This window comes from Mustelus asterias, chromosome 10, assembly GCF_964213995.1.
Source record: "Mustelus asterias chromosome 10, sMusAst1.hap1.1, whole genome shotgun sequence".
Lineage (NCBI taxonomy): Eukaryota > Metazoa > Chordata > Chondrichthyes > Carcharhiniformes > Triakidae > Mustelus > Mustelus asterias.
In genome coordinates, this window is record NC_135810.1 from 80,424,571 (window position 1) to 80,712,928 (window position 288,358).

The 288,358-nt window shown below is 44.2% G+C and overlaps 1 protein-coding gene across 2 annotated transcripts; it reads right to left on the bottom strand.

Moving 5' to 3' along the window:
* Positions 1 to 900: 900 nt before the first annotated feature.
* Positions 901 to 173,526, bottom strand: pdgfd (platelet derived growth factor d). Of its 2 annotated transcripts, none has more exons than XM_078222030.1 (7): positions 172,987 to 173,526; positions 65,263 to 65,467; positions 51,453 to 51,639; positions 42,969 to 43,028; positions 38,098 to 38,299; positions 23,330 to 23,544; positions 901 to 3,182 (listed from the first exon to the last, which is right to left on the bottom strand). In XM_078222030.1, the coding sequence occupies exons 1-7, from the start codon at positions 173,096 to 173,098 to the stop codon at positions 3,051 to 3,053; spliced, it is 1,113 nt and encodes a 370-aa protein (XP_078078156.1). In that variant the 5' UTR covers positions 173,099 to 173,526; the 3' UTR covers positions 901 to 3,050. The 2 variants fall into 2 exon arrangements, with proteins under 2 accessions (XP_078078156.1, XP_078078157.1); XM_078222031.1 differs by having other exon boundaries at positions 65,263 to 65,449; positions 172,987 to 173,236.
* Positions 173,527 to 288,358: the final 114,832 nt, after the last annotated feature.

Here is a 288,358-nt window from a genome sequence, read left to right on the forward strand (position 1 = left end):
ATTGCGGAACCCAGTGTCGTGTGTGTGCTCATAGCAGAAATTCACTGCTGCCATATTTGTTAGGGTGCTCCACAGTTGGTGTGGAGCCTGTCTTAGGTCCTATCTTAAGTTCCATTGGTGACTGACTGCTACATGCACTCTGCATGCTGTGGTCAATTTTCTCACGTACACGGCAGTCAAATCAACAGTTCTGAAGGCTGCGAACTGAAAGATAAGTTTAAAGATTTTTACTTATCTGAATGTGGACTCAGGAGGAGGAGTGTTCCAACCAACTTCAAATGAAAACAAGAGGCGCTGAGAGCTACCACTAACCTCCGCCACTTCCCTGATTCCGGTTGTCGTCATAGCTAGCTGAATCCACGCCTGACACATGGAGCTTGCGAGTATTATCTTAATGAGACTGATGGATCAACTTTCTATGCTCCTGCTGTATGCTTCATTCGGCAAGTGCTGTGCATGCCACTTCAGTATTTTCCTCTGAGTGGGCCGAGATCCAGTTTATTTTCTCTCAGGAAGGTTAGATGCCTTCAGGTACCAGTCTCATTTCACAATAAGCATATTCTTTACGGGGTTTTCCAGCCATGCTCCCCCCAAAACCGGAAAATCCAGCCCGAGGTCAATGGACCTTTGCATGGTCATGCTCTCCCCCCCCCCCCCCCCCCCCACTACGATTCCCGTGGCAGGCAGGATGGGAAAATTCTGCGTGTGATCACAAAGTAGTCCATAGCCCTGTACATCCTGCACTGTTGCTTCTGGCAAACTGCTCAGCGATACGAAACAAGGTCCCTTTTAGAAACGCGTGATATTTGCAAGCTTTCTCTTTATCTTGATGCAACCATCCAGGCGAGCCCCCTGCTCGTACTGGACACTTGTGAATTGGCCAGGAAATAACATAGCAAATAAAGTTGAAAATTTTAGTTTATTTTATAACAAAAAATAATCCTCTACAATTCCCTTTCTCAAGCAATCTTTACATTCCATCAAAACAAAGAACACATAATTCTAATAATAATACATACAAAAAAAAACAAAGAAGCTGTTTGAAATGCTATATATATATTTAAAAATAAGTTGTGCTAAAATGCAAAAATTGCACTTTAGGAAATTGTGTTCTTATTACACAAGAACAAAATCAGTATCCCAGGACCCTGCAGAATTGTTCTAAAGGCCGTCAAGCCTTGCAGTACTGAATGTGTACTAATAATGTAGCCCAGCGTATTATTATACAACATATAGAAAACTAAAAATGTCTAATCTTAAGATAAAATAAGCGCTTTCTTAAGAAAAATGCTTCCTTAAGAAAATCACTTTCTGTTGCTTATTTGGTAACTTGTAAATGTGATGGATGACTGAAAAGGTGCTTTGGGATATGAATTTGAAAGATAATATTACATTAATTTATAAGGTGCGGAGAGCTTCATAGATACTTGATCCTAAGCAGGCAGCACGATTAAATGTGGCATGTGAACCTCCTCATGTGAAATCCATTCCATTCATGAATTGATTTGTATTTACATTGTTCAAAATTCTTCACCATTAATCCTCAAAGATTATGAAATTGCCTTGCGTAATTCTAAATGGAACAGTGAAAGTTCAATTGGTTTTAAAGTTTTTCATATCGGAGTTGTTCCGGAATCTTTGAACTTTACAGGATTTTCAAATATGCTAGTCCATTGAAGACGTTAATAGTCATTGCCAAAATGTACTATCCTTTTTTGCCTCTTTGCTTAGTTACTCCAGAAAGTATGATTCACAGGTAATTGGTATTAACAATGAGCAAGTGACTTTTGATGTGAGCATAAAATGGCATAAATTGCTCCCTATTGTACACCATATCCATTAAAATGGATGTAAGTGCAGGCCAGATACTTAGAAAGTAGCTGAAATAATTGTTCCCATGCTCAGGTTAAGGTCTGAATTGAACAGGTGAGGTATAACAGGCCTAGTGTCTTTAATGGACAATCATATTGATTTGGATGTCGATTACTTGAAGACTGGTATAATTATAAATGAGAGGAGAAATCTGTAGACTGAGTATATTCACCTACAACAGAATGAAGCTGAATGACTTCAATTTAAAACACTTTGCTTCAACCAGTTTTTCATGCAGTTACTCGGCATTTTCGAGTCTATTTCATTCAGCAAAGAGTCATTCACTTTCCCGACTGAAGGATGTCCCTCATATTTAAAAGATCTGTAAGATCAGGTCAAAGTAAGTTGTACGATCAGGCTTGATCGAACCCAAAGTAGATCGCCAGTATAGTTAAACCATACTTCATTTTTAAAAAAGGTTCTGCCTTTTAGGAGGAAGATTGTGGAGGTTAACAATCACACGTTGTGCTATGTATTAAAAAATAAAACAAAAACTGTTAACAGACAAATAAATTCCTTGGCCAACAATATTTAAAAACTTGCATTATATTTCAGTAGACTTGCAATGGACTGGAAGAAAAGCATTTAAATATCATTTACATGTTCAGTAATAAAAAGTAGTTGAAAGAAATCAAAGCATTAACAAGCATTGCCTGAGAAACAATTTAACCCCAAATAGTCTCACATAAGCCCTTTGCACAAATCAGTTTCATATTTAATCTGAAATTGTTGTTACAATGTGAAACTTTCAAGGTGCTTCTGATAATAGGAAAGCCATGTCTGTGGATTAACTTCCTTCTTCAACATTCAACAATTACTCTGGTCATTAAACAATGTTTTACAAGTGATATGTTCTCAGACTTAAATCCAGTAAACTGATTGAGATGATATCCTGAACATTCGGAAACAAAGTTGAAGATTGTCTCTGCGTTAAAGCTAGTCAAATTAATAAAACTCAAGTTTTATAATATTCTGACTACAGTTAGCAAGGCATTATTATGAAAGTTGGGCTGCCACAATGCTAGTTAAAGAATATACTCAAGCGCAGCAGTTAATTACTTTCTGTAACGTTGGAAAACATTAACTCTGGTGTCAGCAATCATCTGTACACAAAATGCAATCCTGTTTTTAAAAAATAAGGTCCTTAAACAGCCTCTATCAGCAATCCACTTCTTAATTTATCGTGGTGGCTTGGAACTGCAAATGCAGTCGCAGCGTTCGTGATGCTCCAACTGGATATCGACCAGGGCCATGTTCTTGTTTCTGCCCCTCCTGCGTGGCTGACCTGGTTCAGGAATAAATCTCAGCACCTGAAATGAAACCATGCGTACCTTCAGAAAATTGAATTATTTCATTGCCTTGACATCGTTACAGGAAACTTGATCCTTGCACTCAAAGATCATAAAGATAATTACAAATAAGGAAAAATTCTCAACTAATACACGTTGTTCATCGGGCCTGACTAGTCGATGTTGGTGCTCACTCTTCAGGTGAGCACACTTACCCGTCTTTCACTCTGTCTCATCTTTCCACATATCACCCGTGAGAGCATCTAATAATCTGTTAAATGACTTGAGAACTTTTGCCACCAATGTGGAAAATCTTTTTAAGTATTGTTTGAGAAAGTGCTTCTCATCAGGCCTGAAGTTGCCCTCTACCAGCCTCTGTAATTTTCCCTTTGCCCTGAAGAAATGGTTTAATGTGAAATGATGCTTACGATTAACATTTCTATTCAGTGTATTATTTTGTATACTTCCATAAGGTCTATTTTCAAACAAAAATGAGGAGTCCTAAGATTTTCTAAGCTTCCTTCAGAACTCAATCTGCTAATAAGCATTTATTTTGTGGCCCTTCTCAGCATAACTTTAAGAAATTGAACATTTTCCTTCTGCCTTACTGACAGAAGTAAATGCAAAGGACATCCAAACCAGCTTTAACATGATAGTCTCAGACATAAACTACTTATTGCCAATATAGACTAGTTCAGATGAGAAGCCATTGACCTGAAACCTTGAGCAGAAATTAATCCAGCTGGTCACATGGGGTACCGTGGCGGCTGGGCCGACTTCATGATGGGAAAGGCCCCACGTCAGTCTCCTGGTGGCAGTAAAACTTCCCCCGATTAAATAGGAGGACAGAAACGGCTGACATGAGATTGCTGGCAGCAGGATGTTAATTAGGCTCATTAATGACACCAATTAATACCAATTATCCCTGAATCCACTAAAATTCAGTGGGGGGTGGGGGCGGGGCGGGGGCGGGGCGGGGTGGGGGTACAAACTATCCATTCAGCTTTCATTTGAAATCTCTGAGCCTTCCGAAAAATGTCAAATGCTTTGAAACTCTTTCTATTCCATTGACAACCTTTCATCTCATTGAATTTTACAGTGCAATGCTTTGAAATAGACTTTGATAACTTAATGGTTTGCGACTCAGCCTTCAGTCAGCTGTGTTTATTTATCTTTCTCTTCATGCTTCAATTCATCTCAAGTACCCCCATTGCTCCTAACCGCAACATTTGCAAAAACGCTAAGCCTGAATGACAGCTGTGGTCCTTCAAAGGGGTTAAGTGGTTTTGCTACTACTTTTGCGGACCACTTATTTCCTTTCAAGAACCCACAGCTGTCATTCAGACTTAGAATCTTTGTTGCGGTCACACACAGCCCCATTGGCTCTCTGTCAGGTGGATGTAATAGATCCCATGGATCTGTTATGAAGGAAATCCCCAATATTCTGCCAAGCATTTATCCCTCAGTGAACACGGCTGAAAAGAACAAATGATCTGGTCATTATCACATTGCTGTTCTTGCTGTGTACAAATTGACTGCCACATTTCCTACATTACAACTATGACTTTATGCTTCAAAAGTACTCCATTGGCTGTAAAAGCACTTTAGGATGTCTGTGGTTGTGGAAAGCACTAGTTTTTTTTTCATTTCTCAGTTACAAATATTGGGCTGAATTCTGCCAACCATTAATCATAGAAACTCTACAGTGCAGAAGGAGGCCATTCAGCCCATCGAGTCTGCACTGACAATAATCCCACCCCATGCCTTACCCCCATAACCCCACACATTTACCCTGCTAATCCCTCTAACCTACCCATCCTGGGACACTATGGGCAATTTAGCATAGCCAATCAACTGAACCCGTACATCTTTGGACTGTGGGAGGAAACCGGAGCACCCGGAGGAAACCCACACAGACACAGGGAGAATGTGCAACCTCCACACAGGCAGTGACCCAAGCTGGGAATCGAACCCGGGTCCCTGGCACTGTAAGGCAGCAGTGCTAACCACTGTGCCACCATAAGGGGTGGGGAGCAGTGTTAGAGTCATGGTGAGCTGTGTCAGATTAACTTCCTGACCTTGTCCCGTTGTTGGGGAATTTTACAGATGGTGGGATCAGAATCGGACTGGCTCATCCCAATGAGATGGGCTGCTAATGTAGACACATGTAGACCTATTAAGGGTGGTTTCACTATGCTGCTGGCATTTTGCGGATTGATAGCCTGCCTCGATGTAATGAGGCCCCCTGCGACATGGAGGAAGTCTCCCAGCGACATCCCAGGGGAAGGGTTTTAAAGAAGAGGGTTACGGGGGCATGGAAGAAGGGCCCCCACAGCCCCAACAATATCCCTGGAGATGTTTACCCTTCAACATTCAGCTCTTCGATTTTAAGATTTATATTTATCTTATCCACTGGAGGCTGCAGGTATCTGGCCTGCCTGAGCAGCGGCCATTGTTTCACTGCTGAGTTATCAGCCATCTGATTGGGCTAACAGCCCTCAGGCATGGGCTGCCTGAATAGCCAATTCAGGGGGGAGGTCCTGCCCATGTGTGATGGCGGCGCATGTTTGCTGCCTACATAAGGCCATTCACCTGATTGGTGGAATTCAGCCCACTGTCCAGCTCCTTTCGAATTCTCCCATTTACTTGACTCAGCTGCATCTCTATTCAACTTGACCAATGTGCATTCATAGAATGCCTACAGAACAGAAGGAGGCCATTCGACCCATCGAGTCTGCACCGACAACAATCCCACCCAGGCCCCATCCCTGTAAACCCACATATTTAACTTGCTAGTCCCTCTAACCTATGCATCCCGGGGCACTAAGGGGCAATTTAGCATGACCAATGCACCTAACCCGCACATCTTTGGACTGTGTGAGGAAACTGGAGCACCCGGAAGAAACACACGCAGACACGGGGAGAACGTGCAGACTCCGCACAGACCGTGACCCAAGCCGGGAATTGAACCCAGGTCCCTGGAGCTGTGAGGCAGCAGTGCTAACCACTGTGCCACCCATTGTGGCATTGTGTTTTAGAAATTGGGTAATTCTAGATTGAATATGGTAAAGACGACAGCATTAATTCTTGGGCATCCATTCAAAACATTACAATACCTGACATCACTTCAATGACTAATATTGATTCCTCCCCTCTTTCAGCTTTTAACCCGAACATCCAGCCTTAAGATTGTGTAGCAGCCTTGGAAACAGCATTTTATCAAAGGATTTCTGGTGATTCAGATACATTGTCTGATGTGCATGCACATTTAAGGACCTATTTTTTAAACTACTGTCAATCAATACCACATCAATAGGATATAATGCATTAGTCTCATGACTTGCAGTCTGTAAGCAGCAGTCACTGAGATCAGGTATACTATACTTGGCCTCTGAGTTAACTGTACCTGTACATAGTCTTATCTTCAAATAAAGAATCCACATTATTGTTTCACCAATCCTTGTGTATGACCGGTACGTTTAATAGAAGAACATAACATGGTGGCAGCGTGGCGGCATGGTTTGCGAAGATTTAACTGAGCAGAGTACAAGGCTCAACTCCTTCACATCTAGCAGAAGAAAAGAACTGATGTGAAAGTGAAACAACTGTTAAGACACCCCCCGTGTAAGGCTTCTGTAGCTTAGTAGGGATTATACATACACTGCATCTTCTGTCTGAGATTGCACATTACTCTAGCCAGCAGGCATTGGATCCCAGTAAGAGTGTTCAAACCTGTGAGAGCTTAAATAGTAAAAGTCTATCAGCTGTGAAGTTTAAGCAGGGACAGAACTTAAATAAAACAGTGTGAAAGATCTGACTGTAAACAGGACTCACGGACAGGTGAATTTATTATTGCTGAAGTTAAAATGCTGTAGATTGGGCTGAAAAGAAGAATCCATCCAACAACAGTCAGAAGAAGCCGGTGAAAAAAGCTTTTTTTTCATTAAATGTTTTCAACTTTGAAGGCTGCAGCGATTTTCATGCTTAAATCACTGATATGTGGGCAGAGCACAGAGCAGAACCTGGGAAAAATCAGAGGCTGCTCAACAGCGCTACCATTGCAGTCAAGCAGTAACTTATGTCCAGCTAAGACAATGGCCACTAAAAGGTTTTGCAACTCAGAGCTAAATTAACTCTAAAACAGCTGGTGGAAACTTGCATAGCTGTCAAAAGAATCATAGAATCCCTGTGGTTCAGAAGGAGGCTATTTGGCCGATTGAGTCTGCACCGACCACAATCTCACCCCAGGCCCTATTCCTGTAACCCCACATATAAGAACATAAGAAATAGGAGCAGGAGTAGGCCATCTAGCCCCTCGAGCCTGCCCCGCCATTCAATAAGATCATGGCTGATCTGACGTGGATCAGTACCACTTACCCGCCTGATCCCCATAACCCTTAATTCCCTTACCGATCAGGAATCCATCCATCCGCGCTTTAAACATATTCAGCGAGGTAGCCTCCACCACCTCAGTGGGCAGAGAATTCCAGAGATTCACCACCCTCTGGGAGAAGAAGTTCCTCCTCAACTCTGTCTTAAACCGACCCCCCTTTATTTTGAGGCTGTGTCCTCTAGTTTTAACTTCCTTACTAAGTGGAAAGAATCTCTCCGCCTCCACCCTATCCAGCCCCCGCATTATCTTATAAGTCTCCATAAGATCCCCCCTCATCCTTCTAAACTCCAACGAGTACAAACCCAATCTCCTCAGCCTCTCCTCATAATCCAAACCCCTCATCTCCGGTATCAACCTGGTGAACCTTCTCTGCACTCCCTCCAATGCCAATATATCCTTCCTCATATAAGGGGACCAATACTGCACACAGTATTCCAGCTGCGGCCTCACCAATGCCCTGTACAGGTGCATCAAGACATCCCTGCTTTTATATTCTATCCCCTTCGCAATATAGGCCAACATCCCATTTGCCTTCTTGATCACCTGTTGTACCTGCAGACTGGGCTTTTGCGTCTCATGCACAAGGACCCCCAGGTCCCTTTGCACGGTAGCATGTTTTAATTTGTTTCCATTGAGATAGTAATCCCATTTGTTATTATTTCCTCCAAAGTGTATAACCTCGCATTTATCAACGTTATACTCCATTTGCCATATCCTCGCCCACTCACTCAGCCTGTCCAAATCTCTCTGCAGATCTTCTCCGTCCTCCACACGATTCACTTTTCCACTTATCTTTGTGTCGTCTGCAATATTTACCCTCTAATCCCCCTGACATTAGGGTTAATTTAGCATGGCCAATGCACCTAACCCGCACATCTTTGAACTGTGGGAGGAAACCGGAGCACCCAGAGGGGACCTACGCAGACATGGGGAGATTGTGCAGACTCCACACAGACAGTGACCCAAGGCCAGAATTGAACCTGGGTCCCTGACGCTGTGAGGCAGCAGTGCTAACCACTGTGCCACCGTGCTGCCCCAGAAAGCATTGAAAATCACGCAGAAAGCTAAAAGCTGATCACAAAATTTACAACACTCAATTGGAAAGCTACAGATCCTCTATTGGAGTTTGTTCTAACAATGCATCAAACTGCACTTTCTGGACCTCATTATTTCCAGAACAGATAAACAAGATATTAAAATTAAAACTGCTACAGGCAATGAAAGCCTCCATGGACTGAACACATCAGGTCGGTCTGATGACCTTAGGATCTTACAATCCAGATAAAATATGATGAACACTCAAAGGTCAATTAAGAATGAAGCTCAGCTTCAGAGTACATGGTCTGGAATTCATGGCTTTCAGGCAGCAATCAGCAGAGATTATTGATCTCTTCATAAGTAAATGTTGAGACAAAGGCATGATTGTGATGTCACAGCAGCAGCATTAGCTGACAGAAAGATAAAGCATATAATAGTATCTATCCCAATGGGAACATTCCGGAAAGACATCTTGGACCAACTCACAGGTTACACTATGGAAGCATAATTACAAAATGGATGCAAATAACAAGCCATACTAATGGTTTGACAGTCTGTGTATAATTCATCCACTATGCTAGTCAATGCAAGCAAGCCTAATAAGCTATGCAGGAGGTTTAGCTTCAGACATGCACCAAGAAAATGCTGTATGCAAGGCATGTGGTGCCAGAGGACTCGGGACGTGACAATGCAGGAAGGAAAGGCCAATACAAATGGTTTAAAGCCACAAGGAGGTCAAACAATTTCAGCATTCTAACCAATCAAGAGTGTGCACCAAACAGCATAAAGACAAGATCCACCAAATGTCCAGCCAAGCTGTATGATCAGATGATGAGCATGGCTGGAGCATCCTCACACAAAGTGAGCAGACATCCAGTACAGTGAACATCAAAGAATATATCGGCACGCTGGTACCAACACAAGTCTTTCCACCCTCCAGTTTATATGGCCACAGATACAGGGTCAACAGAATCTATGTACAATACCGGTTACCTGTGCAAATGCAAGCACCCTTCCACTTCACACACTCAAATGTATGTACCCACAGAAGTGACATTTGATGATTCAACCAACCACCGCCAAACTCACTGTGTAGAATAGCTCGGAGATTCTAGGTGGGATTTTCCGGCCACAGTTGCCCTGACACCGGAAAATCCTGCCCGAGGTCAACGCACCTTTCCATGGCCTGCCCCTCGTCCGCTATGATTCCTGTGGCGGGTGGAGCGGGAAAATTCACCCCTCTGCCCCTGGGATGCATTACACTCAAGCGTCACTACAAAGACTCACTCTGGTCACCCCAGATACCTTATATTTTGGACATTGCAGGTTCAGTGATCGGAGGCTTACCCGCATGCAAGGGCATATCCTTGGCTACCATCCATAGTATCGTCAAGACGAATACATGTTTACAGACAACAAGCAGCACCATTGGAAACCAGATGGTAATACTGGGAGAAGATCACCTAACTCTGCAATATAGATCATCAGCCAACAGATTGAATGACACTGTTATAACTGAATAGGTACACATATTCCAAACATACTGCAAAACCAATGCGGAATTGGTAGACAAAAATAGACAACACTTCCCAGTCATTATTCATCAATATTCCCAGAATACATGATGTATGATTCAAAAAGGGGATGATGAAAGATGACCATGACCAGCATGCGGGTAATGAATTATCCGATCTGAACTTCATTCAGAAGGTTCGAGTACAACACCCAACTGATAGCACATGGAATCTGACAGAACTCGTCAGCATAAGCCTAGAACCAAGATCATATCAAATGTGAACACCAAATGACCTCATAGTGGGACATAACAGATGCCAAATCAGAATAACATCACAACCAGGAGCACCCTATTCCAACTCGGATGCAGTTTAAGATGCAATGTAAACAAATTAACCCTAAACACACAGCAACTTCCACCAAATATCACTATAACTAAGTCTGGCTGGATAGGTCTCTTTCAGAGATTAGTAAATGTATTGCTCTGTATTAAAGTACATTCAATCTCAATGTTATTTTCTTTGGCTGTCATGTAAATAGTTTGATTTTTTTTTAAGGACAAACCCTTAATTAGAGTAAAAAAGGTGCTGTGATATAATGTGTACATACTTTTAAGAGGCACAGCTTAAACTACTGTCAATCAATGCCACATCAACAGGATATGAAGTATTAGTCCCATGGACGTCTGCAAGCAGCAGCAGCAAAGATCAGATGTAACACACTTAGCCTCTGAGTGAACTGCATCTGAATATAGCCTTAACTTTAGGTAACGAACCTATGTTATTGTTTCACCAATCCTGGTCTACGATTGCCACGTTCATTTCAAAGAGAAGAACATAACAGTAACGGGTTGATTCTGTGCTCCTAGTGAAGAGAATAGCTTATATGAAATACAAATCTGAGAATTGGGCTGATGAAGTAGCCTGTCTCCAAACAATACTACCCCTCCGATAGCACAGCATTGTACAGTACAGCCTTCCATGATATTCTGAAGTCTCCAATATCCACTGAGGATAGCAGTTTCTCATAATTGATTGGAAAGATAGGATCTGCTCATTCCAATGCCATACTGGCTACCACTTACAGAATTACTTTAATGTATGGTCAATTCTATTTCACAATATCACAGGATATTAAAGTGAGGAAGGCCATTCCTCACTTAATTTATTCATTCAAATTCATTTAGCTTGCAAGGCCTGAGAGGACAGTGTCAGAAAAAGTGTCAAACTGCACATGAACATCTGCATACAAACGGTTGGCATGTTAAGGTTCTCTGGGAAAGAATAGCATCTACACTCACACGACCTATTTTGTTTTCATGTCTTAAAGAAACTTAAGGAGAAGCTCAGTCACAAAATCTCACTGATAGGTGCTATATTTCATCATGAGAGAACACGTGGATATTAGAGAAGTGCTATAGGCTTGTGTGTTGATCTTAACCATGTGTCGACTCACCTGATGAAGGGGCAGTGCTCCGAATGCTCGTGATTCCAAATAAACCTGTTGGACTTTAACCTGATATTGTGAGACTTCTTACTGTGCCCACCCCAGTCCAACGCCGGCATCACCACATCATGATCTTGACCATGTATGCAATGTCAGTTCAATTCTAAATCATCTCTGTTCCCTAACTATTAAATTGTCCCTTCTTACTGATTGTAATATTGCAGCTGAAGCTAAATTATCATATAACTATTTGGGATGATTTCATTAATCTTGTAAATTAAATCACAATTACAAAAAGATCACTTACTGACACTGACGTCTTGAAATCATGTCACTGCAGCACTCATTAGGGTTTCTGCAGTTTGACAAATCTCTTCATAATGTAAAGGATGAATGAATTACAGTAGCACAGAGATGTCCATTGTCCTCTGTGACACTTCCGAATCTTTCACTTTAAATCTGCACATTGTGATTGTATTCCTGATTGAAATGTGCATTTTTATAATAATACTGATTTGTTTAATATAAAATTTGAAGTAAATTTTGAATATATGTACTCGTGAAGGGTTTAATTAGAGGACAGCTAGAAAATATTCCTGGTGGAATAAGCCTAATAAACAAAACTTGAATAACAATATGATTCATGCAGTTTGGGAAGTGTTCAAATAAGAACATGAAGTGCTAATAAATACTGCATTCATTTATCCAGCTGGACAATTTGGAAAACATTCCACATAATACACAGTTACAGAAGAATTTTAAGAACTTCAAGCACATGTGAGCGGATGGCTTTGTGGATAGAAGTTGAGTTATAGCCAATAAAAGTCAACAAACATGTTTACCAAATCTTATTGATGCTTCAAGTGTTATGATAGCTTGGGGACTATCCGAAAGTGTTATTTCTCAAATTTCGTTGTGGGTTGCTAACAACCACAGAAATTCACATTGGCGAACACTATACCAGACAAAAACAGTTGCCGTTAGAAAAATATGCAAGGTGACTTTGAATGGCAATCAGATGTAAGTGAGGTCATATCTAGTTTACACAAATTGAGTATTTCTGTTGTTGATGAATATGTTCAGGCACATAGGTCAGAATTTTACCATCCCGCCCACCATGGGAATTGGAGTGGGCGAGGGGCGGACCATGGAAGGTCCGTTGACCTCTGGCGGGATTTTACAATTTCAGGATGAGCGAGGCCATAAAATCCCATCCTTACAGTAAAGCGCATGTGTGTAATTTGGGGAAGTAATTTTTTTTAACGCACTCTTTCAAAAGTACTAAACAGTATGGTGTAAAATATGATGTGGAGATGCCAGTGTTGGACTGGAGTAGGGCACAGTAGGAAGTCTCACAACACCAGGTTAAAGTCCAACAGGTTTATTTGGAATCACGAGCTTTCGGAGCGCTGCTCTTTCATCAGGTGAGACTTTTAATGGTGTAAAATAGATTTTAACACTTGTAACCCTCCATTTGAAAAGGTTCCTTCAAATGAAGGAAAACTGCTTTAATTGTCACTTTCCCTCTTTAGTTGTTTCAAAGAAAGGAAACAATGCATGGCCCCACTATTACAATGCAATATGTGTGAGGATTATCCATTCATTTCAGAGATACTGAGCTACTGAAACAGCAGAAATTACACTAGAGGAAGATTTCCTCTGTGTGCTTTGCATTAAAAGAAGTGTGAGCCTGCTTATAAATTACAGATTTATGATTTTTAAGTCAATATTTGCACACAGGAAACCTTTTGTAGGGTTCAAAATAGCGTGCTCACCAGTAATTTTTTTAGCTTTACATAAATTAGGCATTATTTATGCACCAAATGACTTATGTCTACATTATTAGATGCAGCAAAGCTATTGCCTGAATGAAGTAGAAGTTATGAAGCTAAACCAGCTTGCTGGCTGTGACATTCCAAACTTTAAAATACTAACACACCTTTGACTATGAGACTCCCAAGCGCTACAATGCATTGCTGTGGATTTAACAAAATGCATTCTTGTAAAGTTTGTGTTGCTGTCATATTTCCATACTTCTCCCTTAGAGAATGAGGTGAAGTAGTGAAAGGATTCTTGGCTGGTTAATAGCCTGACGTAACACAATGTGAAAACTCCTTCACTGGTACTTGGAACTATCTTTATGGTTGCAGAAAAGGTGTCTTAATCCATGGCAGCTTGTTAGCATTTCATATGAAAATTGTCAAAAAGGTTTACTCCCTTGTTATTCAAAATAAAAGTGATTACAGGTTGCAATCATTTAAAAGGGTGCACAAGAGCATGGTTTTCAGGAATGGCATGGCTGAATTTTAGGTTTATGGCTGATTCCAGTGCGCCCCCCCCCCCCCCCCCCCCCCACCCCAGACTGGGACTTGCCATCTGTTACACTTCCATTGCTAGACTTGAATTTTCCTGTGAGAAAATTTTACACCTGAAGATCGTAGGGTTAATCTTCAAATTAACAACCCCACGCCCCTTTTATTTTCAAATCCTGGAAACTCTGCAAGTATTCTGACATTAATCGTGCGGCATGGTAGCACAGTGGTTAGCACTGCTGCTTCACAGTGCCAGGGACCTGGGTTCGATTCCCAGTTTGGGTCACTGTCTGTGTGGAGTTTGCACGCTCTCCCCGTGTCTGCGTGGGTTTCCTCCGGGTGCACCGGTTTCCTCCCACAGTCCAAAGATGTGCGGGTTATGTTGATTGGCTATGCTAAATTGCCCCTTAGTGTCGCGGGATGTGTAGGCTAGAGGGATTAATGGGGTCAATATGTAGGGTGACGGGGATAGGGCTTGGGTGGGATTGTTGTCGGTGCAGGCTCAATGGGCCAAATGGTCTCCTTCTGCACTGTAGGGATTCTATGGTTACTAAGATTAATGCTTGAATAAACCTTCATCCTCCTCATCTATCTACATTCTCAGGAAGCTAAGAAAATTTGGCATGTCCACTCTGACTTTCACCAACTTTTACAGATGCACCATAGAAAGCCTCATTTCCGGATGTATCACAGCTCCTGCTCTGACTAAGACCACAAGAAACTACAAAGCGTTGTGAACGTAGCCCAGTCCATCACGCAAACCAGTCTCCCAGCCAGTGCCTCCGCCTATACTTTCCGCAGTCTCGGAGAAGCAGCCAGCATAATCAAGGACCCCATGCACCCCGGGCATGCTCTCTTCCACCATCTTCCATCGGAAAAAAGATACAAATGTCTGAGGGCACATACCCAACTGACTCAAGAACAGCTTCTTTCCTGCTGCCATCAGACTTTTGAATGGACCTACCTTGCATTAAGTTGATCTTTCTCCACACCCTAGCTGTGACTCTAACACTGCATTCTGCACCCTCTCCTTTCCTTCTCCCCCATGAACTCTATGAATGGTATGTTTTGTTTCTATAGCGTGCAAGAAATCAAAGTAACTGTGTCTTCCAACTGCCTGAAATGCATATTACATTTCAAAGAAGACAGGAACATTTTCAGTTTACTGTTTGTTAGGAAGTAAGGACTTACATTTATATAGTGCTTCTCATAATCTCAGAGCATCCCCAAATGCTTTATAACCAATCAGTTCACTATTGTAATAGAGGGAATGTGGTCATCATGTGAAAAGCAAGGTTCCTTAATCAGCAATAAGATAATGACCAGGTCAATTCTCTTAGTGATCTTAGTTGAGGAATAAATGTTGACCTGAGGGGAACTCACCTGGTCTTCTTAGAGCTGTGCCATGAAATTTGTTACGTCCACCTGAGAGAGAAGATGAGGCCTTGGTTTAACACCTCATTCAAAGGGCAACACCTCTAATGGTGTGGCACCCCCTCTGTACTAAAACAAAAGCAAAATAATGCTGGTGATCTGAAATAAAAATAGAAAGTACTAGAAAAACTCAGCAGGTCTGGCAGCATCTGTGGAGAGAGGAACAGAATTAACGTTTCAAGTCCAATATGACTCCTTTTATTTTGGAGCTTCTTCTGTACTCCCTCTGTACTGCACTCTCTGCATGAGGTTTGAGCCTGCATTCTTCCAACTCAGATACAAATGTGCTACCCCTGAATGATAAGCTTCATGAATAATAAAATAAAAACTAGAACTTTGGAGGGGATTGTTATGCTGAGGGTGCTGGGAAAATGAGATAATAGAGGGAGTTAACTTTCTGCAGTCACCCTATCCTCCTCCATTCTACTCTTTAGAATTTTGATTTGTTGAAAACGGGATTTCTTTCAATCTCTTGTATTAAGATTCTTGCTATTCTTAAGCGTCCTTTTACCTTCTGAAGGATTTTTCTAGACAGCTAGTTCAGATTCTACATGCATGATTCAGCAGAGCTGGAGAATTATTTCTTGTGCATCAGTGCAATATCAACAGATTAAATCCAATATGTGGAAAAAAATACGATTTAGGTCATTAATATTAATGAAACATTTGTTTTCATCTTCCAAATGACCCATTGTTGGAAAGCAAAGTTGGATGAGGCTAATTTCAATGCATTTTATTTGACTGCATGCTGCACAATTAAAAGGGTCAAAGGTTTCTGTTATTAAATTGGTCATTAAGCTGAATCAACAGACAATAACAGCATAAGGAGGTCTGATGGTACAAACCAATTGAACACTTCTATGACTTGATTCTTGTCAATGTGTAATTGGTTAACTATTGACTAAAGAGTTTGAAAGGAATGCTACTTTAGTCTTGTCCCAAAGAGTGACTAATCCAAAATTTGTCTGTTTTCTTTCAAAATACCAAATTTATAAAATCACAACTAACATAGCTATCCATGAAATTCAGATCAATTAATCTTTGATTACCAAAGCAATATTCAGCAATGTTTGAATCATTACCCAACTGATCACTTTTCTATGAAAGATTTGCGCAAATGAGTATCCTCATGACACACCTTGCAGAAGGTAGGAGCAGTTGACGTGAACTGCATGGTGAAGGAAATCTTAAATCTAGTTCATGAGCCTTTTTGCATACTCAGAACACTAAGTCATTACCACACTTCATATCAGAAATATCAAAAAGAGCTTTCAACTGAATCCTTTCCAAATTCATTATGCATAAATAGCTTTCAACTTAACAGTACAAAAAGGGCTTTGATTGATCAGGACTGAGGCTGATGCGATGACTGCTGCCTTTCTAGATTTTGAAATTAATTTACCCTGTCTGAGCTGTTCCACAATTCGAGAATAATTGGACTCATGAGTGACCACATACTCTCATGTTAAAAGTTAGACTCTAAAAGCTACAGCTGGACTTCGATCTGAAGTGAAACACAAAGGCAGCCTCTGGTTTGAATATTTATTCTTCAACTTCACATTAGTTCCTGAATATAAATCAGTTTAGAGGTTTACTGTGGTCCTGTTATGATTAGATCTGTGAGAACTACTTATGTCCAATGTTTGAAGGTTCAGCAGGATTATTCAAGGATTTTGACAGTTAATAGGATGGCAAGAATATAGTACAGTCATTTAAGAACTAGAACTCTTATGTCAAAATCTGCTTCCAGCAAATGTTACAATGCAGTGTCTTCATAAGTTTTGACAAACTGCCTGCAAAGAACACCATTAGTCTGAGTGTCAAAGATCGATCCTTTTTAGAGGAAGCATTCAAAGTCATGACCTGAATTCCCCCAGTCTTGAAAACTACTTCTAGTACGTTGTTGCGATGTTAATAACAGGAAATTGCCAAAGGAAGAGACGCTTTTCTTTTTGTTAATGGACAACAACTCTGCAATTAACCAAGGAGTCGTGATTTAAACTTAAGGAAAATTAGCTTAAGCCCTTATTCCTGATTTTAATACTGCTCCTTCTTCATATTCCACATATCTCTAAATTTACTTTATATTAAATATATAAAATTTTGTACATTGTTTTTGATCATAAAAATGAGCTTGATCTACTTAAAATAGTCTTTTAAAATTATAACACATTATGTTGCATCTTAAATTTATATTGTCGCTGCCTTTAGTGCACTTTAGCAAAACTGGTAATGTGTAGTTTCTGAACTCTTATGATGACCCATTATAAACAGAGATTGCATATGACTTAAAATGACAGACAACGTTGTTGGGAATAGAGTACTTACTCACTGACCCTAAAACAATGTTTTCTGGAGACGCTCAATCTGTATCTTTGGTCAATCATGCCTGCACAGTGGCACTTTATTTTCCCTCTCACACGTTGCTAGCTAATGATGTGGAGTTGCCGGCGTTGGACTGGATTAGGCATAGTAAGTAGTGTCACAACACCAGATAAAAGTCCAACAGGTTTATTTGGTAGCATGAGCTTTCGGAGCATTGCTCCTTCATCAAGTGAGTGAAGAGTTCAGTTCACAAACAGGGCATATATAGACACAAACTCAATTACAAGATAATGGTTGGAGTGCGAGTCTTAACAGGTAATCAAGTCTTTACAGGTGCAGACAATGTGAGTGGAGAGAGGGTTAAGCACAGGTTAAAGAGGTGCATAATGTCTCCAGCCAGGACAGTTAGTGAGATTTTACAAACCCAGGCAAGTCATAGGGGTTACAGACAGTGTGACATGAACCCAAGATCCCGGTTGAGGCCGTCCTCATGTGTGCGGAACTTGGCTATCAGTTTCTGCTCAGCGATTCTGCGTTGTCGTGTGTCATGAAGGCCGCCTTGGAGAATGTTTACCCGAAGATCAGAGGCTGAGTGCCCTTGACTGCTGAAGTGTTCCCCAACTGGAAGGGAACACTCCTGCCTGGTGATTGTCGAGTGGTGTCCATTCATCCATTGTTGTAGCGCCTGCATGATCTCGCCAATGTACCATGCCTCGGGACATCCTTTCCTGCAGTGTATCAGGTGGACAATGTTGGCCGAGTTGCAAGAGTATGTACCGTGTACCTGGTGGATGGTGTTCTCACGTGAGAGGATGGCATCTGTGTCGATGATCCGGCACGTCTTGCAAAAGTTGCTGTAGCAGGGTTGTGTGGTGTCATAGTCACTGTTCTCCTGAAGGCTGGATAGTTTGCTGCGGACAATGGTCTGTTTGAGGTTGTGCGGTTTGGACTCATGGCGAACAATCACTGAAACAACTCTATGATGACATCAACAAGTTCCATCTCACCATCAGACTCACCATGGACTACTCTCCAGAATCGGTTGCATTCTTGGACACACGCATCTCCATCAAGGACAGTCACCTCAACACCTCACTGTACCGCAAACCCACGGATAACCTCACGATGCTCCACTTCTCCAGCTTCCACCCTAAACACGTTAAAGAAGTCATCTCCTGTGGACAAGCCCTCCGTATACACAGGATCTGCTCAAATGAGGAGAATCGCAACAGACACCTACAGACGCTAAAAGACGCCCTCATAAGAACAGGATATGGTGCTCAACTCATCGATCTACAGTTCTGACGCACCACAGTGAAAAATTGCACGGACCTCCTCAGAAGACAAGCACGCGACATGGCGGACAGAGTACCCTTCGTTGTCCAGTACTTCCGCGGAGCGGAGAAGCTATGACATTTTCTCCGGAGCCTTCAACATGTCATTGATGAAGACGAACATCTCGCCAAGGCCATCTGCACACCTCCACTACTTGCCTTCAAACAACCGCGCAACCTCAAACAGACCATTATACGCAGCAAACTACCCAGCCTTCAGGAGAACAGTGACCACGACACCACACAACCCTGCCAAAGCAACCTCTGCAAGACGTGCCGGATCATCGATGTGGATGCCATCATCTCACGTGAGAACACCATCCACCAGGTACACGGTACATACTCCTGTGACTCGGCCAACATTGTCTACCTGATATGCTGCAGGAAAGGATGTCCCGAGGCATGGTACATTGGGGAGACCATGCAGACGCTACGACAACAGATGAATGGACATCACTCAACAATCACCAGACAGGAGTGTTCCTTTCCTGTCAGGAACACTTCAACAGTCAAGGGCATTTAGCCTCTGATCTTCGGGTAAGCGTTCTCCAAGGCGGCCTTCACGACACACGACAACATAGAATCACTGAGCAGAAACTGATAGCCAAGTTCCGCACAAATGAGGACGGCCTCAACCGGGATCTTGGGTTCATGTCACACTATCTGTAACCCCCACGACTTGCCTGGGTTTGCAAAATCTTACTAACTGTCCTGGCTAGAGGCAATTCGCACCTCTTTAACCTGTGCTTAACCCTCTCTCCACTCACATTGTCTGCATCCGTAAAGACTTGATTACCTGTTAAGACTCGCATTCCAACCATTATCTTGTAATTGAGTTTGTGTCTATATATGCCCTGTTTGTGAATTGAACTCTTCACTCACCTGATGAAGGGGCAGCGCTCCGAAAGCTATTGCTGCCAAATAAACCTGTTGGACTTTAACCTGGTGTTGTGAGACTTCTTACATTGCTAGCTTGATTGATAGAAAGGGAAAATGTGTTGAAGGAAAATCACAAACTCTTCATTTGAAGAGGAGTTGGTTCAATCATTTTCCATCTTCTAGGGTGGGATTTTTCAGCCAGGTTTGCCCCCAAACTGGAAAATCCCACCGAGGTCAACGGACCATTCCATGGTCCACCCCTCGCCCACTACGATTCCCGTGGCAGGCAGAACGGGAAAATTCACCCCTTGTGTGCACTATTCACTCACAGAACCAGGTGGAAGAAGATTAGCAAGAGCTGGAAATGTTAGCCATAATGTAGTGAGCATTGCATGGAGTACAGTCAAATTCTGCCCACTGCTATACTGCAGCTTCCTGTGCCAAGTACAGGTAATGAGAGTAGAGATGTATTTCTCTTGAGGTTCACATTTGCCTTCATTTCAAGACAAACACCTGTGTCAGCCTTATCTGAAATAAGTAATGGAAGAATGGCTTTGGAGAGAATAAGATTATCAATGCAGCCACAGCTAACAACATTCCTCTGCTAACACGCACAGAACTGTAGTGCAAATACAATGTTAGTTGTGCTACAATTAGAATTATTGTCAAATGTATTATTGATATTCTGATCAGCAGGGGAACCATCTGGAATATCCCCATTTATCCTGTGTGGTTCATAACTTCACCTTGTATTTATAATGTGTGATACACAAAGGAGGTACGTTGTTTGGCTGCCAGGGCTCCCCTGACACTATGGTGGCTCCGAACTGCTTTCATTGAGCATTGTGTGAACTATGTCGGCAAATCAGTCATGTGCAGGACTGTGGTAACTAGTACCGGCTCCCTGCTTCTACCAGTCTGTCGCTATACCACTAGAGACTAAATCGGTTAGGATTATATTCATTGGAGCTTAGAAGAGTGAGAGGGGATCTCATAAAAACTTATAAAATCCTAACAGGGTTAGACAGGGTAGATTCAGAAAGGATGTTCCCAATGGTGGGGGAGTCCAGAACTAGGGATCGTAATTTGAGGATAAGGGGTAAACCTTTTGGAACTGAGGTGAGGCGAAATTTCTTCACCCAGGTGAATGTGTGGAGTTCACTACCACAGAATGTGGTTGAGGTCAAAACGTTGTCTGATTTCAAGAAGAAAATAGATATAGCTTTTGGGGCTAAAGGGATCAAGGGATATGGGAGGAAGGGGAGGATCAGGATATTGGATTCGATGATCAGCCATGATCAAGATGAATGGCAGAGCAGGCTTGAAGGGCCGAATGGCTTACTCCTGCTTCTAGGTTCCATGCTTCTATGCCAATTCATGGGAATTATATCCACAAAGAGGTACCAGGCACTTTTTCCATAGACATAACTAAGTGCCTCCTCTGCCTGGGTTTGCACACTGCCCTATTCGAACAGCAACTTTGTTGAGTAAACATTTCAGTGTGCCTTCCCAGTGGTTAGTTTAGGTTTGCCCTGAAAACATCAAAATCTCCAGTAGAATGAAATTCTCCCCCAAACCATTGGTCCTCAGTCAACCTGTGAACAGGACAATATTTTTGAAGTTTGTGTGGCCAGAATTTTCATGTGTATTTTTGCAGCTCTCATTATTATTCTGTTTTGTATATCTGGATTACTCTAATCTTCCTGATATTTTATTAAGTGGCGATCACAGGACCAAGTTACTGTGAACATCAAGATGAATTAAGTAAATTTTTTGAGCAAAATGATGTTCATTGGTGTTACTAAACACATATGAAACGTGATCCAAAAAAGCACATTTATTTTGAAGCTGTCCTTAACCAGCTGTTATTTTCCTGTCATTTTAATTCTCTTCCCCACTCCCACTCTGGTCTCTGTCCTCCACCTCCTACACTGTTCAAATGAAGTACAACTCAAGCCTGATGAACAGCACTTTATCTTTCGATTAGGCATTGTTGTATTCAACACTGAGTTCAACAACTTCAGATCATAATTTCTGCGCTCACTTATTTTGGACAGTAGCTGTTGGTGAGGTTTGTCCTGTTACCTTTCAATTTACACCATCTCTAGACTCATAATTTCTTTCTTCCTTTGTGCCATTGCCATCTCCTTTTCTCTTGCACCATCATCCATATCGTCATTTAATCTCCCTGCCTTCCAACTTGCCTTTTTGTTCTTCCCTCCCCTTTCCCCTGCCTTGGTACTTGCTTAGAACCTGCACATCTTTAATGTTTTCCCATTCTGAGCAAAGGTGATTGACCAGAAATGTTGGCTGGTATATCACTGGGCCTCGGGGAATGGGCTGAGAGGTCAGAGGCCAAAAGGCAGGGTGAGAGAGCAGGGGGTGGGGGTGACGCGCCTGTTACCTTTCCACTGCAGCTGGCATTTTACCAATGCTGACAAGGGAGCAATCGGCCTTCCTGCTCGAAGGCCAATTGAAGCCTTTAAGTGGCCAACTGAGGGATAGTTAAAGGACTCTGTTTGCTTCTACTGGCATTTTACCAGTGGTGAGGAAGGCCCTCCACCATGTGGAAGACTGATATATGTTTGCTGGGGGCTTCCTTGCAGGCTCTGGGGAGGGGACCTACTGGTCAGTCACCTTGTGGCCCATGGAAAGATCCTCTGGCCGCAAGCAATGGCCTTCAGCAATGCCTTCCTCACCCTCACCAACCACCCCCACCACTCCCCTTCCGGGGCCTGACTGGCCCTGGTGACCTTGACCCCACTTACCTTGCGGCCAAGTTGTTGTCCATGATGTTGCTCCTGGCAGGTGCGGTCCCAATGGTGGCCACTTCTCCCAGTAGCACTGCTGGCTGGAACTGACAAGCTACCAGTCCTCAAATTGGCCAGCAGGTCTTGGACGTGGGATCTCCTCCCTTAAAGGTATGAGAGCCCCGATGCCAGGCAGTATTGCCTCATTGATGTAAAATCTGGCTGGGGCACCCAAAAATGGCTATGTTGGGGCTTCCCCTGACTAACGGGCCAGTGAATCAAGTCTATATCTTGCTACGTGACAGTTATTCCTCGTTTCGGGATTGATTCCACTAATTTGCCCAGCACCAATGGAAGTCTACCTGGGCGATAATGGTCTGGCACTTTCTTTCATCCTCTGTTGAACAATGGAACCAGGTTTGCATTTCCCCGGTCCTCCCTCACCTCCCCTGCGGATGCGGCTTGGAAGCATGGTGGCACAGACAACCGCCACCCCGTAAAATCCTGGCCATTACCTCTGCTTCTCCCTCCACAGATGCTGCCTCATCGGCTGAGTATTTTCAGCATTTTCTGTTTTCACTTCAGCTATCCTTCTATCTTTATAAAGCAGAATGTGACACTTGCAAAGATGAAAGATAACACCAGATGCTGCACACCGTTAGTACCGATGTGTGTCTGACGTTTTCTGGAACAATCGGATTATATCACAGTCTCAGTTATGGATAATATAATTGACAAATACCTCATGATATCTCATAACAGTTTTGGCTGGCAGGCAGCTGCAGGATCGCCAGTGTTCAGTGCCACAGGCACAGTTTCCCCCACAACGTTGAACAAGGAGGCAGCGAGGGAAGAAGACTGCATTCGTCTGTTTCAGCTCTTCTCGAAGATTGACCGAGTAGTTTCGTGGAGTGCAGCTGTAGCGTCTAACATCACTATTCATTCTGTTCAAATCAGCTATAAAAGAAGATTTAAAGAAAATAAGTTTTTCTTTGTGATTAGATGTGCCTGTTTTTGATAGTTGGGCCAAAAAGTGCTCATTGATAACTTTTGCAGGTTTTGCAAACAAAAATCATTTCTCCTGACAAGTGCGTCACAATTTCATTCCATTATTTCAGCTATTAGACTAAAAGATTTGTTATGCTATCACATTTCTGATATATTCTTCCATCTGAACTGTGAAATGATCATTTAAACATTATGGACCATATACTATGCACTGGATTCAAAATCTATTACCAAACCCAGTGATCACCCTCTTTGATCAGTGATCAAACTCAGCATGGTGGCACAGTGGTTAGCACTGATGCCTCACAGCGCCAGGGACCTGGGTTTGATTCCCGGCTTGGGTCACTGTCTGTGTGACGTTGCACATTCTCCCCGTGTCTGTGTGGGTTTCCTCCGGTTTCCTCCCAAAGATGTGCACGTTAGGTGCTTTGGCCTTGCTGAATTGCCCCTTAGTGTCTCAGGATGTGTAAATTAGAGGGATTACCAGGGTAAATATGTGGGATTACGGGGATAGGGCCTGGGTGGGATTGTGGTCGGTGCAGACTCGATGGGCCGAATGGCCTCCTTCTGCACTGTAGGATTTCAATGACTTGTTTCACTGTTTTGCTTTAAGTAATTATGTTAATGACAAAAGTTGCCTTGTACCTGGTACAAATACCTCAAGCCACACATTAATGTGTTGCACTTAGCAATCTGATTATATGCACATTGCAAGTTTAAAACATAGTGTGCTCTTATGTTTCAAAATTATATTCTGCTGGGCCATCAGTCCAGGTCTTCGTACACATTGAAGTTGGATTCACCAAATAATAATGATTTCAACTATCAATCATGCTGCACTTTGCATACAGATGTCCAGTCCGGTGTTATGAAAACGAGTGTTATTGTATTATCTTTGACAGCAAATTGAGGTTCAATACTAAGAACATGAGAAAGTGTGAAATAAGCAAAGGCTATTCATATTGTGCTGTAGGGAACGCAGCACAAGAACTTGGATCATTTTTCGAGATAGCTCCAATGATTTAAAGCTGAAGAAATGCTCATTCTGTGAGTTGCCACTGACTTGCCGAAGCTGCGGTCACAATTTATCACGTCACTCTTTATGAACAAATAAAAATGCTTTATTATTTTCAACAATGTTGGCATTGCTGGATAAGCCAATATTTTTTGCCCAACTGAACTTGCCTTTGAGAAGGTAGTGGTGCCTCCTAGAGGGGTGTAGTCCATTTGGTGTATCGAAACCCGGCAGTGCTGTTTGGAAGGGAATTCCAGGAATTTGATTCAGCAATAGTGAAGGAATGGCAATATAGTTCCAAGTCAGAACAGTGTGTAGTTTGGAGGGGAATTTGCAGGTTGTGGTGTTCCCATGTTTCTGCTACATTGGTTCTTTGAGATGGCGGAGGTCATGGGTTTGGAAGGTGCTGTCGAAGGAGGCTTGGTGAGTTAGTTCAGTACATCTTGTATACACTGCCGCCACTGTGTGTCGGTAGTGGAAGGGGTGAATGTTGAAGGTGCTGGATGGGTGCCAATCAATTGGGCTACTTTATACTAGATTGTGTCAAGCCTCTTGAATGTTGCTGGAGCTGCACCCATCCAAACCAGTGGAGAGTACTTCTTCATATTCCTGTCTTGATGATGGCCAGGCTTTGGGGTGAGAGCAGGTGAGTTACTCGCTGCAGAATTCCTAGCCCCTGACCTGCTCTTGTAGCTACAGTATTTATATGGTTGGTCATTTCAGAGTGTGGTCAATGGTAATCGCAAGGGTGTTGATAATGGGGGATTCAGCAATGGTAGTGCCATTGAATGTCAAGCAGAGATGTTTGAATTCTCTCTTGCTGAAGATGGTTATTGCCTGGCACTTGTGTAGCATGAACGTTACTTGCCACTTAGCAGCTCAAGTCTGAATGTTGTCCAAGTCCTGCTGCATTTGTCAGTTGTGCTTAACATTGTGCAATCATCAGCAAACATTCCCACTTCTGACCTTATGATGGAAGGAAGGTCATTGAAGAAGCAGCTGAAGATGGTTGGGCCTAGGACACTACCCTGAGGAACGCCTGCAGTGATGCCCTGGAGCTGAAATGATTGACCTCCAACCACTACAACTATCTTCCTTCGTGTTATGTGTGAGTCCAACAAGTGAATATTTTTCTCTCTAATTCCCATTGACATCAATTTTGTTCGGGTTCCTTGGTGCCACACTCAGTTAAATGCTGCCTTGATGTCTAAGGCAGTCACAGCCAGCTTACCTCTTGAGTTTAACTGTTTTGTCCTATGTTTAGATCAAGGCTATAATGAAGTCAGAAGCTCAATGGCCCTGGCAGAACCCAAAACTGAGCATCTATATAAGTGCCATTAGGTAGCGCTGCTGATGACAGTTACCATCACTTTGCTGATGATTGAGAATATACTGATGGTACAGTTATTGGCCAGAATGGTTTTGTTTTGCATTTTGTAAACAGGACAGATCTGGGTAATTTTTCACATTGTTGGGTAGATGCCAGTGTTGTAGATGCCCTGGAATAGCTTAGTTAGGAGCATGGCTAGTTTTAGAGCACAAGTCTTCAGTACTACTGCCGTAATATTGTCAGGGCTGATATATGTAGGTTAGATGGGCTTTAGATTGGTTTCACAGGTCGGCGCAACATCGAGGGCCGAAGGGCCTGTACTGCGCTGTAATGTTCTATGTTCTATATCAGCGCTATCAGCTGTTTCTGGATATCACATGGAGTGAATCGAAATGGCTGAATACTGGCATCTGTGCTGCTGGAGAACTCTGGAGAAGCATTGCCCTGTCGTCTTTTGGTCAAAACATTAAACCAAGACTTTCTCATAGCGCCACAAAGCAAAACAGGTCAAATAAACATATGTAACTGTGTCAAACTGACAAAATATACAAACTGGGCGGCATGGTGGCACAGTGGTTAGCACTGCTGCCTCACACCACTAAGGACCTACTTTTAACTCCCACCTTGGGTGACTGTGTGGAGTTTGCATATTCTCCCCGTGTCTACGTGGGTTTCCTCCAGGTGCTCAGGTTTCCTCCCACAGTCCAAAGATGTGTAGGTTAGGTGGCTTGGCCATGCTAAATTGACCCTTAGCGTCCAAAGATGTGTAAATTAGATGGGATTAGCCATGGGAAATGCATGGGGTTATGGGGATAGGACAGAGGAGAGGGCCTGGGTAAGATACTCTGTCAGAGAGTCAGTGCAGACTCGATGGGCTGAATGGCCTCTTCTGCACTGTTGTGATTCTATGAAACATAAAATCTACAACCAGCATTTGCTAGTTCAATATATTTCAGATTAACAGATCTCAGAGTGCAAGGCACTCCAGCATAGCCAACTTCCTTTATGTTAAAAGAGCTATTTTTTCTGAACCAGATGGAAATTTCAATAGGACTATATTCTATTGCTGGCTAGAATGCACTGTATTTTGTATCATTGATAAAGTATGTACCTGAAGCATTTGTATAATTGTGCGCATAGACACTGAGTCAACGAAAAGCCACCGTACCCATTGGCATTCATAACACAAATTCAACAGCGATGTCATTAGTATTAAATATAAAATTAAACCCACAATATATCTAACATCTTTCCTCAGTAATTGCTACTATATAATTCTGGATGTTTTTCACTTATTTTGTTAACTTCAGAATAAGGCTGTACTTGCTTGAAATTAGTTGAAATACAGATTTTGAACTTTAGAATAAGTATAGACATTTCTGAATTACATCACGATAATAAGAGATAATATTAGCCTATGCTGGTGCTCTTAAATTATCTGAATTTTCTGTTCCTTGAATGTGTCACAACAAGCACCTTCCAACTCACAAAGAGTAATTTTACAAAATTATACCAATGGCAGGAATTTCACTTGCTGGAATATCATGGGAAAGAAACTAATCAGGAGTGTACACCCAAATTCTTCACCAGTATTCATAGCCAGTAAGCTGCCTGAGTTTGAAAAATGATCCCTGCACCATCTATCTTCTCCAACCGCAGCCACTTCCTGCTACTTGTGAAGACTGTTTCCACAACATCACTGTGCGTTTGTCAAGCTGCTTACACAAATAACCATCCATCTAAGCTAGAGATTCCCAACTGGTGTGCCACGGCACATTAATGTGGCGTGAAGGTCCCACAAGGGTGCCGCAAAGTAAGATTAACAATGATTAAACATTAATGTGATTAGACTAAACCTAATCTTCGTTTTCAGCTCCGTGGTCGATATCTCCAAGTTCTGATGAACTTCGGGCCTCCCATGCATACATCAGCTGGGAATAGGCCGCACATGCGTGGTCCGGATTGTTTTATGCTGGTAATCCAAACCTTGCAAGGGCTGTCTGGGAGGTGCCCGTACATGTGCGGTTCAGATATTTATATTGATTGCATTGCATGAGAATGGGCCGAACCGATGTAATAAATCAAAACTGCGCATGCGTTACCCTTTCCAGGCCAGCGCGTGCAACATTCGGATTACCAACATTCTGAGCCGTGCCTGTGGTGACCCTTTCTTGGCTGATGCATGCACAGGAGATTCCAGGTTCTTTGGGAATTGGAGATGCCCACCATGGAGTTGAAGACAGAGGCCCCCGTGTGCCTGCGCAAAAATAAAACAATGGTGTAAAAGCCGGGGAGTAGTGCAATCATTCCTGTTCACCAGTTAGGTAAATAACAACTACTTATAACTATAATACAGAGGCCTGCAGCCCCATGACTGCCAGTCAGCTTCCAGGATCAAACTTAGACAAAAGTCCGCACTTCCGAAGGTGAAACCCCACCCTGGTCCCTGATTGGTTACGCAGGTCACGTGACTCTTTTGGCAGATCGCCCCTTAAAGGGGTCAAACTCCATATTCCTCACCCTTTAATTTCTTTTATACATTGTTAACAATTAAGTTACTCAGTCCCCAATAACTAGAATATTAAACATGTGCATTCAGTCCATCAGGTGGTTTCTGATTTCTAGTGGAGCAGCGTAACTCCGCTGTCGGGGGTGCTGCCACTGCGGGGTTTTCTGCAGAAACCATTGTTCCAGGCATCTCCTGAGGGCCTGGTAATTCAGCTTCATCCATTACCATGGGGATGACAGACTCACCTGTCCCAGGTTGACTCGGTATTTCACTGCTTGGACAGTCAATAACATTTCCTGCTGGCAACATGGTTTCAGGTGTCAGTACTGGCTGCTGGGACAACTCTCATCCTCCCAAATAGTCTATGTGCTTCCGTACACTTCTTTCTTGTACGTCCACTTCATAAGTCACAGGTCCTGATTTTGATACAACAATTCCTGGTACCCAACTCGTTCCTGGTACCCAACTCCTGGTACCCAAAATTTCTGACATACACGGCTTCCTTCACTGAAAATGACCTTGTTGGTTTGCCTGAATCATGATTTTTCTTCTGATTGGTCTGTACCTGCCCCGGCAAATTTGGAAACACCAGGCTTAGTCTGGTCCTAAAACATCAGTCCATCAACAACTCTGCTGGCAGCATTCCCGTTGTAGAGTGTGGAGTGGTTCTATAGCCCAGAAGGAATCATGAGATTCTGATCTCCTGGTTGCCCCAGACTGCTTCTTAAGGCCTTCCTTGAAGGTTGTTCGTTCAGCCAGTCCGTTGGATGCTAGGTGATAAGGGGTAAATAGTCCTGATGTGCTCAATACCATTTAAGGAGGTGAAATTTAGAAGATTCAGTACTCGTGAAGGCCGTTCCATTATCCAACAAGACTTCAGGTATCTCGTGGGTCAGAAAACACTGACACAATTTCTCAATTGTAGCGTGCCACATCATAGACTTAATTTCAAACACTCACATCCACTTTGAATGAGCATCAACAAGGAGCAAACACGTTGTGTCCAAGAATGGTCTCATAAAAGCAACATGAACTCGTACCCATGACTGGCCAGGCCATTCCCAAGGTTGCAGTGAAGTTATAGCAGGCAACCTTTGTTGTAACTAGCACTGTTCACAGTGCTTGACTCGGCTCTCAAAATTGGCATTGATGCCAGGCCACCAGACATAACTCCTGGTGAGCACCTTCAGCTTAGATATAACCGGATGGGCACTGTGCCTTCAGCTAGGAGCAACTCTCTTCCTGGGACAGTGACGACTACTCTGACTCTCCAAAGCGTGTTACCATCTCCTCAACTTAATTCATCCTTTCGTATATAATTTGGTTTCATCTCCTCTGAAACTGGCTCACTGGTCCAATCGATCAGTATCCAGTGCCTCACTTTGGACAACAGCGGATCCCTGCTGGTACAATACTTGATTTGCTGCACCAAAACTGACAATGTGTTCAAGAAATTCAACGCCATAACAATTTCCTGCGGTACTGGGGAAGTGCTACATTCTCTGGTAAAGACAGGTGACTAAGTACATTGAGATATGTTTTCCAGGCTGGTGCTTGAATGTATATTTATAGGCAGACAGAAGTAACACCCAATGCTGAATTCTTGCTGAAACGATTGGCGGAATAGCCTGGTCATCTTTAAAAAGACTCAACAATGGTTTGTGTTCTGTAAAAACGGCAAAATGCCTCCTATACATGTACTGGTGGAACTTCTTTACCCCAAATACTATTGACAATATTGGTCATAGAAGACAGAGGGTGGTAGTGGAAGGGTCTTTTTCCGGCTGGAGGCCTGTGACTAGTGGTGTACCGCAGGGCTCTGTATTGGGACCTCTGCTGTTTGTGATTTATATTAATGATCTGGAAGAAGGAGTAACTGGGGTGATCAGTAAGTTTGCGGACGACACAAAACTGGCAGGACTTGCAGATAGTGAGGAACATTGTCAGAGGCTACAGAAGGATATAGATAGGCTGGAAATTTGGGCAAGGAAATGGCAGATGGAGTTCAATCCTGATCAATGCGAAGTGATGCATTTTGGTGGGAATAATGTAGGGAGGAGCTACACGATAAATGGAAGAACCATAAAGGGTGTAGAGACGCAGAGGGACCTGGGTGTGCAAGTCCACAGATCTTTGAAGGTGACGTCACAGGTGGAGAAGGTGGTGAAGAAGGCATATGGCATGCTTGCCTTTATAGGACGGGGCATAGAGTATAAAAGTTGGGGTCTGATGTTGCAGATGTATAGAACGTTGGTTCGGCCGCATTTGGAATACTGCGTCCAGTTCTGGTCGCCACACTACCAGAAGGACGTGGAGGCTTTGGAGAGAGTACAGAGGAGGTTTACCAGGATGTTGCCTGGTATGGAGGGGCTTGGTTATGAGGAGAGATTGGGGAAACTGGGGTTGTTCTCCTTGGAAAGACGGAGGATGAGGGGAGACTTAATAGAGGTGTATAAAATTATGAAAGGCATAGATAGGGTGAACGGTGGGAAGCTTTTCCCCGGGTCGGTGGTGACGTTCACGAGGGGTCATAGGTTCAAGGTGAAGGGGGGGGAGGTTTAACACAGATATCAGAAGGACATATTTCACACAGAGGGTCGTGGGGGCCTGGAATGTGTTGCCGGGCAAGGTGGTGGAGGCGGACACACTGGGAACGTTTAAGACTTATCTAGACAGCTATATGAACGGAGTGGGAATGGAGGGATACAAAAGAGTGGTCTAGTTTGGACCAGGGAGCGGCGCGGGCTAATTGTTCCTGGTTTCTCGTTTCAAGGCTTCATTCTATGATCATCTTGCTGGTGCCAGTACAGAGTGAGACTGCGGATAGTTGGGAACCTGTCTCGGGGGCAGGGAATTCATATGGTGTTCGTGGAAGTGGAAATGACTAGGGTTGGGAAGCATTTTCCGATCGGGGCCATTGTGATCTCCTGGACTCGTTTCGATCGCCTCAGGGGGTCGGAGAGGAATTTCCCAGATTTTTTTTCCCCATATTGGCCCTGGGGTTTTTCACTCTGGGTTTTCGCCTCTCCCTGGAGATCACATGGTCTGGAATGGGGGGGTGGGGGTGAGTTAATAGGTTGTAATGAACAAAGCATCGTAGCTGTGAGGGACAGCTCGGTGGATAGGATATTGGTATGTAGATAGGCTGGAAAATTGGGCGGGGATCCTGGATTCAGGATTCAATCCTGGACCGGGGAGCGGCGCGGGCTTGGAGGGCCGAAGGGCCTGTTCCTGTGCTGTATTGTTCTTTGTTCTTTGACAAGCCTTCTTTTTCAGTCTGAGAGCAGCCATTTTCGGCCTCTGAGAGAGTTCTGGAGACATACCCTACAGATCTTTCAGATCTATCATCCATCTTATGGGACAATACTGTACCAACACCATTTGGAAAGGCAACACAGGTCAATTCCAATTCCTTAGACAGGTGGAATTACACCAATAAATTCAATGAATGTAACAATTGCTTTGCTTTGTTAAAAGTTTCTCTGGAGCATCTTTCAAAACCGATGTGGGTGCTTCTTTAGCAGCATATGCAAGGAACCAGTTATGTCAACAAATTTGGTAGAAAACACCCATAGTAATTCACTATTCCTGAAGATGACTTGAGTTCAGATGTGTTTTTGGGGTTTTATTGCTCTGACCTTGTCTTCCATGGGGTGTAATCCTTGTGCATCTACACGATAGCCCATATAGGCTACCTCAATGGCTTGCAAAGTACACTTCTCCTTCTCGAGGTGAACTCCAACCTCTCAAAATCTCTTCAGCACTTCCTCCAAGTTTGCTAGGTCCTCAGCTTCTGTTGATTCAGTTATCAAAGCATCATCCAGCTACACTATGACTCGGCAGCCCTTGCAACAAACACTCCATTGTTCGCTGGAAAGTAGCACATGCCAATGACGCTCCAAAGGGTATGCACGGATACTGAAACAAACCTTTGTGCCTGTTTATTGTAATGCAACTTCGTGAAGCATCGTCTAACTCAAGTTGCTGATATACATGGCTCATATCCAGCTTTGTATAAGACTGACCTCAGGCCAACTTTGCATATAAGTCTTCAATCTTGGTTCTTGGATATTTATCTAACTTGGCAGCCTGATTAACTGTTAGTTTCCACAGATGCTGACAGTTTTATCTGGCTTTATCATGGGGACTATGGGTGCTGCCCACTCTGAATTGAACTGGTTGGATTAATACCAAGTTCTTCCAATCTCTTCAATTCCATGTCCAACTTTTCTCACAAGTCATATGATACTGGTCTTGCTCTAAAGAAACAAAGGGTTGTTACTGGATCTACATAGATCTTCACCTGGAGGCTCTTTATTTTACCTACCTCATCACAAAAAACATTCTCATGCTTCTTCATTAACTCAGGCTGTTCCCCTTCCTGTACTTGGAAGATTTCCATCCAGGTTAACTTGATTACCTGATTACCAATAAACAATCATGGCACTTGGCCTGACACTATTATTACTGGAAGCTGAGCGAATTTCTGCCGATAGCTTATAGGTACTGTGGTAGTACTCTTTATCTTGATGACTTCTCCTGTGTAAGTTGTTAGTTTTGCTGCGGTACCCTTCAAATGCAATGGCTAGACTCTTTGTAAATATTGAAATATGTCTTTTCCTATTACCTTGGCAGAGGCTCTATCAACTTCCATCTTTGTGGGCTTATCGTTTACCAAAAGCGTCACAGTGATGGGGGCTACCTTATTCATTTTCACGTTGAACAATGAGTGAACATTTAAATCCTTAGTACTGGACTCTTCCATATTATGCACTTGCGATGTATTACTAACTCTGTTACTGGGCCGACGAGATTTACTTTTACATCGGCACCTTAAGTAACCTTTCTTGTGGCAGAAAAAACATCCAGTCTTTTTATACCTGCAGGCTTCAGGGGCGTGGTTACCCTCACACTGGTAACACTCTACTTCAATCCGAGGCTATTAATTAGCCCTTTAAAATCTTCTTACTATATTCGTGGCCACAATTGCTTCTCATTTTAAAATTACATCTTGATTTTTGTTGCCACTGCTGATTGCAGTTTCCCACCCTAACTGGTAAACTGTACCATTTTGCGCACTCTAAAGATCCTGTGTGCCCTTCCCAGCACTTTCCATTGCCATCACTATGTCCAGCACCTTCTTAAAATTTATATCTGCCTCAGCCTCTGCTAATAGCTTTATTGTTTACCCTGCAGACTAAACGGTCCCACAGCATATTGTTGAGAGTGGCTCCGAAGTCAGAGTACTCTAAGATCTATCTTAATTTGGTAATACAAGTTGCAATAATTTCTCCAGGGACTCTCCCAGTTGAGTTAAACTTAAATCCCCGCAATATTAGCGATGGTTTCGGATGGTAGTGTGTTTTTACCAATTCAACCATCTCAGTGAATGACTTGGAGCGGCATGTTTGAGAATGTGAGGCTGTGTATTAAATTGGAAGCCTGGGTCCCACAAGCTCTTAGAAGGATTGCCTTTCTCTTCCCCTACTCCTCTATTTTGTTGGCCTGAAAATAGTAGCCCAAATGTTCAATGTATCTTGTCCAATTCCCCACAGAGGTATCACAAGGATATATGGGAAGCTGCAGTCCGAATGAGGGCATATCTGCAAACATTCTTCAGTTTCTCAACTTGAACTAAACTTCAATCTGACTTTATACTCATGATCTTGCGACTGCTTTATTTTATTTTATCCTCGTCACCAATGTAATAATTCCTGCTCACCATTTAGCTAAATAACAACTGCAACATTTATTTACATATAACAATAATATTAGAGCTCTGATAAAGGGTCATCTAGACTTGAAACGTTGGCTCTATTCTCTCCCCACAGATGCTGTCAGACCTGCTGAGATTTTCCAGCATTTTCTGTTTTTAGAAACACTTTATCCCTGCCATTTAAAACCAGAACTAGTGTCAAAACTGTGATCTATTATCATTGTCAGCTACCCTCGATTTGAAAATGACACCTACTCAGGGTTGCATGTTTCTGTCATGGGTCTTCATTGTTACTGAACAGGCTGTTTCTTGGACCGCAGAACTTTGGGCCCATGGGGACAAGATTTCCCATGAGGTAGTGGGATCTGGATGGGTGTAACCCCCTGCTGACCACTATATGGGGCTACTATTTAAATATTCAATCAACAGGATCCCGAATTCCTAGCGGTTGATGTTGATTTGGCTAATTCCCTGTTTACCCATAAATGTCAGTACTGTAATCGGGATATCAAAAATAAATTTAATAACACATATAATTAACAGACATAAAACAGTGAGCTCTGATCTATAATCGTTGGGGGCCCTCCGTTGGTGCACATATAGGGAAACTCATCCTCCGTAACACATTCGTAGATACTGATCCAGTTGGACTGTATAGTCCCCACCAGTTACTCACGACACCCACACACAGTACAGGAGAGACACACGTGTGGAAGATGATGCCGCAGGAGGCAGAGGTGCCGCGAGCTATCCGTGCAGCAACATAGGTCGAGTGCGCTGAATGCTGTCCTCCTCGGCAGTAATGAAAAGAACAGGCAGGGGAACGCCTGGCTGCCTCTCCCTCCAAACCGAATTCTCCCTGCCTGGAAAAAGCTCTCTCTCTTCAGCTCTGCACCTTCAGCTCTCTGCCTCTCCACTTCCTGGCGCCTTTTTTTTCCTCCCACCCCCAGAGCAATCCCATTGGCCCAGCCCACATCACTCAACCAACAGCATCCTGTTCACAGCACCCACCCGGCAAACAGGACACTGAAGCCCACCAGGGACAAAGAACACTGGTAACTGTCTTCCCCACAAATTTTCCTCAGTCCCTTACATGTGTTTTTTTTCTCTGCTTGCTATCGCTCTGCCTCATCATTAAAGCATGACTCCAGGATGATGCCTCACAACACCGGGGACCCGGGTTCAATTCCAGGCTCAGGTCACTGTCTGTGTGGAGTTTGCATGTTCTCCCCGTGTTTGCGTGGGTTTCCTCCGGGTGCTCCAGTTTCCTCCCACAATCCAAAGATGTGCTGGTTAGGTGCATTGATCGTGCTAAATTGCCCCTTAGTATCCCAGGATGTGTTGGTTGGAGGGATTAGCAGGGTTGTTGTCTGGGGTGTGGGTGTGGGGGGAGGCCCGGATAAGATGCTACGTCAAGAGTCGGTGCAGACGCGATGGGCCGAATGGCCTCCTTTTGCACTGTAGGTAATCTATGATTAATGTCAATATTGCTGTGCGACCCGGAGAGCTTCAGAGTGTCTTTGAAGTGTTTTCTTTGTCTTCCCCTGGAAGATTGGCCATTTAAGAGTTGAGATAACTGGAACTGGTGAAGAAGATGTTTTATCCACCTGGACATGGAGTCCAGTCCATCAAAGTTGGTTTTGCAGGAGTTTGCCTGCATGCTTGTGGAACTGGCTTTATTTGACAGTCCCATTATTGAATCTGGAGGTGGTAGTGGAGGTATTGCTGATGGAATTTATCTTGCAGTCTCATGTGTCACTGATGCACAGTCCCTGTCTTGCTTCAGTTAAGGACTATGGTGGCCAGGTGTGGGTTGATGTGAGTTTTGTTTTGGCTGGGTTTCTTGTATGCAGAATCGAAGAGATCGAGAGTAGTTTGCAAATCTGGTGCAACGTCACTCTATTTATATGCAGACTATAAATTATGTACGTCTGTGCTAGTCAGTTCAGTTCTGGCACAGACGTGACTGAGGTTAAAGTGTTTTCCATCCAAGTGGTACTTAATACTCTCGCTGGCTCCTACTGGCTGTCCAGCCAGCAGACGGGTTTCCGACTGTCATTGTCAGATAGTACCCACAGGCTGGGAAACCCAAAGATGAGGTGGACTGCTAGTTTTACACACTGTTCAATATTACTCTTCATCCACTTCAATGAAGAAAAAAATTATGTGGCGTGTAAAACCAACATTGCCAAGATTCTATCAGTTTCCCAAAAGGAGGAATATGTTAAAATTGCCGCTCTTTAAACTTCCAACATATCTACATTTATACTTTGCTTATAGGATATGTTACCATATAGGAGACACAAATAAGTTTGAGTGGCATGGTGGCAAAGTGGTTAGCACTGCTGCCTCACAGTGCCAGGGACCCAGGTTCGATTCCCGGCTTGGGCCACATTCTGTGTGGAGTTTGCACGTTCTCCCCGTATCTACGTGTGCTTCCTCCAGGTGCCTCGGTTTCCTCCCACAGGTTAGGTTGATTGGTCATGCTAAATTGCCCCTTCGTGTCAGGGGGACTAGCAGGGTAAATGCGTGGGGTTATGGAGACAGGGCCTGGGTGGGATTGTTGTTGGTGCAGGCTTGATGGGCTGAATGGCCTCCTTCTGCAATGTAGGGATTCTAAGTTTCAAAAGGTCAAAAGCCATGAGACTCTTAAAACATAGAACATAGAACATTACAGCGCAGTACAGGCCCTTCGGCCCTCGATGTTGAATAGGTTATGCTAAATATCCAGGAGTTGATAAACATTAAAGGAGTGGATCATGATGAAATTAGAAGCCTTCCTGTGAAACAGAAGAATCCTTCCTCAGTAGATTTTTTCCACTTATTCCATTGTACATAGGAACTGTGCCATAACATACAATCTTGTTTTATATGCATTCCATCATCTACTCCTCTTTTCCCTTTGTGGATGCCAACAACAATCAGCCTAACCTGCCCCAAATATCCAGCAATTTCAGAGCACTGCTGCTGATTTAGGCAGGTGGGTGCACCAGGTAAATCAAAGAATGAGTGAAGCAAAAAGATATGTTGGTAGCATATGAGGAGCAGAAGCCTGGTTGGAGAGTCATCTTATGTTCTTCCTTTGCTGCAGAGCATTAGGATCCTGATATCAGAAAGCTTGCATTGAAAAGAAGCAGACTATCCCAGCAACAACATTTTTTGTTGTCATTGAAGAGTCAACCAGGCAGAATACAGAGTGCGCTGGCAACATTGAAAAAGCCTATTGTCCAAATCCTGTTGTGCATGAATGTGATCCATGGGTGGGATTCTCTGGCCTTTCACACCAGTGGGATTCTCTGGTCCCACTGCAGTGAACGGTGATTTGGCTGAGCGCCAAATTCTCCATCAAAGAACGAAGAAAATTACAGCACAGGAACAGGTCCTTTGGCCCTCCAAGCCTGTACCGACAATGCTGCCCAACTGAACGAAAACCCCCCTATCTTTCCGGGGACCATATCCCTCCATTCCCATCCTATTCATGTATTTGTCCAGACGTCCCTTAAAAGTCACTATCGTATCCGCTTCCACTACCTCCCCCAGCAGCGAGTTCCAGGTACCCACTACTCTCTGTGTAAAAAAACAGCACACTCTGTATTCTGCTTGGTGTATTCTGCCTGGTGGACTCTTCAATGACAACTAAAAATATTGTTACTTGGATAGTCTGCTTCTTTTCCTCGCTTGCAGCCACAGCAAGACGTGAACAGCTGGAGAATTCCGGCCCACATTGGAGCATGTGACAAATTAATCTTCCTATCACATCACCACTTACAGACATAACAGAGACTACAGGTAAATGTTGCTCATTTTAAAATGGAGTTTTCATGGACAGATCATGTATCAGGAAATGTCAAAAAAGGATATTACAATCTTATTGCTTTTAATGTACAATAATGTTTTAATCATCATCATTTAATAATTAATTAACTTCCTACCTTTGGTCTTCCGTTGATGATGAAATGTTCGGCCACGAAACCGGGGTGTTGCTTGAAAAATATTATTCAAGTCTTCTTCCCAGAAATCTGGATCTAAATGCCTGAGAAGCTCTTCTATTGTATCAAATCCAGCAATAGTCTCATCCAAAGAGTCCACAGTCAGTGGTGAATCAGTAACTGCTGAGGAATGCCACAGTGGCCCCTGTATGGAAAAGCATAATCATACTGTATTAGCGTACCCCAACATCATTGTTGTGGTGATTGTCCCTTTAAGGATCAATCCACAGAGTAAAGGCCACATGTCCCGGAGAGCCAATCGGGGAAACAGGGTGTGGGTTCAGCCTGGTAATTGTGGGTTTCTTATTCAGAGCCATCTCGGGAGCTGATTGCAGATACGAAACTGCAAGACTCTGTATAGTGTTAACCTGTAAATAAACGAGTTGTGTTTTCCCTAAACTGGTGAAGGGGCATCTTTACAATTGTATTGTTTCAAAACCACCGGAGTGTTTCTATCTATGGAGGGCTCTACTGTGTCAAAATGTCTCAAAGTCTTCCACACAATGAAAGACTTCAAACTTCAGTGATTGTTATGCAGGCAGGTTGTAGCTCAATTACTCTAAATTTTCTAACAGCCGACAAGCCAGCTACACAGCGCGGCAACAACATTCAACGTTCTGCTAATTAGTACCAATGAACTAACTGGTCAATTAATCAAGGATGGCATTAGTGTATGGGCTAATCATCAGTAATGAGCCAGCACTCTTACTTAAATTCATATTAAGAATCCTAACAGGAGCATAAACATTTAAGTTTGCACTGCACTCACGTTAAGGAATGAACTGCCAAATAAACTCTTGCAATATCCGGAAGAAAGATTGTGCTTGTAATGTCATTGATTTAATATGGTGTCTCTGAATTGGTCAGTACATTGAACAGCATGTGAAAAATGTACATAACTAACTGGCGGGGACTTTTGGCCGGAGGTCAGATTTGTTTTTTCCCCAGTAGACTGTGTTGCCCTTAGAAAATTTCTGTATGTATATACACCAGTGGCTACAGCAATGGAATTTAATTGTCAATCATTTCTGGTATGTAAAAAAATCAATCGGCCAGGCAGTCCCATACCTTAGCCAGGGTTTGCTGACTGCAACTGTCCAGCATCATTTTTTGGAAGGTTAGGGAAGGGGGTTCCAACCAACCCAGCAGGTTGAATCCTGTAGCTATTTGTATAAGAACACTGAGCAAGACTCTGGAAATAGCTTTGAAGTTACATTATTAATTCACAACAGCCTCCTGGTCTGAGACATTCCCAGAGGTTTGGACATATTCCCCACTTGACCTCACTCAATACTGGAATGATTTCAGAATGATAGATGTTCAAAATGGCCTGCAATCTATTTCTATTTTGCACACAAGTTGAACTGATAATGCTTCAGTGAATCATGCAGTAAAACTGTCTTGTAAAAACCTACTTTACAAAGTGGATGAGATGAACAGCACTGCCTTTGCCACACATGTCGCAGTAGCTCAGTGCTTGAATGGTGAAATACAGAGTTAAGATCAATAATCCCTTTGCAGCTATATATGTATGATGTAGTCTAGGCAATCCATGCTGCATTGGATTTATACCCTAACCTTTTCTAAAAGCCATATGCATTGACTTAAAGGTTAGTTAAATTTAAATTAAATCGTGAGCTAAGCTGAAGGAAAGTATTCATTCAAATCAGTGCAAGCTATCTAACATCTGCAACAGGAAGCACTATCCTTAACTAGAATAGCTGTACTTTAATTATCTTTCCAAGTATCAGTTAAGGATTTAAAAATCTTTAGCTGTAAAGCACGCAGCTTATCTGAAGTATTCTGAACTACGTGTTTATAGAATAATCCTGCCTAATTTTATTGTTACATTTGGCACAACGTTATTCCTCTGGTGCACTCTGAGGAATAGAATGTGACAATGTGTTGGGCCCTCAACATTTCATTGTATATATTAACGACCAAGATGGTGGGATGGAAAGTCAAATAACCAAGCTTGCTGATGACACAAAGAAAGGTGCCATTGTAAGCACTGTATAGGGAAGCATAAAATTACAAAGATTCAGTGGTAGATTGAGTAAACTGATAAAACTGTGCCAAATGGATTTCAATGTAGGCAAATGTTAGATTAGTCCTAAATAGGATAGAGCAGAGTACTTCCTAAATGATGAAAAGTTGTAAAGTAGTCTAGTTCTATGGAGTTCTACAGAATAAGTGCCAGAATGTGGCAACTAGGGGAATTTCACAGTAACTTCATTTGCAGTGTTAATGTAAGCCTTACTTGTGACAAATAAGTTAACTTTAACTTTTTAACTGAATACCAAACTTAGAGAATTTGGTGTTTTAAGGGTTGATCGCTTTTTAAAATTTAGTTAAGTTTTGAATTTAGTATTCAACGTAACTCTAACTTGACATTACTCTTAGAGTATGGTCAATACAACCTGCTAGTGGCAGCTGTCTGGTTAATCAGTTAGGTGGTGAGTGTAAACTGGTAATTACTGTCAGCAGGCCATTTAAAATTTTTGTTTGCAGAAGCACAGGAGGCTTTTGCTGTGGCACAAGCGTCCAGTTCTATCGAGCACTGCTTCTAGAGAGCACTAAATTCAATCGAGTGAGGAAATCCTGCACAGTGAGAGGAGAGATAGGGTAGACTGGTAGACAGATATTTCTCAAGGGTCAATGCTGGGATCACTGCCTTTTTGCTATGTATTAATGACTTGGATCTTGGAGTGCAATACAATTTCAAAATCTGCCGATGAAGCCAAACAATGAGGATGATACCAATCGACTGCATTAGTATCCAGATAGGCTATCAGAAAAGGCATACTGAAGTGAGGTGATGCATTTTGGCAGAAAGGAGGGGAATATCGAAATAATAGCATAGTTTGAAAGTGCGTGCAGAGACTGAGGGAGCTGATGTATAGATTTAGCAGTTAGCTAAACAAATGAGATCTTAACCTTCATAAATATGGACATTGATTACAAAAGCAGGGTATGCTGAACCTTTATAAAGCTCTGATTAGGATCCAACTAGTATATTGCATCCAGTTCTGGCCATGGCACTTTAAGAAGCACATGAGGATCCTTAACAGGATACAGAGGAGATTTACCAGACTGATTTCTGGGATGGTATGATTGTCGTATGAGGAGAGATTGGGTTTACTGGGCCTGTATTCACTGGAGTTTAGAAGAATGAGATGGGATCTCATTGAAACTTATGAAACTCTGACAGGGCTGGACAGGCTTGATTGTCGGATGATGTTTCCCTCGGCTGGGAGGGGGGTGGGAGAGTGTGGTAGAGGGTCTAGAACAATGGGTCACTGTATCAGGACAGGGGTAAGCCATTTAGGTCTGAGATGAGGAGAAATTTCTTCACCCAGAGGGTGGTGAACCTGTGGAATTCTCTACCACAGAAGATTGTGGAGGTCAAGTCACTGAATGTATTCAAGAAAAAAATAGGTAGCTTTCTAGATACCAAAGGCGTCAAGAGGTATGGGGAGAGAGTGGGAGTATGGCGTTGAGATAGAGGATCAGCAAGGATCAGATTGAATGGCAGAGCAGGCTCAATGGTTCAAATGGCCTACTCCTGCTCCTATTTTTTTATGTTTCCATCAGGGACTTTAGCTGCGACATTAAATTGGAGAAACTGGGTTTGTTCTCCTTACAGCAAAAGAAGATGAGCAAAGGTCTGACAGAGGTGTACAAAATTATGATAAGTTTAGATAAAGTAGATACAGAAAACCTGTTTCCATCAGCTGATGATACAATGACAAGGGGACAAAGATTTAAAGGATTGGGCAAGAGATGCAGGGGAATGTGAGGAAGCACTTTATTTAATGCAGCAAGTGATAATGACCTGGAACTTGATGTCTGCATGGGTGGCGGATGCAGAGACCATCAATTATCTCAGAAGGAAATTGAATGGGTACTTGCAGGGCAATGAGAATAGAGCATGGGACTGAATGGAGTGCTGTAAAGAGAGTTGGCATGGACTCAATAGGCTGAATGGTCTCTTGCCATGCCATAATAATTTTATAAGACTCGGTGGTCCAGCTGTATAGATCATTAAAATATCATGAATAGAAACAGAAAAATGTAATGGCTAATTGGATGCTGGCTTTTATATCTAGAGGATTAGAATATAAGTCAAGCTCCAGCTAAACAAAGCTCTGGTCTGGCCATACCAGGAATACTATGATTAATTCTGGGCACCACACCTCAGGAAGGATACACACTTTGGAGGCAGTGCAGCAAACATTTACCTGGATGAAACCCAGACTTCTAGGTTATCCAAAGATTGCAAGGAGATTATGCAAACTAATATTTCCCTAGAATTTAGAAGCCTAAGGAAAGGGATGATTTGATCAAAGTTTTCAAAATATTCATTGAAACAGAAACATATTGGAAAATCTCAGCAGGTCTGACAGCATCTGTGGAGAGAGAGTGGGGCCAACATTTCGAGTCTAGATGACCCTTCGTCAGAGAAAGATTGGATAGTTGGGGAGTCTAAAATCAAGGGCAGAATCTAAACCAAGCCTTTCAGGAATGAAATTACGAGAGATTTCGGCATACAAAGCATGGTAGAAGTTCAGAACTCTTTTCCACAAATGGCAATTGAAGCAAGATCAATTGATGATTTTAAATGTGAGATTGAAAGGTTTTTGTTATCCCCAAGCTATTAAGGAATAAAGTCACAGATCAGACATGATCTTTGTAAATAGCAAAAGAGGTTTGAGGGGCTAATTATGATCTATCCCGATCCCACCTTGTGGCTTCTTCTGGATTCCGAATTTTATTAAATGCTTTGTCACAGAACAGGGTTAAAAATGACTTACCAATACAGAACTTGTGACTGCCTCCCAGTTCGATTTTGAGGTCTGTGGCTGTAAATCGTCCTGAAACAGAATGAAATAAATGTCCATTGATCACCGTCCTTGTTCGTGTGGTCCCATGTGCTTTGTAGCTTTGCAATCAAAGTGTTCAGTGTGCTCCTCCTGATTGGAGTGGGGGGTGGAGGGGAATGGATTGTGATTTGATTTGATTTATTACTATCATTGGTACGTGATGTATTGGTATGTGATGAATGCTAGTTCATTAACGCCCCTCTAATGCAGTGATTTAGCTTTAGTAGCTGTGGCATTTTGTAGTTATAAAGGAAAATTCTGTGATATTGCTCACACTTGCAATGAGACCAATTTATTAAGGAAGGACATAGAATCATACATGTATACCGCATAGAAACAGGCCCTTTCAGCCAACTTGTCCACGCCACCCTTTTTTAACCACTAAACTAGTCCCAATTGCCCACATTTGACCCATATTCCTCTATATCCATCTTACCCATGTAACTGTCCAAAATGCTTTTTAAAAGATAAAATTATATCTCCCTCTACTACTACCTTTGGCAGCTTGTTCCAGACACTCACCACCCTCTGTGTGAAAGAATTGCCCCTCTGGACCCTTTTGTATCTCTCCCCTCTCACCTTAAACCTATGCCCTCTAGTTTTAGACTCCCCTAACTTTTGGAAAAGGTGTTGACTATATACCTTCTCTGTGCCCCTCATTATTTTATAGACCTCTATAAGATCACCCCTCAGCCTCCTACGCTCCAAGGAAAAAAGTCCCAGTCTATCCAGCCTCTCCTTATAACTCAAACCATCAAGCCCCCGTCGCATCCCAGTAAATCTTTTCTGCACTCTTTCTAGTTCAATAATATCCTTCAACACATTTTAAAAGGTTTCATGAAATGTGATGCTTTCAATTTTCTGGCTGACAGCTGCTATTGTTTTTTGCCTTACTGTGAAGCCCAATATGTACATCTTGTCAAAACTTTAAGCTTTAGAAGTCTAGAATGGTGCAAAATGCATGTTTTAAAGTGTTTTTAATGAAGTAATCTTGTGAGGATTCAGTGGAACAATGTCACTGTATGCGTATGGATCATTATATTTATTCCCATTAAGTCTCAGCTTCGTGGACTGGATTTGACAGTATTGGACAGTCACAGGTATTTATTTCTACTGAACATGATGTTGGTTAAATTTCATGGGAAGAAACTGAATTGCACACGGGGCTAGAATTCAGGTTAACTGAATGCTACAATTTCCTCAGAATTCACCTCAGGACAATTTCCCCTTCCCCTCACAGTCGACCTTTTAATATCCAGACATTTCCCAGTTTCTTTTTCCTTTTCACAGCCTCACTCTGCACTGACAGCCTAAATTAACTTGTCATCTATACAGCTTTATCATGTTCAGACCCTGACTCATCAGAGCAATTTCTGTACGACAAGAGTTTCTTCCAGCACATGCCAATGACTATACCAAGAAAAGGCACATTATGTTTGAAAGTGTTGTAGCAAATGGATTTGCGTCATTGGCCATCTATACACTGAATTCTTTTTAGTGGCTTCCAGTCACTCTGAGCTGTTTGTGCACATCACCTAAGCCTTGAAAACAACAAAGGCACCACCAGCCCAATTGACTCTGCAAAGTTCTTCTCGCTAACATCTGGAGACATGTGTCAAAGTTAGGCGAACTGGGAGGATCAACCATAATATACTCACTGAAACATACTTTAACGCCTATGTCCCAGTCTCTTCCAACATCTTCATAGAATCATAGAATCTACAGTGCAGAAGGAGGCCATTCGGCCCATTGAGTCTGCACCGACCACAATCCCACCCAGACCATATCCCCATAACCCAATGCATTTACCCTAGCTAGTCCCCTTGACACTAAGGGGCAATTTAGCATGGCCAATCCACCTAACCCGCACATCTTTGGACTGTGGGAGGAAATCAGAGCAGCAAGAGAAAACCCACACAGGCACGGGGAGAATGTGCAAACTCCACACTGACAGTGACCCAAGCTGGGAATCGAACCTGGGTCACTGGCGCTGTGAGGCAGCAGTACTAACCACTGTGCCTCTGTGCTGCCCCTGGATCTTCCCTGGAAATGTTGTGTCCCACTGACAGGTTAGCCATATTAATATTGTGCCTAAGAAAGAGATCAGAGGTTGCCAATTCTGCAGCAAGTATCTCACCTTCTGATGCCCCAAAACCTGTCCATCATCTCCCAGGTGAAAACCATGAGACTGATGGAATACTGTCCACTTGCCTGGGTGAGGGCAGCTCAACAACACCCAATGGCAAAGCAGTTCGCTTAACCAGCAACTCATCCACTGCCTAAAAAATTCATGTCCTCCACCACCAGCATGCAGTGTACCATATATATAAGGTGAACAGCAGAAGCCTTGGGAAGTTGCTTTGGCAGCATCTTCCAAATCTATGACCTCCATCACCTAGAAGGACAAGGACAGCAGATGCATGGAATCACCACTCCTGCAAGATCCCCTTCAAGCCGCACATCATTCTGGCTTGGAACTATATCGCCGTTTCTTCACTGACATTAGGTCAAAATCCTGGAACTCCCTTTCCAATAGCACTGCAGGTGTACCTACACCACATGGACTGTAGCAGTTCAAGAAAGCACTGCCCTGCAGCTTCTCAAGAAAAGTTAGGATGGGTAATCAATGTTTGCTTTGTCAGCCATGCTCACAATCCATGAGTGAACAAAAAAAAGGCCTTCCTCTCGAGTACTGCCACACCCTCGCTCACTATTGTTCTATCATGATTCCAGATCTCAACATCCCAGTTGTCCTACAGCTCATAGTCTCTTTGCCATCCATCCCAAATTCTGAGACACCACACCAGGCATCGACACTTATTCTTACATCAATAACTCCTGCTCAATATGAAAATTCCAATGACAAAAGTTGAATTCTATGTAAATCTCTCAAGTTATAATAATGTTACATATAGCACTATTTTTCAAATGACCTTGAGTAATCATAGAATCATAGAATCCCTACAGAGCAGAAGGAGGCCATTTGGCCTGTCAAGTCTGCACTGACCACAATCCCACCCAGGCCCTATTCCCCTAACACCACATATTTACCCTGTTAAGCCCCTGATACTAGGGGCAATTTAGCATGGCCAATCAACCTAACCTGTACACCTTTGGACTGTGGGAGGAAACTGGAGCACCTGCAAGAAACCCACATAGACATGGTGAGAACGTTCAAACTCCACACAGTCACCCGAGGCCAAAATTGAATGTAGGTCACTGGCGCTGTGAGGCAACAGTGCTGACCACTGTGCCACCGTGCCAGAAAGAGATTGATTTGTGTTTTCCAGGAAATGGCATGATTTGTTTTCCGATGTCATTCCTCACAAGTTGAGTCCCAGTTCAAGTTGGACCATCTGGAGCTGATGTCAAAATCTCCCACTGGATGAAGGTCAATCTATAACTGACTTGATGCAGTGACCACATAAGCCTGAGAACAGATCACCTGCCCACCCTCTCCTTCCTGCCTCTTCATTAGCGAAGGGTTGTCCGGGTGCCTTTTAAAGACGACACCTGGACATGACAGCAGAATGCATGACTTCCTGCCTGACCCACCACGACACTCAGCGGTGCATGTACACAACTAATGAGGTGGAAAACCCCACTCCACGGTGGCAATCACTCCAACTTTCTCATCCCACCATGGAACTTATGGTGGGGAAGATTCTTACTCAACCCATGATCCCTGCTGCCATCTTTCCAAACTACCATCCCACCTACAACCTCTCTTTCCTTTCCAAAGTCCTTGAACATTCGATAAGGTACCGCCATGAAGGCCACTTAATAAGATAACAGCCTATGGTATTGTGGGTAGTAAGTTAGCATGGATAGAGGATTGGCTAACTGAGAGAAGACAGAGAGTTGGGAAAAGTGGCACTTTCAGGATGCAAACCTGTAACTAATAATTATTTACAACATATATTAATGTCTTGGATACGGGAAACGAATGAATTTTGCTAAATTTGCAGGTGACACAAAAGTAGGTGGGAAGGCAACTTTAGAATTCTCAACCATTATATTCCAATGTTGTAGATCTCTGCATGGCCTGGCACCACCTCACCTCTGTAGTGTTTTCCAGCCTTGCCACTATCCAAAATAACTGTGCTCACTTAATTCTGGCCTCTTGAGCATCCCCAATTTTAAGTGCTCCACCATTGCTGGCTTTGTCTTTGCCCTGGAATACCCAATCTGAACCTTTCTGTGTCTTGTTCTCTTTTTCTTACTTTAAGACATTCCTAAAAACCTCTCTGACCAAGCTTCTTGTCATCTGCCTTTGCTGACACGTCATGTGGTTCAGTGTTGAATTCTGTTTTATAATGTTCATGTGAAAATTCCTTGGCACCTTTTATAATGTAAAATGTGCTCTGTAAATAAATTTTAAAAAAATGAAAGCTGTAATGCTTGTGATGAAGTATTTCTATTATTTTAGCATTAGCATTTTCTTGCTACAACAAAACATTATCTGCTTAGTTCATGTGTCAGAATCAGATGAGAAAGCATAAACAAGGTGACAGCAGTTAATGCTAAATTGTAAATACTCATTGTGTAAGTCACTGGTTTTGCTCAACCAAGGCATGCAGCATGACAAACATTTATCTTTCTAAGTAATTATTTTTGAAGAAATATATTGTACATCTTTCCTTTTTTTTTTAACTTTGAGTGAGGGACGCACATGACGAACATTTTGTAATTTTCCAAAGGTCCTCCAGATATATCTGGCAGGTTGTTAGTCTATCATTTACGATGCCACCTTTCCCCGGTAGACTTGTTTATTTTACAAAATATCCAATGAGAAACCTCCATATTTTTCCTTTTGGGAAATAACAAATCTTTTCCTGGAGTGCTAGGCACGAGCTATCCCATAGGAAGCTCATTTGTGAGGCTGTCAACCCACACTGCTCGTCCTCCAATTGACACACAACAGAGGGGATCAGCGCAGACCTGTCTGGCATCATATTCAGACACATCCACGTGGATGCCCGTAACATTTAATACATGGTTTCTCTGCCTTTTCCTCTTGTCAATATTCTCTCTCAATTTAGCCTGCGGGAAGGAGAGGAAATAAACAGATGCATTTACCTCTATCTTCATGTGTAGTGGTAAATAGTTCTTCGAGGCATTTCTCCCATTCCGCTGCGCTAATAAATTAACAACCTGCGCTGGGCGTCCGACCCTGAGCACATCTTAAAGACTTGATTAGCTGTAAGTATTCACATTCCAACCATTATTCTGTAAATTGAGTTTGTGTCTTTATATGCCCTGTTTGTGAACAGAATTCCCACTCACCTGAAGAAGGGGCTTAAGGCTCCGAAAGCTTGTGTGGCTTTTGCTACCAAATAAACCTGTTGGACTTTAACCTGGTGTTGTTAAACTTCTTACTGTGCCTCTCCCAGCGCCAGATATCTGGCACCGTCAGCTCTGCGCCGAAGCTGCATTTGGGGGGGATTCAAATGTAATTTCAATGTGATTAGCTGGGTCTGGACTGATGTCTCCGGGCCCGCTAGCATCTCCCAGCCCCCCCCATCAGAGTGTTTCACTCCAGCGAGGATTACAGTAGCTTCAGTCCCTGGCCCGCTAATTATATTTAAATGACATTAAAATGTCCTCCTGAATAACTAATGCAGCTCCGTGCCTATTTCTGGCACGGAGCTGATGGCGCCGGAAATCCGGAGCTGGGAAACGCGCTCGGAGCCAGATGCCCAGCGTGGATTGTGCTAATCCGGCCCCGTTGAACTCTCCTGGCCCGCTGCACTAAAAAATCAGCGCAATGGGATGGGAGAATTGCCCCCTTGGTGATGGATAAGCGGCCTGATCATTTAGCAAGAGTGAATAGAGGTGGTTGTGAGATGGAGCTGGATGTCATCAGCATACATGTGAAAACTAACACTCTGCTTTCAGATGATGCCAAGATTATGTCTATTAGGCATTTAACCTTTGGAATGGAGTGTTGAAGAGGCTGCTCACTTTTGTAAGTTTACAGTTTGTGCACTTCAAAACACCAGAAACAGCTTGGTTACTCTCGATGCCAAATACACTATTTTATGTAAACAAAAGTCTGTCTTATACATGCTTGCCCTGTTGTACATTTTTCTCCTTTTTTGTCCTATTGACTAATTTCTTTCTCTTTCTATCATGTTGAGCGTTAAAGAAAGAACTTGTATACATATAAAAAACCTTCAATTTCTACGGTTGTCTTGATTTTGTTTCTTCTATAAGGTGGCAATAATTTGCAAAGAGCAAGGTCCCACATTAGTGATATTGCTTAAATGGCAACCATGGGTGAGGAGATCTCCAGAGTCCCTCTTTGAATATTGCAATGGGATCCTTGTAGCCATGTAGCTAATTCATAAGAGAGGAGCTCCAAATACTGGAGTATTCAATGCCGCACTGCAGCACCAATCTTAGCAAAAAGACAAGGCTGATGATGAAATGGTTTCAAATTCATGACAAACATATCAGCCATGATCGAGTGGTGGAGCACTAATTGTGGCCTAATTCTGCTCGTTGATCTTATGTTAATTCCAAGATGTAAAAAGACTCAACAGAAGTTATTTGATTTCTTACAGGAGAGCAAAATGAGGGAGCATGAATTGAAGCTGAAAAGGGATAATGCATAAAAGCCCCGATGTTTCACTGAGTAGAATCTTTCCGGTCCTGTGGAGAAGAGTTTCAAGGCTGGATCAGGGGGAGTTTCAGAGAAACTGTGTGTTGGATCAAGGTCTGATGTGTCCCCGCCTCTGAGTGATCTTCCCAGAGGTGAGTTAACACCGGCAAAGATTACCCATCCAAGAGTGACAGATATGGCATAACTAGATATCCATTTGCAGACACTTTAGCACTCTTTTGGGATCTTCCTGGTGGAGGATGGACTCCCCACTGAGGACCATGTCTGTAAGTGACTGTAGGTGCTGGTGGCTGGCTTCAGGAGCCTGCCGGGCCTCCAGCTTTAACCTCAAATCTAGAAACACAGTTATCAGTGGGCCACATCTGCAGCTGCTGGAATCCTGTGTAAGGGTTTACCCACCACAGGGCTGGCCTGGCAGCTGTGGGCAGCATTCATTTAATAAGATTTAGCACCCCAAGATGGAGACATCTTCTCAGTTGCTTCCTAAGCAACAGTGCCCACCTCTGCTGGTGAGGCTGTGGTCCCGATGAGGCTGCAAGCTCTCTGACGAAGTTGTAGGTCCAAGATACCCTCTTGCCATCCTGAATTGAGCAGTGGACCTGGAGGTGGCCTCTGAATTGGATGCCTCAGGGAAGATATCGGAAACTGTTGGTGCAGGGTCAGGATAAGGAAATGGTTCAGACCCTTGATTAATTATTAAAGATGACACGATTTTGCCCAACAAAAGCATGGGTGGTTTTGGGGTGTAGCTTACCAAGACTGTGAGGCTTAAATGTCTTCAAGGTCAAAATGAACATTATCTTGAACAGAAACACATCACCAGTTAGAAGTGTTAGGCCAACAGGAAGGCATAAAATGATCTTTTCCAGCAATGCTATGTTTCTATATTTCAAATTGGCACCCTTTGAGATAAAGCACTTCGACCTATTTCCTTCAGTCACCTCTCCTCAAACTGAATCCTTTCATCTTCCTTGGACAGAACATTTCCATTACTCCTCCAACAGATTATTTCCACTTTAGATCCAGTCTTCTGAAGATAGAATACCTCCACACCATCAAATATGATGAGTGGCATGGTGATACAGTGATTAGCATTGCTGCCCCACAGCACCAGGGGCCTAGGTTTCATTCCGCCTGTCTGTGGAGTTTGCACGTTCTTCCCGTATCTGCATGGGTTTCCTCTGGGTGCTCCGATTTCCTCCCACCGGCCAAAGATGTGGAGGTCGGTTAGGTAAATTGGCCATGCTAAATTGCCCCTAGTTCCAGGGGGATTGGCAGGGGTTGCAGGAATGGGGCCTGGGTGGGATTGTTGCTGGTGCAAGCTTGATGGACTGAATGGCCTTCTTCTGTACTGTAATGATTCTATGACCTGTTTTACTTCCTCTTTAATTGAATGTTTCCAGATTTTGTATTACAGCCCAAATACTTTCAAACCTCAGACAGAATGAAATATAATAATTTGTGCATATTGCCAGACAGTTTTTGGAATGAATTAGGAGAGAATGTACAACAATTCTACTATATTTGAGAACAACCATTCTAACTGAGTATTCTAACTTGCCAATTTTTCATCCTTTCTCTGGATATTTTATGTGGGATATTTTTAGACATGATATTATCGCACATGACATTTAGCTTCATGCTGGAGCGTAATAACCTAACTGATACTATCTCCACAGAATCTATCTCAACTCCACCATGCAACTAACTGTGAATTGGAAAGTCCATTGATGGAAATATGATCATATCTGTGATTCCTAGTTACACATTTATTAGTGGATATTACTTACCACTTCCACTGGAGAGTAATAAATGCGAAATCCAGGCTTGGCCACAAAATATTCATCTGATTTAAAGGTTATTCTTAGCCTATTGCTTTTTGATATTAGTCTTGGGGGAACTTCCTTATTTCCACACCATCTTCCACGAATAATTCGGTTTGTGTCAGAGATATCTTCCACCTCTACAAAGTCATATCTAAATGGTAGAGAAAGACAAATGGTTACTTTTCCAATTAATGCACTTTCTGTTCCTTGGGGATTTCTGTGGGTAAGTAAAGCATCCCTAGCAGCACTAATGAACATAGCCCAAAGATATCCTGCCTTTGGGGCATTGAACTGGGGAAGAGTCCATGGAGATGTAAAAATGGTGGCCTGGACCCAAATCCACAGTTCCCAACCCCATTCCTGGCCCAATCAGTTTTATTAGACTGATGAACAAGCGGCTCCCCAGTGAAAACATTGTTTGATTGACAGTTCTTGCACACTGGTGTATTCTGTCAATTGCACAATGTTCACTTGCACAACATAAAGAGGTTTCAATTGTTTGCAGTTTCAGCTATTAATACTTTAAAGAATCTGGATGATTGACACTTTAAGGCTATTGTGAAAGGGCTTATTTTTAAGAAAGGAGAAAGTTATGAATGAATGACTTTTTTAAACTTGTATCACACATATGATTTTGACTATGAGGTTCACTGATTCTGTACAGTGTGTATAGTAGGTGAATAGGTATGGAGGTGCCAGAACTTGGTATTGGGGAGCCATTATGTGTAGCTGGGGATATAGTCTGGCATGAAGAGAATGATGGTGGATGACATGAGGAGCCATGGGGGTTGGGTGTGGGGGACAAGCCTTGGCATGGAAGGGTGTGGGGGACAAGCCTTGGCATGGAAGGTTCACCAGGATGTTGTCTGGTCTTGAGGGTGTTGACTATGAGGAGAGGTTGAATCTAGGATTGTTTTCACTGGAAAAATGAAGGCTGAGGGGAGACCTGACAGAGGTCTACAAAATTATGAGAGGCATAGACACGGTGGATAGTCAAAGACTTTTTCCCAGGGTGGAAGTGTCAATTACAAGGGGCCCAGGTTCAAGGTGAGAGGGGGAAAGTTTATGAGAGATGTGCAGGGGAAGTTTTTCACCCAGAGTGGTGAACACGGTGCCAGAGGAGGTGGTGGAAGCAGGCACATTAGCAACATTTAAGAGGCATCTGGATGGGTACATGAATAGGGAGGGAATATGAGATACAGACCAAGTAAGGGCAGAAGTTTTTTTTTCATTTAGTTAGGACATCATGATCGGCGCAGGCTTGGAGGGTTGAAGGGCCTGTTCCTGTGCTGTACTTTTCTTTGTTCTTTTGTTCCATTTGTCTGCCTGGCCATGGGTATGGGTGGAAAGCCATAGTTTGGCAGGGAGGGTATGAGGGGGCATGGGGTGGGGGTTGGCTGGAAAGTGGGGGGCACGAGTTGCTCCATAGGGAGAGTGTGGAGGTGAGAGGGTATAAGGGGTGAGGGCTAGAGGCTGTTCCTTGTTTTGGCATGAAATGCCAGAGCACTTTTGAACAGCCTGCCTCAGCAGCTGGCAGCCTCCATGGACTGCCTCCGAAACTTTCCCAGCTGGTAGGGTTGATGGGGGGTTGAGGGGGAAATGTGTCTGGTTCTAAATTTCCCGACTCCCACTACCCGCTTCTAGGTTGAAAATCCAGCCCTTGATCTCTGGTCAGTATTCAACGACCGGATGTTAGCTGGATTAATAGTGTTACACTGGGCCTCAATAGCCCTGGGGTAAAGAGTAAAGAAAGAGTTCCCATTATTGATCGCAATCCAATCACATTGGCTGGTAAATGTATGTGTGTCAGTGTGGGGTGGAGGGAAGGATAGAATTGGACTGAGTCATGATTATCTCTCCCTCCAACTCCACGATGGGAACAATCATGAAGAAATCTTCCGGCCTTGTCCTTGCAGGAATGGACCATTTTCAGGTTGGAAAGATAGATAAGCATTTACATAGCGCCCTTTCCAAGCAGTGACCACCTCAAAGTCCTTTACAACAAATGACGTATTCTTAAGATGTGGTTACTGTTCTAATGATGGAAGCACAGCAGCTAAATTGTGCACAGGAAACCTAACATATAAGCAGCAATGCCATAATGACCAAATACTCTGCTTTGGTGATGTTGTTTGAGAGATAAATGTTGGTCTCGACACTAGGGATAACTCTCCTACTCATCTTTTAAATGTTGCCATGGAATCTTTAATATCCACCCAAGCAGGCCGATGGGGCCTTAGCTTCACATCTTATCCAAAAGGCGGCACCTTTGACAGTGCTGTTCTCTCCCAGTACCCCCTTTACTTATGGCCAGGCTTAGCTGTAGTTTGGCCATTATCTCGCTTTGGGGTTGCCTGACCAATCAGGCAGGTAGGATGTGCACTGGATGTGTCAAAGGGAGGATTTCTGATTAAAGCAAGGGTTACCAGGGATCATCTGCATGTGGAACCTTGAGGCGGCAGCAAACTCAGGAATGGAGAGGAGAGCGGGAAAGGCTGCTCCCCGGATCTCTCACTCTTACCTGGAGATCCAGATGCAAGATCGGAGGGATTGCTGTGAGTTGAACTTTCTGAAGGACAGGAAGAAGGGGACAATTTCACCAACTAATCAGGTATAGGTGGAATCATGGAATCCCTACAATACAGAAGCAGGCAATTTGGCCCATCAAGTCTGTACTGACCACAATCCCACCCAGGCCCTTATCCCGCAACCCCACACATTTACCCTGCTAATCCCCCTGACACAAAGGGTCAATTTAGCATCGCCAATCAACCCAACCCGCACATCTTTGGACTGTTGGGTGAAACCGGAGCACCCGGAGGAAACCCATGCAGACACAGGGAGAATGTGCAAAGTCCACACAGACAGTGACCCGAGGTCAGAATTGAACCTGGGTCCCTGGCATTGTGAGGCAGCAGTGCTAACCACTGTGCCACCCCAAGGAATGACCAAATAAGTCCAAGGAAGTCAATGGCAAGTCAATGGCAAGGAGTGTGGTCCCTCCAACCAGGAAGCAATACATCAAACATCCAGAAGCTTGGCCTGTCACCAATTCAGGGGATTTAACTCCACACAAGTATGCAAACCAATGCACCTCCCCTTATATAGGGCATATGACACTGAAAGAGTCCATTTGGCTCTATCCGTCTCTGCTGGCTGGGAAAACTTTCCCCTCACTCTCCAACTCACAGATAAAGAATAGTAACCTGGAAAGGAAGTGCTTGCTGAATTGGTACTCCAGTAAAGAGTTAAGGGGAAAAACTAAACTAACAAGGGATGAAAGCAAACATTTCTTCTGCCCTACAATATCACTGAAAGTTAATATTATGTCATAAAGGTACCCTGAATATGTACATGAATGGAGACTAGCTAAACAATGTAAAGCAAATTTGAAAAGAAAAGAAAATCTGTCACATTCTTAAATGGGATTGACATATTACTAGAAACATAGAAAAAACATGTCACAGGAGCAGGGCGTTCAGCCCATCATGTCTGTTACAGCCAGATGTAATGATCTCGCTCCAACTCCTGAACCATAGCACTGCAACTTTTGGCATCTCCAGTGCAAGGCCAAGTACTTTTTTAAATGTGATGTTTCTGCCTCTACCAACCTTTCTGACAATGAATTCCAGATCCCCACACCCCTCTGGTTAAAAATATTTCTCAGCTCCCAGCTAAACTAATTCTTCTGCCAATTACTGTAAATCTATGCCCCCTGGTTACTGACCCTCCAGTCAGGGAAATAGATCCTTCTGATCGACTCTCTTGAGATCCCCTCAATTTCATACTTAAATTAAATCTGCTGTGTAAAAGGAAACAACCACAGGCTGTTGAATCTTTCTTTTGAGGCTAAAGCTCTCCAGTCCTGGCAACTTCCTCATAAATCACCTCTGTACCCTCTCCAGTGCGATCACTTCCTTCCTGTAATGTAGTGAGCTGAACTGTATGCAGTGTTCTTGATGTGGCCTAACTAATGTTTTATATGGTTCCAGCATAACCTCCCTGGTTTTGTAATTTATACCTCCACTGATAAAGAAGTCTCTTTTGCCTTCCTAACCATCATATCTATTTGTCCTGCTAACTTCATGGATCTTTGGACATGTACTGTGGGGATTCTATGATTCTACTCTAAGGCCAATCTTCTCCTTTACATTTCACAGTGGCCTACATTGACTGTACATGGGGGCAATTTCACAGGGGTAAGGGGGTGCCCCCTGGGCATTGCCAGCTTGGCAGTACCAGCCTGGTCTCCTGGCACTGCCCAAGGGGCAAAGTGGCAATGCCTGGGGGCACCTTGTCACTGCCCATCTGACACCGGGCAGTGCCAAGGGGCTGGGGCCAGAGGGGGGAGACCAGTTGTGGGTGGGGGGTCCCGCATCCACTCTGCACTCGGTGGTGACAGAGAGAGAGAGAGGCCAACCATCGGGGCTGGGCGGGGGTAGGGGGTGCGGGGGGCTTTGGGACTGCAGGGGGTCAGGGCTCCCAATGGGGGGGGGGAGGTAACGGGAGGTGGGAATGGGAGATTGGGACGGCTGGGGGGTGGTGGCTGGAGGAGGGGGGAATCAAGGCGGGGCGGGGGATGTCGGGGCCAGCCTGGACATGTCCATAAGACCAGCGATCGGGACGTGGGGGGCTCTGCATGCCAGTGATGGTGGGCTGTGCTGGCCAGTGATTAGGCTGGGCAGCGATCGGGAGGCCGGCAGTGTGGGCTATTGCGCATGTGTCGATCTTGGCGCATGCGCAATGGCCCGCTCAGCACTACGCTGCCAGCACCTCCAGCGGGAGTAAGCTCTGCCCACTGAGTTGTAGCGTGATTCACGCTAGTGCACTCTGCAGTGCACAGAGTGTGGGAGATTCATTTTGAAAATACCGCTGAAAATTCTAGCGGGATTTACTTGAGTTTTTACGTGAATTCGGCCCTTAGAATTTTTGGGGGTGAATCCCACCCCATCTCTTTATCTCGTTCATGCTGTGCAAGTACATTAGCTCACACGATAAAACTTCAAGCAGTGATGTTTCCTGGGAGTTTAAAAAATAATGCTTTGTCTTTTTGTTTTCCTCAAATTAAATTTATTACATTTTCACTGCATATATTTAAAAATGTTACTTTGTCCCTTTGTGGAATCTCATTTCCTAATTCTCCATTTTGAAAATGGTTAGAAATGTGACGATTGAAAAGGCTTAGGCAGACTTTTCTCCACTTTCATAGCTAGTAACAGGTCGCTTGTCTGTCACCAGAGGCTTGTAGCTTGAGGGGCACGACTCCACATCAAGCACAGCTGACCAAGAGTCTCTCCTACTCTTACCGCCAGCTATTGGCGTATGGAAGGATAGTTAACCTGTTTGACTGCGTTATGACTGCATCTTCCTTGGTCATCAGGTCCTGGGGAGGGCTCAAACACAGAGCTTCTGGCTCAGAGGTAGGGAATGCTACTATTGCACCACAGGACCTCCTTGATCCCTATCAATATAGACACCACTATTACATTCATTGATTTTATTGAGCATAGGTCAAATCAGACATAGATTTAGTGGAGGAGCGATATATCCTTTGCTTGAAGTGATATAATTTTCTGTTTTTGAAATTAGAATGAAAATGGGCTATCAGGCAGATCATTTGCAACTTGCAGTTCTCAAGTTTGTGTGGAATTTTATACTGCTAGTTTAGACTCATTCAAAGAGATGTACATAGTCACCTGGTATTATTCACTTGCATATGTATTCACCAATAGTGTCAGAGCAGCCAGTGAGAATTAATTTTCTTTGAAATTTAGGTAATCTTCAAACAGCTTTCTTACATTGATTTTAAGCAGAATGACATTAAAATATTTAAGCAAAGGTACATTTAAAGGGATGTGGATCAATCAATTGATGGTTAGATTGAACCATATTTAAATGTGAGTTGGGATGAGTTCCTATGTGTAATTCCCCAATAGCTGAAGGTAAACAGGAATCCAAAACTGAATGTGATTTATGCACAGTCATTTTTTTTTTCTGCTGCTGTGCTTGAAGACATTGTCACAGTGAGCTGACCACATAGGCCAAGAAGCCATCAGCAGTGAAGAACAATGTGCTTGTAAAGTCAATTTTGTCAGAGAGCAGAGAGCTGCCTGATATCTGGTGAAAAATGATAAGAAGCTTGCAAGCATATTCCCACAGAAAAACATAAACATTAGCAAGGGCAGTTAGTTGAAAACAGGCAGAATAAGTGCCCAACATGTGTGTGCGGAATTCTCTGGCCGCGCAGGTCTAAAATTCCTGCCCGACCGTCAATGGCATTTCACATTCTCCTCAACCCACCCGCTAAAATTCCAGTGGCAGGCGGGATGGGAGAATTCCGGCCAATAAGTCTGGTAGCCACGTTACATGGCATGAAACAATACAAAATTATCCACCAGAGGCGGAAGTTAACAGAGTGCAGACCCAGTCTGCATTCTGGAAGACAGTGCAAAAGCAGAACATCTACGTCCAGATAAGAATCAAGGATGTCCTCGTTAATTATTAAAAGTACGTTCTGGGAAATCAAAAAATTGAAATGCTTAGATCATGGTTTGTTCTATTTCGGTGATTCCTGTGTTTATGTCAAGGTCGGCCTATTACGATGATTAGGAGGAGATTCATAAAATGCTTCCGTATTCTCCCACCAGACATTTAATTTTTAAAATATCTATGTGTCAAAATGCTGCACGAAGGGCGTGTAGTATTCTGGTATGGCACTGTCTTACGTTTTCTTTTGGTAATTTCTTGACACATTAAAGATGCCAAATTACTTGATCCTCGTTAATTCTTGCGTTGTTTTCTGGTAGGCATCAATAACAGGGAGTTTTATTGATTAAAAATTGTAGGCAACTTAAGGAAAATGCTGCTGAGAACACCTAGGATGATTCTCGTTCTTTTGTTTAACAGGAAAATGAGGCCAAATGAAGTCAGCCAAAATTCCATTTGAGAAAAGATTAGAAACATGGTTAATTATTTTCCAGCTTTTCATTGCACTCTCAAAGACCTGGGATACACCACAGATAACGCTGAAAGTAAATTTTTTGTGTCTGCCTACAGGGCCAACTCTTAAAACCAATAAATAATAAAATAAATGATGTGATTCTCCCAGTGTTCTTCAGAAAGATAGGGTGAAAGTTTGCTGCCCCGTGGTGGGAGGGCAGGGCCATAAAATGCAGTGAGCCATTCAAAACATCATTGGCGGGAGCGGAAGATCCCATTGGCAGGAGGGGCTGCGAAATTATAGGTTTTAGAAAAACAAAAGATAAGAATAGGATTAGAGCAAAATACTACAGATGCTGGAATCTGAATCAAAAACAGACAATGCAGGTACGACAGCATCTGTGGAGAGTGAATCGAACCAATGTTTCGAGTCAGGATGACCTTTCGTCAGAGCGGAAGGAAAATCAGACAAGGTTTATGCTGTGAGGTGGGGATGGGGCTGTAATTGATAGGGAATGGCATAGACAAAAAGACAAAGGGAATATAAATGGTGATGATAAAGATAGGAATGGTGCTAAGAGCGTCCATTAAGAGATCGGAACGTGTAAATGGCACAACAAAGATGCAGAGTGTAGGAATGCGGCAGATGGCCCGAGTGGGGTATGGGAGCTGGTGGTGGGGCAGTGGGCATATGGAAAGTGAGATTTTAGAAGTGGAAAAATAAAATTAAGAATATAAGGTAATAAAAATCGATGAATAAAATGAAAAGAAGAAATGAAATAAAATAAATGGAGATGTAATGGAGGTGGGAGAGGAACAGGAATAGGTAATTATCCCTTCAAGCCTGTTAGATCATGGAGTTAAATCAAAGCTGATTATACCTCAACTCCAATTACCCAACTCTGCTGCTTATCCTTTGATATCTCTACCTAACTGAAATGAATTAATCTTACTCGAGAAAATTTCAATTAATCCAGAATCTACAACTGAATACTAAACTTCCATGACCCCTTATTTGAAAGTTGCCTGATTGAGCATACACAGTCTAGCTCTAATTCAAACATTCCCTCAAAAACCCACTTATTCTGTAGTCTCGCACCAGAGGTATTAGTTTCTCCATATCTATTGTAACTAATGCTTTCATTACTTTAACCACTTTCAGTCGATCACCCCTCAACCTTCGAAATGCGAAAGGAATTTAAACAGGTTAGTCTTTCTATCGTGGTGCCATTCTGATTTTTTCCATTTCCTTTTGTCAAAATACTGATCCTACAGATGAAAAAAAGAACATTTGCATCTCATCGCTGCAATATTAAAACAAGTGTTGGAAATAGCAGGAGTTATGAGACAGAATCATGCACTGATCTTTCCTTACCGAGGGCTTTTGAATTTGAAGCATCTACTTAACAAAAGCTGATGCAATAATATCCATGATGAAAATTAGGATAATTCGTTTCACATTTACAACTGCTCAAAATTACGCTTCACAAGCAATTTAGTCAATTATCCCCCCTTTCAGTGAAGTCAATTAGACTTACTACACCTGCTTTGCAAGATGTGTATTATTTAGTCATTTTCGTTTTAAATATCTAATTGCCTCATGTATGCTGTGAATTTATTGATAAGTTCACTGCCTATAAATATAAGCAAAGAAAAGATCTACTCAACTAAAGGTCGAGTCATTTGAAAATGTTGCCAGATTATTTTGCTGTAAATTGTAGTGCAGAAATTAGTCCTGCAGTGTTATTGTACACAAATTCCTCTGTGCTATTTTACTGGGTGGACATATCCATTAAACTAATGCAAAGAAGAAATTGAATTGAGAGCATTAGCCATTCAAAAATGTAAATGACAGTGATTTTTACCCTACTGTTCTTAATTGGCCCCCAATATTGTGTATTGCGCAGTCGCTACATAGTTGGACCTCACCAAAAAGTAGGATAGTTCAAATTTTCTTTAATTATTTCTTTCAAAATGTAGAATTAATGAGGTCTGATTCACAGCTCTGTAGTTGCAGGCACTCTTGGGAGCATTAATTTGAACACATATGTGTAGAAGCTTTGAAAACTGACGAATGTACTTTTCAATATGCTATTCATAGAATCATAGAAACCCTACAGTGCAGAAAGAGGCCATTTGGCCCATTGAGTCTGCATCGACCACAATCCCACCCAGACCCTACCCCCTTATCCCTACATATTTACCCGCTAATCCCTCTAACCTACGCATCTCAGGACACTAAGGGGCAATTTTAGCATGGCCAATCAACCTAACCCGCATATCTTTGGACTGTGGGAGGAAACCGGAGCACCCGGAGGAAACCCACGCAGACACGCGGAGAATGTGCAAACTCCACACAGAGTTGATCTGATATTTGCCACCAACAATATTAGACATGATCATCAATCATTTAATGAGGCACTGCTGATGAGGTGAGCTTTGAGTATTTCCAAATGTTTGGGGCAATTACGTGTAAATTGTGTCCAGATGCATCATTGTATATAAATATCGTGGTGATGAAAATGGCAGTCCTCTTTTCTTGCCGCATAACTTGGGTTTTGGTTTGTGTGTGCTCATCAAGATGGAAGATGGTAGTGCTGATTAATAGAATTTGATGCTGAGCTCAGTTTACAACCCCACAGGCGGCGGGGGGCAAGTTTTTAACTTCAAAAAATAAATGTGTTTGAGAGCAGGTAGGTGGTTAAAAGTGCTGAAGTTGAGACGTTGGCTCCAATCTGCTGACCTTCGCAATGTGTTTGGCCGCATGTGAGAAACCAGGAGAGGCAGGTTGCCAATTTAAGCAGGCTTGGATTTCAGTTACTGCTATTTTACCAGGGATTTTTACTTTAACTGTAGGTACACGACTGTCCTGGGATTCCTCGAATCACCAATGGAACGAAGGTGAGAGCACAGTAGCAGCTGAGAGGAATGAAGAAATAACAGTCAAAAAATCCCATGAGTGTTGGAACCTCTCATCTGCTTCCTCGCCGAGGTGCCAGGCATTTGCTCACGTTCTTTTTCTGAGAGTGTGATTTCACAACTTTGGCAGTGATTTTCACCACTTTAGAGCTAACTTTTCCTGGGTTAGAGTTAACCATCACATGGGAGAATTGAATGTCTGATCCCCATTTTAGAATCATAGAATCTCTACAGTACAGAAGGAGGCCATTTGGCCCATCGAGTCTGTACCGACCACAATCCCACCCGGGCTCTATTTCTGTAACCCTAATTTATCCTGTTAATCCCCCTGACAATTTATCATGGCCAATCAACCTAACCCACACATCTTTGGAAACTGGAGCACCCGGAGGAAGCACACGCAGACACAAGGAGAACGTGCAAACTCCACACAGACTGTGACCCACGCCGGGAATCGAACCCGGGTCCCTGGCGCTGTGAGGCAGCAGTGCTAATCATTGCGCCACCATGCCACCCTTTTCCATCTGTCATACAACAGTTCACCATGGGTGCTGCTGTTCTGCTCTACCTTGGAGCTAAGGACTAAGATGAACAGCAGCAGGAACGAGAATAGCAGAGGAATAAGTAGGACCAACAGCCTGAACTACAGCCACCTCCTCACAGACCTGCTGCTCCACGGGAGAGCCAGAAGGAGCACAGGGGTGAGGCTCACAGGAGCTGATACCTGCCTTACGATGAACATAGGCAGAGAATCAGCTTCCTCACCATGACCAAATGCCAGTGCCTCAGGAAGCTCAGGGTATTATCAGGTTAGGTGGTCGCAGACATTTTCTGTCTGTTGTCAAGTGGATCTGGAGCCATGCTTTGCCACTGGCTGCCTTAGCGACTGCCATCCTCAACTTTTATTTATCTCATTCTCATTCCAGCGATCCACAGGGGACATTCGCAGAAAATCATAGTGAACTGTCACAAATAAATCACATAGATCATTCATCCCGAGTTCGCTTAATATTGTCAGGCAATGTACACTTTGCCACTGATGAGGTCAGTCAGACGGACAGGTGCGTAATATTTTGGCTCTTGGCACAGGTCTTGGTCAGCTGCATACATGGTAGTCAAGCCATCACAGATTACCCAGGAGGGTTTGTGGACCGTAAACTCTTCCACTCCAATGTGTCGCTCTGATGCAAAAAGATCATGTGGATGTGTGGAAGATTCCCAGGGAGTTGCCTTAATTCAGTGCCAGTCCCCCCTCTTGAGCTCTTCAGACCTTGGGAGTGACAGAATGCTGGCCCTTGGAGAGAAGAGCAATCACTTAAAATGTGACTGATACTACCTTCAAGGAGTCCAAGCAATGAGGCCAAAGAGCACAACAATATAAGCCATGTTACAAAAAGATGCTTAATAGAGTCAACAATTAGGATGCTGAAGGTGTGCTTCAGGTACTTGGGCAGCTCCGGAAGTGTTCTCCAATGATTCTTTTATTTTTCCATGAGTTCTGGGCACCACTGGAGGGCTAGCATTTATTGCCCAATCCTAATTGCTTTTGAGAAGGTGATGGTGCAGTCCATGTGGTGCAGCATCTTCCGGTCCCGCTGATGGCGCAACCCCACCGTGGATTTCCCCGTGGCTTGGGGTGCAGTCAATGGGAAATTCCATTGACAGCGGTGGGACCAGAAGGTCCCGCTGTTGGCCAACAACATGTCAACTCCTGCCACAAGAAACATGTGGTGGGAGACCAGAGTATCTCCCCTTCCCACCCTCCCAGTGCTGTTAGGAAAGGAATTCCAGGTTTTTGAGGCAGAGACAGTGAAGGAATGATGATATACTTTCAAGTCAGGATGGTGTGTGACTTTGAGAGGAACTTGCACGTGGTGCTGTTCCCATGTGCCAGCTTCCTTTGTTCTTTGAAAGAGTACAGGTCACAGTTTAGAAGTTCCTATTGAAGGAGTCTTGACAAATTACTGTAGTGTATCTTGTAGATGGTGCGCATGGAGCAATAGTGTTCTGGTGGTGGAGCAAGTGAATGTTTAAGGTGTGAATGGGGTGCCAATCAAGCAGACTGTTTTATCCTCGATGGCGTTGAGCTCTGAGTGTTATTGAAGCTGCATTCATTCAAGCAAGTGAAAAGTATTTAATCACACTCTTAATTTGTAACTTGTAAGTGGTGGGCAGGCTTTAGAGAGCCAAAAAGTATGTTACTTACTGCAGAATTCCCACTCTTTGACCTGCTCTTGTAGCTACAGTATTTATAGAGCTAGCCCAGTTCAATTTCCAGTCAATTTTAACCTTGGGATGTTGATAATAGGGGATTCAGTGATGGAAATGCTAATGAATGTGAAGGGAAGGTGGTTAGACTCTATTGTTGGAGATGGTACAACAGTGTGAATGTTGCTTGCCACTTCAGTTTCTGGTCAAGGATGTTGGCGAGGAATTTAGCAATGATGATATCATCAAACGTCCAGGGTAGATGGTTAGATTTTCTCTTGTTGGGGGATTAACACTGCCTGATACTCGCATAACATGAATGTTGCTTGAATTTAAATCATGGATAGATTAAATTAAATATTTAATGTTAACGCTTCAAGCATAGGAGGCAAAAAAGCAAGACCTCATTCCCCGTTTGCACAAATGAGTTTAAACATGATGAACAGGGAGAGGGTCTTGTTGGGAGAGGATATTGATATCAATCCTGGAAACAGTGTTACTAGGAATGGAGTATTGTACCTGTTGCACTCAGTGTTGTTCGGTTACAGGTCAGAAACCCTAAGGTATATTATGAAGCCAGACTAGACCCCAGCAACTTTTCTATTTTGGCATTAATGTGAGGATAGGATGTTTCAATCCAGGTACAATTCTACTGACAAACCCGGGTGCTTTTATCAAAACAAATTTTATTTAACAACACAGTTTAACTATAACAAATGATTTAGCTTAATTTTTAACAATTGAACAATACTTAAACATGACAGATACAATTCTTAACTGCTAACCTATCGCTATGAGTTCCAATCAAGCAAAATTTCCCTCATGGAAATAAACCTCTCTTTATAATTAGTTAGCAGAAATTAAACAAATAAATCTTCCGACATTAGAACGAAACCTCAGATAATAATTCCAGCTTGATTGCGGGCATACTTGCATGTGACTTAGGCTAATGCTCCTGGAGCTTTTAGAAAATCCTCTGGAGAGAAAGAAACCAAGTGCGACTTGCTTTTTCTTAGCAGGCCCAGGCAGCAACTGCTTGTATTTCAAAATGAAGACTGCAAGCTTAGCTCCTTCCATTAATCCTATGACTCTGTCCCTATCAATCTACCTAATCAAAACTCACATGGTCCTGCATACCTAGTCTAAAATCCCAGGAGAACCTAAAGAAACAAAACATCTGTTAAGTCAACAAGGTAACACATTCCTAGCTAAAATCAGTTCTTATCCTGTTTTTTAGCATCTGTGCATGTTTCCCAGGCAAATCGACTCTTGTGACAAAACACTGCCTCTTAAAGCAGTCTACAGAAACATAAAACATATCAAAATAGCACAGTATCATCACAGTGTGTCAGGGATAACATGGGATATATACAATTTGCAGCTTCCATTTCCGATCAACAGCTGTAAAATAGGTATCAATGCCAAACACCGTGTTCCATGCCAGTTTGGAGTTTTAACTTGTCATTCTAAAGCCCTGCACCATCTATTGTTATTTGACACTGTAAATATATTTGCAGCTGCACCATTTCATGTACGTACCAACCACGAGTCAATCTGACCCATAAATATCAGCACGTTTCATGTGATAATCAAAGACCGTTAAAAGTTATAATCCTAACTCTAACCACAGCATGAACATGGGAATAGTTAGTTGAAGCATTAATAGGAAGAGAACTTTTTTTATAACTTACCCACTTTTTCTGCTTACCTGCAAATATCATTTTCTGGTTCCTCCAGTCCGAAGCGAGTATCGAACACCAACTGTATCCTCGTGTTTTCAGGAGACAGCAATCTCCACGTCAATAAAATGCTCCTTGGATAGTTGAGAGGAAATCGTGGACTCTGTACAAATCCATTATTCACGGCATTGATTGTATCTTCTTGCCGATAAATTGCTGTGAGGTGATTGCTCTCTGTTAGTAGTCACAACTTGCACAAATTAGTCAGCTGTTTAATTATTGAAGAACAATGCAAAAAAAGCACCAAAGTATAACAATGAATGATAAATCTTCAAACTTTTAACATTTCCTGCAATTAATGTTATTACATATTTTAAAAATGTAATTGGTCAGAACTGTTAGCTTTTATTGGTACCATTTAGGTTGAGATACATCCGCCGGAATTCTACCACCCCACCCGCCATGGAATCGAAGCGTTCAAGGGGCGGACAATGGAAATGTCCGTTGACCTCAGGCAGGAATTTCCAGTCTCGCTCGAGCAAGGCTGTAAAATCCCGTCCATCATTTACATGTCATCAGCTGTTACTCAGTTGGCTTAGGTTACAAACATGCAGACACTGTGGGCCTGTGGAGATGAGAAAGAGTTAAACGCTGGTTATAATTAAGCTAAAAAGAATTGTGTATAAACATAACATAATAGTAATTACTTCATACCCAACAGTCCAGGGGTAGGCTACTGTACAAATGTCACTGAAATTCTACCGCACGAGATGCCTGGAACTATTTGTGGTACAGCAAATATGGTATCCACCGCAGTAATAACATTTGCAGAGTGTTTTTCAGTTATATTTAGTTTTTTGCTAAACTTTGAAAATATCCAGTGATGCAGATGATGATATAATTTTAAAATGAATTGAATAAGTATTTGAAATGCAAGTATCTAAAAAGATATAGGGTAAGGGCAGGGAAGTGAGATTTGAGTAGCCAGCTGCAATTGAAGAGTTAGTATGGGCACTGGTGTCAGGACGAATAGTGATGACATGAAAATATCAGGAATATCCAATAAATAAGAATGTTTTCTGCTGATTGTATATTTCAAAATCTGTGGGAAAATTTAGGCTGCTTAAATCAGTTTGGTTATGCTAATGGAACTAGTGCTTTTGATATATTGATAAGTCTAGCAACACTTGAAACAGGTTAGCCTAAGGCAAGCTGATCACAATGGGGAACAGACATAAAAGGGGAGTTTTGAATAAGGTGTTCGTGGTTCAAAGGAGGAGACAAGGTGTGAACTTTGCATCTACGCTCTAAAAGTTAGACTCAAGAAAATAAGGTAATTAAGTTTGATTTCTGAAGAAGTTAGCTCAGATATGGGAAGATCAAAAGGAAAAACTGCATATCAGGACATGATTAAACCTCTGCAAGGATAGTCTTTTCAGATCACAGTCACAGCAGGAATAGCTGTTCAACTCCCAACAAGCAGTATCTGTAATTAAAGTCTGTCTTGCTGTTTGTTTTACCTCAGAAGCAAAGCCCAAAGAGATACAACTGCCTGGTGTGGTAACTGTTACTGGATTTAAAACAAATAATTTTTAAAATCTGTAAGATATTGTGGAGCATTCCGGGAAAATCAACACTGAAGGTAATGAAATCAAGGCTGTTTGGAACTAGATAAAGTTAGTAATACTGTAAACAACCATTGTCTTAGTTAAGGGTACTTCCAGTTTATTTTATTGTTGTTTATGTTATTGCTTAATAAACATTTCTTTTGTTTTAAAATCATCACAAAACATCTGGGACATAATTTTCTGGTTTTTAAATCTTTCCTCACATTGTATTAAATTGCAAACTACAGATGAGAGCAGTTGCAGCCCTATTCCTAACACAGGCAAGATGAGACAAATGACTTCCTTCTGTGCTGCAGTTTCTAATAATTCTATATATAATTGGCAAGGCAATTACCTTGCCCTCACATCACTCCTCCATTTCCAAAGCTGATGAATTGCAATTGCAAAACACTTTACCAAGGGTCACGCTGTTTTAATATTTATATTTATTATTTTACAGTTGAGGCAGAAATATGAGAGCAGACCAAGATATAAATAATTGACATAGCCCCTGCAAATGGAAACAATTTATATATCAGATTACTGTCATTGTACGATCGCCAGATTCTCCCTCAGATAGAACCTATCCAGACAGTGCCTGAACTTCATTTGTTTTCATTAGCAGGGACTCTTGGCTCCACCCCATCATCAGCAAAGGTTTGTCTCCACGAGTGAAAAGGAATCCAAACTGAAGCCAGATGAAGCCTGAATGAAAAAGATTGAATGGGGTTTTACACGAGCCTTGCAGTTTGAATGGGTGGCACAGTGGCTCGATCTGCTGTCTCACAGTGCCAGAGATCCAGGTTCAATTCCGACCTTGGGTGACTGTCTGTGTGGAGTTTGCACATTTTCCCTGTGTCTGTGTGGGTTTCCTCCGGGTGCTCCGGTTTCCTCCCACAGTCCAAAGATGTGCAGGTTAGGTTGAATGGCCATGGTAAATTGCCTCTTAGTGTCAGGGGATTAGCATGGTAAATATGGGGATAGGACCTGGGTGGGACTGTTGTTGGTGCAGGCTTGATGGGCTGAATGGCCTCCTTCTACACTGTAGGGTTTCCATGTTTCTATGAATACAAGCTAATAATGGTACAAATTCCATCAACGCATTACTGCTCTGGTGACATTGAGTTCAAATTCAAGAGTTTAGAAATGTACATAATCAATCTTAGGAAAACTGTAATAATATTTTTGTGCACCATATTGTACTGACAGTCGCCCCACCCCAAAATGTAAAGAGACAGCAGCAAAGACCATTTTGCTCCAAACGTGTTCCAAAAAATATTTTGGTTTCTGTCTTTATTCATTTCCTGATGAAAGTGAGTGATGTTTATGGGACACTTACTGCCGTTTCTCATGTTGGAAAGAGGTTTCAGAATATTTTATAATATAGAAAAGCGTGTGGGGGGGGTGGGGGGGGAGAGTGGGTGGGGGTCTCCACACAGAGAAGGAAAGGCAAGTAGACAGAATTAGAAAATGGGTCCAAAAGAGGAGCTGGGGATTTTTGGACAGGAAGAGTGGAGGAATTTATGAGTGAGATCTAGTAGCATGGTTTGGTGGCTGGAAAAGCAGCTTTTAAAAATATTTTTATTGGATATGGGTGTCGCTGGCAAGGTCACTATTTGTTGCCCATCCCTCATTACCCTTGAGAAGGTCTCGGTAAACTGTCTACTTGAACCGCTACATTTTACCTTGTGACTTCTCTGTTGCAATTTGGTGTAACTGTGTGGCTTGCTGGGCCATGAGCAAGGGCAGTTAAGAGTCAACCACATTGCTGCTGGTCTGGAGTGATGTGTAGGCCAGACTGGGTAAGGATGGCAGATTTCCTTCCCTGAAGGACACCAGTGAACCAACTGGGCTTTTATGACAATCAGTGACAGTTGGCCATCTTAACTGGGACTAGCATTATGTACCATATTTATTTATTACTTGAATTTAAATTCCACTGGCAACTGCGGTGAGATTGGTACCCTTATCTCCAGAGCTTTAGCCTAGGCCTCTGGGTTACTAGTCCAGTGACATTACCACTACACAAACTTTTCCCTCTAGATTTTCATTGTCTGGTATTTTCCCTCAGTTACACTAGACTTTTTATGGGGTTTACTTCTTCAGATCACTCCCTTTGTTCCTTATGCCCCACTGTTAAAGAAATCTAGGTAATGTGAAACTCTTTCCATTTTATTTATGGCTTACTGTGGGCTATCGCATAATCTTCCTTGGGTAGAGTGTAATGTGGGTAACGGGGACCTTGCCACCCACCACGAAATTAGGTGGAAACACTGTTGACCTGGGCCTGAACTTTACCCTCAAGGTGTGACTGAAGTAGGCACAGCTGGAAGCAGATGTAAAACCTATTCCCAGCCAAGATCGTGCTGTGAATGCAACATTATGCTGAGCGGCCAATTAAATCCTGCCCAGCGTGAACCGCAACTGCTGGTTGAGTTTCCAGTGCTCGCGGGTGGGAATGCATAGGGCACTGGATCCAAAGCGGACCCAGTAGGGCTGGGGTCTTTAAAACATAAGAGATGCCCCCCCCTGAAGGCTGCTACATGTTGTGGGGAAGGCTAAGGGAGCTGCCTGGAAGCACGCCAGTAATTGTCCCTATTGTGTAGCCTTAGCACCTGGTGCTCATGGGAGGTGGGAGGGCAAGTCAGGTGGGCACTCTGCCTCCCGTTTCTCAGATGAATGCCAGGGAGTCTTGGTGGAGGCGGTCAGTGCCAGGTGAAAAATTCTCATGCTCAGGGATGGCAAGAGAAGGCTGTCCCAAAAAGGCCTGGGCAGAGGTTGCCACCCAGATCAGTGGGCATGATGTGGTGTGCTGCACGTGGCTTCCATGGTCAGCAAGAGTAATTGCAGAGATGGTATGGACTGTGTGAAGAAGTGTAGTCTGGTGCCCATTGTTTGGTACACTCAGGGGTCTAAGTGTGCATGCCAACTGGCAGCGAGGCCTGCCCTGCCAAGGCTAAGATGTCAGCATCACTGGCTTCACTGCACTGGAGGATGAGGTGTGCCACAGTGAAACAGCCTAATTAGTGTCTGGAGATGTGGAGGAGGGTGGGGAAGGGAAATGTGGAATGGACCTTAAGGGAGACGGAGCACGAATGAGTCTTTCCATTGTCTCCTGACAGGAGAAGACAAGTCATAACACTGCAGATTACCGAGGACTGGTGGGATGGTGCTAAATCTGTTCGTCTTTGCAAAGCACAAAAGCCACGTACTGGAGCTGGCCAGTGGTCAGCTCGCCCCTCCAACTGTGGTCTTCATGAGTTTTTTTTAATTCATTCGTGGGACATGGGCGTCACTGGCTGGCCAGCATTTATTGCCCATCCATAGTTGCCCTTGAGAAGGTGGTGGTGAGCTGCCTTCTTGAATCACTGCAGTCCATGTGCTGTGGGTCACAATTGCATGTGCAATGGGTACAGCAAACATCACAGGCTACTCTTATCAGAAAGTGAGCTGTGGCAGCCAAAGTGCCTGTTGAAACTCCAATGCAGATGACATCATGTAGCAAGCTCCATTGTCTCATCATGCCACCTAGCATGGAAAGTGACGATGATGACTGAATTCACTGATCTTAGGTCTTCCTTCCGCAGATGCTCCATCCGTAGGAGCTGTTGATGTCCCTGAGGACCCCCCATGAAGCTCGGAGGAAGGCACTGCTCCTGTGTTAACATCATGCCCTCCCTCAGAACCAGCCAGCAGTTCAGATTCTCACATGTCAGTGGGCATTAGGTTGTCGGCTCTGAGGGTAATGCACACAGTGGTGAGGGCACATAGCACTTGCTCGAGGAGCTGGCAGAGGCAGAGAGGTCCCAGGGTGCCAACAGTGGGAGTACTGCTGGAGACTAGGACCACGCTGAGCCCGAGGCCGATAATAAGCCTCTGGAGACATCAATCAGGTGACAGATGTTGGATATCCAGCAGAGGTGAATACGATACATGAGAATTATAAAGAATTCTTGGTGAGAGGAAAAGAATGTGTGCGGCACAATGGCACAATGGTTAGCACTGCTGCCTCACTGCGCCAGGGACCTGGGTTCAATTCCAGCCTCGGGTTACTGTCTGTGTGGAGTTTGCACGTTCTCCCCTTGTCTGCATGGTTTCCTCTGGGTGTTCCGGTTTCCTCCCACAGTCCAAAGATGTGCGGGTTAGGTTGATTGGCCATGATAACTTGACCTTAGTGTCAGGGGATTAGCAGGATAAATATGTGGGGTTATGGGAATAGGGGCTGGGTGGGATTGTGGTCGATGCTGACTTGAAGGGAAGAATGGCCTCCTTCTGCACTGTATGGATTCTATGATTCTAATCCGTTATCCCTCAAATGAGATAGCTAAACCTAGAATTATATTAAGGGATTCTGGAGCTTTTCAAAGACTTTTGCTGGGGAAAGACATTACTTTTCACCAGACAACATATTAAAAGCCAAAGTTTTAATAAATGAGGAGTATGTAATCACACTTTTGTACTGGGTGCATTTGGAGGGTGACCTCCTGTCTGGGGCAGTGATGGTAGGGGTTTTTCAGAAGTTAATGGTGGATGGGGTTGACTTATTCCTGGGAAATGAGTTAGCCAGACCAAAGGGAGTATCTTCTTCCATAGTTACAGAAAGCCCAAGTGAGGTTAAAGAGACGGAGCAGTTACAGAAAAAGTGTCCAGGAATTTTTCCTTTACGCGTGATGACTCGAGCAATGGCGAAACAAAATCCAGCAGCTTCCTGTCAGTGGAGAATGCCACTTGTGTTGCTACTGCATAGTAACACTGTGCAGTGGCTAGTGTCACCGACTGCCCAAATTTCTGAGACAACTTACCCTCCCAGGGAAATCTGAGTTCACTGGGCTCTTTGAGGATAGAAAGTGGCAGGCTTAGGCAAAGTCATGAGTTTGTGTGATATACAGTGAGCAATGATGTGATCAGTGCAGCCATTATCCTACAGGATGACTTTGATGCGCCCTATTTCAGCATAAGCCCACCTGGTGAGCCAATGGCTTGGGCCTTATTTACGAGCTTCCCAATAAGGACAATCTTACAGCGCTTGGAACTATAAGCATCCCAGTGTTATATTGATCAATGAAGGTAAAGTGTCATAATGGCGAAAATACTAGAATGATCCACGTTGGTTCATGAGGCGTGTTCTGGACTGCCGCAATTGTCCCACATTCAGTCACCTTTTTGGGAGGGTTGTGAGTTGCATGCTGGTACTGGGAGGCATGGGGCCCAAACACACCAGTGAACCTGGCTTCAGAATGCTCGGGTGCCATTTTGCAAGGGTGCCCCGATCGCAGAATGCACTGGGAGACCCCCCCTCCCTCCCCCTATTGACGTAAGGACCCCCCCCCACCACCTCATCAGCAGCATGTTCTCCCAACCCCTCCCCAACATGGGTTGCCAGCACAGGGCCCTTCACCCCAGCAGGACCCCTCCTACACAGCCTCCCTGCATGCCCGCACCCCCCAACCCCCCTCCCCCCCCCCCCCCCGCAGAGCCCCCACTCAGGCCCCACCCCTGGCAATGCCCTGACACCCTGGCAGTTCCCAGCTGGCAGGGTCAGGATGCTGGTTAGCCCAGCCAGGCTGCCACTGCCATGTGGGCACTGCCCAGCCATATCCCTGACCACCAGGGACTTCAATGGCCTCTGAGCACCCCAGGCATGGCCATCACACCTGTGCTTTTAGTGCAGCCAGGGATGGAATGTCAAAAATAAACAGCAGAGACTTTCAAGCAGACAGACAGCAAAGTAACCAGTGTGATATTAGTGGGATTTGAATTTGACCTCATCCCTCAAAGGTCTTTTGGTAGGCAGAGAGAATACTCGCGACACGAGCCCCAACCCAACAATGACCCCCCATCTGAGGACGTCCAACCTGAGACCCCTCATGCCCCTGCAGCTTTGAAGACCCTCAACCCCACCTGCACCCTGGCAGCAGTTGACTTGTTCTTTTGCACCCTGGTGGTTGCTGCTAATCTCACCTCCTTGCTAGCCCTTCCAATCCATGGCGCCTGAACCACACTTCAAGGGACCAGCAATGATTCACGCCGGAGAGGTGGGAATGTTCCAGGAGGGTGGGTGATCACGTACCATATTCGCTAATGAGATTGAAGTCCAGTCAATCTCATGCTAATCAGCCTTGCACCCTTTCTGGGCACAATCCAATTTGTAGAAAGGGACCGGGACGATTGCAAACCATTTGGCACAGGGCGCAAAACCAATTTTTAGACCAGCACACTACTTTCCGCGATCAGCGTGATCTGCGCCAGGCGTGCAGAGGTCGGGAAATCGCCCTCATGGTGTCATTAAAACTGAACTCAACTGCGCGAGTTGTTGAGTTCAAAAGTTCAACGAATACAGATTTAGATATTGGCAGCTCATCTTGATTACCATGATATATTAACGTGGTGCAAATATCTATGGGTTCCTCGAGTGGTCCATTGCCAAATAGGCTAACAATGTCAAATGAACACGGCATTGTTATCGATATGCAAGTCTTGTGTGGTCTTCGTATAGGTGAAGGAATCTTTCACCGTTTATGTGGAAAACTTGCTTAGAACTGGTAGTAGCAACTTATCCAACCATTTGATCAATTCAGGTTGTGCAGAACTGGGCATAGATAAGTTAGGGTATAAAGGGACATCACTTTTGTGTGTTTTGGGCAGCCCAGACGTACGCAGATGAATCCTATCATTTATAGTACCTGGCAACTCATTCATCTTACACAAGTCCAACAAGCATTTTTGGAACTTGCTTTCAAGCAGGGCTGTCCAGTCATGCTTAGTAGACAATTCAATGGATACAAATTCCACCACATCATTAAGAATAGTCTGCATTTTGTTAATATAGTCACACTTGTTGAGGGTGACTATTCGAGTCGAGTTTACAAATATGTATGTCTGCTACATTTCCCATGGCAACGCCTTTACTAATCAGAGTCCACTTGCCCGTCAATAAGCATTCTCTTCTCATGCAGTATAAATTGTTGTTCCCTTCACTGTTGATATTTTCTTGTTAGCTGTCCTGATGAGTGCTCGATGAAAAACTTTAATGGCAGATCTCTTTTTTTCAGCAATACATAAGTCCTGAACTACCAAACAAATAATTTTGTAATTAAACCATAACTTAATTGCTTACCTTTATTAAGTGATGTTTTATAGTTCTATAAATGGCAGCTTACTATTTACATTGTACATAATTTAATGGTAGCAATTTGTTAGATCGTAGGTCCATGATGAACAATGAAACTACAACTTTACATGTTTTCAATTACATTTGACCCTCTACCCATCTCCCCTTTTGAAATAGGTCCATTTATATCAAACACTAAGAGAATGTTCAGGCAACCTGTTTCTCACTCTCTGCCAAGACTTCTTAATTGCCAGCATTAAGGGATCCATTAGCCTGCCTCACCCTATGATTTTAACCTCCCTGTTGGAGGTAGGAATCTTTGGTCAAAAAGGAGGCAGGGTGGCACAGTGCTTAGCACTGCTGCCTCACAGCGCTGGGGTCCCAGATTCAATTCTGGTCTCGGGTGATGGTCTGTGTGGAGTTTGCATGTTCTCCCTGTGTCTGCATGGGTTTCTTCCAGGTGCTCCAGTTTCCTCCCACAGTCCAAAGATGTGTGGATTTGATGGATTGGCCATGCTAAATTGCCCCTGAGTGTCCAATGATGTGTAGATTAGGAGATTAGCCATGAAGGATGTGTTGGGTTGCAGGGTGTGGGCCTGGGTGGGACGCTTTTTGGAGGGTCGGTGCATACTCGATGGACCGAATGGTCTCCTTCTGCACTGTAGGGATTCTATGATCTCCAGCAGGGAGGATTTGACTAAGATCTGAAATTCACTGGTGTGTTTTGAATTTGTACAATCCTGTGCAGCAGATGTTAACAATTTGGCAGCTTGATTTACATCTCTCCTGATTTTTTATTTCTGTTGAAGAATATAAATAATATAACCTTGTCATAAGAACATACTGAAGGTTATGAAAAAGATCAATTAGTCTGCAGAAGCACATACAGATGGGAAATTTATCATGAGAGACAAATTTACAGTTATTCCATGTAAAATGTTGCTCCAGGAAGAGTTGTTGCTGTAAGGATTGAACAGCCTCAAAATGTTTCTTTATTTATGGGACGTGGCTATTGCTGGCATTTGTTACTCATCCCCAATTGCCCATGAATTGAGGGGCTTGCGAGACCATTTCAGAGAGCATTTAAGAGTCAACCACATTGCTGTGGGTCTGGAGTCACATGTAGCCCAGACAGTTAAGGATGACAGATTTCCCTCCCTAAAGGACATTAGTGAACCAGATGGGGTTTTTACAACAACTGGCAATGGTTTATGGGCATCATTAGATTTTTAATTCCAGATTTTTTTGAATTCAAATTTCTCTGTGCCGCGGTGAGATTCGAACCCAGGTTCCCAGAGCATTTACCTCGATCTCTGGATTATTAGTGCAGTGATAATACCACAACGCCATCGCCTCCCCTTCAAACAGAATACTCTGCCCAACACAGAATCAGGACCCTCCCCCCCCTACTTCTAAAGGACTCTTGATTCATCCTGACTCGGCGTAAATCCAGCGCAATAATCTCATGTCCCCGGATCCAATCTGACTCTTTAAGTCTCCACACTCACTCCTGAACCGCTTATTGCTCAACTCTGGATCTAGTTACTTCAGTGGAGATGAATGTAACCATGGGAGAAATGTGTTATCAATTTGGTTAAAATCTCCAGTGTTTTAATGTTCTGAAAGTTATTTAAAGCACATAGATAAAAATGATATATTTATATGCAGTAGCAAGTAGGGTTGTAATGAAAACATTATATCCATCATACAGCTTTTGGATCAGAAACAGTCCATTCTTTGGCTTGTTTTTAACCTGAGATGCACCACAGGCTGCAGTGGGTGTACCCTGCCCATCGCCTCCCTGCTGTTACCACCACGAGCAAGCCACATAGAGACCCAAGGTGCCATTTTATTTATAACATTGAGCTGCAGGCACAGGAGTGGAGTTGCCAGGGAGTCCGCTATTTGGCAGGGGAGTTGGGACATATGGAGCTAGCTGACATTCAGAGCTGGGGTGTTGATGGGCTGATACACAGGCCGCTGTTTTATTTTAAGAGCCAGAGCAGGTTCGAGGGGTGAATTGCCCACTCCTGCTCCAAATTCATCGAACCTCCTGGACTCACAAAATAAAAGATTTATTTTTAAATGTTGCCAAATTTTTTAGATCACATCTGGTTGTCCCAATGGCTTAGTTGATTAGAATTTATATAAAGAAAACCACTCAGCCATCTGATCCATGTCAGCCTCCACATCTCTCATCATTTTTAAAGTTAAAGTTTATTTCTTAGTCACAAGTAAGGCTACACTGCAATGAAGTTACTGTGAAATTCCCCTAGTCACCACACTCTGATCAATGCACCTAACCAACACATCTTTCAGAATGTGGGAGGAAACGGAGCACCCGGAGGAAACCCATGCAGACACGGGGAGAATGTGCAAACTCCACACAGAGAGTGACCTAAGCCGGGAATCGAACCCGAGTCCGTGTCGCCCCTACGGTACACCCACACTGCTGTTAAGGATGGAGTTCCAGAATTTTGACCCAATGACAGTGAAGGAATGGCAATTTATGGTGGAATTCTCCCATTTTGAGCCTAAGCGTGGTGGTGGGTGACTCCAGTGGCGCCTGTCCCGCCAACCAGAATGGCGGGATCCTGCGCCATAATCTGCACTTGGAACCTCATTAATAATGCACAAACGCATTCCCCTCCGACTCTCCTGGTGCATCAGCAGCTGATTCATCCACAGGTGGTATGGGTGAATTCTGCATTTCCAAGTCAGGATAGCATGTGGCTTGGATGAGAACTAGCAGTAGTGGTGTTCCTATGCATCTGCTGCTCATGTCACAGGTTTGGACGCTGCTGTCAAAGATGTCTTGGTGAGTTCCTGCCGTGCATCTTGTACACACTGCTGCCATTGTGTGATGGCAGAGGGAGTGGATATTGGAGGTGGCGGATGTGGTGCCAATCAAGCAGACTGCTTTGTCCTGAATGTTGTTGGGCTTCTTGAGTGTTGATGGAGCTGTGCCCATCCAGGCAAGGGGGGAGTATTTCTTCACACTCTAGACTTGTGTCTTGTTAGTGATGGACAGACTTTAGGGATTGAGGAGGTGAGTTACTCACTGCAGAATCCCCAGTCTCTGAACAGTTCTTAAAGCCGTAGTATTTATATGTCTGGTCCAGTTCAGTTTCTGGTCAGTGCTAACCCCCAGGATGTTGGGGATTCAACAATGATGATGTCATTGAATGTAGGATGATTTTGATAATTCTACTTATTTTAAGCATCTGTAATATTTATGGATTTTATTTTCCTTAACCACTTTTAAAAGTGTCAGTTTGAATTTCTGTTAAACAATTTACAGTCAAGAGGACAGGAAGGAGTCATTTGTGGAGGAATAAAATTATTTTCCTGTTTACGATTAGGTTCCTTTGAGTCTTGAGCTAAAACACCTGTATGCCATCTTTAATGGCCCATAATACAATTAGATTTTTAAAAATCAGTTTGAAGGAATAGCTAAAAGCAGTCTGAACTCAGGATGACAGTATCTTTAAACAAACCATGTATTGCTTTAATTGATCTATACTCGAGGATACCTGTATTTTTTGATATCTGTGGGGCTTGTGTTAAAATATGTTGACAAAAAAATGTGACTTTATGACTTCAGTGCATTTGGGAAATGTGTCATTCATTTGTAATGGGATGTAAACTATGAGGAGCCCAGGGAAAAGGGATGAATATTGGTCGGAGTGGGGCGGCATAATGATTAGCGCTGCTGGCTCACAGCGCCAGGGACTCGGGTTTGATTCCCGGCTTAGGTCACAATCAGTGTGGAGTCTGCATGTTCTCCTTGTGTCTGCCTGGGTTTCCTCTGGGTGCTCCGGTTTCCTCCCACAGTCCAAAGATGTGCAAGTTAGGTGCATTGGCCAAGCTAAATTCTACCTCAGTGTACCCGAACAGGCGCCGGAGTGTGGCGACTAGGGAATTTTCACAGTAACTTCATTGCAGTGTTAATGTAAGCCTTCTTGTGACTAATAAATAAAAATAAACTTTTCAGTTGTTCACGCTGGCGGGATTTTCTGGTCTCGCCGATAGCACAACCCCGCCACGACAAGGAATATATTAAACGGGAAACCCCACTGGCAATGGCGGGACCAGAAGATTCTGCCACCAACCAATGACAGGCCGCCTCCTGCCATTAGCCAATGGCAGGTCACTGCCCACCATCATGAAACACGTGGCAGGTTGCATGGTAAATCCCATCCTTTGTCTTTAGTCTATGGGCTCTAGTTATAGAGATGAGGTGACAAAGATCACCTCATAGCTAATAGAAGCAGTGGATTTGGACTAACTCCAAAAATGAAGCAGGAATGAGAGAGTGAGGGACAAAAGTTGAGAAATCATAGTCCTTGTTGGCACGGTGATAGCATGGCTTTTGGGGTATGACTCCCCTTGATACAATTCATCACTTCAAAGACGAAGAAAAGGGAGGGGACATCGCTTGTCCTGACAACATGAAGATTTCCTGGGACCTTGAGAGGTGAGAAACTTCTATGTTGTCTTCACTACTTCTTGTTAAGTACATGTCAAATCTTGCTCAATAAAATCTACTTGATTCATAAAAACTAGTTATTTGTACCTTGTAATTCAAGTGCAACTGACACATTTGTATTGTAAAATTAAAAACCTTACTGCTTTTTTTAATTGGAAGAGCTTTATAACTCAAAACACTAAACCTTACAATGCCAAGTGGAGATAATTGGGTTCTCTCTTGTTGGAGAGGTCATTGCCTGGCACTTGTGTGGTGCAAATGTTACTTGTCACTTAGCAGCCCAAACCTGAATATTGTCCAGATCTTGTTGCAGTGTCAGGAAGGAGCAATTCAATTTCATCCCAGTGACTATGTATGCCAGTCAGGGCCGCTTGTGTGAACTAAGTAGGATAAACCCACGCCATTCATTTTAGTTCCTAAGCATAACATCTGCATTATGTAACTGTCGACTGAACTGTGTGGCTATGATCTTCAAAGAAAACAGTGACGCAAATACATCAGAGGTTATGTTCAGCTAAGAATGTTGTCATTCTTGACCTTGTACGCCATTCTTTGCCACAATGCAGGAATTCCCACTCCAAGACAACAGGCTCATTCTTGCCTGAAAGTGGCCAGAATATTCTAGTCTTCAAAATCTGCCACGTGCACATTCAAGTTAATTATTATTATGAATGGATTGGATGACTTTTAATGACAGAAAAGAGGCTGTGAGGAAAAGTGAAAGCAGACACTTAAGTGGGTGCCGTTCTGGTAAGACATGTCTGTTTAAACGTCTGATTTTTGCTCATTTGGGGCTAACACTAATCACCATGATTTGAATCTGTCTGCAGGTGCTAAAACGGACACCTGCGCATTTAGCACTCAAATACTTATTCGGAGCAATTTCCCTGAATACGACTGTACACTCTCTCCCACTGAACGTGTGGAATGACCTGGTTAATAGACAATATATATCATATATCAGATTGGCTCAGGGACCAAGCTAAATGGCCCACAGGTTCCCAAGCATAGCACTGGAGGACTGCAGGCAGGAGAGATGTCCTGTACCTGCAGGGGAAAGGAGGCAAATAACGTGTTGATATGGAAGGAGATCAAGGAGGTCACTACCAGGAGCCCTGCCCCAATGCCACTAAGCATTTAACTACACGACATGAGTGGTCAAAGTAAGATCCCATCTCACAATTGCCTTTGTTAATAACCACACCAGCATCAAACCTCAGCACGCTTGCTACACCATCTAACTATACATTACCACTTACAAGCCCCTTTCTACCGTATCCTTCACAGGCATTGATCACACCTCAGATACATTGTATAGGCCTTCAACAATTTGACACCCACAGACTCCCCCACAAACTCCCCCTCCAACACACAAACACACACACACACACCCATTGCCAATGACATTCTTTATCTTCAGGGATAACATAGCACATAACAGAGATCAGAAGAACTTGACCCAGAGGACGGGCAGCAAGACTATGTGATAACTTCCTTTGAGAAGGCAATGCCATAGTGATTAGGTGCAGAGTGGAAGGTACCATGAGTACTGATGGAGCAGGAGAAATAGATATGTGGACATTCCAGCTTCCTTACATATCCGCAACAAATCCTGATCCCTAAACACCCAAATCTATCTTTATGCACACATTCTATATGGTATCATCACCTGCAGTGGCCAGATGCATTGTTTTCTAACCCTTCCAGCTTTATATTTGCAAGCTCCCAGGAGCAAGAGTCACCTCATCCCACTGAACAAGGAGGAGGATAGTGAGCAGATGCAGTGCATCATTCACTATCGCAATCGCATGCATCAGCTCACACAGTGAAGGGTTGATCCAGCATCAACACGATATGAATAACACAGAAAAATGGCTCTTAATGGGGTGTTTTCATACTTAAATTGGCATGTCTGATTCCAGTCCCGTCCAATGGTGGGACATGGTCAAGCAGAGGGATGCTGGGAGATAGTCGGTGGTCAGAGGGTTTTTAAAAATTCATTTGTGGGACATGGGCTTCGCTGGATGGCCAACATTTATTGCCCATCCCTAGTTGCCCTTGAAAATGAGTGGCTTGCTAGGCCATTTCAGAGAGCAGTTGAGAGTCAACCACATTGCTGTGGCTCTGGAGTCACATGTAGTCCAGACCAGGCAAGAACGACAGATTTCCTTCCCTAAAAGACATTAGTGAACCAGATGGGTTTTTCCGACAATCGACAATGTTTCATGGTCATCAGTAGATTCTTCATTTCAGATATTTTTTATTGAATTTAAAAATCACCATCCGCCATGGTAGGATTCGAACCCAGGTCCCCAGAACATTAGCTGAGTTTCTGGATTAATAGTCTAGTGTTAATACCACTGGGGGTCAGGCTGTCAGTGTGGGGGTCAAGAAGTCAGAGTGTCTATTGCGGGTTCACCAGTATGTTTACCCAGGAGTTCAATCTGGTTTTAATACTTCTAACTTCTCTTAGGTAACTATTTTGCTAAGAAAGTCAGAACCATCTGACGTCTAAAATTTTAAATATCAGTTTTAGAAGGTTCCAGACTCAGGGTTATTGTCCAGTTGAAATGTCTGGGGAAATTCCTGTGCTGTCCTTGTATGGGAACTTCTGAGGAGTTCCCCAGCCCACCCTCCAGGGTACCTCTGGGGATTCGATAGTTACTGGTATTATTTGATGCGAGTAGGAACCTAGGACGGGTGTGATTAATACTGTCCAGACAAAGGAAGGAAATTCTTGAAGGGAGTGCCAGACATCTTGACCTACCAGCAATATTGCAGCAATTCATGAAGGATGGAAGACTCAAACAATGCAATGAGGGCCAGATATAAACATTTGAGAAGTTACGTGACAGATTTACTGTTGTTTTCAAACGGTCTAGTCCTGGACTCATATCAAAGATATTTGCAGGAAAATCACCTTTCTCAAAGCAAACCACTAGCTTACAGTAAATGAGGCACTCCCATCGACACAGGATCTCAAATAAATATCCCATGCGCTAGCCTGAAATCCCGTAGTCCCTTTTGGAACACACACTACACCCTACAAACTGACAACAGCCCCACCACATGATTACACACCTCCTAGATGACTGCAAACATCACCAACTTCAACCTGGTAACTGAACTGGGTGGTAAGGCCCCTGGTTTCAACTTTCCACTGATTTTCTTTTATTGTCCATTCCTAATTACCCTTGAGAAGGTGGTGGTGAGTTGCCTTCTTCAACTGTTGCAGTCCATGTGGTGTGAGTGCACCCACAGTGCTGTTGGAGAGGGAGTTCAAGGATTTTGACCCAGCCACATTAAAGGAATGGCGATATATTCCCAAGTCAGGTTGGTGAGTGGCTTGGAGGGGAACTTCCAGGTTGCGGTATTCCCATGTGTCTGCTGCCCTTGTACTTCTAGATAGTCGTGGTCATGGGTTTGGAAGGTGCTGCCTATGGAGGCTTGGTGAGTTCCTGCAGAGCATCTTGTAGATGGTAAACACTACTGCTACTGTGCGTCAGTATTTGTGAAGCAATTCTCCATTGCTTAAGGGCCAGGGAAGATGTGGCCACTTGCTCCACAAGTAGAGCATGAGGAACAGCTCAAATTTTAATTGTGGCCATCTGAGTCAGACCATCGTTCACACACTGAATTCTTGCCCTGAGACATCCATTCCTGGTGACATCAAAACCATTCCTGGCTATGAATAGATGATTAAATATTAAACTATAACTGCATCGCCAGCCAGATGAGTTAAAAAAAATATCAAAGGGCGACAGAATTAAGGATGGTGGACTGAAATGCTGCTGAGAGAACCAGAGGTAAGACATTTGAGAAGTTGTGTGAAAGATTTATTGTAGTATTTTTCAGCAATTCAGAAGGGAACGTGCATCAAAATGGAACAGACTGGGTCCAGAGCCAAATAACTTTGGGCGACTTGAAATTAGATAAAAGCAGGTAGTTATGCAGACTATGTTTGTGCAGAACATGGAGACATCAGGAGCAATTATCAAAGATGAAATAGAGAAGGAGAAAGAATGCCAGTGGCTAAAAGCCAACTGGTCAAAAGAACACCAGCAGCTAGAAAGCAGGGACTGTGGTATAAGCTGCTCATTAACCCAACTGCAGGAGCAGCGGCACAAGATCTGGGAACCCAGCGAGTGAAAGAAAGGAACGCAGAGTTCGAAAGGCAAAACAAGCTGCAAAAGGCAACACCAAGGAAACAGAAAATCAAAGTTGGCACTGAAACTGATGCTGAATGCTGCCAGCTTCTGACAAAAAGGAGTCAATGATTACTGAGTGAAAACAAAATTAAAAGGCTGGTGGAATATGAGTTTATTCCATTTCTGTCTGAAGGTGTCCTGAATAAAAAGTGTCTGTGATCGTTTTACTATCAATGTTCAGCTCAAAGCCCTTTAACCCTTTATAGTCTTGTTGTTAATAGAAGTGGGTTAGGTGGATTGGCCATCCTAAATTGCCCCTTGGTGTCCCAGGATGTGTAGGTGAGATGGATTAGCCATGGTAAATGTGTGGGGTTACAGGGATAGGGTGGGGGAGACAGCCTGGGTAATATACTCTGTCAGAGAGTCAGTGCAGACTCGATGGGCCGTATGGCCTCTTCTGCACTGTAGGGATTCTATGGTCGATGAAGTATTTTAAGGATTTTAATCAACATCTTTTCTGAAAAGTGTATGCTATTATAAAGTTTATTAGTTGTTTTCTCAATATATCTATCTATACACACACTGTTTTTGAGATACTTGAATCATGTTTTTGGTTTTGAACTGACATAAATCATGTGAATATTGCTTGGGATTTTAACCTGGAATATCACATAAAAATTTGCCACCGAGTTCAATATTTAACTTGCATCAAATTATGAATGTCGCTGATTAAGTATATTCACTTCAAGTTCAGATTGTGCACCAAAAATTAAGAAACTTTGAATTGGCTCTTTTTCTGATTGATAGTCAGTGACTAGTGGGGTTCTGCAGGGATCTGTGCCAGGACCCCAGCTGTCCACATTATATATTAATGATTTGGAAGTGCGAACTGAATGCATTATCTGCAGATTTGCAGATGATACAAAGTTGGGTGGGAGGGTGAGCTGTGAGGAGGCTGCAGAGATGCTTTTCAGCATGATTTGTACAAGCTGAGTGTGTGCGTATATGCATGGCAGATGCAGCATAACGTGGATAAATGTGAGGTTATCCACTTTGGTAGCAATAATAGGAAGTCAGATTATTACTTGAATGGGTGCAAATTGAGAGAGGTGGATACTCAGCAAGACCTTGGCGTCACTGAAAGTAAGCACGCAGATACAGCAGGCAGTAAAGAAGGCAAATGGTATGTTGGCCTTTATAGCAAGAGGATTTAAGTATAGCGATAAGGATTTTTTGCTGCAACTGTATAGAGCATTGGTGAGGCTGTACCTGGAATCTTGTGTTAAGTTTCGGTGTCCTTACGTGAGGAAGGATGTCCTTGATATCGAGGGAGTACAGCGAAGGTTTACTAGGCTGACACCTGGGATGGCAAGTCTGTTATATGAGGAGAGACTAAGTCGGTTAGGGTTATATTCACTGGAGTTTAGAAGAAGGGATCTCATAGAAATTTATAAAACTCTAACAGGGTTAGACAGGGTAGATTCAGAAAGAATGTTCCCGATGGTGGGGGAGTCCAGAACTAGGGATCATAGTTTAAGGATAAGGGGTAAACCTTTTAGAACTAAGATGAGGAGAAATTTCTTCACCCAGAGGGTGGTGAATATGTGGAATTCAAACCACAGAATGTAATTGAGACCAAAACGTTGTCTATTTCGAGAAGAAATTAGATATTGCTCTTGGGGCTAAAGGGATCAAGGGATATGGGGGGAAAGGGGGAAATCAGGATATTGAATTCGATGATCAGCCATGATCAAAAAGAATAGCGGAGCAGGCTCGAAGGGCTGAATGGCCTACTCCTGTCTAGTTTATATCTTATTATGTTTAGAGGCTGCTGTGACTGAGTTTATTTTGACTAAAGCTTAATTATGTCACTGTGAAAAGCAGTGTTAGATCAATGTGTTATTCTCAAAGCACTTGAATTGAATTGGAGTGAAGTTAAAACTGTGATTGCTTTATGCAGTTTAAGTCAGACAGGGGCCCATGAAAGCGGCTAGGCAGAAGGGGCAGCCAAAAGTTTGGAAGAGCAATGGGAACCACCATCCTGCAAGCAGGGTAAGTTAAAAAACATGGAAAAAAGTGAATCACTCCTTTTCGATCTTATTGCAGGATGGGTTCCTTGGATTAAAGCAGCTCAAGTTCCATCAAAAAGGAGGGCTCTTGACCCAAAATGCTTCCAACAGAGGATTTGTTATTTTACAGAACAGGAATATTTTAGCAGGCTAAATCATAATCATTAAGCCGTACTTCCAGTGGGCGCCAGGAAGGTGAAAGAGGTCCAAAGTCGAATGCAGTAGGATCAGACTGTGAGTACCATTATTAATGACTGCCTGGTGGAGCCATGTCCAGTACCTATAGCCTGGCAGAACAATGCTCAGATTGTTTTACAGGGCTCTAAAGGGGAAGCAGTGGCATAGTGGTATTGTCGCTCGGCTAGTAATCCAGCAACCTAGCGTAATACTCTGGGGACTCGGGTTTGAATCTCACCATGGCAGAGATGGTGAAATTTGAATTCAGTAAAAATCTGGAATTATAAGTCTAATGATGACTATGAAACTATTGTCGACTGTCATAAAATCCATCTGGTTCACTAATGTCCTTTAGGGAAGGAAATCTGTGTTGTCCTTACCTAGTCTGTCCTACATACGATTCCAGATTCACAGCAACGTGTTTGACTCTTAAATGCCCTTAGGGATGGGCAATGAGTGCTGGCCCAGTCAGCGACGCCCACATCCCAGGAATGATGGAATTAAGAAGAAGAAACAGAAATATTCAGGCCCATTTCCAGTTCCAACATGCAAGAATTCTTCTGTTGTCAACATGTGTCCTTTTAAATCGCTGGTATGAATGTTTTGGAGATCACAAGCTTTCCTTTTCCCCACTTTCGTGTAAGCACGTTGAAGGTTTGTTTAAAGGCAAACCAACATTTTGTAGTTAAATTCGATATTTTTAGTGATTTGGAAAGTAAGCTGGAGAGATGAAAAATAAACATGATGTTGCCATCAGGCTTATTTTACCTGAACTTTTAATTTTATTTAGTGAATACAATTTTGGTCTCAGTTAAATTGGAGATATTGAGGTTAGCTAACCTATTAATTGTGATAAACAGACTCTTAATGGGCCACACTAAAGTCCTGGTTGTTTTTTAATTATGTGAGGGTCCCTAATTCTATACCTGAGAATGTCATATATTCACTCAGGAAAAGGTGAACGTAGGTGCAGAAGTCAGGAAAAGGGACTGCAAGAAACTTGCACTGTTTAACATAGGAAATGAGAAGGTATTAGAGAGTCTGACAGGCTGAAAAATGGACAAACCCCCAGGCCCAGATGAATTGAATCCCAGACTGCTGTGGGAGGCAAGACAGGAAATTGCAGGGGCTCTGACACAAACTTTTAATTCCTCTCTGGTCACAGGGGAAGTCGATGGTAGCGATGATGTGGAGATGCCGGCGTTGGACTGGGGTAAACACAGTAAGAAGTCTCACAACACCAGGTTAAAGTCCAACAGGTTTATTTGGTAGCACAAGCCACTAGCTTTTGGAGCGCTGCTCCTTCATCAGGTGAGTGGGATGTGAGAATGGGAGAATTCCCATTCACCTGATGAAGAGGCAGCGCTCCGAAAGCTAGTGGCTTGTGGTACCAAATAAACCTGTTGGACTTTAACCTGGTGTTGTGAGACTTCTCACAGGGGAAGTGCCAGAGGACTGGAGGAAGGCTAATGTGGTTCCACTTTCAAGGAAGGTGGTAGAGATGAACCAGGAACTTACAGACTGGTGTGTCTCATGTTAGTGTTAGGGAAACTACTGGAAAAATTTCCGAAGAATTAATCTCCACTTGGAAAGGCATGGGTTAATTAGGGATGGTCAGCATGGCTTTATCAGAGGGAGGACACGCCTAACAAATTTGATAACATTTTTAAAAAATGGGATCCAGAGTCTGGATGGGGGAAGTACAGTTGATGTAGTTTATATGGATTTTACCAAAGCCTTTGACAAGGGCCCACATGGGAGACTAATTGAGAAAGTTGAAGCACATGAAATTCAGGGAAACTTGATGAGATGGATCCAAAACTGGCTTAGTAATAGGATGTGGAGATGCCGGTGTTGGACTGGGGTAAACACAGTAAGAAGTTTAACAACGCCAGGTTAAAGTCCAACAGGTTTATTTGGTAGCAAAAGCCACACAAGCTTTCGGAGCCTTAAGCCCTTTCCTCAGGTGAGTGGGAATTCTCACTCACCTGAGGAAGGGGCTTAAGGCTCCGAAAGCCTGTGTGGCTTGTGTGGCTTTTGCTACCAAATAAACCTGTTGGACTTTAACCTGGTGTTGTTAAACTTCTTACTTAGTAATAGGACACAAAGGGTGGTGGTTGAAGGGTTTTTGGGTGGCTGGAGGCTAATGTCCAGTGGCGTACGACAAGGTTCAGTGATAGGGCTCTTGTTGTTTGTTATATACATAAATGATATAGATGATAATATGGGGGGGAATGATAAGCAAGTTTGCAGAATGACACCAAGATTGGTGGGTTGGTTAATAGTGAAGAAGGCTGTAGGTTACAGGAAGATATAGATGAGTTGGTCAGATAGATAGAACAGTGGCAAATGGTATTTAGCCCTGATAAGTGCAAGGTGATGCACTTTGGAAGAAATAAAGAAATATTTATTGAATGTAGGAGACTAGGAAGCTCAGAGAAACAGGTGGATCTTGGGGTACTTATTCACAGATCTCTGAAGGCAGCAAAGAATGTGAATAGGATAGTGCATTTAGGATACATGTTTTTACCAGTTGTGGCATAAAGTATAAGAGGAAGGAGGTAATATTGGAGCTGGACAGAATGTTTGTTAGGCCACAGCTGGAGTACTGTGTGCAGTTCTGGTCACCTCACTATAGGAAGGATGTGATAGCACTAGACGGGGTACAGAGGAGGTTCACCAGGATGTTGCCTGGGATGGAGCATTTGAGCTATAACAAGAGGGTGGATAGGCTTAGATTATTTTCTTTAGAGCAGAGGAGCTAAGGGGGGCATATTGAGGTGTATAGATTATGAGGAATATGGAAAGGGTCAATAGGATGCAGCTGTTCATTTGGTGGAGAGGTCAATCACTCACCTGATGAAGGAGCAGTGCTCCGAAAGCTTGTGATACCAAATAAACCTATTGGACTTTTAACCTGGTGTTGTGAGACTTCTTACAAGGGGAACACAGTTTCAGGGTATAGGGGCAGGAGATTCAGAGGGGATTTGAGAAAAAAATATTTTCACTCAGAGGGTGGTGGGAATCTGAAATGGGAAGGGAGTAGAGGCTGGGAATCTTACAACCTTTAAAAAGTATTTGGATGGGCACTTGAAATATCATAACATTCAAGGATATGCGACAAGTGCAGGAAAATGGGATTAGCGCACTTTTAGTGGTAGTTATTGTTGGTGCAGACTCGACGGGCCGAAGGGCCTTTTCTGCACTGTACGGCTCTACGACTCTATAAACATTTGCAATGTTGAATTTGTTTCAATGTTCAATGATCTGAATTGGCATTTGGGACAATTAAATTGATTTCTGCCTGTTTAATCAACTTGGTTAGACTGGAAAAATTGGGCCTACAGAACACTTTTTAAAGAAAAATACTAATAGCTTAACATAATTACATCTTAATTCCCTGATGGACCTCTTTTGAAATTAACATTACTGATGGTTTGTGCTGTTTTAGCAGATTTTCAATTCCAAAGGATAAAAACAATCAAGTTTCAAAAGCTACTAAGACTTGGGGAGGGGTGAGGTGTGATGTGGGAAGTTAAATGATGTTTGGTTGTTTTTGAAGATTGTTTTTACATTTATGTGAAATGATGCAATTGTGTCTGACAATATCTCGTAAATGTACAAAGACATTTTGCTGACAGCTGCTTTTTAATTCACCTTTACTGTGTTAAGATGGTGCTGGAGCGAGGTGACTTCTTGCAAGCTATGCCCAGCATACCTTCTAATTCTATCTTTTACTCTCGTTCTATGCTTCTCTACACCCTAGCTATGAGTGTAACACTACATTCTGCACTCTCCCGTTTCCTTCTCTTTGAACGGTATGCTTTGTCTGTAGAGCATGCAAGAATCAATACTTTTCGCTGTATGTTAATAGATGTGACAACAATAAATCAAATCAAATCAAAAACAATGTCCATATTACTGAATATAAATTTATATATTAGGTCTTACACAATTGTAAGTTTCTAAATCGATTAGAAATTATGAATTGACAAATTAACATCTCAGGCTCTTAAGGAGTAGATCCTAAGGGTGGGATTTACTGCGCAACCCAGTGTGTGGATTCACGGCAGTACGAGATGACTCGCCATTGGCCGGCAGCAGGACCTCCTGGCCCTGCAGTTGTCAATGGGGTCTCCCATTGAATGCAGCCCCGCCGCCGTGAGACCCACAGCGGGGCTGCCCATCGGCACGATTGGAGGATCCCATCGGCGTGAACAGCCAGAAAGTTCCAGTCTCTGTTTCCCATTTACACATATGGCCATGGCTTTCTGGACCATGTAAATATTGACAGTGTAGCAAGGGACCGCAAGTTTTAATAATCTAATAACATATCTTCAATCTCAGACAGACATCCAAATGTGACAGCATGGCGATGATTTGAAATTCAATTTTGCCTTTCAAAAGCTTGACCTCAATCTTTTCTGGATCATTCCAAGGCAGAATGCTTAAGAAGAGTATTGAAAGATTGCAAAGCACTCCCATCTCCAAAATGATAAAATCACCAAGGCTAGACATCAGCCTTTTCTAAAATTTGAACGGATAAAAATAAAACTGATACCAGTTGTTGTTGCAAACATCAGAGGAGGGAAGGTTTACTCCAAGTTCAAGGTGATTGTCAGATTTTCATCAAAAGAAAACAGTGGAGAGCAACCGAGGCGGTCCTGTCAATTCCTGTGTATCAAAGAGTTTCTTTGTGGGAAAAATGTTTAAATACCGACAAAGCCTTTCAGTCTAACAATAATAATATTGGGTCCATGCAAGGGAGGATGAGCAAAGATCTCCAGATAATGGCCCTCCCGCCCTAAATCATAGAATCCTACAGTGCAGAAGGAGGCCATTCGGTCCATTGAGTCTGCACCAACCACATTCCCACCCAGGCCCTGTTCCCATAACCCCCCATGCATTTACCCTAGCTAGTCACCCTCACACTAAGGGGAAATTTAGCATGGCCAATCAACCGAACCCACACATCTTTGGACTGTGGGAGGAAACCAGAGCACCCGGAGGAAACCCACGCAGACACGGAGAGAATGTGCAAACTCCACACAGACAGTGACCCAAGCCGGGAATTGAACCTGGGACTCTGGCGCTGTGAGGCAGCAGTGCTAACCACTGTGCCACCGTGCCGCCCTATCAATTGATAGATAAAATCACTTGCAAGTCCAAGAATGGTTTTATCAGATGTCATGTGTATGATATTAGAATACCTGTGAGTTTGTAAATGTGATTTGTTACAACTGGAGCATGTGGAATGACAAGGTGAATTTGCACTGGAGAAAGGATCCCAGATATGCTGGATTCCTTGACATAACACAGCATGCAATGGATAACGTGGCTCCGGGAAGTGAAATTAATTTTAAAAATCATCAGGACATTAATGCATACTTAATCAATGAATTGTCAGGATAGAGTTAAACACACTGATACCTGTTGGAGTGGAAGGGAAGAGGGACATAAAATTTGCATTGGGACAATTGAGGAGGATGAGAGAGAAATAATACTTAACCAAAATTATTCACAGAATTGACGCAGGTAAAAGGAGAGTTAGATAATCTTTTCTGTCCATGATTTATTAATGATATTGTAATCTATATTTGTACAATGCATTCTGATTTTCTTTGTATCATGATCCATTGCTGAAAATGTAAGTACTTGGTGGATGTACTATCAGCTTAGATTTAGTGGGCTTCCTCCAAAACAACAAGAAATAAGATTGAGCAAAGGGTGAGAGAGAGTGTCTCCCCTTCAAACTGTAAGAATATGTGCATTTGAGGGTGAGGATCCGGCATCACAATGCACTGATCCTTACTCTAAGGTTCTGTATAATCACAGTCCTGGGCTTTCTAGTGACCGCAGTTTCTGAATTGCATCAAGAAGACCCCATTGACATTGCAGAATTATGGGACAAAATGTTACAGTTCCCCCATCTTGCCAGTATGAAGGCCAAGGGGTAAAATGCAGCACATGACCTGCCAAACTGCCCACCTCAACCAGTCTCCCTCTTTACAGGAGGGATGGGGATGTGTGGGTGGTGGATGCATTGGATGGCCTGCTCACCCTTGGGTCTATTGAGGCCCTTTAGTGGTCAATTAATGGCAGGACAGGTGGATGGCCCAGCAGCTTTTATTGCATGGATTCGTGTCTGACAAGGAGGGTAGGGGGTGGCGTTTGAGTGTCCACTGTGCCCATCGGAGGCAGTTGTCATGTTATACCCACCCTTTGACCCCTGTCTCTCTCAAACACACCCCCTATTCCTCTCGCTGGGGTCCTGCTGATACCTTTGAACTTAGCTGAAGGCCTGCATCCATAACCTCTCCTTCATTGGGACTACCTATAATCCCAGCAGCGGTTCAAATCTGGTGCTGAACTGCTGGCCAATTGGATTGGCTGGCAGCTCTCTTAGGGAATTAACCCCTGTGGGATGTTAAGTGGCTGCGGGGACGATGTGGGTGCATTTCCCCTCGAATCTTCGGTTGTTGGGTTAGGAAATCCTGCCCATCGTTACCATTGCTAGAAAAGTGAATGAAAATAATAAACTATTGACAGTGCTTATTTCCCTGTGTCTGGGGGAATGTTCAAACTGTTGTGAATCATTGAGACAATTAAGTTCCTTTTACTAATTTTCAAAATTAAGCCTTGATAGACTGTAGTTTAATATCAAGCTTGTCTCTTTAGAGTTATATTAAGTTGGTATAGTTTCACTAAGGAGTCTAACAATACCAGATTAAAGTCCAACAGGTTTATTAGGTAGCAAACGCCTCTAGCTTTCGGAGCGCTGCTCCTTCGTCAGGTGAGTGGGAGATCTGCTCACAAACAGCAAACAGGGCATATAAAGACACAAACTCAATTTACAGAATAATGAATAATGATTGGAATGCGAGTCTTTCCAGCTAGTCAAGTCTTAAAGGTACAGACAATGTGAGTGGATACAGCATTAAGCACAGGTTAAAGAGATGTGTATTGTCTCCAGACAGGACAGCCAGTGAGATTTTGCAAGCCCAGGCAAGTCATGGGTGTTACAGATAGTGTGACATGAACCCAAGATCCCGGTTGAGGCCGTCCTCATGTGTGCGGAACCTGGCTATCAGTCTCTGCTCAGTGACTCTGCGCTGTCGTGTGTCGTGAAGGCCGCCTTGGAGAACGCTTACCCGAAGATCAGAGGCCGAATGCCCGTGACCGCTGAAGTGCTCCCCAACAGGAAGAGAACAGTCTTGCCTGGTGATTGTCGAGTGGTGTTCATTCATCCATTGTCGTAGCGTCTGCATGGTTTCCCCAATGTACCATGCCTCAGGACATCCTTTCCTGCAACGTATCAGGTAGACAATGTTGGCTGAGTTGCAAGAGTATGTACCGTGTACCTGGTGGATGGTGTTCTCACGTGAGATGATGGCATCTATGTCGATGATCCGGAATGTCTTGCAGCGGTTGCTGTGGCAGGGTTGTGTGGTGTTGTGGTCACTGTTCTCCTGAAGGCTGGGTAGTTTGCTGCCGACAATGATCTGTTTGCGGCTGTGCGGTTGTTTGAAGGCAAGAAGTGGGGGTGTGGGGATGGCCTTGGCGAGATGTTCTTCTTCATCAATGACATGTTGAAGGCTCCGGAGGAGATGTCGTAGCTTCTCCGCTCCGGGGAAGTACTGGACGACGAAGGGTACTCTGTCCACCGTGTCCCGTGTTTGTCTTCTGAGGAGGTTGGTGCAGTTTTTCGCTGTGGCGCGTCGGAACTGTCGATTGATGAGTCGAGCGCCATATCCTGTTCTTATGAGGGCATCTTTCAGCGTCTGGAGGTGTCTGTTGCGATCCGCCTGCTTGGATCTGCTCAGATGAGGAGGATCGCAACAGACACCTCCAGACACTGAAAGATGCCCTCATAAGAACAGGATATGGCGCTCGACTCATCGATCGACAGTTCCGACGAGCCACAGCGAAAAACCGCACCAACCTCCTCAGAAAACAAACACGGGACACGGTGGACAGAGTACCCTTCGTCGTCCAGTACTTCCCCGGAACGGAGAAACTACGACATCTCCTCCGGAGCCTTCAACATGTCATTGATGGAGAAGAACATCTCGCCAAGGCCATCCCCACACCCCCACTTCTAGCCTTCAAACAACCGCACAACCTCAAACAGACCATTGTCCGCAGCAAACTACCCAGCCTTCAGGAGAACAGTGACCACAACACCACACAACCCTGCCACAGCAACCGCTGCAAGACGTTCCGGATCATCGACACGGATCCCATCAGCAGGGGGGTGGGGATCAAAATATTAGGTCTATAAGTGTGGAGGCTGGGGACGAGCTTGGGGCTGGGACAAGGCTGGCAAAGAAGAAGAGCACTCTGGGGGAGGACGACCTCACTGAGCCTGGAGGTCTGGAGTGCTTATACTTCAATGCAAGGAGCGTAGCAGGTAAGACAGACGAACTTGGGGCCTTAATGCGCACGAGGAATTTGGATGTGGTTGCGGTGACAGAGACTTGGTTGAAAGAGGAACAGGACTGGCAGCTGAATATTCAAGGGTACAAGTGTTTTAGGCGAGACAGAGGAGGGGCCAAAAGAGGTGGGGGAGTAGCGGTGTTAGTTGGAGAGCATATTACAGCGGTGCAGAGGGAGGACAATTCAGAGGGGTCGTGTAACGAGTCACTCTGGGTGGAGCTTAGAAACAGGAAAGGCGTAGTCACTATGTTGGGGGTGTACTACAGGCCCCCCAACAGCCCAAGGGAAGTGGAAGAATGGATATGTCAGGAGATACTGGATAGGTGCGGGAAAAATAGGGTTGTTGTAGTGGGAGACTTCAATTTCCCTGGTATAGACTGGAAATCGCTGAGGGCAGGGACTCTGGATGGGGAGGAATTTGTAAAATGTGTACAGGAGGGTTCGTTGGAACAATATGTGGACAGCCCAACTAGAGAGGGGGCTATACTGGACCTGGTACTGGGGAATGAGCCCGGTCAGGTCTTCAAAGTTTTGGTAGGGGAACATGTGGCAAATAGTGACCACAATTCTGTTAGCTTTAGGATAGTGATGGAAAAGGATGAGTGGTGTCCCAAGGGTAAGGTGTTGGATTGGGGGAAGGCTAACTTTATTGGGATTAGGCAGAAATTGGCAGCTCTTGATTGGGAGAGGCTGTTTGAGGGTAAATCCACATCTGGTATGTGGCAGTCTTTTAAGGAACGGTTGTTAGGGCTACAGGACAAGCATGTACCTGTAAAAAAGAAGGATAGGAAGGGTAGGATTAGAGAACCGTGGATAACCAGGGAAATTGAGGGACTGGTCAAAAAGAAAAGAGAGGCATATGTTAGGTCCAAGCAGCTAAAAACGGAGGGAGCTCTGGAGGAGTACAAAGAAAGTAGGAAAGTACTCAAACGGGGAATTAGAAGAGCAAAAAGGGGTCACGAAATGTTCTTGGCAGACAGGATTAAGGAGAATCCCAAGGCATTTTATTCATACATTAGGAACAAAAGGGTTGTTAGGGAAAAAATCGGACCTCTCAGGGACAAAAGTGGGGACTTATACTTGGAGCCCAAAGAAGTAGGGGAGATCCTAAATGAATACTTTGCGTCGGTATTCACAAAGGAGAGGGATGTGTTGACTGGGAGTGTCTCTGAGGGGAGTGTTGAACCGTTGGAGAAAATCTCCATTACAAAGGAGGAAGTGTTAGGTTTGTTAGAGAATATAAAGACTGACAAATCCCCAGGGCCTGATGGAATCTATCCAAGGCTGCTCAGGGAGACGAGAGGTGAAATCGTTGGGCCTCTGACGCAAATCTTTGTCTCGTCACTGGACGCAGGGGAGGTCCCAGAGGATTGGAGGATAGCCAATGTGGTCCCGTTATTTAAGAAGGGTAGGAAGGATAACCCGGGTAATTATAGGCCGGTGAGCTTGACGTCCGTGGTGGGGAAGTTGTTGGAGAAGATTCTTAGAGATAGGATGTATGCGCATTTAGAAAGGAATAAACTCATTAACGATAGTCAGCATGGTTTTGTGAGAGGGAGGTCATGCCTCACTAACCTGGTGGTGTTTTTTGAAGAAGTGACCAAAATGGTTGACGAAGGAAGGGCCGTGGATGTTGTCTATATGGACTTTAGTAAAGCATTTGACAAAGTCCCTCATGGTAGGCTAGTGAAAAAGGTTGGATCTCATGGGATAAAGGGGGAGGTGGCTAGATGGGTGGAGAACTGGCTTGGTCATAGAAGACAGAGGGTGGTAGTGGAAGGGTCTTTTTCCGGCTGGAGGCCTGTGACTAGTGGTGTACCGCAGGGCTCTGTATTGGGACCTCTGCTGTTTGTGATTTATATAAATGATCTGGAAGAAGGAGTAACTGGGGTGATCAGTAAGTTTGCGGACGACACAAAACTGGCAGGACTTGCAGATAGTGAGGAACATTGTCAGAGGCTACAGAAGGATGTAGATAGGCTGGAAATTTGGGCAAGGAAATGGCAGATGGAGTTCAATCCTGATAAATGCGAAGTGATGCATTTTGGTGGGAATAATGTAGGGAGGAGCTACACGATAAATGGAAGAACCATAAAGGGTGTAGAGACGCAGAGGGACCTGGGTGTGCAAGTCCACAGATCTTTGAAGGTGACGTCACAGGTGGAGAAGGTGGTGAAGAAGGCATATGGCATGCTTGCCTTTATAGGACGGGGCATAGAGTATAAGAGTTGGGGTCTGATGTTGCAGATGTATAGAACGTTGGTTCAGTCGCATTTGGAATACTGCGTCCAGTTCTGGTCGCCACACTACCAGAAGGACGTGGAGGCTTTGGAGAGAGTACAGAGGAGGTTTACCAGGATGTTGCCTGGTATGGAGGGGCTTGGTTATGAGGAGAGATTGGGGAAACTGGGGTTGTTCTCCTTGGAAAGACGGAGGATGAGGGGAGACTTAATAGAGGTGTATAAAATTATGAAAGGCATAGATAGGGTGAACGGTGGGAAGCTTTTCCCCGGGTCGGTGGTGACGTTCACGAGGGGTCATAGGTTCAAGGTAAAGGGGGGGAGGTTTAACACAGATATCAGAAGGACATATTTTACACAGAGGGTCGTGGGGGCCTGGAATGTGTTGCCGGGCAAGGTGGTGGAGGCGGACACACTGGGAACGTTTAAGACTTATCTAGATAGCTATATGAACGGAGTGGGAATGGAGGGATACAAAAGAGTGGTTTAGTTTGGACCAGGGAGCGGCGCGGGCTAATTGTTCCTTGTTTCTCGTTTCAAGGCTTCATTCTATGATCAACTTGCTGGTGGCAGTACAGAGCGAGACTGCGGATAGTTGGGAACCGGTCTCGGGGGCAGGGAATTCATATGGTGTTCGTAGAAGTGGAAATGAATAGGGTTGGGAAGCATTTTCCGATCAGGGCCAGTGTGATCTCCTGGACTCGTTTCGATCGCCTCAGGGGGTCGGAGAGGAATTTCCCAGATTTTTTTTTCCCCATATTGGCCCTGAGGTTTTCACTCTGGGTTTTCGCCTCTCCCTGGAGATCACATGGTCTGGAATGGGGGGGGTGGGGGTGAGCTAATAGGTTGTGATGAACAAAGCATCGTAGCTGTGAGGGACAGCTCGGTGGATAGGATATTAGTATGTAGATAGGCTGGAAAATTGGGCGGGGATCCTGGATTCAGGATTCAATCCTGGATTCAGGATTCAATCCTGGACCGGGGAGCGGCGCGGGCTTGGAGGGCCGAAGGGCCTGTTCCTGTGCTGTATTGTTCTTTGTTTGTTCTTTGTTCATCTCACGTGAGAACTCCATCCACCAGGTACACAGTACATACTCTTGCAACTCGGCCAATGTTGTCTACCTGATACGCTGCAGGAAAGGATGTCCCGAGGCATGGTACATTGGGGAAACCATGCAGACGCTATGACAACGGATGAATGAACACCGCTCGACAATCACCAGGCAAGACTGTTCTCTTCCTGTTGGGGAGCACTTCAGTGGTCACGGGCATTCGGCCTCTGATCTTCGGGTAAGCGTTCTCCAAGGCGGCCTTCACGACACACGACAGCGCAGAGTCACTGAGCAGAGACTGTTAGCCAGGTTCCGCACACATGAAGACGGTCTCAACTGGGATCTTGGGTTCATGTCACACTATCTGTAACCCCCACAACTTGCCTGGACTTGCAAAATCTCACTGGCTGTCCTGTCTGGAGACAATACACATCTCTTTAACCTGTGCTTAATGCTCTCTCCACTCACATTGTCTGTACCTTTAAGACTTGATTAGCTGTAAAGACTCGCATTCCAATCATTATTCTTTATTCTGTAAATTGAGTTTGTGTCTTTATATGCCCTGTTTGCTGTTTGTGAGCAGATCTCCCACTCACCTGACGAAGGAGCAGCGCTCCGAAAGCTAGTGGCGTTTGCTACCAAATAAACCTGTTGGACTTTAACCTGGTGTTCTTAGACTCCTTATTGTGTTTACCCCAGTCCAACGCCGGCATCTCCACATCATAGTTTCATTAATTCAGCCTCTCAAGGGCAATGCAGGAGGTTAGCACTATTCAGATTCTCAGCTTCAATCCACTTCATATGCTTTTGCCACTCGCGTTGCACTTCGTAGAAGCATTGGAGTAGGCAAGAATAGTGATACAATAGGTACTAAAGGTAAGCACCATGGTGAATAGTTCAATATGTGAAAATGCTCAGCTTCTGCTCCCATTCAAAGTATTCATTTATTCAATGCTACCTTTAAATTGACTAAAATTTTCTACGATGTGTACTGCTGAATTCTCAATGACATTTTTTTAAAAATTGTATGCTTCCTGGGCAGGGATGAAACTTTTAAATGCAGATTGCATATTTCTTGATGGATCCTCAGGTTTGGAAGGGAAGACATGTGACAATAGTGCTCTGAACTTTGATGAAAGACCTCTTCAAAAAGCGTTTTTGAATTAAATATTGGTGACCAAGCCTCTCTGATCATCGAGATGAAAGCTACTGTTTGATTTGCCTTGTCACTCTCTGTCTTCCATCTTCTCAAATTTATCCTCTTTTCCCTTGTGGCTCCTGAGTTTGACCTCTGGCACAGTTGCTCACGGTAATGACTGATCTCTTGATTGTGGAGTGTGCGGTCAGTTACCACATCTGGAGATTTCCTTGTTCTCTTCTCCCATTCTCCTCCATTGATCTGGAATTGTCTCTCTGGTGATTGTCCCTTTAAGGGTCCACCTGCAGAGTAAGGGCCACATGACCCGGGGAACCAACTGGGGAGCAGTGATCACTTTCTCAGAACTTTCTCAGGACCTGACTTGCAATAACCTTTACCTGTCATGAATGTGTTATTGTTTTTCTCTTAACTGGTGAACAAGAATGATTACATTGACGACAAGAGTAATAGCCAGCCTCGAACTGTGAGTATACAGTTTCCATTGAAGTTCAGACAAAGAAGGGTAATTACAAAAATGCCCCTATTTGGACAGATAGATCCTTTTGCCTCCATTGAGGACTGGACACAATACACAGAGTGTTCAGGCTATTACTTTCAGGCAGATGGAATAGAGGAGGAGGGGAAAAGAAAGGCAATTCTAGTAAGTGTGTGTGAAACTCAAACTTATAATCAGATTCACAGTCTCAGATGCTCAATTGCTCCCGACTCCATTTCACTCAGTGAGCTTGTGGAAATGCACAGCACTCACTTTCTTTTGGAGAGGTCCTTAGAGAATTTCCAGAGTCAATGTTGACCGAATATTGGTAAAGTCTCAAGAAAGTGCCCTAAAAAGTCTCCATTTGTGAGTCAAAAGTTCTCTTCATATGCAGTGTAACCATGACTAATGTCCAGGAGCAATGGACCAGTGAAAGTTGAGCAAGGCTTTAAATTGTACTTTCCACCTTCACCAACAATTTTTTTACTCCTGTTCAGCTGATTACTTTTAGGAGACGTCATTAAATGCAGTGCTAGCCAGTAAGCTCGCTCATCTTTTTAATTTGAGTTATTATCCTCAGGGTGACTGACGCTAGCACACGCTTTTATCAAGATGTTGGTTGAACTAAAGTGAGGTTAAAAATACGCAGATACTCAAATATACTCCTCTCATAACTGCAAAATACTTTGATCGTTGGTGGCTAACCTCCATAAAGGGCAGGATAGATTTATTTATAGTCTCAATTTTCACCTCAAAATTTTTCTGATCCTCTGGATGTTTCTCTAGTATCTTCTAATATACAAACCCTCACTGACGTCCATGCTGTCCTCTCACATACTTCACTGTCTGGTGACCGCCCTCTATTCAATCGAGCATTTTGGCCTGCCCACTTGCTGTGTAATATGAGCAATGAATCTTCATTTATAAACCTACTCGTATATTCTTCATTTCACAATACTCCTATCCCTTTTGTTTTAAATGTGCTCCAACTCCAGCTGCACAAGCTGAACACTTTCAACAAGTCTGTCAGTGCATCTTTCAGTATCTAGTTGTGGAGCACTTAAACATTCAGAGGAACACTTTCTGGAGGATTCTAGTAATTTAGGAAGGAGCGATGAATAAATGGATATTTTGAAAGATAGAACAAGCTGAACTGCTTCTCATGGGAAAGGGACAGGGTCAATGAATATCTGGCAGTTATTGCCACTGCTGGAATCTGACTTCACGAGGAGCTTCATCGAGTTGTTTATCAATCTTATTTCACAAGATTGGCTCTGGACGACAATGTATTTCAAGAAGCATCTGCCATTTGTCTCCTTGAAGACCATACAGCAACAGTTGTGAATTCGACTAGCCTTTTGAGCAGCATGCATAGTGAGCGCACTGGCCAAATAGATTTCGGGCATTCGGGAGGGGTCTTCCTGACAGCTGCTCCCAACTAGTGATATTGAAGTCTACATTCTGTGACATGTTAATGCTCCTGACAACAACTGAGAACTGATAGCCAGAACACGGCCATATACTGAGGATGCAGCAAGCTGCATTACAAGTGCAGAAAAGAGTCGGTCAGCCAACCTCCCCCTTCAACAGTACACCATGTCAGAGAGGTATAGCTGAAATTCGACAGCAGGACAATTTATCCACCAAAGTAGTAGGGAAGGCACAGCAGCGTATCATCTTAAACATGCATGCCCATCTTTCATAAAGACAAAACACATTTGCCTTAAACTTTAGCCATTATTTATTTTTCAACATAATGGTTTCCACCTAATTGCCAAAAACAGCTTTTATACAAAAAAGATTTGAGTGAAAGAAAGTGAGGCATCAAGGAAAGGCCCGCTCAGTAAGAGCCTGACAATAGTATAAATTGCTTCCTTCAGCAGTTCAATCCTTGTGCTACGTTCTTGCTCTTCCTCAATTCTCCTGCTGTGCCAATGCTTGATGCTGCTAATCTCCCACAACTATGTGGAAGTTATTTTGGATGAATATGTTGTGCAATACAGAGCACATTTCTACATGAGCTTTGATATCATTCTCACTGATGTTAATAAAGGAAAGCTTTCATTTATGGAGTATATCTTGTCCTTGGAATGTCCCAGAACATTTCAGAGCCCATAAATTATTGTTGAAGTATAGTCACTTTACTTAGGTAACAGAATCACAGAATTGTTGCAGCGCAGAAGCCTTTATATCGACACCAGCTCTCTAAATGAGCATCATGTCTTAGTGCTATTTTCCTGCTATTTCCTCGTACCCCTGCACATTGTTTCTATTCAAGTAATCATCTAATGCCTTCTTGAATATCTCGATTGAGCCTGCCCCCAACGCATTCCAGGCAGCGCATTCCAGACCCAAACCACTCGTTGTGTGAGAAAGCTTTTTCTCAGATCACATTTGCTTCTTTTGCAAGTCACCATAAATTTGTGCTCACTTGTTCTTGATCCTTTTACTAGGGGAACAGTTTCTCCCTATCTACTCTGTTCCATCCCCTCATCATTTTGTACATCTATATCAAATCTTCTCTTAGCTTTCTTCTCTCTAAACAGAACAGTCCCAACATCTCCAATCTATCCTCATAACTAAAGTTTCTCATCCCTGGAACCATTCTTGTAAACCTCTTCTGCACTCTGTCCAACGCGCTCACATCCTTCTTATTGTTGGTGCCCAAAGCTGTAAACAATACTCCAGCTAAGGTCTAACTAGTGCCTTGTATAATTTCAGCATAACCTCCTTGCTCTGTACTCAATAGCCCTATTACTAAAGCCCAGAATACTGTATGCTTTATTAACTGCACTTTCCACCTGTCCTGCCACCTTCAGTGTAGCCACAGCAAATGATTTGCACAATCAATATATGAGGTTAATGATCACTTAATTTCTCAGGGACATTATTTGAGGGAAAATGTTTTCCACAGTGTCAGGAAAATGGCTTGCTCTTTAAATAGTGTCATGGGGCCTTTTATATCAATGAGGTCTCCATTTAAAATGGCATCCGACAATGCAATAACCCCTCAATGTAGCACTGAGTTTCCAGCTTAGGTTGCATGTTCCTGCTGTGAGGCTTAAATCTACAACAATTTGACTCAGTTGTGAATGTTACCAACCAAGCCAAGAGTGTAGGTAAACTTCCTGCAACCATTGTGGCAGGGCCAGCCTCCTTCAGCCTGACACCTTCCTGCTCCTTCTCCACCTTTTCTTCTTTCTGCTATACCTCTAACACTTACAGCAAAATAATCACTGCTGGTGTACACATTCTGCAGCGTGGACTGAAGTAAATCAATCTGTTTCTTGTAATAGTTTATTTTCCTCTTCATATTGGGACTCAAATTCAAAATGGAGATGAGCAGGACTTTCTTCTCTCAGTTAATCTTAAGAATTCACTACCCGAGAGAGCAGTGGAGACTGGGTTATTGAATATATTCAAGGCTGAGTGGACAGAATATTTTGATGCATAGGAGGTTGAGTCAAAGGTTTTGATGGGCAGGTGCAAAAGTGGAATTAAAGCCACAATCAAATTGGCCATGAATTTATTGCATAGTGAAGCAGGCTCGAGGGACCAAATGTCTTACTCTTGCTCCTACTTCTTATGTTATTATAGTCTTATGCTCTCTGTCAATAGTTTTTGTTCAGTAAGAAGTCTCACAACACCAAGTTAAAGTCCAACAAGTTTATTTGGAATCACAAGCTTTCGGAGCGCTGCTTCTCATCAGGTGAGTGAACCACTCACCTGATGAAGGATCGGCACTCCGAAAGCTCGTGATTCCAAATAAACCTGTTGGACTTTAACCTGGTGTTGTGAGACTTCATACTGTGCCCACCCCAGTCCAACGCCGGCAACTCCACATAATAGCTTTTGTTGCTTTAGCACAAGCTTTACAATGACATAATTAGAAGATTAAGTACTGGAAGGTGGGCAGATGCAAATTTGCACAATTCCCTTTAATAAGCCAGAAACATTATTGTGGCTCTGTGCACCAATACATGGTAAATTTGCTTCAGTCCTTGCAGGAATTTTCAAAACATGGTTAAAAATGTTTTAATGTGTCTTGAATGCTAATGCACCAAATGACTCCATATTAATGCACATACTCGATCATGGATTGAACAGATCCTGGGAAAGCCTGACAAACATTTGCTAACTAGGAGCTGACTTCAGAGATTTGGGTTGATTAAATACTGGGGAAATCTCCATCTGCTTTAGTTCTGACTGGAGAACCCAATCCATGGATGGAAAGGAAATTTCCATCAAAATTGTACATCAATGTTAATCAAACAGCATAAGCAAAACATTTTAAAATGGGTATTTTAGCCCATGTGGATTAATTCAGTTGTGATGTCCTCAGTGCTTTGTGATGCATTATCCAATCTACAATAACCTCTTACTCTTAGCTGTTCAAATTGATCCAACCACATGGCAAATCCATTTCTTATGAGTTTAGAATAATAGTCACATCCTATTTGCTTTTCCATGTTCTCTCGGATAGTTATGGCCTAAACGTTGATCTTGAGCATCCTGTATAAGATCGAACACATAAAAGAACATTGGAAGGTCCGTCTCGTTCTCCAAAAAGTACATTCTTTCTACAAATACAAGAGACATTTTGGGAAAATGCTATCAACATTTGGATCTGGTGGGTTGACAGAAACCTCAAAGTAAACTTGTTGGATTTGCCAAGCAAACTGCTAGGAAGACTCAGTTTAAATCAATGTCTTTGGGAAGCTAGCTTTAGGAAAGCCAGCAAGCTTTTCTTTGGGGGTTGCAGCTGGCATTGTCAGACCAGCATCTCAGAATCTCGTGTCCTCTCCCTCATCATGCTGAAAGACCTTGTCCAATGTGGAATACAGCAAATCACAATACAGGCCTTTCTCTGTGGGCTATATTGCGAGCAGGCATCAGATCAATCCAGACAAAGGAATTGCTGCTTAAGGACTTCGGTGGCCTGTTTGGTGAAGGCTCCAGTTGAGCCATGGGGCTTATCATAATCCAGTTTGATCACTGAACATGGGTTTCTCATGTGTACATGAGATAGGAAATAAAATGATGGAGAAACTCAGCAGGTCTGGCCACATCTGTGGAAATAGAAACCTAAGTTAACGTTTCAAGTTCAATATGATTCTTCTTCAGAATTCAGGAGGGGCTTTGACACCAAGCAGGGTGTGCTGGGGCAAAGCATGGCAAGATGAAGGACTGCTACGATATAAATGCATCATGGCAACTGACAGGAAAGCAGGCAAATGCTTGAGCTGCTGAGCAATCCATGAAAGTGGACTCATCTTAAGGCACACACGGCAATGTGGACACAGTCAATAATGCCTTGAAGCCTGACATTTGTGCACATGCGAGGGTTTTATTCTGTTGCTCCATTTGGGAAAATGATGAACATGTTTCAGTGAACAATCAAGCAAGGTTCCAGTGAAAACATGTGCGGGGGTTGGGATGCGCCATTAACCCCTGTCCATTGATTCTGATGCTGGCAGCGTGCAAACTTTGTGCTGCTTGCTCATTTAACTGATTGTACTGTGCAGCCAGTGCCAAGTGTGCTGTCCAGTGGCTGCACATTGAAGCAAGGAGATCAAGATTGTGAGAGGTGAGGCAACTTAAAGGGAGCCTGTAAATTTTAAAGGAGGGAGACATTCTGGCTGAAGTTGGTTTTGCAACTGGTTGCAGAAGAAAGCGTGAGCAAGGAGAAGCCTAAATCATGGCACACTGTGGCTGGAAGATTTTCCAATGCAGCACTGGAGACATTGGCCAATGGGTTGTAGAGGAGAGGGGAGAACATCTATCCCAGGGGGCTAGGAATCCCACCTGATAAATTCTCAGAAGACACTGCGTTCAGATAGCTGTGCTGATCAATGCCACAGTCCAGCGCCACAGACTTGGATGCAGTTCTGCAATAAATCTAATGACAAAAGGTCAAGGTCAATAAATGCTTCTTCAAATGCCATAAATTACCAACTGCACCATCATTCACTTCTCAATGCACCAAACCCCCATCACTCACCTACCAAAACTCAATTAATGATGGCACATACCCAACAGCCATAACCTCACTCCTCCTTACACTTAGCAATGCTGCAAGCTTCACACTTGCATCTCACAGCTTGGAGACACTGCCAGCTATTCAATCAGGGCAAACACATCACCCAACCACATGGCACCACATTCATTGATGCACCTTTGTCACTCATGCAGAACCAGGTGGCACATAACCAGAGACAGCAGAACCTAACGGAGAAGGACAGGTATGGCTTTATGTCCCAATCCCAATGGTATCCCAATGGATACCAATTGCTTTCACTAAAAATGGCTATGACTGAGTCCATGTTCAATGATAGTGCTGAAACTTAGAGGAGAATGTCCTCATACCTAATCCTCTTCCTCACATCCCAGGTCACCCCTCCAAGCACACCACATCCCTCTTCTGATTTAGAAATGGCAAGGGGTGTAAGCACGTACCTCTTGCTTCACCCGGCAAACCCTACCCGTGACCCTTTCTCTTTTCAGGTACCCAAGAACTGCAACCTGGCCAGGCAATGATAAAAGAGAAATCAGATGGAAGGGCAGGATGACAGTGATGAAGAACAAACACAATCAGTCACTTTCATACTCTCAGCCACCGGCTCAAACACTGAGACTACATGTACTTCAGAAGATTACTTTGATGCCACTCTTATGTAACAGTGGACTGAGTGGACTGGGATGTCACATACATCACCTACACCAGCCTGGAAACAGTGAGATGTCACCTTCACAGCCACAGGTAATGCTGTCTTTGCCCTGCTCTGAGGCAGCAGTTGTGACTTCAGCAAGTGGCAGATTTCAGTGAGGCCTACTTTGTGACATCTAAGATTCACAAAAATAAAAGCAAAAAACCGTGGATGCTGGAGATCTGAAATAAAAAGAGAAAGTATTGGAAAAACTTAGCAGCTCTGGCAACAGCAGTAGGGAGAGAAATAGAGTTAACATTTCGAGTCCAATATGACTCTACTTTGGAACCAAGAAGAGGAGTTATATCAGACTCAAAATGTTAATTTTGTTTCTCCCTACATGGATGCTGCCAGACTGACCAGTTTTCCCGCACTTTCTGTTTTAATTATGCAAGGCTCCTCACTGTTCCTTTTTGAGATTAGGGTCGGAGATTGGTCATTGAACACTGTTGTGTAGATACAGCCTTCTGCTGAGAACCCTTCTCCTTCCTTTCCTCCTTCTTCCAGCACCCTGTCCTGCTCTGTGGCATCTCTCCTCATTCTCCCCGTTATGATACAAACCAAGGAACGTGCAAGCAAAGGCATTCGTGTCTGGGAGCAAAGGATCTCAATCTCTCTTCATACCAATCTGAGGTCTCTATTTGTTTCAAGAAGACAACCATCATCCCAGCACCAAAGAAAAGCCAGACAGTGTGCCTTAATGATTATCATCCGGAGGTTCTGACATCCATCTTTATAAGTTTTTAAAGTTTATTTATTAGTCACAAGTAAGGCTTACATTAACACTGTGATGAAGATACTGTGAAATTCCCCTAATCGCCACAGTTCAGCACCTGTTCGGCTCAATGCACGTAACCAGCACGTCTTTCAGAACATGGGAGGAAACCGGAGCGCCCGGAGGAAACCCATGCAGACACGAGGAGAATGTGCAAACTCCACACAGACAGTGACCCCAGCCGGGAATCGAACCCAGGTCCCTGGCGCTGTGAAACAGCAGTGCTAACCACTGTGCTACCGTGCCGCCCGTTATGAAGTGCTTCGAAAGGATAGTCATGGCAGGAATCAATTCCGGACTCCCGGATTGCCTGGATCCATTACAGTTTGCCTATTCTGCAACAGCTAGGCAAATAGACACAACAGACACCTCCTCCCTGGCTCTGCACTCAACCCCGGAACACCTAGATAACAAGGACACCTATGTCAGACTCCTATTTATTGACTACAGCTCAGCCTTTAACACCATTATTCCTATGAAACTCATCTCCAAACTCCATGGCCTGGGGCTCGGCTCCTCTCTCTGCGACTGGATCCTGAACTTCCGAACCCACAGACCATAATCAGTAAGGATAGGCAACACCTCCTCCACGATCATCCTCAACACCGGTGCCCCACAAGGCTGTGTCCCCTTACTATACTCCTTATACACCTATGACTGTGTGACCAAATTCTTCTACAACTCGATTTCCAAGTTTGCTGATGATGACACTTGTGCGGATCTCAAACAATGATGAGACGGAGCACAGGAAAGAGATAGAGAATCTGGTGAACTGTGCGACGATAATCATCTCGCCCTCAATGTCAACAAATGGAGGAGATAGTCATCAGCTTCAGGAAGCGTAGTGGAGGGCATGCCCCTGTCTATATCAATGGGGAATAGAAATGGTTGAGAGTTTAAAGTTTTTAGGTGTCCCGATCACCAACAACCTGCCCTGGTCCCTCCATGCTGATGCTATAGTTAAGAAAGCCCACCAATGCCTCTACTTTCTCAGAAGACTAAGGAAATTTGGTATATCCACTACGGCTCTCATCAACTTGCACAGATGCACCATAGAAAGCATTCTTTCTGGTTGTATCACAGCTTGGTACGGCTCCTGCTCTGTCCAAGACCGCAAGAAACTGCAAAGGGTCGTGAACGAAGCCCAGTCCATCACTCAAACTAGCCTCCCACTCATTGACACTGTATATACTTTCCACTGCCTTGGAAAAGCAGCCAGCTAAATTAAGGTGAGGCAATGGCCTAGTGGTATTTTCGCTAGACTATTAATTCAGAAACTCAGCTAACGTTCTGGGGGACCCGGGTTCGAATCCAGCAGATGGTGGAATTTGAATTCAATAAAAAAAATCTGGAGTTAAGAATCTACTGATGACCATGAAACCATTGTTGAGTGTCAGAAAAACCCATCTGGTTCACCAATGTCCTTTAGGGAAGGAAATCTGCTGTCCTTACTCGGTCTGGCCTACATGTGATCACAGAGCCGCAGCAATGTGATTGACTCTCAACTGCCCTCCAAGGGCAGCTGGGGATAGGCAATAAATGCTGGCCAGCCAGCAACGGCCATGTCGCACAAGTGAATTTTTTAAAAAAGGACCCCATGCACCCCAGACATACCCTCTTCCACTTCTTCCATTGGGAAAAAGATACAAAAGTTTCAGGACACGTACCAACCGACTCAAGAGCAACTTCTTCCCTGCTGCCATCAGACTTTTGAATGGACTTATCTTGCATTAAGTTGATCTTTCTCTACACCCTAGCTATGACTATAACACTACATTCTGCACTCTCTCATTTCCTTCTCTATGAACGGTATGTTTTGTCTGCAGAGCGCACAAGAAACAATACTTTTTACTGGATACTAATACATGTGACAATAATAAATCAAATCAAATCAAATCAAATCTCCTTGAAGTCAGCACATTCCAAACCTCTCCCCATAGACTTTGGCAACTTCAAATAACTCTCAAACTGTCAAACACTTCCACAATTGTAGCAAATCCAGTAGAAATCAATCAGCAACAGAAGTGAAAGTCGCTGATGATCCTCTTGAATCAAAGAAAATGCTGTGGATGCTGGAATCTGAAATAAAAACAGAAAATGCTGGAAAGATTCAGCAATTCCAGCAGCATCTGTGGAGAGAGAAACAAAGTTAACATTTCTCTGAAGAAGAGTCGGATTGAACTTGAAACGTTAACTCTATTTCTCGCTTCACAGATGCTGCCAGACTTGCTGAGCTTTTCCAGCATTTTCTGTTTTTATCCCTTTTAATAGCCTTGCTGATGGATCCATGTTTCGGCTGGATGCATGGACCGCTGTGTGAGGTTTAAGAAAGGAGGTTAGCTGGAGCAATGAACTCCAAAATAACATTGCTGTCATTGAATCAGCTTTACATGCTATTGACCTCATGACCTGCCCCATCTGCATACTTGATGATGGATGCACTCTGCATGCTTGTGGATGCCCTCACCAAAGTGAGGTACAGCGGAGCCAGTGGATGTCATTTGTGAGACAATACCACATGGCAAGAAACAGGAACTTAGCTGCTTTCTGAGCAGAGGTTGGGAACTACAGGTCCTGACATGCCTCGAGTGTTTCTGCACAGGCATGCATTGGGAGCAGGGTACATAGCTGCAGCTCAACATTGAGAAATCTTCAGGCCATGGCAAATGCCACATGCGCCTGAGTGAGAAAAAACTGGTCCCAGGCATTGGGCGCCCCTAACGAGAGGAGTCCCAGGACAGGGGGCAGGGAGAAGGAGAGGTTTCTAAGCGGTAGAGGGAACCCAGATTGAGAACCCAGGCAGTGGAGAAAGAGGAGAGAGAGAGAGGACACCAGGACAAGGAAACCACTGGGAGGAGACCACCAGTAGGGACCATTAGAACATAGAACATAGAACATAGAACATTACAGCGCAGAACAGGCCCTTCGGCCCACGATGTTGCACCGACCAGTTAAAAAAAAACTGTGACCCTCCAACCTAAACCAATTTCTTTTCGTCCATGAACCTATCTACGGATCTCTTAAACGCCCCCAAACTAGGCGCATTTACTACTGATGCTGGCAGGGCATTCCAATCCCTCACCACCCTCTGGGTAAAGAACCTACCCCTGACATCGGTTCTATAACTACCCCCCCTCAATTTAAAGCCATGCCCCCTCGTGCTGGATTTCTCCATCAGAGGAAAAAGGCTATCACTATCCACCCTATCTAAACCTCTAATCATCTTATATGTTTCAATAAGATCCCCTCTTAGCCGCCGCCTTTCCAGCGAAAACAATCCCAAATCCCTCAGCCTCTCCTCATAGGATCTCCCCTCCATACCAGGCAACATCCTGGTAAACCTCCTCTGCACCCTCTCCAAAGCCTCCACATCCTTCCTGTAATGTGGGGACCAGAACTGCACACAGTACTCCAAGTGCGGCCGCACCAGAGTTGTGTACAGTTGCAACATAACGCTACGACTCCTAAATTCAATCCCCCTACCAATAAACGCCAAGACACCATATGCCTTCTTAACAACCTTATCTACTTGATTCCCAACTTTCAGGGATCTATGCACACATATACCTAGATCCCTCTGCTCCTCCACACTATTCAAAGTCCTCCCGTTAGCCCTATACTCAACACATCTGTTATTCCTACCAAAGTGAATTACCTCACACTTCTCCGCATTAAACTCCATCCGCCACCTCTCGGCCCAACTTTGCAACCTGTCTAAGTCTTCCTGCAAACTACAACACCCTTCCTCACTGTCTACCACACCACCGACTTTGGTGTCATCAGCAAATTTGCTAATCCACCCAACTATACCCTCATCCAGATCATTAATAAATATTACAAACAGCAGTGGCCCCAAAACAGATCCCTGAGGTACACCACTTGTAACCGCACTCCATGATGAATATTTACTATCAACCACCACCCTCTGTTTCCTATCCGCTAGCCAATTCCTGATCCAATTTCCTAGATCACCCCCAATCCCATACATCTGCATTTTCTGCAGAAGCCTACCATGGTGAACCTTATCAAACGCCTTACTAAAATCCATATATACCACGTCCACTGCCCTGCCCCCATCCACCTCCTTGGTCACTTTCTCAAAAAACTCAATAAGGTTAGTAAGGCACGACCTACCTGCCACAAAACCATGCTGACTATCACCTATCAATTCATTACTCTCCAAATAACTATAAATCCTATCCCTTATAATTTTTTCCAACATCTTGCCGACAACAGAAGTGAGACTCACCGGTCTATAATTCCTGGGGAAGTCTCTGTTCCCCTTCTTAAACAATGGGACAACATTCGCTAACCTCTAATCTTCTGGTACTATACCAGAGGCCAACGACGACCTGAAGATCAGAGCCAGAGGCTCTGCAATCACTTCTCTTGCCTCCCAGAGAATCCTTGGATAAATCCCATCCGGACCAGGGGATTTATCTATTTTCAGACCCTCCAGAATATCCTGCACATCCTCCTTATCAACTGTAATACTGTCTATTCTACTCCCTTGCAACCCAGTGTCCTCCTCAGCTATATTCATGTCCCCTTGCGTGAACACCGAAGAGAAAATTAGGAAGGGGAGCAAAGAAAGAGCAAAAGAAAGAAATAGAAAGCAAGTGCAGTTGACAGGATCCAAGTAGTGAGAAGACTTGGAGAGCTATAAAGGCGGGAAAAAGCTGGTGACTCTATGCTGTGGGCCGCTGGGAAAGCTAATCCTTTGGTGCAGTGACGTTCTGTTCAGTGCAGCTGAAGAGCTCAAGTTGTGCCTGTCAGTTGATGCTGATGTGCAGAGTTGGGACCTCAAGGTAACAGAGTCTTGGGAGATGCAATTGAAATCCTCGGGGGTGAGCATCATTGTGGCAGTCCAAGTTAGAGGTAATTCCAATGCTAGTTCTTTGAAAGGGATGAGTGAAGACTGAAAATCCCATGGGAGAACAAGTTTTTAATGAGATTGTATCATTCTTTGTGAAGATGGAAGTCTGGATGGTTTGTTAAGAAATCCATGGGATCTGTCTTGGTTGCTTTTGCTATTTAATGTATTGTGAGTGTTAGACATTAGTTTGCCTGTCAATTCACACTTACCTCCCATTAACGCTGAATGCTAAGATAGATACTGTAAATAGTTCTTTTTTTCTGACCTTGTATAGTAGAGTTAATTTTGTTTATTCAGAAAATCTGGAAACTTGTGGCTTAATTCTCTTATTAAGTACCTGGGATCTTAAACTTTGTCTACATTAAACTAAAGATTACTAGTCCCTCAGTGGATCATACCAAAAATACATATCCATAGTGCAACAAATTGCCTCTACATTTGGCAGTCTTTATTTCTGGCCTGGTTTATTTTATTAATTACTGACAGGATTTAAATATATGGCCCTGGCCAGAAGACAGGAAGGAAAATATACATCTATGTCAACCTGGCTACACTCTAAAAATAAACATTTTTATTTTTAAAAAGTGCCCTGGCCTCATACCAGAGGAATTTCTAGTCTTCAGAAAACTAGCAGGCACCTCATTATCTTTAACAATGCCCTCTACAACAGTTGGCAATCCAATTCCAACAAAATACACCAACACCCTTTTACATTTCTAATACAGAGCTCCAGCCAATACAAGTGTGTCTGCAAAAGACAAAAGGGACCCAGACTCTTCCATTAAACTCCTCAAGATTCTAGGCCTGGGAAAATACATTTGTGCAACACCCAGGAGAAGGAGTGGGACGTATGTCACATGACCTTCTGATGCGCTATCAATAAGGCGAAAGACTACCGGTGTGCCAATACAAGTATAGGCTTTTATTCACAACAGAATCAGGAGCAGATCCCAACAAATAACCGACCTGGACTGAACAAGGGGGAGGAGACAGCCACCTTTATACTAGGTGCCGAGGGGAGGAACCAAACTGGAAGGGGGTGTGTCCAGGTATGACAAACACACACAACGGTGGTCCATATAGGACAAAGGCACAACTGAGGTCCACCACATTCACCCCTTCCTTTTAAAAAAACAAAACGGGGGTGAAGCGGAAACAATATTACAAGTCCAGACGAACCGGTGGCTTGATCCGCCGTCGCGATCGTCGTAGTGCAGGTCGCAGAGTCGTCCGAGCAGGGAGCGATATCGGCCCAGGCTCCATACAGTGAGCGTCGAGAAAAGGCGCCAGATGGTGTGAAGCGGACCGATCCATCGTCCCGTCCAGTCGTCGGGTACTGCGTGGCGACGGCTCCGGCGACTCAAGCAAGCTGTACACAGGGGCGAGAGGAGTGGACAGTGGCCCTGGTGGCGTATGGGGAACAGTGGGAACCGGAGCTAGGGGGTGGGGGCCGCAACAGGCTCTGGGCGCACTACATTGGGGACAGGGACTGAGGGAGGAAGAGGCGCCGCAATCTCCGAGTGGACAACACAGGGAACAGTGGGGCGGAAGGATGTGGTGACCTCAGGGGCACCCGCGGGTGCCAAATCACGGACAGAAACCGTGTCCTCCCGCCCATCAGGGTACGCTACGTAAGCGTATTGAGGATTAGCGTGGAGCAATTGGACCTCCTCGACCAAGGGATCTGCCTTATGGGTCCGGACATGCTTCCGAAGCAGGACGGGCCCCGGGGACATCAGCCAATCCGGGAGCCAAGTACCCAAGGAGGACATCCTGGGAAACGAAAACATCCGCTCGTGAGGGGTCGTATTGGTCGCTGTGCACAAGAGTGACCTAATGGAATGTAATGCGTCCGGAAGGACGCCTTACCAACGGCTGACTGGAAGGCCCCTAGACCCCGTAGCGCTAATAGAACGGGATGCAGGGTAAGACCCGAGATTGTGAGAGACCGCTTCTAACGTTTCAGCCATCGTGGCTGTTCTTCGGAGATCTAGGTCATCTTGTTCCAGCAGGCGCTGCCGGATGTATGTAGACTCAATGCCCTCAACGTAGGTGTCGCGGATCAGGTCCTCCGCGTTCTGAGCGGCTGTAACAGTCACAAGCTCGAGCTAGGACCCGCAGGGCGCGCAGAAATTGGGCGCACGATTCTCCTGGCTGCTGCTTGCGAGTAGTCAGGAGATGTCTGGCGTAAACCACGTTAGGGCTCTTTCGGAACTGCCCTTTTAGGAGTTCGATAGCGTCCGCGTATGTAGCAGCGTCCCGGAAGATTCCATAGACAGCTTCGCTTACCCGGGCGCGGAGCACGTGGAGTTTAGCGGCATCGGTGTCGATGGCCGTAGCGGTGTCGACGAATGCTTCGAAGCAGTCCAACCAATGATCAAATTTATCAGAGGCTCCAACCTCTTGAGGGTCTAATGCTAACTTGTCGGGTTTTAGAAACTGCTCCATGCTGGTCAACTGTTGTGAATAAAATTGATGCGCTATCAATAAGGCGAAAGACTACCGGTGTGCCAATACAAGTGTAGGCTTTTATTCACAACAGAATCAGGAGCAGATCCCAACAAATAACCGACCTGGACTGAACAAGGGGGAGGAGACAGCCACCTTTATACTACGTGCCGAGGGGAGGAACCAAACTGGAAGGGGGTGTGTCCAGGTATGACAAACACACACAACGGTGGTCCATTTAGGACAAAGGCACAACTGAGGTCCACCACACCTTCCCCAACTGCTAGAACCTATAATATTGCCATGTGGAACTGAACCCAGGCAGTCGACCATTTTACCACTGAGCAGGTAGCAGCAGAAAGATCTCTGTCCAGGTTTTTAATTGCCTGGCCCTCATCTACACTGTGAACTACTGGAACATTTAGACTTCTGTATCGGCATCTTCAAGGCTAACTCAACTCTAGCTGCCTTTTCCCATTGTGGAAGTCCTCATTTCTGGAAAGACGGATCACCCTCTTTCGCTGTACAAGTGCAAAGTAGACGATGTGAAAACCCCTTCCCACGACTGGTGTTTGAGTAAAATAAACCAACCCTGTGTGATATCATTACCCTACTTTAGGACTCTTGTATTAGGGCATTAGGAGTGTTTATTTTTTGTTAAGAAATGCATTTGTGGTTGAGCCTAAAACCTAGTGTCCATGTAAGAGTTCACACTGGGGAGAGGCCGTTCGCTTGCTCCGAGTGTGGGAAGGGATTTACTGATTCATCCAACCTGCTGATGCACCAGAGGGTTCATACCAGAGAGAGACCATTCCCCTGCTCAATGTGTGGGATGAGATTCAGTGATCCATTCAGCCTGCTAGCCTCTGAAGGAGTACACCTTTGGTATTTAGATCCTGGAATCTGGACTCGTGTAAAACCCATACTGTGGTCTTGCCCTGAACTCCTTTCTTTCACTTATCCCTCTTTCACTGTACAAGTGCAAAGTAGACGATGTGAAAACCCCTTCCCACGTCTGGTGTTTGAGTAAAATAAACCAACCCTGTGTGGTATCATTGCCCTACTTTAGAACTCTTGTATTAGGGCATTAGGAGTGTTTATTTTTTGTTAAGAAATGCATTTGTGGTTGAGCCTAAAACCTAGTGTCCATGTAAACATGCCCTTTATAAAATCCTAAAGAGCTGACAGGAAGGGTAAATGGGAGTGTGCACCTCTTACACCTGGTGCCCACCACATCCCAGCCTCAGCTTCGGTCAGACTTCAGCACCAACCCCCCCCCCCCCCCCCCCCGCCCACCTCCCCCCCCCCCCCCCCCCCCCCGCCCACCTCCCCCCCCCCCCCACCTCCCCCCCCCCCACCTCCCCCCCCCCCCTCCACCCCCCCCCCTCCACTCCCTCCTCCCTCATTTCAGAACCTCGTTAAGTAGTTATTCCTCTTCCAACATGTGTTGTCTCCATTCCTTAGAGCTCAGCTCCTGGCCCAGCATTTTGCTCCTTTCTGTCAATGAGCTCCTGGAGCCGTTTTTGCCTCTGGGGCTGATTCTCCCAATCCAAGCCTAGCTTCCCACTCAAGACAGTGAGACACCTCCTAACCTGCAGTTGCTATCTCTCTCCTCTGCCACTCACCTTTAACCCTCAGCCTGCAGTCTCTTCCTGAGTCCATCACCCAACATCTCTGCCTGTCCTCCCCAAGACCCCGAGCTCCGGCCACATCCTGCAGCCCCCATCAGTATATGCTTCTCCAATATTTAGTCCAGCCAGCAGAGTCTTGGCCTGCATTTTGGCAGCTGTTCCTTGCAGTCACATCTTGTTGCTGCCCTGAGCTTTCAAATGATGAGCTCAAAGCAGATTAGGAACAAAACTGCCTTTGATGTGGTGCCATGAAATTTTACATCATGACTAGGAGCAACTGTAAGGAAACAAAAGGAACGTTTTGGATTAATTTGACTGTGTAACTGAATGATTGTAGTGTCTAAATATGAATATCAAATGAACACGGGTAATAATAAAACAATCTATTAAGTAATCAACTAAGGGAATGCCACATGGCAGCTGAGAATTTACTGGGGCGGGCGAGGCTCGCAGAACGGAATTCTCCATTGGCCTTGGGCAGGATTTTACGAACCTCACCCAAGTGAAGTCGTAAAATCCTGGCATTGAATCTAAATTTCTTCAGTTTTTGACTGCTTAGCATCAGCGTCGACAGGGTAACTGTTCTACGGTAAAGGTTTAGACAGAGTTTAGAGATTACCAAGACTCCCAAAAATATGCTGCTTAATTCCATAGTGCTTTAACCAGATCTATCCATTCACAGCAAGTATTTACAACATTTGGACCTTGACACGAGCTAAGAGTTTCTGCTCCCTTCAAGATCTCCTACTGCTCAAGTCATATAACCTGATATCATTGCTACATCAGCATCACATATGCTTCTGATGTTAATCCTCTACATATCCCCCACTCTCATCCCCAAGTCTTTAACTTAACTGTATGCATACTCCTATATCTCCCCCCCCAAACTCTCAGACTTCAGGGTTGCTCTCTGAATGTTCCTTGACCTATCTCCCTGATCTCCTTTTGAGGTCGAGGATATTCTCCCTTCTATCACTGAGAGTATTCTTTTCCCTGATGCCTGTAGATTTTGTCATGGGCCTTTCCTCTGCTTCAGATGATTGTACTTTCAACACGACCTTGCAGGGAGCAGTACGGTGGCACAGTGGTTAGCATTGTTGCCTCACAGTGCCAGGGACCCGGGTTCAATTTTGGCCTTGGGTGACTGTTCGCACGTTCTCCCCGTGTCTGTGTGGGTTTCTTCTGGGTGCTGCGGTTTCCTCCCACAGTCCAAAGATGTGCAGGTTAGGTTGATTGGCCGTGCTAAATTGCCTCTTAGTGTCCAAAGATATATAGGTTATGGGGATTAGTGGGGTTATTAAGTGGGGTTATGGGGATAGAGCCTGGGTAAGATGCTCAGTTGGAGATTCGGTGCAGACTCGATGGGCCAAATGGCCTCCTGCTGCACTGTAGGGATTCTATGTTATCCACGTTAACTTCCCTCTGTTAGTCTCTCCTGAGCTTCAACATTGATAATTCAGGTGCTTTATGCCTGTGGTTGATGTTCTGGGCTTGGTTGGTTTGTTATTCTTCCTCATGGTCATTACCCTTTCGGTCATTTATGGTGATGTTGGGTTTAGGTTTTTGTGCCAGAGATGGAAGCTGTGTTCTCAGTCTCCTTCCCATTAGGATATCTAATGGTGACAAACCATTAAGTAGTACTGAGGATCGATAACTCAGATGAGCTAGATTAAGGTCTTTGGTTATCTTTATTAACTCCTTAAATGGTTTGTAACCCTCCACATTTGCTTGAGGTGAACTGGTGACAAGAACAAAGCCATGCCTGTTTGGAAATTTTTGGAGTAGCTCATTTGCAAAATGCTGCCCATTGTCAGACACAGCCATGTCTGGAATGCCATGCTTTGAATACATTCTACTGCTTCTGACGTGATATTATTTACTTCAGTCCACCCTGGATAATAATCAATATCAATAAGGAAGATTTTCCTCTTAAATTCAAATAGATCCATTCCCAGAACACTCCCACAGCCTTGTTAGTAAAAAAGGTAAGAGTGGTTGTTTTTGATCTTGATAATTTACAACACAAGTACTAGAGTTAGAAATCATTTCTTCTGTAGACTGAGTAGTGCTGGGTCACCAGACTGATTGTTGTGCCCTCGCATAAAACTTTGTAATTCCTAAATGTCCTTGGTGAAGTATTTGAAAGCTATGGGGCCCTTTGTATGACTAATCTTTCATTGCAGTTTGGTGAGGTGCTGGCACTGCTCAGAATACTGGCATCATGCCAGATTACTGGCAATATAGTTTGGTGATCCTTCCAGACAATATTCTTGGATTTGAAGACTTTCTTCAGCCTGTTTCTGGGCTTGCCTTATTTCCTGCAAACTTCTTACAGTAGCTGGTAAGCGCTGAGTGATTAGTGACATATACGCTTTAACCCCCTTGATGAAGTCTAAATCCCATTGTTTAGTTCCTTCTGATGGTATTCATGAGAGTATGTCCACTGCTATTTGACATTTTCCTTGCACGTACATATTCTGTGATGGAGTCATATCTCACCAAACCTAATCTGAGCACTGGATTTCGGGCAGCATCCTCGCCGTTTCTTTCATGTTCAGACGGGTGACTAGTGGTTTATGGTCAGTTTCAGTTTTGAATCCCACAACATAATCTGAACATTTTTCTTTCACTCATGTTGCTGCCAATGTTTATTTTTCTATCAAGGCTCATCATTGTTCAGTTTCTGATTGTGGTCCAGAATCACAGTTGACTGGTTTACATTTGCTGTCTTTTTGCATTTCAAGTAGGAAGTGTAGATGACGTATCCATCACTTCTGTGGTCAGCAGTTCTGGATTGTAATGTGCCAGGATTTCAGAAAGGATTAAAAGTTGTTTAATAAGAGTTGAAAACTTACATTACTTTTTCATAAGAAGGTGAAACCTCATCAACTCCTTGGCTTTGCTATCACATCATCGGCGATAGCTCCTGCAACATGAAGTCTTTCTGGTCTTTTTTTTGAAGCAGTTCTGTACTTTGTGAACATTTTTCTCCAGTTGTCCAACTTCTGGACCTACTGTGGGCCTTCCACACTCTGGAAATGATAGAGTGGATTCCATGTCACTGCCCTGGAATTGTTCCTGCATTTGATCTTGCTTCTCCTCTGCTGCTTGCTATTGTGGGCCTGTACTTACTGCTATTTGGTCTCTGGGTCTCTGTTACAGCTTACCTCTGCTGCTCCCACCATGTTCCAACATTTTGGTGAGTCTTGGTTTTTTTTCTTTTGTTCTTCCTTCAAAATTCTCTTTTCTTACCATCCTTATAGCTTCTTTCAGACTTGGTTGGGACAAAGAACAAATAACAAGGAAAAGTACAGCACAGGAACAGGCCCATTGTCCCTCCAAGCCTGCGCTGATCATGATGCCTAAACTAAAACCATATGCACCTAGTCTCCCAAAGCTATGCTGCTCAGGTTCATAGTCTTTTTAACCAGAACTATTTATTCACAGGAAGTATTTGGACATTTGGAACTCCAAATGAGGAAAGAGCTTCTGCCCTCTTCAAGATCTGGCTTATTTCTCAGTCATGTGATCCGACATCATTATTATATCAGCATCATACATGCTTCTAATGTTAAACCTTTACAGTAACTGCCTCAAAATGGAGGCAGTAGACACTGACATTCTGAAAGTGGCCACGAAAAGTGGCGGCACGGTGGCACCGTGGTTAGCACTGCTGCCCCGAAGTGCCAGGAACCGGGTTCAATTCTGATCTTGAGTGATCGTGCGGAGTCTGCACATTCTCCTCGGGTCTGTGTGGCTTACCTCTGGGTGCTCCGGTTTCTTTCCACAGTTCAAAGATGTGCAGGTTAGGTCGATGGGCCATGCTAAATTGCCCCTTAGTATCCCAAGATGTGTAGGTTTGGGAGATTAGCTGGGTAAATATGTGGGGTTATGGGGATGGAGCCTTGGTAGAGTGCTTTATCAAAGAGTCGGTGCAGACCTAATGGGCCGAATTGCCTCCTCCTGCACTGTAGGGTTTCAAAGATCCTTTTGGGAGTTAGAATGCCTGCCTGTTTCAGCTGTGAGGCCTCCCGATTTTATCAAGTGGAGTGATGTAATGCAGCTTGAACTCTGATTGCAATTTCCGGGGACCTGGTTGGACTTTGAGGGGCATGTGCAATGGTACTTACTGAGACTGGACAGGTAGGGGGTGATAGAGTCATGGAGTTATAGAGTCATGGAGATATACAGCACAGAAACAGGCCCTTCGGCCCAATTCGTCCATGCTGACCAGGTTTCCTTAGCTGAACTAGTCCCATTTGCCTGCGTTTGGCCCATATCCCCCTCAATCTTTCCTGTCCATGTACAATTTAAACAAAAACCAATGATTGGTGGGCGCCCCGGGCAAGACTTTTAACTTAACCGGGGAATTAAACGGGGGTATCGGATCAGCTGCCTGTTATATGCCTCATTCATTCCCATTGGCAGCAGTTGAAGTACGGGTTTAGGATTTGGTGTCTGGATGAAACCACCTCCAGGAGGCGGTCTCACACTTTGCATGTAACAGTCAAAGTGAAAGCAATTAAACGTACAGATTTCTGCTTTCCCTGACTTGAGAGTGGTAGGAGTGGGTGGGCTGGTGCTGACAGCTCAGATCACTCTCATGCTGGGTAGCACTGTCAAACCCGCACAAAATAACCATCTCTCTAAAAGCGTACGCGCTTGTTTGAAAGGCTGAAAAGACATCTATTTTAAAAAAATGAAATGTGCTTACAGTGTATTTTGTTCGAGATAAAAGTAAACATAATTACAGGCCAGGATGTTGCCTGAAACAATGTAGAGTAAAAGAATCTCAATTGAGTTCTGTGTACAGCATTTTAGATCTTGCAAAGTTTAAAAAAAATAAATTCCAGAAACCTTTTGACTGCTCTTGTGGCAGCAAGATTTTTTTTTTCCCTGAATAAATTGAGTCATCTGTTAGTCATAAAATCTAGCATCAATTTTCTTTTGCTTTGTAAAGGTTTCTGTGTCCCTTACTCAGCCGTATGCATCCTGAATCCTGTCCTACTTTCAGGTACGTAAAGCAACAGATATGTTATACTGGTCTGTCAGTAAGGTGGTTAAGGAATATCTGCATTTTCCACCCTGGTACCTTATCAATAATGGATACTTGGAGCATGTGTTATTACAACACTCTGAGGCCTAAACCAGGCTGCAAATCTGTGAAGGGAAACAGGAATGAACAGTCAGCTTATTTTTTTTTAATTGCCTCATTTATCATTTATTCCTTGTGTTAATATAAATTTCAGAGAATGTAGGGATCGTTTTTTAAAATATTTGGGAAAGTAACTGCAAACTGTTTGAATTCCATTTGTTAGAACACATTAAGCTGCCCACAGTTGTTTTTAAACCCTCCTTGTAAAAACAGTGTGTAATAACTGCACATGTTTAGCTAAAATTGGCCTTAGTTGGTCTGTTCTTCATGAAGAATGTAGTCTGTGGCACTTTAACACACTCTCCCACTGTCTAGCAGGATCTATAGGAGCTTGTGTCAGTGTTTCATCCAAGGAATTTAAATCGGTTCTGTACAGTATTCTTGGCACATAAGATATTGTTGCTGCAGGGATGGAGATCCCACTGTACCAGACGTGGTTTCCGAGTCCACAACGTAAATCCCGTGGGGCACCAAAACAACAGAATTTTTTTTTCGCGAGTGCCCCAAAAGCAAATCACCAAATGGTAAAAGGACATCACTTGGTGTGACGCTGAGCTTCGCAAACCTGAGAGGTCCAAGTTCAAACCGTGGTTTGCTTACCTCAGCCTGGGTGTCACCAGGGACAGTACAACTGATTCCTGGGTGAGGAAGAATAAAAATCCAGGTTAAACACCGTCGTGATTCCCTTCCACAATCCATTCGCCTGCCAACACTCACTGTCTAGACTCGCGTCTGAAGCATGGCTGGTTAGTAGAGGTGCCACAGCATAATACACGCTTTGGAACTATTTTGCAGCATGAATTAGCATTTTCAGAAGGGACAAGGGGAAATTTTATATATTCAGAATAAGGTACATATTCAGGATAAAGGATGGCCTGATTTCCCGCTTTGTACTCATGCTAACATTTTTTAAAAACTAAATTCTACTGAAGGAATCACACCCTATTAAGACTTTTGTGCTCAAAAGAGATAAAAAATACACTCCCGTCATAACTAAAATATGATGGAAAACGTAGCCAATTTGGTGCATTGTTTGGCACAGTTGAGTGAACAAGAGGCTATAGTTTTGCAGAAACATAGTGCAATTAAAATGGTGGGTTCTACAGCAGGTGAGCAAACCATTCCACCAGATCATGTGCCACTACCAGCACCTTTTTTAGCTATAATATCTGCAGGAGTCAGCTGTAAAGGAACAGTGCTTCATTGCACAAAATAAAGTAAAACCGCAAACCTGTGGTGAACACAACCGGTCCCACCGGGACAATGCAACAATGGACCCACTCATGGGCTTGCTTCATAAAGGGCTTGCTATACGAGCTCCGTCTGGTAAGGTAATTACCAATCACCAGGGAGCTCTTATTCTAAGGGTCCTGCAGGGAGGTCAATCAGTGATTCTCCATGCAAGACCAAGGGGTCTTAGCCATTAGCCATGATCACCACCTTTTACATTCCCTTTGACTTTTCGTCCATGACATCTTTGACAATCTCTCCCTTGCCTCCACCTATTGCTGGCCCTCTATCCAGCCCCCATAGCAACCCCCCCACCTCACCACAACAGTACAAATCTCATCCTACTTTCAACTGTCTTCAGCCCTGACAAAAAGTCATCCAGACTTGAAACGTTAGCTCTATTCTCTCTCCACAAACGCCGTCAGACAAGCTGAGATTTTCCAGCATTTTCTGTTTTCTTCAACAGATTACTGATCTGGGAGGTAGACAAGAACCTGCTTCTACTGGTCTCTTACTGTTGATAAGATTCTGTTTCAAGATTTACTTTATATTTTATATTAGAGTTTTATCTGAACAGAACTGGCATGAATTATGTCTTCATTTATCCAGTTCTCTGTGAATAAAATGTTAATAATCAGGTTCTGAGGCTTGCCCCTCCAACTGGGACTTAACATCAATCAGCCAAGTTAAACCGGAGGCATTAGATATCGACTGATAATGAACCTCAATAATTCTATTTGGAGTAAATTTATCAACCTTGAGATTGGAATTGAAGATTTATTTTTTATATATTATATATATAATATATATTTTAATATATTATATATAATGTAATATTATATATATATATATATATACTTTAGCAATTCACGATAGTTTCATGGGATTTTAAAAGTATAAACATTTGCCAAGGACAATCCTATAACTAAGAGGCTGATACTCCTCTGTTCCTCCAAATGAAGGGATAATTCCCAATGAACTGCGGAACTGAAACTTTGAAAAAATAGCTATGTCTGAGAATGAGATTTCATTAGCAGGAGCACAAAAGTACGGGTGAATCATGACTGTGTGTGATTATGATGCTTTCCTTTTTTAAAGCAGCTAACAAGACACAAAACTTAGAAATTCCCAGAAGTGAATTATCCCCAACTCTAAAATGGGCTGTGCAATTCAGTGAAAAAGACCAAATGATAATTGTTAACAACTTTCCAGTACATCTGTTGACTTTGATTCTTGGTACATAGCTTCTCATGCCAGGGGTTTGTGATTGGGAATTCAGGCACATGTCCAGAGTGTGCATTGATCAGCCATATTGGAGGCTGGTAATGCCTTGCTGATGAGACTAGGCAGACACAGTGGAAAGTGGCCAGGGATGAGAAGGGTCAGAGGGGAACTGACACTGGAGATTGTTGGTGATAAATCTCTTGGTACTGAGGTGTCTCCTCAAGAACTACTCCACAGCCAGGCATTAGGGAACACGGATCGTTATTCAGTCTACTCACTCCACACTCCGATCGTTGACTGCCCACTCAGGGCGGTCCCCAACCAGCTCACCACACACCCCAGGTCACATGGCCCATTCCCTTAAAGGGGCTATACCCCAACATACATAACAGTTGGACCCACAGAGTCTCTGAATACAAAATGTTTTAACTAGGCCTTGGGTGAACCTGACATCTGTGCACAAGACTGTTGGGGCTCCCCAGAAAAAAAAATCTTAACCTCAAACTGACAGGACCTTTAATGAGTTTAATTAATGACCATTGCATTTCCCATTCCCTTTTTCCCATTGGCCCTTCGAAGACTCAACGATGTCGCAGAGGTACTTGGATCCTGAGAGATGACCTACAGGAGCCCGATTTTCAAATCTTGTCTGCACTGGGTCACCACCCCATGGTTGTTTAAAAATCTGACCCTTGGTTATAGTACCCTCTCCATCCAGACCTGGCAGGACCACTGGATGCATGGGGCTAAAATGGTGGAGGTGGCATGCCTCATTCCCAGTACATTCCCCTACCTCCTGCTCCTCACCCAGCAAGCATCCCAACTCACATTACAGCAGACAGAGGAAGACCATGCAAAGATATGAAGCTCTGACCCTGGGTTATTAATTCCGTAACCTGAACTATAAAATTGTAATGTATGTTGTTTTTGAATTATGTTCTCACATCACTCGGGGGGAGGGGGGAATATGCAGCAGCTGGGGCCAACAAAACAACTGTGCGGCTAATTCTTCTTACTGATTGTAATAGGCTGTCAGAACCAGGAAACAGGTGCTGGGAAGAAGGACCAACTTTTATTAGTTTATTTATTGTCACAAGTAGACTTACATTAACACTGCAATGAAGTTAGCGTGAAAATCTCCTAGTCCACAATTCGGTGTCTGTTTGGGTACACCTAGGGAGAATTAAGCATGGCCAACGCACCTAACCAGCTGTGGGAGGAAACCGGAGCACCCGGAGGAAACCCACGCAGACACGGGGAGAACGTGTAAACTCCACACAGATAGTGACCCAAGCCGGGAATTGGACTGTGAGGCAGCAGTGCTAACCACTGTGCCACTCTGCCGTCCACATTCAACAATAGTGTAGGAGAAACTGGCGAAGAAAATATGTGAAAATGCCAACCTCTGCATTTAAACAACTTAATATGGAGCGATGGGTGACGATCGTGGAGGAAGGGCGGGAATGCGACTAAGTGCCTCTGTTTCCATGTAAAGAAATGTAACTTCTCGATGCAGTCTCAGAGCAGCCGAGATACTTTTAAGAATCCAATGAGAGCAGGCCAGGCCACATCATTGGCTGACTAATTTCTCAATTTTACTTGGGGCATAGAGAGCACTAGAGGCAGAGTTCACCGAAGCATCATGGATTTCTTTGTGGGAATTCATTAATATAACTGCCCCTTGGCAAAGATACAGATGCTGGCTGGCAGCACATCCTTTCTTTGTCCATCTTGTTTACCTGCTGTAAATAGCAATGTGGGTATGCGCCAAAAATCATGATCTACGATCACTCACGTTGTACACACACATTTCCTTTATGCACTGTATTCTGGACGCATAGTACCTTTTCTTTATTTGACATATTTTCCCGTCAATTCTTCCTAATGATTCCACATATCCTCAGTTCCTACATCGCTACTATCATTCTTATTCGCCTTTCATTAACGTCATGGTGCCTCCACTACACTCAAACGTAGCCAACATTAAAAGCATGAATTTGAGAAAAATATATTGTTTTAGAATACGCATATAAATACGAACCCTGAGGAATAGCAGATGAACAGCAGTCAGTTTCATACAGCAATAATGTATTCAAGTGTCACCCTGGCTGTTCATGTCATCCAAACTGCTTATTTGAATTACTACTTTGTAACTCACTGTCTGATATCTGCTATCTTCTTGGCATCAACTCTCTGCTGTGAAATTATTTTCATTTTTATGTAGAATCAAGCATGACTGAAGGTTGCAAGGTTCAATAATCCAAGACAATGGAATTTAACCTACTGTATTTTGTCTGCAATCTGTATTTTTATTAATTTACTTTACACATTAATAGATTATTGGCAAGTTTGAACAATAACCACTGAATTTCTTTTACCTTATCAGTGATAATAATTAATACCTTGAATACTTAATACTTAAATACATTAATACTCTCGAGGGAGTGCAGCAAAGGTTTACCAGGCTGATTCTAGGGATGGCGGGATTGATGTATGAGGAAAGATTGACTAGGTTAGGATGTTTTCGCTGGAGTTCAGATGAATGAGGGGGGAATCTCATAGAGACTTATAAAATTCTAACAGGACAAGACAGGGTAGATGCAGGGAGGATATTCCTGATGATAGGGGTGTCCAGAACCAGGGGTCACAGTCTGAGGATACAGGGTAGACCATTTAAGATGGAGGTGAGTAGACATTTCTTCACCCAAGAGTGGTGAGTGGAATTCATTACCACAGGAAGCAGTTAATGCCAAAACATTGAATGTATTCAAGAGACGGTTAGATATAGCACTTGGGGCAAATGGGATCAAAGGTTACAGGGAGAAATCAGGATTAGGCTATTGTGTTGGATGATCAGCCATGATCATGATGATTGGTGGAGCAGGCTCGAAGGGACGAATGGCCTCCACCTGCTCCTATCTTCTATGTTTCTATGTTTCTTTGTTTATTATAATTCAGTTAATGAAAATTTACTCTCATGATTGATCCTCATTTAGTCTCATAAATCTCTTTTTCCTCCAAAACCTCTTGCACTCTTCAGGATTTTCTCTCGCCAGCCTTTCCACAAGCATTTCACATATTCTACCAAGTAAACTTCATTGACGATCACTATATGTTCTTTTTTTGATGATTCTTCATCTGAATTCTAACTATTGCAGCCCTCGCTGTTTGATTTGTTGCAACACCGCACAACTTGGACAAGTAATTATACTGCATGTCGAGAAACTTGATGTGCATGAATGTTTGGAGTGAGCACCTTGAGACAGAAACGCATTTCTTCCTAAATGACTTTTCACATTTGAGTTCAGATGTTAGAATTATCCAGATCATTTTCTTGTGGTAACTGGGCAAATGGCGGCTTTAGTTGTAAACTACTTGCACTTTAATTTCAAAAGAAATGAATAATAAAGGTATGACTCCTTTTACATCGTTAATCCCATCTTTTTGGCTTTTGGACTGAATGTCATACCTGCACCATACCTTCCTATGTCCAACTCTGGGAATTTTATTTAATTGTTTTACACTTCTTTCCAAGTGCTAATTCGGTGGCACAGTGGTTAGCATTGCTGCCTCACAGCGCTAGGGACCTGGGTTCGATTCCCGGCTTAGGTCACTGTCTGTGTGGAGTTTGCACATTCTCTCCGTGTCTGCGTGGGTTTCCTCTGGGTGCTCCGGTTTCCTCCCATAGTCTGAAAGATGCGCTGGTTAGGTGCACTGACCCGAACAGGTGTCGAACTGTGGCGACTAGGGGAATTTCACAGTAACTTCATTGCAGTGTTAATGTAAGCCTTACTTGTGACTAATGAATGAACTTTTTAAAAAACTTTCACTTTTTATTCCCATCGCTGGGAATTTCCTTGAAGCCACGTCACCACCATTTCACAGTAAGTGTGGTGGAAACCCCTTTCACACATCAGCACATTTCGGGAAGCTATAGTCGTGGTGTGGGAACAGTTCAGGGGAAATTCCTGGCCCATATGCTTTTTACTCTGTGTGCAGCACTGAACCTGAACTGAATGGACAAAGGACAACATGCTGCCAACAATCTTGCTGTAGCTTAATAACGTAACTTGCATTTATGTGGAGCCTTATAAAATATCTCTTGGTGCTTCACAAAGGCATAAGGGAATAAAGCAGAAATGTGAAAATGAGTTAGCAAAAACTTGAGAAAAGATTAATTTAAAGGAGGGCCTTAAATGATTGGAGCAAAGAAGAGAAACAGAAGCGGGGGGGGGGGGGGGGGGGGGGAGGGAGGGGGGGGTTGGAGGAGTGGAGGATGCCAGACTGTGGGTCATAAGCAACTGAAGGCATGACCAGTAATGATGGGAATATAAGGTGGGGGAATAAATAGATGGATCAAAAGAGTTTTAGTGGCTGCACTGTAGTACTGAAGAGGTTAAAGAGGGAGGGAGAAGTAAGGCCATAGATGGATGCAAGAATGCAAATTTTAAATTGGAGGTGTTGGAGGACTGAGAGTCAGTGGGGTCAGTGAAAACTATGATGGTGGCTGAGTGGGGTAGGAGACATAGAGTAGTTTTTTGATTGAGCTAGAGATAATAGAGGAAAATGGAGATAAACGAAGAAAGCATTGAAATTATTGAGTCAAGGGTTGACAAATGTAGGGATTAGCAGAGAGGCTGTGGTAGAAATATTGGCGGGCATGATATGGAAGTGGAAATGGGTGGTATTTTTGATGGAGCGGATGTGAAAAGAGCCAGTTGATTTTTGGAGAAAGTACGGATTAACGAGAAAAATGGCATGTGAGGGCACTCACTGGCTTCATGACTCAAAATGAAACATCTGAAAATGTCATGAAAGTTATGTAAGCAACAGTTTGCAGACACTGATATGAAAATATGAACTCCCTTGGCTTGCACTTGGCCACAGGACCACAGAGTTTCTCCCTTGTTTTCCTTTTTCAAATTCCTTTCCTTCACCAAGTCCAACTTAAAAGCAATCTCACTCTGTGATCTTGTATTGAAACATTGCCTGGGAAGCATTCCAGGACATGCACTGAGCAGGGAATTAATTTTGTTTTGCAGGGGGCAAGTTATCTTGTAAATATTTTTGTTTCCTGTCTCTCCTTCCAATGCCACACACCACACCTTTCTGGGAAAATAACCAGTTTAAAGAGATGGTTTTACTTCCAATCTCCCCTCCTTCCCCTTCTGTGAGCAAGATTATTGCCGGTTGCTTGGCATTTTGCCATAATGGGACAACTCTAAAAATAAACCACAAAAAGAAATTGCCTCCGATTGTAACCCCAATCCTCAGTGAATGATGCTTCATTTCAAACCAGCTTTGAAAATTGGGCCACAGAACAAACTCCTTTGATGTTGTATTAATGAGTTGGTGATTCTGGAACTTGCCAAGCGATGGTGTTATTGTTAAATGTCCTTGATTCCCAGATGTGGCATTGAGAATCTTTGAGGCATTTCTCAAACTGATATTTTTTCCAACTCACTGCTTAAGATTGTCAACTCTGGCTGGGCAGCTTCTGGGAGATGTTACATGACCTCCTACCTTCATCAGTAATCCGTAAGAACAGGCAACACCTCCTCCATGATCACCCTCAACACCGGAGGCCCACAAGGCTGTGTTCTCAGCTTCCTACTATACTCCTTACACACCTACAACTGTGTAGCTAAATTCCCCTCCAACTCGATTTTCAAGTTTGCTGATGACATCATCATAGTGGGTCAGATCTCAAACAATGACGAGACAGAGTACAGGAATGAGATAGGGAATCTGGTGAACAGGTTCGATGACAATAATCTCTCCCTCAGAATCAGAAAACAAAGGAGATAGTCATCGACTTCGGGAAGTGTAGTGGAGGACGTGCCCCTATCTACATCAATGAGGACAATGTAGAAATGGTTGAGAGCTTAAAGTTTTTAGGTGTCCAGATCACCAACAACCTGTCCTGGTGCCTCCATACCGACCATATAGTTAAGAAAGCCCACCAATGCCTCTACTTTCTCAGAAGACTAAGGAAATTTGGCATGTCTGCTGCGACTCTCGCCAACCTTTACCATAGAAAGCATTCTTTCTGGTTGTATCACAGCTTGGTATGGCTCCTGCTCTGCCCAAGAATGCAATAAACCACAAAGGGTAGTAAACGGAGCCCAGTCCATCACTCAAACCAGCCTCCCATCCATTGACTCTGTCTGCACTTCCCACTGCCTTGGAAAAGCAGCCAGCATAATCAAGGACCCCACGCACCCTGGACATACTCTCTTCCACCTTTTTCCATCGGGAAAAAGATACAAAAGTCTGAGGTCATGTACCAACTAACTCAAAAACAGCTTCTTCCCTGCTGCCATCAGACTTTTGAATGGACCTACCTCGCATTAAGTTGATCTTTCACGACACCCTAGCTATGACTGTAACACTACATTCTCCATTCTCTCCTTTCCTTCTCTATGTACAATATGCTTTATCTGTATAGTGTGCAAGAAACAATACTTTTCACTGTATACTAATACTTGTGACAACAATAAATCAAACAAATCAAACCAAATCAAATATCCCAGATTGCTTTCAATGGTCATCCAAGCCTGAGTTTCACACTTGTCATGCGCAGGAAGTCAGCAGGTCCTAGAGCAGATATAGAATCAGCTCCCCAATGAGATCACTTTCTCAATGTGATTTCACACTGGGTAGCCAATGAAGGCCTGCACAATGTGAAACGTACCTTCTGATTAGCCTGATAGAGCAAGTGGGGACAGGAACGTGTTGGGCACCAGGTCCAATAATATCTCCCAGGACTGGTTTCAGATAAAGCTCGGCACAACATCGTGGGCCGAAGGGCCTGTTCTGTGCTGTACTGTTCTATGTTCTATGTTCTATGACTTTGGTAACTTGAGTTCCACCTCCAGTGGAGAAACAGATCAGTCCTACACCATGGAAACGAATTTGGTGTTAAGACTGTGGCTTTTCACCTATGAACTGACTAAAACCTTCACTGACTCAGTATAGTAGCCCTGAAATATGCCATGAAAATCCACAGGTCCTGCCGAACATTTGCCACTGATTCAACCGAACCTTTTGGAAGCAGTGAGGAAGATCGGGGTGGGGAGAGGGGTTATGATTTGGGAGGAGGTGCCCTTCATCTTCTTACATTAGTGAAGAAAGAAAAAACAATAAATCAGCATTTCTCAGCACCTTTCATGACTTCAGGATATCCCAGAGTGCCTCACTGCTTTTTGAAGTGTGGTCACTGTTATAATGTGGGAAATGTGCCGGCCAGCCAATTTGCACATAGCAAGCTCCGACAGGCAGCCATATTGGATCTTTTACATACACCTGAGAGGATGGACATGGTCTCAGCTTAACTTCTCACCTCAACACTGGCACCAGGACTCTCAGAACTGCACTGGGACTGTAAGCCCACGTGCCCAGTAGGTCTTGAACCCATAGCCTGCTGAATTCAAGAGAGCCAAATACTCCAATGTGGTAGACACCTATGCCATCAAGGATGCATCTGGTCTATCTGCAATTGCAGCAGCTCTGGACTGCCCGGCTGAAATGGTGTGGCTAGGGTTAGTGGACATGGTGAGGGGTGGGGAGGGGGGGGGCAGTGGTGCGGAGGTGCTGGGACTGCAAACAAAGTGCAGTTGTTCCTTTTTGTATAGGAATCCTTTTTAACAAAGCTGTGTTTAATGCTGCGAGGATCTGGTCATATTCTACATCTACTGCTGGGTCAGCCGGGACACACTCGACGACCAACCTGCAGTATCTGTATGCTAGGTCATAATGAAGGCCTGGCTCATGGGCAGCCTGACATTCAGGGAGCCCCTACCCTCAACACAAGCACCTTCCTCCCCATAATACTACAGTGGCAATATGTCAAATGGCCATGGATTTTCAAGGCCAATATCTTTTATCAAGGTCAATGTTTCCCCATGGTTAGTGCAGAAATAATCTATTTCATTTGATATGTAGATGAACCAACTTGGAAAGCCAGTGCAATCAAAAGGAATCTGGCAAAACTCAAGAAATATGGCAGCAGCAAATTCGCAAATAAAATGAAAGTGCTTGTGCTCTGGGGGCCTTCTTTCTGCCCTTGGATGAAAAATTGATAACGTAATGCCCACTTGCCCCTTTTGCCCATGCGATGAGAGCAAAAAGCCCCTGCGATAAGTGCAAAATTGCACGAGCAATGTACAATCCGTGATAATAGGCTTTTTAATAACATTAATTGGCTCTTTAATTGTCGGTGGGTGTGGCTCCAACTCCCGCACATGCCCGCCTACCTCAATATTACATGCGTGCCTGATGACGTTAGAACTTGAGCCTGACAACATTTCACGCAGTTTTTACATGCATTTGGGTTAGGCATGTGTCCAGGCACCAAAGGTAAAATTCAGGCCCAAGAGATAAATGGCGATTCTAGTAGACTCCAGCCCAAGAGAGTTGGCAATCCCGTCACTGCTGGCCAAAATCCCACCATCACACTGCATTGAAAGCTTTACCATCCCAACCACAAGGGCCCGACAAAATATATTATGCCTCCAGTCTAATTTAAGAGCAATCAATCTTCTGCCAGTTGTTCCAAATGCTCCTCTGGTACACCTACAAGTTGATGGAAAATTCTTATTTGACAATCAGTCAGGTAATTTACTTTAACATATATAGTGGGCAAGGTTTTAAAATTCACAATCAAGGAAAATATCAACAGGCACTTGGAAATGTTTGAGTTAATTAATGAGAGCCAGCACAGATTTGTAAAAGGCAGATAGTGTTTGCCTATTTAAATTCCTTGATGAAGTAACAGAAAAGGTTGATGAAGGGATTATGGTGGATGTTAGCTATATGGATTACAGGAAAGAGTTTTGACAAAGTACCGCATAAAAGGCTGGTTAAGAAAACTGAGGCTTATAGAATAGGAAGGTCAGTGTCCAATTGGATAAAAAAATTGGTTTTAATGCAGAGAGTCATAGCAGATGGTAGCTTTTATCAGGCTGGAGGATGGTAGACTGTGGTGCTTCCTAAGGATTAGGGCTTGGATCAGTGCTTCTTTTGATACTTACAAATCAATTAAATCTTGGAATTCAGAGTAAAATTTCAAGATTTGCCCATGGTCCCAAACTTTGAGGATTGACAAATAGTGAGGATGCTACCAGATCTTTCTGTGCCCCTAGCCACGCTGTTCCAGGACAGTTACAGCACTGGTTTCTATCCGGCAATGTGGATAATTCCCCATGGATGTCTTGTACACAAAAAGCAGGACAAATCCAACCTGGCTAATTACCGCCCTATCAGTCCACTCTTGATCATCAGTAAATTGATGGAATGGGTCATCAACAATGTTTTCATTGCTCACTGACACTCACTTTGGGTCCCGTGTGCATCACTCAGCTTCTGACCTCATTACAGCCTTGGTTCAAACATGAGTAAGGGAACTGAACTCCAGAGGTGAGGTGAGAATGACTGCCCTTGTTATCAAGGCAGCACTTGACCAAACAAGGTGATGCACTATCAATTAGGCAAAAGACTACTTGTGTGCCAATACAACTGTAGGCTTTTATTCATTACAGAACTAGGAGCATATCCCAGCAGATAACCGACCCGAACTGAACAAGGGGAAGGAAACAGCCACCTTTATACTAGGTGACAAGGGGAGGAGCCGGCAGGGGATGTGTCCAGGCATGACAAACACACAACGGTGGTCCAGGCACACAAAGGCACAACTGAAGTCCACCATACAAGGCATCAAGGAGCCCAAGCAAAACTGGAGTTAACAGGAATATGGGAACACTCTCCGTTAGTTGTAGTGATACCTAGCACAAAGCAAGATGGTTGTAGTTGTTGGAGATCAATCATTTCAGTTCCAGGATATCACTTTAGGAGTTCCTCAGAGTAGTGTTCTAGGCCCAACCATCTTCAGCTGCTTCATCAATGATCTTCCATTCATCATAAGGTTGGAAGTGAGGGTGTTCACTGATGATTGCACAATGTTCACCATCATTCACGACTTCTCAGATACTGAAGCAGTCCATGCCCAAATGCAGCAAGACTTGGAAAATATCCAAGCTTAGGCTGATCAGTGGCAAGTGACATTCACGCTACACAGGTGCCAGGCAGTGACCACTTTCAATAAGTGAATCTAAACAATGCTGCTTGACATTCAATGGCATTACCATCCGCTGAGTCCCCCTCTATAAACATCCCTGGGGGTTATCATTGACCAAAATCTGAACCGGACTAGCCATATAAATACTGGGGCTACTCAGAGGCTGGGCATTCTACAAAATATAACTCACCTCCTGACTCCCCAGAGCCTGTCCACCATCTACAAGGCACAAATCAGGAGTGTGATGGAATACGCTCCACTTGCCTGGATGACTGCAGCTCCAAAAACACTCAAGAAGCTCAACATCATCCAGGACAAAGCAGCATTCTTGACTGGCACCCTATCGAACACCTTTAACATTCACTCCCTCCAACAATAACCAGAATGATTCCAGGGAATTCAATTACAAGGTTAATGTGTTCTCTTTGGAGCAAAGGAGATTGAGGGGAGATCTGAAAGAGATGTACAAAATTATGGCAGGCTCAGAAAAATGTTAGGATACGGTATCAGAAATGCCCAAGGTATATTATGAAGTTAGACTAGACCCCAACTATTTGCTATTGTGACATTAATGTGAGAATATGAGGTTTCACCCCAGGTGTGATTCTATTGACACACGAGGAAACTTTTAACAAAACAAACTTTATTTAACTACACAGTTTAACTATAATAAATGAATTAGCTTAACATTTAACCAATATTTTAAATATGATAAGATACAATTCCTAACTGCTAACCTATCTCTATTAGTTCCAATTCAAGCAATAATCCTCTTACAGACTTAAAAACCCTCTTCAACATCAGTTAGCAACACACAGGCATATGTGCATGAAACTGTTAATAGTCCTAGGGTCTTTTGAATACCTCTGGGGAGAGAGAGAGTGAAACAGAGAGACACCTGTCTTCTGACGGCGACAAACAGCAGCATCCAGAGAGAGAGAGAGAATGAGAGAGAGAGAGAGAGAGAGAGAGACCATTTACTTGTTTCAGGAGCAGGCAGAAATCTGACCATTTTAAAATAAAAGCTTGGCTCCTCCCATTAGTACATAACACTGTCTCTTGTCAATCAACCTAATCAAAACCTTGCTCTGAACCCTGAAAGGAAAACCTAAGGAAACACAAGTGCATTAATTCTGTTTAGACAAACACACCATTATCTAAAATCAGGCATTATCCTGCATTCTCAACATTTGAGCTGCCTGTTGCCCAGACAAGTTGGCACCATATAAAACAGAGCTGAATTTTAAACATACCCCTGACAAGAAACATGGTAAAAATACATTTTTTAAAGGCACAGTATCATCACATAAGGTAAATGAGGAAAATCTCTTCCCAGTCTTTCCAGGAGCTGAATGTAGGGCTCCAGGAGTGTGTGTGTGGGGGGTGGGGAGAGGGGGGAGGGGGGATCGCTTATAACCCTGTGCTGAATGGGTTGAAACTCAGGTTATCTAAAATCAAAAGCTGCAGTTTTAACTTGGACAGAGTGGTGAATGTGGGTCTGATGGTCATTCTTCATCCCAAACCTCATTTAAATAGATCAGACCCAACTCCTGCCCTCACTTACTCAAATGGCATTAGGCCAATACAACAGGAAGCCACAGCCAAGGACTCATAGGTTATTTGCTGTGTTGTCACTACCCAATCGCAGAAATCTTGCTGCCGTTCATGCACATGACAGTGCATGGGTTGCATTCAAGGGGAAGTCCTGTTGACAATGGCAGGAATATAAGATCCTGCCACCAGCAAGCGACGCACCGATGCCCACCATCGTGAAACATGCTGCGGAGGGGGAGAAAAATCCCTCCTGTGGTGTGTACTGCTTAGATACCATTAAGCAGTCTTGTAGTATTCATTAAAAAGTCTTTATTAACATGACTGAACTATGTACATATTTACAGCAGAGAGTGTAGCTATGGAGAGGACTCCATACCATGTCCTTATACGTTGCTACCTAGCTCTACACTATTGACCTAAGCTGCAGGTCAGATGCTTTGATCAGTGGGCAGTACTGTACTCAGCCCCAGGTTAATATACCAGATCCTTCTATTACACCTCCCCCATGCCTTTCTCCCCAAGAGAGACCGACAATAGTTACTACAGTTTGATTCAAGTCTTGTGTTGTCATAAGGCTTGTGTACTTAACTGAAACTGCTCTAACTCTAAACTACTTTTGTGGTTAACATTAAAGTTCATACTATCCCATCTCCCCCCTTCAAGTCTTTGAAATCAATGTTTTAGGTGGTCTAGAGGTCTTGTATCCTTGTCATGTTTCATTTGCCATCCAGTTGGGAGGATGGTTGGACCTCAGGGCTGCTGATCTTGGTGGTGGATTGTTGGTTGGAGCCAGGTGTAGATGTGGTTTCATGTGCTTAATGATGTGCTTTTTCCATTGGTGAATGTTGCACCATGCCTGGACAGTCAGGTTGCTGCTGGTTTGGTATGGTGAGTGGTGGTTGTTACTTTCTGGGAGGGGTGAGAATGGTGCTATCTGGCAGTTGGTTGAGTTATTTCTTCTTCTACCTCTTCTGGCTTCAGGAGGTTGGTGGGAAGGTGTCCTATGGAAGGAAGAAGAGAAGTCTAGGGGCAGCTCATCTTTGTTGGGCTGTGCTTACATCCTGGTTCCAATAGATCCTGTGGTTTCATCACACTGGCTGGTAGTTGCTGGAGCTTGTGTAGGTTGTCATCTCAACCGACTGCACCTCGATCGGTGATGAAGGCAGAGGCTTTGCTGGGAGTCATTCTGGCATCTCCTCCACTGGCAGTGCTGTGGTAACCTCCTGATCTGTGAAGAACAGACTTGCTCCAGGAACAAAGAGGGGTTATAAACAAAGTCAACATTGGGTTGCTGCTTTGTAGTTGGGCTTTTGGGAGGATCAACTATGAGGGGACTGTGGCTGTCTTTACACCCTCTGCCAGCTGAAGCAGGTCGAGAGCTACACCGGCAGCTCTACTGATCAGGGAAAAGGGCTGGTTTTGCGCAACGTACATGCGTCACCGTACTTAATGGTTCTTGAATCATTCCAATGACCAAGAGTTGGATTCCTCCTGCAGTGTAGAATGGGGTGTCCATGGTCCGCACCCAGCAACCTTAGCGCCCCAGTCTACATGGTGCCAGAATATAACCTGAAACTCGGTAACTGGTTAGACGGCCGTTTCCTGAGATATCCATGATTCCGAAGGAAGAGCCACAACATCTGAAGAAGGGCTGTGTGTCTTCTGGGTCAGTGACCTTGACATTGTGGATAACTCTCGGATTGTCTGCGTGTTGAGGAGGGCAGGACTGGCATAGACTGCTAAAGTGCCCTTGTCTGTGACAGTGGAAGCAGATAACATCACTGGCCAGACATTGGTCCTTCCTTTGTGAGTGCTTCACCCTGCAGTGCTGGAGAGACATCCAGCAGGGAGTTTGGGGGTCGGCTCACCCTGGATCGGATGGTCTCTGTGCATTTGTGGCCAGATGTGGTGGGCTGAGGTCCGGCTTCTGCTCCATGAGGTGCTCTAAACATCTAAGAGGGTTCTGGTATTGGCTATCGCAGCTCAGGCAGCCTGACTAGCTGGACAGCCTTGTCGAGAGTGAAGTATTCCTTGGCTTGGAGAAGGTTGGAGAGCAAATCGTCTGTGGCACCCCCTACAATTCTGTCTCCGATGAGTTTTGATTGCATATTTACACCCTTCTGCCATGTGGTAGAGGTCATCTAAAGAATCGAAGGGCTCCTCAGCTGGATTCGTCTGTTAAATTTGGTGCGTTCCAAAATCTTGTTGGATCGTAGGTCAAAAATGAGGGCAAAAAGATTTGAAAACATCTTCAAACTTAACAGATGATTCATCAATGGCTTGACTGGTGATATCATCCACAACTGAATAAAATAATGTTCTGCCTCCAACTTTATCTTTAATCCTGCAGCTCTGTTATAATGAGGAACCTTTTTCTCAAATAATTCCAATTGTGAGATTGATCCAGGCCATAGGCAAAGCACGTTGGGAATAGCAGTGATGAACTGTGATCCATGCCAGTGGGTGTCCCAGAAAGAGATCAGAGGGTTTCAAAATGGCGCTGCCAGCACTGCCAAGGAGGATTTTGCACGCGTATGCGCACTTTGGACTTTTGGCGTAACTTTTAAAATAGTGGCGACAGGCCAGGAGGAGGAAGAAGTTGCAAAATAGCCACAGGTTGGGTCACGACTCTGGGTCAGTTGAATGACAGTGGCTTGATGCAGGGCGGATCCGGGTTGGGAGGATGAAGATTGTGCAAGGCGCTTGGGTTTTCATTTAAACAGGGGTTTCCGTGTGTTCCATGTTTTTAAAACTTTCTTTTCTTGCACTCCGGACTTGGGGGCCACATGGAGAGGTCGCCAAGTCACAGGTCAGGCTAACGTTGAATGTGCAGCAGAATTTTCTGCCTGACTGATTTTTAAAAGAAATAGTTCACAGCACTGATAGCAGGCTGTTGGCTACGAGCATTCTTTGTTGAAGCTGCTTCCATAGGAATCCAATGGAGACTTTAGATTGAGTTTAACTCCTGCCTTTTCTTGCTGCCAGGATCTTTCGTCTATGGAGTTTCGCAGAGGACTTTTCTCAGCTTCTTGCTTCTTGATTGTTTTTTATTTTCATAACAGAAATTTGTTGCCGATTTCCTTTTCTTGATTCTTTAAGTCTTTTTACAGGGGATGCAAATTTTGATTCCACCACAGCCACCATGTTTTGTTGTGTTGTCACTACCCATGGTGTAAACTACCTAGATACCATTAAGCAGTCTTGTAGAAGTTACCAAGAAGTTCTTCTTAATATTATTGAAATTATTATTTACAGTAGAGGGTACAGGGATGGAGAAGATGCCATGGCATGTCCTTACATGTTACTACCTAGCTCTACACCTGCCCTAGGCTTTAGGTGCCTTCTTCCTTCAACAGTAGGCAGTACTGTATTCATTCCCAAGTTAACCTTTATTGTACCAGATTCTTTATTACAATTACAGTCCTAATAAGATGTAAATGGGGAAAGGAGGTGGGATTTATGATGGAATTGTAAGAAACATAACATTGGAGGTGATTCAACAATTCATTGCTCTTCCTGATTCCCAATCAACCTGAGAAATCAAAACAACAAACTGTTAAGGGTCACTTGTGGGTCTGCTGAACCTCAGCACTGGATTTCTCTGACAAGGCCGGCACTGGGGTCTGCATGATCTCATCAGATTTTGACTTTTGAATCTCAATGAGATCCTCATCAACCATCGGCCTTGCCTGCCAGGAGCAAGGACCTCAGATTTTGCCCAAAATATGCCTGATGAAATAGCCCAAGTGCAACATGTCCCTGGGGACTCCCATACCACCAATATTTTAACTTCCCTCCTGTTGCCAACATTTGCCACCCCACACACACTCTGTTTGCATTGAAAGTGGCTGATAAAGTTGGAACTTAAATCCTCATCCAAGTTATAAAAGTCAAAACATTCCTTCCATTTACCAATTACCCTGTTGCAGTTGAATGTGTTCCATAATGTTTTGCTTGGGTAATACCTACTATTCTGCCATCTAGATTGATAAATCTATCTCCAACATAACACCAACCAGGTCTCTTTCCTGCTGGATTGCAGGGATTGAATAGAAAAAAACCTCAAGTGGATGGTAAACTACTTTCCCCACCTAGACTGCGAGGGATTATGTGTGTTTCCTCTGCTCCCCAACTCCCGAGAGTGGTTTGTAGTCCGTGCTCCAAATTTCCCACAGTCAGAAGCTCGGCCGGCCTCTTCACTCAGTCATTCGGCTACAATTTAATGCCCTTCTCTGATGCAAATTTTGAGGTGGGGAGGGCATTTCCTCAGCCAAGGGAAGTAGCAGGTGGGGATCCAGCTACCTTCCTGCCTCTGCCCCAATTAAATCCTGGGGTGGAAGGCCTGTGGATGTTCTGTCTGCCTCACTGCCAATTCAGGCCCTCAAGTCTGGCAAATTAATGCCTCCTCCCGCTGCCACTGATATTCAACCAGCAGCGAGTGGGGGCAGTGACCAGTGACCAGGCAGGAAGCCCGAAAAGCAAACCTTTGATCCCAAAGAAGGTTCACCACTGGCCAGTTATGGGCCTAATTGGCACTTAGTATGGTAGGCCTTTCTCAAAGCGGGCAACATGGGGCTCTTGCCAGTTCTCCTGGATTCAATATCATCCTCAATATGCTGGGATTATTCCCACAGATTCCCAGCTACAGATTCCTACCCGACTTGCTCAGTCACTAGGCTGCACGTTCCTCTGCAGCAAACTAAGAGGATTAGATAAGAAGTGTGCTTTTTGTTCAGATACAGGTTACCTTTCCCCAGAGTCTGAGTTCTAACCTCAGGAGAAAAGATAGTGATAAATATACCTATAAATAGCCCACATATAAATGACACACTGAATTTAAATCAATCCTTTCCGGTTATAAGTATGGCTGCATAAATATGGTAATACATTGCAAAGGATTAGAGTCATACTGATCCATTATGTGCAGGAAATTGGTCCATCCTCTCATCAGTGGGAAGCCTCCCTCCAAGCTACTAGTCTGGTAAATAAGAATGACAAAAACATATCAAACTATTCCCTTCAACATGATTTCGTCATGTTTGCTCTCACTATATCCAAGCGTCAATGAGCCATTAGCCTAACAATGGGAAACTTTCTTGAGGGTAAAGGCAGAAGCATGTTGCTGATATATGGAGGGTATTTTATTTTTTCTGCTCAGGGGTGTTGTAAAAGGGAGAGGCCAAATCTGAGTTTTCCAAATGAAGCCAAGTTTGACTATCTGTGCAGTAACTTACACTGATCCCCATTCAGGTTGTTCATTTTGGACTTGGTGTGATTTGGCTAGCAAAACTGCAATCTAGTTTTGTTTATTTTTTCACAAATTGCACTTATTTAGCATGCTTGTAAAGCCACACACACAACCCTTTCTTCATCTGGAGTGTAAACTGGAGGTGTTGTATGAGTATTTATACGGTGCACCAACTGATGGCTCATTGGTCAAAGAATGGTTGCACTGACGCACAGTAAAATGCACTTTGTTCCTGGAAAGCTGCTGTTTAGAAGCAGTCACCTTCTCTGTCATGGTAGAATAAGACTAGTCATTGAAAGGGCTCGGCTCGGGATTTTCCCATCCCGCCACAATGAATGGAGATTTGGCTGGCCGCCAAATTCTCCGACTTCGCTGCAGCGGGAGTGTGGCGTGAATGGCCAGTGAGATCGCGCCCCTACAATCTGCAAAACATGATGTGGCACATTATTATTAAAAGAAAGAATTTGCACTTGCACAACATCATTCACAACATCAAGATGTTGCGAAGCACTTTACAACCAACTAAGTACTTTAGTAATGTAGTCACTTGTTGTAAAGTGGGAAACATCGATTCAATATGCACACAGCAAGATCTCACAACTAGCTGAGGAATAAGTGAAAGGGTAAACCATTTTACTGGAGGCTTCAATAAACGTTGGCCAACACACCCAGAGGGCTGTCCCTGCTCTTCTTCGAACAGTGCTGTGGGATCTTTTACACCCACCTGGGACAGAAGATGGTGCTTTGCCTTACCATCACATCAGAGAGACAGTGCTTTCAAAGGTGCAGCATTCCCTCAGTAGTGCATTGACATTTACTCCATTTCAGACGGTTAACTAATTGTACATTTTTTAAAATTTCATTCACAAGATGTGGGCATCACTGACTATACTTGTAGAACTGAATGGCTTGCTTGGCCATTTGGAGCAGCCCTATTACTATGGACCTGGAGTCGCATGTAGGCCAAACCAGGAAAAGATGAGATTTTCTTCCCTAATGGCCATTAGTGAAGCAGATGAGTTTTTTCACCAATCTTGCAGTTTTATGGCGACCATTGCTGATTCCAGCTCTTTATTCCAGATTTCTTTAATTCGCTGAAATTAAATTCTCCAGTTGCTGCATAATTTGAACTCGTGTGGGAATTTTCCCAGGCAAAGGGAAACAGGTTTTCATACCTGCAGAGAGTTAAATGTCCATAAATTGGTCTCTGATCAGGATCCCAAAATTGTTCCGCATTTTTGCAGGATCCTGTTAGGCTCTTTTGAAGGCGAATGGGGAAACCCCTTTGCACTTATTGGGTAAGTAATTAAGGTACTTAAGATTAAGAACTTTTTAAATCCTCATATTCTGGATTTCCCAACCAGACCACCCATTTCCTGACCTGTCAGCAACTCAGCAGGGTGCCTGAGGCAAGCGATCCAGTCATAGCCATTGAGAAACTGCTGTTGAAAGCACTTCCACTCTTCTCTCAGAGCGTACTCATTGCTTGACAGGTGGTTTCCTATTTCTTGCAAGGCACTTCACCTGTCTAGCACTTCACTGACCTTCAACTGTACTTTCCTCCTGAAGCCGTCAACACAGCTTGGGAGCAGTTTATGCATCTCCATCTTTCCCTCTGGTGACAATCAAGAGCAGGAGCAACATTAGCTCCAACAGTAACCCCAGCAACTGCACCAGTTTCTTTCTCCTCAGTAACATGCCCTTCCTCAGGGCAAAGGAGATGGACACAGAGATTCAGTTCAACAGAGGAAGGACCTCAACACAGAATCTACAGGCAGTGGTTTGGCTCTCTCGACATCTCTGAGCACCAGTGACTCTCAGGCTTTCACAGTAGGCCACTTCTAACATCTACTACTGCCTGGAACAAGACCAGTGGAGCAGGCGAGTTTGCTTGCCAGGAATGATAATGGACCTATCATCCAACAGGCGTCTATCTAAGGTTGTGTGCTCTCTCTTCCTGCAAGAAGAGATGAAAGAGAGTTCTCAGAGCTCTTAATGGCTTGTGCAAAGAGGAGGATGGGAAAGGACGACACTTGTGGAATATCACTGTGAGGAATGGGTGCGAGAGGATAAAGTGAATATTGACGGTTCAAGTGGAGATCTAAGGGGTCTGAAGAGAACAGAATGATTTGTGCTGTAAGGTGTGTTGTCCTGAGAAGTGCTGTGCACAAAAATGCTGGAAATGCTTGGAATGTGGTATGCCACTGACCTGTCATGCCCTCTTGAGGTCCTGGCTCCTCTTGGTTCCAGGTTGGAGGAACCACATTCCTATCTTCACTTTCTCAGCCACTTCCATCCATGTCTATTTGGCTGGAGGTTGTGCCCATCCCCTCATCCTTGGGAAAGATTACCTCATTGATGTCCTCATGTTCGCTCAGTAAGACTTCCAGGTAAGAGAGAGAGAGAGATGTGGGGCATTAACATCTCAGGTCTCCTCTCCATTCCTGTGTTTGTTGGATCAGAAATCCAAGTGTTGGTCAGTCCCCGTAACCTTTGCGGCCCTATAGTTAGAAATCCTTCCTTTGACGGAATAGGCGTGTCATCCTCCCTGCCCTCCTGGATTGATCGGAAAAACCAGAGATGGAATGTAAATGTTGTGGATCTGGAAAAGAACCTCAGGAAAATCCTCTCCTTCACCATTCGGGTCCCCAATCTGTAAATGGTCCTGTTGTTCCAACAAGGATTAAGTGCAGGAAATGACGCCCATGTTTCAGGATTATTAGTCCAGGCCTCTGGATTGCTGGTTCAGTAACAGCTATCCTTACACCCTTGAACCTCAAGTCTGTAATAATCTATAGGAAATCTATAGGAACCAGGTTGATACCGGAGATGAGGGGTTTGGATTATGAGGAGAGGCTGAGGATATTGGGTTTGTACTCGTTGGAGTTTAGAAGGATGAGGGGGGATCTTATGGAGACTTATAAGATAATGCGGGGGCTGGATAGGGTGGAGGCGGAGAGATTCTTTCCACTTAGTAAGGAAGTTAAAACTAGAGGACACAGCCTCAAAATAAAGGGGGGTCGGTTTAAGACAGAGTTGAGGAGGAACTTCTTCTCCCAGAGGGTGGTGAATCTCTGGAATTCTCTGCCCACTGAGGTGGTGGAGGCTACCTCGCTGAATATGTTTAAAGCGCGGATGGATGGATTCCTGATCGGTAAGGGAATTAAGGGTTATGGGGATCAGGCGGGTAAGTGGTACTGATCCACGTCAGATCAGCCATGATCTTATTGAATGGCGGGGCAGGCTCGAGGGGCTAGATGGCCTACTCCTGCTCCTATTTCTTATGTTCTTATGAAAGAGCTGAAAATCTGAACAGAAGATATTAAATACTGGAAAGGCACAACAAATCAACATAATCTGAAGGAGAAAGTCAGTTTAGCCTCTTAGGCATAAGCATTCCAGTGAAGAGTCACCTCTGAAGTACTAACCAATTTTTCTTTTCATTTGTTGAACAAGTTCTTGTGATTTTCAGCATTCCTGATTTAGGCTCCGAGGGAGACCGTAAAGTATTGTCTAATATTCAATGTTGGATTTGACCCAAGCCATTCCTGATTAGAAAGTGGTGAAGTGTTCCATTATGTGGTGTTATCATCTCCCACATGAATGAGTGCCAGTGAACCCTGCAGAGTGAAAAGCTCCGGAACTGTCAGCATTGTGCACTTGGGTCATGACAATTCTGCCACCTTAGTTCACTCTTACTTCATTGTAAGGCCCAGCTACTCACAATTAACATTTCGACAAGTTAACTTTTAAGAGCAAGCCAGTAAATTTACATTAGTAACATGTGTCTGATATTCCTCATTTAAATTGTCAACTGTCTTATAAAGTTAGGAGTGTCTCTTGCAGAATTTTCAATGAGTTTAACTACAGGCTGTAACTCTCTTGAACTGGCATTCAGCGTTTGATTGCTATTCTGTGCCCAGGAACTTACACAAATTTTCTTCCATGCCTGTCTCATCCAATTGCTGAGTCAGACTGGATGAGATCCAGGCAGTTGTCTATACAACTCAGCATCACACTCCAGAGTTGGATTGAAAGAGAATGAACCTCTTTTTCTACAGCATTACCTGCCGTAAACTAGGTAAGTTTGATTTGATTTATTATTGTCACATGTATTGGTATACAGTGAAAAATATTGTTTCTTGTGCACTGTACAAAGCATCCCGTTCATAGAGTACATAAGGGAGAAGGAAAGGAGGGTGCAGAATATAGTGTTACTGTCATAGCTTGGGTGTCGAGAAAGATCAACTTAATATAAGTTGCAATATAAAGGGTGGCACGGTGGCACAGTGGTTAGCACTGCTGCCTCACAGCACCAGGGACCTAGGTTCAATTCCCAGCTTGGATCACTGTCTGTGTGGAATTTGCATGTTGTCTGTGTGGGTCCCTTCCAGGTGTTCCAGTTTCCTCCAAAGATGTGCGGGTTAGGTTGATTGGCCATACTAAATTGGCCCTAGTTTTGGGGGGGTAAACAGGTGGGCTTGCAGGGATAGGATGGGATTGTTGGCGGTGCAGCCTCGGTGGGTTGAATGACCTCCTTCTGTACTGCAGGGATTCTATGATTCTATGCAATAGGTTCATTCAAAAGTCTGATGGCAGCAGGGAAGAAGCTGTTCTTGAATCAGTTGGTATGTGACCTCAGACTTTTGTATCTTTTCCCCGACAGAAGAAGGTGGAAGAGAGAATGTCTGGGGTGTGAAGGATGCTTGATTCTGTTTATTTATTATCACGTGTTAGTATACAGTGAAAAGTATTGTTTCTTGCATGCTATACAGACAAAGCATACTGTTCAAAGAGAAGGAAAGGAGAGAGTGCAGGATGTAGTGTTAGAGGCACTTCATTTGTCTAGCACTTAGGTAGAGAAAGACCAACTTAATACTAGGTAGGTCCATTCAAAAATCTGTTGGCAGCTGTTCTTGAGTCGATTGATATGTATCCTCAGACTTTTGTATCTTTTTCCCGATGGAAGAAGGTGGAAGAGAGTATGTCCGGGGTGCGCGGGGTCCTTGACTATGCTGGCTGCTTTTCTGAGGCAGCGGGAAGTGTAGACAGTGTCAATGGGTTGGAGGCTGGCCTGAGTGATGAACTGGGGGGCTGGGTCATAAAGATCAAAAAGCTGCCATACTCATTCCTGGATCTTTGATGATTTAGCTAATCTCAGCCATGACAGCAATGGGACTTCCCACTCCTGGTCATTCCTAACTGGCCCCGGCTGAAAATCGTGCACATGTAGATGTTGGGCTCAGCTATAGGTTCAATGGCTAAATAATCCCATCAGGATTCACTCATGAGAAATGATCAGTTACTGGGAGGCTGTGTGCGCCTTTGGAAATATGGCCCAGCATGAATTATCGCCATCAAGAAAAGGGAGAGCAAAGGGAAGTAAACTGGACTAGGGCAGAACTGTGTAACAAGACTGCACTGCCACAGTTCAGTCTCATTTGTTTTTGAACAGAGTTAGCTCTAAGTTAATGAATATAGCCATTAATACTTGAAGTCCTTTGTGACCGAACACTGAAGGTTGCGGGTATCTAAAATATTTTAAGTTCATTGCTCGCAGATGAGTAAAAAGCTTGTTTATAAAGTAAAAAGATGAAAGCAAATGGGATGCATGTGTTTTAGACAAATTTCTGTACAAGTTCAGACAATGGACAATAATTGTTTAAAAATATGCTGAAAAACCCTTCTTATGTCACTGACTATTTAGATTCCAAACACCCTTACTCATCACATCCATTTCCAGTGTTGGAAGAAATGTTCCCATCTTGGCAGAAAGCCCAGAGATGTTTCTGGTTTTGTCTGCACAAGGTAGGCTAAGATCAGTCCGAAAGGGATTGGCATGTTGAACCAAGTGACCCTTTCCTGCTTCTAAAATTACCTGTCTTCTCGCTGGAGAAAACTATCAGCAAATTGTACAGATTACATCATTAAAAAAAAACACATGTGTTCCAAGGGTGGAGGAAAAGCTTGCGAGGTCAGTAAACCTACCTCATGTCTCCGTGAAAAGCGTTTGGAGAATCTCAAGCTATTTCCAATTGGGCACAATCCAGAAAATAGCCCCTTATTTCGACACCAAATTCAGCAACAAGACTGAAAGTGATCAGCTGAGGCTAAGTAGCATAGTGGTAACGTCACTGGGTTAGTAATCCAGAGGCCTGGGTCAGTGCTTTGGGATCAAAGGTTCAAATCCCACCATGATAGTTGGTGGAATTTAAATTCAATCAATAAATCTGGAATATAAAGAGTTTCAATAATGGTGACCACGATAACGATCATCAATTGTTGCTTTAAAAACATTTGGATTACCAAATCTTTTAAGAAAGGAAATAGGTCATCCTTACCTTTCCAGTCTATATGTGACTCCAGACCCATAGTCATGTGGGTGATTCTTAATTGCCCTGTGATTAGGCCACTCAGTTCAAACTAATTAGGGATGGGCAACAAATGCTGGCCTTGCCAATGATGCCCACATTGCATGAAAGAATAAAACGCAAGAGGCCGTTGCTGCAAAATTTGGATCTGTAACATCCAGGTTCTTTGATGCTATGAGCCTTGTTTTGCTACCAGAATGGTGCATATTTCAAGAGTTCATTCCACCTGTCACCATTTTGGTGAGGATGTTCACAAGACCATAGGCAGCATCCGCTGAAAGTCTACTCAGTGAGAACATTATGATGTCAATCAGTGCACAATGCGGATTTGGTGCCAGCCCTGCTATTTTGCAGCTCAAAACCTCAGCTAACGCCGTCCCTTAAACATGCGCAGCCGAACACGCCATCACCACCAGAAAAGAAACACCACCCATGCGATTTAAAGGGATTATCAACTACTTTCAGGTTAGCTGCTGATTGATTTCTGCTGGCTCTTGCTGCGACTGTGGAAGTGTGTGTGGTGCTTTCCAGAGTTGTTCAGCGTTGCTGAAGTCTGCAGGGATTTATGTGGAATGTGCTGTAGAAATGCATCCTGCCTACGCGGATTATGTACAAACTATTTGTTCCCAGATATGGATAACCTTGGCCTACAGTATGACGGGGAGAGCGAGCAGAGGTGACATATAGCAGAACAAGCTACTGGAAGAGGGGAGGAGGTAGCCATATACTTGCTATCATGACAATTGGGAGCACACTGGAGGAGATTCTGTAAAAGTGCGCTATTGTGGTGAAAAGCGTGCCTGTGGAACTTGGGTTGGTTGCAAGTTGCTGTTGAATGAGGTCCTCAAAGAAAAGGACCTCATTCTACCTGAAGAAGATCAAAAGTTTAAAGCACTTTGTGGCTAAAATTGGTGCCATAAATACTGAGAAATACATCTTTTGATTTGATTTATTATTGTCACATGTATTAGTATACAGTGAAGATTGTTTCTTGCGTGCTATACAAAGCATACTGTTCATAGAGTACATAGGGGCGAAGGAAATGAGAGGGTGCAGAATGTAGTGTTACAGGCATAGCTAGAGTGTAAAGACTGAAAAGTCTGATGGCAGCAGGGAAGAAGTTGTTCTTGAGTCGGTTGTTATATGATCTCAGACTTTTGTATCTTTTTCCCAACGGAAGAAGGTGGACGAGAGTACATCCGGAGTACATGGGGTCCTTGATTATGCTGGCTGCTTTTCTGAGGCAGTGGGAAGTGTAGACGGAGTCAATGGGTGGGAGGCTGGTTTGTATGATGGACTGGGCTACGTTCACAACCCTTTGTAGTTTCTTGCGGTCTTGGTCACAGCAAGAGCCATACCAAGCTGTGATATATCCGGATAGGATGCTTTCTATGGTTCATCTGTAAAAATTGGCGGACATGCAGAATTAATAAATCCAAGAGATCTAGCATTATTGCTTAAGGGAAACATGTTGTTGAAACTTTTTATCTTGCACTCCTCAGGACAAACACAAGAACACCAAATTTCAAATGACCACAGCAATTTATACTACAGGAGAAATGGGTGCTGATTGGCCAGTGTGTTGTCACAGAGAAAGCAACAGGGAACTATTGACTCCATTAGCTCCCAGGTAATTCAAAAAAAGCTCAGGGCTTGAACATATTCCTTTAGTTTCAGAGCATGGGTCCCCTTGTACGAATGTATGTCACTTCTAGTAAACATAAATGAGTCATGTTATAAGTTCAACTGATTATCTTTTGTTGCTAGTTAGCTATTAGTGCAATGAGGATTGTTTAACAAGTGCTGCCCAATCATAGAATCACATCTAACAGCAGTTGTTTTGTTGGGATTTTGCAAGCGCAGGCTGGAAAAGTATGGTATGTACTGTCTGTTATAAATGACCATAGAAACATGCTGTTTGACTTGATCAGCCGATTGTTGGGACGTACGTTTATGCACCAGCACTGAAATCCTCTGCATGTTGGGCCTATGCACCATCACTGAAATTCATACACAATATGCTCATTGAGAAATCTGCTAATGTCTATGACACGTCTACCTTTACTAGTCAATATGCATGTTGGGATTGCTATACTTCCATGCACTAGTAGATTGGCCCCTTGAGCAATCTTGTAAATAAGGCCTTTACCATTTGCTTATCTTGTAAGACTGATGCAAAAATAGAGCGTATCAAAGCCATTCTGTGGGACAATGTCTATCCTGATCAGATCATTATTCAGTGTATCACACAAACTCACAAATATGCCAAAGGCTGCCATTTTCAGAACTGAAAGTGCCTGGTCTACCCAGAATTATCCTTGAAGTGCAAAATAACTGAAACATTTAAATAACAGTTAAAGGAAGATGTTTTATGCTGCTGCTAAGCAGTGGCTATGCGAGTGAATTGACACGATTAATTATTGTCACATGCATTAGCGTACAATGAAAAGTATTGTTTCTTGCGCACTATACAGACAAAGCATATCGTTCATAGAGAAGGAAAGGAGAGAGTGCAGAATGTAGTGTTACAGTTATAGCTAGGGTGTAGAGAAAGATCAACTTAATGCGAGGTAGGTCCATTCAAAAGTCTGACGGCAGCAGGGAAGAAGCTGTTCTTGAGTCGGTTGGTACGTGACCTCAGATTTTTGTATCTTTCCACCAACAGGGTGCTGCCATCAGTCCACAAAGACATTCAGCCTGCCACACAATTCAGAAACATCATGTATGAATGTCAGTGCCAGGGTGATGCCAAGGCCCAAGTCTCAGCAATTAGCTGATCAAATCAAACAGTACGTTCCTTGGTTGTTTGTAATAAGCAGGCCACAGATCATACTCAACCAGCTGCAAAACCCAAATCAAAATGCCTTTTGTTGGATGTGATTCTACGATTGGGCAGCACTTGCTGAACAACCTGAATGTTCAAATGGCCATACCAACAACCAATTTGAGATAATCAGTTAGACTGATAACAGGGCTCATATGAGGTAAGATAAAGGTAAAGTCGCCATAGTCCCATATGGCCATACGCTGCTCTCCTCTTTTGAGGGGTAGAGCTGACTGATAGTGATTTAACCAGAGGATCACCACACCTTAGGTGAGGGGCAAGGATGAGAAGGTGGGCCTTCATGAATAACCTCTTGGGACCTCCGGAGGTCCCCAGCATCACAGATGCCAGTCTTCAGCCAATTTGATTCATTCCATTGATATCAAGAAGTGGATGAAGTCACTGGAAACTGCAAAGGCTATGGGCCCCTGACAATATCCCAGGAGTAACAGCGGAGATTTGTGCTCCAGAGCTTTCTGCACCCCTAGCCAAGCTGTTGCAATACAGCTGCAACAATGGCATCGACCTGAAAATATGGAAAATTGCCCAGGTGCGTCCTGCTGTAAAATAAAAGAAACATTCACGCCATGTAAGTGCCAGGCAATAACCATCTCCAGCAAGAGAGAATCTAACCTTCTCCCTGAGACAATCAATGGCATTACCAATACTGAAGACCCCATTAACCGTATCATGAAGGATTACTATTGACCAGAAACTGCATTGGACCAGCCATATAAATACTGTGGCTACAATATGCGGTTGATGTGGTGTATATGGATTTCAGCAAAGCATTTGATAAGGTTCCCCATGGTATGCTTTTGCAGAAAATACGGACACATGGGATTGAGGGTGATTTAGTGGTCTGGATCAGGAATTGGCTAGCTGTAAGAAAACAGAGGGTGGTGGTTGATGGGAAATATTCATCCTGGAGTTCAGTTACTAGTGGTGTACCGCAAGGATCTGTTTTGGGGCCACTACTGTTTGTCATTTTTATTAATGACTTGGATGAGGGCGTAGAAGGATGGATTAGTAAATTTGCGGATGACACTAAAGTCGGTGGAGTTGTAGACAGTGTGAAGGGAAGTGGCAGGTTACAGAGGGACATAGATAAGCTGCAGAGCTGGGCTGAGAGGTGGCAAATGGAGTTTAATGCGGAAAAGTGTGAGGTGATTTACTTTGGAAGGAGTAACAGGAATACAGAGTACTGGGCTAATGGTGGCAATACAGGTGGAGAAGGTGGTGAAGAAGGCATATGGTATGCTTGCCTTTATAGGACAGGGTATAGAGTATAAAAGCTGGAGTCTGATGATGCAGCTGTATAGAACGCTGGTTAGGCCACATTTGGAGTACTGCGTCCAGTTCTGGTCGCCGCACTACCAGAAGGACGTGGAGGCGTTAGAGAGAGTGCAGAGAAGGTTTACCAGGATGTTGCCTGGTATGGAGGGTCTTAGCTATGAGGAGAGATTGGGTAAACTGGGGTTGTTCTCCCTGGAAAGACGGAGAATGAGGGGAGATCTAATAGAGGTGTACAAGATTATGAAGGGGATAGATAGGGTGAACAGTGGGAAGCTTTTTCCCAGGTCGGAGGTGACGATCACGAGGGGTCACGGGCTCAAGGTGAGAGGGGCGAAGTATAACTCAGATATCAGAGGAATGTTTTTTACACAGAGGGTGGTGGGGGCCTGGAATGCGCTGCCAAGTAGGGTGGTGGAGGCAGGCACGCTGACATCGTTTAAGACTTACCTGGATAGTCACATGAGCAGCCTGGGAATGGAGGGATACAAACGATTGGTCTAGTTGGACCAAGGAGCGGCACAGGCTTGGAGGGCCGAAGGGCCTGTTTCCTGTGCTGTACTGTTCTTTGTTCTTTGTATGATACTTGGTAGTGTGGATGAACAGAGGGATCTGGGTGTCCATGTGCATAGATCCCTGAAAGTTGGCACCCAGGTTGATAGGGTTGTTCAGAAAGCGTACGGTGTGTTAGCTTTTATTGGTAGAGGGATTGAGTTTCGGAGCCAGGAGGTCATGCTGCAACTGTACAAAACTCTGGTGCGGCCGCACTTGGAGTATTGCGTACAGTTTTGGTCGCCGCATTATAGGAAAGATGTGGAAGCATTGGAAAGGGTGCAGAGGAGATTTACCAGGATGTTGCCTGGTATGGTGGAAAGATCGTATGAGGAAAGGCTGAGGGACTTGAGGTTGTTTTCGTTAGAGAGAAGAAGGTTAAGAGGTGACTTAATAGAGGCATATAAGATGATCAGAGGATTAGATAGGGTGGATAGTGAGAGCCTTTTTCCTTGGATGGTGATGGATAACACAAGGGGCCATAGCTTTAAATTGAGAGGTGAGAGATATAGGACAGATGTTAGAGGTAGGTTCTTTACTCAGAGAGTAGTAAGGGCGTGGAATGCCCTGCCCGCAGCAGTAGTGGACGCGTCAACATTAAGAGCATTCAAATGGTTATTGGATAAACATATGGATGATATTGGAATAGTGTAGATTAGAGGGGCTTTAGATTGGTTTCACTGGTCGGCGCAACATCGAGAACCAAAGGGCCTGTACTGCGCTGTAATGTTCTATGTTCTATGTTCTAAGAGCAGATCAAAGGCTGGGAATTCTGTGGTGAGTAACACACCTTCTTGCCTCCCAAAGCCTGTCTATCATCTACAACGCAGAAGTCAGGAGTGTGATGGAATACTCTCCACTTGCCTGGATGAATGCGGCTTCAACAACACTCAAGAAACTCAATACCACCCAGGACAAAGCAGCCCGCTTGATTGACACTTCCTCTACCACCAGTGCACAGTGGCAGCAGTGTGTACTATCTACCATCTGCAGCAACTCACCAAGGCTCCTTCAACAGCAGCTTCCATACCTATGACCTCTACCACCCTAGAAAGATAAGGGCAGCAGATGGATGGGAACAACACCACCAGCAGGTTCCCCTCCAAGTCACACACCATCGTGATCTTGGAACTATATCACCGTTCCTTCACTGTCACTGGATCAAAATTCTGAACTTGCTTCCTAACAGCACTGTGGGTATAACTTCACCACCTAGACTGTGACGATTCAAGATGGCAGCTCACCAGCACCTTCTCAAGCGCAATTAGGAATTTGCAATAAATGGCAGTCAAGCCAGCGATACCCACATCCCATGAAATAATTTTTGAATATATTTTTATGGTTAACAATAGAGCTATAATTGGGACTGAGTTGCTCAGTTGTCTAGATGGCTAGTTTGTTGTTCAAAATAAAGCGTACAGCCTGGATTCAGTTCCTGTTCACAATTCACACGGATGATTTGGACTCGGGAACTGGAGATACAATTTCAAAATTTGCAGACAATGCCAAACTGGGAGGTCACAGAAAAATGCAATAAAATACAAGCAGACATTAATAAACTGGCAGAATTGATGTGTAATTGGAAAATTAATTTCAATATATAGAAAGATTGAAAAATTGAGTACTTTGATGGGCACATCACACACTACTGGAATAATAAGAGTAAATGGGTACAGAGCAAAGGAAACTAGAGTTACAAGCACACTCTAAAACCACTAAAGTAGTGGTGCAAGTTAGTAAAGCCATTTAAAAATAAACAAACTCAGAAATAGGGTTCATTTCAAGGTGATAGAATGGAAAATCAGAGTTCTGTTAGACTTGTAGTGAATCTTAACTGGACAACTGCTTGGAGTTCTATGCACAGTGTTGGTCTCCATAGTATAAAAAGGATATGCAGGCAATGGAGAAGGTGCAAACAATATATATAGAAAGGATATTATTAAACTAGAAAGAGTGCAGAAAAGATTTACTAGGATGCTACCGGGACTTGATGGCTTGAGTTATAAGGAGAGGCTGAATAGATTGGGACTTTTTTCTCTGGAGCATGGGGTGATCTTACAGAGGTCTATAAAATAATGAGGGGCATAGATCAGCTAGATAGTCAATATCTTTTCCCAAATGTAGGGGAGTCTAAAACTAGAGGACGTAGGTTTTAGGTGAGAGGGGAGAGATACAAAAGTGTCCAGAGGGGCAATTTTTTTACACAGAGGGTGGTGAGTGTCTGGAACAAGCTGCCAGAAGTAGTAGTAGAGGTGGGTACAATTTTGTCTTTTATAAAGCATTTCAGACAGTTACATGAGTAAGATGGGTATAGAGCGATATGGGCCAGACGTGGGCAATTGAAACTAGCTTAGTCGTTAAAAAAAAAGGGCGGCATGGACAAGTTGGGCCGAAGGATTTGTTTCCATGCTGTAAACCTCGATGACTCTATAACTCTGTGACACTGACGTATCACCTGGCTCTGCCCCATTTCAGCCGATCTGCTGCTGAAACCCTTGTTCGTCCCTTTATCACCTTTAACCTTGACTATTCCAGTGCTTCCCCTGTTGGCCTTTCAATCTCTACCTTGCAAAACTTCTATTTATGGTGTGAGCTATGAATCAGTAGTTGCATTCTCGGAAGGTTGTGGATTCACAGCTCACTTTTGAGATTTGAACACATCTGGGCTGAAACATAACACACTCCAGAAGAGTTTGCGAAGTGAGTGGAGATGTAACCTGTCAGATTAGCTAAACTGAGTTTTTATTTGACGAGTATGTAAAATTTTAAATAAATGCAAGTTAGTGCCAAAGGACATAGTAGCGGAATTACCACCTCACATCACACTTACTTATATTGTCAGTGTGTTAATGGCAAATGGGAGCAGCAGCCATTTACAAAGTTGATGGTGCAGCATTTAGAAGAACAGTCTTAAGGGGTTAGTTTCACACAGTTTTGGTTTCATACTTGCAGTATAATTCAGTGTGAAGAGAACATTTAAATTTAATTTTTTAAGTTTCAAATGTTTCCCGTTGCCTTTTACACTTTTCAATCATCTGTCCACTTAAAGGAATATTTCACTAACATCCAGGTGCCAGTTAATCATTCGGTCTACATGTGTTTAATTATCCATGTATGGTAATCTGCAATACTTCAATTTCACAGTTCTGTGAAAACAGCTGCTGGCTCAGATTACACTGGAGCAACAATCAAGCTCAGATCGCTGCAATATAACAGAGCATTATACATTATGCAGTACTTCAGTCGACAAAAAAACTACCGGAGAACATTGTGATGTCTGAATGGAAACAATTCATCAACAATTGGACGCCACTGATTTTCTCTTCAACACAAGCACATGTACTTGGCAAAGGCTCCGCCCTTGGTCTGGTGATTCAATCTGCCGCATGTTGCACACTGAGCCACACGCTCACATAACTTGTGTATCTGCATTTGCTGAGGCACATCCTGCAGTGGTTTGGCAGACATTTCCAACACATGGCAACAATCTGCAACCTCAAAAAGACTTGGAGCTCTGCCACAATAGGCATGTGTTTGGTGTCAATGCAACGTGGTAAGGGTAAGTGATCCATTTTGCAACACTGGGTTGTGTTTGTGTTTCTAATTTCCTGATTCATGGAGTTGTCATGATTTATTTTTCATATGTTTGTGAACAACAGTTGCAACTACAGTAAGGTGATAGCAATTGTATTAAGGTAGCATATGTTTATGGAAAGCCATCTCATACAGCTCCATTGACAATGCAATGAAGCAAATAGTTCTGGAAGGAATTAGCATTTGTGAAGAAGGCTTGCCAACTATTAGCCAACTCATTTGATCTTGATGAAATATGCATTTATGATGCCTTGTCATTTCAACATCCAAAGCTCCCCACTAAGCTCTTGCACATTTTCCCAATATCCATACATGTACTGTTGACTTGGACCTAATATATATGTAAGGCTCTAATGCTATGAATGCTGGTGTTGCTTCAGAATTTAAATTCTAGCAGCAGCTTTAATCTGAAAACTGAATAGAAGCAGTAAGAAAGTCAAAATATCTGTCAGGGAATAGTCGGAAATCATTGTGCAAACTTTGAACATGCAACAGCTGTAGTGTTTGTTTCATGATGCTTGAAAGAGGAGGGAGAGTTCAAAAGAAATCTTGTGTTTGAACAAGTAGTAGGAAAGCTCAATTCTGTTTAAATATTCCTTTGGAAAATGTTGAGGTCAAAAATGTTTCCTTCCTATGCCAATGGGTTTAGTGAGTCTTTCAGTTAAAATTCTCAGTCGGGCTCCTGTTAGGGAAGTGGAGATTCACAAAATACATTGAGTGGGAGAGGGAGGTGGAAAGAGAAGCTGTTCAAACATACCAGAAGAATCCAGCAGAAACAGTTTAATAAATCACTTATAACCAGCAGCATATAGATTGCAGCCACACTCATGTTTATAATGCAACAATGATTGATTGATTTGATTTATTATTGTCGCATGTATTAGTATACAGTGAAAGGTATTGTTTCTTCTGTGCTATACAAAGCATGCTGTTCATAGAGAAGGAAAGAAGAGAGTGCAGAATGTAGTGTTACAGTCATAGCTAGGATGTAGAGAAAGATCAACTTAATGCGAGGTAGGTTCAATGCATTTACCTACAGGAACAGTAGTATTTACACTTCAAACATAATTAATTGGAGAACATTTAATGGATATTACATATATTCTTTCTTTACTTCTTTCGTTTTCTCTTCCTACATTATTTCATTAAACAAGAATATCAGGGACTGGAATTGGGAGTCAGGAATTTCCCTGATACTGTGATCTCACCTCCATCCTGGCAGAGCTGGCTGGTGGGACCTTCATATCTTGGGAGTGTGGGATAACTTGGAGTGGGGTCTGCTGCTATAGACAGAGGTGGGGCAATGCCAGTGTGGCCAGGTTAAAAAGGTTCTCCATTTCCAGAGATATCAGTCCAGTTCTTCAGATCAGTGTAAAACACTCCTCACCCCTTTAACTTCCCTTCATTCACTCTTAGACCCCTCAGCCTCTTATCTCGTACCCTCAACCCACTTAACCAGTATCTACTTTATGAACAGAACCTAAAAGCACTCTAACAACATTTTGAAGTTATTAAAAAGTTTTTAAATATTCAAGAAAACAAACATCACTTAAATAGACATTTGCAAACTGTCATTTTCATAAGCTCATAAATCTGTCAAACTAAACAATACACTTGAAAAGGTTCTTGAAAAATCAACCTATTTTTCAGAACCTCATAAATCTGTCAACACTGTCAAACTCTCACTCCCTGGGACAGCTGAGCAAACAAACTCTGCAGTAATTATATTCGTGCTTTGAAAGGCAGCTAAGTCTATCAACTCATATCCCCTTGGACAGCTGAGTAATCAAACTAGATACAACAGAATTCAGCATTGCTTTTGAAGGCAGCCACAAGTTCAAACATCTGTCAAAGTTTTCAAACAGATGCTCTTCCAAAAATGAATGACAAGTATAGGAAGAATTTAAGTAACTAGCTCAGGATGTCATAGTGGAGTAGGTTAGCCCTTAAATATTGTGCAATTCAGATTGGCAGTTTATCTATCGCATAATCTACTCTGGAGACTTTGTCACTTGCACAATGTAGCTCTTTCACTTGATACCTTGCCGAGAACGAACTGGGAACCCCATTTTCTAATGTTCACCTACTCTTTCCAGTCATCATTGGGATGGCACGGTGGCGCAGTGGTTAGCACTGTTGCCTCACAGCTCCAGGGACCCGGGTTCAATTCCGGCCTCGGGTCACTGTCTATGTGGAGTTTGCACCTTTCCCCATGTTTCCTCCCATAGTCCAAAGATGTGCAGAAAGGCTGATTTGACCATGCTAAGTTAACCCTTAGTGTCAGGGGTCTAGTAGGGTAAATACATGGGATTAGGGCCTGGGTTGGATTGTTGTCAATGCAGGCTTGATGAGCCAAATGGCCTGCTTCTGTGCTGTAGGGATGCTATGATTCTATTCTACTACTGCACAGTCACCACTCACTGTAGTAAGCATAGATATAATCCTGACTACAGTATTTCATGATGAACTGTAAAGAAGGCTACACCTTGTATACTTGTTTACTCTTGCTGTCTCCACTTCACCAATGCTTTTTTTAAACAAAGACTTTCAAAGCACAGCTGCCTTGGTGAAAATTTGGAGAAGTTCTGAAGTGCCCACTTAAGAGAATGGTGCCAGCAACTTCAACATCACAGCTTGTGGAGTTCATTCCTTTTGCCTCTCTCCTCTGTGCCACTGAAAATGGCCTCCATGGGAATTGGAGGGGGTTGGGACTGGCTTGGTTCTTGCTCCAGCCATCATCATCTCTTCCCACCCCACTCTATTCAAATCTGATCCCCAGTTGTCTGAATTGAGTCTAATGTTAAGTCTGAATATTTCTTGTATCCTCTATTTGTAATGTTCATCTTTTGCTAACCTAGAGTCTAAGCAGATGACAAAACAAAAATGCATTTTAACTGCTTTTCCACTAAGTCATAGAAGCCTCTCAACATCCTGACTGATTATTTGCTAAATCATTCAACTAACTTTGAATCAAATGTTGTTATCTTTGCCATAATCGCTTTCAGGCACAAACAAAACAAGGATAGCAAAGCTTCAGTAATGTTTGCTTAAAATATTCAAGTGGAATTAAAATAGGTCAGATAAACTATTCATCCAAAATGTTAACCTGTTTTCTCTTTTGGCTGCTGAACAACCTGTAGTTCATTGCCAAAATTCCGCTTTCTGTTCACCTCAATTAAAATATCCCGTGGGATGCTATCCCACAGGCTTCTAAAATCCTGCGCACTCTAGCACTGCATCCGTGAGTCAGATTTTCCAGATCACCAGTTGTCCTGCAAGAGGAACAAAATGGCTTTTGCAGCAGAATATTGGTGTAACAACAGCATTTAAATTTTCTTAAACATGTCTTGAATTTATGGCCAATAACAGTGTGGAAGCTATCACCAGCTCTCACAGTTGTATCCCCATGCATCAACGGCTGGATTCTTCTTTACTATCCCACGGTAAAGTGTGTGGGATGGTGGCAGAAAGAGTGGGGAAATTCAGGTGGTGAAGCCTGTTGCTTCTTCAACCTCAAATTATTTCCCCATGTTGCCACCACTTTGCCTCAAACACATGCAAACATGCAAATGCTGCTGGAGATGCAGGAGCTAGACCTCGGGCCCATTTTCTTCTTTCAGTCCCGCTTGCTACCACTTCCTGTTTATAGGCACCCACTGGAGTCAACAACAAGTAAATGGCTCCTGAATCTAGAATGTTCAGATATTACTAGTTAAGCCCCCTATTGCACTGAATTCAAGGGGGTGTGTGTGAGTGGGGGAGGAGATGGGGGGAGAGAGATAGATTTTAATTTTGTCATCAGGGCAATTGAGTTCAACTTTAGGCTGTAAACTTTCACCTCCATCTTGACTCTCCCCTTTTGGTTTTTTATTATTCTGTTCCCCTGGCGTGTCCCAACACAACCCACCCCTCCCCACATGGCCACTGTCCCTGGTTATTCAGTTTTACTCCCACTAAGTGCTGACCTCTGTTCTCCTATGTGACACATTTTTTTATCCAACCTTTGCCACTATTAACACAGTTCAGTCCCTAATGGCACAATTTACAGTCCCTTTGTTTCATTGCCGTAACATCTTTGTCAATCTCTCCTTAGTTCTGACCTATCACTGACTTTGCATTTTGCCCCACACCCCTTTCCAGCTGTATAATTCATCACATTGCAATCCCTTTTCAGTTCTGTGTAAGGGTCATGTGGACTTGAAACATTAACTGTGTTTCTCTCTCCACAAATGCTACCTACCAGTCCTGCTGAGTTTATCCAGCATCTTCTGTTTTTATTTCCCATTTCCAGCAACTGCAGGATTTTGCTTTTATAGCACTGATGTTGCTGATTGCATAAATCGCTCAGTGTCATCAATGGGAGTGAAAATTGCTAATTAGTATAATGGGTGGCCGCTTTGCCATACCAGTTTTACACCCAAGCAGAAAGGTAAAGATGTACCTTAGAGTCAAGACCAAGTGTTGTCTTCGGATTAAGTGAGGTTAGAAATTGAAGAAGAATTGGACCAGGGACTGCCAGAATAATCCAGTCCCTATTTTTAAGTCATCCACTCTGTCCTTTTCATATTATTAGAATTATAGAATCCTACAGTGCAGAAGGAAGCCATTCGGCCCATCGAGTCTGCACCGACCACAATCCCATCCAGTCCCTATCACCATAACCCCATGCATTTACTCTCGCTGGTCCCCCTGACACGAAGGGGCTATTTGGCATGGCCAATCCACCTAACCCGCACATCTTTGGACTGTGGGAGGAAACCGGAGCACCGGGAAGAAACCCCATGCAGACACGAGGAGGATGTGCAAACTCCACACAGACAGTTCTTTTATTTTATATTGTTTATAATTAAAAAGCAAATTTCACAGTAATTAGGTAAGTAGGGAAGTAGAGTTTATTGGAAGATAATTATTTCAATGCACAATGTGCAAATTAAAGTTTACAAAAGGAAACAAAAAAAAAAGCAGGTGCCAAGTGAGGGCAAACCAACAGCTTGGTTTTATCTAGTATAATATACTCTGTAATAAACCGATTTTGACCTCCACAGTGTGTAGGAATTGTCTAATTTCAGGAGATAGACCCCTCTGCCTGGGTGCTGGTGGGATCCGGCATACACATCCTCATGGCAATCCCTTCTGGTTTTTCGACCATACTACCCAAGGGTCAGGCAGTGAAAAATGAGGCTTGGCATTGCTGCCACAAGTGAAAGGATGTGAACAAAGTGACGAACGAAACAGGCAATTTCCATTTGAAATATTAATTTAAGAATTTACAATGGCAAAAGATGATCATAAAAATGTGACAAAATGCATTAAAACTGTGTCACAAAAGATACATTCAGCTGTAAAATTTGAAAAAATGTTTACTGGATCTTGCAAAGTGAAATGCAATATTTTATTCGAAAGATAAAAGTTGCAATTCCAGCATTTAGTCAGAGTGTAATTTGAATGATATAGAAAAACCTTCACCAGGTTTTTTTAAAAAATGTAAAAATACACCACTGGTGCGAAACAGATTCCTTTGCATAAAGGACCTCTTTTGCAATTATTTAACTACTTAGCCTGATAAAAATCTCACTACCAGTTGCAAAATAAGTTCTGCCAAAATTGTTCAAACCTCCATCAGGCCAGCATTACAAAGGGAAACAAAGCAACTAATTAACCAGCATGGGACTTAAGCTTCGTTTCACTATCTGAGAGGGTTCTTTTTATCCCCAAAGACTGACTTGTTAACAATCTAATACCCATTGATCTACCCAGCATGGAACAGCAATGTGGATTTTAATAGATAGTACAGTAGCACAATGTGCAATAATAACAGGCAAGAGGTTACAGGATGAACATAAACATTTTGCACAGTGGTGCTGGAGTGATATCAGCTGCATTCTCAACCACTTGCTTCGGGAGAGCAGAAGCAGCCAGATGTTCAGCAGAATCTTCCAGCCACTACCTCCAAAGCAATGCAGGAAAAGTAATGCCAGCTGTCTTACTCAACTTTAAGTTGCTCTGAACTATGTTGGCTCAATTGTTTTCTCGACCAAGTAAAAAACTCTCCACCCTGATTTTTTTTAAATCAGCTGTTTAGCAAGTTTATCTCTGTGGTTAGGTCAAGGCAATCTCTAGACCTACAGTCCAATTAAAACAACACTTACTCCAGATGGAAAGATAGATTCCCTTAGTGACATTTTAATCATCATCTCCATTTATCATAGCAGTTCCTGCATCCTCCTCAGTGTGCATAGTATGTCACTGAGCTGAATAATGTGCACACATGTATATAATATGTGCTTGCAAGAATCTGGTATATATTCAAAAGCAAGAAGAAACCACTCATTACAGGACTTCTGAATATAGCTTTTCTTAAATCATACATATCAACATTTCTCATGGAGAAAGTCTTTGCATGGATTGTATATTAGAATATGGGCTGCGCGGTGGCACGGTGGTTAGCACTGCTGCCTCACAGCGCCAGGGACCCAGGTTCAATAAGCCTTGGATGACTGTCTGTGTGGAGTTTGCGTGTTCTCCCCGTGTCTGTGTGGGTTTCCTCTGGGTGCTTTGGTTTCCTCCCACAGTCCGAAAGACGTGCCGATTAGGTGCATTGGCCATGCTAAATTCTCCCTTAGTGTGCCCGAACAGGCGCCTGAGTGTGGCGACTAGGGGATTTTCACAGTAACTTAATTGCAGTATTAATGTAAGCCTACTTGTGACACCAATAAATAAACTTTAAAATATCCAATGGATTGTTCATACATTGAAAGTGCTATGATTCAGTATTGAAACTTTGATACAATATGTTGTAATGCCAGGCTCACACAAACTTAAAGTTTTGCAGTAAAGTTAGAATCGCTGATTGTAGTATTCTAGGGAGTATTTATCTGGCATGCAAATTGTATAATTGATTTATATTGAAATATGGTCATACTTAAAAGGGTCAAGGGAATGCTCAATGCTATATGGCAACAGAGGAATTAGCAATAAAGTAATTTATGAGGCGTGTTATTAAATTTAACATTTGCAGTCTCAAGTTCAAAGTTTCCACAGCAATGAGCGCATCAGTAGAATGGTGTTGGATGTTTTCCATGCTCAATGTAATGTTTACTGTATTCTGAAATTAATAGTTCTCATGCTCCAGTTAGGGATCAGTGAGCACAGAGCAGAAAGAACAGCCAGTAACACCCAGGTTGTGCTGCAGACTGTGAATCAAACTCCAACTGCCATGAGAGAGCTACAAGCCTGGATACTTGTGCACATTCACAGATCTCTGAACCCTGGAAGCTACGGCGAGAATTCCCTGGACATTTACACCCCACCGCCGCGACCAGCGAGAACGGACAATTTGGCACTCAACCCGATCTCCGTTCACTGCAGCAGGTCCGGCGATTCCCAGCTGCGGGCAAGGTCGGAGAATCGGCCCAACGTGTTTAACTTTTGAAATCCTGTGTGGAAAGGTGTATGTTCTCCCACAATAAAAAAAACCCAGCTTAACTTTATAAAGTGTCCAAATGTTTTCAGCAATGTCCAAATCAGGTTTGGTGCTACACAGGAAACATTTCTGCAGACATGACAGTGTCCCATAAACATCACTTTATGTGATGATGATTCCGTGGCTGGGAACCCTTTAATCTGTAACATTAAAAGTGTTGCTGAGCACTGCAAAGAACTTCACAAGGATGCCACTGGATAGTATACTTTCCAAAGATAGGAAAAATTGGCTTTTATGCATTAAATCATGACTTAACTTTATCTACCTACTGAAATTCAAAGAACAACACTACTGACTGAACAATTTGTGTGGAGTTTGCACATTCTCCCCGTGTCTGCTTGGATTTCCTCTGGGTGCTCCGGTTTCCTCACACAGTCTAAAGATGTGTGGGTTAGGTGGATTGGCCATGCTAAATTGCCCCTTAATGTCAAGAGGATGAGCTAGGGTAAATGCATGGTGTTATGGGGATAGGATCTGGGTGGGTTTACAGTGCAGACTCGATAGGCCGAATGGCCTCCTTCTGCCTGTAAGATTCTATGATCTATGAATTTGAACCATAAATGAACATAGATAGTAAGAATGTTCATCAATTTCCTGTTTTAACTATTTATTGATTTCCAGATGCAATTTGGTAAGAATTCAAATCAGTATTTTTAAAAAATATTCATTCACGGGATGACAACATTTCAGATATTGTAATGAAGACTTGTGTTGCAGAACCTAGCTGCTCCCAAAGGCAAGCTGCTCCAGTACAACTACAACACAGGCATCTATCTACCAGGCAATGTAGAAAATTGCCCAGTTATGTCCTGTTCGCAAAAATAAGCAGGACAAATCCAAGCCAGACAATTTCTGTTCCTCTCCACTCTTGATCACCTGCAAACTTTTGAATGGACTTACCTTGCATTAAGGTGATCTTTCTCTACACCTTAGCTATGACTGTAACACTACATTCTGCACTCTCTCATTTCCTTCTCTATGAACAGCATGTTTTGTCTGTATAGCGCGCAAGAAACAATACATTTCACTGTATGTTAATACATGTGACAATAATAAATCAAATCAAATCAAAAATGATGGAAAGTGCTATCAACAGTGCTTTCAAGCAACACATATTCATCGATAACTTGCTCATTAACGTTTAGTTTGGGTTCTACCCGAGCCACTGAGCTCCTGACCTCATTTCAGCCTTAGTCCAAACTTAGACAAAAGAGCTAAGCTCGAGGGATGAAGTCAGAGTGATTGCCTTTGCCATCAAGGCAGCATTTGACCAAGTGTGTCAACAAAGAGTCCTCACTAAACCTGAGAGAATGGGAATAAGTGGGGGTGGGCGGGGGGGGGGGGGGGGTACTCTCCTTTGGTTGGAGTCATAGCTAGCACAAGTTGTAGTTGTTGGGGGGTCAATCTTCTCAGTTCCAGGACATCATTGCAGGAGTTCCTCAGGGTAGTGTCCGAGGCCCAACCATTTTCAGCTGCTTCATCAATGACTTTCCCTCCATCATAATGAAGTGGGGTTCCTGCACAATGTTCAGCACCAGTCTCAACTCTTCAAATAGTGAAGCAATCCATGACCATATGCAACAAGGTCTGGACAACATTCAGGCATGGACTGATAAGTGGCAAATAACATTTGAGCCTGGCAATTGCCAGGCAATGACCATGTCCAACAACAGTAAATCTAACCATTGCCCCTTGACATTCAATGACATTGCCATCACTGAATCCCCCATTATCAACATCCTGGGGATTATCATTGACCAGAAACTGAACTGGACCAGCCATATAAATACTGTGGCTACAAGACTAAGTCAGAATCTGAGAATTCTGTAATGAATAACTCACCTCCTGACTACCAACAGCCTATCCACCATTTACAAGGCACAAGTCAAGAGTGTGATGGAATACTACCCACTTGCCTGGACAAGTGCAGCTCCAACCACTCAAGAAGCTCAACACCATCCAGGAAAAATTAGCCTGCTTGATTGGCATCCCATCCAGCACCTTACACATTGTTTCATGGTCAATGTTATGGAGAAAAGCTTTATATTCCAGGTTAATTCATTGAATTTAAATTCCACCCTGTCCCTAGAACATTAGAATGAGTTTCTAGATGCTAGTCCAGACATTCCCACCATCCCCCCCAAATATGGATCAAAGGTAAATAAATGGTGTTGACACAGATACAGATCAGGCATAATCTAACTCAGCAGCTCCCAAACTGGTTCTGCAGAATTTGGGGTTTGTAGGACTCGTCTGGGGGGGAAGGGGTGTCCCACGATAAGCCTGTCAGTTTTATATTTATGAAGGGGTGTCCTTCCAGCTCGCCAAATTGAAGGCGGTTTTCACACTGCACTGGCTACTGATAGGTGCACTAGTCAGTCTAGCAGCAGCCAATGGTCTGTGAAGCTGACTAATTGCCTGGGAAGTTGAAGCTTATGTCCCTGTCTGCATCAACAGGGATGAAGTGGAAATGGTTGAGAGCTTCATGTTTCTAGGTGTCCAGATCACCAACAACCTGTCCTAGTCCCTCCACGCCGATGCTATAGCTATGAAAGTCCTCCAACGCCTCTACTTTCTCAGGAGGCTAAGGAAATTTAGTATGTCCGATACCATAGAAAGCATTCTTTCTGGATGTATTACAGCTTGGTGTGGCTCCTGCTCTGTCCAATACCACAAGAAACTACAAAGGGTTGTGAACGAAGCCTAGGCCATCATGTAAACCAGCCTCCCATCCATTGACTTGGTCTACACTTTCCGCTGCCTCAGAAAAAGCAGCCTGCATAATCAAGGACCCCGCGCACTCTCTTCCACCTTCTTCCGTTGGTAAAAAGATACAAAGGTCTGAGGACACATACCAACCGACTCAAGGACAGCCTCTTCCCTGCTGCCATCAGATTTTTGAATGGATTTACCTCATATTGTTTCACTGTACATGAATACAAGTGACAGTAATAAGTCAAATCAAATAAAATTATAAAGACTAGTCAGAAGCATGCAGGAATGGCTTTGACTCTGAGCTGAAATTGGAGGCTTCAGTGAGATCCATAGGACTTACCTGGATAGTTACCCAGGGAATGGCTGAGAGATTAAACCTCGTCTTGTACCTGATAACACCACAACCAAAACCCCCATCCTCTCCTCAATTGTACCACCTATTCCCCCACTACCCAAAATAACCTGACTATGCCCTCAATGCGACCAGACCCAACTGGATCTCAACCAACCAGAATCCAAACCAACCACTCACAACTGGACCTAACTAACCCCAGATCTGACTACCCCCAGGCCATCCAACTAACCCCCATAGTGACCTGACGTCCCTCCTCCTGACTACCTGTCCAGTGGGACCCGACTATCCCCAACCTGCCCACCTCCTCCCCCTCAACCAGACTTGACTATCCCCAAGACTACCCACTCACCGGCCTACGCACCTCAGCCAGCTGCTCATTCACTCACCTCATCTATTCCTCGCCTCACCTACTCCTCAACTATTCACTAACCAGCACATTAAGACCAGACATTCAAACTTGCCTGATAGAATTCAGCAGCTAACGTGGTAAAAAGGGTGCATGCTTTGTCTTTCCCTCACACCACTCCGTGTCAGTGGAGTCCTTCAGAGATGCAGCAATGTACTGCACATTTCTCTGACAACCAGGGTCAGAAGATCCTGGAAAAAATGTGCAGCAGCGCAGGGCAAGGAGAATCTTCATGCGCCCAATCTTGCCACTGCTTGAGAGATTCAGGCCAATGGGTGCAACACATTGGTACTCATGATGATCTGTTCTGATGAGGGTCATAAACCGGAAACATTAGGCGGAATTTTACCGGCATGTCCGCCCGAGGTTCATACGATCCCGCCCGAGGCCAACAGAGTACGCCATTCTCTGTGCCTCGACCGCTCCGGGGCGGGGTGCCGGTAAAATTCCGGCCATTAACTCTGTTTCTCCCTCCATTGTTGCTGCCTGATCTGCTGAGTATTTCCAGCATTTCTGGTTTTATTTCAGATTACCAGCATCTGTAGAATTTTACTTTTATATTCTATGAATGCAAGTTGTCGTTATGGTGTGAAGCCAAATTTTGCTCACAGTTTAGGTCTCACAACACCAGGTTAAAGTCCAACAGGTTTTTTTTGGTAGCACGAGCTTTCGGAGCGCTGCTCCTTCATCGGGTGAGTACTCAGGCACAGATTCAATCTTTCAGGTCACTGAGTTCCCAATCGTAACTGTGAGGCAGTGCCCAACAGAGATAACAGAAGAGCGATAAGTAAAATGAAATGCATAGCCTTCACTGAGCTGCACTCATAACTTTATGAACAGGTGCCCAAAGCAGCATTGGGACATGGCTTGGGAATAGAATTCTATTTTGGTTTTTGACAAACTGAGGAGGTGTGGGGATGTGGGCGGAAATTTGTACAACAACATAATTAGAAGAAATAAAAACAATCTTTCCCTTTTAAACCTTTCAACTTCATTTAGTTACATTTTGTGACCGTTTTTCTCACAGACTTTCTTCCAATATGTTGAAAAAAAATGTCCAGTATTTAAAAATTATTGGTATGGAGACCCAGGATTCAAAAGTTGTCTGCAATCTAATTTGTTCTCACTGAACTGCGAAATTACATTTTCAGCCAAAAAAAATACAGCACCATTGTTTTTTTTTCTAGTGAGTAACTCCTAATTACCTAACTCAAATTTTCTCAATTTAAATTAAGCCAAACCACCTGTTTAAGTTAAAAATAACTTTGATAGCAAATGGTGCAATTGAAGTTATGCTGTTCAAATGAAAGGCACAAGTCAATTTTAATTAATTCATAGATTAATAAAGAATGTTTTAATGTTGGAATTCAATTTACAAGCAGTTTAATAAATAAGATTAAATTGATTTAATTTAAATACATTGGTGACTACATCTATGAATTAACTCAAAATTAATTTTAACATTTGACTTGAAAAAATTAAACATTTTTGACCTTAGAAGCAATTAATTAATTAATACCTGATCATTGTGATAATGCAACTAAGGTTGTTAAGTACTGTAACATAATGACAATGGGATCTAAAATGCATATTTATCAGAACAGGGTTTCAGAATAAGGGAAAAAAGCAAAATACCGCGGATGCTGGAATCCGAAACAAAAACAGAAAATGCTGGAAAATCCCAGCAAGAGAATAGAGCCAATGTTTCGAGTCTTGATGACCATCCGAAGAGTCATCTGGACTCAAAATGTTGGTTCTATTCTCTCTCCACAGATGCTGTCAGACCTGCTGAGATTTTCCAGCATTTTCTGTTTTTCTCTCAGAATAAGGGGGTGACTTCAGGAATCAGGAGATTATCTCAGATCTATGGAATTTCTGCAGCAAAAGATCCTTCCTTGTTTTGAAGCCTAATTAATTTTCTGTTTCTGAATTTCCCTGCCCTTTTCATCTCCCTCTTTCAGCACATCCTGTAGTCAGTAAGGTTAGGAAAGGAATTTCCTGCACCATGAATGCATAATTATGTAAACATTTTTCCAAAAAGAAACTACAACTGTGAGCAGCTTCCTTAAAGTGTTTAGAAAAAGCTGCACAGAGCATCCAAGCTGGGAACAGGATTGTGTGGGATTTGTGCCATGCTGCTGTCAGTGGGTTTCAGTTACCGCTGACGCCATTATCCGTTCGTTAAAGTGCGCGTAACTGCTGGTACCACATTTTTCCTTACCACTGACATCACAACCTGTTCGTTACTGCTGATGCCACAGTCTTCCTATTACCGCTCACATCACAGTGTTCCTATTAACGCTGACGTCACAACCCTGTTCGTCACCGCTGGCTAATGTTACAATCTGTTACCGCTGACGTCAGTGTTCCAGTTACTGCTGGCATCACAACCTGTTCGCCACTGCTGGCTACTGTCGCAACCTGTTGCTGCGGATGTCACCACGTTCCTGTTACCGCTGGGTGAGGTTACAGCCTGTTTGGTATGGCTGGCATCAGGCGGTAGCCCCTCCCCCACCCCTTCTCAGTTCAAACGGGGCAAATTAAACAAACCAGGCAGCGTGGCACCTTTAAATGGTTGGCACCTTTAAGACGGATCGGCGCGGCTCACACCCGGGTGATACATGCTGGACCTGCGGGTGAGTGTGGGGTCTTTAAGGAGCCACACCCCCTCTCAGTGCAGTCTGGGCAATAGCCCAGATGTTGCGGTTATGCCTCTGCTCTTGCCCAGCGCTGTGTGTTGCTGCAGGTTAATCTCTCCTGCTGCCTACAATAAACCTGACACCTTCTTCCCAGTTCTCGCAATACAGCAGCAGCAGCAGCCACACTGCCCTGAAACCAGAGCCTCTGCACAATGGACACGCATCTGGCAGCATGAGCACAGCAGGCTGTGATCCCAGCCAAAACAACCCCAGCCGGCTGTACCCTCAGCCAAAACAACCCCAGCAGCTCCAGAAGGCTGTGCCTGCAGCCAAAACAACCCCAGCAGCTCCAGCAGGCTGTGCCTGCGGCCAGAGCAACCCCAGCAGCTCCAGCAGGATGTGCCCTCAGCCAAAATAACCCCAGTAACTCCAACAGGCTGTGCCCTCAGTCAAAGCAACTCCAGCAGCTCCAGCAGACTGTGCCTGTGGCCAAAACAAGCCCAGCAGCTCTAGCAGACTATGCCCTCAGCCAAAACAACACCAGCAGGTCCCGCAGGCTTTACCTTCAGCCAAAACAACCCCAGCAGCTCCAGCAGGCTGTGCCCTCAGCCACAATAAGCCCAGCAACTCCAGCAGGCCTTGCCCTCAGTCAAAACAACCCCAGCAGCACCAGCAGGCTGTGCCTGCGGCCAAAACAACCCCAGCAGCACCAGCAGACTGTGCCCTCAGCCAAAACAACCCCAGCAGGTCCAGCAGGCTGTACCTCAGCCAAAACAACCCCAGCAGCTCCAGCAGGCTGTGCCTGCGGCCATAACAACCCCAGCAGCTCCAGCAGGATGTGCCCTCAGCCAAAATAATCCCAGCAACTCCAGCAGGCTGTGCCCTCAGTCAAAACAACCCCAGCAGCTCCAGCAGGCTGTGCCCTCCGTCAAAAGAACCCCAGCAGCTCCAGCAGGCTGTGCCCTCAATCAAAACAACCGCAGCAGCTCCAGCAGGCTGTTCCCTCAGCCAAAACAATCCCAGCAGCTCCAGCAGGCTGTGCCCTCAGTCAAAACAACCCCAGCAGCTCCAGCAGGCTGTGCCCTCAGTCAAAACAACCCCAGCAGCTCCAGCAGGCTGTGCCCTCAGTCAAAACAACTCCAGCAGCTCCAGCAGGCTGTACCCTCAGCCAAAACAACCCCAGCAGCTCCAGCAGGCTGTGCCCTCAGCCAAAGTAACCCCAGCAGCTCCAGCAGGCTGTGCTCTCAGCTAAAGAAACCTCAGCAGCTCCTGCAGGCTATACCCACAGCCAAAACAACCCCAGCAGCTCCAGCAGGATGTGCCCTCAGCCAAAACAACCCCAGCAGCTCCAGCAGGCTGTGCCTGCGGCCATAACAACCCCAGCAGCTCCAGCAGGATGTGCCCTCAGCCAAAATAACCCCAGCAACTCCAGCAGGCTGTGCCCTCAGTCAAAACAACCCCAGCAGCTCCAGCAGGCTGTGCCCTCCGTCAAAAGAACCCCAGCAGCTCCAGCAGGCTGTGCCCTCAATCAAAACAACCGCAGCAGCTCCAGCAGGCTGTTCCCTCAGCCAAAACAATCCCAGCAGCTCCAGCAGGCTGTGCCCTCAGTCAAAACAACCCCAGCAGCTCCAGCAGGCTGTGCCCTCAGTCAAAACAACCCCAGCTGCTCCAGCAGGCTGTGCCCTCAGTCAAAACAACTCCAGCAGCTCCAGCAGGCTGTACCCTCAGCCAAAACAACCCCAGCAGCTCCAGCAGGCTGTGCCCTCAGCCAAAGTAACCCCAGCAGCTCCAGCAGGCTGTGCTCTCAGCTAAAGAAACCTCAGCAGCTCCTGCAGGCTATACCCACAGCCAAAACAACCCCAGCAGCTCCAGCAGGATGTGCCCTCAGCCAAAACAACCCCAGCAGCTCCAGAAGTCTGTGCTCTCAGCAAAAACAACCCCAGCAGCTCCAAAAGGCTGTGCTCTCAGCAAAAACAACCCCAGCAGCTCCAGCAGGCTGTGCCTTCAGCAAAAACAACCACAGCAGCTCCAGCAGGCTGTGCCTTCAGCAAAAACAACCCCAGCAGCTCCAGCAGGCTGTACCCTCAGCCAAAACAACCCCAGCAGCTCCAGAAGGCTGTGCTCTCAGCAAAAACAACCTCAGCAGCTCCAGCAGGCTGTGCCCTCAGCCAAAACAATCCCAGCAGCTCCAGCAGGCTGTACCCTCAGTCAAAACAACCCCAGCAGCTCCAGCAGGCTGTGCCCTCAGTCAAAACAATCCCAGCAGCTCCAGCAGGCTATGCCCTCAGTCAAACCAACCCCAGCAGCTCCAGCAGGCTGTACCCTCAGCCAAACCAATCCCAACAGCTCCAGCGGACTGTGCCCTCAGCCAAAGTAACCCCAGCAGCTTCAGCAGGCTGTGCTCTCAGCTAAAGAAACCTCAGCACCTCCAGCAGGCTATACCCACAGCCAGAACAACCCCAGCAGCTCCAGCAGGATGTGCCCTCAGCCAAAACAACCCCAGCAGCTCCAGAAGGCGTGCTCTCAGCAAAAACAACCCCAGCAGCACCAGCAGGCTGTGCCCTCAGCAAAAACAACCCCAGCAGCTCCAGCAGGCTGTGCCTTCAGCAAAAACAACCCCAGCAGCTCCAGCAGGCTGTACCCTCAGCCAAAACAACCCCAGCAGCTCCAGTAGACTGTGCCCTCAGCCAAAACAATCCCAGCAGCTCCAGCAGGCTGTGCCCTCAGCCAAAACAATCCCAGCAGCTCCAGCAGGCAGTGCCCTCAGTCAAAACAACCCCAGCAGCTCCAGCAGGCTGTGCCCTCAGTCAAAACAACCCCAGCAGCTCCAGCAGGCTGTGCCCTCAGCCAAAACAATCCCAGCAGCTCCAGCAGGCTGTGCCCTCAGCCAAAACAACCCCAGCAGCTCCAGCAGGCTGTGCCCTCAGCAAAAACAACCCCAGCAGCTCCAGCAGGCTGTGCCCTCAGCCAAAACAACCCCAGCAGCTCCAGCAGGCTGTGCTCTCAGCCAAAACAACCCCAGCAGCTCCAGCAGGCTGTGCCCTCAGTCAAAACAACCCCAGCAGCACCAGCAGGCTGTGCCTGCGGCCAAAACAACCCCAGCAGCACCAGCAGACTGTGCCCTCAGCCAAAACAACCCCAGCAGGTCCAGCAGGCTGTACCTCAGCCAAAACAACCCCAGCAGCTCCAGCAGGCTGTGCCTGCGGCCATAACAACCCCAGCAGCTCCAGCAGGATGTGCCCTCAGCCAAAATAACCCCAGCAACTCCAGCAGGCTGTGCCCTCAGTCAAAACAACCCCAGCAGCTCCAGCAGGCTGTGCCCTCCGTCAAAAGAACCCCAGCAGCTCCAGCAGGCTGTGCCCTCAATCAAAACAACCGCAGCAGCTCCAGCAGGCTGTTCCCTCAGCCAAAACAATCCCAGCAGCTCCAGCAGGCTGTGCCCTCAGTCAAAACAACCCCAGCAGCTCCAGCAGGCTGTGCCCTCAGTCAAAACAACCCCAGCAGCTCCAGCAGGCTGTGCCCTCAGTCAAAACAACTCCAGCAGATCCAGCAGGCTGTACCCTCAGCCAAAACAACCCCAGCAGCTCCAGCAGGCTGTGCCCTCAGCCAAAGTAACCCCAGCAGCTCCAGCAGGCTGTGCTCTCAGCTAAAGAAACCTCAGCAGCTCCTGCAGGCTATACCCACAGCCAAAACAACCCCAGCAGCTCCAGCAGGATGTGCCCTCAGCCAAAACAACCCCAGCAGCTCCAGAAGGCTGTGCTCTCAGCAAAAACAACCCCAGCAGCTCCAAAAGGCTGTGCTCTCAGCAAAAACAACCCCAGCAACTCCAGCAGGCTGTGCCTTCAGCAAAAACAACCACAGCAGCTCCAGCAGGCTGTGCCTTCAGCAAAAACAACCCCAGCAGCTCCAGCAGGCTGTACCCTCAGCCAAAACAACCCCAGCAGCTCCAGAAGGCTGTGCTCTCAGCAAAAGCAACCTCAGCAGCTCCAGCAGGCTGTGCCCTCAGCCACAACAATCCCAGCAGCTCCAGCAGGCTGTGCCCTCAGTCAAAACAACCCCAGCAGCTCCAGCAGGCTGTGCCCTCAGTCAAAACAATCCCAGCAGCTCCAGCAGGCTATGCCCTCAGTCAAACCAACCCCAGCAGCTCCAGCAGGCTGTACCCTCAGCCAAACCAATCCCAACAGCTCCAGCGGACTGTGCCCTCAGCCAAAGTAACCCCAGCAGCTTCAGCAGGCTGTGCTCTCAGCTAAAGAAACCTCAGCACCTCCTGCAGGCTATACCCACAGCCAAATCAACCCCAGCAGCTCCAGCAGGATGTGCCCTCAGCCAAAACAACCCCAGCAGCTCCAGAAGGCGTGCTCTCAGCAAAAACAACCCCAGCAGCTCCAGCAGGCTGTGCCCTCAGCAAAAACAACCCCAGCAGCTCCAGCAGGCTGTGCCTTCAGCAAAAACAACCCCAGCAGCTCCAGCAGGCTGTACCCTCAGCCAAAACAACCCCAGCAGCTCCAGTAGACTGTGCCCTCAGCCAAAACAATCCCAGCAGCTCCAGCAGGCTGTGCCCTCAGCCAAAACAATCCCAGCAGCTCCAGCAGGCTGTGCCCTCAGTCAAAACAACCCCAGCAGCTCCAGCAGGCTGTGCCCTCAGTCAAAACAACCCCAGCAGCTCCAGCAGGCTGTGCCCTCAGCCAAAACAATCCCAGCAGCTCCAGCAGGCTGTGCCCTCAGCCAAAACAACCCCAGCAGCTCCAGCGGGCTGTGCCCTCAGCCAAAACAACCCCAGCAGCTCCAGCAGGCTGTGCTCTCAGCCAAAACAACCCCAGCAGCTCCAGCAGGCTGTGCTCTCAGCCAAAACAACCCCAGCAGCTCCAGCAGGCTGTACCCTCAGTCAAAACAACCCCAACAGCTCCAGCTGGCTGTGCTCTCAGCTAAAGCAACCTCAGCAGCTCCGGCAGGCAGATGCCCTGGTTAATTTCACCACGGAAATTGACCCAAACCACAACCATTCATGGCGAGGAGAATGAAAACCATTCCAGTCAGCATGAAGTTCGGTGTCGCCTTTGCCCAGACAGGCTCCGACTGGGACAAAACCAGAATAAAGTTTAAAATACGGAAACTTAAGCCTGGCTTCACACTCCCTTGTCTCCGATCCTCTGTTCAAACTATTTTATAAAGTACAGAATGGTGACATTAAAAGATGTGTTTATTTATCAGTTGCTGAGATTTAATTTTTCTGACCATACATACACCGCAGTTACATATATATGTTGTGAGATAAACTTGGTTAAAGGTCTTTAGAAAGATCCAAAAGTATATAGAAAAAATATCCAAACTGTAATAAATGAATAAAATCCAAGTGTCAAACGAGCGGCACATTAAAATATAAAGTATTTAAAAATAGAAGAGTTGGAATGTTTCCTTGAGACAAGTTAAAGGTTCTGCCAAGATCTCCAAATACTTCGGGAAAACAAGGAAAAAAAGTTTTGAGATTTATTTCTGTTTTTCTTCGCCACATTCAGCCCAACAGGAGTCGCTAATACAGAACCAGCTGACTTTATTAGCTGAAAACATCGATGCTTAAAACAACTTTTAAGGCTTAAGATTAGATTTTTGGAAAAGAAACGGAATTGCAACTCACCATCTCTCTGTACGGTAGAGGATCGCAAAGCTTTGATAGATCCACCTTGAGCCTTGGTGCCATGAAGGCGCAAGTCTCCAAATACTGTGACCAATATGAATAGCAATAACATTGGGATCTTTTATCACCAGGCTCCACTGCTTAATTAATAGCAAATCCAGTTAGGCGCTGTGTACTCTTTAAATCTTCAGAGCGCTCTGTAAAAGTCTCTGGTGGTGCTTTTTGTTTAACAAACTTTCAGCATCATTAATGTAGCGGATACAGAGCGATTTATCCGTCTCACACCGGCAGAGAAGTCAAAAAGCCCAGGGGACAAAAGATGGTAACAGGTTGATTCTTCCGAGGGAATGAACAAGAGTCCAAATTTCATCCAAAGACTGCGTCCCGTGGAGATCTCATCTTCAGAGAGTGCGAACGCATCATCAAAGCATTCAGGACGCAATAAAAACAGTATCCCTGCAAGTGTCTCCCCACAGCCCTAACATAAATGTGGTGTAAAAATGCAGAGGCGGTGATCGGTGCGCGTACTCCCACAGTCCTGGTGAGGAAATACGCCGGGTAAAGCATAAGGAAATAGCAGTGTAAACAAAGGGAAAAGCATTGCAAGTTGCAGCCGAAGCTTTCACGTTAAAAGGAAAAAGTCTACACGTAGCAGTTTCTGTTTGACGCTGGGAATGTCATCCATAGTGCAAAGTCCTTATATGACTCAGACTTGGCAATGCGCTAGTGTTTTTTTTCCCTTTACACTTTATAGGACAAGGAATCAGTCTTAGGATGCAGTTTTTTAATGTCACACTGACAATCCATGAAATATTTAGTACAGATCAGTTGCTGTGCACTGCCCACCATGTTAGCGCTGCATTCAGTTTGTGATCAGTTTCTTATCCCAGTGGGTTTTTTCCTTGCTCAGAATGGACACCTGGTTGGATTAAGCGAGAATTCTCTGCATTGTCATCAGTTTTAACAAGCCAACACCTGGAAATAATATTAATGAATATTTTATTCTACCTGCAGTGATATCTGCTGCTTTAAATGGTATTGGGTTTTTTTGGGAGCCTTGTCGGGTATCACAGGCCAGCATAGGTTTTGAGAGTGGGAGAGGTGTTTTGTGCATAATTGCATGAAGAGCTGAAATTAAGTGCCAGTTATCTCCAATTCTTCTGGGTTAGAGCAGGAAATTACGGTACAGAAGCAAGATCATTTGGCCCTTCTTAAAGTTTATTTATTATTGTCACAAGTAGGCTTACATTAACACTGCAATGAAGTTACTGTGAAAATCCCCGAGTCGCCACACCCCAGTGCCTGTTCGGGTACACTGAGGGAGAATTTAGCATGGCCAATGCACCTAACCAGCACGTCTTTTGGACTGTGGGAGGAAACCGGAACACCCGGAGGAAACCCATGTAGACACAAGGGAGAATGTGCAGACTCCGCACAGACAGTGATCCAAGCCGGGAATCGAACTCAGGTCCCTGGTGCTGTGAGGCAGCTTCATGCCTGGGCAGGCTGTTTGATGTGGAGATGCCGGCGTTGGACTGGGGTAAACACAGTAAGAGGTCTAACAACACCAGGTTAAAGTCCAACAGGTTTAAAACCTGTTGGACTTTAACCTTGTGTTGTTAGACTTCAGGCTGTTTGAGACAGCACTTGTCCCACATCCCTGCCTTTTGACCCTGATTTTGTAAATTCTCATCCTCAATTATCCGTTCACCTGCCTTTTAAAACTATTTATGGAATCTATTTCCATCATAGAAGAGTTACTGCATAGCAGGAGGCCATTCTGCCCACCATACCCATGTCAACTCTGAAAGAGCAACTCAGCTAGTCCACTCCAAAGCCCTTCCCCCATAACCCTGCACAGCTATTTGTTTCAGATAATTATCTAATCCTCTTTTGAATGCCTTGAATGAATTTCCTTCCACCACACACTCAAGCAGAACATTCCAGATCTCTAATCACACCCTGCATAAGAAAAAACCCTTTCCTCATGTTATTATTGCTTCTTTTACCAATCATCTTAATTGGTACTTTCTGATTCTTGACCCTTCTGCCAACAGAAACAAATCATCAGACTCCTAAGGATTTTGAAAATATTTATCAAATTTCCTCTTAATCTTCTCCCAGGAGAACCACCCCAGCTTCTCTAGTCTATCTATGCAGCTAGCGTTCGTCATCCCTGGAACTGTTCAAATGAATCATTTCTGCACCCTCTCTAATGCCTTCACATCATTCCTAAAGTGTGTTGCCCAGAATTGGACACAGTACTCCAGTTGAGGCTGAACCAGTGTCTTACACATAACTTACTTGCTATTGTCCTCTATGCTCCTATTTTAAAATACACAAGATCCCATATGCTTTGTTAAGTAGTTTGACAAGCTGTGCTGCTACATTCAATTTTTTTTGCACATATAACTCCATGATTCTTGATTCCTGGACTCCATTTAGAATTGCACTCTTTATTTTATGTTGCCTCTCTTCCCTCATAATACCAAAATGAATCACTACTTTTGCAATTATGAGGTTTATGAGGTTGTTATATTTTAGGATTGTAGCCTTAAATTTGGGGTTTATAAAAGGGTCATGTGACCTGAGGTTTGCCTATTTATAAGCCTGCTCATTGATTGTCAGAGATCAAAGGCAGGCTTAGATTATTTTACTGAGAATAAAGTGCAAGGTATTTATCCATGGAGACAATGGCAGCAGTTGCTGAGTCCCAGAAAAGTGCTATTGGCATCAGGTTGTAAACAATTGTGCTGCAAACTGTCGTTTACTACAAAGATTCCCGGCTTGGGTCACTGTCTGTGTGGAGTTTGCACATTCTCCTCGTGTCTGCGTGGGTTTCCTCCAGGTGCTCCGGTTTCCTCCCACAGTCCAAACATGTGCGGGCTAGGTTGATTGGCCATGCTAAAATTGCCCTTAGTGTCCTGAGATGCGTAGGTTAGAGGGATTAGTGGGTAAATATGTAGGAATATGGGGGTAGGGCCTGGGTGGGATTGTGGTCGGTGCAGACTCGATGGGCCAAATGGCCTCTTTCTATACTGTAGGGTTTTTATGATTTCTATGATTAAGCAGAGTTGGGATCAAGGATAGCATTTCTACCTGGGTGTCCATGTCTCATATTGCCATGGGGAAGAGGGCAGAAGAAACCATTTTTGAGATCAGGTTACAGTCTTCCCTACAAATCAAACAATATCACAAACAGACAGCTGTGCTATGTGGTCAGCAAAGAGAAAGGCTACTTGGTTTTACAAGCTCTCATAGCTGGATTCTAGAGGGAACTGGATTCTAGTCTCTATTTGAAGAAAAGAATCCTAAAACTTACTAAGGATGCTGTGAGATTTGTCCTGCATAGCCATGGGGAAGAAGAATAATCAGAACTGGTTTTGTTATTTGTAGTGGAATTAAGAAACTCCCTGAAGACTGAGGAAAGTGCCCTCAGCCATTCAAAGTTATTATTTAGTGAAATGGGATTCAGAAGCTCATTGGAAATTGGGAACAACTATGGACTGTTTGCTATAAAGACTGTAATGGAAAGTGCAATGGGTGATAAGTATACAAGGGAATTGTCACTTTCTGTAGTTTAAGGTAAAAGTTGCCTACAAAAACAAAATAGTGTTTCATCAATTAAAATTTAATAGTTATTTGTCCACGAAATCTTGCCGTATCATTCTTTCAGCTAGTAACTGAAAGTTCAAACCTCTGTTAAAGTTATCGGCCTCTATGGAGATTGTAACTTGGTGCAAAGACATCTTTACAGTGTCTTGTTGCCAGTCCATTTTGTGCTCAAGGAGAATCAGTAATATCACTTTGCATGATGATTGGTGGTGACCAACATCAAATGTGCAATATAATTGCAGTATTAATTGGGGATGACGGGTTCCTGGCAGGAAAGAGATAATTATCCCCACAATGCGAATGAAGCAATTTAATTTCAGGATAGATACAGTCAATTAATCTCAGTGTTTTAGCAATCTTCTCATAATTGTTCAAATTAATTAATCTCATCGTACAACTGCACTTTTTAAAAATCATAACTACTGATTTCTTAATTAACTGTGTTTGGGTAAATGTATTTGAAAATGTCAAGTTTGAATTCAAAACTAAACATTTGTATCTCTTCATTATTGGAAAGTAATGAAGAGGTACAAATATAGATGGTGACTCTTCCAACTTTTTTCCTCAACCATGGGATCCTACAATACAGAAGGAGGCCATTCAGCCCATCGAACCGGCACCAACAACAATCCCACCCAGGCCTGATCCCCATAACCTCATGTATTTTCCCTGCTAATTCCCCTGACACTAAGGCACAATTTTGCACGGCCAATCAATCTAACTTGCACATCTTTGGAGTGTGGGAAGAAACCTGGAGGAAATCCATGCAGACACGGGGAGAATGCAAATTCCACACAGAAAGTTACCTAAGACCGGAATTGAACCCGGGTCCCTGGTGCCGTGAGACAACAGTGCTAACCACTGTGCCACCATGCCTTCGTGATATTATTGCCCTTTTTTGTGTGGGGAGGAAATAGTGAGGCTCCTCCTCTTCCAGCAACTTTGCATAATAATGATTATCCAAAGTACATTCCTTCACTGCTTTCCAAAAATACTGAGACATATCCTGCCCTGTAACCCCAGAGATCCCGAGGCTTATTAGTCTACTGCAAGCTTGCTAAATCATCTGGTAGGGAAGGAATCAGTTTTACACAGTGAAGGAAATAAGTGTATAAAGAGTTAAATCTCTTCAAGTGAGTGGCTATTTAACAATGAAAAGATTTGTGATAATTTCTGTGAAGCATCTCTCAACCACATATAAAGTGAGTTCTTTCTGAGCAGGTGATACACAAAGATACAACCGTGATGCAGTAATCCCGAAAAGGCATGGCTGGTGAGTTCAGCAGTGCTTTGTGCAAAATACAATTTTTCACTGGAAATAATTAACTCCTTATCAATTCCTGAAATGTGTACTAAAATTAGACAAAGCAATGCCATTAAAGCTGTTATTATCTTCCCAAAGTCAACAGAGTGCCATCTGATAGTTTCCCAAGCATTTTATAGGAAAGGGAAGTTAATATGTTTCACAATAGATTTTAAGAGCACAAAACATCATGTACCATTATATCATTAAAACTGGGATTGCTGCACATCTTTGAAATTATGTTTGATAGTAATCAGCTTTGCCACTGGAACCTGATTGTCTGTAAAGTCTGTACTCTCTTGAAGTAACTTACAATTACATTTTGAAGCTGCCAACGGCCTAGCCTCCATCAGCAAAACACTTCACTGTTGATCTCTCCATCTCTTCTAACTTTATTGTTCTGCTGCCCAATAAAGTCCTTAATGTCTCCCATCCTTGTTTCTACATTTCTGCATTTCCGACATGATAACAGTGACGACATTTCAAAAGTATTTATTGGCTGTAAAGCACCTTGAGACATCTGGTGGTCATAAATGGCACTAAATAAATGCAAAGTCCTTTCTTTTTCCCTTTGGATGGCCCCCAAGTCTAAAGGATGCAGCTTTGAGAATATCTAGCCCATAATTTATATAACCATCCATCATTAGGTCTGCCTGGACTACTTCAAGCACCATCATCACTCTGAAAGCTCACTCTGCCCTGCTTAAGCGGTGGTAAAGAAGTAGTGTTGAGTGTTCTTCAGCATGTGAAAAATAACCATTTAACTTTGAATATTGTTGCTAGAAAGGATGGTTCAGCGGTAAACATTCAAAGGCATGAAGAGATGCTTCTGATGCGAATACTTTGGCTATCACAGAATCACAGAATGCTACAGTGCAGAAGAGGCCCTTCGGCCCATTGAGTCCACACCAAAGCGTGAAAAGCCCTGACCTGCCCACCTAATCCCACCTGCCAGCACTTGGCCCATTGCTTTGAATGTTATGGCGTGCCAAGTACTCATCCAGGTATTTTTTAAAGGATGTGAGGCAACCCACCTCCACCACTCTCCCAGGCAGTGCTTTTCAGACCATCACAGCCTCTGGGTAAGAAAGTTTTTCTGCAAATCCCCCCAAAACTTCCCACCCCTCACTTTTAACTTGTGCCCCCTCGTAACTGACCCTTCAACTAAGGGGAACAGCTGCTCCCTATCCACCCTGTCCATGCCCCTCATAAGCTTGAACACTTTAATCAGGTTGCTCCTCAGTCTTCTCTGCTCCAGAGAAAACAACTCAAGCCCACCCAACCTCTCTGCATAACTTAAATGTTCCATTCCAGGCAACATCCTGGTAAATCTCCTCTGCACCCCTTCCAGTGTGATCACATCCTTCCTATAATGTGGTGACCAGAACTGCACACAGTACTCCAGATGTGGCCTCACCAAAGTTCTATACAACTCTATCATGATCTCTCTGCTTTTGTAATCAATACCCCGATTGATAAAGGCGAGTGTGCCATATGCCTTTTTCACCACTCTATTAACCTGCCTTTCCACCTTTAGAGATCTATGGACAAACACGCCAAGGTCTCTTTGTTCTTCGGAACAAATAAATACATTTCGAACAAAACAAGGGAAATCTCATGGAGCTGGAAAACAGAGAGCCTTGGAGATCTAGAGGCACGAAATCAAACCCCATTATGGCAGTTGGGAAATTAAATTCAGTTAGGTAAATAAATCTGGAATAAAAAGCTTGTATCAGTAATGGTCACCATCTACCATGGGATTCAATTATACCAAAGCCCCTTGACAAAGTATAATAAACGTAGGATGATCTTCACCACACACAGTGCGGTTGAAGAAGATGGCTCACTACCACCTTCCGAGAGCAATTAGGGATGGACAATTATTACTGACCCTGCTGTGGATGTCCACCAGATATCTCAAAGCACTCTACAGTCAATGAAGTGCTTTTGAAGTGAAGCCATTGTTGTACCATAGCAACACATAAATGCAGGAACAACAAGGAGAGAAAATAAAGGCTTTATGAAGACAAAGGAATCATAGAATCATAGAATGCAGAAGGAGGCATTCAGCCCACCAAGTCTGCACAGGCCACAATTCCATTCAGGCCCTATCCCCATAACCCCACTCATTTACCCTGCAAATAAGTTTGGATTATGAGGAGAGGCTGAGGAGATTGGGTTTGTACTCGTTGGAGTTTAGAAGGATGAGGGGGGATCTTATGGAGACTTATAAGATAATGCGGGGGCTGGATAGGGTGGAGGCGGAGAGATTCTTTCCACTTAGTAAGGAAGTTAAAACTAGAGGACACAGCCTCAAAATAAAGGGGGGTCGGTTTAAGACAGAGTTGAGGAGGAACTTCTTCTCCCAGAGGGTGGTGAATCTCTGGAATTCTCTGCCCACTGAGGTGGTGGAGGCTACCTCGCTGAATATGTTTAAAGCGCGGATGGATGGATTCCTGATCGGTAAGGGAATTAAGGGTTATGGGGATCAGGCGGGTAAGTGGTACTGATCCACGTCAGATCAGCCATGATCTTATTGAATGGCAGGGCAGGCTCGAGGGGCTAGATGGCCTACTCCTGCTCCTATTTCTTATGTTCTTATGTTCTTAAGTGCTTTTGAAGTGAAGCCATTGTTGTACCATAGCAACACATAAATGCAGGAACAACAAGGAGAGAAAATAAAGGCTTTATGAAGACAAGGGTCAATTTAGCATGGCCAATCAACCTAACCTGCACATCTTTGGACTGTGGGAGGAAACCGGAGTACCCGGAGGAAGCCCACGCAGACACAGGGAGAATATGCAAACTCTACACAGACATTGATCCGAGCCGGGAATTGAACCCAACCCTGGTGCTGTAAGACAGCAATTCAAAGTTATTTCAAATGCAGCACGTTTGATGGTCAGAAGTTTAGCAGTCTGAGAGAAAAATGTTAGGTTCTATTGCACAGCCCAGTTACCCTGGCTCATTGAATAATTTATGTTTGTGATTATGTAAATTAATTGTATTGGCTTCTTGAACTGTAACCTAACCAACATATTTTGGGCACTATGTTTCCATTACACTCAAAGCAGAAACTCTAGAATCTTACGCTTTCTGATAATATTTCAGTGATGGTATAGGCACTGCTCAATGAGTCATACAGGCTAGTAAAGTTTCTTAGGCTGGATGGAGTAAATCATCTTGGTTGAGACAGTGATTAGGGCTTCTCAAATTGGCTTCTATATTCTGAGCTTAGAAAGGGGACTAGAATTAGGTCGTTTCCACTACTGACCCCTATCCAATGACCACTGTTTGAAAAACTTGTACGTAGCTATCAATTAGATGCTGAATAGGATTCAGCTTGGCACTGGTTTATGCAATGGATGATTTTACACTGTACAGTTCACAAAGGAAAAATGACCTCTTAGGGAAGGTACTGCATGGCTGCTTTATCCCAAAATAAGTTGTCACCTTGAAAGAAAAAGAGGTAAAATTAGAACATAAATATATATCCCTAAATTTGTTCATCTTCTGCAGTATTGTTCCCAGAATAAGTATGAAGCTTGGACAATTGTGATGGATGCAAAGGATCTTTGAACAAGTGAGGGAAGGAGCTGTGGCAGAGTAGGGAATGAGCTGCAGGTTCAGGATTAGATTCATTAGATAATGCTGAGGAGGTTGTAAGGAAGTTTGAGGGTTTTTATAGAGAGACTGCTCGGAGAGCAACAAAAAGTTAAGATTTATTTAATTCGTTTTGACTCAATATAGGAATGAAAGTATTAGTTTTGTTATTGAATCACAGACAAATTTGTTTTCAACCAATCAGATTCAATGAACCAATGGGAAATTCAAATATGACCCCACATTGAATCAATCAGACAACATAATCATGAGTTTACAGACAAACTGAGTAGCTGATAATTTGCAGTCAAAATAACAATGAGGATATTGACATCACCATTAATTATGAGCAAGTGCATTGGCAATTTCTAGCGAGGGCTGATGTATAGTTTAACTTGTAAATCCCCAAAACTGCTGCTCATTATATGCTGTTCTTCCATTAATTTTGCAAAAATGGTATCTTACTGCTTGACTCACGAAAGATGTGAAGCTGTTGTACTTGTGTGGTAGAGATAAACTAAACTCACCACCATAATGTGATCAGTGTTAATTACTATCAACCAACCTCACTGGCATTCAAATTCTTTTAATACAAATGCAAAATCTCAGTCCTTCAGAATGCAGTTGTTGGAGATTTTGAAAATGTATTATTTTTCTTTTTGTCACTTTTTTCCTCTCTTTTAATCCCATCACTCTTTCCCTTTTTTCTGTCTGTTTTAACTTTGAATTCATCCATTCTATCTTACATTCTTTATCGGTCATTGTGTTGCTAATTATGCAATCCTTCAATCTAATGAGATGCTTGCCCTGTTCACTCTACTGAATGTTGATGTTAATGTCCAGTGTTGTACTTGCCACTCTGTGAGACATGGCTGAATTTGCTGGTTCACTTGGCACTCCCTTCTGTGCATTGATCTGAGATCACTCTCAGCAGGAATATTTGAAATGTTATTGGTGAACTCAAAGCTCTGTAAGGACTCTGTCAGTCAACACTCTTCAGTTGGACCCACATTTGGACAGTACTGACACTCGGGTCCCAAATGTCCAGTTTTCCCTTGCTGCAATATGATCTGCTCATGCTTTCAGCACCTTTCAACACCTTGCCATGCAAACATTTAGAAAATTTAACTGGGCAAGTCTGACTAATAGCTGATATTGTTAAATTCCCCGATGCAGCAAATTATAGCTTAGTGTTTCAACACAGGCAATATTATTTTGTCGATATTTGTTCATCTAACTGGTGACATATTTGAGTTATTGGGTGGAAGGACTTAATAGATTCAGTAACGATTTAATCTTTGAACAGGGTGAAAATACCAGAAGTTCCAGCCACAGTTTTTCAATCTTCCTTGGCTGAGATGCAGAGTAAGTGGTGTGTTTGCAGGGCCTCCAGCCAGCCTGTGGCTGGTTCATTCCTGTAATGCATTTGCATGCCCTGGATACGAGGTAGCATAAAACATTTTAAAATTACACTCTATCTTCAAAGTAAAGTCAGTGGTGCACAGGAATCCCATGGCACATTTGTTTAAAGGTGGCCAGCACCTTTGTGCAGTTGTGTGTAAGATCAACGGTTTTCACCGTTGAACTCAATGGCATAAGGGTGGGAGCAAGAGAATGACAGCTTACATGGGAGCTCTTCACTGGCAAGGGTGAGTCAGTGCTGGTGGGAGTGTGTGGAGTGGGGTCAGGGGCATAGAGGGATGGAAGAGGGATCTAGGAGAGGACAGAGGGTGGGGTCAGGGGCATGGATGAGAGAGGTTAGAAGTGCCTAGTGTTCCTGGGTGTGGGGAGGAGTGATGGGGACAGTCAGTCACGGTAAAAAATGAGAAATCTCAAGTTGATACTGTCTAAATGTGTGTCCATCTCAGAATGTTAGCTGGCAGAGTCTTTATAAGACTTTGAATTCATCATTAACATTTCAAATATTCCTGCTCAGAACAATGCATAGAAGGGAGTGCCAGCTGGACCTACAAGTTCAGCCATGTCTCACAGAGTGGCAAGTACAACACTGGACACTAACACAAACAATCAACAGTGTGAACAAGAGAACACAACATTGTTTCTTCCACAATAAAAGAGCCCAGTAACCATCAATATGTGCCAACCATGAAGTGTGCCTGTATATTTAGCTCTCTGATTAAGCTGGTTTGAACAAATAACAATAAAGCACATATGAATAAAGTCAATCCGATGTAATGTGAATTATTTACAGGTGAAATTACTTTTAGAAAAACACCCAGGCCACCAGTGTGCACTCTAGTCTTATGTTAATGGCAATGGAGTTTGGCAGGAAAATTTTGCCTTTGATGTAGAGCCTTCCTGTTTAACCTCTTTGGTAGCCCATGCTTCAGCATTGTCAACTGATGTCAGGTTTCACCAATGAAAATCTTCCCCTCCCGCTGAATTCCCATGTGGGGAATGGCATTCTATTGGCAAATCTGCCTCATGAATTGTTCCAGGGAACTGAAAATTTTATAGCTGAGTTAAAAAAAAGGAGAGAAACATAAATTAGGTATTCAGGGACACCTTAGCTTATCATTCGTTATGGATATGTTGTTAGAATCCATCATTTAACATCAAACTTTAGCAGGAGTAAATTGGGTAGCAGGCTGCCTGTTATGTGCCCCATCTGAATTTCCTTCTGAGTTCCATTGCTGATTTCATTTTATATTCTTTCATGGGATATGGGCATCATTGGCTAATCCAGCATTTATTGCCCACTCCTAATTGTCCTTGAGAAGGTTATAGTGAGCCGCCTTCTTAAACCATTGCAGTCCATGTGGTGAAGATACACCCACAATCATTTTAGAAAAGGAGCACCAGGATTTATTTTTATTCATTTATGGAATGTAGGCTTTGCCAGCTAGGCCAACATTTATTGCTCATTCCTAATCGTCCTTGAGAGGTTGTGGTGAGCTGCCTTCTTGAACCATTTCAGTGCATGTGGTGTAGCTACACCCACAGTGCTTTTGACCCAGCGACCATGAAAGAATAGGGAAATAGTTGTAAGTCTGGATGATGTGTGGCTTGGAGGGGAATTTACAAATGGTGGCATTCTTATTCCCATGTATCTGCTGCCCTTGTCCTTCAAGGTGCTAAACGTCACAGGTTTGGAGGAGCCTTGGTGAATTGCTACAGTGCATCTTGTAGATGATACTAATTTATTATTGTCACATGCATTAGTATACGGTGAAAAGTATTGTTTCTTGTGCGCTATACAGACAAAGCATACCGTACATAGATAAGGAAAGGAGAAAGTGCAGAATGTAGTGTTACAGTTATAGCTTGGGGGTAGAGAAAGGTCAACTTAATGTCAGGTAGGTCCATTCAGAAGTCTGATGGCAAAAGGGAAGAAGCTGTTCTTGAGTCAGTTAGTACGTGTCCTCAGACTTTTGTACCTTTTTTCCGATGGAAAAGGTGAAAAAGTGTATGTCGGGGTGCATGGGGTCCTTAATTATGCTGGCTGCCTTTCCGAGGCAGCGACAAGTGTAGACAGTGTCAATGGGTAGGAGGCTGGTTTGAGTGATGGATTGGGTTTCGTTCACAACCCTTTGTAGTTTCTTGTGGTCTTGGACAGAACAGGAGCCATACCAAGCAGTGATACAACCAGAAAAAATGCTTTCTATGATGCATCTGTAAAGGTTGGCGAGAATTGTAGCAGGCATGCTAAATTTCCATAGTCTTCTGAGAAAGTAGAGGCATTGGTGGGCTTCCTTAACTCGAGTGTCAGCATGGCGGGGAGGGGGGGGGGGGGTTGGAGGGGGGGCAGACAGGTTGTTGGTGATTTGGAAACCTAAGAAATTGATGTTTTTGACCATTTTTACTTCGTCCCCATTGATGTAGGCCGGGGCATGTCCTCCACTACGCTTCTTGAAGTCGATGACTATTTTCTTCATTTTGTTGAAATTGAGGAAGAGATTATTGTCATTGCACCAATTCACCAGATTCTCTATCTCTTTCCTATACCCTGTCTCATCATTGTAAGAGATCTGACCCACTACGGTTGTGTCATCAGCAAACATGAAAATCAAGTTGGAGGGGAATTTGGCCACACAGTCATAGGTGTATAAGGAGTATCGTAAGGAGCAGAGGACACAGCCTTGTGAGACACCAGTGTTGAGGATGATCATGGAGGAGGTGTTGTTGCCTATCCTTACTGACTGTGGTCTGTGGGTTAGGAAGTTCCAGATCCAGTCACAGAGGAAGGAGCCGAGGCCCAGGCCAAGGAGTTTGGAGCTGAGTTTTGTAGGAATAATGGTGTTGAAGGCAGATTATAGTCAATAATAGGAGTCTAACATTGGTGTCTTTGTTATCTCGGTGTTCCAGGATTGAGTGCAGGGCCAGGGAGGTGGCGTCTGCTGTGGACCTATTGCAGCAGTAGGCGAACTGTAGTGGATCCAGGCAATGTGGGAGGCCAGAATTGATTTGTGCCATGACTAACCTTTCGAAGCACTTCATAATGATGGATGTCAGAGCCACCGGACAGTTGTCATTAAGGCACGCTGCCTGGCTCTTCTTTGGTACCGGGATCATGGTTGTCTTCTTGAAGCCGATAGGGACCTCAGGTTAGTGTAAAGAGAGGTTGAAGATGTCTGCGAATACCCTCGCAACTGGTCTGCACAGAACCTGAGTGCTCATCTGGGCACCTGATCTGGGCCAGTTGCTTTCTGTGGGTTGACCTTCGAGAAGGCTGCGCTGTTGTCTGCAATGGTGACTTCAGATTCAGGTTTGTCTGAGACCTCCGGGATGGAGGGCATGCTCTCACTGACCTCCTGCTCAAAACTGTGCATCAGTGATGTGGGGGGGGGGGGGGGGGGGGGTGGTTGGTGGTGAATGTTAAAGGTGTTGGCTGGAGTACCAGTCAATAATGCTGCATTGTCCTGGATGGTGTGAAGCATCTTGAGTGTTTTTGGAGCTATGGTCATCCAGGCAAATGGAGAATATTCCCTCACACTCCTGACTTGTGCCTTGTACATGGTAGACAGTCTTTGGAGAGACATAATGTGAGTTACTCACCACAGGATTCCTTGCCTCTAACCTGTTCTTGTAGCCACAGTATTTGTATGGCTCATCCAGTTCAGTTTCTGGTCAATGGTAACCCCCAGGATGTTGATAGTGGGGGATTCAGCAATTGTAATGCTGTTGAATGTCAAGGGGTGGTGGTTAGATCCTCTCTTGTTGGAGATGGTCATTGCCTGGCATTTGTGTGACCCGAATGTTACTTGCCACTTGTTGGCCCAAGCCTGGATATCCCTAGGTCTTGTTGCATTTGGACATTGTGCATTGGTAATGGACGGAGTGAATATTTGTGAACAGAGTGTCAACCAAACAGACTGTTTTGTTCTGGATGGCGTTAAGCTTCTTGAGTGTCACTGGGGCTGCAGTCATCCAGGCAACTGGAGAGTATTCCATTACAGTCCTGACTTGTGCCTTATAGTCATTGGACAGGCTTTGGAGAGTTAGGAGATGAGTTGCTCATTGCAGAAATCCCAGCCCCTGACAGTGTTTGTATTACTGGTCCAGTTCAGTTTCTGACGAATGGTTACCCCCCAGGATGTTGATAGGTGTTCATTCAATGGTGATATTGTCATTGAATGTCAAAGGGAGGTGGTTAGAGTCTTTTTTGTTGGAGATGGTCATTGTCTGTCACTTCTGTGGCATGAATGTTACTTGCCACATTAAAAGTCCAAGTCGGAATGTTGTCCAAGGTATTGCATATGGAAACAGATTGCTTCAGTTGACTGACTTTTTCAGTTGACTGTTACCTGAACAGTGCACCAGTATGGATTTGATATGGGCAAGTCATGTTTGACAAACATAATTTAGTTTTTTGAAAAAGTTCCCAATGGAATAGTTGGTGAAGCATACTTAATGTATATTGATTTTCAAAAGGCCTCAGTTAGGTATCACACAATAAGTTGATTAAAAGTGCAGTTGTGAAGAAAAGTTAGCAGTATAGATAGAAAGTTGAACAACATGCAGGAAACAATGAAATACAATGGCATGTCCATCATGTACACTTCTGCAAAATCTACCATTCTGCATGCTTCAAGTCTCATTGTCAGTCTCGAAAGCCGTCCCTGACGGTTCCTATCGTTCAAGCAGAAACAGAGATCAGACCATTCAACTGAGGGTGGCTTTAATGTGTGCACACCACACCCCGGAATCATCTGAAAAAGGAAATGATTTTATCTGAAGAGTTTATCCACTAATTGGAGAACAATAGACCAATAATTTCTCATTCAAAAGATGTCTTCAACGCCAGAAATTTACCATCTGTGAATTGAAATACATGTCTAAGCAAGAGCGTATGTAGCAAAGTAAAAGGTGTGGATAGCAGGCTCTCAATTATTTTAATGTGGGCAAATGTATGCATATGATGGGTGCTACAGTTCTTGAAAAGTTGGCAAGGAGTACCATGATGAAATGTATATAAAAAGCCTTTACAGCAGTCCCAAATGGCAGTCCAGGGAATATGTCTGCAGTAACTTTGAGTAAAAAATTACCCGGATCACTTTTGACAAGATTCAAACAGATATAAAATATTTGTTTAAAGACAAAGCTCAATAGTCAAACACCTTCAATTGAAGGCATTCCACCCAGAAGTATAGTCAAAATATATTGTTTTCAAAGAAAGATTTTCAGTGCCAGCAGCCAAGTGGGGAACAGCCAAGTCTGAACTCCCAGTTGGAGAAGCACTACTGGGGTGACGTAGCTATAATGAAACCTTGGCAAGTGCTGAACTTTAACACTGCACTGGAGGAGCCGAACTGGGATCACACACTGGGAAGATTGCAGATCCTTGCTCAACATTGAAAAGAATTACTCAACACTGGATACACCATGCATTCCACTCAGCTGGGATCCGCATCCTGAGAGAGCAGACTTCAACAGGTCGCCTTGTCCCCACGAAAAATTGCATTTTCTCTTTTCATATGAGAGAAATTCTCAACAGACTTTCACAGTGAGATGAATTTACTTTGTGCATATAGAGCTGAGCCCCCATGGTAGCCTATCCACTCTCGACCCCAATTGAGGCCTCTAAGTGGCCAATGCTTGGCCTCTTTGTTACACATTTTAAAAATGGTGCAGGTTACTTTAAGAGCTGGTCACGTGATTTGATGGTGATGTCATTAGGGTGCTTGCTTAGGTTACTGTTTTACTTTAAGTTTTATATTTGATGCAGTTCAGAGAAAGAACAGCTCTTCAATAAAACCTGTTGTGTGTTAGTTTGGAGCTACGTGTGAAAACCATGTTCTTTTCCTTCTGTGCAAAACCTACAACCCCAACATGCAATCATAGAATCCCTACAAGTGCAGAAGTAGGCCATTAGGCCCATTGAGTCTGCATCGACAATAATCCCACCTAGGCCCTATCCCCAAAACCCCCAGGTATTTACCCTGCTAATCCCTCTGACACTAAGGGACAATTTACCATGGCCTAACCAGCACATGTTTGAATTGTGGGAGGAAACCGGAGCACCCGGAGGAAACCCACGCAGACATGGGGAAAACGTGCAAAATCCATACAGTCACCCGAGGCCGGAATTGAACCCGGGTCCCTGGTGCTGTGAGGCAGCAGTGCTAACCACTGTGCCACCATGCTGCCCTAGTTATATGTCGCCCTGGCACATATTGAGGACATTACACACTTGAGGGGCACTTCCCACCTGGCCACAATTTGGAGGCAGAAGGAGATCATGGACAGGGGTGTGAAGCCCAGGAGGTACGTCTGCTTGTGTCTCAAATCCCTCCAAGGCCTGAAGCACCCAGATCTCCCCTCCCCCTACCCACTCTTTCCAACCCCTACCCCACCAGGGCCTCCCTCCTGTTCCCTCCTGGAGACCCCTGGACTTACCTTTGTCTTGGGCTCCCAACATTTAGAATCTGGGGACTGTTTGTAGCCCCTACAGTGGCCATGGCTCCTAGTGCCAGTACTGGAACTACAGAGCTGCCAAAGAATCAGATTGGCTAGCCAATCTGACATGGGACTTCCTCCTGAGTGAGGAGCAGAAGTCCCGTCTCCAGCCAATTGATGCTCCACAGAGTTTTTTCAGTAATGGGGTGGGAAAACCATTTGGAAAGTCCTGTTCCTCGGAACTCTGTAAGAAGTTTAACAACACCAGGTTAAAGTCCAACAGGTTTATTTGGTAGCAAAAGCCACACAAGCTTTCGGAGCTCTTAGCCCCTTCTTAGCCCCTAGGAACTCTTACAGGGAAGCATGAAATCTGGGCATAAACCAAATAAATGACTTAAAAGATTGCAGAATTTGGTGTATAAGCTAATCAGTGCACATAAGTAAAATGAATCCAAGTCTCTGTGATCTTTACATCTCCTCAACAAACCCTTCATTTGATGGAAGCTTAACCCATAAACCTGGTCATGCCCATCAACTCTGAGACAAGTGTATCCTCCAATTGTACTTTTCAGGGAGTTTCATCACTGCAAATATCAGAGTTTCAGGTGTGCAGACACCTGGGGTTAGGTGAGGAAAGTGCAGGGCAGCTGACGAGGAAGGAATTGAAGCGTTAATCATCTCTTAGTGCTGCAGGTAATTTTTAAAGCAAAATAGAAATGTGGTTGATTTTATGGCTCTACCCATTATTTTATGGTGCATTGAAGGAAGAGAAAAAGAATCCGGTGTCTCAAAGATGGAAACGCTACATGAAGATACTGCATCCATTCACGGGAACCAAGCCTAATGAGTATAAAGACCTCACATGACTTTCCAAGATGTGTCAGAGGGACTGATTGTACTAGTTGGCCTTAACAAAGTATGCCATTGGCTGATTGTGGAACTAGCTACAAGATGATTTAGAATAGAATCATAGAATCATAGTGGCATGATGGCACAGTGGTTCGCACTGCTGCCTCGCAGTGCCAGAGACCCAGGTTCAATTCCAGCCTCGGATCACTGTTTGTGTGGAGTTTGCACATTGTCTCCATGTCTGTGAGGGTTTCCTCCGGGTGCTCTGGTTTCCTCCCACAGTCCAAAGATGTGTGGGTTAGGCTGATTGGCCATGCTTAATTGACCCTTGTGTCAGGGGGATTAGCAGGGTAAATGAGGGTTATGGGAATAGGGTCTGGGTGGGATTGTGGTCGGTACAGACTTGATGGGCTGAATGGCCTCCTTATGTACTGTAGGGATTCTAAAATGATTTGAGGCCTTGGTTCAGATACTGCAGAGTAATAACAATGGAAGTGACTAATCTCAACACCCCATATTGATAGTCCTGGATCATGCCAAGTATCCATGGGAAACCTATTATAGTTCAGTCATGGGGAAGTGAGGCACAGAATTGACCAGGTGACCATTTCCCTGCTCCGTAAGGCTGGGGATTTCTTCAAATTTGAAATGTCAGTGTTGGAACAAAAGCAGAGCGACCAGACCTTCCGCGGAATTGCAGCTTCCCTGGGATGGCTCGATGTGGTTAACGTAACTCATGTGATACTGAAGCCCCCCCTTCAGAATCCACACAACTATGTGACCAGAAAGGGCTTCTAATCCCTAACGTGCTGGTCCTCTGTGAGACCCAGTTGCACCAGCAGTTGCCTTTACAATCTTCTGACAGTGGAAACAAATTCCAGTGACTCAGCAGTGGCTGCCTCTGGCCAACTTCACTGGAGAGGTAGCAGAATCTTCTGTCTCCTCCAAATCTACCTTCCTCCCTGAAACCGGATTCAGGAGCAAGGGAGTTTACCTGGCACTGTAGTACTCATTCAACCCAGTGTCAAATCTATTCACCAGTATTTTGTTGGAGAGAGCCAGTTGATTCTTGCCTCTACTTGGGTATAGCTTGAACGTGGGCTGGAGGCTGCATTCCCAGGAAAGAGCAGAGCTGCAGTTCCTTCTCTGTGAGCTCAGGGAACCAGATTTGAATGCCAATGTCAGTATCCGCTCCCTCCATCTCCTCCAAAAGCTACTTTGTCATCCTTGTTCAGCCCCTCACCCCCTCCACCCACTGCCTCTTTCTCCCCTAAGTTATCCCCGTGCTCCCCAGTAGCTGAAATTAAGTGCTTATTCTAACCTGGAGGAAACAAACTATTAGGATGGTTGCCCTAGCCACTGTTGAAGGGAGAGATGGTGAGGGAGAATGGGAATGGGAATGTTGTGTGACTCTCCTGTCCTGGAGCGACGAGGAATATCAAGTGACAAGCACTTACCCTGAGTGTGGACTCTCCTACATCTTCGCCTCCATAGCATCGACTGGTTTAGCATGAAGACAGGGAACGGAATGCATCTGCCACCTCAGTACACTCCTGCCTCACCAGATGGAGTGTTTGAGGTGAACATTATATGCATTTACTTGTGAGAGGGAAGAAATTTGTGGTTGTGGAGACTCTCAATAGAGCAATTTCAGTCAATTTATTTAAATACCTAAAGGAAAGCAGCTGTGTGTGTTATCTAACTTGTACTCCCCCAGCATCAATGTAAAGGGAAACCTTTTTCTCCCTTCAGCTTTTATTGTCTATCACCCTGGCACCTTGATACCCCATTGACTCTGATCCAATTATATTTTGGTCATGCTGGAATATTAAGCGGATTTTCACCTATTATTACTCGGTTCCAGCATACTCAGATCAGATTGTGAGGGTTCTTGGGCATAGCTTGGCATCATCAAATAGCCACAGTGTTGGGCTCAGTGTTAGGCCTAATTTGCAGTTGCAGCCTTGTAGGAAACTCCAGATTCTCGAGACCAAAGCAGTGTTATCCACCAGTTTAATCTTGCTAAGCAATGTAGCACAATTGCCAATTACATCGTGAAGGAGATACTTTTGAACTTGTTGGAATGTTTTAAAATGTGTTGAAATTAAGGGACTTCTTGGAATACAATGACAATTTAACATTCCATCTGCTAGCAAGTACTAAAGGGATCCCATTCGTCTAAATCTAAAACAAATGTTGGCTGATGTTAAACATACCTGAAAGTTGCAATTTTCCAACAACCAGGTCACCCTGAGGTGAGCTATTAAGAAGTGCTCACGCTTAATAATCCTTAAATCAGCACACTTGGTAAAAATAATGTTTTGACGGCTCTAATGCTGTGATTTAAAAAAAAATCTTTTCAGCTGGTCAGGGCCTTGCTGTGTATTTCCAGCATTTTCTATTTTCATTTCAGCGTTCTGACAAGTCCCTTAAGATAGCAAGTTAAAGAAAAATATGCTGACTGCTAACCTTATAAGTACTGAACTGTGTAAAAAGTTGGGTGAGTAATTTAACTGGCAAAGGTGCTATTTGTTTAAGTGCATTATACAAAGAAACTTGGCCCCAAGAACATTCAATAAAAATATACTGTTAATCAACTTTAGAGCCTAACTTTCAACTTGAACCAGCGATGGATGATCAAGACTGTAGGGTACATTTTAAACTTCTGGTAAGAAATAGCCTTTCAAACAAAAAAAAATCACCAAATTATGGCACACCGATAATAATGCCATTTTCATCTTTGAATCATTTTAATTGGCACTTAACTGTTATAAACTGAACAGAAATACTGTCCATGGAATCACAACAGTGAACAAAGGTTACCAAGAGCTGAGTATCCGATTTGTCTGATATAGGGAGGAAGACATGGTCTGGGATCTTACAGTCCCTCCCACCAGTTGGATAGTAATTTAAATGGCCTGCCGCATTTACCGGTAGGAGACACACCCTGGCAAGGCTGTAAAATAGTGGCTATGGTATGTTTGAAAAATAAAATGTCTTTGTGGCACTGCAGAAGAGTCAGCTATGATATATTAAAGACAATGACCAGGCAAAGCCAAACAGATGACGTGACCTTGGTGTCCATTGCACTGAGGCCACGAATGAGTTCCAGAAGGAGCTTCAGTCAAGAACATAATTAACATGGAAAGACAAAAATATTACTCTTCAATCAACATTGGATGTGCTTATAAAACAATGGACACGCATCTACCCGTAAGATCGCAAAAACTGAGTGGGTGAACCTGACTTGGTCTGCAGTGCAAAAACAGGCAATTGCAAATTAGTAGCCCATATTACACCTCAGATGATCTTCTTATTCATTGAAATGAAATGGAAAAGAAAGATCAGTGGATTATAGTCAAGCTGAATGATTTGCCTGTTTCGCACTGTTAGCCAGGGCCTCATTTATGTTTGGTTATACCTAGGGCTGGATTTGATTGGAATGGCAGGGGTCTCACCCACTGGCTGGAGAGTTGGGGGGAGCTCCAAATCACCTCATTTAGCTATTTTAACTGGACAGCTGTAGGCTTTCCCCAGGATCAAGGACTCTGGAAGCAGAAGTTCCACCTGCCAAGAGCTGCCAGCCTCTGCTGCCGGTATGATATCCACCTGAGGCCCAGTATTGTCACTGAATTCCAGGTCATGGGTTAGTGATGGTGGGAGGGAGTGTCACGGAATGGAGGTTCACAGAGGAGGTGATGGGAAAAGGGTCATCACATGGTCAGGGGAGTAGCTTTCAACACACGCCCCTTCCCCAACACCCAGCACTGCTTCCCAATTCTGGGTGTCTGAATAAAATCTTTGAATGAGAGATCCCCCAAATGGCTGGAGCCTGCAAGCAATGCCTCATGGGTTTGCTTGCCATGCTCCCATCATGGTGAGCCCATCGGTCATTGCATTAATTGGCCTCTTAAGGACATCAATTGACGGCAGGATGAGAAGGTCTTCCAGGGCCTTCCTGCTATAGAGTTAATCGGGGTGGAGGGGGAGGCAGCGGAGTCCCCATCCATCAGCCTCTAGACTGATTAAATGCTCCTCAGAAATAATTCAATGAGTTCTGAAAATATTTTTTATTGCTATTTTCTTGGAATAATAGAAAAAGAGGCCCTACGGCCCATCGAGTCCACACCGACATTTTCCTCAGTGACTGAAATTGCCTCAAAGATTAAACAAGACAACAAAATTCAAAAGAAAAATATTTGAGAAAAGCATGATTCCATTTATCAATTGAATTGTATTTTTTTGACTTTCATTGCCTCATTCATGTTTTTATTTGAAGGTACCAACATCTCTCAAAATTGGGATATGACATTTTCATACAGAGCTGTGAGTTTGTGAGCTGCATTTTAATTGTGCATTCTGTACATATGAAGCGTACCCAATTTTCCAGGGCGCCAGTATCATTGCGTCAACTAACTTTTCATTAACTTCCACCACTTTCCATTGTTCCATTGTTGCCAACTACCTGCATTTGGAATGGGCAAGACTCTTCCATGTTCATTCCAATCAGATGATGACCTTTCAAACAGTGTTTCATTGTTTTGCTTGACTCCTTTCCAGAGAGAAGAGTAATTTTCCTCTTCTGCACATGCACAATCCCATAGTGTCCACGCTTCTGTCGTGATGCCCACACCTCCCTGCCAACCTGCTCCAAATTGGCAACAACCCAACATGATGAAAAACTTCACTGTGCCAGGGCAATTGGTATATGTATAACATATCAATAATCTTGCACCTGCTTACAAAACTTAATTCCTGTTGTCACATTTGCTTCAAACATTTCTATTAACTTTTCCCACCATAAATTAATATAACTACATTTAAAATGGAAATTGGTTATGCAAACTTGTCACACTTTCTTGCAAGCAGTGGTGTTGTGGTGTCTCAGTTTTCTGTCTCGCAACCCCTGGGCCTGCAATGCAGTGTAAATTTATATTACACATTAACTGACATAAAAATTAGTTAACTGTGTCAGTTTATCCTCCAGTATGGATATAATGAGCATACATATAAATTATAAATGTAAAAACTTTGTTCTTAGGAGCATTGAGCAAAGTGTAAATTAAAAATCGACAATTTAACCTGTCATAGATGCCCTGAAAGATGTCTCCCCAAAGTCACTCATGAACAATGTGTGGGCGTGTGTGGGTCTATTTTCTTACCTGTGGAGCGAGAAATTCAATTTTAAAATAATCCAGCAGCAAAGCATTCTTAATTTTAAAAGAATGGGTAAGTTCATTTCACTCTATTGCTCTGGAAATTACTTAAGACAAGAAAAAGTTACAAATGCATGCACACACAAGGATTGGTTAAAACTGAAGATAGAACAGTACATATAAAATTTGAATAGTGTAGTTGATGTTTTTAAAGTCGAGCAGTTGTATTGTCTGAAGTGAGGGTTTTGAAGTTGTAAGATTGTCTCTGCAGCTGTGATGTCTTCCACTGTTGAATTGCCAGAAGTTGCTGTTAACAAATGAGCTTAGTAGGTGGAATCGGGTTTACAGAGAGGAGGGAAGACGCCTTACTTCTGTTCCGCAAGCGTGGTGCTTTTAGCTGCCTAGTTACCTTACCATAGACCAGTAACTGTTTCTGAATGCCTTTCTCTGTCTCTCCTTAGGTTGAAGCTTCTTTCAAGATGCTTCTCTGTGCATCTGCATCTTCTTGCCCGTATCAATGCTTCTTGCAAGCGAACCAGTGTCGACACTGTTATCATGCAACCCGAACAAGAATGTTGAGTCATTTTCCATATAAGGCAATTGATAATTCCATTGTCTCTTTACCCCCTATAATCAAAAGGATCAAGATTGTTCAAATCTTATCGTGGTTCATCAGTTAGTGTCTTTGGAGGAAAAGCCATCAAGTCAATGAGCTTCTGTTTACTCTATTTGGAACACACATTGAATTTTAAATGTATATCCATGAGAATGCCTCCTCTTTGTCTGGCTGAAGGGGTTCCAGTCCTAACCCCAAGAGAAAGTCTGGTTACCCTCAGGATCCATTTTGGAAACAGTCTTTAAATCCAGTCCAAGGTTTACAAAAATGTTACCTTTGAAATAGATTTTCTAAAAATATAGATTATAAACTGTGCATTGTAACAAACCATTGTTCACGTACTCCTTGATGCTAAAGGAAAAGAAAAGGCAAATGACCAGAGGCACATACAATAGGTGGTTGGATCCAGTACAGGACTGCAAAATTATTGCTTCTTTGTTCTGGGTTTCCAGCTCCCCACTATCATTTTTAGCATACACATGGTTAAGTTTGCTATCAAGAGTATAACAGGGAGGAAATGGTCATAATAAGAGAAGCATTGATCACTGGAAGGATGGAACTTGGCATCTGTCAGTTTGGGTTTTAGAAACATAGAAACATAGAAACGAGAAGCAGGAGGAGGCCATTCGGCCCTTCAAGCCTGCTCTGCCATTCATTTTGATCATGGCTGATCATCAAATTCAATAACCTGATCCCCCTTTCCTCCCATATCCCTTGATCTCTTTAGCCCCAAGAGCGATATCTAACTTCCTCTTGAAATCAAACAACGTTTTGGCCTCACCTACATTCTGTGGTAGTGAATTCCATACATTTACCACCATCTGGATGAAGACATTTCTCCTCACCTCAGTTCTAAAAGGTTTACCAGTTATCCTCAAACTATGACCCCCAGTTCTGGACTCCCCCACCATTGGGAACATTCTTTCTGAATCTACTCTGTCTAACCCTGTTAGAATTTTATACGTTTCTATGAGATCCCCTCTCACTCTTCTAAACTCCAGTGAATATAATCCTAACCAACTTAGTCTCTCCTCATATGACAGACTGCCATCCCAGGAATCAGCCTGGTAAACCTTCACTGTACTCCCTCTATAGCAAGGACATCCTTCCTCACATAAAGACACCTAAACTGCACACAATACTCCAGGTGTGGCCTCACCAACACTCTATACAATTGCAGCAAAACATCCATATCCCTATATTCAAATCCTCTTGCTTTGAAGGTCAAACATACCATTTGCCTTTTTTACCGCCTGCTGTACCTGCGCGCTTACTTTCAGCAACTGATGCACAAGGATTCCAAGGTCTGGTTGAGTATCCAGCTCTCTCAATTTACACCAATTCAAGTAATATTCAAGTAATATTATTCAAGTATTATTGCTACCAAAGTGGATAATCACATTTATCCACATTATACTGCATCTGCCATGCCATAAATAAATAAAATATACCATAAATAATTGCTATCAGTCCGTATAAAATGTTGCTTTTTACATCTATCCATATACATAATTCCATTAAGGATAGGAAACTAGCATTTTTTGTTTTCTCCCTTTGCAAAGGATTATCCTCAGGCCAGTGGCAAAACCAGTTTAATCTCATGGCTCAAGCCAACACTGAGTGTTGAATTAATTAAATCACACAGCATAATCTCCCTGGGACTATTCGTTGCACAGAGAGAGTTTTCTGAAGAAATGCTGCAACTTTAAATGATAACGGGTAATTTACTGGCAGTTTGAAAAGAGGTGATAACTTTGTCCTTTCTCCATTCTCACCTATTATTGGACAGGTGCTCAGTATAGAATATATTTTATTAAACATTTACTGCTGGCTTAATGTCAGGTGAGCTTTGACTGACATGACAGTGGAATATATCTTTTTTTTCAGTTAGAAAGCATTCAAGCCAACACAAGAGTATCAAACACTGGGTGACTAGGGTTATCTGCTGATCACCTGGCTCATGACTCCTGTATGTAACTCATGCACATGTTGGCAGCATAACAAGAGCCATGCTACTGTATGAGATGTCACTGAGTGAACTGTTAGGGCACTTAAGCAATATTTCTGCTGCCTGGAGCGTTCTGGATGAATCCTGCAGAACAAGAGTATGCGTCATGATTCATTGCGGCCTGTTATATTGTGCATAAACTGACCATCAAGAGAGCATATCCCTTGCCATCAGATGTATGGTGGGCAGTGGAGGAGGGGAGAAGGAAGGATCAGGAGGAGAAGGGAGAGAAGGACAGGAGGAAGCAACTAACATGGCCTTTTTCTTCCTGGACTGCCCATGATCCACTCAAGCGATTGTGGTACCAGTGAAAACAACCCTAATTCCTCTTTCAGTAAGTCCCTCACCTTACCTTTCCATTGTTACTGACCATCACAGTGTCATTTCAGCACAAAACAAATCTGTCAATCAAATTATTCAATATTCCACACAAAAGTCAACTAATCAGCCTTGTGGATTCCATCAGTGCCTGTCTTCCAGCTACCTCTGCCTGTCCCGGTGCTCCTACACACTGCTACCCCAGTGATTGCAGCATGGTTGATGGAGTCTGCTGACTTTTAATGGGGATATTGCAGGTAGCTGATCAGGATGCCCACAGACAGCTCTGTCCTCAGAAGGTCCATACAAAGTATCACTTCAGTTAGGGTGGCAACAGCCTGGGTTGGCTGGTTGCTAACAGCAAGGGCACTCACAAAATGGCTATGGTGGGAGGACGAACATTATCATCCTTAGAGAGGTATGATGTGAAGATGCCAGTGTTGGATGGGGTAGGCACAATAAGAAGTCTCACAACACCAAGTTAAAGTCCAAAAGGATTATTTGATATCACGAGTTTTCAGAGTGCTCCTCCTTCATCAGTTGAGTCCCTGGCACTCATATCAGGCACTCACCTGATGAAGGGGCAGTGCTCCGAAAGCTCGTGATACTAAATAGATCTGTTGGACTTTAACCTGGTGTTGTGAGACTTCTTACTGTATCCTTAGAGAGGACAGCAAGTTCCTGCTCCACACTGTCACTGCCCCTTCCAAGGTTGGGCCCCTGAACAATATTTGCAATGTGTTGGCTAGATTTCTGTGATGTCCTACAAGCCTTTTTGAACTTTGGTAACTGCAGACACGATGTCATCATTCCGAGCCTGCATATGCATCTCATGATCTCAGCCTGAGCTTCCATCGCACCACTGAGACATTGTGTGGTTTCTGCTTCAGATGTAATGGAAGCTGAGATGCAACGTCATGTCTGGGTTCACAAGTAATTTGTCAACAATTTCATGATAGAAATATTGGGCTCCAATGTCTGCACAAGACCCACAAGGCTGGTATCAAATTACTCCAAGCTCCTTGGCAGCTGTTGGCACTCTAACAAGCATTTCTGTGCATTTGTCCATCAGCCTTTTGCTGTACATCTTCTCATTGAAGTCTTCATCTGTGTTCTCTGTCACAGAACTCCCTCATCCCCCAACAAACTGATGCATGTGCTACCTCTCCCCCTTGCCCTGGCTGTAGGCCACTCTTGCCCGGTGTCACACAATGTGCAGATTCCAGCTTTAAGTCATTCTCTAAAGTACACAAAGTGCCTGTATCTGAACTGGTAGCTGTGAATGTGAGAGCGAGTGATAATTAATCATCAGTATTTCTTCCTCTTCCACATGTTGCTCCTGACTGGCCAGGTCATAGTTCGTGGGCATCTGAAAGGAGAAATATACAAGGCTAGGATTGTGGTTAAAGGAGGGAAAAGCCAGAGTTGCATCTTTACACCACATACAGCTCTGAAGAGAGTGGGGGATGAGAGGGAAGTGGGAGGTGTGAAGGTGGATTAGGTAAGAAGACACCATTATCATTTGTGATTTCAGCCCTGTTGCTGAAACCATGGCTTCAATCATGACCACTGGAATAATGGTCAGCATTGTCTTCTCCATTGGTGTAAGGGCATGCTGATGAGGAAATGAAGACCTCAGAGGCAAAGCAACAAAGGCCTCAGAAAGGAAGCATAGAAGATCCCAGAAAAAGGACAAAAGAAGACCTCAGATAGGAGGAAACGGAAGACCCTAGAAAGAGGGCAATGAAAGATCCCAGAAAGAGGGCAATCAAAGACCCCAGGAGGAAGGCAATGCAAAACACTAAATAGCCTACAATGAAAGAGCCTACAAAGAGGGCAATGAAATTCACCAAATGACAAGCAACAAATGACCCCCAGCGGGAGGGCACCAAATGAAGGACAATGAGAGAATCGACGAATGGAAACAAGGCAAAACTTTGTTGGAGTCAGACCTGGCCAACAGTGAAGCCAAAAGGATTTGGCTCCATTTGTGAAATGTCTACATCTAATAATGGATTCCCCTCAGAAGAAACACATAAAGCAAGGACCTCAAAACCAACTCGGAATTATTGAAAAGGAATCAGCTCTAGAGAGGACATTAAAACAACAAGATGACATGGTTGACAGCAAACTTGGAGAAAAAAATAAGTTGCAACTGTTTACAAAATGAAGATAAGAAGATGGAGAAATTAATGAGATGATGGTAAATAAGCTGAGCTCCACGAAAAAGCAACTAGAAAATAAGAACAAGTCCAAGTCCAGTGAAGAATCGAATCAGGAGAATAAAAGCTCCTGAAACTTGGCAATGAGAAATTAACTGAAGGGAAAAACATTGAAATTGACAGCAGAATCAGCAATTCAAACACAACAAGAAACTCAGATTGCGAGCCAGAACAGGATTGCTGAAATGGTCGCACTCAAAGCACAAACACCGATATGATAAAATGGTCAATGAAAATGATGTTGACACTTTCTGCCTCACAATTTGAAATACCCTTTCCATTCCCACTCTGACCTTTTGCATTTGGATGACGCTGAGTTTAAAATCAATATTAACTTGTTTTCTTCTGAGGCGTTGTCCATTCATCTGAATGTTGACTTTTAGAGCCTTCAGGCCTTAATTGTCTCGCGTTTCACATTCCGTTTTGTTTCTTGGCTGACTGAGATTTAGCTTGTGAATCATCCAGTAATTTTCATTCAGACAATCTATTCCCAGGTGACTGAACCCACTATCTGCTGCCTTTTGATAGTTGTGACTTTGTCCTTACCTCTTGCTTCCTCCACCGGTCATTGCTTTGGTTATTAAGTCCTGTATCTGCCTTCCTTTTCTCAATCCCAACATGGTCCGACACATTAAATTACACTTCACATGTTTTCCAGCGGCCATACAGATATGGCAGGCAGGAAGCCCCATGCTCATTCTGAGCTGGAAACACGCTGCCTGCCATATTAGATCTGGGCTTTCTCACAGATGTCTGGAATACACACTGGAATGAGTTAAAGTAATGAATAACGTATTCAAATATGTTTCCTGGAAGACATCTTTCCAATTTTGGTATGCTCCAGTGATGATTTTGGTATGCCATGCCCACATCCCATGAACAAATTAAAAAAAGGCAGGAATGGCCCTACTTATTATTTGAAGGTTTCATACAGTGCTTATAGGATAGTCATGGAAGGTGTTTAAAGAATGTAACTACCATGTTGAACAACTGGCATGTAGTATGTCAGATGTGAAGAGTGGGGAAATGAAGTTTGCAATAGTGGTGCATGGAAGGAAAAGGAGATGTAGTGAAGAGTGATGCAGTTGTTGTATGAGTGCTAAAGAAAGTGGGGGAGGGTGGTGGTATTATTGTTGTAAGTAGAGAGTTTGGAGACAGTGGAGGTGTCAGCAAAGAGCAAGAGAGCACTAATCTTCCCTTGGCATCTCTGATGAAGTTTTTAAGCTTCATTGCAAATATTGCAATGTCCCAATTCTTGGAGCTAAGCTTCTGTCATTAACCTTCTCATTGATGTCTGCCCATGAGCAATGGAGTTGTTGCTGGGAGGGCCTGGGGAAGAAGCCCTCTTCATGTCCCCTGCCCTCCCTTCCCAGTGCTTGCTGCAAACATTTCTGTTTTGAGAGATTTTTTCCTAGTGTTTGCAACCAGTGTGAACCTTATCTTTTATTTAAACGGCATCTAGGACGCCGGATAACTGACCCTCCAAACGGGGGTGCAGCAAGTGCTGACTAAATGCCTGACCTGTGCTAATTAGAAGAAGCACAAATATTATGGTTCAATTTTACCTCTGAGCTAAAGTCTCACCCAACATGTTCCCTAGCAGGCACATCTCGCCATGTGTATGTCCAGGTTTTGGCTGCGATTGAATTTCTAGTCCAAGATCTCTACTTGAATCATTAAACCCCATTGTTATCTTTTGGAAGGCTAATGGATCCACCATTTTCTGATTTTATTTCAGATTTTTCAGCATTAAAAGTTTTTTCTCTGTCTGCCTGATATTTTTGCTTTGCTAATCATTTGGTAATTTATTCGCTTCTAGTTATGTTCACTGGGATGATCCTGTGTGGAAATGTTCCAAATGGTGATGATGTGATTGTAGTCAACATCTAGTTTATTTGCCAACAATTGTGTGGAATTGGGAGTAGCCACACAGAGTGTGACAAAGACATCTTTGTGGCCAACATGTGTCAGCTGTAATTTTCCATTTAGTTTCCTCATAATCACAGAATGTTCATTTGAAACGGTGATTGTCACATCAGCACACACCCAACCCTTATTCCCAAAAACCTCATTATTTAAACTCCTTCCACCTAGCAATGGAATAACATTTAAAAATAAAACTTCCATTTAAGCACAGAACCATTTCTTCAGGGTTTGGGATAAAGATAAGATTTTCTTTCTGTCTGCCAGAATATTGTGGAAATTTAACATTTAGATTTAGGCATGAATTTATGTAACTTGATTTTTTTTAATAACATGTGGTGTAACATTTTCAAAAGCATGATAACAAGAATAGCCCACAAACATTTTGCAAGCAATGCAATCCCCTTATAGACCAAGAATTTTTATAAAGAAATCTATGAACTCCCCTTTGACCAACATTAGGGAATCACGTGTCAAGATTTAACATTATAAAGCTTTTAAGATAACAAATAAATCAATATCAAATTTGAATAAACATTACTTAGTAGGCAACTAATACTCTAAACTACAGAAAGGTGCTCCAAATAATTTCTTAATGCAACCAAAAGTGCCACATTTATATTTTACTACACATTCTCAGCAGATACATAGGGTGGGATTTTCCAGCGGTGCTCGCTCCAAGACCAGAAAATCCCGCCTGAGGCCAACGAGCCTTTGCATGGTCCGTGTCTCACCCACTACGATTCCCGTGGCAGGCGGGACAGGAAAATTCCACCCGTAGTCTTGCAAATAGACTCCCTGCCCCACTCAGGGTGAATCTTCCAATGTTCTTTTAAACAAAATCCCCTTCACTCAGTATTCTGAACATACTTAAAGGGACTTCCAGCAACAAGGCTTCCGGTGACTCCTTGGTCTTCAACGCTCCATAACAAGCTTTGTTTCTTTGAACAAGGGTTCGTTCCCTCACCAGCATTCCATTTGGTGAATAGCCAAAAGTAACTTTCTTCTGCCTGGCATAACAGGACTTACTTTCTCTAACAGCCTTTAAATGTCTGTAAATCTGTAAGGAGTGAGAACTCCTGTCTTCGCCTTTGTGTCCAGGTATTACAATTAGTACTCTACTTTAAATAAGTTTCAACTGGGACACTTGGCCCCATGGCAACCAGGTCACATAGGCTTGTCTCTGGGTATATTTCATTATGAGGTCACATGCTCCTCTGTAAACTTCTCAATTTTACCCTGAATTAAAGGAGGCAGTTCAAAACATAACTACTTATAAAGTCCAGCAGTCATAACACATGCAAGGTTCCTCCTAAGCTATGTGGCTGCAGGACTGTGCAGCAACCTAGATGTTCCAATGCAGGCTGAGCACAAGTCAACACTTTTAGGTTACCATACACCAGAAAACATTTAAAGTCCCCGCACGCTGAAATAAATAGGCTGCACTTAGTAAAATCAAAAATTAGAAGGGATCGGACTTGTAAGTCACAAGCAGTTCTTCTATTGCTGCAGTGCAGCTCCTTCCACCTGTTTGAATAATAATCCTGCCTTTCAGTAAGGGATCATACGAAATTTGCAGAAGACTTGGCAAGAAAAACATTGCTACTGTCACAGCCATGAACCTTGAATGTAACATTTGTGCAATACGGATGAGGTTATTGTTATTATTGGGTGAGGCATTAGGTGGAAACATTGTCACACAAGGAATCATTTATTGCTGGTGGTTACATGGGAAGGAAGCAGAATGTATGTGAGTGAACAGAAATTAGGGTGGGAGAATGAAAGTGTGGAATGACATGGAGGGAGTAGAAATTAGAAAGTAGAGTAGAATGAAAGCGAGCTTGGAACCATAGAATCCCTACAGTGCAGAAGCTGCCCATTTGGCCCATCAAATTTTCACTGATTCTGCGAAAGAGCACTTTACTCAGCCCCCCACCCGCCCCTCCCCCCCCATAATCCCGCACATCTTTAGACACTAAGGGGCAATTTAGCATGGCCAGTCCACTTAATCTGCACATCTTTGGACTGTGGGAGGAAAACAGAGCACCTGGAGGAAACTCACGCAGACGCAAGGAGAATGTGCAAACTCCACACAGGCAGTGACCCGAGACTGGAATTGAACCTGGGTCCCTGGCGCTGTGAGGCAGCAGTGCTAACCACTGTGCCGCCCCAACGGAGGAATGGAAGTGAGAAAGTGAGGGCAGGAGAGTAAAATGGAAAGGATTAGCAATGTGAGGGAAAATGAAAGGAATGGGTTTGAGAGAGAGTCATTCATGAGTTCAAATTTCGAAAAGTAGTTAAACATGTCAGTTTACATCAATGCGTTGGCTTTTTAGGTTTTTTCAATTGAAAATGTCAGTGAGTACGCGAGTGTGTTCAATGTGAAATGTGTGGTACACAGTTATTTTTATAAACAAAAATAAACTCTCAGCTCTTTTAATAACATCCTGCGATCTTTTCCATCAACCTGAGAGGGAAGAGAGACTTGGATTGATGTCCCATTTGAAAGGTGGACACTACAGAACTCCCTTTACTGTTCTGAGGCATCAGCTGAGCTCAGTTAGTCTTGGACTGGAGCTTGAGCCTATAATTCTCTGTGGTGAAACTTCTAATTCCCTGAGAGTACCTGTTTTATTTCATTTTAATGCCTTGGCCGCTTTTCTTTTGCATGGCCGCGCACGCTCTGTAACTTGGGGGTTGACATGTGCGAGGCCTGGGCTGAGATCTTCATGTTGCCATACAACTTACAGGGAGCACTAATCGAGATATCGGGAAGAGAAAGCCCAATAGAAGTCATAAGATTGAGGGGGTCCCTTTGAGAACACAGAAATAAATAATTGGAGAGTGCAGGAGGTGGTGAATTTGGTGGAGTTGAGTGGAACTAAGATGGACTAAGAAAGTGAACAAGAATGCGAGGTTACTCAATGCAAAGGTCAATGAAAGAAAGAAATGAGGACATTCAGTGGCAATTGTTTGTTCTGGGTAATGGAAATTTCTGCACCAGAGGTGGTCAGATTCTGAAACCATCAAGAATGCTTACTGTGTCCACAAGAAATGGCGGGTTAGGTATCCCAAAATCTGAAATATAACCAAGTACCAAAGGACAACATCGTAACAACTCAACTATCAACGTTCAGTCATGACAACAGAAATGAAATAGTTCTGAATTATGCTGACTGTTAATTTATCATTGGTTATAATTTAGCAGGAGCATGGCATAAGATGTTTAAAGGTTGTGACATATTTGAAAAGGGAATAGTAGCACAGTATTTATGTTACTTGACTAGTAATCAAAAGACTTGAACAAATAAGACAGTGCAAGTAGTCCAGCTCCCACCGTGCTAGAAAGACGATTAGAATTCAATGGGTCGAGCTGCAATATTATTGGGAAAGCTGAACACCATCCAGGATAAAGCAATCTCCTTCACCAGTAGCTCATTCACCGACATAAACAATTCTTTTTGTACACCAGCAGTGCACCATAGCTGCCGTGTCTATTAGCTCCAGAATGCACTGCAGCAAAACACGACAATTTCTTTGCCAACACCTCTCCAACCAGTGACACTTAGAAGGATAAGGGCAGCAGGAACATGGGGAGACCATTTCATCCAAGCGTTTCCGAACTTATCTCCTGAATAACTGTGCTTTAATTTTAGGGTTATGGATTCTTGTGCAAAACTTCACTACAAGCGGGAAAAGTATCTATGAAAATCCATTCAATCGCTCTCAAATCATCGATGGTTGAGAGAATGCAAGTCTTGTATTTCTCCTCATATTGAACATTCTGGTGAATCTGCATTGCATTCCTTCAGAGGTACAATTTATCCTATCTAAGCAGCTGTTCCCAGTTCTGTATACAAAACTCCAGATGTGGTATAATCAGAACATTGAACATTTTATGGCAGACAAGATACTCCCTCCCGCTTCCCCCATGCCCCACTCCCGCTCACTCTATACTGTAACTCCCCTCAATATAAATGTTAACATTCCATGAGCCTTTTGGATTTTTTTGGTATCTAACCACAATGTTAGAGAAATCTGTGCACGTGGGGCTGTAAATGTCTGGGACCTCCACTGTTCCTAGCTTCTCAGCATTTCAGAAATACTCAGATATATCATATTTGGTCCAAAATGGATGACCCGACAATTGCCAATCCTGATATCCATTTGCCACTTTCCCGATTTGCAAAATCTATGGGGGCAATTCTCCCAGCAGCGCAGTGGGCTGGGAAACATTAGCAGAGGCCATTTTATGGATTTCCCACTGGGTGCCATGGCCTCCCAGGCAAAGATTTTGAATGTCATCAGCTCCGCAACGAATTCCGGTGTGGAGCTGACTCCCATATTTAATTTGACTGAAATAAATAAACTAAAGCATCTGGGCCTGCTACCTTCCCCCCCCCCCCCCACCCCCCCCCCCCCCCCCCCCCCCCCCCCGCCCCAACCCCCCGCCACCACCAGGAGTGGTTCACTCCAGCTGGATTTACTACTGCTCCCCATGAACAGGGTACAGGCGACTGACACCGTTGGAGTGAAGAGAGGTAATTGAGACCCCTCCAGGAGGTCAGGGGTAAGTGGTGCCCCGTGAGCAGTGCCAGCCCGGCAGTACCAACCTGGGACCCTGGCACTGCTGAAGAGGCAAACTGGCAATGCTCACCGGGCACCTTGGCACTGCCCAATAGGCATCGCGCAGTGCCAAGTGAGTGAGGCGAGGCCAGAGAGGGCAGGGCCTAATGGGTGGGCGGAGCCTATTGGGGTTGATCAGTAGGGGTGGGGGTGTCCTGCTTCCACTCTGCATTGGGATTGGTGACAGAAGGAGGGAGGATGCTGTTCAGGGCTGGCCATTCTAGTGGGGGGAGTGATTTCGGGGCTGCTAGGAGGTTTGGGGCTGCCGGTGGGAGGGGAAGGGGGCTGGAGGGTTGGGTTGGGGGGATTGGGGCTCTGTGAGGGGGGAGGGGTGGGGAGATCAGGGCTGGCCAGTGAGTGGGCTCATCGGGGCTTGCCCTGGGTGGTCTGGGAGGCCAGCGATCGGGGGGGGTTGGGGGTGTTGGAGGGTGACAATGGCGCTGACCATGGCACTGACAGATTGGCGCATGCGCAATGGTCCACTCAGCGCTATGCTGCCAGCATCTTGGGCTGGAATAGGCCCCGCCCTCTGATTTTCAGAGGAAATCCCACGAGGGCACTCTGCAGCTCTTAGAGTGTGGGAGATTAAATCTGAAAATCCCGCTAAAGAAATCAGCAGGAGTTATTCCCGTTTTCACGCGAATTGGGGACTTAGAACTTTTTTGGGAGAATCCCGGCCTATATCTCTTTGTCATATTTTGCTCTTGCTCCCACTACTTACAATGCCATCTACCTATGTGTTACCGACAAACCTGTGCTATCATTAGTAAATATAATGAATAGTTGAGTCTCCGGCACAGATTCTGGTTGGATGCATAAGAGCATAAGGACAAAGGAAATAGGAGCAGGAGTAGGTCATTCAGTCCCTTGAGCCTGCTCCACTGTTTGATAAGATCATGGCTGTGGTGGGGATTTTCTCTTAAAATGGTGGCCAATTTCTAAAAAAATTAGATTCTGCTTGAAAAACCCGCAAAAGGCAAAGTCTCAGTTCAAAAGACATAACTAATATTTATTTTAAACACAAAAATCATACAATTCAGACAATACATTAACATACGGCCATAGGAGGCCTTCAGATGGTCAGACAGCCCAGGTTCAGCGCTATGAGACCACTCCAAAAGTCTGACGCACTCAGTCAAAATATAGTACAATTATACTTTTCGTTATCTTGGATACACCTCCTCATTAGCTTAGATTCAATTGCATTTAGTGTTAACATGTCATTCCAATACGAGACAGATTATCTCAGTCAATTGCAATATGCCACTTGATATAATGATATTTCATTTGTCTATTTAATTCCGGACATCTTCCCACCTTGGCTAATCCCACTTCCTGGTTGCTATATAGTTAAGGACGCTTCTATAGCTGAACCCTTCCCATAGGCACATTGCCAAGGCAGAGAGATAAGCATCCTCCCGGGCCCTAGGCTTTTTTATGTCTGGACAATGGATGCCTCTGTAATATTACAATATGTTACAATATTTGTCTCGGGATTTGAAACATCTAATGCTATCCCTGCTGACTAATGGACTCCCAGTTCTGAACGACTGACCTTACCATTATATTTTTGCAGCATTTGCATTTTTGACTGAGATGAACAATACATTTTAAACACAAAAAATACATTAAAAATACATTTAATACTTCAATATACACTTTAAAATCATATTCATTTCATTTTAATACTGCTATTACATTCGCATATGAGCAAACTGTTAACAGTAACTCGTTAGATAGGATCATTTAACCCCTTTTAGCTATTCTGTCACTATAAGACTAAATCTGTCTGTGAATCTAAAATTCCTTTCCACAATGGCAGATTTGGTTGTGATTTTAACTCCACTTTCCTGCTGGCCAAGCCTCGACTCCCTGGCCAATCAAACAACCATCCTTGAATATATCCAATGACCCAGGCTCCACTGCTCTCTGGGATAGAGGATGAAGATTAACAGCAATCTGAGAGAAGTTCCTCCTTATCTCTGTCTTATTCTGAAAGTATGAGCCCTTTTGCATTTCACTGGTAGTGAAGCAGCCGCCTGCTGCATAGGGAGGCTGTCAGCTCATTGCAGGCACCTTTCCTGCGGCAGGCTGGGTGAGCATCAGAGCTGGAAGTTACAGCCCCAGATGACGGGGCTGATCTTGTAGCCCAATCGCCATTGCTGGTTAGGTTTCCCCTCAGTTCTGGTTGGGGTGGGGTTGGGGGGGTTGTTCTCTGGGCCTTCTGGTGTTTTTGTGCATGTTGATGCTGTGGTGAACCATCGTTGGTTCCCACTGGATAGTACTGGGCCAGGGCTGGCCAGCACTATAGGAATGTATATAGGTTACTGTGGGATTGTACTAATGTTGTTGTTGGGCTAGGGTGGGATTGATACACCTGTGGTTGTTACTGTTGTGGCACATCCCAGTCGGGCTCCGCCTCCTGGGAGAGGTATAAGACCCCCTGCTCGGACGGGACCCCTTCAGTCTGGGATAGTGTGTTAAAGTTCTGATAGTTCCATTGTTAGTTAATAAAAGCCTTCTTTTACCAAAGCTTTGAGCCTCGTGTCCAATTGATGCGCATCAGATGCCCCTAAGGGTGCCTCCATTTTGAGGTGCCCTAGGACTTCCAGATCTGTCTGGGCAGTGCCTACTTTTCCCGGAGGTACTGAGGTTCTCGAACTGCTGGCCCTCTGATTGGGCCAGCAACATCAGGAGTCCCCCCACTGCTGTCCTGGATTGGATGGCGAGCACAGAGGTGGCCAATTAGCAGCCGTCCCCTGGCATAGTGCCCCCTGTTTGGCTCCTGGTAACCACTGTCTGGGGACCACCATTTTGGCCTGATTTTGGGTTCCAAAGCCCATGGAAAAATGCTGCCTTATGTCTCAGGAACAGCCTGTTTATCATTCAGTCTAACCAAGCCTCTAATTCACTCAATTTATTTTTTTCTACTCTGTGAGTTGGTATATAACACACTTATTTTGACCAGAGATCCTAATCTGTCCTTCTGCTCCGATGCTGTCTTTCTTGCACTGTTTAATTTAACATGTTTCTTACTTGTCATTCCTGTTGTAACTACTTAGTTATTTCAGTATTCCTTTCACCTTGAGTATGCTTATCGCTGTTTTGTGATGTGAACTCTGCTCTTACCCCTATTTAAATCTTCAAACTTTAATCTTTAACTACTCATCCTGATTGAGGACTTCCATCTTTTTACCACCCTATTCACCTTTTCCACTAAACCTCAGCCAGATTTAAGTGAACCCCATACAAGTGGTGTGGCTGTCTTCTGCCCAGTTACTGGTGTTGCACAAAATGGAACCTCTCCTTCTCAAATCACCCACTGACCAACAGTCACACTCTCCCTTTTCTACATCTGCTTGCCTTTGAGGTGTGCCTGCCCGCTCTCCCTATGTGTTGTAATGGCCGGAATTCTCCGGCCGTTCACGCCGGCGGGATTCTCTGGTCCAGCCGGCAGCGCATCCCACCCGTGGGTTTCCCGCCGGCGTTGAGTGACGCCAATGGGAATTCCCATTGACAGCGGCGGGACCTGAGAATCCGGCCACTAGCAAACAATGTGCCACCTCCTGCCGATGGGAAACACGCAGCTGAGAGGCTGGAAAATCTCGCTCCAACTCAAGAACTCAGTGCTGGTGTATCTCAAGGCAGATAGATACATGTCTTGCAGATGTGGAAATCAAGTCACAGCCATTTTCATTCTTACAGTCCTGCACTTACATTTCTAGTTTTATTTATTCATTTATTAGTGGCAATTTAATTCTTGACATGTTAGAATTATTTAAGATTTAGGTTATATTTAGTAGAAGGAGTTAGCTTGATTTCTGTTTAATTTTTAATCAATTAGTCTTGAAATTTTGCTTGTTGTATTTCCATTGTCCCATAATTCTTATTTATTATTTCCCTATATGGGGTTTTAATTAATTCAATTCAGAGCCCCTCAATGTTGATGTCCTCTACTTAGTTAATTCTAATACTGTCAGCTTAGATTTAATTTAATAGTCTGATTATTTATTGACATATTTATGTCTTTACTACGGCCAAGGTTGAAACCAGTTGTAGCCCCTTGTTTACTTTCCACAATTAATTCCCATTCTCACCAAATTCCTGTCTTCCCTCCATTCAGTAACACAATCCGTGAAGCAATCCACTCCCCTCACTGGTGCAGCTCTCTGATTTTGCAGGTAACCCTCTCTGACATGGAGGGGAATATTCCCATGCAAAGGGCAGTGGGTTTGGTTGGATGCAGGGAGTTAAATCCCCTGAGACTGATGTTGTGTCGGTGAAGATGCCATAAAGAAATGAATGAATGGAGCTAACGGTGTGTTGTCCTGAGGAGTACTGTGCAGGATGCTGGGAAGGTGGGGCTTGGCAACTTGGCAACACTCACTCTTGCTGCTGAATCCTCGAAACACACATTGTGGTCCCTTTAATCAGAAATCCTCCCTTTGATGAAATGGGTGCGTCATTCCCATTCATCCTTCCTGATTGGTCAGGCAACCTGGCGCTGATAATACTGTGGCTCTGGGCAAAGCTTTTCACCACTGGGTCCTTGACCCGCAAATGGTTCCAGCGTTCTGGCAAGGACCAAGTTGATTAAGTTCCCTCCCTAACTTCAGAAGCTGTGATCAAGTATGCACACTAAAAATTTCAAGTTGATATTTAAAATGCATCAACTAGCTCCAGAGTGAGGTATTTCCTGTAGATGTAGTTCCCAAGCCAGAAATGTGTGTGAAGAGAAAAATTGGCAGAGACCAGATACCAGTAAAACAACTACTTGCATTTAAATGGCATCTTTAATGTGATTAAACATCCCCAGGCACTTCACAGGGGGGATATTTTAAAAAAATGACACCGAACCACTTAAGGAGAAGTCAAGGCATGTGACCAAAAGCTAGATCAAACAGCTTGGTTTATTAAGGAGCATCTTAAATGAGGAACGAAAGGTAGGTAGTCAGAGAGATTAAGGGAGGGGATTCCAGAGTTTACGTACATTGGCAGCTGAAGGCACACTGCCAGTGGTGGAACAATGCAAATGAGGGATACACATTCTTTTAGCCATGTTAAAAACCAAACTAAGGTGAATGTTGTGCACCATTGAATATATAACACTCATCTGAAAACCAGTAAGTGTGGTCGAATCCTATTCACCCTGTGAAAAAGAGCACCATTTCTTAAATCAAAAAGGTATATACATGCTCTACAACTTGTCATACAAACATATTCATTTCCTAATCTTTGTCATTAGTGCCATGATTAATGTCTCTGAATTGACCTCCATTGTGTTTGACAGGATAACTTATAGGCTGAACTAGTTTAATACCATTTCTCACTTAAACGTTTCAGGTGAATTTTTCCTTATTTCTGTTATAATTTAGGCCCGTGTGGAGCTGGTTCAGCCACAAATTGATTGTATGCTGTTAGCTGCGCTGACATCACTTTCATCAAAGGCCTAATTGTGAAATAGAGATCATCATTCACCATTACTTAAATGTGCAGTGCAGGCGAGTTGGAAATGTTGAACCTTATCATTGACTGCCTTTAACCTTCAGGACAATCAACTAGTGCTTGGCAGTGATCAAATGGGTGCAATCTTGATGATAACTTTCAGGTCTTTTCATTAAGATTGTGTTTATTTGAGATGCAGCAATGTAACTGGATTGAACTGTAGCCGACCATGAATTTCATGTACTCCACTAATACAATCAGTATCATATGTCATTAGAACAGGTATTTATGTCTTTCTAGTTTTAATATATACAGGATGTTATGTCCCATTTCAAATCCCACGATTACAAATGTATTGTTGCCAAAATAACCCTTAATACTTTAATAAGTATAGTATACCACACATTTGTTGGTTAGTTGATTAAGGTCCATCACCTTTGATAACCAACAAATTCATGGGGATTAGTTGGGATTCTTTTCCTATTGCAAAAGTCTGTGGGAATTATAGCATATATGAATCAAGGCACGATTCACAGTTTGCAATAATTTTGTGGAATCTGTGCACCTCTCCATAAATCCTCTCGCTGAAATCTTGCATTACATAGCATGGACAGTTTATAGCCTCCATTACATAGTGCTTTCCAAAGATCACTAAAATATATCTTAAATATCCATAACATGTAAACTACAAGCTTTATCGCATCCCAGTGATGATGTAAACTAAGAAATGGACAATTACTTGGATCACAGCCTAATAGATCTCCAAGTGCAGAGGTGTCAAAGCAGGTTCAAAGACATGATTGAATGTCTTGAATGTGAAGCAAAATCAAGTGCATGCTGGAATCAGAAATAACAACAGAAAACGCTGGAAATTCAAGCAGGTCTGCTCGCATCCTTGGAGAGAAAATTAACCAAGTTAACATTTGAGGTTGAAGACTTTTTCATCAGAATTCTGATGAAAGTTCATTGGCTTGAAACATTGGAGGTGATCTTACCAAAAACAGTTCTCAGCCCTGAATGAGCATGAAAACAGGAGAGTTTTAGATCCACTTTTTCAGCGAGGCCACAAGTCCAATCTTATGGCGCTTTGTGAAAAGAAAATGCAAAATCTGTTTCCTGCCAGCAGGGGGAGGGGTGGGGCCTAAGCTCACCGGAAAGCCGGCAGTTTATAGTAGAGGGCATGGCCATGCATGCGCAGATCTCTCTGTCCTGTGCCTCCCCACCTCCGTGATTGCGAGCCTCTCCAGCCAATCGGCCTCCCACCCCCCTGGATAATGCACCCCCATCTACCCCCGGTTGGTTGCACCCTCACTTGTCGATTGTTCCCTGTCCTGGCATGGCCAATCAACTGCCGTCCTGTCCCAGCTGACCGCCCCTACCCCTTGCCCCGACCTGGTATATTTCCCCCCCATCCAATCCCTGTTGCAGAATGCGCAGTGTCCCCCTGCCCTCCTCCCCTTAGACCCACACCATACAGGCCCCGCCCCATCCTCATTGGCACTGCCCCTTCAGATTCTGCCCCCTTAGCACTGCCCAGTGGACACAGCCAGCGTGCTAGACTGGCAATGCCAGGGTGCCTGGCTGGCACTGCCAAAGCGCACTGACCCCCTTGGCACCGACCTCTCCGGGGGCCTCAGTGGCCTCTGGTCCTAGTAACAAGACCATCACACCAGGTTCCCATTGCTGGGGACCACACGTGGTCATCGCCGGTGAGGACCTTCACTAGCAAGGCCGCGAAGGCAAGTGAGCCAGCCGATTGCGCCTCAGGCTCACGAATAATATTTAAATCACATTTGAATTGATTTAAATATTATCAGCCTGGCGCCCTTCCCTGATGTGAGGCTGATCTTGCTGGATATCCAAGTCTGGACAGATTGCGATAGATGAGAAATCGGGCATGAACCCTACTTTTTGCCGCCTCTCGCGCGATTTTAGCGGCTCACCCTGCCCATCAGCCAGCGGGACGAGAAGATAAGATCGCCCCCGTTAACTCTGTTTCTCTCCACTGATGCTGCCAGATGTGCTGAGTATTCCCAACATTTTCTGTTTTTATTTTGAATATAGTGCGACTTGAAGCACAAAACATTTAGGCCACATCTATCCTAGGAACTGCTAAATGCTGGAGATATTGGCCGGAACTCTCTGGTCTTGCACACCTTGCTGCCAGCGAGGACAAAGAATTTGGCTCTCGGTCAAACCTCCCGTTCACTGCAGCAGAACCAGAGAATCCCAGCTGCAAACAAGGTCAAAGAATTCTGGCCATTGCATCACCTTTTGCTGACATGATTAATTATTCAATCAGATAATCTGGCATGTTTTCTCAAAGACAGCCAGGCTCCAATCTAAAGTCTTTTGTTTTATGTGAAAATTCTCCTTCCAATTTAACCCGAAGTACATTTCTTCCCGCATAAGAAAAAATCGATTAACACAATTTTAGAATTTGCAACATGTTGATTTATAGATCCTGTTATAATTGCCCATTGCATAAACTCACTGTGCAACACTACCTCTTGCTGTGTGCCATTGCAATGTAAAAGTGCTTGGCGGAGCAAGGGTTAATATAGGATTGGAGCATAACACCAAAAGTCTGAGGTCACATTCCAACCGACTCAAGAACATCTTCTGCCCTGCTGCCATCAGACTTTTGAATGAGCCTGCCTCGCATTAAGTTGGTCTTTCTCTACACTTTAGCTATGACTGTAACACTACATTCTGGACTCTCTCCTTTCCTTCTCTATGAGAGGTATGCTTTGTCTGGTACCATAGGTACCATGGAATAGAATCATAGAATCCCGACAGTACAGAAAGAGGCCATTCAGCCCATCGCGTCTGCACCAGACACAATCCCATCCAGACCCTATTCCCGTAACCCCTCATATTTACCCTGCTAATCCCCCAACCCTAGGGTCAATTTAACATGGCCAATCCACCTAACATGCACATCTTTGGACTGTGGGAGGAAACCAGAGCACATGGAGGAAACCCACATAGACACGGGGAGAATGTACAAACTCCACACAGACAGTGACCCGAGGCCGGAATTGAATCTGGGTCTCTGGCGCTGTGGGGCAGCAGTGCTAACCACTGTGCCACCATGCCACCGTGCTGCCCAGTGCCAATGTGCTGGTGTGGCAGAATGATGTATAGAGTCACAAGAGACTCAGATAGAACACTAGAAGGCACCTGTATAGAGAAGCAGCACGCACATGACTTTAACTAGGATCTGTGAATAGTAAAAGATTAACAATAAACAGTTCAGATTTAAATGTACTAGTCTCAAGATCTCATCATCGAGACATCATAGTCGAACACATAATGCAACATGGTGCTCAGTGAAACCAGAAACCAGAACACAACATCTCCCGTTTTCAGGGGGCAGGATCGGTGCAGGAGCAGGAAGTCCTGTAGGAATCCCAAAATGTTTACATCTGCAGGATTTCCTGTTCCACTTGTCCCCATCCTCCCTGCCCATAATGTAACAGGAAAACTGATGTTGAGCGTCAGGATCCCCATTTGAATGCATTTAAATATAATTATTTGATTTGATTTGATTTATTATTGTCACATGTATTAACATACAGTGTTAACATACATGTATTAACATACAATGAAAAGTATTGTTTCTTATCTATACAGACAAAGCATACCGCTCATAGAGAAGGAAAGGAGAGAGTGCAGAATGTAGTGTTACAGTCATAGCTAAAGTGTAGAGAAAGATCAACTTAATGCGAGGTAGGTCCATTCAAAAGTCTGATGGCAGCAGGGCAGAAGCTGTTCTTGAGTCGGTTGGAATGTGACCTCAGACTTTTGTATGTTTTTCCCGACAGAAGAATGTGGAAGAGAGAATGTCCGGAGTGCATGGGGTCCTTAATTATGCTGGCTGCTTTGCTGAGGCAGCGGGAAGTGTATACAGAGTCAATGGATGGGAGGCTGCTTTGCATGATGGATTGGGCTACATTCACGATCTCAGGTCTCACGATATCAGGCCTTCACGCCTGATAGTCCCTCCTACTGTGAGAATTTCCATTCACATTGGTGTGAGTCACAACAGGTTCCCTCACAACGTGCCCTTGGCGAACAGAACGTGCCAGCAGCATGCAGGTGAATACATTCTCCAGGGGCGAGACGGTCATGACCCTGGCATTGCCCAGCACTGCCTCCTGACACTGCCCTGGCATAGCCCTTGGGGTTGGTGGCTTCCATGTTGTTTTTCCACTCTGCCTGAAAATGAGAAAATTCCGACCCTAGAATCTAAAGGTGAAAAAAGTGGAAAAACTACCACGATAGGAAACAAAATCAGAGTAGGCCCTCCATCATTTAAGGATTGTATTTTCCCAGCCAGCTGAGGGCTTTCATTTCGACGAAATGTTGATGGGCTTGCTCTGATTTTTCAGCTGTTTCACACTTAAGAAAGCATTACTGTGTTGCTTTTTGTTATTGGAACTTTGAAGTACCGAGTGGATATGCTGAGCAGCAAGTTCCAGCTGTTTTGAGTAAGCGTCTACCTGCAATAAATCAAGAACAGAAAACACAACACCGGCAGCCATGTATGAACACTTGAAAGCACAATCAAAACATGTTTCTGCTTCAAAGTTTCAGAAAATATTTTTACAATGTTTATCAAATTCTTCACACACTCCCACTGTTCCTGATCATGTATTACAAGGATCTAATGCTCACTGACATGTCAAGGAATCTCTCCTGCACTGGGTGCTCTTAATCCAGCTTTACCCGATGTCATAGGTTAATATATTTAGCAGCAAGGGGTCACCATGAGTAGAAATTGATAAGGTTCTCCCCATTCTTTAAGTTTAAAGAAGCAGACTATAAAACTGATTTATATTCTCATTGAATCAAGTTGCTAAAAGCAGTAAACAGTGGAAAATGTATCACATATTGTTCTCTTGAACTCCACCCACTCTTCCACAATTTTCCAAATTCCCCGTTCCAAAAATGAACACCCGACTTTTGAATCCCTTATGAATCATCATATTCTTTAAATAACTGACCCATTCAGTTCCTGATCTTGTGTGCCTGCTACTAGGAAGATGACGTGACCAACCTGAGTTGAACTGGTATTGTCCTAAACCCTTGGCCTCAAGACCCCGATGAAACTAGTCACAGTTCATTTCACGGTTATTTCTAGCTTATCTAACCTTCCCAACAGAGTCATGGGTGTGTTGTCTACTTGCACTTGTTCGTACTTTGCTTTAAATATATTACATTTGTGCAGGCTATATGACCTTTTGCTCTGACCTTAAGCAAAAAAAACGGATATACAAGATTTGCATATTTCAAGAGATACAATGGGAAGGATTTTCCAGGCCCGCCCGCCAGCGTGATCTCCCCATCCCGCTGAAGTCAATGGACCTTTGGCTAGCTCACTGCATCCAACTGGACCCGCCACGCTGGGGCTGGAAAACGGTGGTCAATGTGATAGTAATGATGTGGAGATGCCGGCGTTGGACTGGGGAGGGCACAGTACGAAGTCTCACAACACCAGGTTAAAGTCCAATAGGTATATTTGGTATCACGAGCTTTCGGAGCACTGCTCCTTCATCTGGCGAATTGATAAAGGTGTACAGGTTCATCACTCATCTGATGAAGGAGCAGTGCTCCGAAAGCTCATGATACCAAATATACCTGTTGGACCTTAGCCTGGTGTTGTGGGACTTCTTAATGTGATAGTAAGTGCACAAACTCTAATGTACAACATCAAAGTTAATACAACAAATCAGATGCTATGGCAAGTGATTCAAATTTTCGAGCTATTTGAACAGGAATTAAGTACTTGACTGATATCAATAAACATGCTACTTTACACTGGCAATAGTTATGGAGCAAAATGATAATGAACCTAATTGAAAGAGTAAAGATAATTTTGTTTTCTGGAACTGAACTGTTTATAATTGTGGAACAGTTTCAAGTACAAGGACATTCTGTTCTGCTGAAGCTGCATTATTAAATTATACAATTAATCCTTTCCATTTGAAGTGGCTAGAAAGCACTGCTCCTAATATCTTCCGGGATCAGTTTGCTAATCAGCACAAAATGAAATGAAGTCTTGGGTCCACATTGTTCTTCGGCACTTGTCCTGAATAAAATGTTGAGCTACTTTGACATCTGCACCAGTCTGTTCACATTTCCAGTACATATTCAGCACCAGGGTGTTAATCAAGTAATGTCTTTCATGTTCTTTTCTTCATCCAAGTCTGCAGCATTCAACACAAGGCAATGGTTTTAGGTGCTTTTTGGCTGCCACCTGCAGAGTGCGTTCGGCAGCTGAGTTCGTGGCAGGCAGATTAATTTTTTCACCGACCGACTTGGGAAATGTGATGCAAACTGTACATTTAAGTGATAACATCATGATGTTGCATGACTATTCCCCATTTTGTTTGTTGTGATGTTTTAATAGAAGCATAGGAATTAGGAGCAGAAGTAGGCAACTCAGCCCTTCGAGCCTATTCCACCATTCAGTCAGATCATGGCTGATCTCTCCCTGATCTCAAATCCATCTCCCCACCTGTTTCCCACATCCCTTTAACCCATTTTTATCAGAAATATATCTATCCCCTTATTGAAACTATTTATTTACAGAACATTGTGACTGTCACGGCATGCACAGAATATTGACTTCCCACCCCACAATTTAGCTTGTTTATAGGAAAACAAAGTGCACATTACAAAATAAATGCAAGGAAGTTTGCATGATCTGCTGAGATGCAAGCTGCAGTATTACAGCAGCTTTAATTGAGAGCACAATGAGAATATTCAAGAAGATGCTAAATTTATTTGACAGCCATGAGAACCTAACTGGCAACAATTGTTGAGCCGATTAAATTTAGTAAGTGTACTGTTAAGGCCCAGGCTAGAAACTTCAAGGTGTTTTATGAAGACAGCCTAGACCCTAAGTTTTACATTTGAATTTGGCACGGTTGAGCATAAGTGTTTCGCTCCAGGTATGATTCAAGTGACCCACTAAGAAGCTTTTATCAATCAAAATTTATTTAAGAACACAGTTAAAATATAATAAAAAGATTTAGCATAGCTTTTACCAATTACCAGATTCAAACATGATACAGTATAAACCTTAACAGCTAGTTATCTATGTTGTTTCGAGTCAACCTCCATCCTATACACATATATCCATTTCTGCACTTGGCACAAAAAGCAAATATGTTCACATGATGCTGGATTTTCAGCTTTTAACACTTGCTGTGAATTGAAGCTTTGAATGTTGGGACAAATCTCTGAGGCTTCCCAGTCCTGGAACTTTCCAAAAAGCCTCTGGAGACAGGGAGACAGAGACACTGCCTGCTTCCACCAGTTTCGAACAGCAACTAAGCCAAAACTAAAAACTTGGAGTTTTCTGTGGAAAGAAAAAATGTCCCCAGGCATCACCTGATCTGTCAACCATCCCCAAATCAAGTTCCACTCAGCAATCCCCAAAGAATCATAAAACCCCAGGACACTGCATTAGTCCAGATTAAATATAAACATGATGTCCATTTTTTGCTTCAGTAACAATTAGAGACACCGGCTGGAGACAAAATGGTGCCGACAACTTCCTGGGCCTACTAGAAACATCCTGCAAAGGAACATGATTAAAATACATTTCTTAACGGCACAATATCGTCACAGTACCGAAACAAGGGTAAAATCTTGATACATTTATCAATTATCTGCTTAGATTTGCAGAGAACTGTGAATATGGCAGCTTAAAAGGTGAACTGATCAGGGAGAGAATTGTCGGAGTCTTGGATGAAGCATCTTCTGACCATTTGAGTCAAGAGATGATTTAACCTTAACCCAGGCAATTCAACTGAGCAGGCAAGCTGAAGTCAGGAAGCAAAATCAATCAGTGATTCAGACTGAGGGGGAAAACCGTATCTTAAAAATGACTTATTCAGTGACGTATTAAATTTAAAAACAGCGAGGCGGTCGTACAAATGCAAGAAGAGTATCCATTAGCCGACCCAGCTAACTATAATCAATGTGATGGGAAAAAGCACAGGAGTGAAGATTGTTCCATCAAAGAGGCAGAAAGAAGGGTTACTTTCTTGCTGTGTGTCACACCAAGAAGACTGCACAGAACAAGTAAAACAATAAGCCTTTGAAAGATGGCAAGATCCATGAAGTAGAAGATGTCAATAATACTGCGATGCTATTTCTTGGTCAGATTCAGGAACCAAGTGGAAGTTAGTGAAGTGTTAATATCCTGGTAGAGGGGAATAAGACACAGATGGAGCATTTTCTGTTCTTTCTGATGCTGAACTGTGTCCGGAGAAATATTCTCTTTAGCAATTTTTCAAAGAATTACTTGGAGCAGGAATGGTAGAAATCGAAGTCATTGGGCAACTGAATGCAACACTTGAATTCACCCCAAATAATCAAGAGTCAAGGGAAGAAAGAATGAGAAGGCAGATTATTATTTAAATGGAGAGAGATCGCAGAAAGCTGCAGCACAAGGGGATTTGGGAGTCCTCGTTCATGAAACCCAGAAAGCTTTGCTCTGTATCTCAATGGCAATGCCTGAACAAGATGATGTAGTCCTTATTGAAGAGGTAGAAACCTTTGAATCAACAACAACTACAAATCTACCAGCAACAACTCAACATCTGAATAAAATCAGAGACACACAGAAATAAGGCCACACTTGGAATACTGTGTACAGTTCTGGTCACCGTACTATAGAAAGGATATTATGAAACTAGAAAGAGTGCAGAAAAGATTTATTAAGATGCTACCGGGACTTGATGGTTTGAGTTATAGGGAGAGGCTGGATAGACTGGGTCTCATTTTCTTGTAGCGTAGGAGACTTAAGGATGATCTTATAGAGGTCTATAAAATAATGAATGGCATTGATCAGTTAAATAGCCAACATCTTTTCCCAAAGGTATGGGAGTCTAAAACTAGAGGGCATAGGTTTAAGGTGAGAGATACAAAAGGGTCCAGAGGGACAATTTTTTCACACAGAGGGTGGTGAGTGTCTGGAACAAGCTGCCAGAGGTAGTAGTAGAGGTGGGTACAATTTTGTCTTTTAAAAAGCATTTAGACAGTTACATGGGTAGGATGGGTGTAGATGGATATGGGCCAAATGCAGGTGATTGGGACTAGCTTAGTGGTTTAAAAAATAGGGTGGCATGGACAAGTTGGGCCAAAGGGCCTGTTTCCATGCTGTAAACCTCTATGACTATGACTCTATGTGCTTAGGTCAGAGAGCACTGTGCCAAAGGATGGCTGGCATACATGACACACAATCCCATTCCTCGGCAGTACCATAAACAGGGAAGACACTTCTATGCCTTTGAAACAAGAATTCAAAACACAAACAGATCAGCCATGATCTTATTGAATGGTGGCGCAAGTTTGAGGGGCTGAATGGCCTAAATTTGCTCCTATTTCATATGTTAGTGCGTACGTTCATATGTTAGCTGTCCTTGAAATTTGCAATACCAGAATTACAGGTTCGTGACAATTAATAAGGCAAACTACAGTGATGTTCCAAACAGAGCCAAGCACTTTTTTGCAATATTATCTTATGAATGATATGCAAGATTTCAGTGAAGGTGGCTGTCTTCATATGTATGCAATGTTTACAAAGAAATCTAAACAAAAAAGATTTACAAGAATGTTCGTGGGACTGAAAGGTTTGAAATATGAGGAGAGGCTGTATAGGCTGGGACTTCTTTCTCTGGAGCATAGGAGGATGGGGGTCTATCAATCTTACAGAGGTTCATAAAATCATGAGGGGCATAGATAAGGTGAATTGCTGAGATCTTTTCCCCAGGGTTGGGCAGTCCGAAACTAGAGGGCAGAGGTTTAAGGTGAGATGGGAAAGATTTAAAAGGGACCTGAGGGGGAGCTTTTTCACACAGAGGATGGTACGGATATAGAATGAGCTGCCAGAGGAGTGAAGGCGGGTACAATTACAACATTTAAAAGACATTTGGACAGGTACATGGTTGGGAAAGGTTTAGAGGGATATGGGCCAAATGCAGGCAAATGGGACTAGTTCAGTTTAGGAAACCTGGTCGGCATGGATGAGTTGGGCTGAAGAGCCTGTTTCCGTGTGGTATATCTCTATGACTCTCAATTACTAGTTATTTACATACTGTATTTATCTTGCCCTATGAAACAAACAATATACTTCATTTTCACATATCCCCCTCCATGCCACTTTCCAATCACAGCTCATGAAAGATTTGGAACTCTTTTGATATGTTTTCTGTCCTTTTGGTGAGGACTTCTTGTAGCTCAGTAGCCAGTGACCCTCCTTCTGAGCCAAAAGAGATGGGGTTCAAGTCTCTCTTCAGGACTTGTTGGCCATGGAGGGGATGTTTATAGTGTGGTTTAACCTGCTGATAATCAGACGACTAATCCTTCTAATACTCACCCACTATTCCCCAGGAGGGGAAAGAAAGTCTGTGCAAAGATACAACTTATTGCAACTTTAATAAGTCAGGAGTTTTCCAGAGACACAACGGCTGTATTTTCATTTTCAATCACTCATGGGGGTGAAGGCAGATACAGGTATGCTCTGAAAATTTTACAGTCAGATGGCATATCAGTCTTGGCATTGCTGGCAAGGCAAGCATTTGATACCCATCCCTAATGGCCCTTGGACTGAGTGGCTTCCTAGACCATTTCAGAGGGCAGTTAAGAGTCAATCAGATTGCTGTTGGTCTGAAGCCAAATGTAGGTCAGACCAGGTATGGAGGACAGATTTCCTTCCCTAAAGGACGTTAGTGAACCAGATGTGTTTTTTTGATAATGGTTAAAAGTTTCAGGGCCCTCATTACTGAAACTAGCTACGAATTTCAGAATGATTAATTAATTGAATTTAAATTCCGCCAACTGCCGTGATGAGATTTGAAGCCAAGTCCTCAGAGCTTTAGTCTTGGTCTCTGGATTACAAATACAGTCATATTACCACTACACTACCCCCATCCCCCATGGTCTGGCAGACATTAGTGCATCGCTGTCGGGAACACAATGAGGAGCCAATACTGATTGGGGTTGCTGGTGAAAAGTCTTGTATAAAAAAAGCTAGTCAAACTGAGGTCCTCATGCAGTGGTACGCAGTTGCCATCGCTTCAGCAGGGCAGCTTGGGCTCTTCAGGAGGGAGTGTTTGCTCACCTATGAGCACTGTGAGGTTGTTGGCTCCCAGCTCTCCTGCCTGCTCCATTCCTCAAGGCAATGACAAATCCAGTAATGGCTGCTTTTAAAATTGTCTCCAGAACTAATCCCTGCTTCCTCGCTGTTCCTGCCACCCCTAATTGGGACCAATCATGCCTCCGGGTTAATCAATAGATTTCACTTTAAAAATGGTGTCACTGAAATTCTCTGGCCATCGGCTGTCCAACACCGGATTGAAAGACCAGCCCAAGAGATCCAATATGCTTCAGCAATAGCTTCTTTTTTAGACAATTTAATAGCAATGCCAAGCCTACTAATTCTATTTTAGATAAGTGGAAATACTCAGACTTTCCTGTCTAAAAACACATCCAGGATGTGGTCATTCACTGGGATCGTTTTTTTATGAGTGCGTGGGAAGTTAAAGGAAGTAAATGAGACCTGTCTATTTATTTCTGGGACCATGTCGTGCCAGATGTTGAAGCAATACTGCACAACAGCTTTGACATGCAATGGCTCCTAATGTTTGTGAGCCATTGTGGCCTTCATGGTGGAAAATACAGCTTTAGATAGAAAAAAAATTGTCACAATGATTATTGAATCACAGTGAAGTTATGAATCATTTTGCCATTTTGTTCAAATTAAAGCAGTCAGCTGTTCCATTTGTGTATTATTCTGTATTTTTCCTCCATACTAAGAGAGGTAGGACTTTTGTAATCAGTATTTCTATCAATGTGCATATACCTGATTACTTTTTAATTCTTTAATATGATGTGAGCAATGTTGGCTAGGCCGACATTTGTTGCTGATCCTGAATTGTCTTTTGAGAAGATGGTGGTGAGCTCCCTTCTTGAATTGTGCAGTGCATCTGGTGTAGGTACCCCCGCAATAGTATTAGGAAGGCAGTTCCAAATCGTTGTTTGGTAAGAAACGTATTTAGTACGAAGGTTTAAACTTGACCCATATTCCATGGTGTTACTGTAAACTGTAACTTAATATTCGGGATAACCTTCATAATGTCCAAAATCTTTACTGACAGCTGTTCTGTGTTGAGCATGGCCGCAAATGAAGCCCTGAGGATATTGCTTTCATCAATAATTTGGATGAGCTCATTAATAGAACCATGTAGAAATTTACAGGGAACACAAAAATATGCAGTTGAAGGATCAGTCACAAGGAGACATAGGTTCAAGGTGAGGGGCAGGAGGTTTAGGGTGGATGTGAGGGTAAACCTTTTTACCCAGAGGGTGGTGACAGTCTGGAATGTGCTGCCTGGGAGGGTGGTGGAGGTGGGTTGCCTCACATCCTTTAAAAAGTACTTGGATGAGCACTTGGCACATCATAACATTCAGGGCTATGGGCCAAGTGCTGGCAAATGGGATTTGGTGGGAGTTCAGATGTTTCTAATGTGTCGGTGCAGACCTGATGGGCCGAAGAGCCTCTTCTGCACTGTATGATTCTATGCAGCAGCCATAGGGAAGTTAGACAAAATTAATAGGTTGCTGGGTGATTTAGTTAAGTTAGGAGAATGTGTCAGTGTGTGGCAAACATTCTTCAATACGGATAAGCAGAGTGTTATTTGCTTTGGGATCTGGGAAACTGCAAGCATGTATACATAATGTTGGAGTACCTATTAAAGGTTACAAAGCAGAAGAAAGACCGAGGCATTATAATTGATAAATCATTAAAGGTCTATAAACCACGTGAATAGGTCATTGGGTTGCTTTGCTGTGACAATACCATATAAAACCAAGGATATGAGGAAGCTATGAAACTTTAGCTGGAACAGACCTGACTATGATTGAACTTGGAGTTCCATGCTCAGTTTTTATCTTTACATTTGACAGAGGAGGGTAACAAGAATTATGCCCAGTTTTGGTTCAGGATAGGCTCAGTGGGCTTAATTTTCAGTTTTGCTGGAAACAAAAGACTGGCATTAATGAATTGTTCACCTTTATACATTGCACCTGAATGTTTGTATCATTGGAAAGCGGAAATTACCGTGAGGGAGTTGGAGATATTTTCACTGGAGAAGTCAAAGGTTGGAGTTGATATAATTGAGGAGAATTTCATTTCAAAACTATTGTTTTATTGTTCATCGAATGCAGGTGTTGCAATACATTGTCACATGTGGTTAGTTTGCCATTAATTTTAATTTGAAAAATCACAGCATGTTCGCTGCCATAAATATTTTTGGTTGACTGGGGTGGGAAATTTATTAAGGCCCTTGTCTTTTAATTGTCACCTTTAAAGCATCACGTTTGATGCACTTTATATATCTTTAGAAAATCTGGATTTGAAAACTCTTGTGCAGCTCGGAGGTTCTTTACACAAGCTAGATATGGTGTAACAGTGACTGTTGTGATTAAGCTACAGTGCAGGATCATACAGGAATTGGCCAAAACAAGAAGCAACACCACTGAGGCAATCAAGGGCAAGAATGCTAGGACGTTACTGACAGATGAAGAACAGGAGGTGAGGTGAGTGGAGATCCTCATCCTAGCTCCACGTTCGGGTCTGATGACAGCACTCACACTTCAACAGCAGAATGCCAACTTGGGAAAAGTTGCCGGTTCGGAGGTCCGCCACCAAGAGCTGGAAGAACGACAACCTGGGTTCATTGAAGTACCAGCAGAGCTCTTGAAACATGACAAGAAGACTGCCACAAAAGAGTGTACAGACCTGTTCAGTTATGTCTGGCACTGCAGAGGATGTCCTGGATGACGGGAGGTGAGGAGTAATTGTCAAGCTGCCAACAAGAGGGAACCTCAGTGTCTGCAACAACTGGAGGAGGATAATGATGCTGTCAGTACCTGGCAAGGTCTTTAATACTATGTTCCTCAACAATCTGGAAGCAATGTAGACAGTCCCTTCATGAAGAACAGGGGTGGCAGATGATGCTGCAAGCAGATATTTATACTCTGGAACATCATAGAGCAACATCTAGGGTATCAGAAGCCATTTGTTATCAAGGTTTTTGATAACATTCATCAGCAATTACTCTAATAGATCACAAGACAGTAAGGCATGTTGGAGAGAAATATTAACATCTTTTACCATGACTCCAACAGACTGGCACAGCAAGCATCATCACAATGAGTATGGCAAAGCTGTATGCTCTCCACATTTCTTTTTCTTTTGGTTATTAATTTCACCATGAGGAAGGTGATGGTGGCTTCAAACTTTAGCGTCCCATAGCAAACCACCGGTTGACAGGTCTGAATTCGCAGACGACATTGCCTTGCTGGCCGAAGAATTGCGTACGCTCTAGTGAACCCATCTGGTTCACTAATGTCCTTTAGGGAAGGAAATCTGCCCTCCTTACCTGGTCTGGCCGACATGTGACTCCAGAGGCACAGCAATGTGGTTGACTCTCAACTTCCCTCTGAAATGGCCGAGTAAGCCACTCAGTTTCAGCGCAACCAGGGATGGACAATAAATGCTGGCCAGTCAGCGACACCCATGTCCCACGAATGAATAAAAAAGAAAGACATGACCACCAGTCTTGAAAGTAGTGACACCAAGGCTGGTCTACACATCAGCTGCAGGAAGACCAAGGAAGTGATGGTTGGACAGCAACAAGGCCCTCCCGTCACCATTGGGCAACAGGACATCAACCGCTTCCTCTACCCCGGAAACAACCTCTCCAGGGAGGGAAATTTTCAGATCGCGTCCATACTAGAATCAGCAAAACGGCATTGGTCTGCCACACGGTCTGGGCATTCAACACCATCAACACGGCCATGTGCTGCAACTCTAGATGTCCATGGCAGTACCAATTGCAATCCATGCCAGCGAAACATGGAAAAGAACAGCAAAAGTATTATGTAAGTTGGATGATTTTCGCCAGCGTTGCCTATGCAAGATCCTGGGCATCACACTGAGAAACAACAGCATCAATGAAGAATCATAGAATCCTACAGTGCAGAAGGAGACCATTTGGCCCATCGAGTCTGCACCGACCACAATCCCACCCAGGCCCTATCCCCATAACCCATGCATTTACCCTAGCTAGCCCCTCTCACACTAAGGGGCAATTTAGTATGGTCAATCCCCCAAACCCGCACATCTTTGGACTGTGGAAGGAAACCGGAGCACCCGGAGGAAACGCACACAGAAAATGGGCGAATGTGCAAACTCCAGGCAGACAGTGACCCAAGTCGGGATCCGAACCCGGGACCCTGGCGCTGTGAGTCAGCAGTACTAAACACTGTATCACCGTGCCAGCCTGCTGCAGATAACTGGCCATAAGTGCCAGCAGGACACCATGATGGAGAGACAACTGAGATTGGCAGCATACATATTTCACCTCCTGGATGTACATCCTGTTAGAGTGGAGGCAGAATGGACACCACCAAATGGAACAAGAAGACAGGGCTGGCTGCAGAAGACCTTGCAAAGTACATTTAAGGAGGGCCTTCAAGAACAGATACATAGAATCATAGAATTCATAGAATCATAGAATCCCTAAGGTGCAGAAGGAGGCCATTCAACCCATGGAGCCTGCACCGACAACAGTCACACCCAAGCCTTATCCCTGTTACCCCACGTATTTACCCTGCTAGTCCCCCTGATATCAATTTATCATGACCAATCAACCTAACCCAACACAACCCACACAGGGGTGGCACGGTGACACAGTGGTTAGCACTGCACCAGGGACCCAGGTTCGATTCCCAGCTTGGGTCACTGTCTGTGTGGAGTCTGCCTGTTCTCCCTGTGTCTGCGTGGTTTTCCTCCGGGTGCTCCGGTTTCCTCCCACAGTCCGAAAGATGTGCTGGTCAGGTGCATTGGCCCGAACAGTGCCGGAACATGACGACTCGGGAAATTTCACAGTAACTTCATTGCAGTGTTAATGTAAGCCTTACTTGTGACTAATAAATCAACTTTACTTTATCTTTGGACTATGGGAGGAAACCGGAGCACGAGAAGGAAACCCACGCAGACATGGGGAGAATGTGCAGATTCCACACAGATAGTTACCCAAGCCGGGAATCAAACCTGGATCCCTGGCACTGTGAGGTAGCAGTGCTAACCACTGATACAACTTGGGTTGGAGCAAAAGAAATTGCAATGGACCGGGGCTGGTGGCAGAGTCTTGTTGCCCATTGATCCACATGGGACCAGGGGGACTAACTCTAGCTCTAAGTCCCTAACATTTCACTGTTTCTTCAGTTTAGGTTGTGCTTAGTAAGTTCACTGTGGTTAACTAAGGATATAATAATGATGGACCTGTGGCACAACCAAGGTTCTTGTCAGCGAAGGTCACACAATGAATTTTGATATCAGCTTGACCATTTTGTTTATAAATCTAAGATGAACAAAGTGACATATTTTGGAACGCCTGGCAAGGACGAATATAATTTTGAGCTTGTACATTTCCATGCTCAGCTTGCTTTTGATATTTCTTTCTTAATTTTCATGGACTTTGAAGAAAGTTCATGACAATCATAAAATTATACTTTTTTTCAGAGGCTTTAATTTTAACACTCACTTTAGAGAGCTCCTCCAGCCTTGATTAACGTATTACATTTACAATTAACCTCCTGCTGGCTGTCATTTCTCTTGTTCTTTTCTCTTGTCAGTTCTTTGAGCTAATGTTATCATTTCCCTGCACAGGGAGGCCCATACTTCATCCCATTTTAATTGATAGCAACCTTCATTCTTCAGTGTTAAGATGTTTAACGATCATTTCCATGATGAGGCACCACTCTCTGCTTAGCATAAACTAAATTCAAAATTTCTGCTCCTTTGAAGTCATGGCAAATATGAATAAAATGATTTAACGCCGTTTCCTCAATTTATGCTTCAGTGGCCATCACATTTCTTTCTATGAGCTGCGAATGTCTGAGGTCACTGAGTCGAACAATAAATTGTAGCTCATATTGGTACGAGTAAAGAAACAACTTGGTAGATTCACACATCATTTTTTTGGAATGAATCTGATTAGTGTATGTTTCATCTTTTAATTGCAATAATCTTTTGAAGAAAAAAGGTATCCCATTTGAGATGAAATATAGGGGGCGATTCTCCCAAAAGTGCTGAATTGGTGGGAAACCTGTCTAGATCATGACTGTTTTTTCAGTGCAACTTCAGACCTGAATCTCCGCACTCTGCACAATGCAGAAGTCATAATCGTGAATCTCATTAAAAACCTGGGGGGCGGAGCCTATTCGCGCCAGAGTCTGACAGCTCGGGAACTCTGCGCATGCGCAGTGGTTGTTGGCAGCTTTATCGCTGGCCAGCCCGGGACCCCCGCAGTGCTGCCCCTCCAGCGCCCCTCCTCCCCTCCGATCACGGCCCCCACAACAATTCCTGGGCCAAGCCTAACCCCCACTGTCCCAGAGTGCCCCGATGCCCATCTCACCCTGCCCCAGCAGTGGCAATCCCTCCACCCCCCATAACCTGCCAGGCCCCGCCCCCTCGCTGACCCCCCCCCCCCCGGGTCAGATCCCCCCCCCCAGGTCAGACCCCCCCCAGAGGCAGGCACCCCCCAGCAGACCACCAACCCCCCCCAACCCACCCCAATCACTGCCGTCCCTCCATCCCAGATCGATCCCAATGCAGAGTGGCAGCGGGACCCCCCAACCCCACCAATTGCCTCTAGGTCCTGCCCACAATAGGCCCCATCCCCTTGGCACTGTCTGATGCCCGCTAGGTGGTGCCAGGGTGCCCCCTGCACATGGGCACTTTGCCCCTTGGGGGCCTTAGGCAGTGCCAGTGGACACAGGCTGGCACTGCCAGGCTGCCCATGCCCAGGAGGCACCACCCCCTGCCACCCAACCCCACCTGATTGGCCCCCCCTTCACTCCGGCGGGGTCTCCAACTAGTTCCCCGAACGTGGGGAGCTACTCTAAACCCTGCCGGAATGAAATACTCCTGGCGGAGTGGGAGATGACAGATTTAAATGACTTACCTCTCTTCCCGCCGGTTTCCAGCGCGGTCTTAACTACGACTGTTCTCCGGCTCTGGGAGATGCACATGTGTCGGGAATGCGTGCACAGCAACGCATGCGCAAATCCCGCGAAATGGTCGACACGTGATTCTCCCGATCAGACCTGCCAGAAAGTTTGCGGGTCACAAAGGGAGAATCGCCCCCATAGTTTTGAAATTATATCTATTTTTATGACAATACTATCTAAAGAATGAACAGGAATTGAAATGATGTATTTCACATCGCAATCCTTAACCTCGGCAAAAAATAATTACAGACACAATACCGCAGTGTTTCTTTTAACTTATTTCATTTCCAACACCCAAATCCGTGCCCATCGCCATGTAGCCCAGGCTGTTATGTGCATATGAAAGTGAGAAAAGAAAACATTACTTGCATGAAATCTCAGCTATTAGTTGGTGAAATCATATGTATCCCCTGAATTTGATTACTGGAACTCTCGATAGTGACAAAAACAAACTGTGGTTATATTGAGAAGACCACCATTTACAGCCGAAATGTCAATCTTACACTGATAAAGGGGTCTTTTTCAGGATGACAGCCAATGGCTAGTGGTGTGCCTCAGGGGATGGTGATGGGATCACAACTTTTCACAATAGACATTAACGATTTGGAGGAAGGAACTGAAGGCACAGTTGCTATGTTTGCAGATGTTACAAAGATATGTAGAGGGACAGGTAGTATTGAGGAAGCAGGGGGGCTGCAGAAGAACTTGGACAGATTAGGAGAGTGGGCAAAGAAGTGGCAGATGGAATACAATGTGGAAAAGTGTGAGGTTATGCACTTTGGAAGGAGGAATGGAGGCATAGACTATTTTCTAAATGGGGAAATGCTTAGGAAATCAGAAGCACAAAGGGAGTCCTTGTTCAAGGTTCTCTTAAGGTTAATGTGCAGGTTCAGTCGGCAGTTGGGAAGGCAAATGCAATGTTAGCATTCATGTCAAGAGGGCTAGAATACAAGTGCAGGGATGTACTTTTGAGGTGTATAAGGCTCTGGTCAGACCCCATTTGGAGTATTGTGAGCAGTTTTGGGCCTCGTATCTAAGGAAGGATATGTTGGCCTTGGAAAGGGTCCAGAGGAGGTTCATAAGAGTGATCCCTGGAATGAAGAGCTTGTCGTATCAGGAACGGTTGAGCACTCTGGGTCTGTACTCTTTGGAGTTTAGAAGGATGAGGCGGGATCTTATTGAAACTTACAAGATTCTCTTAAGGTTCTCTTGGGCAATGACTGTCTCCAACAAGAAAGACTATAATAGCAGTGGTTAGCACTGCTGCCTCACAGTGCCAGGGACCCGGGTTTGGGTCGCTGTCTGTGTGGAGTTTGCACATTCTCCCCGTGTCTGTGCGGGTTTCCTGTGGGTGCTCCGGTTTCCTCCCACAGTCTGAAAGACATGCTGGTTAGGTATATTGACCCGAACAGGCGCCGGAATGTGGCAGCTAGGGGAATCTCACAGTAACTTCATCGCAGTGTATTTATGACTAATAAATAAACTTTTTACTTTTATAATGACTTGTTCTTGACAATCAATGGCATTAGCATCACAAAATCCTCCAACATTAACATTCTTGGGGTCACCAATGCCCAGAGACTGAGCTAACTCCATCACATACATACTGTGGCTACTACAGTAGGTCAGAAGCTGGGTATTCTATGGAAATTGGCTCACCCCGACACATCAAATTCTCTCTGCACTTACTTTGCACAAGTCAACTCAAGGCAGGAATAGTCTCCACTAGACAGGTCAATTTCAACATCATTCAGGAAAGTTGGCACAGTCCAGGAGAAAACCATTAATAGATACACGCACTTTCTGATGCGAGACTGGAAGACCCTTAGACCTCAACGCCAGTAAGGCAGCCTTCCAGACTGTAGCATTTTTTCTTTCAACCTGCCCGTTACCCCTGGGGTGGTAACTCGTAGTTCTACTTGAGGCAATCCCTTTTGAGAGCAGGTATTGCCTCAAGTCGTCACTCATAAACGACGAGCCCCTATCATTGTGGATATAGCTGGGGTAACCAAACAGGGTGAAAAGATCCCGCAATGCTTTGATAACCGTGGCAGCGGTCATGTCTGAACAGGGAATGGCAAAAGGGAATCGGGAGTACTCGTCAATCACGTTGAGGAAGTACACATTCCGATCTGTCGACGGAAGGGGGCCCTTGAAACCCACACTCAGTCTTTCAAAAGGGCGAGTGGCCTTAATGAGGTGTGCCCTGTCAGGTCGGTAGAAGTGCGGCTTGCATTCAGCACATACCTGGCAGCTTCGGGTTATTGACCTGACATCCTCTACTGAGTAGGGTAGATTCCAGGCCTTTACGAAATGGAAGAGCCGAGTGATCCCCGGATGGCAGAGATCATTGTGGAGGGCCTGTAACCGATCCTCCTGCACACTGGCACATGTTCCACGTGACAGGGCGTCTGAGGGCTCATTGAGCTTCCCCGGACGGTACATGATATCATAGTTGTAGGTGGAGAGTTCGATTCTCCACCTCAAGATTTTATCATTTTTGATCTTACCCCGTAACGTGTTGTTGAACATGAACGCCACGGACCGCTGGTCCGTGAGCAGGGTGAATCGTTTTCCAGCCAAGTAATGGCGCCAATGCCGGACGGCCTCCACAATGGCCTGAGCCTCTTTTTCCACCGCGGAGTGCCAAATTTCAGGGCCTTGGAGGGTGCGAGAGAAAAAGGCGACGGGCCTGCCCGCCTGGTTAAGTGTGGTGGCCAGTGCAAAATCAGATGCATCACTCTCCACCTGAAAGGGGATGGACTCATCGACAGCGTGCATCGTGGCTTTCGCGATGTCAGCTTTTATCCCTTCAAAGGCTAAGCGAGCCTCTGTTGCTAGGGGAAAAGAGGTAGACTTAATGAGCGGACAGGCTTTGTCCGCATAATTGGGAACCCACTGTGCGTAATACGAGAAGAAGCCTAAGCATCTTCTCAGTGCTTTGATGCTAGTGGGTAGGGGAAGTTCAAGGAGGGGACGCATACGGTCTGGATCAGGGTCAAGGACCCCCTTTTCCACCACGTATCCGAGAATTGCGAGGCGGCGTTTGCTAAATACACACTTCTCCCTGTTATAGGTCAGATTCAGGCAAGACGCTGTGCGTAAAAACTTTAGGAGATTGGCATCGTGGTCCTGCTGGTCATGGCCGCAGATAGTGACATTGTCCAGGTATGGGAAGGTAGCCCGTAGCCCGTTTTGGTCCACCATTTGGTCCATTGCACGCTGGAAGACCGAGACCCCATTCGTGATGCCAAAGGGGACCCTTAAGAAGTGGTAGAGATGACCATCCGCCTCAAAGGCCATATATTTTCGGTCCTCTGGGCGAATGGGGAGCTGGTGGTAAGCTGACTTCAAGTCAATGGTGGAGAACACCCGGTACTGCGCAATCTGGTTGACCATGTCAGATATGCGCGGGAGAGGATACGCGTCCAGCTGCGTGTATCTATTAATGGTCTGACTATAGTCTATGACCATCTGGGGTTTGTCTCCAGTTTTAACCACCACGACTTGTGCTCTCCATGGGCTAGTGCTAGGTTGAATGATCCCTTCCCTGAGGAGCCGCTGAACCTCAGATCGAATAAAGATCCGATCCTCAGTGCTGTAACGCCTGCTCTTAGTTGCGATGGGCTTGCAGCCTGGCACGAGATTCTCGAATAAAGATGGCGGGGTGATTCGGAGTGTCGAGAGACTGCACGTGGAGCGCGCTGGGCAATTTGGAGGCTGCTGTTCTCCCACTGAAAGTGGAGGGAGTGGCCCATCGTACTGCAGGGTCACACTCCTCAGGTGGACCATAAAGTCTAGTCCCAGGAGTATCGGAGCACAAAGGTGCGGTAACACGAGGAGCCTGAAGTTCTCATAAACTGTGCCCCGCACCGTAAGGTTGACCACGCAGCTCCCAAGAACGGTAACAGACCGGGACCTCGACGCCATAGAAATTGTCTGTCTGACAGTCTGTACTCGGAGACCGCACCGTTTCACGGTGTCAGGATGAATGAAACTCTCCGTGCTCCCGCTGTCAAACAGACAATGTATTAGGCGTCCATTTACCTCTATGCCCATCATGGACTTGTCGAGTCTGTGAGGCTTGGCCTGGTCCAGGATGATTGACGCCACCGTTGAGTCTTGAGTGCAACTGCAGGCAGCTGAGATGGTTGATGATGATGACCCCTGCTGGTCATCTGCGGTCGGTGCCGACCAAAATGGCTGCGCCCATGGATCGCATGTGGTCGGTGGTGCTGAAAGTGGCGGCACCCGCAGGTCGCACGTGTCTTGCGTCGTCGTCGTGAGGAATGGCGGCGCTCGTGAATCGCACGTGGTGGAAGACCTCGATGAAGCCGGAGACAAGGAGACAGATTCTGGAGAATCACACACCGCACTGCTATGTTTGGAGGGTGGTTTAGCTCTGCACACTTTAGCATAGTGCCCTTTCTTCCCACACGCGGAGCAAAATACCGTTCTGGCGGGACATCGCTGCCGAGGGTGTTGCGCCAATCCACAGAAATAGCACCGCGGGCCTCCTGGAGCTGCCGCCGTCGTCAGGTCCGAGGTTGAAAGCACGATCGTGCAGTTTCTCGGAGCCGCTGGGTAGAGTTGAATCGGTGGCTGTACTTGCCACGGTGTTCCCACGTGGTCGGTGGGGTAAGTTTCTAGACTTCTGGAGGCCGTTTCCATCGTGTCAGCCAATTCCACCATCTTAGCTAGGTCTAAGTTACCTTGCTCTAGCAGCCGCAGGCGAATATAGGATGAGCCGATTCCCGCCACGAACGCATCTCGGATCAAATCGTTAGTATACTGGGTCGCCGACACTGGCTTGCAGTTACAGGCTCTGGCTAGCTGCTGAAGTTCGTGCAGGTACTGTCCCGTCGTTTTACCGGGCTGCCGCCGTCGAGTGGCTAGAAGGTGTCGAGCATGGATCTCGTTTGGCGGTTTGTTGTACAGTTTCTTAAGTAGTTCGATGGCCCCTTTGTAGTCTTGGGCATCGCGGATTGATGAATATACAGTGTCGCTTACCCTTGCGTGGAGGACCCGCAGTCTATCGGCGTCGTTTTGAATGGCTGTTGAGGCATCGATATAGTCTTGAAAACACTTCAACCAATGGTCGAAAGTGTTCGACGCTCCAGCTGCACGCGGATCTAAGGTAAGCCGATTGGGTTTTAACATTTGCTCCATGGTTTTTTTTTTACCAAAATTGTTACTGATAAAATTGATGCGTGATTAAATCACTCGGGAGGCTTGATCGTACCCGGGAAATAAAGGCTTTTATTAGTAACAAGAATGGAGCATGCTATATAACAATACAATCCCAGACTAAAGGGTCACCAGGCAGTGCAGTGACCTTTATACTCCTACAGGTAGGGGGAGCCAACTGGAGTGTACCACAGAACAATACCAACAGGTAGAACACCCCAACCCTAACCCCAACAGTGACAACAGTAACATATGTACAAGTACCCATAGTGCTAACCATCTATGGTTCAGTACCCATAGTGGTAACCATCTATGGTTCACCACACACCTTTTCAAGGGCAACTAAGGATGGATAATAACCAGCCTTGCCAGTGATGCCCACAATGCAAGAACTAATTTGAAAAATAATGTCATCTGTGAAGTGACCTAAACTAATCCAACTCAGGTCACCCTGAATTCAGAATTTAATCTGGTGCTCCAAGTAAGTGCATTTACTAAAGGTTACAGTGGTAAGCATCTATTAAGCATTCCTGCAGGCCAAAACATTTAAAATTTATACATTCCATTAAAAAATTAAATGGAAGGTATGAACAGATGTCTCGCAGAATATACTGCCATAATGTAGAGCAGAAATGAAATGAAAGTTTTAAATTATTAAAAGGCATTATTCACTGAAATTCACAATTAGGGAAGGTGCTAATAAAAGTTGAAACATTCATCTACCGTAACAGTATGCTGATACATTTGAAAACAATTATTATTAAGTATAAGTTTTTTAAATAAAATTGTTGTCATAACTTTGATGTTAATGGAAAATAACTTGGATTTTTAAATCTTCCTTTAATGAACAGGATATTTTATTTGATAATAAATGTTTTTGGACATATAGTTTACCATAACACAAGAAGACATTTTGCTGGGAGATTTCGCTAGCTCTGAGGAGCATCAGGAATTACATGCAGCTGACCCAGAGCATATTGAAATATTTCCTGAAACAATGGTGCGATAGATGTACAAATAATATACCCCTTTGATAATGGGCATCATGTTTAAAGAGTGCATTTACACCAAGAGTAATTCCTTCCAGGTTATAATGAGAAAAATCCTGGTTTATAAGTTACAATGAAGTTTGCTGCTCTGAGGTGTCCTTAATTAACTTTTCCACTAATTCATTACTAGATTCCTACTGGTGTAACTCTAATCAGTATCATCAGATCAATTCGTACAATGGATCTGTACAAACTGTAGAATTTTCTGCAAGGTTAATCAAAATGGTGTTTCTTAACTATTCAATTCAACATGCAAAGTTTTTAAAAACTCATGAATATTCTGTAAACCTGCCCCACCAAAAATGAACCATTGTATTAATATGTTGATAGTGAATTATATATTTTTTAAATCATAAAATTTGCAGCCCAAGGAAAAATGGGTTTGAAAATTATTCATGTAGGTATATTACATTCAAAAAATCAATGTGCATTTTCCTTAACTAATGGTAATTCTACACAACTCTGGAATTGATTCAACTACTCAACAGAATATTTGCCTGATAGTCTTGTTCAGCCATGAGAAGATATTCAGTATCTTGGAAGCTACTGAGATTTAGCTGATGAAGACTCTATGGCCCATCTTAATTCTTCCATCCAGAGTGGTAATACTCCCATGCATCTGTTCCTAAATGATTCTAGGTTTGTAACCTCCATTACTCTTGCCAGAAGTCCATTCCAGATGAATTTCTATCAAGCCGTTCTTCCTAGATCACACTCCACGTGAAAAGCTTCTTGATATGAGGATTGAATGACCCTTTACTGGTTAGAATCAGTATCTTAGAGTCCAACTCCTATGTTTTACCTCATATGGTATTTCAGATCATAGCCCGTCTTTTACACCGATATAACATAATTCCTCAGTTGCCCAAGTTCCTCTAATCTTTCCTCAGAACTCTTTTCTTCACTGCTTCCAGAGCTTCAGGGTCTTTGCTGTTTCTCAAAGACCAGAACTGGACACAAGGTATGGTGAGTAGCCATTATACGGTTTGAGAATGGCCTATGTATATTTGTTTTGGTCATCATTGAAAATCTTATTAGCTTTATTAATTTTTGCTCTCCAGTAGTTGAACATATTTAGCTTTAAGTCTACTAAGTTTCCTCGGCCTATTTCAGCTTCATCCTGTTTATGTTTCAATCCCATAAATTGGCACAAAGTGTCCATGCTAGCGTGAACGCTGGAGTGTTTCCTGTTGGTGCTGGCAGCATCTGTAAGGTGGGATTCACCCACCTGATACATGCAATTCATGCATCTCATAAAATACACTGGCTAATTCAGCTTTTCAGAGTCTGGGCTGCTGTTTTTAAAGGGCGTCCCGATCTCTACATTCGCCGATAGATCCCCCTCTCACCAAAAATTGAAATGGTAACTCCTCCACTGCCAAGGGGGGTACCACCAACCCCTGTTACTGTGTTCACCCCAGTCCAACGCCGGCATCTCCACATCATAACTTATTTCAGTCAGAGGATTGAAAAGGATCTTCTCACACCTGCAGCTTCCGAGAGAGAGAAAGGCAGAGTGGAGTGCTGCTGGGATTTAAAAATATTCCAGCTGTCTAAGGGGCATAGAGATTTAAGTGACCAGGAAACTTGAATGGTTTTAGAGGACGGAGAAAGTAATATATATCTTACTCCAGGATGGTGTTTGAATTCAACATCCTGAAACTGAACAACATCTTTCCCAGGGCTAGAAGGAGCAGTCCAGCCGTAAGATCCCCATCCAGGGAGAGGGGTGGGAGTGGGGGGTCCTACTGCCACTCTGCACATGGATCAGTGGCAAATGGGGTGGCCATCTGTTTGGGGGGCCAAGGCTGCGGGGGGAAGGGGAGGGGGGCGAGGGGTCAGGGCTACCAGAGTGGGGGAAGGGGGGAAGGGAGGGTCAGAGCTGCCAGGGGTGAGGGTCGGGGAGATCGGGGCTGGCAGGTGTGGAGGGGAGACACCAGTGCTGGCCCAGAGAGGTCCAGGAGGACTGCGATTGGGGCTGGGGGGGTTTGGAGTGGTGGCGATGGGGGGATTGCAGGACTGGCCAGCGATCAGGCTGGACACCGATGGGGAGACCAGCAGTGTGGACCACTGCGCATGTGCTGATCTCCGCTCTGACAAACTGACGCAAGCGCAGTGGCCTGGTCAGCGCTATGCCAACAGCCTCTTGAGTGGGAATAGGCTCTGCCCCCTGATTTTTATCGTGATTCATGTGAGGGTACTCTGCAGTGAATCACAAAGGTTTGTTTGTGGTGTGTCCAAGCAGGTTGATTGTCAACCTGTAAATCCTTCTGCTGTGTTTGTCAGACAGTAAGGGTGGGAGAGTTTTCTGGTCAGCTGGAGCCATGTCGTAGGGGCAGTGCAGTAGCCCACGTTAAAGGATGCCACGTACAAGCTCTGGTCATGGGCTCTCATCCTTCTCACTTTGAGGGACTGCTAGAGAGAGAAAGATATTTACTGGGAATTTGTACAGGGTTTCTTCACTTGGAAATAGGTGCAACCCCAGGAGAAGTGGTATAAGCAGCTAAAAATAAAAATTGAGCTTTTTCCCTAGGGCTTTCTGAACAATTCTTCACTGAGTTGCAGTGGAAGATCTGAAGAACTCTGCAGAAATCTGACCCCATCTTGCTTAAATGCGTCTTCCTTCAATTTCATGACGGGTTTGATACTGTTGGTAAGCTTGAATAATTTCCATTCATTTTTTTCAATCCAAGTTACCAATGTAAATTAGAAGCAACGTTCATCTCAAAACAAAAATGAGTTGGATCTTTCTCCCATTGAATCGATTTCAATGACACTATGGTCATTGTAGTTTCTTATCCCGTCTCAACTTTTACCCATAGCTTTGCTGCCTGACTGTTGCGTGAAACGTTTGAAAGTCTTTAGCTCACAGAATTGGGATTCCCACAGTTCACTTTGATTGCTGCTTTTCCTCAAAACCGTGGAGGGTAGTCTCACCCTCCCATCACCTAAAGCACTGCTCATTTCTTGGTGATCGTTGTACAATTAGCTCTCAAGTTAATTCCAGATCATTGATTCTGTTACTTGGAACCAATTGCCCTGTGTCTATTCCACTTCTCTTTCTGAATAGGGGCACAATGTTAGCCTATATCCAAACAGCTGGCATCTCTGCAGTACCCAATGACTTCCTCATGATCATGACTAGACACTTTACACTCTGGGATAAATAGGAACCTAATCCAGGGAATTTATTTGTTTTAGGTCCTTTCCATCTCATGTATGTCGAAATTTTGAAATTTGCAATGGTATTTTCGTTTGGGGGAGGCCAGGTTATTCATGTCTTCCCTTGTGAATACTTTGAAGAATGTAGGCGCACAAAATTACTATTATGTGCTCATCCTCAGTTTCAAAGCCATTCGCATTTTTTTAAATGCCCTGACCTCTTTCTGACCACTGTCTTGTGATTGTAGCACTGAAGGAATTTTTTTAATGATGTGTACAGTTAATAGCATTTTCCCCAAGAGGCAGAGGATCCAAAGCGGAAAAATTATGGTAAGAAAAACACTGAAAGCTTAGGTTTTTTTCTCAAAAGAACAGGTTTATCAGAAAAATATGAATACGTATCAGCTTTTCTGAAGCTGCTCTGACCTATCTTGCCAATCTAACAATATAAGCTGAGTATTATTTCTGAATTTCTGCACGAGTTGCAGCTGAATGTTTAGCCTGAGCTTGTCAGATGATTTCCTTCCCTTGGTGCCCATCATATTTGGAAGTGGATGCTTTTTCCCTTTATGGAAAAGACACAAAAACGGTGGGTTACATGGTTATGGTCTAGACAGCATGCAAACATGCTGATGGCAAGAAGCTATTCAGTCAGACGTGTATTTATAATGCTCAATAGCTACTAAGCAGTGTGGGACAGTGTTTTTTTATTCATTCGTAGGACATGGGTGTCACTGGCTGGCCAGCATTTATTGCCCGCCCCGAGTTGCCCTTGAACTGAGTGGCTTGCTAGGCCATTTCAGAGGGGCATTTAAGAGTCAACCACATTGCTGTAGCTCTGAAGTCACGTGTAGGCCAGAGCAGCTAAGGATGGCAGATTTATTTTCCTAAAGGGCATTAGTGAACTAGATGGGTTTTTCCGACAATCGACAATCGTTTCATGGTCATCAGTAGATTCTTAATTCCAGATATTTTTTATTGAATTCAAGTTCCACCAGCTGCCGTGGTGGGATTTGAACCTGGGTCCCCAGAACATTAGCTGAGTTTCTGGATTGATAGTCTAGTGATAATACCACTAGGCTATATCCTCCCCCATTAAAAGTGGCTGTAGTTATTAGCACCAGTTATTCTTTAAAATTGTAGTAATGTCTTTTCCTCTTTCGATACTTTGGTGAGCAACTTTGTGATCGTAAAGTATAAATGAGGGAATATTTTCATTTATTTTTCCAATGTCCTGCTTGACTATCCTGCAGCTGCTGATTTTGTGGGACAATTCTGCAGGTCCCACCTACCTTCCAAATTGTTGCTTACATGACCAAGGCGGCACGGTGGCACAGTGGTTAGCACTGCTGCCTTACAGCTCCAGGGACCCAGGTTCAAGTCTGGCCTTGGGTGACTATCTGCGTAGAGTTTCCACATTCTCCCCGTGTCTGTGTGGGTTTCCTCCAGGTGCTCTGGTTTCCTCCCACAGTCTAAAGATGTGCAGATTATGTGGATTGCACGCTACATTGCCCCTTAGTGTCCTAAGATGCGTAGGTTAGATGGGATTAGCTATGGGAAATGTGTGTGGTGTTACGGGGATAGGACGAGGGAGAGGACCGAGGTAAGATACTTTGTCAGAGAGTCGGTGCAGACTTGATGGGCTGAATGGCCTCTTCTGCACCTGTGAATCTATGAATCTTTAGGGTGAACCTGAGCAATATGTGCTGGCTGACCATCACTGTAAGTGTTTGCTATAGGTGTCAACCAATAGTTTGAGCTGCTTCTGCTTCACAAAGATAACTTCACTGGAAGTGGAAGTGGAATGGAGATCCTGTTTGTGCATGTAAAAGGGATTTCCGCCACATTTTCAGCAAAGTTTTGATAGCAGAGGAGGAAGAATTCTTAGGAGTAGTGTTAGCTCAGGGGTAGACTTGGGCATTCATTAGCAAGCATGCAGGAACTGACTCCTGCTTGTGAATGATGCTGCTGATGTTCCATTATAAACAGCTATTAGTGGCGATTGAAGTGTCAGCCACACTGGATGACACTAATGACAAGGAAGGGGCAGATAAATTGTTTGTGATGCGGTTAAGGATGAGATCAAACACTTACACCTCCTTGACTCATCCATTCAAAAAGGTCTTTTGGCTCCAACCACTCATTATTACATTCTTTTATTTCTTAAATGATTCCATGATTTTAAAAAGTTAAAGTTTATTTATTAGTCACAAGTAAGGCTTACATTAACACCGCAATGAAGTTACTGTGAAATTCCCCTAGTCACCACATTCCAGTGCCTGTTCGGGTCAATGCACCTAACCCGCACATCTTTCGGACTGTGGGAGGAAACTGGAGCACTCGGAGGAAACCCACGCAGACACGGGGAGAAAGTGCAAACCCCACACAGACAGTGACCCAAGCCGGGAATCGAACCCAGGTCCCTGGCACTGTGAGGCAGCAGTGCCAACCACAGTGCCACCATGATTTCAGCTTCCACTATTCTGACTTGTGGTTCTTGTCATATCTTATTTATTCCGGGTGAAGAAGAAATTCCTGATATTTTAATACCCTAAAATTGCCTTTTGCTAGTTTGAGCCTGTGTCCCCTGGTTTTCCACATCCCGCTTAATTTAAGGTATTATTCCAGATTTATCCCTTCCATGTCCTTTACTAGCTTTTACATCTCAGTAAGATTTAAAAAAAAACTCAGATGTGGCCTTTCAGGAATGATATACCCAACTTTCTCTCAGTTTTACCTAAACTCAAAGCTCTGACACGGGGGACCTCTCTTGTGCCCCTTCTTCACACTGCCTCCAGCAAGTATTCAAGCTGTGGTCTAATTTGAGCACCGGACAGTCTGATGGTGACTTGCTGCGTAGGCCCGGAATTTCCTTTGTGCAAGAGAAACATGCTGAGTCAGAGCTTCCGCTGATCAACACAAGAACAAAAGAACATAAGAAATAGGAGCAGGAGTCGGCCATCTAGCCCCTCGAGCCTGCCCCGCCATTCAATAAGATCATGGCTGATCTGAAGTGAATCAGTTCCACTTACCCGCCTGCTCCCCATAAGCCTTAATTCCCTTACCGATCAGGAATCCATCTATCCGTGATTTAAACATATTCAACGAGGTAGCCTCCACCACTTCAGTGGGCAGAGAATTCCAGAGATTCACCACCCTTTGAGAGAAGAAGTTCCTCCTCAGCTCTGTCCTAAACTGACCCCCCTTTATTTTGAGGCTGTGCCCTCTAGTTCTGGTTTCCTTTCTAAGTGGAAAGAATCTCTCCACTTCTACCCTATCCAGCCCCTTCATTATCTTATATGCCTCTATAAAATCACCCCTCAGCCTTCTAAACTCCAACGAGTACAAACCTAATCTGCTCAATCTCTCCTCATAATCTACACCCCTCATCTCCGGTATCAACCTGGTGAACCTTCTCTGCACTCCCTCCAAGGTCAATATATCCTTTCACAAGTAAGGGGACCAAAACTGCACACAGTATTCCAGCTGCGGCCTCACCAATGCCTTGTACAGATGCAGCAAGACTTCTCTGCTTTTATATTCTATCCCCCTTGCGATAAATGCCAACATCCCATTTGCCTTCTTGATCACCTGTTGTACTTGCAGACTGAGTTTTTGCGACTCATGCACAAGGACCCCCAGGTCCCTTTGCACAGTAGCATGTTGTAATTTTTTTCCATTTAAATAATAATCCAATTTGCTATTATTTCTTCCAAAGTGAATAACCTCACATTTGCCAACGTTATACTCCATCTGCCAGATCCTCGCCCACTCACTCAGCCTATTCAAATCTCTCTGCAGACCTTCCGCTTCCTCCACGCAATTCACTTTCCCACTTATCTTTGTGTCGTCAGCAAACTTTGTTACCCTACACTCAGTCCCCTCCTCCAGATCATCTATGTAAATAGTAAACAGTTGAGGCCCCAGAACCGATCCCTGCGGCACGCCACTAGTCACCATCTGCCAACCAGAAAAGCACCCATTTATTCCAACTCTCTGCTTCCTGTTGGATAGCCAATCCCCAATCCATGCTAACACCCTACCCCCAACTCCGTGTACCCCAATCTTCTGCAGCAACCTTTGTGAGGCACCTTATCGAATGCCTCTTGGAAATCCAAAAACACCACATCTACCAGTTCCCCTTCGTCAACTGCACTAGTCACATCTTCATAAAAATCCAGTAAGTTTGTCAAACACGACTTTCCTCTCATGAATCCATGCTGCGTCTGCTTGATCGAACCATTCTTATCCAGATGGCCTGCTATTTCTTCTTTAATGATGGATTCCAGCATTTTCCCAACTACAGACATTAAGCTAACCGGTCTGTAGTTACCCGCCTTTTGTCTACTTCCTTTTTTAAACAGCGGCGTAACAGTAGCCGTTTTCCAATCAGCTGGCACTACCCCAGAGTCCAGTGAATTTTGATAAATAACTACCAACGCATCCGCTATTACCTCTGACATTTCTTTCAGTACCCTGGGATGCATTCCATCCGGGCCCGGGATTTGTACACCTTCAGTCCCGTTCGTCTAGAAGTTGATTCTGTAATGTGGTTTCTCAGGCATCATCCCTGGGACATCAGCATAGGAGGATTTAATTAGTGAGATAGAATGAAGTACCAAACGCTAGTTTGTAGGAAGAACTGGGAGGGGATGGGGGGAAGCTGCTGCCTCTTTCCGGGAGGTATTAGAAGTCCAAAGATGTGTGGGTTAGGTGGATTGGCCATTCTAAATTGCCCCTTAGTGTCCCGGGATGCATAGGTTAGAGGGATTAGTGGGTAAATATGTAGGGATATGGGGATAGGGCCTGGGTCGGATTGTGGTTGGTGCGGACTCGATGGGCCGAATGGCCTCTTTCTGTACTGTAGGATTCTGTGAAAGTGACTGCTCCTGATAAAAAACCCAGGAATTCAGATCACAGAGACCATTCCTCAAAAGCAACAGAGAATGGGAACACCGATCACTTATAAAATCAATAGACAAGGAAAGAACAGTATTCTTATTTGCTCTATTTCTCTGAGTTCACAGCATTCACAACTGCAGGATTTATTTTCTTGTTCAGAATCCAGAAGGTCAAGTATTAAAATAGACACTAGTTAAGAATTTTATTTGACAGTTTATACGAGAAAGAAAGTAGTGACGATTGTACAACTTGTTCCTACGGTTATAACTCAGGACAAAGATAAAATCGAGTTCCTTCTCCTTGGAGAAACGGAACGTTGCTCTCCTTACACCGCGTTGTCTGGATGTCACACATGTTCATATGGATATGAAATTGGCTGAGTGACAGGAAACTGAGAGTGATGGTAAATGGAAGGAGGTGTACACTGGGGTTCCCCAGGGGTGAGTGTTAAAATCCCTTTTCCTGATATATATTAATGACCTCGATTAGGGTGATGTGGAGACGCCGGCGTTGGACTGGGGTAAACACAGCAAGAAGTCTCACAATACCAGGTTAAAATCAAACAGGTTTATTTGGTAGCAAACGCCACTAGCTTTCGGAGCGCTGCTCCTTCGTCAGGTGAGTGGGAGTTCTGTTCACTAACAGGGCATATAAAGACACAAACTCAATTTACAGAATAATGAATAATGATTGGAATGCGAGTGATGCACCATCAATCGAGCAAAGACTAGTTTGTATGCAAGAACAAGTAGGCTTTTATTAGCAAAAGACTTGGAGCACACCCATGCCGATGAACTGGTCCAGACTGAGGCAGGGGGGTGGAGAGCAGTCGCCTTTATACCTGGACCCGGGGGGAGGAGTCTCGGGTAGGGCCGGCAGGGATGTGTCCAGGCATGTCACACACACAGGTAATAAGCTAACAGTGGTTTACCACAGTCACCCCCTGTTTAAAAAGGAGTCCGGTGGGGGTGAGGTGGGTGGAACGATATTTACAGAATTACAAACTTAGTCTCTCTGGGGGCTTGATCTGCCGCTGCGACCGCCATAGTGCCGGTTGTGGTGTCGGTTCAGGTGGCCGCGGTGATGGTTCAGGCGCCAGGCCGCAGTCCCTCGAGTCGTCTGTAGTCCCTTCAAATTGTCAGGTGCGTGGTGGCGGCTCCTGGGGTTCAAGCGTGCTGTGGCCCTGGTGCTGTATGGACAACGTTGGGGGTTGGGGGTGTGGGGTTGTGGGTCGTAGTGGTCCCTGGGGTACCTGCGGGTGCCAGGTCTCGAATAGAGACCGTGTCCTCCTGCCCGTCGGGGTACGCCACATAGGCGTATTGGGGGTTGGCGTGGAGGAGTTGGACCCTTTCGACCAAGGGGTCCGACTTATGGGTCCTCACGTGCTTCTGGAGTAGGACAGGGCCTGGGGACGTCAGCCACGATGGTAGTGAGGTCCCCAAGGAGGACTTTCTGGGGAAAACAAACATTCTTTCATGAGGGGTAGCATTGGGAGCTGTGCAAAGGAGTGATCTAATCGAGTGTAGTGCATCAGGGAGGACCTCTTCCCAGTGGGTGACTGGAAGACCTTCAGATCTCAGAGCTAGTAAAACGGCTTCCAGACTGTTGCGTTCTCCCTCTCTACCTGTCCGTTCCCCCTGGGGTTGTAGCTGGTGGTCCTACTCGAGGCTATGCCTTTGGAGAGCAGGTACTGTCGCAGCTCATCACTCATAAAGGAGGATCCCCGGTCGCTATGGATATAGCTAGGGAAACCGAACAGGGTGAAGAGGCTGTGCAGGGCCCTGACGACCGTGGCCAAGGTCATATCCGGGCAGGGAATAGCGAAGGGGAAACGTGAATATTCGTCAATCACGTTGAGGAAGTATATGTTGTGGTCAGAAGAGAGGAGGGGGCCTTTGAAATCGACGCTTAGGCGTTTGAAAGGGCGGGTGGCTTTTATGAGGTGTGCTCTGTCTGGCCGATAGAAGTGCGGCTTGCACTCTGCGCAGACCTGGCAGTGTCTGGTTATAGATCTGACTTCCTCAATGGAGTAGGGCAGGTTACGGACTTTAATGAAGTGAAAAGACCTGGTGACCCCTGGGTGGCAGAGGTTGTTGTGGAGAGTCTGCAATTGGTCTATTTGTATGCTGGCACATATTCCCCGGCATCTCCACATCATATTCCCCGGGACAGGGGGTCTGGGGGCTCATTGAGCTTTCCAGGCCGGTATAAGATGTCATAATTGTAGGTGGAGAGCTCGATTCTCCACCTCAATATTTTATCGTTTTTGATCTTGCCCCACTGCGTGTTATGAATGCAACTGACCGTTGGTCCGTGAGTAGGGTGAATCGTTTACCAGCTGAGTAGTGGTGCCAGTGCCGTACAGCTTCCACTATGGCTTGGGCCTCCTTTTCGACAGAGGAGTGTCGAATTTCAGGGCCTTGGAGGGTTCGTGAGAAGGAGGCCATGGGTCTGCCCGCCTGGTTAAGGGTGGCGGCTAGGGCGAAGTCAGACGCATCGCTCTCCACCTGGAACGGGATGGATTTGTCTACAGCGTGCATCGTGGCCTTCGCGATGTCTAATTTGATGCGGTTGAAGGCCAGGCGGGCCTCTGCCGTCAGGGGAAAAGAGGTGGATTTGATGAGCGGACGGGCTTTATCCGCATAATTGGGGACCCACTGGGCGTAATACGAGAAGAAGCCCAGGCATCTCCTCAGTGCTTTGAGGGTGGTGGGGAGGGGAAGTTCCAGGAGGGGACGCATGCGGTCGGGATCGGGACTGATGACCCCGTTTTCCACAACACAACCAAGGATGGCGAGGCGGCGTGTGCGGAATACGCACTTCTCCTTGTTATAGGTCAGATTTAGGAGTGTGGCGGTGTGGAGGAATTTGTGGAGGTTGGCGTCGTGGTCCTGCTGATCATGGCCGCAGATGGTGACATTATCCAGGTACGAGAAGGTGGCCCGCAGCCCGTTGTGGTCTACCATTCGGTCCATCTCACACTGGAAAACCGAGACCCCGTTGGTGACGCCGAAGGGGACCCTAAGGAAGTGATAGAGGCGGCCATCCGCCTCGAAGGCAATGTATTGGCGGTCCTCCGGGTGGATAGGGAGCTGGTGGTATGCAGATTTTAAGTCGATGGTGGAGAACACCCGATATTGCGCAATCTGATTAACCATGTCAGATATGCGGGGAAGGGGGTACGCGTCCAGCTGCGTGTATCGGCTAATGGTCTGACTGTAGTCAATGACCATGCGATGTTTCTCCCCAGTTTTAACAACTACTACTTGGGCTCTCCAGGGGCTGGTACTGGCCTCAATGATCCCCTCCCCTAGGAGCCATTGCACTTCGGACCTGATAAAAGCTCTGCCTCCAGCACTGTACCGTCTGCTCTTGGTGGCATTGGGCTTGCAATCGGGGGTGAGATTTTCAAACAGTGAGGGAGGGGCGACTTTAAGGGTCGAGAGGCTGCAGGTGGTGCACGGTGGGCGATCTAAGAACTGCTGATTGCAAACGGAGAGCGGGGGAAAAGGCCCATTATACTCCATGGTGGCGCTCTGAAGGTGACTCAGGAAATCTAGCCCCAGGAGTACGGCAGCGCAGAGTTGTGGCAGCACGAGGAGCCTGAAATGTTTGTACACTGTGCCCCGCACAGACAGGGTCACCACGCAGTACCCGAGGACATCCACCGATTGGGACTTTGAAGCCATGGAGATCGTTTGCTTCACTGGCAGTACTGAAAGGGCGTAGCGACTCATTGTGTTAGGGTGAATAAAGCTCTCCGTACTCCCACAGTCAAACAAACAGTTTGTAATGCGACCATTTACCTCGACGTCCATCATGGACCTGGTGAGTTGGTGAGGCCTGGATTGGTCCAGCGTAATCGAAGCCACCGTTGGATTTTGCGAGTAGTCGCACGCAACTGACGGCGTCCAAGATGGCGGCCCGCATGGCCCACACACGGCAGATGGCGTCCAAGATGCCGGCTCGCACGGCTAACACGCAGCTGATGGCATCCAAGATGGCGGCCCGCACGGCTAACACGCGGCTGAAAGCGTCCAAGATGGCGGCCCGCAAGGCTCACACGTGGCTACCGGCGCCCAAGATGGTGGCCCCCGCGGGTTGCACGCGGCGCTACTGGGCTTGGAGGTCGATTTCACTCTGCATACCTTCACGTAATGGCCCTTCTTTCCACACCCGGAACAGATCGCATCCTTTGCCGGGCAGCATTGTCGGGGTGCTTCCCCAGGCCGCAGAAGTAGCACTTAGGGCCTCCAGAGACTGCCGCAGTGGTCAGTCAGGTCATTGGTGGGACGTGGCGTGGCGTAGGCCTGCGGGCCTCCCGAGTACAGAGGTGGCGGCGGCCGCGGTGTCCATGATGCGCCCCCGTAGTCAGGGGTGTAGGCCTTGAGATTACGGAAGGCCACCTCTAATGAGTCGGCAAGTGCCACAGTCTTTTGTAGGTCCAGCCCACCCTGTTCCAGCAGTCGTTGTCGGATATAGTTTGACCTGATACCCATGACATAGGCATCTCTGATTAAGTCCTCAGTGCTTGGGCAGCTGTTACGGCCTTGCAGTTGCGGGCCCTGCCAAGTGCTCGCAACGCACGCAGGAATTGATCACCCGATTCTCCTGGCTGTTGTCTGCGAGTAGCCAGAAGATGTCTGGCGTAGATTTCATTAGACTGTTTGTTGTACTGGCCTTTTAAAAGTTCGATCGCATCCTTGTAAGTTTCAGCGTCTCTAATCATCGAGAATACTTGATTAGAGTTTTATTAACTTTTGAATGGAAGTGAGAAAGTAAATAATTTGTGTTTTCTGCTCCTTCTTATGGCACAAATAGAAGAGAGTCAGACAAGCATCCGTTTTCACAACGTTTATCTACTTTGACGAACATTCAAACTCACTTATGTTGTATTGTTTCCTGGTTGAACCACCAGATAGAGTACATTGTGGTGGCAATGTATTTGGTGGCAAAAGGACAAATCAACCAGATCACCTAATCTACTGCACAAAATGCTCTCTTTGCTGTTGGTTGGTAATATACAATAGCAAATACAGCTGATCATGGTGCAGGCAATTCCATAGTTTCAGATGAGAAAAAGGGGCGCACTGGACAACAGAGTTGAAAACTAAGAAATAAGGGACTATGGGTTATTATTGCCACCGTTCCGACATTAGTTCTTGCATAATGTGTTCTTTGAACTTAGTCATGATGCTGTCAGTTCAATTCTACCAAGTCAATTGATATTTATTCATGGATGGCTGGGTATGGAACGTACTTTTATATTGTGTTGAATGACAGCATGAAGCACCTCAAAGTGTTTGATGGTGTTAACAATCAACTGTCACCAGGAAGCTTTAATTACATTTTATAATAATGCAGCCCCAAATCATCCTTCATAAATTTATATTGTTAGTAAACATACAACTGATATTTCATTGATACTTATTTTGAAAGCCGTGTGGGGATGGTGAGCAATTCCTCCTGCAGTAAGGTAGTGCTTGATAAGCATAGCATGCAAAATTCTTCCTGGATTCCTGACATCTATAATCTCCTTTTCACTGAGTGCCTCATTGTTAAACTGTCAGGACTGTGGCGTTGATAGCTGAGTGTGTTGGATGGTTTCTAACATCATTATTCATGCTCTTGACCAAAATAATACAAAAGGTTCGTAAGTCAACTGCAATCTTGAGGTAGACCCACAGTGCAAGTCTCGTCATTAAAATTTTCACACTCTGCATTTGCATCAGGAAGTTAGCAACCAGCCACTGTAAATTTGCTGTCAACTCCCTTTCTGCATCTTTCTGGGATTTGTGACTGGCTGGGGTTATGGCAGTCAATCAGGAGAATATCTGAGAAAATTTCCAGAAATATTAAGCAGAATGCACTCTTGTTATCATCCTTTTCGCCGCACGATAGAATTATGCATTACAGTTAATGCTGAATCCTCAGGAATAAGAATTAAAAACGTCAGAGAAAGTCATTTTTACCAATGAGACCTTGGTACCTGATCCTGGTAATTAACCCTGCATAAAAACAATGCAGATGAAATATATACAGGCATATTAAGCGCTGACATGAGAATATCACTGACTGGAGTCCAACATAAATGCAATGCAAAGCGTTTTATTCCGGCTAAATTGCGGGCAAGGTCACAACATCAGTTCATACTTGCCTGTTGGGCTGGGGTAGTGCTAAATGAGAGGCCTGGTGGGGTGGGAGGGGGCTGAAGGCAGTGGGGCTGGGGGCAGGGGGGGGGTCAAGCCTTTCCTAAACGACATCAGCGAAGTAGGTGTTGTTTTATAACAATGAACAACAGTTTCATAGTCACAATTATTGATTTATACACCATTAAGAGCTTTATATTCCAGATTTATTAATTAAATTTAAATTCTGCCTGCTGCGGTGGTGGGATTTGAACCCATGTCCCCAGAGCATTAGCCTCGGCCTCTGGATTATTGGTCCAGCACGTTACCATCTCCCCAATAATGTAGGGGGCAATTCTCCCAGTGCGCCGCACTGCTTTTGTAGTGCAGCGGACCAGGAGACTCTAGCGGGGAGGCTGTTTCACGGGCTTCCTGCTGCGCGCCATGGCCTCCGTGCGCCTCCAGCAGCTAGATTTCCAGCGCCATTACATACATTATTTAAATTCTCATTTTAATACAAGTTCAATATCATTAGCAGGCCTGGAACAGAAGTCTCTGGGCCCGCTAGCGTCTACCCCCCCCCCCCCCCCCCCCACCGCCTTCCCCCGCCAGGAGTGGTTCGCTCCAGCGGGGCTTAGTATAACTCCCCACTTGTGGGGAGCTGCTACCTTGGTAGTGCCAGCCTGGGCCTCAAGTCCCTATATTGTCTATTGGACCAAATGTATTTGCCTCTATTTGTGTTGCTAGTTTGTCTATCTTATTAAGAACACTTTGTGCTTTCAGATAAAGAGCCTTTAATTTTATTTTTTAACCACCATGCTTTGCAGGGCCCTTATTCACTGATACACTATTAAGACAGAAGGCTGAAGGGAGACCTAATACAAATGTATAACATTAGGAGGGGCCTAGATAGAGTGGATAGGAAGGTCCAATTCCCCTTGGTTGAGGGGCTTGTAACTGCGGACACAGATTGATGAAAAGCAGTAAGAGCTTTAGAGGAGATTTGAGAGGATATTATTTTCCCAGAAGGTGGTGATGATCTGGAATTCACTGCCTGAAAAGGTTGTAGAGGCATAAACCCCCACAATATTTAAAAAGTACTTAAACATTTAAAGTTTATTTATTATTGTCACAAGTAGGCTTACATAAACACTGCAATGTAGTTACTGTGAAAATCCCCTAGTCACCACACTCTGGCACATGTTCAGGACACTGCGGGAGAATTTAGCACAGCCAATGCATCTAACCAGCACGTCTTTTGGATATGCACTTGAAATGCTACAAATACCAGAAAGTGAGATTAGGCTGGAGAGCTCCTTGTCAGCTGAGGTAGACATGATGGGCTGAAGAGCCCTCTGTATGGTAAATCTCGATGATACTATGCTTCAGTGATTAAAGGAAGTTCCAGGTTCTTAGTGCTGAGTTTGACACATCTCCCTAGCTTAAAGAGTAAAAGTAAAACTGCAATAATCATCAATCAGTTACCTAACGGCTGCCCTGGGATATTACTCCTTGATTTTTGTTGCTGGATAGTCTGTTTTTGAGTCCCTCTCCTGAGCTGCTGGCTCCATTGTTCCTGTCACCTTGCCATTTATAGTTCTCTTCCATTCTGTAAAATTGAACCTGGGGTGTTTGATCAGAGGAAGACACAAACCGATTGAGGAGATTCAGGGGAAGAGATTGAAAGGTGCATTAACTTTCACATGAACTTTGTTGTTTAAAATCAATTCCATGCCATTCCTGCATGGTAAATGCACTGAAAATGGTGAGGGAATTCACCGCCTTTGCTTCAATCAGTTCCAAATTGGCCTAAGGTTCTTCAGGATCTAGTATGGCATGGACAGTTGCAGGAATGGTATACTAGTAGCGGCATGGTGGCACAGCGGTTAGCACTGCTGCTTCATGCTGCCAGGGACACAGGTTTGATTCCAGCCTCGGGCCTGTGTGGAGTTTGCATGTTCTCCCTGTGCTTGTGTGCTCTAGTTTCCTCCCACATTCCAAAGATGCTAGGGTTAGGTTGATTGGCCATACTAAATTGCCCCTTAGGGGATTAGCATGGTAAATACATGGGGTGACAGGAATTGTTGGTTGGATTGTTGTTGGTGTAGGCTCAATGGTCCGAATGGCCTCCTTCTACACTGTAAGGATTCTATGATTTATATTTCTATGATCTGAGGCCTAATTCAATGCCAACAAACTGAATGATGAGAATTAACATTTTTCATGCAATGAAAAACAATGCAAAATAATGGTAAGTTGCCAAAGAGAGAAAAAAAGCTCCGGATAGCACAAAAAGATTGAGTTGGTGACTTTGTAACTTATGCTTAGCTCTGATGAAACAATCAGAGTCAGGGAATCTGCACTTGGTGGAATTTTCCCTGACTCTGCAATTATACTGGAAATGTAGTGAATTCTTCTAATATTAGATAAGGGGGGGGTTCAGGCAAGCAGCATAAGTGAAACTCATTAGATCATTTGTTGGAGGCAGTACTACACTCTTGCCAAGAAATGATGAAATGATTAATTTGTGTTTTTATTCATTGGACACGTTCACAGTCAGGGATGGTATTATTAAAGAAATTTTCCAGAGCCAGAAAATGATCAGTTTATTTCAGTCTCTGAAGCTTAAAATGCTAATGAAGAGAGACTGAAAGGCAAGTCTTGGAATGTGCAGAAGGGGTGAATTCCAATGCAATTCTCCCCTTGTTTGCCAATACTTCAGTGGAAGAGTCACACCCTGATTAGGGCAGTTAATGTTATCCGGGGCAGCACAGTGGCACAGTGGTTAGCACTGCTACCTCACAGTACCAGAGCCCAGGGTTCAATTCTGTCTTCGGGTCATTGTCTGTGTGTTGTTTGCACATTCTTCCCGTGCCTGCGTGGGTTTCCTCCGGGCGCTCCGGTTTCCTCCCACAGTCCAAAGATGTGTAGATAGCGTTGATTGGCCATGCTAAATTAACCCCAGTGTCAGGGGCATTAGCAGGGTAAATATGAGGGGCTACAGGGATAGGGCCTGGGTGGAATTATGGTTGGTGCACTCAATGGGCCAAATGGCCTCCTTCTGTGTGGTGGACCTCAGTTGTGCCTTTGTCCTATATGGACCACCGTTGTGTGTGTTTGTCATACCTGGACACATCCCCTTCCAGTTTGGTTCCTCCCCTCAGCACCTAGTATAAAGGTGGCTGTCTCCTCCCCCTTGTTCAGTCCAGGTCGGTTAATTGTTGGGATCTGCTCCTGATTCTGTTGTGAATAAAAGCCTACACTTATATTGGCATATCGGTAGTCTTTCGCCTTATTGATAGCGCATCAATTTTATTCACAACAGTTACTAGTATGGAGCAGTTTCTAAAACCCGACAAGTTAGCATTAGACCCTCAAGAGGTTGGAGCCTCTGATAAATTTGATCATTGGTTGGACTGCTTCGAAGCATTCGTCGACACCGCTACGGCCATCGACACCGACGCTGCTAAACTCCACATGCTCCGCGCCCGGGTAAGCGAAACTGTCTATGGAATCTTCCGGGACGCTGCTACTTACGCGGACGCTATCGAACTCCTAAAAGGGCAGTTCCGAAAGAGCCCTAACGTGGTTTACGCCAGACACCTCCTAACTACCCGCAAACAGCAGCCAGGAGAATCGTGCGCCCAATTTCTGCGCGCCCTGCGAGTCCTCGCCCGAGCATGCGACTGTAAGGCTGTTTCAGCAGCTCAGAACACGGAGGATCTGATCCGCGACGCCTACGTTGCGGGCATTGAGTCTACATACATCCAGCAGCGTCTGCTGGAACAAGATGACCTAGACCTCCGGAAAACGGCCACGATGGCTGAAACGTTAGAAGCAGCCTCCCATAATCTCGGGTCTTACCTTGGATCCCGTTCCACCGACGGCTCCACTGCAACGGCTGCTCCAGCAGGGCCCAAATGTTACTTTTGTGGCCTCCCTAAGCACCCTCGGCGTCACTGCCCGGCAAAGGACGCGATTTGCTCCGGATGCGGTAAGCTAGGCCACTTTGTTAAAGTCTGCAGAGCAAAGCCGCTTCTGAAGACTCGTGGAGCCATGTGTGCTCCGAGGGCGCGGCCATCTTTGATGCAGGCGGCGGCTGCGCGCGAATCGCCATCTTGGATGCGGTCACCGGAAGTGCGGGAATCGCCATCTTTGATGCGGTCACCGGAAGTGCGGGAGTCGCCATCTTTGAGACTGGCATCAAGGCAAGCTGAGCAGGAAGCTTCATCTGTGATGTCATCAGACGGCGACGAAGATGGATTCTTCTTTAATTCAACAGTGGCATCGATTTGCCTGGACCAGTCGCAGCCACATCAACTCTCCAAGTCCATAATGGAGATCAAGGTAAATGGTTATGCAGAAAACTGCCTGTTTGACTGTGGGAGCACGGAAAGTTTTATACACCCTCGCACAGTGCGTCAATATGCCCTTCCCGTGCGACCCCGGAGCCAGACCATCTCCATGGCCTCGAATTCTCACTCAGTGGAGGTCCTCGGGTGCTGCTTGGTGACGCTGACGGTACAGGGCACAGTCTACGAGCGTTTTCGGCTCCTCGTGCTGCCGCGACTCTGTGCAGCTGTACTGCTGGGGTTAGATTTCCTCAGCCATCATAGAAGCGTCATCCTGCAGTACGATGGCCCTTATCCCCCGCTCTCCGTCTGCAAGGCGCCGTCACGGCAGCGCCCCTCGCGCACCACCTGCAGTCTCTCGACCCTCAAGATCACCCCCCCCCCCCCCGTTATTTGACAACCTCACCCCGGATTGTAGGCCTATAGCCACCAAGAGTAGGCGCTATAGTGCGGATGACCGGGCCTTCATTCGGTCCGAGGTACAACGTTTGCTCCAGGAAGGGATTATCCAGGCCAGCACCAGCCCCTGGAGGGCGCAAGTGGTCGTAGTTAAATCGGGGGAGAAACACCGCATGGTGATTGACTACAGCCAGACCATAAACAGGTATACCCAACTAGATGCATATCCTCTTCCCCGTATCGCGGACATAGTCAACCACATCGCGCACTATAGGGTTTTTTCAACGATCGATTTGAAATCGGCTTACCACCAGCTCCCTATCCGCTCGGAGGATCGCCCATACACTGCCTTTGAGGCGGATGGCCGCCTCTACCAGTTCCTCCGAGTCCCCTTTGGTGTCACCAATGGGGTCTCAGTCTTCCAACGGGCCATGGATCAAATGGTGGACCAGCACGGACTACGGGCCACTTTCCCGTATCTGGATAACATCACCATCTGCGGCCATGACCTGCAGGACCATGATGCCAACCTACAAAAATTCCTTCGTACGGCCACTCTCCTGAACCTCACATACAATGAGGCGAAGTGTGTTTTCCGGACACGCCGCCTCACCATCCTTGGGTACGTGATAGAAAATGGTGTCCTTGGCCCCGACCCAGCCCGTATGCGTCCCCTTATGCAGCTTCCCCTCCCTACTACCCTCAAAGCACTGAGGAGATGCCTGGGCTTCTTCTCCTATTATGCCCAGTGGGTTCCCCGTTACGCAGATAAAGCCCGTCCGCTCCTAAAATCAACCTCTTTTCCCCTGGCGGAGGAGGCCTGTCGGGCCTTCGATGACATCAAAGCGGACATCGCGAAGGCCGCGATGCACGCTGTGGACGAATCCATCCCATTCCAAGTGGAAAGTGATGCGTCTGACTTTGCCCTAGCTGCCACCCTTAACCAGAGGGGCCGTCCGGTGGCCTTCTTTTCCCGGACCTTACAAGGCCCTGAGATTCGACACTCCTCGGTCGAGAAGGAGGCCAGGCCATCGTGGAAGCCGTCCGGCACTGGCGCCATTATCTCGCGGGCCAACGATTCACCTTAATTACGGACCAGCGGTCAGTTGCCTTCCTGTTTAACACCAGGCAAAAGGGCAAGATTAAGAATGACAAGATCTTGCGGTGGAGGATTGAGCTCTCCACCTACAGATATGACATCATGTACCGGCCTGGGAAGCTCAATGAGCCCCCAGACGCCCTGTCCCGTGGATCATGTGCCAGTGCCCAACTAGACCAGCTACAGTCCCTCCATAACAACCTCTGTCACCCGGGTGTCACCAGATTTTTCCATTTTGTCAAGTCCCGTAACCTGCCCTTCTCCCTTGAGGAAGTCCGGACGATTACCAGGCAATGCAGGGTCTGCGCTGAGTGCAAACCGCAGTTCTACCGGCCAGGTAGGGCGCACCTTGTAAAGGCCACTCGCGCGTTCGAGCGCCTTAGCGTTGATTTTAAAGGCCCCCTCCCCTCCTCTAACCGCAATGTTTATTTCCTGAATATCATTGACGAATACTCACGTTTCCCTTTTGCCTTCCCCTGCTCGGACATGACCACGGCTACAGTGATTCGGACCCTGAACAAGCTCTTCACCCTGTTCGGCTTCCCAGCCTATATTCATAGCGACCGTGGGTCCTCTTTCATGAGTGACGAGCTGAGGCAGTACCTGCTCGCCAAAGGCGTTGCCTCCAGCCGCACCACTAGCTATAACCCCAGGGGCAATGGTCAAGTAGAGCGGGAGAACGCAACCGTCTGGAAGGCCGTTCTATTAGCATTACGGTCTAGGGGCCTTCCAGTCAGCCGTTGGCAAGACGTCCTTCCGGACGCATTACATTCCATTAGGTCACTCTTATGCACAGCGACCAATACGACCCCTCACGAGCGGATGTTTGCGTTTCCCAGGAAGTCCTCCTCGGGTACTTCGCTCCCGGATTGGCTGATGTCCCCGGGACCCGTCCTGCTTCGGAAGCATGTCCGGACCCATAAGGCAGATCCCTTGGTCGAGGAGGTCCAACTGCTCCATGCTAATCCACAATATGCTTATGTAGCGTACCCTGATGGGCGGGAGGACACGGTTTCTGTCCGTGACTTGGCACCCGCGGGTGCCCCGGAGGTCACCACGTCCTTCCGCCCCACGGTCCCTGGTGTCGTCCATTCGGAGACTGCTACGCCTCTTCCTCCCTCAGTCCCTGTCCCCAATGTAGGGTGCCCAGAGCCTGTTGCAGCCCCCCACCCCCCAGCTCCGGTTCCCACTGTTCCCCATACGCCACCAGGGCCACTGCTCATTCCTCTCGCCCCTATGTACAGCTCGCTTGAGTCGCCGGAGCCGTCGCCACGCAGTACCCGACGACTGGACGGGACGACGGATCGGTCCGCTTCACACCACCCAGCGCCTTCTCTCGACGCTCACTGTGTGGAGCCTGGGCCGACATCGCTCCCTGCTCGGACGACTCTGCGACCTGCACTACGACGATCGCGACGACGGATCGAGCCACCGGTTCGTCTGGACTTGTGATATTGTTTCCGCTTCACCCCGGTGTTGTTTTTTTAAAAGGAAGGGGTGAATGTGGTGGACCTCAGTTGTGCCTTTGTCCTATATGGACCACCGTTGTGTGTGTTTGTCATACCTGGACACATCCCCTTCCAGTTTGGTTCCTCCCCTCAGCACCTAGTATAAAGGTGGCTGTCTCCTCCCCCTTGTTCAGTCCAGGTCGGTTAATTGTTGGGATCTGCTCCTGATTCTGTTGTGAATAAAAGCCTACACTTATATTGGCACACCGGTAGTCTTTCGCCTTATTGATAGCGCATCATTCTGCACTTCGGGATTCTATGTATCTGTGATTCAAACCAGGAGACCTGCAGAGATATATAATGTGGAATGTCCAGCTCACTGGCACTCAGGGTGTATACCTCGTACTGGGATGTACCTGTCTGAGTATTGCTGACTATTGTCAATAAAGCTGGATTTGGTGAAGGGACACTGCCCTCATGGGAGTTATTTCAGTGGGAAGAGACCCATGAAGCCTAATACTCAGAGAGTCTGGAAAACACTTGCTCAATAGGGCTGCTAATACTGTTTAAAACCATTGAGTTTTTTGGACTTTCTAGTTCAACTCTTGCTTTCAAAACCAGACTGGTGTAAATATAAAACCAAAGGCCTAAATTGGAATTCGATCTACTGCCTGTGCAAAACTGGGGTAATAATTACTATTTCAGACCCCTTCCCAAAATTGAACACAAGAGCAGCCAAAGAATATTTGAATGTGGAGCCAGGCGGAGGAGTGCACCTTCTCATTAGAATCACTGCCGGCCATTACTGAAAAGCCTGATCATTCCCAACCTCACCCCTTGGGCCAGTGTTCTCCCCTGCCAATCTTCAGCTCCTGCATGTCTGCCACACTGACCCGTAAAGCTCGAAGGACGTCTCCCATCCTGCTGATGCAATAGGATCAACCTTTTATTGATCAGTCACCAAACTGGTGCTTCGCATTTGTTGCTAGCTTTGTTCTCAGAGTCAAGCAAGACCCAAATTCTGGGTCAAAATATCTTCACTGCCAGATTAAAGAGCACTTTTGAGAAAGAAAAAAAATGAAAAGATCTTGAGGAGTAACGTGGATAACTTTGGTAGCAAACTCAACTTAATGTCTTGAGGGGGCAGTTGTTTGTGACAGAAATGATCTCACTCTCTCTCTTAATCAAAGAATTGTCTGTGTTTCTTGCATCCAACAAAAATAGAGCTGCTGATATGTGTCAAAGGTTGAGATGGGTTGGCTTTGAAGAATTAAAATAGAGTCAGTGGTTTTCCTTTTTAGGGCCTGGGTTTAGAGAAAAAGCCTGCAGTATCTATTATTTTAAAAAAAGGAGCGCAGGGAAATAAATATTCTCACTATGTTATCCTTATAATCTATGTAAATTAACCAATTACTGGCTTGAAGCTTGTGCCTCATTTTGGTAAGGTGCTTATTCAATCCCTTTTCCATAAAGCACAAAGTCATAATGGCTTGTATTATAGTTCATTAGAGTAAGGGTTTTCTGTTATGGTTCCTTTGTCGTGGTATTGCTTCATAGAAATCATAGACACCCTATAGTGCAGAAGGAGGCCATTCGGCCCATCGAGTCTGCACCGACAACAATCCCACCTAGGCCTTATCCCCGTAACCCCACATATTTACCCCGCTAACTCCTCTCACCTACGCATCTTGGGACACTAAGGGGCAATTTAGCATGACCAATGCACCTAACCTGGACATCTTTGGACTTGCGTATCTAGATGTTAAACATGAAAAAGGGTTCAACACAGTTGGAAGGGACTATTATGTTTTCTATAGTTTTCTTCCTAGAGCATTCCATTCTTTGTATGCCTTCATTTTATTTGAATCATGCTATCTAATGTTGACAATTCTTTTGTCAATTGTCTTACTGCTCAATGCATCAGCCCTGCTGCCTTTCTCTTGATTTAATTGAAGGCTAGCTATTTGGTTCATTGATGTCTCCAGTTTACTCATTGCTTCATGTGCTCTGGCAGTGTCAAGAGTCAATGATATTGTGAGCTTGCCCTTTCTAATCAGACCTTTTCATACTTCAGGGTGTGCAGAAATGCAAATTAGATGATCTATCAGCCTTTCATCTGTTTCCTTGAATTACATTTTCAGATTGCATTTTTCAATCTTGTTCAGAAATTGTCAACAGGCTCACCTGGTTCCTGCTGCAGGCTTTGAAATTTATACCAGTGGACCTGTTGACAGGCTCCAAGCTCGGAGCTGTCTCTCTGCTTACTTCTACACATGACCCCTAGGTGCAGATCTTGTGTTCTCTTCATCATTGTGTGGATGGCACTGTATTCAGTCCCATGTTACCACTTTATGTACCCTTACACTGCAGAAAATACTGCTCAAATTAAAGAAAAAAACAAGAAAGAATTTGCATTGCATATCTCACAACATCAGGACTTGGAAACTAGTGAGATACATTTACGTATAGACAGTATTGTAATTTTTTTAAAATTATAGATAAAGTTAACTTGCACTTTTTTAAAGTTTTATTTTAGTTTTATTTATTAGTATCACAAGTAGGCTTACATTAACACTTGTTAAAGAAAATTTAAAAAAACAACCTACATCGTGGCAAATCTACACATTATGACTTTATTTTGTGCTTACAATGGCCATTGGGAATGATCAGAAGGAACTGCTCAAGTTGTTCTGTTGCAACCGTCTTTTATACAGATCTAATTATATGAGTATATTCAATTCTGTACAGATCTAATCACATTTCTCAATAAAATGGATTTCCAACTTATTTACCCAATAGGTCCTTTCAATGTTACAATGTTACACCCATAATTAAATCACTTATGTGGTTTTAGCTTTCTTCCTAGAGCATTCCATTCTTTGTATGCCTTCATTTTATTTGAGTCATGCTATCTTCTCTAGCCCCTATCAAGTCATGCTAACCAATATTTTCTGAGTTAACCCTTTATTTATATTCTACTTTCTCACACTGCAATGAAGTTACTGTGAGAATCCCCTAGTCGCCACACTCCGGCGTCTGTTTGGGTACACAGAGGGAGAATTTAGCATGGCCAATGCACCTAACCAGCACATCTTTCAGACTGTGGGAGGAAACTGGAGCACCCGGAGGAAACCCATGCAGACATGGAGAGAACACCCAAACTCTGCATAGACAGTGACCCAAGTTGGGAATCGAACCCGGGTCCCTGGCGCTGTGAGGCAGCAGTGCTAACCACTGTGCCACTGTGCCACCTAATCATAACTCACATGAGAGGTACAGTTATTTTGCAAGCAATTTTGAATAAATTATTAGTTAGGTTGGACTACGTACCACAAGGGCTACCATCATACTCTCCTTTGCACCAATTGCTGCAGGTATCTGCTCACAGTAACTTACTGTATACAGTCTTGCAATTGGGATTCATGTCATCTTTTTCCAATTAGATAACCAGATCCCTTACCCAGATTGGAACACTAAGGGTTCTTTTTTTTATACATTCGTGGGACATGGGCATCGCTGGCTGGCCAGCATTTATTGGCCATCCCTAGTTGCCCTTCAGAAGGCGGTGGTGAGCTGCCTTCTTGAATTGCTGCAGGCCATGTTCTGATCATCATTTATTTTATTCATCCTCAGGGTGTGGGCATTGCTAGCAAGGTTATTGTTAATAGTTGATCAAACAGTCAGGGTAAGGACACGAGGGGCCTGATTTTATCATTTTCATTCTAAGTGCTGAATCTGGCCGCAATTCAGATCCGACTTGGAAATCTGCTTTCAGGTGCTCCCATACGCACTTAGCCTGGGAAAAAAATTGTGGGTCTGAATCATCCTGTGGGCGGGGCTTAGCACACCCGAAATGATTGGAGCTCTGAACTGCGCATGTGCAGTTAGAAAAAAAAATTGAAAATCGTGTCACTGTCACATTGCTCCCGGACCGCAAAAAGTGGATAAAGCGGCCCGGGAGCAAAAAGTGGGAGCGATGGCCCCCACAGACATTGTCCCACCCCCACAACATAATTGTCCCCCTTATCCACCCTCCACTACCCAGACCGATCGCGACCCTCTGCCCCCTTCCCCCCCCACTGATCGCCCGCAGAGTGGCAGCAGACCCCCCTGCCCCTGCCTCCCACCCCCACCAAAGATCCAACTGGCCTCCCTCCCTCCCCTCCACGAGAGATCCATGTGGTCTCCCTTCCTACCCCCCCACTAGAGATCCATCTGACCCACCTCCTCCTCCGCCCCCAACACCAGAAAATGATCAGACCTCCCTCCTCTCTCCCCGTCCCCATCAGAGATACATCTGACCTGCCTCCTCCCCCCTCACCAGAGAATGATCTGGCCCACCTCCCCCTCCCCCCCAACCACCGATCTGAGTCAGAGAGTCGTTAGAAGCTCTGAACTTACCTCTTCAGAAGCTGAAGTGCCCGAAACAGACCTTTCCCGAGCATGTCTGTTTTGCGCCGAATCTGGACGCACGATCGTGATGGTAAAGGGGGAAATGCTGGTAAAGTTGGGCAGGCAGTTCATTAATTCAATTTAAATGTATGCAAATGCACTTAAATCACCGTGACGCCCGTTTCAGGTGCGAATCGGATCGCGGCCATTTCCGAGCCTTGGTAAAGTGGGCATCTGCTCAGACGCGGGCGCGGATCACGTTCATGGCCTCACGCCCGACTTTACCACATTTTCGCGCCCGAAAACAGGCGCAACGCAATGGTAAAATCGGGCCCTAGGTTTCTTTGCCGAAAGGACATTAGTGAACACATTGGATTTTTAAAACAAAGCACCAGGGCCTGCATTTTCCAGCCATTCCCACCCTGTCGCCGTTGCAAGCGAGGACAGGGAATTTGGCACCCAGCCAAATCTCCGTTCAGTGCAGCGGGACCAGAAAATCCTGCCGGCATGAACGACCGGAAAATTCCACTCCAGACTCCTGGTCACTTTTGTTGATACCTAAAACTGATCTTCAATTTACAAGCATCGTGGTGAGGTTTGAACTCACACTGCCTCGGTAATGTCCAGGCCTCCAGATTACTATTCCAGTAACATTACCAAAACACTACTGTGCCTCTTATATATGCCTGTCCAATGCAATTTTCCCACTGTAATATGTTCTGTGTCTACACACAAGGCCATTCATTCTCATTATTTCAGCAATGATTATCCTCCACTGTCGCTCGTATCCAGTTTGCTTCTTACACAGGTAAATCAATGAAGCCCAAATGAGGGTTCAGCTTTATAAGAAAAGTGTCTTCTGGATCGTCCTATCCATTCCTCACATTAAAAACACAACTAAATGAGCGCATTTTTCTACCTGCTTTTGATGGGAAAACCAGCTATATTGTAACAATCACAGCACCAACTGTGAATGTGATATGGGCAATTGTAACAGTGTGGGAATAAAAATGTTACATTTTAACCAAAATCAATATTTGTATGGACTTAGCTTTTAAAATATCAGCATTCAATTATCTTGATGTATGTCAATAGTGTATCCACACTGTTAGCATTTGATAAAATATTTTCTGCAGCCTTTAAAGTAGGTATTTACTGCAAAGCTGGCAGATTAAATGGGGAAACCACAGAATTTGAAATACTGTTCTCATAACCCAAGGTCAGAATAATCTGCATTATTAGTGTTCTTGTGTGTTCAGCAACAGTAACCCTTACATTCACAACAATGAAAAGCCTCTGCTTCTGTATTATTAATAAACCATTGACCAGGTGTAGCATTTTATAATGACTTAGCTGCTCAGTACTGCCAAGAACACTGCCACTCCACTAGGCAAAGCAGAAGGCCAGAAAATTCCAGCTCAGAGTAGGCAATACCCCACAGAGCAGGAAAGTAGAGACCAGGAGAATGAGGAATTCAAATAAAGTCTTTTAATCATTCAAATAAATATCATTTCATCTCCTTAACGTTGGTGAAAGTAAGCAAGTGAATCCCCTTGTACACATGTCTTTTCCATCCATTTACTCTGATGTGATGCAGCCCCTGTGGTTTCGGCAGAGGCAAAATGCTTGTTCTCCTCCTCTGACAGATGAGATGCCCGAGGCGAGCGACCTCTCGGTTTTAGAGCCTGTGAGGGCCTCAGCGGAGATTGCCCCACCTGCACCTGTGCAGGGATGGACTCAGCCACTGGGACAGGAGACAGCGTGTGGGGCTTCCCTCGGTGTTTAAGTGCCCTGAAAGTGAAATTGTACTTCGATTAAACCATAGAAAATTCAAGTATGCATCTGAGTTTTAAAAATGGGGACAAGAGTAAAAAGATAATGATAAATGCATCCTAGGTAATGATTATAAACAACAGTTTGAGCACTGTGTGCATTCTTGATGAACCCTTTAAACATGTAAGCTAGAATTTCCACATGCTTCTTCTAATTTATAAAATCCCTCCGGTGTTTCCACCATGTCTGGTGAATGAGAAAATGTTCATGGAAATTATTCCCCATTGAAATCATAGAAGGGATATGGTGAAGATTCACTGGGATGGTACAAGGGACAATAGATAAGATACTGTGATTATTTTTACAAAAAAGGAAATGGGTAAGAGCAAATCAATTGTTTTTAAAATATGAGATGATTTGATAGGTGAATGGAGAATAGTTTCCTTTGGCTGGAGAGTGAGTGGAGGAAGATTAGTATTTTAAAATTCCGGTGAGAGATTAGGAAAAACTTCAATGGAGAGCTGTTGTATAGAATGCTTTGCCACAAGAAATAGTTGAGTCTGTGGTCAGTGCTTATTTTAAGGGAAAATCGGATGAATATTCAAAACAGGGGAAAATGAAAGGCTTTGAGGAGAAAGCAAGCCAGTGGAATTAGATTTGGACTGCATCAGCAAAGAGCTGCAACTGATATGTTGGGCTGAATGGCCTCATTCTGCACAGTAAGCGCTTCTGGTTATTTGGGGCATTATTGGTAACAGTTCTATTATTGTTTGCTTGACTTTGGAAGGCATTAGGTAAATTGGCAGAAGGCAATTGAATGACTTTCATTTTAAATTGAAAAGGACCTTCAAATAGCAGCTGAATCTGGTTTGATCCACTTGGGAGAAATCCAGCAAACTCCACAATGGCTTATGAAGCCAATGCAAATTTGACCAGGAGCCAAAGTTGCTTGAGTTTGTCCATCTGAGATAATGTCAGGAAGAGCTGTAGATAAAGTAAGCATGCTTGTTGGCCAGTCAACAAGCATTTAGCTAAAAGCCGATTAGCTGCTTTCTGTACACCTTTTAATTAGCATTATGCCAGCATTTATAAAAATAATCTTAAATAAATAACAAACCATACATTTATCCACGAGGCAAAGTGCCATGTTACTTTTTTTTTAAAAAAGTAAAGCACTAGAACTAATGTAGTTTGTATGGTCTCTTCCACTGAAGAGTCTTTTTGCTTATGTAAGTGCTCTAACATTTAATTCATATTTAATTGCAAGGCCAACCATGTGTGTATCATTACTTCAAGCAAAATGTGTTATCTTGCTTTGAAATGTTGTCCAAAGCTTACGTTTAGGAACAAGAATGGCTTTAACTATGCTACATTCCAGAAAAATGTTTCACATTTTAAACCTATCCAAGAGACAATTATCATTTAAAAATACTTCTCTAAAAAAGGACATTAAATAAATTCATATTAAAAATTATATTTAGGTTAACTCCAATGTGGTAGAATTAATTTAATGCTCATTGAACCTTTGCAGCAGGGTAAAAGCCTTGGCTCTTTATAGTGTTTTCTATAATAAATGTGCCTTCAAATAAATCTATTGCAATATAAGTAAATGCAGCAACGAACTAGCACAAAATGCATTTCAAGGCACAGGCTATAAGCACTGGTTTGGGATAGATGCTTACTTTCAGAGCATTGAGAAATCTAGTTAGGAAAATTTTAATCCCCTCCATCTGGTGCAGGCTAGGCAGAACAGTAGTTAAAAATCCAAACTGTAAGCTTTCCACTTGTTATCTGCCCAGCTATCATTTTAATGTCACTTTTCTGGGAAGGCAAAGCTACTTGATTGAGGCAGGTGCCCTATATGTGCATGCAAATTGAGGTCAGGTCATTCAGACAAGTGATTAGCTTAGCTAACCACCCTGCGGGTGTCTTGGGAAAGAAGAAATCTATGGGAGTAAACCCCAACAGCAAATCCAGAATGGAGTGCCGGAGGCAGTTTCTTATCACTTATCAAGCAACTTTCGGGCAGCTCCTGCAGCAGAAATATTTTTTTATTCATTCGTGGGACATGGGCGTCGTTGGCTGGCCAGCATTTATTGCCCATCCCTAGTTGCCCTTGAGAAGGTGGTGGTGAGCTGCTTTCCTGAATCGTTGCAGTCCATGTTCTGTGAGTTGACCCACAATGTCATTAGGGAGAGAATTCCAGGATTTTGACCCAGCCACTGTGAAGGAATAGTGATATATTTTCAAGTCAGGACGGTGAGTGACTTGGAAGGGAACTTGCAGGTGATGGTGTTCCCATGTATCTGCTCCCAAACAGTACTGCTTTCACACTTTCCTTTGGACAATACTGGCAATTTCAAGAGTTGGGATGGGGTGGGGGGAGCAGGGATCAGTACGTCCTGATACTTGGACAACTCAGAATCACCATATCACTTGCCCAGACCTGGGCCCCGGTGAAAACATTCTTCTTTCCTGGTTTAATGTTTGCCCAAAATGGGAAACAATGGTCCCCAGTTAGAAGCTCTCCCTCAACTGGCATAGTTTAATCATGAGTAACCATGGGTTATATCTGATTGTGGAGCCCTCATGAATGACAAGCAAGTCCCCAGCAAACAAAATCTAGATGCTCTCAGAGCTGCCGGAACCCAGTCTAAGCAGATTGCTTGGCACTGTGCCAATTAATGCTGGTTCAAACTCTGCAACTGCATACAATCTACTAGTGAATGTGGAGATGCTAGAGGACTGTTTGAAGGCATTAGGAAAGCAATGGGACTAGCAGCTCCCTTGAAGACAAAGGCGGAGGTGATCGTCATGGAATCTAGCAAACAGATTGAAAGGTGGAGCATTACCTTTAATGCTAGATAATGGAGAACCTTACCACCGAAGATCTCTCAACTCCATCCCAGAACTTCCTGTCATGGAGTAACTGTGTGGTGAGCCCAAAATAGTAGAGTTCAACAAGGCCATTGACTGTCTTGTCAGTAGTAAAGGCCAAGGAAATTATGGCATTCCAACTGAAATTGTCAAAAGTGGAAATCCAACATTGCTGCAGCACCTCCATGAACTCTTGTGCCTCTGTTGGAAGGAAAGATTTGTGCCTCAGGACATGAGTGATGCAAAGGGGATCCCAGTGACTACAACAATCACTGAGGCATCTCCTTGCTAAATATAGTGGGGAAGATCTTTGCATGCATTGCTCTGACCAGATTGCAGATCCTGGCATTGTGTGTCTACCTTGAGTCTCAGATTTGGTAGATCAATGACTGGCATGATTTCCATACTTTGGTAGTGGTATATCCAGTTTATTCATAACCTTCAAGATATGAACTTTATTTAATCTGGGCACTTTAAAATTTACATTTTGAAAAAAAATGTGCTGCAAAGATAATCACCCAAGGTCAGATGACCTGGCTTGTGTATTCAACAACTGCCTCACTGTCTCACAACTGCCCTTCAATAGTGAAGGCATCTTCATGAGGATTGCAATGTGTGTTTTCCAGAACAAGCCAATCATGTGAATTAAGAACTATTATTTTGCTTGTAACATGGAAAAGTGCACTATTCTCTTCAACTGCGATGTGTGTCTGTGGGTGAGTGCTGTAGCATTAGATTTTGGGCTGAGCACCTGAATAAGCAATCCTCTGTATTTAAACCCATGAATAGCTTGCTGCTGGTATTGAGATTGTCCATACAATCAGAGTTAAAAACGCACACACTCAAATCTTCCCTTCAAAAGCTTACTGACTGTGGACAGTTGTGAAGGGAACATGAATTTCGGAATTCTCTATGTATCTAGACTCTATGGGCCCGATTTTACCATTGCACAAACTTGGTGAAGTCGGGCACGAGGCCATTAACGTGATCTGTGCCCGCGTCCATGCATTTGCATGCATTTAAATTGAATTAATGGGCTGCCCACCCAACTTTACCAGCATTTCCCCTTTACCATCGTGTTTGCGCATCCAGATTCAATGCGAAACAGACATACTCAGCAAAGGTCTGTTTTGGGCGCTCCAGCTTCTGAAGAGGTAAGTTCCAAGCTTCCAATGGCTCTCTAACTCAGATCGGTGGTGGGAGGGGAGGGAGGCGGGTCAGATCATTCTCTGGTGGCGGGGGGGTGTAGGGGGAGGGAGGCAGGTCAGATTATTTTCTGATGGGGGGAGGGAGGAGGGAGGTAGGTCAGATGTATCTCTAGTGGGGGATGGTGGAGGCCCGATCATTCTCTGCGGGGGGAGGCGTGATCATTCTCTGGGGGCGGGGGGGAGGCCCGATCATTCTCTGGGGGGGGGGGGGGAGAGGTCCGATCATTCTCTGGTGGGGGGGAGGGAAGCCGGATGGATCTCTGGTAGGTGGGGGTGTGTGCAGGGGGAGTCCGCTGCCACTCTGCGGGCAATCAGTGGGGAGGTAAAGGGGCAGAGGGTCGTGATCAGTCTGGGTAGCGGGGGGGTGGGTGGATAAGGGGGACAGTTGTGTTGTGGGGATGGGGCGATGTCTGTGGGGGTCATCGCTCCCACTTTTCACTCTCAAGCCATTTTATTCACTTTTTGCGGCTGGGGCGCGACGTGACAGCGGCGCATTTTTCAAATTTTTTCCTCACTGCGCATGCGCAGTTCAGAGCTCCAATCGTTTCAGGCGCGATAAGCCCCGCCCACAGCGCAATTCAGACCCACGATTTCTTTTCCAGGCTGAGTGCATATGGGGGCGCCTGAGAACAGGTTTCCAAATCGGATCTGAATTGCGCCCAGATTCAGCACTTAGAATCAAAATGGTAAAATCAGGCCTTATGTATCTGCTCTTCAGTCTATCTGACCAATCTACCCGAAGATTGTAGGAAGTCAGAGACAATCTCATCTAAAATGCCAATGAGTATTCTATCTCGGATCAGGTCATCTTTTAGTGCTCCATACTCCCACTTTTCGGCTAGGTGGAACAATTTATTAATGAAAGAGTCAATCTCTTTACCCTGTGTTTGACTGCGTCGGTTAAATTTTGTCCTCGCTATGAGAACATTTTTACAAAGACTGAAGTATGAGTCAAAGGCTCCGATGGTATTCTTGCAGGAGGCTGTCTCTTCATTTATCCCCGGTCTGGCCAGCGTGTTATCCACTATACTCCCAATAGTGTATAACAAAGTGCTAACTTGATCTCTTTACTCGCAAAACCTGAGGTGTTGAGGTAGCAGGTAAAATGTGTTTGCCAATTGAGCCATTGTCAGCCTGCCTGGGGCCCTCTATGTTTGAAAGGATTCTGATAGGAGAAAAGTAGCATCCATTTCTCACCCTGGTTGGAGATTGTCTTTTCCAGCACTGCTTGATCTGCCAGTTGCTGGGCTGCCTTCACTATTTTGTCGACTCCAGTGTGGTTGCTGGATTAGCCTCTAAATCCCTTACCTGCTGTTCCTGGGTTTCTCTTGAGTCTTTCCCTACCCTTGTTTTACCATTCCTCTATGGGTTTAGTCGCTGCTGCCACCATCTGGATTTACTTCAGGATTTGTTGGCTTCTAACTCTGGAAGAGATCTGAGCAGAGACAATGGTCTTTTGTTCCAAAACATTTATTTACATGCTAAATATTTACAAAGGTTATATAAGACCGGGATATGGCTGGAGCTACTGTCTGAGATGCTTCATACTCATCTCCTCTCAGTGAGTGACGCAACACTTTACGCACATATTCAGTCGCTTTCATTGGAGTTAACCCTACACAGCAACTCACTATCGGCACAAGTACCAACAGGTTACACCTGTGATACAAGGACGTCTGCAAGTGAGACCTCAAGTTAACAGGGATTGGGGTCAATGCATGGGAGGAGCTTGTTACTGACTGGAGTGCCTGGAAACAAGCTGTTAGGAAGAGCAAGGGAGAAACAGAGAGCAATGTAAACTTCCAAATGGTGGAAAAGAGAGCCCAGCGGAGGGATGAGACATTAATTAACCTTGGGCTATTCACCTTGCTAGTTATGGAAGGGTCTAGCATATATGCGTTGGCCTTTACAGCCAAAACAGAAGCAATCCATTGTCTCCCAAGGTGAACAGATACCTACTACTCTTGTTTCGATAGTATACAACTGAATGGCATGTCTACCAGTGACACTGTAATCAATAAAGCATAGTGGAGGTTCTATAACTTGAATATATATCTTTGTGGAGCTCAGAGGATTTGGACCCTTCGAGAAAGTTTGTGCCACTCCACTCTGGACCCATCTCACTTTTCCCTGTACCCAACAATATTCTCTCGCACCCACCTGGTGATCTATTTGTCTGTTGGTCTAGCCCAGGCGGCCTGACCCTGGTAGGCCCAAAGCTGGTCAGTGCATCTGGACACCGCCTTTAAGGAGGCAGCCTGCAGGTGGAATGATAATGAAGACTAAGATGTTAATATTGACCACGCCTCCTACTGAACTATCTATCAGCATCCCACCCAAGAGTAAAACAATTGCCACCCTAGTGTTAGTTGCATGTTGCACTCAAGTCATGCATCCAAGGGACTTACATTTTAATGTCAACTAAAGGCCAATAGAACAGTAACTGTGCAGCAAGTGGTGTGAGACACCCTTCCCAGAATGCTCACATGGCTTGTTATGAGGCATGGCCGAGTACTGGAATCATTTCAGTTTGGCATTGATGTATAGCATGTTATATAACTGGTCATTTAAACATTGTGGAAAATGAAATAATGCTTCAAAGTAAGCCTATACCTTGGCAGAGAAAAGCAAGACAATATTTCACTCAAGGCTAGAGATATTTTGAAGAAGAATTAGAATAGCCTAAAGAAAAAAAGTCCTTATTTGGTAAGTCTTTGCCTTTGTAGTCACTGCACACGTACATTAAATTAAACATGATTTTGATTTATATCTTAAGAAGCTTTTAATAGATTAACTTCATCTTGGACTATATTAATGTAACACATTTAGAAATTTTGTACCATGACTGAACACAACTCCATTTAATTTTTCACCTTGATTACATCATTAAGTATGAGCAAGAAACCTTATGTAACTAATATTTAAAGTTCAAAAATTCTGAAGTATTCCCTGATCAACCAGATCCAATGAAGGTTTTGTTGAGAAAGGACTTAATTTATATAGCACTTTTTACAACCACTGAACATCTCAAAGCACTTTATTGAGAATGCAACGCTTTTGAAGTGCAGTCAGTTTTTGCATTGTAGGAAACACAACAGCTAATTTGTACACAGCAAATTCTCAGCAACAGAAGTGCTATTCTGACCAGGTAATCTAATTTCTTAGTGATGTTGATTGAGAGACAGATATTGACCAGGACACTAGGGATAACTCACTCTCTTCTTCGAAATGGTGTCATGGGATCTTTTACACCCATCTAAACAGGCAAATAGGGCCTCTGTTGAATGTCTCAATCCAAAAGGTAATACCTCCAACAGAGTTAATTTTTGTGCTGAAACCCTGGGGTGGGATTTGAACCCAGAAACATGTGACTTAGAGGGAAGAATGTTACCAACTGAGCCGCAGCAAACATAGTGGCACCAACTTGGAAGAATGTTTTGCATCATACTGCATGAAGACATGCAGCCGAGGTTGTTTTCTCAGGTGCTCCAACTATCACATGAAGGTGATGACTACCTTCATCTTTCAATTCAGACTGCCATTGGATATCTGAGAACAATAGCTCCCGGAATGCATTTACCTGGTGACTGATGCACTTTTGAGAGAGCAAGGGAATGCATTCAGTTTTCCACGGAAACCTGGCACTTCTGTGATAGAACCATTTAGTTTTATGGCATCATTACCTTCTCTCAAATTGTGGGGCACCATAGTTTGAAACCAGATATTATTGTAAACACTTTTGGTGAACTCCTTTAACTTAATTAACAAAAAAGGCTACCGGCCATACCTTGCATTATATTTTGTTGAGAACCCCATTAATGTTAAATGCGAGGGTATTCCAAAACCCAGAAGGATAACTTGGAACATTGGTTCTTAGTGGCATATATTTTCAATTTGGTATAATGTGAGGAAAGATATGCAAACCAGTGAGGAAATGTAAGTCTTGTTGTAATCAAACATAAAAGAATATTTACTTACTCAAAAGAAACTCAAAACAAGAAAGACTACCATACAATACAATAGTGCACTTAATTAAAATAATGGCTACACACATACAGTATCTTATGAACTTAACCCCATTCCTGTCAATCTACGCTCCTGAGCTCTGCAAAATTTCCCTTGTCCCAAAACCACATCCCACACAATGTAAGTCTATGAGATAAAACCAGCAAATAATTACCACCCACAAGGTATTTTTAGGTTTTGAGAGTCTTTTATCTGAGAAAGTAGTTTTCCTCTGAGATATTCAAAACCATGAGGTATTCAAAACTATGAGACTGGAATTCTATGCCTTTGGGAGAGTTCTGTTCCTCAGCAGGACGTGGTTATAGTTGTGTATACTTGCCAGCTGTTGTCTTCTCTTCGTCCTTTCCTGTTGTCCCCAATTAACTTGCGATGATATACTATTTCTTTCTTTTGATGTTATTCAATCTAAATAGCCCCTTGGACTAGGTTTTTAGCATATAGGTATGAATTGTATTCTCATATCCCCACTGTGAACCCACCTCTTCTACAATTCTAACATCTATTCTATACTCCATTGTGCACACTCCTAGACACTTAGATAAACACTTATTTTCCTGCTGCTAAGCTAACTCGCATATCAAAACTCCCTTCAAACAGATGCACCCTTATCAATTCCTCTTTCACCCCATTCTTCAGTTTATTTTATCCAAACCTTTTTTTTAAACCTGTAGTTTACTTAATTCTTAAATCTTCATTTTCTTCAAATATCTTGACAACTGTGCCCTTCTTTCTATGCGTCTGGTAACCCACATGAAAAATGGGGGTAGAATCCCATCAAGGGCCTCCTGCTATAATAATGGCAGAACCTTATTGGTACAAACTCCAGTGAATTGGTCTTTATAGCTATTTCTTTAGGGTTTCACCTGATCTTGCATGGAAATTGGAAGAAGTGCTGTGGAAATTTGACCTCTCATTTAAAATTGGCACATGAGAGCTCAAGAGATAAGTCTGAAAATATTCAGCTTGGCAAAAGTTCTACTACTTACTGGTTCTCGTCAAAGCTGCTGCCGTAATATTCAGCCATTCTTCCCTTTTGAAAGGTTGTGTTCCTTGGTTGTGCTTCTCTGTCCCACATTCTCAAGTTACATGGGGTTTGCACCGATGATTACCAAAGGACATACAAATGAAAATAATAAGTTTTGCTGGGACCAATACCAACAATATTGCCAAGCGCATATTCAGTTTAGGGACACAGCACTGGGATAAATCCCTCTGAGGAATTTTATAGTTTAAATCCAATTTGCAATAGTTCAGTCAGGGAAGGCTAATTTGGAGTAAGAGTTTGTTAGTCACTTCAATTACTGTAGTACACATAGACATTTATGGAATGCAAGTGTCTCAAATAATTATGCCCCACTATAAGCAGCAGCAAAAAGGTTTCAAGTTGCTTTTGAACCCTCTTCTTTTGTTATTGCATGAGCAAATCTTCTCAGATTTATAGTGATTTGACTTGAATCCAAAATTCTCAGGATTAGGGTTTCAAAATGTACAGGAATGATTTGCCATCAACTGCAGGATAATATTTGATATGTAAGAATTATAATGTGAAATATATGAGCGTGAAAAGGATAGCAATGAAAACTGTGTGGACAGGGAGAAATGGTTAATTAAAGTGCTTTTAAATGCATGAGAAAGGAATTGTACTTATCTGTTAGTGCTAATATTTTGAAATTTAGGAAGCTTAAAATGAAAGCTCTGCAGAGGTTATAACGCTTACATATTAACTTTAAAATTAAAATTCTTGTCGCCTTTGTTAATGTATTAAACTTGATTTTTTTTGGGGGCTTTCAGTACACATACAAATCGCTTCTTAAGTCACGGAGTTTGAGTTTATTTCAGCTATCTTTTGAAATGACTAATATTTTAGAAGTTTTCGTAATTTTGTGCTTTTTCCAATCTTACCCCGTGACTGATAAGTGCTGGTGTTAGCGCAGTCCTTGGCAATAACAGAAAATGTCACAAAAAGTAGCAGAACAAATATTGATGAATACATTGAAGAAAGTGCGACTTATGTCTGATGTTGTGTTGGGTGTATATTCAATTCTACACACAAACAGCAAACAAGTACCTAAAGAAAAACTGCAGCCAGAGTCTGCAAGCAGCAGCGCACAACAATGTGAATTCAAATGTGGTTAAGTAGCAAAATGTTAAGGATCAGTAGTATTTCACATCTAATGTTGTATTGTTGAGGTTTTTTTTTAGAAAGATGCGGATTAATCTGGGATAGTCAGCAGGAATTTGTGAAGGGCAAGTCGTGCCTCACAAATTTGATTGAATTTTTTGAGGAGGTAACTAAGTGTGTTGATGAAGGTAGGGCAGTTGATGTCATATACATGGATTTTAGTAAGGCGTTTGATAAGGTCCCCCATGTCGGCTTATGATGAAAGTGAGGAGGTGTGGGATAGAGGGAAAGTTGGCCGATTGGATAGGTAACTGGCTGTCTGATCGAAGACAGAGGGTGGTGGTGGATGGAAAATTTTCGGATTGGAGGCAGGTTGCTAGCGGAGTGCCACAGGGATCAGTGCTTGGTCCTCTGCTCTTTGTGATTTTTATTAATGACTTAGAGGAGGGGGCTGAAGGGTGGATCAGTAAATTTGCTGATGACACCAAGATTGGTGGAGTAGTGGATGAGGTGGAGGGCTGTTGTAGGCTGCAAAGAGACATAGATAGGATGCAAAGCTGGGCTGAAAAATGGCAAATGGAGTTTAACCCTGATAAATGTGAGGTGATTCATTTTGGTAGGACTAATTTAAATGTGGATTACAGGGTCACAGGTAAGGTTCTGAAGACTGTGGAGGAACAGAGAGATCTTGGGGTCCATATCCACAGATCTCTAAAGGTTGCCACTCAAGTGGATAGAGCTGTGGAGAAGGCCTATAGTGTGTTAGCTTTTATTAACAGGGGGTTGGAGTTTAAGAGCCGTGGGGTTATGCTGCAACTGTACAGGACCTTGGTGAGACCACATTTGGAATATTGTGTGCAGTTCTGGTCACCTCACTATAAGAAGGATGTGGAAGCGCTGGAAAGAGTGCAGAGGAGATTTACCAGGATGCTGCCTGGTTTGGAGGGTAGGTCTTATGAGGAAAGGTTGAGGGAGCTAGGGCTGTTCTCTCTGGAGCGGAGGAGGCTGAGGGGAGACTTAATAGAGGTTTATAAAATGATGAAGGGGATAGATAGAGTGAACATTCAAAGACTATTTCCTCGGGTGGATGGAGCTATTACAAGGGGGCATAACTATAGGGTTCATGGTGGGAGATATAGGAAGGATATCAGAGGTAGGTTCTTTATGCAGAGAGTGGTTGGGGTGTGGAATGGACTGCCTGCAGTGATAGTGGAGTCAGACACTTTAGGAACATTTAAGCGGTTATTGGATAGGCACATGGAGCACACCAGGATGATAGGGAGTGGGATAGCTTGATCTTGGTTTCAGATAAAGCTCGGCACAACATCGTGGGCCGAAGGGCCTGTTCTGTGCTGTACTGTTCTATGTTCTATGTTCTAAATACTTACAACCAAAGGGAAAGAAAATCAAATATAGCGTAAAATGGGAAACTTATTTGTAATCATCTGATTTATGTTCGCGTTCAATTCATCCCCTGAATCTTTTAAGATTTTTGATTAAATTCTATAAGACACATTTGGAAATATATACACCACTGTATTATTCTGTTCAAAATTGTACATTTTAGTAGTTTCTTCACAAATATCATCCTTCTCTTAGTGTTTGGAGAAATGCAAAGTAGAGGAATGCACAAAGGTCACCTTTTACCATTACCAAAGCTGTGTTATCATCGTTACATTTTTTAATGCAGTCTGGGAAGTTTGACATTATTGTTATCCACAGTGAAGATTTATTGTACAACTTTTGAGTTTCTAATATGAAAGGAAACGAAATATGACCCAAAATTCTTTGTGAGATTAATAGGATAGTTATAGAACAATCTTGTTATAATTATACTTTTCCCAAACTGTACTGCCGGAAGGAGATACATTTCAGGATAATACAGTTCAAACTCATCTTTTCTCAGTAGATATAATACAAACATTCCTATGGCATTAAACGGATGTCTTTCACTAGTAATGCAGCCTATCTCAGCTATAGAAAATGAGTAATGGAAGCTCCCCTTTGTTGTAAAGCTCCGTGTCCATCATTATTAACAGAGGCCATTTAAAAGTAATCTGTTCCAAGTGAAAGGAAAGCGGCAATGGCGTGGAAAGATAGTCTAACTTGGAAGAGCAAATAAATGTTTGAGACTTTCAAAGGCTTTTTTTGTTCCAACCATTTTCCTCATTCTGCCTTCCTAGACTATGTAGGTAGGTTACTGTGATAACTGTGACAAGTGACAGAAAGTGTTGAAATGTCACCCAAGGTGGAGTCCCTGCTGATTGTGTGTCCCTTCTCTCAGCTAGAAACCTCACCTCCACTTGCTAATGTGCCACTCAAACTGATGGGGATCAGCAACTCACCATCTGGGTGAAGTCTGATCGTGAAAGTGAACGTCAAACAACTTCTTAAACTCATGTCTTCATGTCAACAATGAACTGCATGAATGCACACATAGAAGAGTGCATGAGCAAACATATGCCCAAAGCCCATATATATTCAGCAGACCTTGTCAGTTCCTAATATAAGGAACTGCAATCAGCTGTTAATTATGACCTTTGGATGATGATCTGCCTTTTTCCCTTCAGTATGAATACATTACTTGCTTAATTCTCTCAAATGAGAACTAACTTGATGCTAATTCTAATAAATATTTCTCTCGCTGTTGTTGTGTCTTAAAATGAGCTTTCACTCCAACCTAATTTTTCTTTTCTTCTTCATGTTTCTTTCTAATGAAGCAGATGGCAATGAGAGTGTCAGCAATCCTCAGTGATAGATGCTCAGCCCTCAGGACTCCCGCTGTGGAGCCATGTGCAGCTCTCAGAGCTTTTTAAATTCAAATACAAATGTCTGACAGACTATCATTTTCATTAAGTTTTGAAGTATAAGCAGACATAAAAGACAACAGAAAGGTGGCTAACTGTGATCTCTTGTAGTTAATGAAAGAAAGTTCTTCTACTGCTTATTTTGAGGTAAACTATAGCCAATAGTTCTGTAAAGAATGAAAAGCTAGACTTTTGTAATTCCCTTGGCTAGAAGGGACTTGTAAGTACAAGCACTTACTTGTACACTAAGGTACACTGTAAGTATACGTTACAGTTTTAAGGTACACTTTAAAACTGAGCCCGTTTAGTGTACCCTTTAAGCTGGGAGTAGCAGAGGTGTTCCTCAGAGAATTGTCAAGGAGACTTTCAGCCTCGCCAACCCCAGAATCCCCATGATCTTTGGGGAATTCACAACCTGAAGGTGAATTGGACAGCTTGATGATGGGCAAAGGGAAATGGTATGGTATTTGGTGCAAATTGCTTGGTTTAGTGTTAGCCCTCTAGTGCTGGGCTTCAAGCCACATTCAAAGCCTTCACTGCCTCCTACAAAACAGTAAGAGTTTTAACAACACCAGGTTAAAGTCCAACAGGTTTATTTGGTAGCAAACACCATTAGCTTTCGGAGCGCTGCTCCTTTGTCAGATGGAGTGGAAATGTGCTCTCAAACAGGGCACAGGGACACAGCAGCAACCAAGCCTCCCCCGGTACCACAGTAGAAAACAGTACCACTGCACATCGACTCCTACAAAACACCCAGGGCTGGATAAAGCCAGCAGCTGCGATCTCAAGCACAAGGCACCCTCTCCGACAACATACCTTCATCCTCAATGTTCTCAACAATGTTGGATGGTATAGCTCCTATCACATCTGTCCCCGTGATACAGAGAACAATCTTCTTTGTAGAACTGAGAGGATGTAGGCATCCTTATCCCCTTGCGAGCTCTGCTCTGCTTCCTTCTGCTGAGCATCATCCTATCCTATAGAGAGAGGCAAGGAAGTCTGTGATTATGTAGCACTGAGTTTGGGTGATGAGCCTGCGGAGGCAACGAGATCTGTTTGGGTGAGGTTGGCAGTATTAGCTGTGTGAGGGTAAGGTGGAGAATATCTGGAAGTTAAGCTTGAGTATGAACGGCACGGTAGCACAGAACATAAGAACATAAGAACATAAGAAATAGGAGCAGGAGTAGGCCATCTGGCCCTTCGAGCCTGCCCCGCCAATCAACAAGATCATGGCTGATCTGAAGCGAATCAGTTCCACTTACCCGCCTGCTCCCCATATCCCCTAATTCCCTTATCGATCAGAAAACTATCTACCCGTGATTTAAACATATTCAACGAGGAAGCCTCCACCACTTCAATGGGCAGAGAATTCCAGAGATTCACTACCCTCTGAGAGAAGAAGTTCCCCCTCAACTCTGTTCTGAACTGGCCCCCCCTTATTTTGAGGCTGTGCCCTCTAGTTCTGGTTTCCCTTCTAAGTGGAAAGAATCTCTCCACCTCTACCCTATCCAGCCCCTTCATTATCTTATATGTCTCTATAAGATCGCCCCTCATCCTTCTAAACTCCAACGAGTACAGACCCAATCTGTTTAATCTCTCCTCATAAGCTACACCCCTCATCTCCGGTATCAACCTGGTGAACCTTCTCTGCACTCCCTCCAAGGCCAATATATCCTTTCGCAAATAAGGGGACCAAAACTGCACACAGTACTCCAGTTGCGGCCTCACCAGTGCCTTGTACAGTTGCAGCAAGACCTCCCTGCTTTTATATTCTATCCCCCTCGCGATAAAGGCCAACATTCCATTCCACAGTGGTTAGCACTGCTGCTTCACAGCTCCAGCGACCTGGGTTCGAATCCCGGCTCGGGTCACTGTCTGTGTGGAGCTTGCACATTCTCCCTGTGTCTGCGTGGGTTTCCTCCGGGTGCTCCAGTTTCCTCCCACAATCCAAAGATGTGCGGGTTAGGTGGATTGGCCATTCTAAATTGCCCCTTAGTGTCCCAGGGTGCATAGGTTAGAGGGATTAGTGGGTAAATATGTAAGATTGGGCCTGGGTGGGATTGTGGTTGGTGCAGACTCGATGGGCCGAATGGCCTCTTTCTGCACTGTAGGATTCTATGATTCCTGAGTGCCAGGGTGTACCACTGCCGTAATGTTAGGCACTGAGAAGCATGAGAGTTTGGAGCTGCAATGGATTGGAGCAGTCATGTAAAGATGTACTCACTCACCATGACCACCCAGGTGAGGTCATGCAACTGCTCGTGGCATTACTGTCAGCTCTCCTGGTCCAGCCTTTGGAAGTTGGCCCTGCTAGCCATTTGCTCTTACTCCCCTGAGATTGGCCCATGGAGATTTCCTGTCTCCTCCAAAGGCCTGTGGCATCTTTCCTCCTAGTAAAACGTCTCACAACACCAGGTTAAAATCCAACAGGTTTATTTGGCAGCACTAGCTTTCGGATACCAAGCTTTTCGGATATGCTACCAAATAAACCTGTTGGATTTTAACCTGGTGTTGTGAGACTTCTTACTGTGCCCACACAGACAGTGACCCGAGCCGGGATTCGAACCCAGGTCGCTGGAGCTGTGAAGCAGCAGTGCTAACCACTGTGCTACCGTGCCGCCCGTACTCAAGCTTAACTTCCAGATATTCTCCACCTTACCCTCACACAGCTAATAGTGCCAACCTCACCCAAACAGACCTCGTTGCCTCCGCAGGCTCATCACCCAAACTCAGTGCTACATAATCACATCTACATAATGCCAGCATCTCCACATCATCTTTCCTCCTGCCCACATTCAGCGTTAGTGCCTCCAGTGCCACAGGAATCATTAGGAGTCCCTCTGTCCTGACTTCACAATAATTTAAATTGCAGCAATGTTTGTTTGTGCAGCTTCCTTTTAAGATACAGTCTACATTTAAGAAGAACAGGCTGGTTGTATCCTCTCGTATACAGACAATGCTGCTGGTTCCTCCTGCTGTTCATGAAGGCTGCAGGTAGGCTTCAGGAGTATGAAGCTACTCTGGAGCCACGCACTCCACTGTTACAATCATTTAGCTAAGGTGGGTATGTGAAGTTTGTGTGTTGCACAACTTAACCTGAAAGGATGTGGGCGGCTTATCAATTTTGACTCCCTCAGACTCAAAAAATAGGGCAAACCAATTTCTAGACTCTGTGACCAGGACATGCTTGGCCTTCAATGCTGAGTTTAAATGTTTGGATTGTACTTCTACACAATCCATATCTGAAACTTGGAAACTGAGTGAGAGTTTTTCATGATTAATTCAAGGGTAGAAATCAAGCACGCACATTTGTGTGTAAAAGGCTGGATGGAAAATAGCATGCTGTGTAAATCCACGGGGAGCTGACAACATTGGAATGTGTGCTATTTCCTGGTCAATGCTTGCCCAGATCACACTGGTAGCAATGATCTTGCCAGTCAGAAAATTGGCCTGAATGTGCAAAGTTTTCAGTATCCAACCTTCCAAATAATAGTCAACAAGGTTCAAAGGACAGCACTGAGGATCATTCCAAGATTTCATTCTTCAAGTGACAAAGAGTTATTTACAGAGTTAAGCAGACGTGGTGGACCAAATATCCATTTCTGTTCCATGATGTAATATAGTTCTTGTCTGTTGTCTTTTGACAGAGCTGAGAGAGGTCAAATCAACAAGGTGAGTTTATGTGGAGTTTGGAAACTCTGATGATTCCATCAGCATGAAGTCTTTTCTGCGCTTCTTGCGGAGGAGGTTATCGTGATTGGTTCTGCACGAGCCCAGCATCGCGGTAGTTTTTTCAGCCTACGTTGATGACGTGCTCCTTATGTTCACAGACCCTGCAGACCTGTGAAAGATGCATGAGTGCCAAGATGTGTACTCTGTCACGTTCTCTTCCAGGATCAATTGGGCCAAGTATTCCAGACTCGTGGTCGGTCCATGGTGGATGGACCCCATCCCATCGGAGCCCAGAACTTTCACCTGGAATAGGACAGCCTCCTCTATTTGGGAGTCCAGCTTTGCCCGGTTGCGGAATCCTGGTTACTCGTCTGAATTGTTGGGCAGGACTTGTCTGAGTGCTGTCTTACTGAGGTCAAGTTCTGGCCATAAACCAGCTGATTGTCTCTACGTTGGGGTACCGGCTGGGGACTTTCACTGCACTCCCTGATTTTTTTCACAAACATCCAGAGAATGCTCATACACTATTTCTGGGACAAAAGACTGCACTGAGTTGCTGCTGAGTTTCTGAATCTCCCACTTAGGGAGGTTGGTCAGGTGCTGGTGCGCCTTTGCGCCCAAGTGGCGACCTTCCACCTTCAGACCCTGCAGCGATACCTCTACGTCGAGCCCGCTCCTGGATGGTGTACCCTGGTTATTTATTTCTTCCGCCAGGTGCATGGTCTAAACGTATATCTCCTGTTCACGACCTGAGGGGTCATCACAACTCCTTGCAGGCATTCCCGTCTTTTACCAGACCTACTCAAAGTCTGGGACATGGTCACCTCGCACTGCAGCTCTCTCCCGTCTTGAGTAGCGGCTGTTGTCAAGGAACCGCTGCTCAGGAATCCACATTTCCACCAATACCATTTCAGGTGGCTGGCAGAGGGACAGGTTGTGGCTGCCGGGGTGACCAGGATCAGGGACGTGGCAGAGGACTGGACTGGATGACACCCCATGAGTTGGCTCAATGCACAGCGGGCATACAGCTCACGGTCAATGCCATCCGTGACCTCAATGCGGTCATGCTCAGGCCCGATGTCACACATGGTCTCGACGAGGCACAGCTGTGCGGTGAATGCACCCCTGCTTGGACAGAATTTCATCAGCCCCTCCCCCCTCGGGAGCCAGAGCTCCACAGCCTGAGCCACCTTATGGACATGCCGCCTGTGCCCTTTGCCACGGCACGGAGGGATTCCTGTATGGACCGCTGTTGCATTTCAGCCCCACGCTCCTGATCTACAGGCACCCGATGCGGCGGAGTCAGGGAAGGTGGAAGACCTCCTCGTCAACCCGCTCCTGGGCCTAGCCAAACATGTCATTAACAGGTCCAGGCCGACTGTCTACCCCTCTACCAAGGGTACATTTATGGCCGGGTGTCCCCAAAGAGGGAGCATGCGCAGTCCATCAGGGCCTTCTGTGTGAGGTGGGCACCGCAGGGACTGGGGTGCACTATCAACCCTTTAATCACATTTTAGTTTGATGTTTTAAGTTTTATTTGTGAGTGGCTTTTGTTGAAGGCAGTGTCCCTTTAAGGGACTGCCCCTTTGACTTAGTCCCTCAGTTTGTTTGATTTGGTTGAATTGGTTTTATACAATCGTTGGAAACTGAAGAAATCCATCCCTTTCACCACGCTTCCTTTACACAAAGTGGACAGCCTTATGCATGAACTATAAAAGATAGTGTTAATGTTGAACAGGAAGGATTATTGTCTTTATTAATGCCAGTCATGGCACAGTTGATGGCACTTTTGCCTTAGAGTCCCAAGGTTCTGAGTCCATGGGGTCGATTCTCCCAGAGGGCCAGGCAACTCAAGCGGAGGCCATGTAGCGGGCTCCCTGCTGGGTACCACGGCCTCCACGAGTCTCCAGCCACTGGACTTCTGGCACCATCAGCTCCACACCATAAATTGGCGTAGAGCTGCATAAATTATTTAAAATAGAATTTGCATATCATTAGTGAGCCCAGGACTGAAGTCTCCGGGCCTGCTAGCCTCTCCACACCCACCAGGCGTGTTTCATTCCAGCAGCGTTTACAATAGCTCCTCACTTACAGGGAGCTGGCAGGCAGACCCTGCTGGAGTGAAGGTGGACCATGGAGACCCCCCAGGAGGCTGGGAGCAAGAAGGGGATGTCCCCTGGCCATTGCCAGCTTGGCAGTGCCAGGCTAGCTCCCTGGCACTACCCAAGGGACAAAGAGGCAATGCCCAAAGGAGCACCTTGGCACTGCTCACCAGGCCTCGGGCAGTACCAAGGGAGCCCAGCCTATAGGGGATGGGGCCTCTGGGGGGGGGGGGGGCAATTGGTGGGGGTGGGGGGGTCCTGCTGCCACTCTGCACTTGGCAGTGACAGAGGGAGGGGGGCCAACGATCAAGGCTAGCCTTCGGGGTGGTAATGGGGGGGTTGGGGCTGCCGGGGGGGGCGGGGGGGCATGGGGTCGCGGCTGGAGAGGGGGGGGAGATCGGCACTGCCGGGGGGAGGGGGGAGGGTGGCCGAGGCTGGCTCAGACATGTCTGAGGGGCCAGCGATCGGGATGTGGAGGGGGGGGTCACACTGCCAGTGATGGGGGGGTTGCTGTGCGATCGGGAGGCCGGTAATGCGGGTCACCTGTGCATGTGCCGATCTTGGCGGCCAGATCAGCGCTCTGCTGCCGGCCTCTCCAGCGGGAATAAGCCCCGCCCCCGATTTTAAATTGTATTCACACTCGTGCACTCTGCAGTGCACAGAGCGGGGGAGATTCATTTTGAAACTCACGCTGAAAAAATCCAATGAGATTTACTGCAGTTTTTACGCAAATTCAACATTTAGAATTTTTTTAGGAGAATCCCATCCATTATGCTAAACCCAGGGCTTGAGAACAAAAAACAAGGCTGACACTCCAGTACAATACCGAGGGAGTGCAGCACTGTTGGAGGTGCCATATTTTGGATGAAACATTTAACTGAAGCCCCATCTGGCTGCTTGGGTGGGATATACAAGACCTCATGGCAACATTTCAAAGCAGAGCGGAAGAGTAATCCCCAGTGTCATGTCCAATATTGATTCCTCAATCAACATCAACAATATCTGCTCATTGCCACATTGCTGTTTGTGGGAGCTTGTTGTGCACAAAGTTGCTGCTGCATTTCCCATATTACAACAGTGACTATACTTCAAAAGTGTTTCATTGGCTGTAAAGTTGTTGTGAAAAAGGTGCTTTATGAATCCAAGCCTTTTGTTTTCTTTTACATTGTTGGTGCATTGGTAAATGTTGTCTGACTATGATCACAATGCCATTTGTGGGATCTTGCTGTGCACAAATTGGCTGCCATTTTTCCCACATCACAACAGTGAGTATAATTAATTGGCTGCAAAGTGCTCTGGGATGTCCTGAGAATGTGAAAGACCTTTCTTTCTATAGATGCATGAAAAAGCAGAGCGATAATGAAAAGAATGGATGAAGAGAGAGTCCGCTTTTGTCTAATTAAAGCAAAAGTAAGCTGAATGTTTGTTTCAGGTTTGACATAAGGAACCTTTCAGATTTACAAAGCTAATGATAATGCAGTCAAGCAGCATGCTGTTTATATTTCAGACATATGTGAGTCCATAAAAATAAAACTGTTCCACAGTGTGGAGAGTAATATTTAAAGACAATTCATCATGAAACATCTGGAGGTTGTGCACTTTATCCAAACTTGTGGTATTGTGGGAATTACGTATGCCACTTCCGCCAGGATGAACCTGTTGCTTTGTATATACAAATTACGAATGTGTGGGCTAGTTTTCTCCTTCTCACAGGGCCCGTTACCCAAGATTGTGTTCATAAATAAGTAGTCCAAACAAATGTCAATGTTACAAAACACAAATACTAGTCTGAAAGTCTTTGTAACTTGGCAAATGGCTCATTTTGATGAATAAGGAATGGACTGAATCAACTTATATTAGATGAAGCTAGACTAAGCGACCAAAACCCGAGCAAACATCTTTTCATCCCTCTCCTTGGGAGTCCTGTAGTATAGTGTAAACTTGAATGATTAACAGGTTGCGGATCAACATTTGTAATGCCTGGACAAAGATTTGACTGTGTTGTGACTGTAGAGCTGTCTGTGATAAGTAGCTTGCAAAGGCAAGATGGTTCTTCTTCAGTGCTTGAAAGTGTCTGCTGTAGGTTGAGCAAGTCTCCAAAAGCATATAGCAGCATGGGGATCGCTGCTGCTCAGTAAAACCATGACCGTAGTCGCAGTATGGGTGAAACCATGATCTAGCTGGGGACATGGCTAGCCAGGCCATCTCGGCCTTTTGGCTAAGATGAAGTGTTAGGTCAAGCCCAGGAGGGGGTGCAATGCCTCATCCTGTCAGCTTGGGTCCTGTTTGATCAAGCCCAAGATGGGATGCAAGGACTTGTCTTGCCAGCTTTGGATCTGGTTTGTCCCTCATGTGGGAACCATAATTGGACTTAATTGGCTTTTTTGATTAGGAAAAAAGGTACAAAAAAGAACTCGGTTTGAGATCCTGGTGCTCAAATGCTCTTTTCCTCTGTTGGCTGAAGGCTGAGCTAGCACAATGGAGATGATGATGAATTCTGTTGCCTGCTTTTGAGAGAGGAGGCTGTCACATGGACAATATCTCACCTTTTCCAGGATCTCGCCCTTGATCTTAGTGGGGGGAGGTGATTTGATTTGGGAACTGGTCAGAAGAGGACCTTAGATTCTCAGGGCTTGTGACAAATTGACAAACCTGGAGGTCAGTTTTTGAGTGAATACGCACACGCAAGCATCACCTCCGTACTGAAGCTCAATGATTGAGTTGTGAGTGATCTTGGCTTTGGATTGAAGACAGTGTTAAGTTAAACAGTTTCCCATCCATTCTTTAGGTAACCTCCATGCTTATTGGTCATTTGCAGGAGGTGAGATGCAGTATTACAGCAGGGAAAACAGACAGCCAGTGGCAAGAAAGGAGGTCCAACAGCAGCATCTTCTCCCAAGCCATTGGCCAGCATTGAGGTGTGAATCACTCAGAACCAGCACTGCAACGTGGAATGTATCTTTCATGCACCTGACACCAGACTCCTGAAGCAACTGTTCTACTCAGAACTCTGCTGTGGCAGGAGGCTCCCAGAACGACAGCAGACACACTTTGGGGATGTTCTGAAAACATCCCAATGGTGGCACAGTGGTTAGCATTGCTGCCTCACAGCGCCAGGGACCCGGGTTCACTTCCCGACTTGGGTCTCTGTCTGTGTGGAGTTTGTACATTCTCCCCGTGTCTGCGTGGGTTTCCTCCGGGTGATCCAGTTTCCTCCCACAGCCCAAAGATGTGTGGGTTAGTTGGATTGGCCATGCTAAATTGCCCCTTAGTATCAGGGGGATGAGCTAGGGTAAATGCATGGGGGTTATGGGGATAGGGCCGAGGTGGGATTGTGGTCGGTGCAGACTCGATGGGCTGAATGGCCTTCTTCTGCACTGTAGGATTCTATGGGTTCTATCCCCGAAGAGATTAAACATCCCCACTGACTCATGGGAGTCCCTGACATGTGACTGACAGAACTGAAGAAAGTTTATTTGAAAAAATACTAAACAACACATTAAGAAATTTCATCAGAAATACAGAGGGATTGATTGATTGTGGCTCGAGTTTCTGATGGACCAGGCAACATATATCTGTTATCCCCTCATAGCTTTACCTCAGTCGTCTTCGACACTGGATCTCTGTCATATTGATGTTGGATGTGGTAGATCTGTGCACCCTTCCCACAGGGCAGTCTTTGGTTGTCCTGCCTCTCCTCTTCCTACTTCCCGGTGTGTGAGCAGCAGCCCCTGCCTCTAGTCTCCAGCTGCGCACTATGACTGGCTTCTATCACGTCTGTGTATGAGGGTGTCTTGTCCTTTTTCTATCTTCTTTTGCGTGAAGCACTATGTGCCCTTATCCAGCACAAAATTCCACCTGACAGCTGAGTAGCAGCAAAATGAATTGCCTTGTGAAACCAGAAGCCTCACCTTCTACTCCCTTGTGTTGAGAGAAGGCAGTCGGAATTGAGTTTGTGTCACTTCTGAAGCAGTAAATAAAAATGTAAATCAAAAAATTCATCGGGGTACCCGCAGCTCTTCCAAGGGGCCTCCCGGATGCCCGAATGCATCAAGTTCAGATCAGCTCTTACCAAGGCTATTCTGCTTACTTCAGGTTCCCCACTCCTGGGCTACCAAAATCCGAGCGGAAGAGACTGATGATTCAAATGGCCAGCTGCCTCTGTAAAACATGCCTGCATGCAATGCACCTCACCCCATTCCCGCAGAAACGGGGATTGTCTTGTTCAGGATTATGATTTTCGACCACTTCTGCAATCTTTGCCATTGCAGAGATGTTCCCCATCATGGCAAAAATCTGGCTCAGTGTTTGCAAATAGAATGTATCCAATACTTTTTCACTAACTTATCCAAGCTGCAGGGATTTTGATTCTATACTAAACCCCAGGGTAAGAATTTTTGTTTTGAATAACCTTGTTGCCAAAAAGCACATTCACTAATTTGGAAAGCTAATCAACAAGGTTTATTTAAAAAAAACAAGATTAACACTTAACTTTCCATTAGTCGAGGCAAGGCACGATGCATCGGTTCAATATGTATCAATCTGTCTGTCTGTGGATCCTGTGGGGCCTTCTCTTTGGTTCCTTGAATCTGGTCTCTTAGTTCATGACATCCTTCAAGATATTAACTTTGCAACTTTAAGACTTGAATTCTAGTTTCCCCGTCTACTCTAACTGCTGTAGTTTACAGTCCAACTGAACTGCTGAAGCTGCTCATTTCACAGTGAGCTGTTTGCTAAATTGTTTTTTTTTCTCTCAAGCTGAAAGCAGCTTCCTAACAAAGACCATTCACTTTCTCTTTTGACTTTTAGGCCAAAACTGAATCCTAATACTAATCTTTATACTGGATTTTGATGGCAATCATCAACCTGTGACAATTATTTTCGTCACTTCTGAGCTTTCACAGCAATCCCGAACACATCCCAATTATCCTACATGTCCTACATAGAATCCTACAGTACAGAAGGAGGCCATCTGGCCCATCAAGTTTGCACCGACAGAGTACTTTACCCAGACTCTATTCCGATAA

Bases quoted from the DNA above. Each gene is read 5' to 3' on its own strand.
- pdgfd (XM_078222030.1), bottom strand. From the start codon at position 173,098: ATGTTATTGCTATTCATATTGGTCACAGTATTTGGAGACTTGCGCCTT. The intron at 65,468-172,986 runs GTGAGTTGCAAT...GACTACTAACAG, and splicing joins CTCTACCGTACAGAGAGATG to AGAGCAATCACCTCACAGCA. The intron at 23,545-38,097 runs GTAGGAAGTTAA...CTTCTTTTATAG, and splicing joins TCATCAACGGAAGACCAAAG to CTGATTTGAACAGAATGAAT.